This window comes from Lithobates pipiens, unplaced genomic scaffold (genome assembly GCF_037356315.1).
Source record: "Lithobates pipiens isolate NorthernLeopardFrog02 unplaced genomic scaffold, aLitPip1_a1.2 Scaffold_10, whole genome shotgun sequence".
Lineage (NCBI taxonomy): Eukaryota > Metazoa > Chordata > Amphibia > Anura > Ranidae > Lithobates > Lithobates pipiens.
Genome location: NW_027507686.1, coordinates 85,765,800 through 86,054,157, shown reverse-complemented (window position 1 = coordinate 86,054,157; position 288,358 = coordinate 85,765,800). Strand labels below are relative to the sequence as shown.

Genomic DNA, 288,358 nt, shown 5'->3' with positions numbered 1-288,358 from the left:
AAGACCACGGAGATACTCCTCTAACGCAGGAATACTCTGTGGAACAAATGAGTCAGGCAACATGGAAGGTTGGAAACCATAATTCGCCATAAATGGAGACAATCAGGAGGCAGAATTCAAAGCACTGTTGTGAGCAAACTCTGCCCAAGGTAATAGGTCAGACCAGTTGTTATGATGGTCAGAAATATAGCAACATAGGAATTGCTCCAAGGACTGATTGGCTCGTTCTGCGGCCCCATTAGACTGCGGATGGAGACGTAAAGGAGAAGTAAGACTGGTGCGAACCGTAGCCAAGATACGATCAGGAGGAATCATAGGAACTGGAACCAACTCCGACTTGGAAGTGGAGGAAGATTGTCGTGACAAGGCATCAGCCCTTACATTCTTAGTACCGGGTAAGAATGAGACAATGTAATTAAAGCTCGACAAGAAAAGAGCCCATCTCGCCCTTCTGGGAGAGCGTCGGCTAGCCTCAGATAAGAATGTAAGATTCTAATGGTCAGTAAGAATAAGAACAGGCACAGTGGTACCTTGAAGGAGATGTCTCCATTCTTTCAGGGCTAAAATGATCGCCAACAGCTCTCTGTCACCAATCTCATAATTGCACTCAGCAGGTGACAATTTCTTGGAAAAGTAGCCACACGGATGCATAGCGCTCTCAGAGTTAGGACGTTGAGACAGAAGGGCGCCAACTCCAGTCTCAGAAGCCTCAACTTCTAGGATAAAAGGCAATGTAGGATCAGGATGTGCCAACACAGGAGCAGAAACAAAGGCAGCCTTGAGAGTCTCAAAGGCCTTAACCACTTAATAACCGGCCTATAGCCAAATGACGGCTACAGGTCGGTTTGTTATCTCTGGGAGGCCGTCATATGACGTCCTCCCGGAGAATCGTTCCTGCCGGCCCCCTCGGGCGCGCACACCGGAACATCCATGCTCGCCGGGTTCACGGGACCTGGCGCAACACGGATCCCGGTAAAGGGCCAATAGCAGCGGTCCTTTACCACGTGATCGCTCCGTCCAATGACGGAGCAATCACAAATGTAAACACAAACGTCATAGGGGTCATGAAAAGTTCATCTCTCTCCTCTCCTCACACCGATGCAGCGTGAGAGGAGAGGAGAGCTATCGAGTGACACAGTGAGTGCTAAAACATTGCCTAACAGTGCCCAGCAGTGCCACAGCAGTGCCCAGCAGTGCCACAACAGTGCCATCTGTCACCTCTGTGCCATCTGTCACCTCTGTGCCACCTGTGCCACACCTGTGCCACCCCTGTGCCACCAGATCCACACCAGTGCCACTACAGTGCACACCAGTGCCACACCAGTGCCACCTGTGCCCATCAGTGCCACCTGTGCCCATCAGTGCCACATCAGTGCCGCCTGTGCCCCACCAGTGCCCCACCAGTGCCGCTTGTGCCCCACCAGTGCCACCTGTGCCCACCAATGCCGCCTGTGCCCACCAGTGCCCACCAGTGCCATCTGTGTGCTAGTCAGTGCCACCAGAGCCACACCAGTGCAACCAAAGCCACTATAGTGACATCAGTGCCGCCTGTGCCCACCAGTGCCATCTGTGTGCCCACCAGTGCCATTTGTGTGCCCACCAGTGCCATCTGTGTGCTAATCAGTGCCACCAGAGCCACACCAGTGCAACCAAAGCCACTATAGTGCCCAGTGCCGCCTGTGTCCACCAGTGCCGCCTGTGCCCACCAGTGCCCCCTGTGCCCACCAGTGCCACCTGTGCCCACCAGTGTTCTGCAGTGCAGCCTCACCAGCCACCAGTATGGCAAAAAAATATTTTACTAGCCTACCAGCTTCTAAGTATAACCGATGAGAGCAGCGGGGAGCTCTCTGATTCTCAGTCCGATTCGGATTCTGCCTATGAACCGTTACAAGCAGCGGGTCTGATACTGAATCAGAAGAGGAATATGTGCCCGTGAAAAGAATGCGTTCTGGCGTGGAGCAGCAGCCTACTACCAGCAGCGCAGAGCCGTCCACCTCTAGAGCACAGCCGTCCACCTCGAGAGCAGTGCCGTCCACCTCGAGAGCAGTGCCGTCCACCTCGAGAGCAGTGCCGTCCACCTCGAGAACAGTGCCGTCCACCTCGAGAACAGTGCCGTTCACCCCGAGAGTAGTGCCGTCCACCCCGAGAGCAGTGCCATCCACCCCAAGAGCAGTCCCGAGAGCAGTGCCGTCCACCTCGAATAGGGGCCATGCCAGCCTTCCCTATGCCCTTCAACACCCCCTGTGGCTGCCCTCGAAATTCCGGAGAAGCAAATATCCCCTCCTTCACCGCCCAGCCAGGTGTCAAGGTGAACACCGATGATTTTTCAATGCTAGATTTTTTTCATTTGGATTTCACCGAAGACTTACTATCGTCCATTGTGGCCCAGTGCAACCTCTACGCACAGCAGCACATAGTAAGCAACCCTGGCTCTAGTTATGCCCGTCCCTTTCAGTGGAGAGAACTAACTGTAGAGGAATTCAAAATTTTCTTAGGCCTAACTTTTTCTATGGGACTTTCAAAAAAAAAAACAATTGTACTCCTATTGGTCTACCAAACCTGTCCACCACATGCCACTCTTCTCATCCCTTATGCCAAGATCACGATACCTAATGATTATGCGGTTCCTCCACTACAATGACAACACCCAGTGCCTTCCCCGAAATGACCCAGCTTTTGACAAACTATTTAAAATTTGGCCACTCCTAAATTATTTCTCTGAAAAATTTCCCCAATTATATACCCCCGAACAGAATATTTCCGTGGATGAGTCCCTTGTAAAATTCTCAGGCAGGCTTGGCATCAAACAGTTTATCCCCAGCAAAAGGGCCGATATGGGGTTAAAATGTACAAACTTTGTGACCGAGCCACGGGATACATCTACTCCTTCCTGGTGTACGAAGGGAAGGACTCCCAACTGCACCCCCCTGAATGCCCAGAGTACATTGGAGCCAGCGGAAGAGTGGTCTGGCAGCTTGTCTATCCACTCCTTGGAAAGGGATACCATCTTTATGTGGATAATTTTTATACGAGCTTGCCCCTCTTCCACAATCTTCACTGGAGAGACACCCCAGCATGTGGTACAGTGAGCCAATAGAAAGGGCTTCCCGCAAAAACTCGTCAATGAAAGGCTACAATGAGGGGAGACGGCATCTTTGCGGAACCAGGAGCTATTGGCTGTCAAGTGGAGGGACAAACGAAACGTCCACATGCTGACGACAATCCATAATGACACCTACATAGAAGTCTCCAGAAGAAACGGCCCAATCCAGAAACCAGCCTGCATCTATGATTACAATTTGTTTATGGGAGGAGTGGACTTTAACGATCAGATGATTGAACCCTACCTTCCCACAAGAAAATCCCGCCACTGGTATAAAAAAGTGTCCATTTATCTTTTCAGTTTGGCCATGTATAACACTTATGTTCTTTACCAAAAATCTACAGAGAACCCCGTATCCTATTTGTACTACCAAGAAGAAGTTATTTCCGCCCTTTTGTACCCTGAAGGCCCACCAGAAACTATTCGCTCTGATTGTGTGAGCAGACTCCACGAGCGCCACTTTCCTGACAAAATCCCCCCCCGTGAAACAGGCTGCAGACGTCAGAAAAAATGCCGGGTGTGCTCCAGAGGAGGAATTAGAAGAGACACCACATTTTATTGTTCCGATTGTCCTTCCCAACCAGGCCTCTGTATAGGGGAATGCTTCCGTTGTTACCATACTTCTCTACATTATTACGGAAGTATGGTAAACGTAATTCTCATTTCCTGTCATTTTCCTCCACACCCCTTATGCCACTGCACTGAACTGTACATACCTCTGCCTTCTCTGGAACCGACCCTGGCCTGTTATACGACCAAGCTTTTGCCTAACGCTAAACATACCTCTGCCTTCTCCGGAACTGACCCTGGCCTGTTATACGACCACGCTTCTGCCTAACGCTAAACTGTACCTGCCTCTGCCTTCTCTGGAACTGACCATGGACTGTTTGACCACGTTTTTTGCCTGCCTCTTGGATTGATCTTTTACCCTGCTATGCTAGTGGGAACAAAAGGGGTCTCACATATGTGAGGGGCTCCAGAATAGTTTTTCTGGATGAAGAAAACACATTTTTTAGTTTTCTTATTCCCGAATTAGGGACTGGAGACTCAGAGGCTTCAAAGAGATTTGGGCGGGAGAAGCCTCTACCCCTTTCCCATTTATTTCATAGCCTGCTACTTGGACCATGTTCCTGCTTACTACCAGGATGGACAATATTCCTGCCTGCTGCCTGGACAATTCCATTTACTGTCGCTAACCACGTCCCTGCCTGCTGCCTGGATCAGGGCTCTCCTGTGGACAATTGGACTACTAAAACCACAGGTAATTTTTTGTTTACCCCTTACTTGGTATGTACGTGCTATGTTAGAAATATGAAGGGCCTTCAAAAATGTGGTAGATTGTAAGGAAATTGGATGCGCAAGTTATGCTCCTAGAACACCTGATGATGCTTCTTATGCCGCGTACACACGATCAAACAATCCGGTGGAAAAGTCCAGCAAACTCAAGTCCGCCAAACAATCACCCCGCATACTTTTTTGACCCGACAGTACGGCGGACTTAGAATTTCGGTTTGCACAACAATCTGCCCGCCGTACTCGCATTTCGGCGGACAATCCGGCCGTGTGTATGCCAGTCCGCCGTACTTTTGAAATGAGAGGACTTTTCCCGCCCGGAGAAAAGTCCGCTCATTTCGAGCGGGTCTCCAGGTAGGCGGGGCCCGCGAAGGATACGTCGCTGGCCCCACCGCCTGGTATGGACTTAAAGGGGAACCCCAATGCCGAAAAAAATCGGCGTGGGGGTCCCCCCCCCAAGTCCACAACAGACCCTTGTCCGAGCACGCTACCCGGCCGGCCAGGAAAGGGGGGCGAGCGAGCGCCCCCCCTCCTTAGCCGTACCAGGCCGCGTGCCCTCAACATGGGGGGTGCCTTGGGGAAGGGGGGGCTTTATGTCACATGGGTTGATGTCACATGGGGACTGTGACATCGTAAGGGGGCGGGGTCACCATGTGACACCAACCCATGTGACATAAAGCCATGTGACACCGCCCCTTGTCCCTATATAAGTGGCCGCGCAGCGCGTCCCTGGCATTGTGGCCGGAGAGAGCGTCGAGTCAACATCTCCAGGAGAAGAAGGAGAAGAAGAAGAAGAAGAACGGAAGGCGGCAGCGGCGACAGAAGAAAAGAGCTATAAGAAGGCGCGGTGGCCCGGCAGAAGAACCGATGAGGGGGACAAGACCCCCGAAGTCGGGAGAAGAGGCCGGCGGTGAGGAAGAAAGCCGGACTCCTCCGCTAGCAAAAGAGCTACAAGAAGATAGCGGAGGAGTCCGGTGAGAAGACCCCCGAAGACGGAAGACCCCCGGAGCTGTGCAATAAAGTATTTTATCTCGTGTGTTGTGTTTTTTTTTTGTACTTTTATTTCACAGGTGAATGGGTAGGGGTACATTGTACTCCATACTCATTCACATAGGGTGGGGGGCCGGTATCCAGGGGCCCCCTTATTAAAGGGGGCTCCCGGATTCCGATAAGCCCCCCGCCCGCAGACCCCGACAACCAACAGCCAGGGTTGTGGGGAAAAGGCCCTTGTCCTCATCAACATGGGGACAAGGTGCTTTGGGGTGGGGGGGCCGCGTGGCCCCCCCCTTCCCCAAGGCACCCCCCATGTTGAGGGCACGCGGCCTGGTACGGCTAAGGAGGGGGGAGCTCGCTCGCCCCCCTTTCCTGGCCGGCCGGGTAGCGTGCTCGGACAAGGGTCTGTTGTGGACTTGGGGGGGGACCCCCACGTAGATTTTTTTCGGCGTTGGGGTTCCCCTTTAAGTCCATACCAGGCGGCGGGGCCAGCGACGTCTCCTTCGCGGGCCACGCCTACCTGGAGACGCGCTCGAAATGAGTGGACTTTCCTCCGCGTGTGTGGGCGAGTCCGTTCATTTAGAAAGTACGGCGGACTTAGTACGGTGGACTTAGTACGCCGTATTAGTCCGCTGAAAAAGTGTCGTGTGTGGGCAAGTAGCCCGTTCGAAAATTCCGACGTACAGTTTGGCGGACGTCCGCCAGACTAAGTACGTCGGACAGACGGCTACGTGTGTACGCGGCTTTAGATGTTGGGCCTCTATGTGGCCAGGCTGTGTAAAAGTCTCACACATGTGGTATCTACATACTCAGGAGGAGTAGCAGAATATATTTTGGGGTGTAATTTTTGCTATGTACATGCTATGTGTTGGAAATATCTTATAAATGGACAACTTTTGTAAAAAAAATGCATTTTCATTTTTTTCCACATTTTCCAAAAACTTTGGGAAAAAAATGAACCATTCAAAGAACTCTTATTCCTCATAGATTATACGTTGGGGTGTTTGCTTTCCAAAATGGGGTCACTTTGTGGGCGTTTCCATTGTCCTGGTGCTCCAGGGCCTTCAAAAGTGTAATAGGTGGTTGAGAGATTAGATGGGTAATTTATGCTCCTAGAACGCCTGAAGTTGCTACTTCAATGTTGGGCCTGTGTATGTGGCCAGGCTGTGTAAAAGTCTCACACATGTGGTATCGCCATACTCAGGAGGAGTAGCAGAATATATTTTGGGGTGTAATTTTTGCTATGTACATGCTATGTGTTGGAAATATCTTATAAATGGACAACTTTTTGAAAAAAAAATGCATTTTCATTTTTTTTCCACAATTTCCAAAAACTTTTGGAAAAAAATGAACCATTCAAAGGACTCATTATGCCTCATAGATTATACGTTGGGGTGTTTGCTTTCCAAAATGGGGTCATTTTGTGGGTGTTTCCATTGTCCTGGTGCTCCTGGGCCTTCAAAAGTGTAATAGGTGGTTGAGAGATTAGATGGGTAATGTATGCTCCTAGAACGCCTGAAGTTGCTACTTCAATGTTGGGTGTGTGTATGTGGCCAGGCTGTGTAAAAGTCTCACACATGTGGTATTGCCGTACTCAGGAGGAGCAGCAGAATATATTTTGGGGTTTCATTTGTTGAATGTACATGCTGTGTGAGAGAAATAACCTGTTATAATGACAATTTGGTGTGAAAAAAAAAAATTAAAAAAAATCTTCATTTTGCAAAGAATTGTGGGAAAAAAATGACAAGTTCAAAAAACTAACTGTGCCATGTACTAAATACCTTGGAATGTCTACTTTCCAAAATGGGGTAATTTGGGGGGGTTTTGTACTTTACTGGCTTGTTAGGGTCTCAAGAAATGAGATAGGCTGTCAGTACATCAGGTGTGATCAAATTGATACATTTTCAGCGATTGGCACCATAGCTTGTACACCCTATAACTTTCACAGAGAATGAAAAATGTCCACTAATGTGGGTTATTTTTACTAAAGATATTTAGCAGTATACATTTTTGGCCAAATTTATGAAGAAAAATTACTTATTTACAAAAAAAAATTAATAGAAATGAAGAAAAAAGCATTTTTTTACAAAATTTTCGGTATTTTTTCATTTATAGCACAAAAAATAAAAAACCCAGAGGTGATCAAATACCACCAAAAGAAAGCTCTATTTGTGTGAAAAAAAGGACGAAAATTTCATATGAGTACAGTGTTGCATGACTGAGTAACTGTCATTCAAATTGTGAGAGCACTGAAAGCTGAAAATTGGTCTGGTTATTAAGGGTGTTTAAGTGCCCAGTTGTCAAGTGGTTAATGTACTCCGGAGACCAACTCTGTGGGTTACCGTCCTTTCTGGTCATATCAGTCAGAGGCTTGACCAGAGACGAGAAGTTACGAATAAACTTCCGATAGTAGTTGGCAAACCCCAGGAAACGCTGCAGAGGACGTAAACCCACGGGTCGAGGCCACTGTAGGACTGCCGAAAGTTTCACTGGGTCCATTGAAAAACCAGCAGTGGAAATGCCCAGGAATGTAACCTGTTCACGATGGAACTCGCACTTCTCCAGTTTACAATAGAGATTGTTCTCCCTTAGTTTCTGAAGTACACGACAGACATCTTTGTGGTGGCTCTCCAGGGACTTGGAAAATATGAGGATATCATTGAGATAAACCACCACACACAATTGCAACAAATCTCGGAGGACATCGTTAATAAATTCCTGGAAAACTGCTGGGGCGTTACAAAGGCCAAAAGGCATTACCAGTTATTCATAATGGCCTGTTCTGGTATTAAACGCAGTCTTCCACTCGTCGCCCTCCTTAATGCGCACGAGATTGTATGCCCCTCTCAGGTCAAGCTTCGTGAAAACCGTTGCTCCCTTGAGACGGTCAAATAACTCATTAATCAATGGAATCGGGTAGGCATTCTTAATCATGACACGATTGAGACCCCTATAATCTATACAAGGTCTCAGTGCACCGCTCTTCTTTTTCACAAAGAAGAAACCAGCACCAGCAGGAGACGACGATTTGCAGATGAAACCTCAAGAAAGTGCGTCAGCAACATACTCCTCCATGGCCTTATCCTCCAAGACCGACAAAGGGTAAACCCGGCCACGAGGAGGTATGGCAGCAGGTTGAAGGTCAATTGCGCAATCATAAGGCCGGTGTGGAGGCGAACTACCGTCTTGACCTTTATCAAAGACATCGTCAAAATCCCGGTACTCCTCCGGCAGGGAGGGGAGTGAAGTGGTGCACAGGACCTTGGATACCTTCAGGAAGCATGTCTCACTGCATTGTGGTGACCAGGAGAGAACCTCAGCACGGAGCCAATCAAAAGAGGGGTTGTGCCTCTGTAACCAAGGATAACCAATAACCAGCGGAAATCTGGGCGAGGAAATAACTTTGAATTGGATTATCTCATGGTGAAGAGCCCCTACGGCCATGGACAACAGAACCGTATCATGAGTCACATGGGCAGGCTGTAAAGGTCTCCCGTCAAGAGCCTCAATGGCAAGTGGAGTGTCACGCAGCTGCAGCGGAATCGAGTGCTGCGAAACAAATGCAGCATCAATGAACAGGCCTGCAGCTCCAGAGTTGATTAGAGCTTGTATCTCGATGGACGACTCAGCCCAAGAAAGGGTGACCAAAACCAGGGGCTTATCCTTCTGGCTAACTGGGGATGAAACAACGCCACCTAAGGTCTGCCCATGACAGGACCTCAAGGTTCGGGACAAGACTTCAAAAAGTGACCTGCCTGGCCACAATAAAGGCACAATCTCTCCCTCCTCCTAAAGGCTCTCTCATTTACAGAGAGACGTGTGAAGCCCAGGTGCATGGGTTCATCTTCACTGACCAACTTGGTACCAGGAGGCATAGGAGGTGAGGGAGGCATGGGTGGGACTAAAAAGCTCAGAGGCAAACGTACAGGAGGCTTCCGCAAGAGAAAGTCTTTCTCTGAGTCTGGAGTCAATGAGGGTGGCAAACGAGATCAAGCTCTCCAGCTCAGTGGGTATATCTCGGGCTGCTATCTCATCTGTGATGAAATCCGAGAGACCATGGGAAAAAGCAGCCACATGGGCCTCATTGTTCCAAGCAACCTCTGCTGCCAGAGTACGGAATTCAATGGCGTAGTCGGCAACAGTTCTCGTACTCTGTTTGATGGGCACTTGGCAGCAGAAACGGAGCGTGCGGGAACGTCAAATACCCTTTTAAAGGAGGCCACAAACTAAGGGTAACTCAAGACAACAGGTTTTTGCATCTCCCATAGAGAGTTAGCCCAGGCCGCGGCTCTTTCAGAAAGCAAAGATATAACGAAACCTACTTTGCTTCTGTCCATGGGAAATGCCTGGGGCAGCATTTCGAAGTATATCTCAACCTGATTGAGAAACCCTCTGCATTGAACTGGATCGCCCCCAAATCGCTGGGGAAGCGGAGCAGAACCAAACATATCTCTTATAGAGGTAATACTCGAGGCGGGTGCCTGCACAGAGACTGACGCAGCAGCAGGGGCGGCCTGCAACTCAGGTTGTACCGGAGCAGCCACCGTGGGGGATTCCAGGTGATGGATGTAGAGATACCACAGGTTGTGAAGAGCCACCCTACAATAGGTGCCACTCTTCGATCTATCAAGAAGATGTTCAAGAAAACTGAGATATCGACACATCCAAGTCCCATGATCCCAATTTTGGGTAATCCAAGTTTTGAGCCAGGCCTAATTGACCAGGGTTTTAAGGATTTAAGGCGACAGGGAATTAGCAGGCTTCTGCATTTCTCGATAGACTGTGATGACTAGTGGGGACATTGAATGAGTGATGATAGGGGATATAGACCCATTTCGGCGAACACAGCTTAACGCCTTTCTTCGATCAATAACACCGCGAATGTCAATGTCAACACCAACTAAGTTTGAGCCCTTGTACACACGGTCGGACATTCCAACGGAAAATGTCCGATGGGACTGTGTTGTCGGATAATCTGACTGTGTGTTTCCGTCGGAATATCCGATGGACAAAAGTTTTAGAGCTGGGCTCCCTCAAGATTGTGTATTCAGTGTGTTGTAGGCCTGGCGTGAAGTTTGGATGTCCTAGGATTGGGTATAGGGAGGAGGTCCCCATTGTCAAAAGTGTTTGCATGACTACATGAGTGCTGTGTCTCAGCGTAGTCCCTATCAAGGGGTGAGATTTCAGTCTCGGGGGTAACGAGTTGGAGCACCATAACGCACTTTTCAGAGGGATAATAGTCTGGGATTGTTCTATTTGCATCCATAGTTTGTTTGTGTTATTCCAGTCTAATACCCTGCCCAGATGTGTGGCCTGATAATATTGTCGAATGTCTGGTACCACTAGGCCTCCGTTTTGTTTTGGGAGTGACCCAGATGAAGCTGGTGAAGAGGGCCTGTACTTGTTTGAGGTAAGAGGTAGATATTTTTATAGGGAAAGCTTGTAACAGATATAGGAATTTGGAGAGTATACACATTTTTATCAAATTATATCGGCCAAACCAGGAATGTAATCCTTTATGCCACATTTCCAGAAGGGATCAGGTCTTTGTTAGTAGTGGAGTAAAGTTGAGAGCATATGTTCGTGATATGTCGAGAGCAGGGCCGGCCCTACCATGGGACCCAATGGGATCATGGCTCCAGGCGGCATTTAACAGGGGCGGCAGCCAGGCCGGCAAGAAGAGTCAGCAAGACTTTCAGAAGCAGAGCGGAGTGGATGCTGGTCAGTTGTGCACTGTGCGCTATCTCCTACGATGGTTGTTAGAATTGCTTGCTGCTTGACGCCTAGCAATCAGTGATGTCAGAGGCCGCGGCCACCCCAGCATTCACATCGCTCAGCCTCCGTGCCAATCAATTGCTCCGCCCACCTCTTTCATCTCCAGCATGAGGGAAGGAAGGGTCTGAGGAGAGCAGCCTGTGCGGCTGTGCCCGTGACAGAGTGTGAGCTGAGCCTGGGCAGCCTTTTTGCCTATCTGAAAAACAAGGTGAGTTTGGTTGGTAGTACAACTTCAAGTGATTTCTCTCTAAGATTTTTTTTATAAGGGACTCAAGCTGGATTGAATATGACTGATCTTTCTATTGTACCCACCCATGTTTTCCCTGGAAACACTTTGATGAGGCCTTTTCTTCTGTACTGTTTGTAAATGATCATGCAGATTTACAAAATAAACATGATTTTTATACATACAAACTATAAAATTATTTATATGATTTTGATGGTTTCTAATCAAGATGCAATAGTGGTACAATAGTGGTAAATTTTATTGGGAACAGGCATAAAAGGGGCTAATTACTGCTGTGCTTCAACTCCCTCTCTGTGCAAGATAGATCAGATTGTCAGTAATGCCGCATACACGCGATCAGACTATCCGGCGGACAATCCGCCGGACTTTCCAGCGGAGGTCCACTGGAATTTCCAGAACGAACGGACCTGCCCACACACGCCCACACATGGACGGACTTTTCCGGCGGACAATCCAAATGAATGGACTTGCCCACACACATAGTAAAGTCTGTTCATTTTGAATGTGACTTGAGGTACAATGGGACTAGCGAAGGAAGTCAATGTCGCCACCTCCATTGGCGAGATTGACACCTTGCTAGCCCTGTGGCCTGGTATGGGTTTAAAGGGGAACCCCTATGCCAAAAAAACAGCGTGGGGGTCTCCCCAGTGTCCATACCAGACCCTTATCCGAGCACGCAGCCCGGCCGGTCAGGAAAGGGGGTGGGGACGAGCGAGCGCCCCGCCCTCCTGAACCGTCCCAGGCCACGTGCCCTCAACATGGGGGGTTGCTTCTAAGGTCACCATAGCTAGGTGTATCTCTCGGCATCCTGGGCAGAAAGAGCTGGTGCCACCCCGGAGCAGCTAGCCCCGTCACCTAGTATGGGCTTAAAGGGGAAGCCCTACGCTGAAAAAATGGCATGGGGGTCCCCCCAAGGTCCATATCAGACCCTTATCCAAGCACACAGCCCGGTCGGTCAGGAAAGGGGGTGGGGTTGAGCGATCGCTCCCCCCTCCTGAACCGTACCAGGCCACGTGCCCTCAACATGGGGGGTGCTTTGGGGAAGGGGGGCCCTGCGGCCCCCCACCCCAAAGCACCATGTCCCCGTGTTGATGAGGACAAGGGCCTCTTCCTGACAACCCTGGACGTTGGCTGTCGGGGTCTGCGGGCACTGGGCTTATCGGAATCCGGGAGCCCCTTTAATAAGGGGGCCCCCAGATTCCAGCCCTCCACCCTATGTGAATGAGTATGGGGTACGATGTACCCCTACCCATTTACCTTGGGAAAAAAGTGTAAATAAAAAACACAACACAGGTTTTTAAAGAAGTTTATTAGTCTCCGGGGGTCTTCTTCCGACTTCAGGTGACTTCTCGCCAGGCTCCTCCACTATCTTCTGTTTTTTTGCCGCTCTTTTGATAGTGGAAGAGCCCGGCTTTCTCTGTCTGCCTCGCTGACTGTGACATCATACGGGGTGGGGTCACCATGTGACATCACCGGGTGACCCCATCCCCTTATTTTTTTTTTAAATCATCTTTATTATTTTCTTAAGAAAAGATTCAACAAACAATTACATTCAGTCCTAAGGCATTGAGGTTTACACAAGTCCCCCAATGTCTTCACATTTACTTACATTCTTTCCATTACATATCTATAACATTATTAGGTGGTGGCCCGAGAGAAGGGGATACTTGGTGGAGAGTTAACCTGTGTGTAAAAAAAAAAAAAAAAAAAGGAGTGTGGGAAAATTTAAAATTCTCACCTGTGTTGTTGCCCTTCTTTATGTGTTTTTGCTGTGCCCTTGTGCTTCCTTTTATTTATAAAAAAAAAAAAAAAACCCCAATACCCTTGCTCATTTTTTCATTATTGCGTGCTTTTATTCCGTCTGTGACCCCTTAGTGTATTGTTTGTGTTTTGTGCTTAGGGAGGTCCTCAACCCTCCTTTATATTTCCTAAAAATTGTGTTGTTTATTTTTATGTCTCCACAGTTGGTTATCTCTCCTCCTGCCCCCCTCCCTCCAGCCCCTCCTCCAATTACATTTCCATCATTTATTCGCTTCCCATATACCTTAAAACATACTACATACAACAAAATTTGAAGGTTGTGGTTTGGATTCATATTTCCCCTTTACCCTTTCTGCGGTGTACCTTTGGAGGACACGAGTCTGCGTAACAGTTTCTTAATTTTTTTTTTCTCTCCCTTCCTTCCTCCCTCTCCCTATCAGGGATCTCTGGGAGGCTCGGGAGGGATTATCAAAATTTTTAATCTAGGTATAACTTACTCTTTCTCTATTTCTCTGGAATAGTGCTTCCAGCCTGCCCACATGTTTTTATGTTTTCCTTGTTGTTCTTTTATATCATATATCCATTTATCAGCTTCCATTATTTTATCCACCTCTCCCTTCCATTCCAGTAGGGTGGGGCATGCTTTCTGCTTCCAATATCTAGGTATTAATATTTTGGCTGCATTCAGCAGATGTGGTATAACTCCTTTTTTATAAGATTTAATGGATCCTTCTGTCCCATGAAACAGATATTGTAGGGGTGTCATTTCTATTGGTTTTGCTGTTATCCTCCCTATCCATTTAGCCACTCCCTCCCAAAAAATCCAAATTTTTGGACAGTCCCACCATAGATGAAGGTATGTCCCCTTTTCCCTGCATCCTCTCCAGCAATGTCCATCCGCTGTTGGGTATATCTCTGCTATTCTGACTGGAGTTCGGTACCATCTGGCTATAAACTTATATGACATTTCTTGTATTGCTGCGCTTATTGATGTCACATGCGTCATTTGCATAAGTTTTTTTATTTGTGTTGGTCTAAATGTGCATCTTAGTTCTTTCTCCCACTCTCTTATAAAGTAAGGCGTTGTGCTGTTTTGTTCACTAAGAACTAATTTATACATCTGGGATAGTAAGTTACTTGGTTTTTCTATTTTCATACACATCTTCTCATATGTCGTAAGGGAGCTCAGAGGTCTTACTTGGGGTTCTAATTTATTAAAAAAATCTCTCATTTGATAATATCTCCATCCCGACATATGTATATCTCCTTGTAATGATATTAATTCTGTTAGCGGGAGTAAGCTTCCCAATGGAGCGTATCTTAAACACCTTGTATCCCCCCCTGAGCCCCAGGAGCCTAATACTCCCTTTTCTTCCCCCGGTGGAAACCACGGATATCCTCCTAGTGGGGCCAGTGGTGATGTACGTGGGGCATATTTTTCGTTTTTGTTCAATCTGTCCCATACTGCTAACGTATTCCGTGTTAGTGGTGATGTCCACTTTGATAGAGCTCTATTCGTGGCCTGTATCCATGGGGCCCCCGCTAAATTTCTGCCCGCCATACTTTCTTCTACCGAAACCCATGCCTTATTTAAGGAGTCATGGCACCAGTTTAGTATTCGTACCATAGACATTGCTTTATAGTACATAAAGACATCTGGAAGCCCTATTCCACCTTCCTTCTTATTTCTACGCAGGATATCATATGCTATTCTAGGGTTTTTATCATTCCATATAAAAGATATAAACAATTTACGTATTCTTTTAAAAAAGACCTGAGGCACTGCTATAGGTACAGTATTTAAGATATATATTATTCTGGGTAATATATTCATTTTCAAGGTGTTTATCCTTCCGAACCATGTCAATGAATAGCCCTTCCACCTATTTAGATCTTTAATTATTTCTGTTATTAGTGTCTCATAATTAAGTTCATATAGAGATTTAGCCTCCGCCGTGATATGTACTCCTAGATAATATAATGATATTTTTTCCCATTTAAAAGGAAGGTTATTCTTCATTGCCATTGACATCGATGGGGGTACGTGACAGGGTAATATTATGGATTTTTCCATGTTTATTTTAAAGTTGGACACTTTTCCATATCTCTGGACCTCCTCCATTAGTGCCATTATTGATCCCTGTGGTTCTGAAAGATAGAATAGTAGGTCATCAGCATATTCTGATACCTTATGCTCCTCAGATCCTATTCTTATCCCTTTTATTCCCTTATTTTCTCTCACCCTGCACAGAAATGGTTCCAGAGTCAAGGCAAACAGTATTGGAGACAGGGGACACCCTTGTCTTGTGCCATTTCGTATTTCAAAACAGCCTGATAAAGTACCGTTTACCTTCACTCTTGCTCTAAGTTTTGCATATAGGGCTACTATCCATCCCATCATTCGATCTCCCATACCTACTGCTTTCAGCACTTCCTTCATAAATTCCCAGTCCACTCTATCAAATGCCTTTTCGGCATCCATTGATAGCATTGTTCTGGGTAATTCTTCTGGACCATTTTGCATCCAATAGAGTATATTTAAGGCCGCGTACACACGGGCGGACTGTTCACCCAACTAAGTTCGTCAAACAATCCGACAAACAGTCCGTTCAAAATTTGCATGAACGGACTTGACCACACACGATGAGCAGACAGTCCGCTGAAAGCGTGCGCGATGACGTGTACAGCACGTACGACGGGACTAGAAAAACGACGTCCTATACACTGCAATGCAACCTTCGTCCGTGTAAACCCTTTCTAAGCATGCGCCATACTTAGTCCGTCCAACTTGCCTACACACGAGCGGACTGTCCGCTGAAACCAAGTTTGGACGGACAAAACCAAGTTTGAACGGACTGTCTTACGGAAATTCCGTAAGACTTTGTTCGTCAGACTGTCCGCTGAAACAGTCCGCTGAAGCCCACACACGAGCGGATTGTCCGCTGAAACACTGTTCAGCGGACTAAGTTGGGCGAACAGTCCGCCCGTGTGTACGCGGCCTAAGGCTCGTATGGTGTTATCTTTAGTTTCTCTGCCTTTCATGAAGCCCGTTTGGTCACGATGGACCAATTGTGTTACCTCTTCTTGTATTCTGGTAGCTATAATTTTTGCTATTAGTTTGGTGTCCGTATTAAGCAATGATATGGGTCTGTAGTTGGCACATTCCTGTGGGTCCTTCCCCGGTTTTGGTAAGACTGTTATATATGCTAACAGTGCTTCTGAGGACATTGGGTTAGAGGCAGTTATATTATTAAAATATCTGCATAAGGGTGTTTCTAGAATTAGGGCAAACTTCTAATAGTATACATTAGTTAACCCATCGGGTCCTGGGCTTTTCCCCCTCGGTAGGTTCTCTATTGCTTTTCTTATTTCCTCTTTAGTTATTGGTTCTTCTAGTTTTTCTATTATCCTAGGGGGGAGCATTGGTATTGTAGAACTGCTAATATAATCTCTCATCTCTTCTATCCTCCCCCTATCTTCCCTCTGCCTCAGAATGGGTTGGATATCATATAGATTCTTATAGAATTGTTGAAATTCCATGGCTATTAATTTCGTATCCTTTACTTGTTTATTATTCACTCTTATCTCATGTACGTGGGATAGTTCTCTCTTTTTTTTAATTGTCTAGCTAATAATCGGCCACATTTATTCCCGTGTTCATAAAACCTATGTGCTAAGAATCTATATTTATCCCTGACCCTTCTATCCAGACATCTGGAAAGCTCCTCCCTCAAAATCCTCAGCCGCCTAGCATCTCCTGGTTCACAAGTGCTCTTATGTTTTTTCTCCAATTCCTTTATTTTTTCCATCTGATCTTCTATCTCTTTTCTTTTCTCCCTTTTAACTCGTGTTCCATGTGCTATTAATTCTCCTCTAACTACCGCTTTGTGAGCTTCCCATACCATTTGCTCCGATATTTCCTCTGATGTATTTAAGTCAAAATATTCCACCAATTTATATTGGAGATCCTCTAGTATTTTTTTATCATCCAATAATGATTCATTTAGTCTCCACGTTCGTTCCCTCTGACCTGCGTCTGTAAGGGAGATCACCGCCACCACCGGGGCATGATCTGATATCGTTATTGGTTCGATACTTACTGTTTTTACATTTTCTAAATAATATTGGTCTACCAGAATCCAATCCAGCCTGCAGTAGGTATTATGACTCTTTGAATAATAACTATAGTTTTCCCTTTCTCCATTTAATGCCCTCCAGCTATCTACCAAATGTGAGGCTTGAAATAATTTTTTTACATGTTTAAGTGCTCTAAATGATAGTGGTGTTTTCCCTGTTGTTGTATCTAATTTAATGTCCACAATAATATTAAAATCCCCTCCCAGGATCAAAAACCCTTCCCTAAATTTTTCTAGCTCTTTTAATGCTTTTCCCAAAAATTCAACCGTGTGTGTATTTGGGGCGTATATTGAAGCAAATGTATACCCTTGTCCCTGCAGTGTTCCTTTAATGAAAAGGAACCTCCCTTCTGGGTCTATATTCACCTCTATGGATGTCAGGGGGCACGTGTTCCCAAAGGCTATCGATACTCCTCTAGCTCTCGCAATGGGCGATACGGCATGATACCACTTATTATATGGGAATAACGGTAGCCTTGGTACAGATCCTGACATAAAATGTGTTTCTTGTAGAAAGACTATATCCACAGCTTGATGATTTCAATTCCTGCCATAAACGGCTCCTTTTTTGGGGTGAGCATAATCCCCTTACATTATAAGTCATTATTTTTAATGTTTTAGCCATTTCTTTGTTCTAGATAGTTATATACCATTCTTAATCTGTTACCACATATCTCGTGTTCCCCGCCTCCATGTACACCTGCAAGAAGACCTCAAAAGGTATTCCGTACCAACCATAACCACAACCTAACACTTTACTTAGTAAAATGTACCAACTATCGGTAGGATGAGCCCGCTTGGTTGCTCTTTGCTCCTCCCGAGCCCTCCCCCCCTTCTGCATATTGCAGTTTAAACAATCCCTTTCCACGGGACCCGCCTAATTGAGAACAAAAAAAAAAAAAAAAAAATAAATAAAGAGACCAGCAACAAAACAAAAAAAAAAAGAAGAAAGGAAAAAAAAAAAAAGAATAAAAAAAAAACACTGAACAAAATTAAATAGCGAGTTTGAGAACTGACCCTTCCTTCCCCCCCTCCCTCCTGGCTTCGCTTATTTCTTTTTCTTCCTGAGTCTCTCTCTTTTTCCCTACTTCCAATCTCTTATACAAAAATATACTAAGATCTTTCCTTAGCCTTTTCCTTCCACTTGGGACCAGGGCTCAGGTCGATGGATTAGTGTCTTAACATTAGCTATTCTCCAATTTTGGAAATCTATAAATGGAAGTTCTAATATTCCCAAGAACTCTTTTAAATCGTCTCTGGTACGGAGTACTGCTGTTTTTCCATTCCTTGATGCTATTAGGCGAAATGGGTACCCCCATCGGTACCTAATGTCTGCTGCCTGTAAGGCTTCCAACAGTGGTTTGACCATTCTACGCTGCATTAATGTTCGACGAGCTATGTCGGGGAACAGAAGGATATGAGCTCCTTCATATTCACTTGTGGGGATGTCCCGTGCAATCCTAATTATTGTTTCCTTTATTGTATACTTATGTAATTTGCATATCACATCCCTTGGCTTGTCTTTGTTTTGAGTTCCAAAAGAGGTAACACGATGAACTCTATCCATTTCGATAAATTCGGGCACTGCTGTTCCCATAATTTGACAGAATAGCTTTTGCACCACCATTGGCAGGTCGCTACTATGATATTTTTCAGGTAGGCCTCGTATTCGTATATTCTGTCGCCGATCCCTGTTCTCATATTCATCCATTTGATCTCTATAATTATTCATTGCTTCCTCGTGTGCCCACCTACCAACTCCAGGCTCCCCCGTCTCCCTTCTTGGTTCCGGGTTGCCAATCGATCTCCCTTTTGCAGCGTCAGATAAGCACGCAGCGCATTTGCCAAGTTCCTACTTCCTCCTGCTGCTGGTTGTAATGCTGCACGTCTGCGTATTGTCATCCCTGCTACTTATTCTCCACCGCTTTCTTTATTCTTTAGAGTCTTTATATTCTTAATTATCTCTTTATTTCTCTATATTAAGGCTCTTTCTTTTTACTACACCAGGCTGTGTATCCGTGCTTCTATCGGGTCCTAAGGAACCCAGGTGTGCGGGTGGGTGGGGGGGCTCTCCAACTTGCTTCTATTCGTCAGCTTATTCCTAACCAGGCTATCTCTGTAGCAAAAACAAATTCCAGCATATGAGTGCGTCTGAGAATATATACATGGGCTCTCCTGCTACCCAATCCCTGTATGTCACTCCACTAGTGTCCATACGCCTGTATATACATGTTTCTACTGTCCCATATGCGCATTCAGGGTGGATCCAGTTATTCCTCAAAGTTACAGTCTCAGAAAGAATGTATTAATAGAATCGCTCTCACCCTTTTTTATGATGCTCTCCCGGTTGCTCTCTGGGGGGTCACCTCCTCCCCCGTCACTCCAGGCAAGCTGGGGGCACGCAGGCTCGTTCCACCCTCAGGGCTGGGTTCCTCTCTAGGGTCCGGCTCCACTTCTGCCGCTTCTTAGCAACGCCGTCTACTCTCCCCTTCGTGTCTCCACACCAGGGAACACCAGGAAGCCTCCCGAGATCTCGCGAGATCCTCACTTCCTCCCGTTCAGCTTCACCGCTCCGGTGCTTCGTCACCCGCCCTGCCGCGCCTGCCAATCCACTCCAGTCCCGGCATCCGGCGCACCACGCCAACGGCTGAGCAGTCGGAAGAGAGTCAGCAGGGGCAGCCGGCGTCGAAGAGGGGGAAGAAGGTAGAGTAGTCTCAGCTTTTACGGCGGATGTCCACTAGCTCGAGATAAAGATAGTAGGTTTGGGCATGCTTCTTAGAGAGACTGCTTCATAGCAAAAGCGAGAGCGGAGGGGAGACGGCGTCAGTCGCTCACTCACTCACTCACTCACTCCTCTCCACCGGAAGTCCGGCCCCCATCCCCTTATGCCTATATAAGTCGCCGTGCAACGCGTCCCTGGCATTACAGCCAGAGAGAGCATCGTGTCAACACCGGAAGAAGAGAAGAAGAGATGAAGGAAGAAGAAGAAGGCAGCGATGGCGAACGAGAAGACCAGGCCAACGCTAGTAAAAGAGCTGGAAGAAGATAGCGGAGGAGCCTGGCAGAAGAACAGAAGAGCGAGGAGAAGTCGGAAGAAGACCCCCAAAGACGGAAGAAGACCCCCAAAGTCAGAAGAAGACCCCCGAATGACGACAACGAAGGAGAAAGCCGGGCTCCTCTGCTAGCAAAAGAGCGGCAAAAGAGCAGAAGATAGTGGAGGAGCCCGGCGAGGAGACCCCCGGAGCTGACTAATAAACTACTTTAAAAACCTGTGTTGTTTGTTTTTTATTTACACTTTTTTCCCCAGGTGAATGGGTAGGGGCCGAAATCTGGGCGCCCTCTTATTAAAGGGGGCTCCCAGATTGCGATAAGCCCCCCGCCCGCAGACCCAGACAATCAACGGCCAGGGTTGTCGGGAAGAGGTCCTTGTCCTCATCAACATGGGGACAATGTGCTTTGGGGTGGGGGGGCCACAGAGCTCAGATAAGGGTCTGGTATGGATTTTGGGGGAACCCCCACGCCGTTTTTTCGGAGTAGGGGGTGACTTTAAATCCATAACAGGTGACTGGGCTAGCAAGGTGTCAATCTCGCCAATGTAGGCGGCGACATAGACTTCCTTCGCTAGTCCCGTTGTACCTCAAGTCACGTTCAAAATGAACGGACTTTACTCCGTGTGTGGGCAAGTCCATTCATTTGGAAAGTCCGGCGGACTAGCACACAGACGAACGGATTGTCCGCCGGAAAGCCAAGTCCAGCGGACAATTTTGAGTCAAGTCTTCTTCATAAGTCCGTCGGACTTTTGGGAAGAAAAAGTCCACCAGAGCCCACACACAGTCGAATTGTGCGTCTGGCTCTGGTCTGCCGGATAGTCCAAACGTGTGTACGCGGCATTAGGCTACTTTCACACTGAGGCATTGCCCATAAACTATATAAGGCTATATAAGGCTCTGTAAAGCACTGTGTCTATATTTGCAGCCAAGACTGCACAAAAAGCAGAGATTGATAGTCAATTGATATATAGTTGAGTGCAATATTGCAATATATATATATATTGCAATATAGTTGCACTCAATATAGTTGAGTGCAATATTGTTGTTGTTCTTGTCTGTTGTTCATGACAAACAGTTTTGCAATATCTTTTCACCATTTAAGCTATTTATATAAATAAAGATATATGAAACAAAATAATACTGGAGTTTGTGGTTTGGATTTGAATGTAATGGTATGTCATGTAATTTTGCATATGGACAAGGTGCTGTTGCATGTAAATCTGCTTTTCTGATGAATTTAATTTTAGTTATCATGATATAAAATAATGAATGTGGGGGCCTTTTGGTGGGGGTGATTTTTTATTTTTTTGGGGGGTGGCAGCATTTCACTCTTGGTCCCAGGCAGCACCTTGGAGCAGTACTGGCCAGGAGGGATATATGTTCCTAAATATTTAAGGGCTGAGTTCGTCCATTTAAAGTGGAAGTTTGATTGGTCTGAATGGAGTGAGATGGAACAGCAACACCCATAGCTTCCGATTTAGAGACGTTTATTTTTAAATTTGAGATGTTTACATAAATGTAAAATTCCTTCATAAGGTTAGGTAGCAAGCTTGTGGGGTTTGTCAGGGAGAAGAATAAATTGTCCGCATATGCAGAGACCTTGCACTGGGAGTCTCCAATGAGAAGTCCCTGTATGTTGGGATTCAGCCTTATTTTTCACAGGAATGGTTCCAGTGAAAGGGCAAAAAGGAGGGGCAACAATGGACACCTCTGTCTTGTGCTGTTTCCAATAGGGAAAGGCTCTGATAGCAGACCATTTAGCTTCACTTCTGCTGTTGGGCAAGAGTTGATTCTGTGTATCCAACTAAGCATCCGTTCTCCTACTCCTATGTGTCGGAGAACTGAGAACATAAAGTTCCAGTTCACCTGATCAAAGCTTTTTCTGCGTCTGTACTAACAAAGACGCACTGGGTGTTTTTAGTATTTGCTATGTGGATCAGGTTCAGTACCTTGATGGTGTTGTCTCTCACCTCTCTAGTAGGAATAAAACCCACTTGGTCTAAATGTATGAGGGATTGGAGATGCTGTGCTAAGCGGTTGGCTAGAATCTTTGTGAACAATTTCAGATTAGTATTTAAAAGGGATATGGGTCTATAACTCCCACAGGAACCAGGGTCTTTCCCTTCTTTGTGGATCAATGTTATATAGGCTTTTAATGTGTCTCTGGGGAATAATGCCTCCGTGCCCACTGCATTGAAGAATGTCACCATTTGTGGACCAATAATCAGGAGGAGGGTTTTTTAGTAATGGACGGTATAGCCATCTGGGCCTGGGGCCTTGCCTGGTTTCGTGGCTCCAACAGCCAACTGTAGCTCCTCTAAAGTGATCGGGGCATCTAGGTCCCCTTGGACTTCTAAAGGTAAAGAGGGCATTTGGGAGGATAGTATGTATTCGTCAATGTTAGTTTGGGGTGGATCTCTGTTTGGTAAATTGTATAGAGAGGGGTAAAATTCCCTGAACTCCTGTGATATTTGTTTTGGCAATGTGGCTTTTTTCGGCCATCTTTGCGTATAATGTGGGGGATGTAAGTCACTGATTTTTGTTCCCTAACTGATCTGGCTAATAACCTCACGTGTTTATTTCCAGATTCATCTTTCAGCAGAATTGCAGCTCTGCCTTAGCTTTGTAGTGTAGTAGGTCTGTGATTTGTTTACGTAGGGTTCCCAGTTCCCTCTCTACTTCCGACGTGGGGTTGTGTTTATGACGGGATTCTGCTGAGGTGAGTGTGTCAAGTAGTTTGGAAATCTGCGCGTTGTGCTCTCTCTTGATGTGTATGCCATATTTAATAAGTATCCCCCTGAGGACTGTTTTATGAGCCTCCCATAGGGATCTGGGGTCGCAGTCTTGGGTGTCATTTTCCTGGAAATATAGGGTCATACCTTTCATTACATCAGCTAGAATCTCAGGAGTCTGTAGGTGACTCTCATTTAGTTTCCAGAATTTAGGTCAGGTCGAATTACCCCCATCTAGTGTGTATGTCAAGGAAATGGGGGCATGGTCTGACCAAGTAATGTGGCCGATCGCAGAGTCGCAGACCGCTTGTAATTGACTATATGGGATCAAGAAAAAGTCTATCCTAGTGTAAAGTTTGTGTAGTGAGGAGTAAAAGGTATAATCTCGTTCTCCCGAGTGTTGTAGTCTCTAAATATCAATCAACTGGGCTTTGTGTAGAGCGTTAGCTAACCGTTTCCTCTGGGATGGGGGGATTACAGAGTGTTCTGAGATGACATTAAACCACCCCCCCAGGATTAGCTGGCCTTCTGTGAATTACATCAGTTTGTTTAGGGTCTGTGAAATAAAATTGTCCTGATGGTCATTTGGGGCGTATATCGTTGCTAAAGTGAGTTGTGTGTCACCTACGAGATCTTTCAAAAATAAAAAACGCCCCCCTAGGTCTTTAACTTCTGCATGGCATTTCCATGGTAGTTTGCTGGAAAGCAATATGGAAACCCCTTTGGACTTGGTTGTCGGGTTAGTGGAGTGGTATGTTAAGGGGAAGAATCTGTTTTTAAGAATAGGTAGTTTGTGAGCTCTTTAAATTGTTCAAGAGCATACACCTCTTTTCAGGAATGTTTAGACCTCTTGCGTTCAGAGACACTATTTTAATAGATTCCATCGCCCTGTCTTGGGAGGTGGATATAGACTAAGAAATGAGTAGGAGGTAGATATGGGGGGAGGGATAGAGGAGGGGAAAGGGGGAAGGTTATGGGGCACCATGACGATGTCATACCTGTGATAAAATGCGTTGGAAGGAGCGTCGTACTGACGTCACCGCGCGCTACGTCCCATTGTTTGTAAGCACGGGCATGTGTATTGTAGCCGGCCGGCTGCATATATTTTTATTCTTTGCAGTTTTTATGCCTAAGTGGCATTTGTAATTTTAACATGTATTAAAAACCAAGCGGGTTTTACCTATGACTATTTATAGATTTTTTTTTCCAAGCCAAATTTGAATCATCATGCATTGGGTTGTACACAAGCTTCCAGTGGAGGATTTGTTCTGATAAAGTCCAGACCAGAAGATCCCCCCCACAGATGCGGTGACTGGACCGATTTCAGAACACCATTGAGGAAAAGGCCCTGGCTGGGTGTTGGCTACAGGCATCATTTATCTGTGCAGCTGGTAAGCGCACACTTCTTATAGTGGTGGATCTGCATGCAAAGTCACATTGATTTTTTGGAACTGATCACAAGCTTAAATTCTCATTATTTGTTAGAGATTGGTCGATTGGAAGTCTGACTGTCACTGGAATTTCTACTTAGTGTCACCAAACACTTATAGAGTTACACTATAAATATTTTTTGTGGGACTTTTTTTAAATTATGTTTCATTTATCACTAACTGATCCCTTATTATCACGTTTATAAGGTTAAAAGTATAGAGTGCAACCATTTTTGTTTTTTATTTGTATTTGTGTGTATCCCGCTTTGTGTTGCAGCTTATTTTTTTTTTTTTTTCCAGCGTAGTCTTTTTTTTATACTATACTAGAGGTAGACAGTGTGTCTGGGGGAATCCACCACTATGCAAGGAAGGAGGCTAACGTTACCGCCTTTAATACGGCTAGTAAAAGCTGAAATGCATTATATATTCTATACGGACTGCACTATATACTCTGAACTGCATTATATATACTGTTCACACTGCACTATATAATGAGAACTGAAATATATATACTGTACGAACTGCACTATATACTCAGAACTGTATTATATATACTGTACGGTCTGCACTATATACTCAAAACTGTATTATATATACTGTACGGATATACGCTGAACTGCATTATATATACACTATACTGACTGCGCTATATACTCTCAACTACATTTTATATATTATACAAACTGCACTATATACTCTTAACTGTAATATTATATATATATATATATATATATACATATACATATATATATATATATATATATATATATACATATACATATATATATATATACACACACGCACACACTACATTAACTGCACTATATACTCTGAACTGCATTATATATACACTATACAGACTGCACTATATACTCTGAACTGTATCATATATATATATATATATATATATATATATATATTTATATATATTTTTATATATATATATATATATATATATATATATATATAATATACTACACAGACTGAATGCACACACTACACTTCCTGCCTAATCTCCTGTCACGTACCTGGTTGGAGAGCCCAGAATGCAGGGAGCGGCTCCTCGTAAGCCTCCGGCTCGAGAGTCCCTGGAAGTGGAGACAGGGATTCAAGAGTTTGGAGGGCACAAGTGCCAAGCCGGGGTATGCAGCAGCAGAGATCCACGAAGGCCCAAGAGAGTAGATACCCGATGGCAGGCGGGGATGCGGTCACAACGTAGGCACAGGTGGATGACTGGAACAGCCGGCAGAGGTCCGTGAGAACAGCAGGCACAGGTGGTCTGGCTGAAGCAGCGGGTAGCAGTCAGCGGGTACAGCAGGCACTGGCAATCAGGCAGGAACAGCGGGTACAGCAGGCACTGGCGGTCAGGCAGGAACAGCGGGTACAGCAGGCACTGGCAATCAGGCAGGAACAGCGGGTGGCAGCAGACGAGGTCGGGAACAAGCCGGGTCGGTATCAGGCGGGCAGCAGAAGTACACAAGAGAAGGCAGAGACGTAGTCAGGCAGGCAGGAGGTCGGTGGCAGGCAGCAATCAAACGAAGTCAGGAACAGGCCGGGTACGGTAATCAGGAACAAGCAGGAACAGATAGCAGAAGTCACAGGAAACGCTGTAGACAGGACAGCAAGAAGGAACAGAAGCTGATTCCTTAAGTAGCCCTTTGGGTGCCAAGAACGGTCGCACGACGAGTCTGCGTGCCCCCGCGGGTAACCGTGCTCCCGTTCTTGACCCCGCGCACCCGCGTACGCCCGTTCACTTCGTCGCGCACCCGCGTGCGCTCGTTCGTGCCGACGCGCACCCGCGGGCGCCTGTTAGAATCTACATGCACTCGCGTGCGTTCGTTCGCGCTAACGCGCGTCTGAGGATACCGACGAGCTCTCCGTAAAGGAAACCTGCGGGCAGGTTTCCTATGTACGACCGGAACGACAGATCGACCGTGACATTGCCCCCCTCCAAGGGGCAGCCTCCGGATGCCCAACTGCGCCATCTTATCCGGATGAGACCTTTTGAAGGCAAGGATTAGCCTCTTTGCATGTAAGTTAGATTCCGGTTCCAAGGAGTTTTTCTCAGGGCCATACCCCTTCCATTTAACTAGAAACTGAGTCTGATTCTGTCTTCTCCTGCAATCCAGAATGGATTCGACCTCGTATTCAATTTCTCCGTCGATCACCACAGGTTCCGGAGGGCTGGCATTCCGATTGGCAAAAGGGTCCGGGACTGTAGGTTTAAGTAGAGAAGCGTGAAAGACCGGGTGGATCCGGAATGACTCCGGAAGCTTCAATTCAAATGCCACGTCGTTCAGCTTCCTCACAATAGGGAATGGACCCACAAACTTTGGACCCAGCTTCTTGGATGGACAGGCCAACTTCAGGTTTAGGGTGGACAGCCAGACCTGATCCCCGACCTTGAGATTGAGTTCCCCTCTTCTCTTCTTATCAAAGACCTCCTTGTTGTATTCCTGTGTCTTAGTCAAAGTCACTTGTAGGAGTTTATTATTGGTTTCGAAGAAGTTGAGATCTTCCTGTCCCGCCGGTACTGAACATTCAGGGAGGTTACTGGATAGAAAAAGCGGGTGAAAGCCAAAATTTGCGAAAAACTGAGATTGCTTGGTGGCGGAATGGATAGAGTTGTTATATGCAAATTCCGCTAGTGGCAAGAGCGATGCCCAGTCATCTTGGGAAAAGGAAGAAAAGCAACGAAGATATTGCTCCAGTGTTTGATTGGTTCTCTCAGTCTGGCCGTTGGTCTGAGGGTGGTAGGCCGAGGAAAAACGAAGCTCAATTTTCAGGGCCCCACAGAGTGCTCTCCAGAACCTAGACGTAAACTGCACCCCCCTATCTGAAGTAATATTAGCGGGGATGCCGTGAAGCCTCACAACTTCCCTAATGAAAGTCTTAGCTGTCTCTGCGGCCGAAGGGGTGCCCTTCATAGGCAAAAAGTGGGCCATTTTGGTGAGCCTATCAACCACCACAAAGATTGTGGAGTAATCCTCAGAAGGTGGCAACTCCACGATAAAGTCCATGGAGATCATCCTTCATGGTCTATCCGGGACGGGCAGCGGTTTCAGCAAACCCCAAGCCTTTGTTTTACTGCCTTTATTCCGAATACACGTGGTGCATGCCTCCACATATTCCCTGCAATGCTTCTTCATCCGTGGCCACCAGAATGTACGTTGAAGCAAATCCATGGTTTTAAGTACCCCAAAGTGGCCGGCCAGCAGGTGGTCGTGGCAGGAGCTGAGGACCGAGACACGCACTTCTTGGGGGACGTAGATCCTCTCCCAGTGCCAAAGAAGACCATCTCTGGAAGTTAGTGGAGTGTCAGGTGGGAGGACCGGACCGCTGGAGGCTTGCTTAATTTGGGAGAGTAAATCTCCCTGAAGCAGGAGGAAGTTCCCTGAGGAGAGGATAGTGTCAGGAGATGAGGGACCCTCTGGTTCACTATACATGCGGGATAGGGCATCGGGTTTAACATTCTTTGATCCCGGACGGTACGTGATATGAAACACGAATCTAAAGAAAAAGAGTGCCCACCTGGCCTGTCTTGGTTTCAGTCTTTTGGCAGACTTAAGATACTCTAGATTTTTATGGTCGGTGTAGACCAGGATTGGGTGGGTGGCGCCCTCGAGGAGGTAGCGCCACTCCTCGAGTGCCGCCTTGATTGCCAGCAGTTCACGGTCACCGACATCGTAATTCCTCTCTGCCTCAGATAGTTTGCGGGAGAAGAAGGCGACCGGATGCAGGAGAGACTTAGGCCCCTGTCTCTGGGAAAGCACCGCCCGACCGCAATTTCCGAGGCATCCACCTCCAGGATATAAGGCAGGGTCGAGTCGGGATGCCTTAAGATCGAGGCTGATATGAACAAGTCTTTCAGGGTCTTGAAAGGCTCTTGTGCCTTGGAAGTCCATTGAAACTTCTGACCTTGTTTGGTCAGTCCGGTGATGGGGGAAATGATGGAGGAGAATCCCTTGATGAATTTCCTGTAGAAATTGGCAAATCCTACGAATCGTTGGACTCCTTTCTTATCAGAAGGAGCGGGCCAATCCAGGATAGCTGAAATTTTCTGGGGGTCCATCTCTATCCCTTTCACCGAAATAATCAGACCGAGGAATTGGATCCTTTGCTGTTCAAAAACGCACTTCTCGGGCTTGGCGTACAGACCATGGAGATGGAGTCGGGCTAAGACGTTCTTCACATGTTCCCGGTGCTCGGCTAAAGAAGAAGAAAAAATCAAGATATCGTCTAGATAAATTATCACAAACAAATCAAGGTAATCTCTGAAGATATCGTTTACGAAATGTTGGAATGTGGCAGGGGCATTGCACAAACCAAAGGGCATAACTAAATATTCGAAGTGCCCAAAACGAGTACGGAAGGCAGTCTTCCATTCATCGCCCCTACGTATGCGGACAAGGTTGTAGGCACCCCGAAGGTCCAGTTTAGAGAATACTTCGGCTGACCCCAGTCTCTGAAATAGTTCGGGCACTAATGGTAGGGGATAGCGATTCTTTATTGTGACCTTGTTAAGTGCCCGGTAGTCCACACATGGGCGTAAGGAGTGATCCTTTTTCTCGACGAAGAAGATCCCCGCGCCTGCCGGGGAGGTGGAAGGTCGGATGAAACCCTTCTCCAAGTTATCGTCCAAATAGGTTTTCAGGGTCCCCAATTCAGTCTCAGATAAGGGGAAAATTCTTCCGAAGGGAATCTCTGCCCCAGGGAGCAACTCGATAGGGCAGTCATAAGGCCTATGTGGGGGTAGGGTCTCAGCGCCCTTCTTGCTAAATACGTCCAAGAAGTTATGGTAGTCCTTGGGCACAGCCTGTCGGACCTCAGCGTCCGTTTCTAAACAAAGCAGCGAAGAAAAGTCCTTGTTATCAACTGGGGAACAGTGCTGAAGACAGTAGGCAGAAGGGAACTCTATTCCTCCGGTGGACCAATTGATGTGTGGATTGTGGGCCTTCAACCAGGGCATGCCGAGTATAACGGGGAAGAGAGGAGACTTAATGATATCCAGACACAGAAGCTCCTGGTGAGTTCCAGCAACGATGGCAAGCAGTGGGGACGTCTCCTGGGTCACTGGACCTGACTTAAGGATGGAACCATCGGCCAGATATATCGAAAGTCCTTTAACCCTAGGCCGAAGAGGGATGTCATTACTTAAGGCAAAGGACAAATCCATGAAGCCACTGCAAGCCCCGGAATCAATAATTGCGCTGGTTTTGACAGTCCTTCCTGAGAGCTGCAAAAGAAGAGGCACAGCCAGATGAGAGGTGTTACTAAGCAAGGCAGGGGAGGAAACAGGAGGAAGGAGAAGGCACTTACGCAATTTGGCAGGGCAAGTGCGAACATAATGTCCCGGTTCTCCGCAGTAAAGACAAAGATTGCCGGTCCGGCGGCGTTGGCGTTCCTCAGGGGTCAAAGATGGACGAAGTAGCCCCAGCTGCATGGGCTCAGAAGAATCTGGAGTAACAGGAGCAGAAGGAACCGGAGGGTTGGAACTTGGGACACGTGGCAACATCCAGACAGGGCGAAAAGTTGTGGAAGAACGCTCCAGGCGGCATTCTCTTAGGCGTCTATCTATCTGGACAGAGAGGTCTATGAGTGCTTCTAGAGTTTCAGGGATGCCCACTCGAGCCAGTTCGTCTTTTAACGATTCAGAGAGGCCCATGCGAAACTGGTAGCGGAGGGCTGAGTTATTCCAGTCCGTGTCGGAGCTCCAGCGTCTGAACTCAGACACATAATCTTCCACGGGCCTGCGGCCTTGTTGGAGCGTATGCAGGGCTGCTTCTGCGGTGGCAGCAAGCTGGGGGTCCTCGTACAGCCGAGACATCGCTTGGAAGAAGGCATTCAGAGTATTCAGAGAGGGGTCCTTCCGTTCCAGGAGACGATGTGCCCAGGCCTGGGGTTCGTCTGTCAGTAGAGAAATGACGAACCCCACTTTGGTTGCCTCGAGAGAGAAAGTTCGGGGTTGTAGAGCAAAAAAGAGTTCGCAGGAGTTGCGAAAGGCCCTGAATTTATTCCGGTTGCCGGAGAACTGTTCTGGAGTGGGGACCCTAGGTTCAGGCGGCATCATTACCACTGAAGGTGGAGCAGAGGGTCCAGGGACAGCTGGTGCTGAAGCAGATAGGGCCTGGACCTGTTCCTCCAGTCGGCCGTAACCTTCCTGCAAGTTCTTCACGGCTTGGGTAAGGCCGGCTAAGTGCCGGCACAGCTCGTCCATAGGGGAGGCTCCCTGCGTGGGCTCGGACATGGCTGTCCTGTACTGTCACGTACCTGGTTGGAGAGCCCAGAATGCAGGGAGCGGCTCCTCGTAAGCCTCCGGCTCGAGAGTCCCTGGAAGTGGAGACAGGGATTCAAAAGATCGGAGGGCACAAGTGCCAAGCCGGGGTATGCAGCAGCAGAGATCCACAAAGGCCCAAGAGAGTAGATACCCGATGGCAGGCGGGGATGCGGTCACAACGTAGGCACAGGTGGATGACTGGAACAGCCGGCAGAGGTCCGTGAGAACAGCAGGCACAGGTGGTCTGGCTGAAGCAGCGGGTAGCAGTCAGCGGGTACATCGAGTACAGCAGGCACTGGCAATCAGGCAGGAACAGCGGGTACAGCAGGCACTGGCGGTCAGGCAGGAACAGCGGGTACAGCAGGCACTGGCAATCAGGCAGGAACAGCGGGTGGCAGCAGACGAGGTCGGGAACAAGCCGGGTTGGTATCAGGCGGGCAGCAGAAGTACACAAGAGAAGGCAGAGACGTAGTCAGGCAGGCAGGAGGTCGGTGGCAGGCAGCAATCAAACGAAGTCAGGAACAGGCCAGGTACGGTAATCAGGAACAAGCAGGAACAGATAGCAGAAGTCACAGGAAACGCTGTAGACAGGACAGCAAGAAGGAACAGAAGCTGATTCCTTAAGTAGCCCTTTGGGCGCCAAGAACGGTCGCACGATGAGTCTGCGTGCCCCCGCGGGTAACCGTGCTCCCGTTCGTGACCCCGCGCACCCGCGTACGCCCATTCACTTTGTCGCGCACCCGCGTGCGCTCGTTCGTGCCGACGCGCACCCGTGGGCGCCTGTTAGAATCTACATGCACTCGCGTGCGTTCGTTCACGCTAACGCGCGTCTGAGGATACCGGCGAGCTCTCCGTAAAGGAAACCTGCGGGCAGGTTTCCTATGTACGACCGGAACGACAGATCGACCGTGACATCTCCATTCTTTCACTATATACAGCGCCATATAAGCATAAGCCTTATATAGTGTGAGGCAGGGACTGAGCCATGATTGGCCAAAGGCAGCCTGGACACAAAGGGATTACAGCATTTTTAGTCTAAATATTGGTGAATTTTCTGTGCACCAAATCAAGAATGTCATTACTCATGTTCTATGTGTTGTGTCAGCCACACCAAGTCAGTTTAAAAGTGATATGTGATAGTTACTACCGCAGCCTGCAGCAAACTATTCAAGCACTTGTGCCACTTTTTAAGTTAAAATTTGTTTTAAAATGTTCACTGTTGTATTCTCCCGTCTCTCCTTAAAGTGTTTGTAACCTTAAAGCGGGGCTCCACTGCCCTAAACGTTTTTTGTTTTTTTTTGGTACAATCACAAAGATTATGTCCTTAACATTTATAACTCACTTGTTGCCTGTTTTCAGTCTTAAAGATGTCCGTTTTCTATAGCAATATCAACTTTTAATAATTCTTGTAGCCGGGTCTCATCTTACCTGTGGACATGTGAAGCCCACAGGCATCCTCTTCCAGGATACAGTGCCACTTCTCGCCCTGTTGTGATGGCAACGGAGCTGTGCAAGTAAGAAATCACGCGATAACTCGCGTCAGCGGGCCGCCGCACTGGCTCCTGGGAACTATGACACAAGCTCCCAGGAGACAGTGCCGATTGAGGATATTACGAACTATCCACACTATCCCCGCCCATATCCGCACTATCCCCGCCCATATCCGCGATCACCATAGACAGGAAATGGACAAGATAACAAAAAAAAAAAAGGCAATGCTGAAAAAAAAAAAACTTTCAGTTTTTGAAGGATGACATGTATTCAATCAGCTTGAGATATTATGTTAAAATCGGGTGGCGTCCGCTTTAACAAAATAATTCACTGTCAGTCCCTCTCCTTTATCCAGTGATAATGCAGGTAGTGTAGGTGTTTACTGAAATAGATGTCTCTAAATACCATTTTTTAGAGATCTTCAGGCCGGTCAGGTGACTCCTGGTCGCTTTACTACTCTGATCCCTATGACCCCTTTCACACAGGGTTGTTTTTCAGGTGCTATTGTGCTAAAAATAGCGCCTGCAAACCGACCTGAAACAGCCGCTGCTGTGTCTCCAGTGTGAATGCCCCGAGGGCTTTCACACTGTGGTGGTGTGCTAGCAAGACGGTAAAAAAAAGCTTTGGAGCGGTGTATACACTGCTCCTGCCCATTGAAATCAATGGGGCAGCGCAGCTATAACGCCTGCAAAGAGCTTCTGCAGTGGTTTTTAACCCTTTCTCGGCCGCTAACTGGGGGTAAAACCGGCCCCGCTAATGGCCAAATAGCGCTGCAAATCTGACAGTAAAGCACCGCTATTTCTAGCCGACGCACCTCCCGTCCCAGTGTGAAAGGGACCTACAGCAGGAGGACCCGAGCTCTCCCTCTGATATTAGGTGGGAGGTCACGTGACTGCCTTGTGGGCTGCTCAGCCCCTCCTGCTGTAACCCTAGTAGCAGAGCAACCAGGAGTCATTTTGATCGGCCTGAAGATATCTGAAAAATGTATTTAGTGGCTTCGCTTTCAATAAACACGTGCACTGTGCATTATCTCTGGGAAAAGGCAGTGACATTTGTTAAAATGTAATGTACTTCTTGTAGCGGCAGGAGGGGAGAGGGGAGACAGCTCACACAGACACACGGAACTGACAGGCAGGGAGGGGAGGGGGGAGAGGATAGAGTAGAGCTGCAGATGATGGAGGCATGTAAACTGACTGCGGTGTCAGGACTCAGCAGCCACGATAAACCATGTTAAGTTTACAGGGGTAGGGCAGAACCAGGCAGGCTCAGTCAGGTGTTTTACAGTTTAGAGAGTTGCACGTTAGCACAAGCACTGTGCTGTTTAACCTGCTATAAGGGAACAGGATCCATGTTTTTATTTTTTAGACGCGTTACAAACACTTTAACTATTACTTTCTGCTGATTTTTTTGGTATAGTACTGAAAATTTGGGGAAAAAAACCTCCACATCTTTCGTTGTTTCTGTAACATTTTGCAAATAAATCATCTTTCTTTGGAAATTTAGGCCAAAAGGTATGCTGCTACATTTCTTTGGTAAAAAAATAACCCAAATCCATGTATATTATTTAGTCTGTGTGAAAGTTATAGAGTCTACAAACTATGGTATACATATTTGAATATTGAGCAATACTGATGTTCTATCTCATTTCTTGATGGCAGGACAGTAGAAATACCCCCTACAAATGACCCATGTTTTTGTAATGTAGATCGTCCAAGGTATTTAGTAAGGGTAAATTGAATTAAAAAATGTTTTTTCATATTTTTTTTACATTCTGTCACCAGAACAGTACATCAGCATATGACTAGTGTGGTAGTGATCAGGGATACTGAGTAGTGACAGTATGTAAAAAAAAAAATTATAATAATACATTTAACCACTTACAGACCGGAAGATTTTCCCCCTTAACCACATAAGCCCCAGACCATTTTGCTGGCCAAAGACCAGATCACTTTTTGCGATTCAGCACTGTGTCGCTTTAACTGACAATTGTGCGGTCGTGCAACATGGCTCCCAAACAAATTTGACATCCTTTTTTTCTCACAAAGAGAGCTTTCTTTTGGTGGTATTTGATCACCCCTGCAGTTTTAATTTTTTGCACTATAAACAAAAAAAGAGTGACAATTTTGAAAAAAACACATTATTTTTTACTTTTTGTTATAATAAATATCCCCCAAAAATATATAAAAAAACATTTTTTTTCCTCAGTTGAGGCCTATACGTATTCTATTACATATTTTTGGTAAAAAAAAAAATCGCAATACGCGATTATTGATTGGTTTGCGCAAAATTTATAGCGTTTACAAAATAGGGGATAGTTTTATGGCATTTTTATTAATAATTTTTTTTTTTTACTAGTAATGGCAGCGATCAGTGATTTTTATTGTGACTGCGACATTATGGCGGACACATCGGACATTTTTGACACATTTTTGGGACCATTGTCATTTATACAGCAATCAGTGCTATACAAAAAAAAAAGCGACAATTTTGAAAAAAAACACATTATTTTTTACTTTTTGTTATAATAAATATCCCCCAAAAATATATAAAAAAACATTTTTTTTCCTCAGTTGAGGCCTATACGTATTCTTCTACATATTTTTGGTATTTTTGCACTGATGACTGAACACTGATCTCTGCTACACTCACAGGGAGCAGAGATCAGTGTCACTTGTTGCTAGGCAGAATGGGGAGATGCTGTTTACATCGCCATTTCTCCGTTCAGCCTACCCGTGAGACGATCGTGGGTATCCCGCGGCGATCGAGTCAGTGGGACCCGTGACCGGACTCACGGGGGTCCCGACCAGCATGTGCCAAATACGGGCGGCAAATACAAATGGACGTACCTGTACGCCAATTTGCCTACCCATGCCATTCTGCCGACTTACATCGTCGTGCGCCGGTCGGGAACTGGTTAATGACATTCATTTTTGAGGGCAAGTGAAGTGCACATAATAGATACTCCACCCAGGTTTGATTTGAGATTTGCTTATTATCCACAGTTTTGAAGCCTCAGGACTGCCAGATCACGCAAAGTCGTGTACGATGCCAAAAGCGTATCTGCTATCAGTATAAATGTTTACCTTTTGTCCTTTGAACAACTGACAGGCACGGGTCATGGCAAAAAGTTCCGCTTGCTGAGCAGATGCGACTGCTAGTGGTTTCGCTTCCACTACTACGTCTGGTAAAGTCACTACAGCGTAACTGGTTTTGTAAGTATCATCGTTTGGTCTAGAACAACCGCCATCAACAAAAACATTTATGTAATCAGCCCCGGGGCTGGGCTGGTCAGTGAGGTCAGGTCTTGGTGAGGTAGAACGTAGTAGTTGTTTGGAGCAATCATGTTGTGGTGGGAGTTCAACTGACGGGAGTCTGAGTAACGAAGGTAGTAATCTGACTGCAGGTGTTGTTTCAGAACAAGATTTGACAGTGAGACCATGTGTGTTAAAGAGGATGATTTCATAGCCACTGGAGTGTTGTGCTGTCATATGCTGTGTAGAGATGTTTTGTAAAAGGTGCACTACAGTATGCGTGGTATACAGAGTGGTTTCGGTCCCTAAATTGATTTTAGAAGCTTCCTTTACCGCCATGGCACAGGCAGCGATAGCTTGTAGGCAAGCCGGCATTCCTTGCACTTGAACGGGGAGCTTTTTGGATAGGTAAGCCACGGGTCAGTAGTGGGTGCTGTGCATCTGGGCCAGAACGGCAGCAAACGCAGGGCCCCTGACTATGCAGTAAAACACAAAGGGTTTCTTATGATCTGGTAAACCGAGTGCCGGGGCACTGACCAAAGACTGTAATAATGAATGGCAGGCTTGTGTCATTTCCTCAGTATACATCACCTGCTTGGGGGCAGTTGCTGCAGTAGAGGGGCGCAAGATTGAATCGTAAAAAGAACAATCTGGGATCCATTGCCTGCAGTAGACAATAGAGCCAAGGAAAGAAAGGAGTGCTGCTTTATCTTTGGATGGGCTGAGACAGGTCAGAGTCTTGACTCTTTGAGGGGACACTTGCCTTGTCCCGCCTGAGTTAATACATCCTAGGTATTCCACCCTCTCCCTGCACCACTGGATCTTTTTCCGAGATGCCAAGTGGCCCTTAAGAGACAAGTGAGTCATCAGGCTTTCAGAGTCTTCTGCACACTGTGCCCCGCTCTCACTACATAAGAGTAGGTCATCTACATATTGCAGGAGAACTGATCCCTGTGGGGGCGCCCAGTCATCCAGGGTTACCTTTAACACCATGTAAAATGCTGCAGGACTGTCCACAAATCCCTGAGGAAGACGGGCCCAAATCAATTGGCCCGAGCACCAGGCAAAGGCAAAGATTTTTTGGAAATCCTCGTGAACATCAATGCTAAAGAAAGCATTGGACAAGTCTAGCACCATATAAATTTTGGAGGAAGCAGGGATGTTGACAACAATTCCAGTGATGTCTGAAACTAGTGGTGGAAGTGGTTGAATACATTTGTTCACCCCCCCTTAAATCCTGTACTAGCCTCCACTCCCCATTGGCTTTCCTTACCAGGTTAATGGGGGTGTTCCGGGGCTGATAACGGCTTTGTGAATGCCCCTTTGTATGTATGTGGTAATCTGTGGTTCTATACCCTGTCCACATGAAGGTGATACTGTTTCTGAAAGAAGGGTGCAATGTTAGGTTTGAAAGTCGGGACATAGGGAGTACATTTGACATGTCCTATATCTGTCTTGAACTATGCCCATATTGGGTGAGTCTCTAGAGGCGCCTGTATGGTCATAAAGTAATATGTCAAATCTCTTCTTTTTGGCATTGTCAGGTCACATGTGGCTGATTTAGCAGTCATTCCCCCTTGTGTGTCAAATTTAATGCTTATCCTTAATGAGGACATAAGGTCCCGTCCCATTAGACATAAAGGGCAATCAGTGAGGATGAAAAAACTTTGCTTGGTTAAGGGTCTATCCTGCAAGTCTGACACCTGAAGTGGTTCAGTTATTTTGTGTGTAACATCTGTCCCATTTATTCCCATAGAGCAGCCCTCAGTATAGTTCTCAGTGATAAAACGGGGGTGATTAAGACAGCTGGTACTAGCCCCCATGTCCACTAGGTAACAAACCAACCATCCCTCGACTTTGAGGACTACATGTAGAATTGTCTTCCAGTGGGAAGAGAAGAAATGCATTACCAAGGAGGGAATCTGCTCTGGGCACCCCTATGGCTGTTGATGAAAGGGGTTGCGGGGGTTGTTATCATTATACCCTGGCCAGTCCATTTTTATCAGGTCTACAGTGTTCCTGGCTCTCTGGGAGACCGGGTGTTGGCTGCGGGTCGCCTGTCCAACTGTGTTTGGTGGCCTGGTGGTGGCTGATTTTGGGTATATTGTTGGGGAGGTCTAGTTTGCTGTGTCTAGTAAATGGAGGAGTCATGTTGATATCTCCCTCTGGAGGCTCCCCCGCCCTCCTTTTGAACCTGCCCCGTGCGCCTCTCCTGATCAGTCATTCTGATTTCCAATGGGAAAGATCCCCGCAGTGAAAACATCCCTGATCTGGGTACCAGAAGTGGGGTGCATTTGAACAGGTAATCTTTCTTTAACCACTTGACCACTGGGCACTTAAACACCCTTAATAACCAGACCAATTTTCAGCTTTCGGTGCTCTCGCATTTTGAATGACAATTACTCAGTCATGCAACACTGGACCTATATGAAATTTTTGTCCTTTTTTTCACACAAATAGAGCTTTCTTTTGGTGGTATTTAATCACCGCTGGGTTTTTTATTTTTTGTGCTATAAAGGAAAAAATACCGAAAATTCTGTAAAAAAATGAATTTTTCTTTGTTTCTGTTAGAAAATTTAGCAGATTAGTAATTTTTTCTTCATAAATTTTGGCCAAAATTTATACTACTACATATCTTTGGTAAAAATAAGTACAAATTGGTGGATATTATTTGGTCTTTGTGAAAGTTATAGAGTCCACAAGCTATGGTGCCAATATCTGAAAATTGATCACACCTGAAGTACTGACGGCCTATTTCAATTCTTGAGACCCTAACATGCCAGAAAAGTACAAATACCCCCCAAATGACCCCTTTTTGGAAAGAAGACATTCCAAGGTATTTAGTAAGAGGCATGATGAGTTTTTTGAAGTTGTCATTTTTTCCCACAATTCTTTGCAAAATCAAGATTTTTTTTACTTTTTTTTTTTTTTTCACAAAATTGTCATATTATCAGGTTATTTCTCACACACAGCATATGCATACCACAAATTACACCCCAAAACACATTCTGCTATTACTCCCGAGTATGGCGATACCACATGTGTGAGACTTTTACACAGTGTGGCCACATACAGAGGCCCAACATGCATGGAGCGCCATCAGGTGTTCTGGAGCACCCCGGCCAATTCTGACATTTCTCTCCTACATGTAAAAATCATAATTTATTTGTTAGAAAATTACATAGAACTCCAAAACATTATATATGTTTTTTTAGCAAACACCCTGGAGAATACAATGGTGGTCTTTGAAACTTTTTATCTCGCACGGTATTTGCGCAGTAATTTTTCGAATGCTTTTTTTTGGAAAAAAAAACAGTTTTGGGCTTAAAAAAAAAAAAAACACAGTAAAGTTAGCCCAATTTTTCCATAATGTGAAAGATGAATTTACGCTGAGTAAATAGATACCTAATATGTCACTCTTCAAAATTGCACACGCTCGTGGAATGGCGCCAAACGTCGCTACTTAAAAATCCCCATAGGCGACGATTAAATTTTTTTTTACTGGTTATATGTTTTGAGTTACAGAGGAGGTCTAGGGCTAGAATTATTGCTCTCGCTCTAACGTTCGCAGCGATACATGTGTGGTTTGAACACCGTTTTCATATGTGGGCGGGACTTACGTATGCGTTCGCTTCTGCATGCGAGCACATGGGGACAGGGGCGCTTTAAAAAAAAAACATTTTTTTTATTGTTCATTTTACTTTATTTATTTTAGTTTGACATTTTTTTCCCCAAAAATAATTTTTTTGATCCCTTTTATTCCTATTACAAGGAATGTAAACATCCCTTGTAATAGGAATATGGCATGACAGGTCCTCTTTACAGTGAGATGTGGGGTCAATAAGACCCCACATCTCACCTCTAAGCTGGGAAGCCTGAAAAAAAAAAGAAAAAAAAAAAGATTCTGTCTTTGATCGTATTAGCGATTCGGTAGAAGCACCGGAGGGCGGCGGGAGGGGGGGGGGGATGTCTATGGCTGGGTATTGCAGGGTATCACCGACTATGGCTGGGTATCTCAGAGTATGGCTGGGTATCTCAGAGTATGGCGTTGCAGAGTATTGCATTGCAGGGTATTGGCGGGTGTTGCAGAGCATTGCAGGGTATTGGCGGGTGTTGCAGAGCATTGCAGAGTGTTGCAGGGTATTGGCGGGTGTTGCAGAGTGTTGCAGGGTATTGCAGAGTGTTGCAGGGTATTGCAGAGCGTTGCAGAGTATTGCAGAGTGTTGCAGGGCATTGCGGAGTGTTGCAGGGCATTGCGGAGTGTTGCAGGGTATTGCGGAGTGTTGCAGGGTGTTGCGGAGTGTTGCAGGGTGTTGCGGAGTGTTGCAAGGTGTTGCGGAGTGTTGCGGAGTGTTGCAGGGTATTGCGGAGTGTTGCAGGGCATTGCGGAGTGTTGCAGGGTAATGCAGAGTGTTGCAGGGTAATGCAGAGTGTTGCAGGGTAATGCAGAGTGTTGCAGGGTAATGCAGAGTGTTGCAGGGTAATGCAGAGTAATGCAGAGTGTTGCAGGGTAATGCAGAGTAATGCAGAGTAATGGGGGTATTGCAGGGTAATGCAGAGTAATGCAGAGTAATGGGGGTATTGCAGAGTAATGCAGAGTAATGGGGGTATTGCAGAGTAATGCAGAGTAATGGGGGTATTGCAGAGTAATGGCAGGGTATTGCAGAGTGTTGGCAGGGAATCGAGGGGTTAATTTTCGGTGAGCAGCGATGTGGGCACTGCAGATGCAGCCCACATCGCTGCTGACACCGATCTCTTCCCCCTCCGCTGTACCGATCGGTACAGAGAGGGGGAGGGAGGAACCGGCGTCATAACATAACGTTCATTTGACGGAGCGATCACGTGGTAAACGGCCGCGCTGAGCGGCCGTTTACCGTGATTCGTGATGCGCCGGGTCCACTGGACCCAGCGGTCACGGATGCTCTCGTGTGCGCGCCCCAGGGGGCGCGCGAGAGCAGATTTCTGGGAGGCCGTTAATTAACGGCCTCTCAGAGTTAAACAACCGCCCTGAAGCCGTTAATCGGCAATGGGCGGTTGTTAAGTGGTTAAAATTACTTTTGTGAAAAGTATTTTGGAACAGCTTACTCTGTCAATGTTGTACCCCGACATGTTATAGATCTCAGAGCATGAGAGTCATCTTTGCCTGAGAGAAAGGGACGTTGAAAGGCAGCTCACTCAAAAGGGGACCTCGCTAAGCTGGCCAGGATCCCAGGTAGTAATATAAAACCTTGTTTTCAACCAGGAGGACTGGTCATTGGAAACCTCTAACTCACTCAATGTCAGGACCTTGTCCTGGGTATTTATTGGCAGGACGCTGCCCCGAGTGTTTAACAGGCCTATTATTTGTGTATAAGGGACCAAGAACCTATTTGGTTGCTAGTGTTGGTGGGGGTTATTATCATAAGGTGGGAAAGGGACCTTTGTTCCACGAAGGAGTACTGCGGATACAGACATTAAGGTTCAATATACATAATAATTTTGAATTTCAAGAGGGTCTAACTGTCAAAGGTGTCAGGAGTACTATTGGATACAGGACCACCGTTCACTTATTATGAATCCTGTCTATGATACGAAAAATAGAAATTGCCCGATAGTACTTTCTAAAGTCCGGTGCCGCTAATCCCCCCATCTCTTTTTCCTTAACCAATGTTGCGTACACAATCCTAGGGTGTTGGTGTACCCATATATATTTTAATATCATTGATTTTAGTTTCCTAAAATAATCCTGAGGAAGTGTTATTGAAATAATTTGGAAAATATATATCAGAAGTGGTAGTGTGAACATCTTCAAGGCATTTACTCTCCCAATCCATGAAAGAGTTTTGTATCTCAAAATGTTCAGTTGTTCCTTCATTTTATTAAGCATTGGGATATAATTAGCAAAAGCCCCCAGGGATGCCATCAATTTTATACCCAAATTACCCAACTCCTCCTTACACCATAGAAAGGGAAATTTGGGTTGTATTGTCTGCTACTCTTTCCATGGTGTAGTTATGTTCAGAATCTCGGATTTGGACATATTTATTTTGAAGTTTGTCAGCTTTCCCTACTGACTCAACTCCTCTAGAACCATTGGAATTGTTATCCTGGGGTTGGAGATATAAAAAAGCAAGTCATCCTCATATACGGCTACTCTAAACCTTTCACCTACTCTAACTCCTTTGATTTCAGGATTTTTACGAATAGCAGCTAATAGTGGTTCCAATGCTGTTATAAACAACAATGGAGAGAGGGGGCATCCCTGTCTTGTCCCATTAAACAATTCCAGGGGAGAAGATAAGTTCCCATTTATTCTAATTTTAGCCATTGGGTGGTGGTAAAAAGACGATATCCATCGCATCATCCTATCACCCACCTCCAAATGTCTCAATGCTTCAAACATAAAGCCCCACTCTATCCTGTTAAAAGCCTTTTCGGCATCTATTGACAGGAGTATGACTGGGGTCTCCACCTTCTTGCTTTGTGTATCAGGAACATCGACATTAGGGAGTTATCCCTCCCCTCTCTGCCCCCCCCCCCCCCCCCCACAAACCCTACCTGATCATTATGGATCCAACTTGGTAACAAGGGTTTCAACCTTTCCGCTATTATTTTGGTGAAAATCTTAATATCTATGTTTAACAGAGATATTGGCCTATAGCTCCCTTCTTTTAAAAAAAAGGGTTATATGGGTCAATAATGACTCCTCCCGAAGGGTCTCTCCTTCTGCCAGTGCGTTCAGATAATCGCACAGCTTAGGGATCAAAAACGTTTGAAATCTCTTATAATATAGAATGGAGTATCCATCGGTGCCCGGGCTCTTTCCCAGGAACATATTCTTTATTGCTCTTCTCACTTCTTCTTGTGAGATTGGGGCTTACAGATATTCAAGCTCCTCCTTAGATGCCCTGGGAAGGTCTAGGCTCTGCAGATACTCCTGACCTTCAATCTTCTGCTTCTCTCTGTCCTCACCTCTCTGACTCACAATGTATAAACCCCTGTAACATGAATGAAAGATTTTCAGGGAAGAATACATCATCTCTCCCTTGTCATTTCTAATTTTGAGAATAAAATACCTCATTTTTTTTCCTTTACTCTTCTAGCCAACCATTTCCCTGATTTATTGCCCCATTGATATGTTTCCTTATTTACTATGTGGAAAGCACATTTTCTCTCCTGTTCTATCAATTCCTCAAACTCCTCTCTTTTTGCTATCAGTTCTTGCCTTTCTGGAATACCTTTAGGTCTCATTCGCTGTTCTAATCCCTGTATCTCCCTGTACAGGAGGGACATCTTTCCCCCCCCCCTTTTTTTTTCCTGCTCCGATCCCTATCAATATTTCTCTTATATAGGCCTTATGTGTTTCCCATAGAGTTGACCTAGAGATTTCTGCTGTATCGTTAACATCAAAGTAAACTTCCAGTTCCTGCTCTATCCTCTTAATTATTTCAGGATCCTGAATGAGAGAATCTGTCATGTACCTAGTGGACAAGCCCGATCTGCAGGAAATGGCCTCTCTTGGCATGGACTCAAGGCCCCTGATAGGATGGACAAGATGCACAGGAGTCAAGAGTGGCATGAGTGCCTGGCAGAATCAACAGCAGGAAGTTGGTCTGGAGTTCAGGAAACACTGTATAGAAGGACCTCCGACAGGAGCTGGACAGCAGGCTGGACGCTGGAACTGGACCACAGATAGGAGCTGGACAGCAGGCTGGAAGCTGGAACAAGGATTCTGGAACTGGACCACAGACAGGAGCTGGACAGCAGGCTGGAAGCTGGAACCAGGATACTGGAACTGGACCACAGACAGGAGCTGGACAGCAGGCTGGAAGCTGGAACCAGGATACTGGAACTGGACCACAGACAGGAGCTGACAGCAGGCTGGAAGCTGGAACCAGGATACTGGAACTGGACCACAGACAGGAGCTGGACAGCAGGCTGGAAGCTGGAACCAGGATACTGGAACTGGACCACAGACAGGAGCTGGACAGCAGGCTGGAAGCTGGAATCAGGATACTGGAACTGGACCACAGACAGGAGCTGGACAGCAGGCTGGAAGCTGGAACCAGGATACTGGAACTGGACCACAGAGAGGAGCTGGACAACAGGCTGGGAGCTGTAACCAGGATACCTCTGCGGTTTTTATTTTTTGCGCTATAAACAAAAAAAGAGCGTCAATTTTGAAAAAAAAAAAAATTTTAAATATCCCCCAAAAATATATGAATTTTTTTTCTCAGTTTTGGCCGATGCGTATTCTTCTACATATTTTTGGTAAAAAAAACAAAAAAAAAACGCAATAAGCGTATATTGATTGGTTTGCGCAAAAGTTATAGTGTCTACAAAATAGGGGATAGTTTTATGGCATTTTTTATTAATAATTTTTTTTACTAGTAATGGCGGTGATTAGCGATTTTTATCATGACTGCGACATTATGGCGGACACGTCGGACAATTTTGACAAGTTTTTGGAACCACTGGCATTAATACAGCGATCAGTGCAATTAAAATTGCATTGATTACTGTAAAAATTTCACTGGCAGTGAAGGGTTTAAAACTAGGAGGCAGTGAAGGGGTTAATGTGTGTCCTATTGTGTGTTCTAACTGAAGGGGGATGGGACTGTGCAGGGAAACTAACAGATCGGTGTTCATACTCTGTATGAACAGACGATCTGTCAGTTCACTCCTCAGAGAACCGGAAACTGTGTGCTCCGAGCAATCTCATCGGCTCGGGGACCGAGCGGGGGGGCACGCGCAAGCGCCCCCCTACTGGCCGTTTATGTTACTGACGTAACATAACGGCGACTCGTGCAGCTGAGCCATGTTGTCGCAGTACAACTGCAGCGGCTGGTCGGCAAGCGGTTAAAAGATTCAAATTTTCTCAATTTTCCCCTTAAAAATTGATCAGGGTCTCTGTTGTGCATTCCATGTTAAACAGTTTCCCTTTGATAAAAATAAACCTTCCTTCTGGGTCCGCCAGACGCTCCCTTACTGTGAAAACCATCATTTTATAGAAGCCAATAGCCACATCCCTTGAAAGCCTTGATGTTGTATCTGCATAAAACCACATAGGGAAAAAATGTGACGATAGCCTACACCCTGAGGCATGTGTAATATGTGTTTCCTGGAGACACACCACGTTCACCCCTAAAAATTTCAATTCTTTGTTTACTTTATACCTTTTTTTTGGAGTGTTTAATCCCCTCACATTATATGTAACTAAGTTCTCCAAAACCATGACTCTGTACAGAAAACGTCTGCCTAACCCAGGGAGGCTGCAATAGAGAGGAGAGAGAACAGGGAGAAAGAAAAAGAGACAGAACATTGCTTAGGGCTGCAATGTCCTTCCTCTACTATACAGGTAGTTGCTGACATATAGCTCTGAATGCCTCCTGGGCTTGGAGCCGGCGGAGCTCCTTTGCCTGTTTTATTTGTCTTCCCTCTCATGTTCGTAAATGGCACGCCCGCCAGCAGACCATGCATCAACACCTCCTCCTCCGAAGACCTCCCATCCACCCACACCTGCTTACCACTATTCAGTAAAAGCAGATACATCCACAGGAGAAGTTGGTTTGCAACACAAAACTCAAACAGACACAGAAAGTGGCAGAAATCAGGCTGGAAAGAAAAAAACAAACAAAAAAATGGTAGCTCTTTTGATCCCCCAGGGGGGCTCTCTATAGTATCCGCTGACCATGAGCTGTTGGTTAAGTATGTTTATGTCCGAATATTTACTAGTAGCAATTACAATTCCTTAGCATAAATTTGCATTTGCATAATATTGCGTAGTGTTTGCATGTCATTAACTTCAGACTGGAGTTGGACAGCAGGCTGGAAGCTGGGACCAGGATACTGGAACTGGAGGGTCAAACAAGCCAGTTCTGTAATCAGGCAGACGGAGAAGGTACAGGAGGAGCAGGTAGGAGAGAATTCAGACAAGCCGGGGTCAGATTCAGGTAGATCACAGGGAAGCAAGCCGGGTAAAGTACTAGAACAGGTTTTCAGGAATCGGAACACGCATAATGCTGTAGAACAGATGGCAAAGTCCCAATGTGATAGTCTGGTTTAAATAGCCCACCTGGTGTTAATGGGCGCATGCGCGTGAACGTGCGTGCATTAGCGTGCATGATCGCGCAACAGCAAGTTCAGGGCACCTGTTTTTGACAGGATCTTCCTGACAGAATCATTCAATCTCCAGTTTTTCCCAACCAGAAGATTACCTGATATCTCCAATTGAATTAAGAGTGGTTCGTGGTCAGAAATGGTGGTTGCTTTAATATCCACGCCTTTAAGGGATGGTACCAATTTGTGTTCCAATAGTACATAGTCGATACTTGAATATGTCCCATGGACAGAGGAATAAAAAGTATAATCTTGTTTTCCTTGATGTCTAATCCTGCAAGCATCTATCAGCTGAAAGCCCAGCGGCAATTTTTGGAATGCCCTTTGCCTTTGAGCCGAATAACGAGGGGAGCTCCCGGATGTATCCAACCTGAGGATCCATACTCGGGTTTAAATCTGCTGCTATTATCAATTTACCCTCTTTAACCGCTTAAGCCCCGGACCATTTGGCTGGCCAAAGACCTGACCACTTTTTGTGATTTGGCACTGCGTCGGTTTAACTGACAATTGCGTGGTCGCGCAACGTGGCTCCCAAACAAAATTGACGTCCTTTTTTATCCACAGATAGAGCTTTCTTTTGGTGGTATTTGATCACCTCTGCGGTTTTTATTTTTTGCGCTATATACAAAGAAAGAGCGACAATTTTGAAAAAAATGCATTTTGAATATTTTTTAAATATCCCCAAAAAATATATAAAAACTATTTTTTTTCCCTCAGTTTAGGCCGATACGTATTCTTCTACATATTTTTGGTAAAAAAAAAAAATTGCAATAAGCGTATATTGATTGGTTATAGCGTCTACAAAATAGGGGATAGTTTTATGGCATTTTTATTAATATTTTTTTTTTACTAGTAATGGCGGCGCTCAGCGATTTTTATCATGACTGCAACATTATGGCGGACACGTCGGACAATTTTTACAAATTTTTGGAACCACTGGCATTAATACAGCGATCAGTGCAATTAAAATTGCATTGATTACTGTAAAAATGTCACTGGCAGTGAAGGGGTTAAAACTAGGGGGCAGTGAAGGGGTTAATGTGTGTCCAATTGTGTGTTCTAACTGAAGGGGGATGGGACTGTGCAGGGAAACTAACAGATCGCTGTTCATACTCTGTATGAACAGACGATCTGTCAGTTCACTCCTCAGAGAACCGGAAACTGTGTTTACACACACAGCTCCCGGTTCTCCGTGTGCCCCGAGCGATCGCGGGAGCTTGGCATTTATCGAGACCGCCGGACGCTCGCATCGGCTCGGGGAGCAAGCGGGGGTCACGAGCAAGCGCCCCCTAGTGGCCGTATATGTTACCGTCGTAACGTAAAGGCGATTCGCGCAGCTGAGCCATGTTGCCACAGTACAACTGCGGCGGCTGGTCGACAAGAGGTTAAAGGCTTTAAGTTTTCTCAATGTTCCCCTTAAAAATGACAATCAGCTATTCGTTAAGTATGTTTATGCCTGAATATTTACTAGCAATTACAATTCCATAGCATAAATTTGCATTTGTATAATATTGTGTAGTGTTTCCATGTAATTAACTTCAGACTCAGTCCCTTATTAAGTTTGCTTTAACCTTTGTATAGCACCTCTTTAAGGCTGGATTCACACCTATGCATTTTTAGTGCTTTTTGCATTTTGCAGATTTACACTACAGAACGTATTCCATAGCAAACCATGTTAAATGGACTGTAGTGCAAATCTGCAAAATGCAAAAAGCACTAAAAATGCATAGGTGTGAATCCAGCCTAACATTTCTTAGAAACTCCTCTTTGCTTAGCATTAGCATAGTGTTCACATATCACACCGGAGAAAAAGACATAGTTAATTCCACGCTAAGTGCACATAGGTAACTTACAAGGGAAAATAGGAGATTTCTAAGTATACTTCAAATATTTTTCTGTTCATCCACATTGCAGGGGAAGGGGGAAATAAAAAAGGGGCTCCATTCAAGTCCATTTCGTTTTAATAGAGAACCATCATTGAATTCATATCTAAAGAAGAATTTTTCATACCACAGTCCGTTTTGGCCTCCTTCCCCTTTCTTTGAATGGCTTCGCTCTGAGAACCTGTGGGTCTCAATCGTCTCCTTCTCTCTGTCTACCGGGGGAGGGAGGTCTTTACTCCAGTTGGCTTAGCGATTCCCCTCAGTCTGTCTATCACCTCACAATCTCAGGGGGCGCCCATGGCATGTCACCGGTTCACAGCTGAGGATTTAGCATCCAGCCAGCTTTCAGAGATACTCCCTCCGGGGACCAGTCAGGAGGGGAGCAATAGTAGAAAATCTGGGGGGGGTGGCTTAAAAGAAGGGGGTATCTCAGACGAACCTCACAGCTCTGTATCAAGGACTGAACTTGTCCAGCTCCTAAAGCTACTGAGCGGTCATTAGCCAATGCTGTATCCTCAGCGTCCCCGCATGTCATCATCAGGGGAGACGGGGGTTGGGATTCCTGGCGCGAACCTACATGTCAGCGCTCCACCCCCACACCATCCTTCCAACACACACACACACACACACAACTAACGCAACAAATATATTATATTTTAAAGGAAGACCATGTAGTGTCCCTGGTGGAATTTTATATGGCTTTTGATTAAGGGGTGGTACCTTGGAGGGACCCTTAATAAATAAAAAAATGCTTTATTTTAATTGTATTTTTTTGCTGCATGACTTTCCTTTTAAAAAGTGCGCTTTTGTTTCAGGGTTCATATTTTCGGGGTTTCCTTTTTATGTTGACCATCTATTAATAGAGCCACTATTTGATCACAGCATGCTACTCCTGTGTAGTATCTGGACTCTTGTAGTAAAGCCCCAGCTGGTGCTCCTTGTCTCTAGTAAATTAGGGCCTATCCTTGCTCATTAAAGTTGTCCTGCTTGTGGTCACCTGCCTGTACTCTTTGACTTTAGTCTTTAGGCCTGGTTCACACCTATGCATTTTGTAATGTGTTCTCAGTTTTACAGAACTTTTAACATGGTTTTCTTATGGGTCATGTTCACATTCACACCTATGCATTTTTAGTGCTTTTTGCATTTTGCAGATTTGCGCTATAATCCATTTAGCATGGTTTCCTATGGAACACGTTCTGTAGTGCAAATCTGCAAAATGCAAAAAGCACTAAAAATGCATAGGTGTGAATCCAGCCTTAGTATGGTGCAGTTTTGGTGCATTATCTTAATTCTTGTAGTGAAGACCATGATTGACAACCTCCTCAGATATCTGTTTGTGGATCCATCCATTTATTACTACTGTGTCTATCCTGATGGTGTGGAACTTAACCACTTTCAGACCGGACCATTTTGCTGGTCAAAGACCAGACCACTTTTTGCGATTCGGCACTGTGTCGCTTTAACTGACAATTGCGCAGTGGTGCGACGTGGCTCCCAAACAAAATTGACGTCCTTTTTTTCCCACAAATAGAGCTTTCTTTTGGTGGTATTTGATCACCCCTGCGGTTTTTATTTTTTGCGCTATAAACAAAAATAGAGCGACAATTTTGAAAAAAAAACACATTATTTTTTACTTTTTGTTATAATAAATATCCCCCAAAAATATATAAAAAAAACATTTTTTCCCTCAGTTTAGGCCGATACGTATTCTTCTACATATTTTTGGTAAAAAAAATCGCAATAAGCGATTATTGATTGGTTTGCGCAAAAGTTATAGCGTTTACAAAATAGGGATAGTTTTATAGCATTTTTATTAATAATTTTTTATTATTTATTTTTTTACTAGTAATGGCGGCGATCAGCGATTTTTATTGTGACTGCGACATTGTGGGGGACCCCTCGGACATTTTTGACACATTTTTGGGACCATTGTCATTTATACAGTAATCACTGCTATATAAATGCAGTGATTCCTGTGTAAATGACACTGGCAGTGAAGGGGTTAACCAGTGGGTGGCAGTGTAGGGGTTAAGTGTTCCTAGGGATGTGTTACTAACTGTGGGGGGGTTGGGATTTCATTTAGTGAACACTGATCTCTGCTCCAATCACATGGAGCAGAGATCAGCGTCACTAGTTGCTAGGCAGAATGGAGAAATGTTGTTTACAACGGCACTTCTCCATTCGGCCGCTCCGTGAGACGATCGCGGGGATGACCGCGGCGATCGAGTCCGCGGGTCCCGCGACCGGACTCACGGGGGTCCAGACCAGACCAGCCGGCGGCGCGCTCCCGATGGCAGGGCGGCAAATTTAAAGGGACGTACATGTACGCCCATTTGCCTGCCCGTGCCATTCTGTCGACGTACATCATCGTGCGCTGGTTGGCAAGTGGTTAAGCTTGTATGCTCACTGTGCTGTCTTACTACAAGTTTAATTACCTCTCGATCTCTGGTGGTTTATCATAGGCACAATCCTTTTACCCTGATATGTATACTATTTAGTACCAAAAGGTAGCGTGTCTGCCACCAAGCACAGTTTCACTTCCAAACACAAGTCTACGGTTATACAATATTTACTTAGGTTAGTGCCAACTATGTTTCTCTATTAATAATATTTATCAAGCTCCTGAAGAAGTGATTTATGCGAAACTTGTAGAGCATTGAGGCACAGTGGTGTAGTGGTTAGCACTCTTGCCTAGCAGTAAGAAGTGTTGCTGGTTCGTATCCCAACCATGACACTACCTGCCTAGAGTTTGCATGTTCTCCCTGTGCCTACGTGGGGTTACTCCGGTTTCCTCCCACACTCCAAAGACATGCAGGTAGGTTAATTTGCTTCTGTTCAAAATTGTCCCTAGTATATGAATGGGGACCTTGGATTGTGGGCTCCTTCAGGGTAGGGACTGATGTGAGTGTGCAATGTACAGGGATAGGGACAATTGTAGACACTCACTCAGGTTGGACTGGTGTCTTTATTCAACCTTACTAACTATGTAATTGTTATATGTTATAATTCAGTCTAGTCACTCGTGTCCACACTGACATGGTTTTGACATTCATGATCCATATTGGAGGGGTTTAGCTGATTGTTGCATTTATTTGCAATATTTTAATGTTTTTCTTTGTATTGCGTTCTGTAATTGGTGCCTGGAAAACTGAAAATTTATATCAAATACTTACCGTAATTTTCCTTTCATGATAGGCTCCATGGCAGCATACGTGTGGGTAGCCCCGCCTCCATGATTACCCAATAGGACCCAACTCCCATAAATCTTTGCTCCTGGCTACTATCAGTGTTCCGTAACTAGCCTACTCCAGACATTTGGGAGGGAACTCCTGCATTGTCAACCGACAAAACTTGCAAACCGAAATTAACAGAAGACAGAGCAGCTGGCTCTACACAATAATGAGAAACAAAAGTATTAATGGAAGACCAAGAGGCCGCTCTGCAAATAACTTCAGGCGCAACATGTCGAGAAGCTGCTCACGATGTTGAGATACTCCGTGTTGAATGAGCCATTAGTGCCTCAGGAGGAGCCAAGCCCTTTGCTCTGTATGCCCTCTGAATGATCTGAACGATCCAGGTAGAGATAGATCTAGCCGAAGCTCGTAATCCTTTATTCTTGCCATGGGGGAGAACAAAAAGCAATTTTGTTTGCCTAAAAGGAGCGGTGACTTCCAAATATTGTTTTAGTGCGTGTCCTACGTCCAGAGGATGAACATCCTGACTCTCCGAGTTTTTGAAAGTAAGAAGCACAATTTCCTGATTCTCATGGAAGACAGGGGTTATTTTGGGATTCGATCCCAACATGGGAATTAATACTGCCCTGTCTGGAAAAAAAGTCAGAAAAGGTTCTTCCGAACCTAGATTCCTAATCTCTGAAACTCTCTTGGCTGAAGTTATAGCTACCAAGAAGATGGTCTTGAGAGTGAGATCCCTTACGGACAGAGGCTCTCTAGGATCCTTTCCAAGGTTCGAAAGAAAATCCAGCACTAAAGGGAGGTCCCATTTAGGAAACTTTGGTTTTCTTTGGGGTCTGAGCCTGATAGCTCCCTTGAAGAATTGTCGTACCAGTGCATGATTCGCCCATGAAATACCCGTAAAAGCTGAAATAGCCAACACTTGGACTCTCAATGAACTGATAGCCAAAGGTAAATCAAGGCCTGTTTGGAGAAAGCTCAGTATATCTTGTACTGTTGGAGAACTACAAGAATGTTCTCTGGAGGACATATGGGCTGAAAACTTGGACCATATGCGCTCATATACTCTGTTAGTACTCCCCCGTCTGGAATTGAGAAGGGTTGGAATAGCTTCTTCCGGACAACCAAGAGCTTCTAGCCTTTCCCTCTCAAAAACCATACCCTGAGGTGTAGACATGATGGGCATGGATGTAATCTTGTGCCTTGAGATAGTAAATCTGGCCTGAGAGGCAGGGGAACCGGCTCTTGATAACTGAGGAGCAGCAGTAGAGGGAACCAAGGCCTGTTGGGCCAGAATGGAATCACTGCAAGGATCTCTACCTTCTCTGTCCTGAGCCTCCGAAGGAACTGCAGGATCACCGGAACTGGAGGGAAGGCATAAGCTGTCTGAGACTTCCAATGTTCTGTGAGGGCATCTATCCCATATGCCTGAGGATCCCTGAACCTTGAGTAATATTTGGGAAGCTTCCGATTGCACGGGGAAGCAAACAGGTCGACCTTCGGGGACAATCCTAATGTCAGAAGCCAATCGAATACTTCCCTGTGTAGGGACCATTCGTTGTTGTCCATCTCGACACGCGATAGGAAGTCCGCCTGAACATTCTGCACCCCTGGGATGTAGACCGCAGAAAGGTTGGACAAATTCTTCTGAGCCCAGTTCATTATCGGCTCCACCTCCTGTAACAGAGACCAGCTGCGAGTTCCCCCTTGCTTCCTTAAGTAAGCCACCGCGGTTGTGTTGTCCAACCTTATCATTACCGAGGCATTCGCTATCAGATGGTGGAATGACAGAAGCGCCTGGAAGGCCGCCCTCAACTCCAGAATATTGGAGACAACTCTTTGTGATGGAAATGTCCACCTGCCCTGAGCGACATCCAAAAGGCAGTGAGCGCCCCATCCTAGGTTGCTGGCATCTGATGTTACCGTGACCCATGAGATGGGAATGATCGAATGGTGGTTGCACAGGTTCTTCCCCTGCAGCCACGAAAGAAGAGACGTCCTCATGGCTGGAGTGAGGAATATGTGCTGTGTCTGGCTGGATAAGTCCCACTGTTGTAGAAACCCTTTCTGAAAGGGACGAGTGTGCTACTGGGACCACTTTACCATGGGAATGGTGGCTGACATTGTGCCAATCACCTTCAGACATTGGAGAGCCGAAAGATGGGATGACGCAAGGGCTGCATGAATCCTGTCTCGTATGACTCCAACCTTCTATTCTGGAAGGGCGATGGTACCTTCCACCGTGTTGAACTGTGCCCCTAGAAAAACGAGAGACTGAGTTGGATCTAGGTGACTCTTTTCTAGGTTCAGAAGCCACCCGAACTCTTGCAGAGTGGAAATGACTAGATCTTTGTGCTCCAAGAGCTGCTCTCTGTTCTGAGATAGCAGAAGTAGGTCATCGAGATAGTGGTGGAGACGAACACCTTTGACTCTGAGAAGGGCCACAACTGCCAAAAGAACTTTGGAGAACACCCGTGGGGACGTTGTTAACCCAAAGTGAAGACATGTAAATTGTAGATATTGATTGCCTACCGCAAAGCGGAGGTACTGTTGAAACTCCTTTGCCATGGGCACATGGAAGTAAGCATCCTTCAAGTCGACTGATATCATCCAGTCCCCCAGATGCACTGACTGCTGGATGGTAAGCAGAGATTCCACCTTGAACTTCTCTTTGTGAATGAAGGAATTGAGATGGGTCAAATCTATTACCGGCCTCCATGTGCCGTTTTTCTTTTGAACCATAAACAGAGGGGAATACATGCCCTCTCCACGTTCTTCTTCTGGAAGGGGTACGGCTGCGCCTTGATCCGGTAAAGAGCTCACGTAGGTCAATAGGACTTGTTTCTTCTCTTCTGATTCTGGAAGAGTTGTGGGAATGAATCTTAGCCTTGGGGTGTTGACAAAACCCCACTTGTGACCTGAGGAAACTGTTTTTACTGTTCAAAAATCCCGAATTGAGGCCGCCCAAACATGCCTGAAGTGGAGAAGACTAGCCCCCACCTGACAAGCTTGAGCGGGCCCAATTTCAATTGGAAATCCTGCTTGCCGGACGAACCCCCTTTTGAGGTATTTTTAAAGAAGACTGCCTGGATCTCCATGACCTTGAGAATTCTCGACCAGGTCTATAGCTACGCGCCTCCCTGGTACGATCAGGGCCCTGTCTTCTTGGAAATGGACGCTTTTGATTTTGAAGACGTCTGTCCTGGGGAAGAAGCCCAGATTTCCCACCTGTAGCCCGGGATATGGCAGTATCCAGCTTGTAACCAAACAAAGATGTCCCCTCAAAAGGAATACAGCACCAGGCCTGTTTGGATGCTGGATCCGCCAGCCATGGACGGAGCCATAACGCACGGCGTGCTGAGACAGCTGCTAACATATCCCGATATATCAGGCGAATAACAACAATAGATGCCTCCCCCAAAAAGGCAGACGCCATTCTGATTTCTTGAATAGGGGAGTCTTTGGCTGTTTCGATAGAAATACTCCTCAGGAATTCTTCCACAGTATCAGCCCAGGATTCTATGGCCTTAGATACCGCTGCCATTGCAAGCACTGGTTTGCAAGCCATTCCAGAAGTCAGGTAGATCCTTTTTAGGTCTGAGTCGATCCGCCTTTCTAAAGGATCTTTAAAAGATACCGTATCTTCTAAAGGGAGGGTTACATATCTCACCAAACGCTTGAGCGCTGCATCCACCAGTGGAGCTGACTCCAGGTGTTTCACATCCTCTTCTTTAAAAGGGTATAGCTTCAGGATTTTTGACTGCATGGAACCCTTTTTATCCATCTTGCTCCATTCCTCGGTGATAATGTCACCCAACTCCGAAAGGAAAGGAAAATATTGTCGCTCCTTATTGAGCTGTTTAAAGAATTTTCTCTGCTTTGGTGGGGAAGTAATAGGGTCTTCCCACTTCAGAGCTTCTCTCACTGCTTTAACCAATGAAAGGCACCAGTCCATAGTCAAATCCTAAACCAGGATCCTCCAAGTCAGATTCACTGTCTGAGATAGGAGCAGATAGGCGACTTGGTTGAGAGGATTCCCATGTCTCCTGCAATGGGTTCTCTCCAGTTGGGGGGACCAACAAATCTGACGTGGATTCACACGACTGTAGAGCATCCCTCTCCTGCAGAGATTCCTTCACAACCCGTCTTACTATTGACTCCAAACGCTGGTCTGCACCATCCCTTTCATCTGCAGCTTTGGAGAAGCAGTGATCGCATAGGGATTTGTCTAATGGAACAGGCATCCTGCACCCCCAGCATGATTTTTCCGGCCGCCTGCTGGAGTGAGCAGCAGGGGGGGGGGGGTGAGAATAATTCTTGTCACGCTGTTCAGACCTTGACCTATGCTGGCTAGACCTTGAGGAGGATTTATGGCAGTGTGATCTTGATGATCCACTGCGTCTAGAGGCATTATGCTGTGGATCAGACCCAGAAGGGCTGTAAAGACAAAACAGACAGAGAAAAAGACACACAGTCAATCCTACCTATGCAAAACTCTCTCCATTATAAAAAAACATAAATGCTGGCAACCTACCTAACATGAGCGGGCTGGCCACTAGGAGGCAGTAAGGCGTCCATATCCCAAACAAACCAACCGATCAAGAAGTACTGCAAATCAAAGAGAAATAAAAATGCATTTTTTTTTTTAAGAGTAAGCATTTCCCTAGCCTAAGGGACATGCTCTTACCTTAAACCGCCGATCTGTCAGCCCCGGGAAGTCGCTGCGTCCACTGCAAACATTCCCAGGGTTCTGACAGCTTCCAAAGATTTTTAAAAGTGGCGCCCGTGACGTCATTGCCGACGTCAGACGCGAGGCGCTCGAGCGCATGCGCGGGAACCAAGCCTCGGTTTCACATCGGGTTCGCACAAGTGCAGAACGCCTGTTTAACCCGAAAGTAGGAGAGAGAGGTTTGCTGGAACGCGGGAAGCGTCCACAAACAGCATAGAGAAGACCGATTTAGACAAACGAAAAGGGCAAACACACAAATACATTGCTGCCATAGATACGCAAAAGGCTCACCACTCCACCAACGATCACCTGGCCGAACGGACTGGAACACACACGCCGCACCTCCAAGCAAATAATGGTCACTCATAGGAACGGGACACAGACCGTGCGCACTTCAGGTAGGAAATCCTTTCTTCAGCGCTACTCTGCAAATACACTCCATACCCTGCTTAACAGTCAGGGCCTATCGGAGGAAAAACTCTCAGTCAATCAGCCAATCGATCGTCGTGAAGTTTTGTTTCCGGGAAGAAACTATCTGGTCCTACTGGGGAGGACAAAAAAGGAACACTGATAGTAGCCAGGAGCAAAGATTTATGGGAGTTGGGTCCTATTGGGTAATCATGGAGACGGGGCTACCCACACGTATGCTGCCATGGAGCCATTCAGGAAAGTATATTTTTCCATTTAACCATTGTTAATTACTCTAGAATTGGATAGAAATTGGACAGCGGCTTAATACAACTACTGACCAATTTCTTTCTGCAAGTTACAGACCTTTTTTCAAAACGATGTAAATCAGATTGGGGTTTTGCTGCTTTGTGTAAGCGAAGCTGATTGTAAAAGAAAAATTCCACCAAATATGCATATGCTGTTGTAAAGTAGGTACTCCTGCGCTAAAAGGAATAAGTAAAATATACTAAAAAGGAATAGATATAATATACTGAAAAAAGGTGCTGCATACACCGTAAGGACCAAACTCGTGTCCAAATGTGTGAGTAATCAAAAAGTAAGGGGTGGTGTTGCGCTCCTTGTACAAGATTATATATTTTTCTATATTTGGAATTATCAACTAGTGATTATAACTAGAGAGCATTCATCTGTAAATTTAGCAAAATAAAGTGCAAATGTGTAGATATAATATACAAATTCATGAGATACGGCATCAAAAAACTAAGCAAAAGAAAGGATATTGTAATCCGCCCCGCCTATAAGGGAGGAGGCATCGTTATCTTATCCAAAAAAACAATATAATGACGGGATGGAAAGCCTACTTAATGACACAGACACTTATCTTAAACTTTTAAGCAATCCTGTTTTTAAATGTAGAAAAGAACTTGAATTAGTCGTGCATCTGGGCTTAAAGAAAAGTATTTTAAACAAGAAAGAAGCCCAATATCTTATTCCGGAGGCATGCCGTACCCCTGTAATCTACTCCCTTTCAAAAAATTCATAAAAATAAAGAGAATCCGCCATATAGACCGATTGTCAATGGAATAGATTCACTTACGGCAAGAATGGGCGCATATATAGATAATTTTTTACAACCTACAGTGAAAAATACAAAGGCATACTTACGGGATACAAAACAGATACTACAAATCTTAGAGGAACTACCTAGCCATGAAGGTCCTTGGACTTTAGCAACGGCAGACGTGTCTTCACTATACACAATTATTCCTCATCATCAAGCATGTGAAGCTACTAAATGGGGCCTAAGGAAGCACTCAGAATTACCATGCACACAAAGAAAATACTTAATTAAATGTCTGGATTTCTGTCTTAAAACTAGTTATTTTTGGTTCAAAAAACAGGCGTAGCAATGGGCGCAAAATTTGCACCAAGTGTGGCTGGCCTGTTTATGGCAAAATGGGAAGAAGAATCAGTTTTTACAAATACACCTACTGAGCTAGTAGTGTTCAAAAGATATATTGATGATATCTTTATTATATGGAAAGGAGAAGAAGACAGTCTAGTCAATTTTCTTGAAAAACTAAACATAAATGATCGTAATATTACTCTTACATGGGATATAAGTAAAAAAAAAGTAACTTTCCTGGATCTAGATATCATACAAGATGGTGACGTTCTGAGCACGAAAACACACTTTAAAAACGTCGATAAAAACAGCTATCTACCCATGACAAGTTGCCACCACCTGAATTGGCTATGGAATATACCAAAAGGGCAACTCATGCGACTTCGAAGAAATTGCAGTAAAAAATAAATCTTCCTGGACCAAGCCAAGATAATAGGCAATAGATTTATAGAAAAAGGCTACAAGACCAATCATATTGAAGATGGAATCCGTGAAGTGAGCGAAATGGACCGAAAAGAGTTAATCAAAGACAGAAATAAAACAGACCTGAAGCCCAACAATGCAGCTATCATATTGGACTACAATGCCCAATATAAGAAAGTAGAGAGTATCATCAAGAAACATTGGCATATTCTATTAAATGATACATATCTGAAACCTATCCTCCCTCCAGTACCGAAATTTATCTATAAACGTGCCCCGACACTAAGAGACAAAATAGTGAAAAATGTACCTGATTCTCCCACTATATGTTTTTCTTTTTTTACAGGGAAGGGTTTTTACCCATGTAAACGTTGCTTCGCTTGCAGTAAAACAAAGAAGTCAGGACAAAAAACATTTGAAAAAATATTTGAATTTACATCCACTAGCACCGGAAATTCATACGAGATTAGTGATTTTATCTGCTGCAACACAGAAGGTGCAGTTTATGCACTGGAATGTAGTTGCGGCCTGCAATACATTGGGCGTACAAAAAGAACTTTACGAATAAGGATTAAGGAACACATACAAAACATTATAAAAGGCTTTGATAAGCACAGTGTTTCTAAACACTTCGCACTTTGAGGGTTAAATATAGAATTTGACCTCAACTGTTTTATTAATGATTTTTAAACTATCCTCTAAATGTTCTCTAGACCAATTACTTGCTTTTATATATTTATTCATGCCTCCTCTGCCTAAACTTCTTTTCCGGAGTCTGTTTATGTAATTCTAAAATATCCTTACATTTTTAAAATTATTTTTATTTATAATAATTTTTTATGAATTTTTTTCTGAATATATAATGAATATTTTATATTTTTTATATATTTCTTCATATTTTTTAACTTTTTAATTTTTTTTATATTTTGATATTTTCAATTAAATTTTTTGGCTCTGACATATTCTCTATTGCAATTTTTATTATGATATTTTTTTTATCCCCGTTTAGTCCGGGTATATATGTGTATTTATATATATATATATATATATATATATATATATATATATATATATATATGGGTATACATAAGTGGATATGTATATATAGATGCAAATTGCGACTATAGAATAACTATATCCCTTAAATTACTGCAGCATGTAATATAAAAACTTTTTAGAATATTTCTGAATATTTATTATTCTGGCAATTTGGTTCAAAATCAACATTATTCAGTTATATAGTGCAATTTGATCTATTATAAACCACTATTATGGCTATATTCTCAGAATAGGAGTAAGACATAAGCCTCATACACACGATAGGACTTTGTACAAACTTTCCCTTGGATTTTTGTACAAAGGGCGTCGGCCCTGAACTTGTATTGCATACACACAGCAGGACTTTTTCAGCCAACTTTCACCAAATCACGTGGTTTTTCTGCTCTTTACCGCCACCTTTGGTCAACTTCTGTATTGTTGTCTGATCTTTTGCATTGGTTCTGAGCATGGCTGTTTGTACTTTGTACAAAAGTCCTATGGTTTTCTGTACAGACTTTGCTCCATCGGACTTTTGTTGCCAGAAAGTTTGTCCGTTCGCACAGCCAACAAAAGTCAGATGAAAACCAAAAAAGTTTGTCCGATGGAGCGTACACACGGTCGGATGTTGCTCCAAAACAGCTAATTTGCATGTTTGTTGTCAAAAAGTCTGATCGTGTGTATGGGCCTTTATTCTGCTGACACCTCGAGTACCAATACACATTTAAAATCGGAAGTGCCCTCTGGCCATATAACTAGGCATTCTATACGAATGCCAAATGTATACAACAAAATGGCTGCGATTGTAGTCCACGATATGAGCTACAAAGAAATGGTCGCTTCATTAGTTGACACATGGTCCACAAGAAAATGGCTCCCCCATTGGTTTAGATACAATCTACAAGAAAATGGCCGCTAAATAACGAAATTACCTGAGCCTATTTAAATAGACTCCATTGCCCATAAGCCTCATCCCAGTCGAAGTCACGTGTGTTGTGACGTAACGCGTAGGATACCAGAGGCAATCTAGACACCGGAACAGACACATAGGTACGAGCTCGGCGCTCGTTTTTACAGTGTACAGCTTGCATAAAGAAAATGTGAGTTTTTTTATTGTTCTATTTAAATAAACGCCAAATTTTTTCAACATACTGCACCATGGTAGGCCTCTCTTTATCTTTTCTCTAACACATTGAGCATCTAAATGACCTGAGTGATTCAAGTTACTAACGCCCAGAGGAAAGACAAGGAAAGGACCCCCCCCTCTCCCCCTGGCTTTATTCCATAGGAACGCATAGGAAAAGACCGATCCGAAGGGATCCATCCCCCTTAAATCTTGCTACATGCTGTTTACCTTACAGCAGTAAGTTAATCATTTATTTCAGCCACGGGTGTCAGTGACACTGAAGATCCATATCTTAGCACTTAACCACTTTCAGACCGGACCATTTTGCTGGTAAATGACCAGAGGTCTTTTTACACTTTGGCACTGCGCTGCTTTAACTGGTAATTGCGCGGTCATGCAATGTTGTACCCAAACAAAATTTGCGTCCTTTTCTTCCCACAAATAGAGCTTTCTTTTGATGGTATTTGATTGCCTCTGCGATTTTTATTTTTTGCGATATAAACGTAAAAAGACCGCAAATTTTGAAAAAAAATGATATTTTCTACTTTTTGTTATTAGAAAAATCCAATAAACTCAATTTTAGTCATACATTTAGGACAAAATGTATTCAGCCACATGTCTTTGGTAAAAAAAAAGTCAATAATTGTATATTTATTGGTTTGCGCAAAAGTTGTCACATCTACAAACTAAGGTACGTTTTCTGGAATTTACGCAGCTTTTAGTTTACGACTGCCTATCTCATTTCTTGAGGTGCTAAAATGACAGGGCAGTACAAAACCCCCCCAAATGACCCCATTTTGGAAAGTAGACCCCCTAAGGAAATTGATAAGAGGCATGTTGAGCCCATTGAATATTTTATTTTTTTGCCTCAAGCGATTGAATAATGACAAAAAAAAAATTTTTTTTTTTTTTTTACACAAAGTTGTCACTAAATGATATATTGCTCACACATGCTATGGGCGTATGTGAAATGACACCCCAAAATAAATTCTGCTGCTTCTCCTGAGTACGGGGATACCACATATGTGGGACTTTTTGGGAGCCTAGCCGCGTACAGGGCCCCGAAAACCAAGCACCGCCTTCAGGCTTTCTAAGGGCGTCAATTTTTGATTTCACGCCTCACTACCTATTACAGTTTTGAAGGCCATAAAATGCCAAGATGGCACAAAACCCCCACAAATGACCCCATTTTAGAAAGTAGACACCCCAAGCTATTTGCTGAGAGGCATGTTGAGTCCATGGAATATTTTATATTTTGCCACAAGTTGCGGGAAAATTACAAACTTTTTTTTTTTTTTTTTTTTTTTCACAAAGTTGTCACTAAATGATATATTGCTCATGCATGCCATGGGCATATGTGAAATGACACCCCAAAATAAATTCTGCTGCTTCTCCTGAGTACGGGGATACCACATATGTGGGACTTTTTGGGAGCCTAGCCGCGTACGGGGCCCCGAAAACCAAGCACCGCCTTCAGGCTTTCTAAGGGCGTAATTTTTTGAGTTCACTTCTCACTACCTATTACAGTTTTGAAGGCCATAAAATGCCAAGATGGCACAAAACCCCCACAAATGACCCCATTTTAGAAAGTAGACACCCCAAGCTATTTGCTGAGAGGCATGTTGAGTCCATGGAATATTTTATATTTTGCCACAAGTTGCGGGAAAATTACAAACTTTTTTTTTTTTTCACAAAGTTGTCACTAAATGATATATTGCTCACGCATGCCATGGGCATATGTGAAATGACACCCCAAAATAAATTCTGCTGCTTCTCCTGAGTACGGGGATACCACATATGTGGGACTTTTTGGGAGCCTAGCCGCGTACGGGGCCCCAAAAACCAAGCACCGCCTTCAGGCTTTCTAAGGGCGTTACAGTTTTGAAGGCCATAAAATGCCAAGATGGCACAAACCCCCCCCCCCCAAATGACCCCATTTTAGAAAGTAGACACCCCTAAATTTAGGGGTACACTAGTGAGACTAGGTAATAAATGGCGGGTGCCCTGAAACTATAAAAAAATAACTAACCAACCAGCGTCACCTGTAACAGTTATATGGTGATCACTGGTGAAAGGGTTAACTAGGGGGCAATCAGGGGGCTTTATGCGGTAGTATATGGGGGTCCCTGGCGCTATAAAAAGCTGCGGCGAACCTAAATACCTACCTGCCTAACTAGCGTCACCTGTGACACTAATACAGCGATCAGAAAAACGATCGCTTATTAGGCTGGGTTCACACTGGAGCGATGCGGGAACGCCACGAATGCGCGGCGGGTTCCCGCATCGCATGCCTCCCGGCGGCAGTTCACACTGCCCTATGCGAACTGCTGGGAGTGTCAGTGAAATGTTAATGACACCCCCAGATCAGTTCGCATATCGCAGTGCGATCTGCAAACTTGGATCGCATGGTGTGAACACCCATGCGATCCGATTCTGCTGCGGACCAAAAAAAGGGTCCCGTGCGAGTTTGCGGCGGGTGCGACACGAATTCAGCCATACTATCTGTATAGCTGAACTCGAATCGCACAGAGATCGGATGTGATTTGCACTGCAGTGCGGTGCGAATCACATCCGTTCTCATAAACCGCTGCAATGTGAACCCAGCCTTAGTGACACTGGCGACGGGGGGTGATCACGGGGTTAAACCTTTATTGGGGGGGTTAGGGGGGTACCTTAGAACTAAAGGGGGCTAACCCTAACTGCCCTAACAGTTATTAGTCACAAATGACACCTGCCGGGTGATCAGGGGGTTAAACCTTTATTAGGTAATAAATGGCGGGTGCCCTGAAACTATAAAAAAATAACTAACCAACCAGCGTCACCTGTAACAGTTATATGGTGATCACTGGTGAAAGGGTTAACTAGGGGGCAATCAGGGGGCTTTATGCGGTAGTATATGGGGGTCCCTAGCGCTATAAAAAGCTGCGGCGAACCTAAATACCTACCTGCCTAACTAGCGTCACCTGTGACACTAATACGGCGATCAGAAAAATGATCGCTTATTAGGCTGGGTTCACACTGGAGCGATGCGGAAACGCCGCGAATCCGCGGCGGGTTCCCGCATCGCATGCCTCCCGGCGGCAGTTCACACTGCCCTATGCGAACTGCTGGGAGTGTCAGTGAAATGTTACTGACACCCCCAGATCAGTTCGCATATCGCAGTGCGATCTGCAAACTCGGATCGCATGGTGTGAACACCCATGCGATCCGATTCTGCTGCGGGCCAAAAAAAGGGTCCCGTGCGAATTTGCGGCGGGTGCGGCGGGTGTGGCGGGTGCGGCGGGTGCGGCGAATGGCTGAACTCGAATCGCACAGAGATCGGATGTGATTTGCACTGCAGTGCGGTGCGAATCACATTCGTTCTCATAAACCGCTGCAATGTGAACCCAGCCTTAGTGACACTGGCGACGGGGGGTGATCACGGGGTTAAACCTTTATTGGGGGGGTTAGGGGGGTACATTAGAACTAAAGGGGGCTAACCCTAACTGCCCTAACAGTTATTACAGTCACAAATGACACCAATGCAAAAAAAAAAAAAAAAAAAAAAAAAATGACATTGGTGTCACTGTGACTGGGGGGCAGGGGTAATTGGGGGGGTGATCGGGGGGTAAAGGGGGGGTGTGAGTGTGCCTGGCATGTTCTACTGTGTGTGGGATGTGTTGGTGCAACTCACTGATCCGCTCTCCTCCGTGTCGGAACGAAAAATACCGACACGGAGGAGAGAATACATCACTTCCTCTCCTGTGTTTACATTACAGGAGAGGAAGTGATGTCACCGGGGATTTCCATTCGTCGGGAGCGATCGCGAGGGGGTGGCCATGAATGAATGGCCGTCCCCTCGTCCGGGATCGCTCCCGAACGAAAACCGACCGCCGCAGGCACCGGGCGGGGGCCCGATCGGGCCCCCGACCCGCGGGAGGCAAAGGACGTACATATATGTGCTTATGCCTGCCCGTGCCATTCTGATGACGTACATCGGCGTGAGGCGGTCGGCAAGTGGTTAAAGGCACAGTATCACTGAATGTCAGGATAGCAGCACAAAGTGTTCCTGTGAAACACTTCCACATCTGCACTACTGTTGCACACTGGACCAAGAACTATACGTCCAATATTTGCACTAAGAGACTTGATACACTCAGTTTACTTAAAGAATTGTATTAATTTATTTATATATTTTTTCTGTGTATATATATATATATATATATATATATATATATATATAATTTTTTGCGTATCTCTCCTTGATGAAATAAGTTATTGTATGAATTATACTTTTTTTTATATATTTTGCACAATTTTGAAATCACATACCACTTATTCACTTATATTTTTATGCAATTTTGCACATGTTGGATATACGTTTTATATTTATTTATTTTTTAAGATTTTGCACAGTAGGAATTTTAAGATGAACATCTATGTCCCTTTCTAACGTTTTTATTTATGAATTTATGATATTAGTTTAGTATATTATATCTACACATTTGCACTTTATTTTGCTAAATTTACCGATGAATGCTCTCTAGTTATAATCACTAGTTGATAATTCCAAATATAGAAAAATATATAATATTGTACAAGGAGCGCAACACCACCCCTTACTTTTTGATGCATATGCTGTTGCTGCTCATGCAAATTGTAATATTCTGTTCTTCAAGCATGCTATTTACAGGATGTGTGTATTGTCAATATAGAAGCTGCACAAAAAAAATTCCCTACTGTAATTTTTTTTTTTTTTAGTATTAGTAAATGTCCCCATTGGCTATATGGTCAGAAATTAACAACATTTCATGGAGTTCTTCTCTAAGTTCAGGATCGCTGAACTTCGAACAAAATTTGCCGACTTGAACCCAGGCAGATTTGTCTAACACTAAAGAATAGTAAAATGGACATTTGAATGAGACCAGCTTTGGACACATCTACAATAAGGCCCATATTAACGTTGGCTACGCAAAATGTAAGACAAAATATGCACTAAGGCTGGGTTCACACTGTCTTCACATGCGGATCACAGCAGGGGCCTGGTGCGTCCCTGTTCTCTATTGCAGGGCCTAATCTGGTTCATATCTTTGTGTGAATTTGTACCTAAAATGGAGCCAAAGACGCACATGGCCACCGACTCCCTGGAGATGTGTGAACCGGCTCCATTGAGAGCCTGTCACAGTCTCCGGTCATGCGAATTGGATGCGGAGAAATCTGCATCAAATTCGCACTAGTGTGAATCCAGCCTTAGTTTTTTTTTTTTTTGTTTTTTTTAATGGCAGGCTAACAGCACTCCCCCTCCCCCATATTCCTTCCCCTAACTACTTACCGGTAACTTCCCTCCTCTACCTTTTGATGTGCTAACGTCCTTCCCCTAACTACTTACCGCCAACTTACCTCCCTTATCTCCCCTACCTTTGAGATCTCTGGGGAGATCCCAAACGTGCAGTTCATGCAAGGCAGCCCAAGAATGTACAGGAACTGGAGGCTTTTTGCCAAGAGGAATGGGCAGCTTTACCATCTGAGAAGATAAACAGCATCATCCACAAATACCACAAAAGACTTCAAGCTGTCATTGATGTTAAAGGGGGCATGATCAGGGTCATTTGAGTAATTTCTTTTGTCATTATGATTTAAAAAGATTAAACACAGTTGATTGATAATAAATGGCTTCAGCCAAACACTAACCATGAGTGAAAGAAAACATTTTTGTGTTATTCATATTCTCTGAAAAATGGCCAAGAAATCATAAATTCTGCCAGGGTATGTAAACTTATGAGCACAACTGTATGGGTGCCATTACACCTACGCTATACACGGGGATCCAATCATTCAGAAATAAAAGATCAGACAAGTTTGTTTTTGCTTGGCATACATACAGTATCTTCCATTCAGTGTGGAGTAAAAGTATGTGTAAACACAAGAACAAAAATGTAAGCTATTGCAGTTTACTAGTCCCTAGATGTGGTTTCTGCATCCGTTTTCCTTTATTATTACCTGGTGACCCTGCCACACTTCCTGTCCTGAGCCGAAAATGCTCACTAACTGTGTTACATCAATGGGGAAGCAGGGTTAGCACTAGGACTACCGAATATCCCCTTCTCCATATCTTGAGGGGAGGTGTTTTGTAGTCCACAGAAATAGCTAGGAACAATGCTAATAACAGCCAGCACAGGAGGTTATCAACGCAGAAGATTTCTGTCTGGATTGAAAGGTGTTTTTTTGCACTTATAAAACAGAACAAAACGGTATATTTACAGATTAAATGAACTCAAATAAGAAGGGTTGATGGTTAGGGTTTACATACACTTTAAGGCCACCATAGACACTGTAGGCTAGTCAGAAATGCAGGCACAAATGCACCATTCTAAGGCCTCACTCACACTAGCTATAGTCTGAAGAATGTTTTGCCTTTGGGATGCTCTTCAGAGAGCATTTGACAGGCGATGAGAAGACGTATCACCTCCTCAGTTTGCTTCAACCCCTTGAACTCTGCACTAGTGTGCCACAACTGTGTGCGTGCATTGCACCCAGTTACGGGGAGCTTGCAGAGCAGCCCCATTCACTTGAATGGGTTGTGCTTTATGGACACTATACCTGCCAAAACTGCACCTTATATAATTTCAGTAGCCATGGCATGTGTACACCCCCAGTCGCTGCAGCTAAAGGGAAGTGCTTGGGGGTTTGTAAAAAGGCTACTGAACAACAAGGTTTTACCGCCCCTCACTTGCTAATGAGTCCTATAGCATTTTTGTTGACCAGCCACTGTTAAAGCTTCAGAGAGGAGACTTGTAATATTATATCTTATAAGTGCTAAAGAGCATGTCACGTTTTCAGTCGCTGCAGTAAGACCTCTTTAATACAAGCAACCAGGGGGCAGTAAAACCAGGCGGTTGAGCTACACTTTTAACATTCCACTGACTGCCGCCTGAACATTAACATGCAGTCACTCACTACTGTACACAAACTGTGGGTGCGATGTTGTGCTTCGGGGCTGAGGCAAAATTTGAACAGCATGACGCTTTTGGCCAATATTGCTGCCACCAAACATGATTAATGCAGGTCTATGGGGCCAAAATCGCCCTGCAACTGCATGCAATGCATGTGATTGCAGCAGGGTAGTGCAGCATTTATAGAGTTATAACAGGAGGTAAAGGAGCAAAATATCACCTCCTCAACACCCGTTAAATGCCCTCTGAAAAGTGATCCGCCGCAGTTTGCTTTTCATAGGACATCAAACATTAATGAGCTCCAAGGAAGTTTTCATTTTTGGGGGGGAAGGAATGGAGTAAGCGCTGTGTTAGGATTGCATTTTTTGGGTGATTACTGTTCATGCTTAGTCTACAGAAAGGGTGGGGGAGGGGTGCTGCTGGCACCTCTGGTAGTGATTTATCAAGAGGAACAAAAGCAGTAAGACAATGTTTTCTTACAAATCTAATCACGATTTCCCCTGCAAAGCCTTTTAACCACTTGCTTACTGGGCACTTAAACACCCTTCCTGCCCAGACCAATTTTCAGCTTTTGGTGCTCTCACACTTTGAATGACAATTACTCAGTCATGCAACACTGTACCCAAATGAATTTTGTGTCCTTTTTTTCCCACAAATAGAGCTTTCTTTTGGTGGTATTTGATCACCTCTGGGGTTTTTATTTTTTGCGCTATAAATGAAAAAAGACCGAAAATTTTGAAAAAAAACACATATTTCTTTGTTTCTGTGATAAAATTTTGCAAATTATAATTTTTTTTTCATAAATTTTGGCCACAATTTATACTGCTACATATCTTTGGTAAAAATAACCCAAATTATTGGATATTATTTGGTCTTTGTGAAAGTTAGAGAGTCTACAAGCTGTGGTGCGAATCGCACAAAATTGATCACATCTGATGTACTGGTGGCCTATCTCATTTCTTGTGACCCGAACAAGTCAGGAAAGTACAAATACCCCCCAAATGACCCCTTTTTTGAAAGTAGACATTCCAAGGTATTTACTAAGATGCATGGTGAGGTTTTTGATGTTGTCATCTTTTTCCCACAATTCTTTGCAAAATGAAGATTTTTTTTTTTTTTTTTTTTCTCACAAAATTTTTAATGTAATAGGTTATTTCTCTCACATGGCATGTGTATACCACAAATGACACCCCAAAATACGTTCTGCTACTCCTTCTGAGTATTACGATACCAAATGTGTGAGACTTTTACACAGCCTGGCCACATACAGAGGCCCAATATTGAAATAGCACCATCAGGCGTTCTAGGAGCATAAATTACACATTTCATTTCTCAACCACCTATTACAGTTTTGAAGGCCCTGGAGCACCAGGACAATGGAAATGCCCACAAAGTGACCCCATTTTGGAAAGCTAACACCCCAACGTATAATCTATGAGGCATATTGAGTCGTTTGAATGGTTCATTTTTTTTCCAGAAGTTTTGGGAAAATGTGGAAAAAAAATGAAAACGCATTTTTTTTACGCAAAGTTGTCCATTTATAAGATATTTCCAACACATAGCATGTACATAGCAAAAATGACACCCCAAAATACGTTCTACTACTCCTCCTGAGTATAACGATACCAAATGTGTGAGACTTTTACACAGCCTGGCCACATACAGAGGCCCAATATTGAAATAGCACCATCAGGCGTTCTAGGAGCATAAATTACACATTTCATTTCTCAACCACCTATTACAGTTTTGAAGGACCTGGAACACCAGGACAATGGAAATGCCCACAAAGTGACCCCATTTTGGAAAGCTAACACCCCAACGTATAATCTATGAGGCATATTGAGTCGTTTGAATGGTTCATTTTTTTCCAGAAGTTTTGGGACGCTGATGTGGCAGGTGACACTGACAGGTGACGCTGATTTGGCAGGTGACACTGACAGGTGACGCTGATGTGGCAGGTGACACTGACAGGTGACGCTGATTTGGCAGATGACACTGACAGGTGACGCTGATTTGGCAGATGACACTGACAGGTGACGCTGATGTGGCAGGTGACACTGACAGGTGACGCTGATGTGGCAGGTGACACTGACAGGTGACGCTGATTACAGGTGACACTGACGTGGCAGGTGGCACTGACAACACGTGGCACTGACAAATGGCACTGGAGGCAGATGGCACTGGAGGCAGATGGGGCTGACAGATGTCGCTGACAGATGTCGCTGGCAGATGTCGCTGGCAGATGGCACTGGCAGATGGTGCTGGCTATTTGCTCTGGCAAATGGGGCTGGCAGATGGCAGTGCGGCTGGCAGATGGCGCTGGCAGGTGGCACTGGCACTGGCGCTGGTGGCACTGGCGGCACTGGCGCTGACGGTACTGGCGCTGACGGCACTGGGGCTGACGGCACTGGGGCTGACGGCACTTCGGCTGAAGGATGGCACTGGCGTTGGCAGGTGGCACTGGCAGGTGGCACTGGCACTGGCAGGTGGCGCTGGCACTGGTAGGTGGCACTGGGGTGACGGCACTGGGGTGACGGCACTGGGGTGACGGCACTGGGGTGATGGCACTGGGGCTGACGGATGGCACTGGCAGGTGGCACTGGCGCTGGCAGGTGGCGCTGGCACTGGCGCTGGTAGGTGGCACTGGCGGCACTGGCACTGGCGGCACTGGCGCTGACGGCACTGGGGCTGACGGCACTGGCGCTGACGGCACTGGGGCTGACGGATGGCACTGTCGCTGGCACTGTCGCTGACAGGTGGCGCTGGCAGGTGGCACTGGCGGCACTGGCACTGGGCTGACAGATGGCACTGGGCTGACAGATGGCACTGGGCTGACAAATGGCACTGGGCTGACAAATGGCACTGGGCTGACAAATGGCACTGGGTTGACAAATGGCACTGGCACTGGGGCTCACAATTGGCACTGGGGCTGACAATTGGCACTGGGACTGACAATTTGCACTGGTACTCAATACGGATACAATGTTTCACTCACAGATCCTCTCTCTCCTCACACGCTGTCTCTGTGTGAGGAGAGAGAGACACGGCAATGGGAGATGATCTCATATGTTTACATTTGAGATCATCTCCTATTGGCAGCTTAGATCGCTCTGTGAACGGCCGCTTTGATTGGCCGTTCACGGCGATCTGTATTCGCCTGTCTCCGGGAGACACGGCGAGTGCAAAACTTCCGCGATGCGCGCCCCCGGCGGCGCGCATTGCGGAAGTAAACACCTGGCCGTCCAGGGACGGCCAGGCGAGGGAAGCCGCCCGCCCGAAGGCCGGCATTCGGCTATAGGGCGGGCAGGAAGCGGTTAAAATTGGTCAAAACACTTTAATGAAGACTCTTTTGTAAGGGGACTCTGATTGGGAATTTTTTTTGCTTTGTGTTGTTGGGAGTTTTTTCTGTTTTTCTAAATCATGTGTTGATTTTAAAAAAAAACAAAAAAAAAAACAAAAAAAACAAAAAAAAAAAAAACAAAAAAAAAAAAACAAACAAACAAAGTAAAAGGGATTAATTCATTTAAAAAAAATGATAGTGGCTTTCTATGGGCTACACAAAGCAGAGCCAAGAGTGCTGGCCAAAACTATTGCATGGAGCAGGTAAGCGTACCATGCTTATTTCTCTTTCTTTACAAATGCTTTGATACATACAGTAAACCTTGGATTGAGAGTAACTTGGTTTGAGAGTGTTTTGCTTGATAAACCAGCGATGTTTTGATATACAAGTAACATCACGTCACACCTGAGTATAAGGCTGGATTCACACCTATGCCGTTTTAGTGCTTTTTGCAGATTTGCACTACAGAACGTGTTCCATAGGAAACCATGTTAAATGGACTGTAGTGCAAATCTGCAAAATGCAAAAATCACTAAAACGGCATAGGTGTGAATCCAGCCTCAAAGAGAAGAGAGGTGCCCCTTGGTGTAACAATATAGTTTCATTTAATGAAGGTACATTTAGCAAATCACATAGTTGAAGGTTAAAACGGGCACATCTAAGTATACAGGCATCCGGGGTAAAGCTGTCCATATAGGCCAGTGATGGCAAACCTTGGCACCCCAGATGTTTTGGAACTACATTTCCCATAATGCTTATGCATTCTGCAGTGCAGTGGAGCATCATGGGAAATGTAGTTTTAAAACATCTGGGGTGCCAGGGTTCGCCATCACTGATCTAGGACATCCTCCGCACCGCCATCAATGTCACCCCTTCCATGTGACGCTCCATGAGCAATTCAAGCCATGCTTTCGGATCCAGCTTTACCCCAAGTGCTTGCATACTTAGATGTGCCTCTTTTAATTATCAACCATGTGAGTTTCTAAATGTTGTAACTTCATTAACCACTTGCCGACCACCTTCGGTATATATACTGCAGCAAGTCGGCATAAACCGATGTACCTGTACATCGGTTTGTTCATGTGGCACTGCGGGTACTCACATGCCGCGGGAGTCCCACTAAAAATCGCAGATTGCCACCATTACCAGTAAAAGCAATAAAAAAAAAAAAAGAAAGAAAAGTCCATAAATCTAGCCCCTATTTTGTAGATGCTATAGCATTTGCGCAAACCAATCAATATATGCTTATTGCGTTTTTTTTTTTTTTACCAAAATATGTAAAATAATACATATTGGCCTAAACTGATGAATAAATTTGTTTAAATATATTTTTTGGATATGTATTATTGCCGAAAGTAATTTTATTTTTTTTTTTCAAAATTGTCACTTTTTTTTTGTTTATAGCGCCAAAAAAAAAAAAAAAAAAAAAAAAAAACACAGAGGTGATCAAATACCACCAAAAGAAAGCTCTAGTTTTGGGGGGGGGGGGTGGTAGGACATCAATTTTGTTTGGGTTCAATGTTGCACAACCACGCAAATTTAAATTAAAACAGTGTTTTTCAACTCAGTTAAGGGGGTAAATCCTTCCAGGGCTGAAGTGGTTAAATGTAACCATTAAGGATGAGCTCTGGCGTGTTTGCACAGCCCACATGCAGAGCCTACCAGGAAGCTGGCGCTGCGCTAATCACAGGCAGCGAGACATCGCCCCGATGCACAGGTGCAGAGATCGGGAAATGTCTCACTACCTGTGATTAGCGCAGCGCCGGCTTCCTGGTAGGCTCTGCATGTGGGCTGTGCAAACACATCGGTGCTAAAACTTGGAGGTGCCTCCCTTCTCCTTTATACTCTGTAGCTGCTGATGGATTTTGCTTCTAACCTCCTTCTGGAGGCTGCCTTTTGTGGATGGACATTTTATGGTTACACAACCCATCACATTGCTATAATCTTTTTATATGGACTATAAATTGAAGGACTTATGAATAAATGGTTGTGGAACGAATCATCTGTGTTTCCATTACTTCTTATGGGGAAAATTGCTTTGATATACAAGTGCTTTGGATTACAAGCATGATTCCAGAACAAATTATGCTCGCAATTCAAGGTTTTACTGTACTTGAGTTCTTTAACCTCTTCCCACCTGGCCTATTGTAATAATATGTCAGCTTGGCTGTTCACTTATCCTGGATGGACGTCATATGATGCCCTCCAGGTTGTGCGCCCCGGGGACCATGTAGCAGCACAATCTGTGACCTGCCGTGCTCACAAACAAAATACAACATTGCATTGGGCTGGTGTGCGCAGCTCTGGTACCATGTGATCGCTGTGACTAATCACAACGATGTCAGTTGTAAACAATGGCTTTCATTCATTGTTTAGCCATTGTGATCTCTGTGACAACATGGCATTAGGGCCAATCACAATGGACCTGGGGCATTTGATAGCTGTGGCCAATCACAGCTATCCCAATAGTACACAAGGACAGATGAATGGATGCTATTCACAGTGTAAAAATTATTGCTTATTACAGTGATTATCACTGCGTAAGCAATCATAGTGTAAAGAAAAAAATAAACCGATTACCTACCCAAAGAAGTGGTGTCGCTGCTCTGGTGACAGTATGTACAAAAAAAAAATTGTCAAAGAAAAAAAAAAAAAAAAAAACATAAGAAAATGTTATTTATGCGTTTTTTTTTAAACATACTGTCAGTGCCCCCGATCACAGCTACAACAGTCATATGGTGACCGTGTACCGGTCTGGTGCCAGCATGTAAAATAAAAGTGAAAAAAATTGGATTTTTTTGTACGCCCCGTAAAATCCTTTTCTCTGTAATTCACAGACCGACACAGCTCCTCTCTGTAACTAAATGGGTTGTATAGCCTGCCATTAGGAGAAACTAGGCAAAATTGTTACACAATACACAGAACATTAATCCCGCCCCAGGGGGGCAGGCCCCGTGCTATCAACCCTTCCCACTGCTCCTAGCAGCTTCAGTACGTCAACAAGCAGTATAAACGCAGAAAAAAGGAGGGGTGGGTGCTGTGTCGGTCGGTAAATTACAGAGAAAAGGATTTTACGGCGAGTACAAAAAAAAATCCTATTTTCTCTTATATTCACCGACCGACACAGCTCCTCTCTGTAACTAAATGGGATGTCCCCAAGCAGTGCCAAACGAGGGGTGGGAAAAACAGCATAAAAACTTCATCCACCATGGCAAGTGGGAACTAGTGAAACTAAACCCACAAAAAAACAGCAGTGTGTGGAAAAACACCACTATATAACCGGGTATCCTCAACAGGAGTGATCCCCAAGACCGCAACATTGTGGAAGTAATGCAACAGTGCATTAACCCAAAACAGTACTGCGTTTTTATCGAAAAACCAGGACAAAATATTCAATTGCAACTACACGGCCGCCTGAAAAACTTTGTGGCCAAAACAGGCACCAGCCGATGCACTGATGTCTACCTTGTAGAACTTGGTAAACGTATGGACAGACGACCAGGTCGCCGAATTACACACCTGAGCGACAGACGATTGGTGTCGGAAGGCCCAAGACGTTCGGATTGCTCTTGTAGAGTGTGCCGTGACTGGAAAGGGAGGCATCTGCCCCTTCAAGGCATAGGCTTGGACTACAATCTGTCTGATCCACCTGGAAATGGTGGCCGACGAGACCGCCATGCCCTTCTTAGGACCAGCCACCGAAACAAACAGTGAGTCTGACTTCCGAAAGGAAGCTGTGGCAGACAAGTACACCTTCAGAGCCCTAACCACATCCAGAGCGTGAAGGGCTACCTCCTTGGAGTGCTTTGGCTTAGGACACAATGATGGCAATATAATGTCCTCATTGATATGAAAGGCCGAAACCACCTTCGGTAGAAAGGACGGTTGCAGACGCAACACCACCTTATCCCTGTGGATGACCAGATAAGGCGACTTGCAGGACAAGGCCGCCGGTTCCGAAACCCTCAAGGCCGATGTGATAGCCACTAGAAAGACCACCTTCTGTGAAAGGGTCAGCAGAAGAATCTCCCTGATATTCTCAAACGGCGGCTTCTGAAGCGCCAACAACACCAGGTTCAAATCCCACGGAGGTAACGGAAGACGCACCGGAGGGACTACATGTCGCACCCCCTGCACAAAGGTACTCACTAATGAGTGAGACGCCAGGGGTCTTTGAAAAGACAGCCAGAGCTGAAATCTGCCCCTTGATGGTGCTCAACGCCAACCTCTGGTCTACACCTTGCTGAAGAAACAGCAGGATCCTGGATATAGAGAAGGAGCGTGGATGCCACCCTTTCTCCTCACACATGTAGATGTAGGCCTTCCAAGTACGATGGTATATCTTCCTGGAAGAAGATTTCCACGCCCTCAGCATAGTTGGAATCACCAAGTCTGTCAGACCCCGGTTCCTCAATACCTGGCTTTCAATAGCCAGGTCGTTAAAGCCAGTGATGGTAAAGTAGGGTGAAGGATTGGACCTTGAGATAGGAGGTCCTCTCTCAACGGCAGTCGACAGGGAGCGTCTGCCACCAGGCGCACCAGGTCTGCGTACCAGGCCCGCTGAGGCCAATCTGGGGCAATCTGGTGTACTGGAATCCCCTCGGCTTCCACTCTGTGAAGCAGACGTGGCAACAGTTTTAGCGGAGGAAAGGCGTAGATCAGCTGGTACTGATCCCACGGAGCCAGCAGCGTGTCTGATGCGTCTGCCCACGGATCTCTTGTCCTGGACACGAATCTCGGCACCTTCCGATTGAGCCGGGGGGCCAATAGATCCACATCTGGTGTGCCCCATTTCAGGCACAGCAGCCTGAATATCTCCGGATGCAATGCCCATTCTCCTGGGTCCAGCATCTGTTGACTCAGATAGTCCGCCTACCAATTTTCCACCCCCGGGATGTAAATGGCCGTCAGGGCCGGAACATGACGCTCTGCCCACCGAAGTATGCGGGTGACCTCCCGAGCAGCGGCTGAGCTTCTTGTTCCCCCTTGGTGATTAATGTACGCCACAGCCGTGGCGTTGTCTGACTGTATCCTGGTCGGACAACCCTGGAAGACATGTCGACCACGTGTGGAGGCACAGCCTGATCGCTCTCAATTCGAGCAGATTGATCGGCAACTTGGATTCTTCCGTCGACCAGAGGCCCCGAGCCAACTGAATCCCCATCACTCCACCCCAGCCGGACAGACTGGCCTCCGTAGTGACCACCGTCCATTTCAGAGGAAGGAACGATTTTCCGGACTGAATCACCGTGGACCTCAACCACCAGATCAGGGAGTCAAGCCAAGCCAAGCTCTGCCTATCTTAGCAACATAGGAGTCAAGGACCGCCGTCAGGGTGTCCATGCGTACCACGCTAACTGCAGGTGACCCTGTTGCTATAGCCTGGATTTCGGGGGAAAAAAACACCAGTTTCTGAAGCCATGCTGACCCTAGCCTGTCTGCCACCTGCAAGGGGACTTAGAACAGTGAAGGTCCCACCCTCCTGCTGCCACGTGGGGGGGTACTTAGCGCTAGACTCACCACCCTGGGGCGTTCTGTGATAGCCACAGCAGTGCCTGTAGTCCCTAGGAGGTTCCCAGTTGCAGAGAGGAGAAAACTGTCAGCAGTAGCAGCTTCCACCAGCAGTGCAACGATCTGCAGAGCGGCTTGAGCGTTCAGCAAAGAGCCATCCAGCATCCTGCACACACACAGTGGATACAGGAAGCAGCAAGAGAAAGCACATGTAATGCTGCCACAAGAGGCCAGCGGTGAAAAAAGCGCTCGGGCTTTAAGAAAATGGCCACCAATGTAATCAATAGGAATCCTAAAGAAAATGGCTGCTGAAGCTCACCAGAGAAATGTATAGCTTTCCCAAATCCAAGATGGCCGCCGAAAGGGCGCCATGCAGTGACAGAGCAAAAAAATAAAAACGTGCTGCCTGCTAACAGTCAGAACAACCTCCATAAACATGTTTAGGGACCCCCAGACCTGGACCAACGCCAGGCGCACAGACCCCCACAGTTGAGAAACAGCGACACACACACACACACCGCCCGCAGCCACCCCCCTCAGAGGGGGGGAAGGAGGGGTGATAGGGACTTGGGAGAGAAGATAGGGAGGTGAGGTGGCCCCCGAATCGACCCCCCAGGGAATGCCCAGCTGCTCACCCCCCCCCCCCCCCGAAGCAGGGAGAGTCGTACTTACCAGTCCTGAAGAGCTGGGAGACATTCCATCACAGACCCACTCCTGCGCAGTTACAGGGTGGCTGCTGGCCTCGGTATACTGTGATCCAGACATCAGTAGCCCGGTCATATGTATATCCCGGAGCATTGAAGCTCACGACCACCTCCGGAGCTGAGGCATGTCGTGGCCTGCTGAGCCTTAGCGGCAGCCTGCTCATGCACGATATCCGGACTGGGGAGACTACAAGGATATCATTAACCAGCCTGTCACCCAGCCGGCAGTTGATAGAAGATCACAGGATCTTTCATCTTGCGCAAAAAGCAGCAAACCTGCAGCAAAAATATGGACTAAGAGGCCCGCAGGGTTTCCTAGATCATTCTCCTTGCTAGGCAAAATAAAAACTGAAGCTGCTAGGAGCAGTGGGAAGGGTTGATGGGGCGGGATTAAAGTTCTGTGTATTGTGTAACAATTTTGCCTAGTTTCTCCTAATGGCAGGCTATACAACCCATTTAGTTACAGAGAGGAGCTGTGTCGGTCTGAATATGAGAAAATAAAAAAAAAAACCTGTATTGAATATCTTAAGTTTTTTTTACAAATAGTGACAAAAAAAAAAACCTCACCATGCCTCTTACCAAATACTGTGGGGTCTATACTAAGAAGCGAGGCAGGCCATCAGTACTGATCTATTTTCAAATTTTATATATATATATATATATATATATATATATATATATATATATATATATATATACACATATATACACACACACACACACATACACACACACCATAGTTTGTATACTCTAACTTTCACACTGACCAAATAATATACTCTGATTTGGCTATTTTTTTTTTTACAAAAGAAATATAGCCTAAATATAATTTTGGCATAAATTTATGAAGATAGATTATTTATTTGCAGAAACTAAGAAATGTTTTGTTTTGTTTTTTTTCCATATTTTTGGTAATTTTCTTTTATATGTCAAAAACAAATCCAGTGTTGAATAAATACCACCAAAATAGCTTTATGTCTAAAAAAAGATAAAACTTTCATTTGGATAAAGTGTTGTATGACTAATTGTCAAAGTGTGACAATGCTGAAATCTTAAAATCGGCCTGGGCAGGGGGTGAAAGTGTCCAGTATTGAAGTGAAGGAATGTATAATGAGAACAAAAAGTTACAATTTCTCAACTAACTTACTGTTTCACAGTCTGTGCTCAAAGCAAGATCATTTATAGTTTGATCATTGAAAAATATCCAAATTTGGTATTATTCCAAAACAACTTGGCCCTTTAAGTCCATATCTTTATAGGCACTAAATCAGGTTAAAGTCATGTCTGAAAATTTCAGCATTCTTTCAACAAAGAGCATCACACATTATTTTTCCTCTTTTTCTTCCTCATGTTCACTTTCTTCATCACTATCAGATTCCTCTTCACTCTCCTCATACTGGACATGGTTGGTGTTGACAAACAGATCACTGTCATCTTCTGAGTCTTCATCTGTGTCTTCTGCTCCTGACTTCTCCCCAGCTATAGATTCTGCAGCCGCTTCTTTGTTGCTATAGTATAGAAGATATTTGATTTAAAAAAAATATATTTATGTGCATTACCTTTCATTAATTTAAATTGTTAAAAATGACAATTTATTAATTGGGCTTGTTGAATCTGTAAGTCAAGGACCGCATGCTCCACTGCGTCTCAGCTCAATTTAGTGTAGTGCTATATTTAACAAATAGTTACATAGTAGGTGAGGTCGAAAATAGACAAGTCCACCAAGTCCAACCTACGTTTGTGATTATATGTCAGTATTACCTTGTATATCCCTGTATGTTGTGGTCGTTCAGGTGGTTATCTAATAGTTTCTTGAAACTATCGATGCTCCCCGTTGAGGCCACCACCTGTGGAAGGGAATTCCACATCCTTGCCGCTCTTACAGTAAAAAACCCTCTACGTAGTTTAAGGCTAAGCCTCTTTTCTTCTAATTTTAATGAGTGGCCACGAGTCTTGTTAAACTTCCTTCCATGAAAAAGTTTCACCCCTATTGTGGGGTCACCAGTGCAGTATTTGTAAATTGAAACCATATCCCCTCTCAAGCATCTCTTCTCCAGACAGAATAAGTTCAGTGCTCGCAACCTTTCCTCGTAACTACATAATATCCTCCAGACACTTTATTAGCTTTGTTGCCCTTATTTGTCCTCACTCCATTTCCAGTACATCCTTCCTGAGGACTCATGCCCAGAACTGGACAGCATACTCCAGGTGCAGCTGGACCAGAGTCTTGTAGAACGGGAGAATTATCGTTTTATCTCTGGAATGAATCCCCTTTTTAATGCATGCCAATATTCTGTTTGCTTTGTTAGCAGCAGCTTGGCTGCTACTAGTACCCCCAGGTCCTTTTCCATCCTAAATTCCTCCAGTGGTTGTCCCCCCAATGTATAGACTGCATTCATGCATTTGCTACCCAAATACATTATTTAAAATTTTTCTCCATTGAACCTCATTTGCCATGTAGTTGCCTACCCCATTAATTTGTTCAGATCTTTTTGCAAGGTTTCCACATTCTGTGGAGAAGTTATTGTCCGCAAATACAGAGATTTAACTGTTTACTTCATCCTCCGGGTCGTTTATGAACAAATTAAACAGGATTGGTCCCAGCACAGAACCCTGGGGGACCCCACTACCCACCCCTGACCATTCCTCACCACCCTCTGAACTCGCCCTTGAAGCCAGTTTTCAATCCATGTACTCACCCTATGGTCCATGCCGACAGACCTCATTTTGTACAGTAAACGTTTATGGGGAACTGTGTAAAATGCTTTTGCAAAATCCAGATATACCACATATACGGGCCTTCCTTTATCTAGATGGCAACTCGCTTCCTCATAGAAGGTTAATAGATTGGGTTTGGCAAGAACACTTCTTCATGAATCCATGCTGATTACTGCTAATGATACCGTTCTCATTACTAAAATCTTGTATATAGTCCCTTATCATCCCCTCAAAGAGTACACATACTACTGATAGGCTAACTGGTCTGTAATTCTCAGAGGATAAAAATTAGGAACAATGGTCTGGCAATTACCTGACTAGGTTCCCCAAGTACTCTTGGGTGCAAGCCATCTGGTCCCGGTGATTTATTAATGTTAAGATTCCCAAGTCTAATTTTAATTCTGTCCTCTGTTAACCATGGACGTGTTTCCTATGATGTGTCATGAGGACAAACACTGCAATTTTGGTTACTGAAGCCCCCCAATTCCCTCGTGAAGACTGAGAAGAATACATTCAATACCTTTGCCATCTCCCCATCCTTTGTAACCAGATGTCCTTTCTCGTTCTTTATGGGGCCAGTCTTGCGATAAAAGGGTATACCCTTAAATGGTTGCCAGCCAATCATGAGAGCTGTTGAACCAGGTCTCTGAAATTCCCACAAAATCCAAATCCTCCTCGTACAACAGTATCTCTAGTTCACCCATCTTGTCCGCCAGGCTCCTGGCATTGGTGAACATGCCATGTAGTTTAGACTGGTCGCATATTATCCTCTTATTGGCCGTTTCAAGATTGCAACTAGGACTTGCTACTATACTTACCTTGGGTTTATGTGCTTTGGTCAACCTATCACTAAATGCCCCAATACTACCCTCTGGAATATGTTCCGTGTGGACTATCTGTAGTTCTGGTCCCCCCCCCATCGCCTAGTTTAAAAATCCCTCTAACTTTTTGTCCATCTTCATTCCCAGCTGATCTGCACCCTCCTCATTTAGGTGCAGTCCATCCCTTCTATAGTACTGGTTACATAGTTACATAGTTAGTCAGGTTGAAAAAAAGACACAAGTCCATCCAGTTCAACCACAAAAAATAAATAAAATATATTATAATAATAATAATAATAATAATAATAATAATAATAATATCAATGGTTAATGAGAAGTCAGCCGTCCTCACAAATTTGAGAGGGTGTGGAGGTGTTGGCTTGATGCCGCAGACACTGTGAATTGATTGCTTGGCTGGTGGTGTACTCCTGGTATGTCGGGTGAGGGGCGGGGTGGGAGGGTGCTACCTCTCGGATTGGATAACATCCCCATCTTGGGTAGCTAAATACTCAGTAACGGTACAAATAATGTGTTTCTTATATATGTGATGCTGTCAATGATTACAGACTGAGCTCCAGAAGGAGAATGGAGGGCTGCACGGGTGGGAGTTTTGTCGGGTGGGGGGAGGGTGTGGTTGGGATGGGCGGGGGGGGGGGGGGGAGGTTATGTCTGTATGTTATTACTGTGTTGAAAAACTTTCAATAAAAATAAATTTATAAAAAAAAAAAAAAAAAAAAATGAGAAGTCAGCCCAGTCCTCCAGGAACCCAAACCCCTCCTTACTACACACCAGCTCTTCAGCAACTTGTTTAGTTCCCTAATCTCCCTCTGCCTTTCTGGTGTGGCTCCATGTACTGATAGTATTCCTGACAATACTACCTTGGAGGTCCTTTTCCTCAATTTAGCTCCCAAGTCCCTAAATTCATTCTTTAGAACAATACATCTGCCTCTGACTTTGTCATTGGTCTTGTTACAGATTGGCCTCTCTGTCCTTCTAAGAATTGAGTCCCATTCCGCCAAAATCTGTTTTTCCTTCCCCTTCTCTTCCCCCCCGCTCTCACTGGAGGAGTTCTTCCCCTGGCAGCTAGGAGAGTCCCTCAGCTCCAGCAGTGCTGGTCCCTGACTGGTTTCCCCAATGTCACTCAATGGAGCATACTTATTGGGATTCTCCAGCCCTGAATCAGGCCTCCCTGGCACTCCCCCCTTTACCCTTCCTAACTGTCACCCATCTACTCTTTCCTAGTGCCTGCACCTCTTTGTCTCCACGCGCCTCTGTGCTGGCCCCTGCCGTGCATGTTCATGGCTCTCCTTTAGTATGGAGGGACTTCTGAGTGCTCATAGTTACTTCCCTAGATTCAGAACCTGGGCTTCCAGGGAAACAATGTGCTTACATTTTGCACAGCAGTATTCACCCATGATCGGATGATCAAGGAACGCATACATGCCACAAGATGTACAACGAGTTGCCTCTTTACACCTGCCTGGCATCGTACCTATTCATTTAATGAGGACTGGGGATTATACCCTGTCCAAATTACCCAATAACTAGCTTCCTGACACTAATACTCAACAAGACAATACACAGGTACTCAACAAGATAATACACAGGTACTTGTGGACCTACGTGCACCCCTACATGCAGAAAGCAAAAGCATTGTCAAAAATGTGTATTTACTGGGTTATAAGATAATATTTTTCCAACACTTAGAACTTGCACAAGTCTCTAGGTCTGCAAGAACACAGTCACAAACATTTTCCATTAAACAGGAAGTACACCCTGTGCATGCCAATTAGTTAGGACAGCAAAAAAATCCTACCACCTTTCAAATGTATCCTTGCACAATGAAATGCAGTCTATGTTTCTCTTACTATGCTATCAGCCTTGGAAGCTGCTGTCTGTTTCCAGCAAAAGCAACCCCTTCACCCCCTATCCCCGATGGTGGCTCTCATCCCCCTCCTCCTATCCTCTGCCTTTGATCTGTAGAGGATGATTGAGGCAAAATAGCAGAAATGTCAACACGTAACGCAACATTCTCACGTGGTAGGTCAGGAATCAAAATTGTTTTTAGAATTCAGAAGATATCGTAAGATACAGTGACGGAAAAAGGTATTTGATCCCCTGCTGATTTTGTACCTTTGCCCACTGACAAAGAAATGATCAGTATATAATTTTAATGGTAGGTTTATTTCAACAGTGAGAGACAGAACAACAAAAAATCCGGAAAATGCATTTCAAAAAAGTTATAAATCGATTTGCATTTTAAAGAGTGAAATAAGTGCTCATGCTCTGCTGGGGTTTTTTGCCTTCCTCTGGATCAACTGTGGGTATAGAATTGGGTATATGGGCTGGTATATGTATGTGTGTGTATATGTATATGTATGTGCATATGTGTATGTATATGTATGTGCGTATGTATATGTATGTGCATATGTGTATGTATATGTGTATGTATATGTGTATGTATGTGCATATGTATATGTGCGTGTGTGTGTGTGCATGTATATATATATATATATATATATATATATATATATATATATATATATATATATATATATATATATATATATATGGTATATTTTTATTTTTTTATTTTTGGTTGAACTGGATGGACTTGTGTCTTTTTTCAACCTGGCTAACTATGCAACTATGTAAGTATTTGACCCCTTCCTAAAACATGACTTGGTACCCGGTGGCAAAACTCTTGTTAGCAATCACTGAGGTCAGATGTTTCTTGTAATTGGCCACCAGATTTACACACATCTCAGGAGGGATTTTGTCCCATTTCTCTTTGCAGATCCTCTCCAACTTGAACCTATACCTCCCTCCACATATTTTCTATGGGGTTAGGGTCTGGAGACTGGCTAGGCCACTCAAGGACCTTTCCTGAGCCACTCCTTTGTTGCCTTGGCGGTGTGTTTTGGGTCATTGTCATACAGGAATAACCATCCACGGGCCATTTTCAATGCCCTGGCTGAGGGAAGGAGGTTCTTACCCAAGATTTGATGGTATATGGCCCTGTTCATTGTCTCTTTGATGGGGTGAAGTTGTCCTGTCCCCTTAGCAGAAAAACACCCCCAAAGCACAATTTTTCCACCTCCATATTTGACACTGGGGATGGTGTTCTTGGGGTCATAGGCAGCATTCCTCCTCCTCCAAACATGCCTAATTGAGCCAAAGAGCTTGATTTTGGTCTCATCTGACCACAACACTTTCACCCAGTTTTCTGAATCATTCAAATTTCCATTAGCATACTTCAGACAAGCCTGTACATGTGCTTTCTTGAGCAGGGGGACCTTGCGGGCGCTGCAGGATTTCAGTTCTTTAAGGTGTAGTGTGTTAACAATTGTTTTCTCTGCGACTATGGTCCCAGCTTCCTTGAGATTATAGACAAGGTTCTCCCGTGTAGTTCTGGGCTGTTTCCTCACCATTCTCATGATCAATGAAACTCCACGAGGTGAGATCCTGCATGGAGCCCCAGACTAAGATAGATTGACAGTCATTTTGTGTTTCTTCCATTTGCAAATAATTGCACCAGCTGTTGTCACCCTCTCACCTAGCTACTTGGCGATGGTCCTGCTACCCATTCCAGCCTTGTGTAGGTCTACAATCTTGTCCTTGACATCCTTGGACAGCTCTTTGGTCTTGACCATGGTAGAGATATTGGAATCGGATTGACTGCTTCTGAGGACAGGTGTCTTTTATACAGGTAACAAGCCGAGATTAGGAGCACTCCCTTTAAGAGAGAGTGCTTCTAATCTCAGCTCGTTACCTGTATAGACGACACCTGGGAGCCAGAAATCTTGCTGATTGATTTGGGAACAAATACCTATTTCACTCATCAAAATGCAAATCAATTTATAACATTTTTTTAAATGCATTTTTCTGGTTATTCTGTCTCTCACTGTTAATATAAATCTACCAGTAAAATTATAAACGGATGATTTCTTTGTCAGTGGGCAAACGTACAAAATCTGCAAGGGATCAAATACTTTTTTCCCCTCACTGTAGCAATTCACAAAAAAACATCAAAAATGCGTTTCAGATGTAAGGCACAACCCACATATTCCTAGGACATCTGGCTGCCAGTACCATGTATGTCCCCATCAATATATTATACAATCAAAACAACTTATCTCACCTCTCTTTGTCTGTGGCAACCTTTTCAGTTTCTTTACTGAATGCAGCTGGCCTAAAAACAAAACAAATATATAAAATTAAGTAAATTGTAAGCATGAGGTTTAGAAAAAAAAATTGACTGACAACAATATTTAAGATAAATTCACTTGGAATTTAAAAAGGGAGTTCTGTGCAGACCCTCCCAACATTTAGAATTGGCTTTCATGTAAACACTGAGCTTGGACCTACCCCCTATTCATAAATGAGGCCATCCACAATATTAAAATACCACAGGGACATTTTAAAGGCAACAAGGCAAGCCGGGACTTAACTTTTAGAGAACAGATTTAGATAAAACTTCAGCTGTTTAGATCTCTGGATCTACCGATAGTGATGACTTTCGATTTTCATTACGGTAGCATTCTCTTTATATGTTAAGTATTCTTTAACCACTTAAGGACCGAGCCCCTTTTTGAGATGTGTGGTTTACAAGTTAAAAACTGTTTTTTTGCTAGAAAATTACTTAGAACCCCCTAACATTATACATTTTTTCCTAAAACCCTAGAGAATAAAATAGCGGTTGTTGCACTACTTTCTGTCATGCTGTATTTGCACAGCGGTCTTACAAGCGCACTTTTTTTTTTTATTAAAAAATAAGACAACATTAAGGTTAGCCCATTTTTTTTCTTTTTATATTGTGAAAGATAATGTTATGCCAAGTAAATTGATACCCAACATGTCACGCTTCAAAACTGTGCCCGTTCGTGGAATGGCAACAAGCTTTTACCCTTAAAAATCTCCAAAAATGTTTAAAAAAATTCTACAGGTTGCATGTTTTAAGTTACAGAGGAGGTCTAGGGCTCGAATTATTGCTCTCGCTCTACCGATCATGGCAATACTTCATGTGTGGTTTGAATGCTGTTTTAATATGCGGGCGCCACTCATGTATGTGTTCGCTTCTGCACGCGAACTCAGCGGGACGGGGCACGATTAAAAAAAACAAAAAACTTTTTTTTTCTTATTTATTTTACCTTTTATTTTTACACGGTCTTAAAAAAATAAAAAATGGTGTCACTTTTATTCCTATTACAAGGAATGTAAACATCCCTTGTAATAGAAAAAAAGAATGACAGGGCCTCTTAAATATGAGATCTGGGGTCAAAAAGACCTCAGATCTCAATATTTACACTTAAATGCAATAAAAAAAAAAAAAAAAAAATTGTCATTTAACCACTTTCAGACCGGACCATTTTGCTGGTAAATGACCAGAGGTCTTTTTACACTTTGGCACTGCGCTGCTTTAACTGGTAATTGCGCGGTCATGCAATGTTGTACCCAAACGAAATTTGCGTCCTTTTCTTCCCACAAATAGAGCTTTCTTTTAAAGGTATTTGACTGACTCTGCGATTTTTATTTTTTGCGATATAAACGTAAAAAGACCGCAAATTTTGAAAAAAAATGATATTTTCTACTTTTTGTTATTAGAAAAATCCAATAAACTCAATTTTAGTCATACATTTAGGCCAAAATGTATTCAGCCACATGTCTTTGGTAAAAAAAAAGTCAATAATTGTATATTTATTGGTTTGCGCAAAAGTTGTCACATCTACAAACTAAGGTACATTTTCTGGAATTTACGCAGCTTTTATTTTATGACTGCCTATCTCATTTCTTGAGGTGCTAAAATGGCAGGGCAGTACAAAACCCCCCCAAATGACCCCATTTTGGAAAGTAGACACCCTAAGGAAATTGATAAGAGGCATGTTGAGCCCATTGAATATTTTATTTTTTTGCCGCAAGCGATTGAATAATGACAAAAAAAAAAATTTTTTTTTTTTTTTACACAAAGTTGTCACTAAATGATATATTGCTCACACATGCCATGGTTATATGTGGAATTGTACCCCAAAATACATTCTGCTGCTTCTCCTGAGTACGGGGATACCACATGTGGTCGACTTTTTGGAAGCCTAGCCGCGTACGGGGCCCCGAAAGCCAAGCACCGCCTTCAGGATTTCTAAGGGCATACATATGTCATTTTACTCCTCACTACCTATCACAGTTTTGAAGGCCATAAAATGCCAAGATGGCACAAAACCCCCACAAATGACCCCATTTTAGAAAGTAGACACCCCAAGCTATTTGCTGAGAGGCATGTTGAGTCCATGGAATATTTTATATTTTGCCACAAGTTGCGGGAAAATGACAAACTTTATAAATTTTTCACAAAGTTGTCACTAAATGATATATTGCTTACACATGCTATGGGCATATGTGAAATTACACCCCAAAATAAATTCTGCTGCTTCTCCTGAGTACGGGGATACCACATGTGTGGGATTTTTTGGGAGCCTAGCCGCGTACGGGGCCCCGAAAACCAAGCACCGCCTTCAGGCTTTCTAAGGCCGTAAATTTTTAATTTCACGCCTCACTACCTATTACAGTTTTGAAGGCCATAAAATGCCAAGATGGCACAAAACCCCCACAAATGACCCCATTTTAGAAAGTAGACACCCCAAGCTATTTGCTGAGAGGCATGTTGAGTCCATGGAATATTTTATATTTTGCCGCAAGTTGCGGGAAAATTACAAACTTTTTTTATTTTATTTTTTTTTTTCACAAAGTTGTCACTAAATGATATATTGCTCACGCATGCCATGGGCATATGTGAAATGACACCCCAAAATAAATTCTGCTGCTTCTCCTGAGTACGGGGATACCACATATGTGGGACTTTTTGGGAGCCTAGCTGCGTACGGGGCCCCAAAAGCCAAGAACCGCCTTCAGGCTTTCTAAGGGCGTAAATCTTTGATTTCACGCCTCACTACCTATTACAGTTTTGAAGGCCATAAAATGCCAAGATGGCACAAAACACCCACAAATGACCCCATTTTAGAAAGTAGACACCCCAAGCTATTTGCTGAGAGGCATGTTGAGTCCATGGAATATTTTATATTTTGCCGCAAGTTGCGGGAAATTTACAAACTTTTTTTTTTTTATTTTTTTTTTCACAAAGTTGTCACTAAATGATATATTGCTCATGCATGCCATGGGCATATGTAAAATGACACCCCAAAATAAATTCTGCTGCTTCTCCTGAGTACGGGGATACCACATGTGTGGGATTTTTTGGGAGCCTAGGTGCGTACGGGGCCCCGAAAGCCAAGAACCGCCTTCAGGCTTTCTAAGGGCGTAAATCTTTGATTTCACGCCTCACTACCTATTACAGTTTTGAAGGCCATAAAATGCCAAGATGGCACAAAACCCCCACAAATGACCCCATTTTAGAAAGTAGACACCCCAAGCTATTTGCTGAGAGGCATGTTGAGTCCATGGAATATTTTATATTTTGCCACAAGTTGCGGGAAAATTACAAACTTTTATTTTTTTTTCACAAAGTTGTCACTAAATGATATATTGCTCACACATGCCAGGGACATATGTGAAATGACACCCCAAAATAAATTCTGCTGCTTCTCCTGAGTACGGGGATACCACATGTGTGGGACTTTTTGGGAGCCTAGTCGCGTACGGGGCCCCGAAAACCAAGAACCGCCTTCAGGATTTCTAAGGGTGTAAATTTTGGATTTTACACCTCACTACCTATCACAGTTTTGAAGGCCATAAAATGCCAAAATAGCACAAAACCCCCCAAAATGACCCCATTTTGGAAAGTAGACACCCCAAGCTATTTGCCGAGAGGCATGGTGAGTATTTTGCAGCTCTCATTTGTTTTTGAAAATGAAGAAAAAAAAAAATAATGTATATTTTTTTTCTTTTTTTCAATTTTCAAAACTTTGTGACAAAAATGAAGGTCTGCAAAATACTAACCATACCTCTCGGCAAATAGCTTGGGGTGTCTCCTTTCCAAAATGGGGTCACTTGGGGGGATTTTGTGCTATCTGGGCATTCCATGGCCTCCGAAACTGTGATAGGCAGTGAGGAATGAAATCTAAAATTTACACCCTTAGAAATCCTGAAGGTGGTGCTTGGATTTTGGGGTACCGTACGCGGTTAGGCTCCCAAAAGGTCTCACACTTGTGGTATCCCCGTACTCAGGAGAAGCAACAGAATGTATTTTGGGGTGTAATTTTACATATAACCATGGCATGTTTGAGCAATATATCATTTAATGACAACTTTGTGCAAAAAAAAAAAAAAAATAATAATAATGTATTTTTTCCACAACTTTTGTCAAAATATAAAATATTCCATGGACTCGACCTGCCTCTCAGCAAATAGCTTGGGGTGTCTACTTTCTAAAATGGGGTCATTTGGGGGGGTTTTGAACTGTCCTGGCATTTTATGCACAACATTTAGAAGCTTATGTCACACATCACCCACTCTTCTAACCACTTGAAGAAAAAGCCCTTTCTGACACTTTTTGTTTACATGAAAAAATATTTTTTTTTGCAAGAAAATTACTTTGAACCCCCAAACATGTAGTGTTTTTTTAAAGCAAAAGCCCTACCGATTAAAATGGTGGGTGTTTCATATTTTTTTTTCACACGGTATTTGCGCGGCGATTTTTCAAACGCATTTTTTGGGGAAAAAACACACTTTTTTTTATTTTAATGCACTAAAAATCACTATATTGCCCAAATGTTTGATGAAATAAAAAATATGATCTTAGGCCGAGTACATGGATACCAAACACGACATGCTTTAAAATTGCGCAGAAACGTGCAGCGGCGACAAACTACGTACATTTTTAAAAGCCTTTAAATGCCTTTACAGGTGACCACTTTAGATTTACGGAGGAGGTCTACTGCTAAAATTAGTACCCTCGATCTGACCTTCGCGGTGATACCTCACATGCATGGTGCAATTGCTGTTTACATATGCCACCAGACCAACGCTTGTGTTCCGCGTTGCGCCTTAGCAGGGGGGGACAGGGGTGGTTTTTTTTTTTTTTTTTTTTTTATTATTTATTTTGCTTTTTTATTTTTTTTTTAAACTGTTCCTTTCATTTATATATATTTTTTTATGATTTTTATTGTTATCTCAGGGAATATAAATATCCCCTATGATTGCAATAGGTAGTGACAGGTACTCTTTTTTTAAAAAATTAGGGTCTATCAGACCCTAGATCTCTCCTCTGTCCTCAAAGCATCTGACCACACCAAGATCGGTGTGATAAAATGCTTTCCCAATTTCCCAATGGCGCTGTTTACATCCCGCAAAATCTAAGTCATGAAATGCTCGTAGCTTCCGGTGTCTTAGGCCATAGAGATGATTGGAGCCATTCTGGTCTCTGATCAGCTCTATGGTCAGCTGGCGGAACCACCGGCTGCATTCTCAGGTTCCCTGTTGGGACAGGAGAGCCTGAGAAAACCATGGAAGATGGTGCGGGGGGGGGGACATTCCCTCCCACTGCTTGTAAAAGTAGTCTAGAGGCTAATTAGCCACTAGGATTGCTTTTACATAAAAGCCGACCGCTGGCTGAAAAGAATGATACCAAGATGATACCTAAACCTGCAGGCATCATTCTGGTATAAGCACTCAAAGTCCCGCAACATACCAGTATGTTGCTGGAACTGGTTGGGCATATATTGTATTTTTTTTTTCATGCAGCCTGTGGGCTGAACGAAAAAAAAATATTGATCGGTGGGCATGCCCACCATTAGATACCACCCTTCATCCACCCACTTTCTAATGGTGGGCATACATGCACCATTTATATATGCCGAAGCATGGGGGCATCCTCCCGCAAAAGGTAGGAGCAGATCGTTCCTCCACCCCGTATGCCCCCATGCTTCGGCATATATGCTCTTTTTTAACTGTGGTGGTGAAATCACCCCCGACAGTGCTGGAGTCGCGGCTTTATGTATCGTGGGAGCAAACGCTGTTGCTGTCAAGATAAATAAATCCGCTCTGCAGCAGAATGGCGTACCTGCTAAGCAAATGATGGTTAACAATAAAACAAAGTAACATTACAGTATAACAGTAGGACTTACCATACCTGCAAAGCAAATACAAAAAAAATCGCAAAAAATAACACATTTAACACAATCTGTGCCTAAAATATATATATGCCGAAGCATGGGGGCATCCTCCCGCAAAAAAGTTATGCCGCGTACATACATTCAAACTTTTCCACGGGCAAGCCCTCCGTCGGAATTTTGACTGTATGTACGCGGCATTAGGAGCAAAATCGATCCTCCACCCCTTATGCCCCCATGCTTCGGCATATATGCTCTTTTTTAACTGTGGTGGTGAAATCACCTCCGACAGCGCTGGAGTCGTGGCTTTACATATCGTGGGAGCAAACGCTGTTGCTGTCAAGATAAATAAATCCACGCTACAGCTGAATGGCGTACCTGAAAACAAAAAATGGTTAACAATAAAACATTGCAGAATAGAATACAGTACAAAGGAGCAGAACAATAGAGAGAGAATAGAGAGCGAGAGAGAACAATAAAACGACAACTATTTTTGGTTTTTTTATTTTATATTTTTTTTGGTTTTTTTGGTTTTTTTACTTTTTTTTTTTTTTTTTTTTTTTAACACTTTTTTTTGTAACTTTAACACTTTTTCTGTTGTAACGGTTCCAGCGGTTTGGGTCTCTCAAAATGTGATGGCATCTTGGGAGACCCTGTGAACGTGTGCCTAGCTTGTGCAATGCTGTACCCTGCGCTAATACTCAACTAGTTCATGGTAGCGTTCAAAACACTCACCCTGACAAAGACCAGGATTGCCAGGACAGCGGGGACAATAAGAACGGGTGTCACGCCTAAATCCGCGCTTGGTACAGACACGACATCTTTTTTGGGGGGTTCGTTGGGTAGGGGTACTCGGGAGGACATAAGAATAATGCCTCTCATGCAGCCGGCTTACTGCATCTGGTAGGGGAAGGTGAGGTGGAGCACCGCCTGGATACAGAAGGGCTCTGACGATATCCTCCTGGAATTTGAGGAAGGATCCAGTCCGTCCTGAAGCTTTGTGTAGTACATAAGCATTCAGTATAGCCAATTGGAATAAATAAACAGACACTTTTTTGTACCAGCGTCTGGACTTACGGGCAACTAGATACGGCGCCAACAACTGGTCATTGAGGTCCACCCCTCCCATGTTAAGGTTATATTTGTGGACACAGAGGGGTTTCTCCACAACACCAGTCGCCGTAGAAATTTGGACCGTCGTGTCTGCATGAAGGGAGGTAAGAACGAAAACATTCTTATTATCCCTCCACTTCATAGCGAGCAAATTATTACTGCGCAAGCAGGCTCTCTCCCCCAGCCTAAGACGGGACTCTACAAGCCGCTGGGGAAAGCCCCGGCGATTAGGTCGCACGGTGCCACATGCTCCAATCTGCTGATCAAACAAGTGACTAAAGAGTGGCACGCTTGTGTAATAATTGTCCACGTACAAGTGGTACCCCTTTCCGAATAAGGGTGACACCAAGTCCCACACTATCTTGCCAGCGCTTCCTATGTAATCAGGGCAGTTCTCCGGCTCTACGTGACTATCTCTTCCCTCATAAACCATGAAACTACGTGTATAGCCTGTGGCCCTGTCACAGAGCTTATACATCTTGACCCCGTATCTGGAACGCTTGTTGGGGACGTATTGTTTGAAGGACAAGCGACCAGAAAATTTAATCAGGGACTCATCAACGCAGACAACTTGATCGGGAGTAAACAAGGCTGCAAAACGTTGGTTGAAGTGGTTTATGAGGGGCCGAATTTTGTAGAGCCGATCATACTCAGGGTCTCCACGAGGACGACAGAGTTCATTGTCGCTGAAGTGCATGAACCGCAAAATCATCTCGTATCGTGCCCTGGACATGGAAGCAGAGAACACGCGCATATGGTGAATTGGGTCAATGGACCAATATGACCGCAACTCACTCTTTTTGGTTATGCCCATGTTGAGGGAGAGGCCCAGAAAGATTTTAAATTCGGAAACCGTAACTGGTTTCCATTGTCTGGCAAGGGCGGACTGGGGAATAGTGGCGATGTGTTGAGCAGCGTACAAATTGGTTTGGTCCACAATAGATCTAAAGAGATCTTCGGTGAAAAACAGTGAGTAAAAGTCAAGTGTCGTAAAATCAACTGTTTCCACGTTAATGCCAGGTTGGCCAGTGAATGGGGGAAGTACGGGTTCTGCAGAAGTGGTGGGCACCCAAATAGGATTGGCGAATTCTGCAGGAAGGGCACTATGGGTACGACGGGCCTGTCTTTGTCTTCTTCTTGGTGGCAGCGGGACACTACTTGTGCTTGCCACCTCGCCAGCTTGAACTGCACTTATGGGACTCGCCACGTCACCACGTGTTACTGCAGTGCTGGATGTAGGTCCAGGGTGTACTAGGCCGCTGGTGCTTGCCAGTTCACCAGAAGGTTGAGCGGCTCTAGTATGTCTCTGCTCCATACGAGTGACCTGCGGTTCCTGCACCTCAACAACAGAATACATACGGGATTGGGCACACCTGTTCTTAACAGCGGCCTCATCTCCGTCGTCAGAGCTATCTGTCATGGAGCCGCTGTCCTCTACAGGATCGTATTCTGAGCCTGAATCTGACAGATGAGTGACGTCCTCTTCACTATCTGTCATGCTCAGAAACGTGTAGGCCTCATCACTAGTGTACCTTCGCTTTGCCATTTTGGGCTCTAAATTTAGGGGTACACTAGTGAGACTCACAGGTAAAAAAGCACCTAGCCTGTCAGCGACTGTTTCAAAACGCTACAAAAAAAACTGTTAGCGATCGCAGGGATCAAGCCTGACTCTGCGAACGCTGCAGTTATGTGTGTTGTGTTTTGTAAGTGACAGTGATCGATCGATACTGCACTTGGGTGGGCTGGGCTGGGCTTGGCGGAGGGGCTAAACGCAGGTGCTAGCGGGTATCTGGGCTGATCCCGCTAACAATGCGTTTTGGGAAACCTAAAATGCTGGCAACGCTAATATATATCTGATCAGATACTATATTACTAAGGGAGGTGTATGCTTTGCGCGTGGGTGTTAGCGGTACTGGCACTAACCTGACGCTGGGGCGACGCAGGCCTTATCTGACCCTAAAAAACTTATATCACCCGCCGGGTGATCAGGGGGTTAAACCTTTATTAGGTAATAAATGGCGGGTGCCCTGAAACAAAAAAATATAACTAACCAACCAGCGTCACCTGTAACAGTTATATGGTGATCACTGGTGAAAGGGTTAACTGGGGGGCAATCAGGGGGCTATGCGGTAGTATATGGGGGTCCCTGACGCTATAAAAAGCTGCGGCGAACCCAAATACTTACCTGCCTATCTAGCGTCACCTGTGACACTAATACAGCGATCAGAAAAAAATCGCTTATTAGTGACACTGGCGACGGGGGGTGATCACGGGGTTAAACCTTTATTGGGGGGGTTAGGGGGGCACCCTAGAGCTAAAGGGGGCTAGCCCTAACTGCCCTAACAGTTATTACAGTCACAAATGACACCAATGCAAAAAAAAAAAAAAAAAAATAAAAAAAAAAAAAAATGCACTTGGTGTCACTGTGACTGGGGGGGGCAGGGGTGATTGGGGGGTGATTGGGGGGTGATCAGGGGGGTGAAAAGTGTGCCTGGCGTGTTCTACTGTTAGTGTAGTGTTAGGTGCAACTCACCGATCCTCTCTCCTCCGTGCCGGAACGAAAAAGACCGACACGAGGAGAGAATACATCACTTCCTCTCCTGTGTTTACATTACAGGAGAGGAAGTGATGTCAGGGGGGATTTTCATTCGTCGGGAGCGATCGCGAGGGGGTGGCCATGAATGAATGGCCGTCCCCTCGTCCGGGATCGCTCCCGAACGAATACCGACCGCCGCAGGCACCGGGCGGGGGCCCGATCGGGCCCCCGACCCGCGGGAAGGCAAGGACGTACATTTATGTGCTTATGCCTGCCCGTGCCATTCTGATGACGTACATCGGCGTGAGGCGGTCGGCAACTGGTTAAAAAAAAAAAAAAAAAAAAAAATTGGCCCTTTAAAACCTGTGGCGGAAATGATGTTTTTACGTTGCTTCCACCCTGCATTGTTATGGAGATGGATGGAGGCCATCTTCCCCTCACTCATCTCCATGTCTAGCCAGGGTGAAGATCCGATTGCCTTCGCCGCTGCCGATGGATCCGGTAAGCAGTGGAGGGCACCAGAGCGTGGCGGGTCCCCCTCTCCTGCCGCCGATAAAAGTGATCTCGTGTCGAATCCGCCGCAGAGACCACTCTTATCAGAAACAGGACCTAACACGCCATAACAAAGATATCCCCTGTAAAAGTTAACTCGGAAGTGGTTAAAACAAGCCTGTTCTAAGTTCAAGTAAACAAGTTCACATAACTGTCTGGCCCCTCCTGCATATATTCACCTTCCTTGGTTCCCCCACAACCAGCAAAGTAAAACATCAATACTTTTGGATATGGGTAGATGGAAAACTTTGTTCCCTTCCTCCCCAAATGAAGCCATTTACCAGGTACCTGTTCTGTCACATTGGACAGGAAGAGATTCCTTTTTCCTGGATAAGCTCTGAGCAAAGTATCTTGAATCTTATACTAGGATTTTTCTCTTTGTTCCCTGGGTGAATGGGCTGGTTGTGGGAGGAAGAAAGGCATGTATAAAGCTGAAAAACCAACACTACACACCAGACTTCAAAACCACTGAAAGAACGATAATCTCTCCGGAGCTCAGGGGATCAAAACTCAATCCAAACAACTTATTCTAGTAGCACCACCTTAAGTGAACTACCAGACAAAAATCATATTTTAAAAATACTGGAACAAACCCTTATGAAATTTTCAGTAAATCTGGACATACAAATAACCATCAGTTTTATATAAGAAAATATACATTTATTTAACTAGTTGACGACCGCAGCACGACGATGTACGTCGGCAGATTGGCACGGGCAGGCATATGCATGTTCCCTGCCTCCCAGCGGGTGGGGGGCCCAATCAGCCCCCCCCCCCCCCCCGGTGCCCTGCGGTGGTCGGGAATCCATTCAGGAACGATCCGTGCTGAGGGGGGAGGCCATTGATTCATGGCCACCCCCTAGTGATCGGTCCTGACAAATAGAAAGCTTCCTCTGCTCCTGTAATGTAAACAGGAGCAGAGGAAGTGATGTCATCTCACCTCATGTTGGTCTTTTCATTCCAGCGCCTATGAAACTGTGACACCAATAGCAGTTTTTTTTACAGATTACTGCATTGGTGTCATTTGTGACTGTTATAAGTGGTAGGGCAGTTAGGGTTAGGCCCCTTTAGGTCTAGGGTCCCCCCTAACCCCCCCCCCCCCCCAAGATAAAAGTTTAACTCCTTGATCACTACCCTTCACCGGTGTCACTAAACTATTGTTTTTCTGATCGCTGCATTAGTGTCACAGGTGACCCTAGTTAGGCAGGTAAGTATTTAGGTTTTCCGTCAGCTTTTTATAGCGTCAGGTACCCCATATACTACCTAATAAAGGTTTTAACCTCCTGATTGCCCCCTAGTTAACCCTTTAACCAGTGATCACCGTATAACTGTTACCAGTGAGGCTGGTTAGTTAGTTGTTTTTTTTAATAGTGTCAGGACACCCGCTGTACATTACCTAATAAAGGTTTAACTCCCTGATCACTCAGTGGGCGATATGAGTTAGGTTTTAGGGTCAGATCGGGTCTGCGTTGCCCTAGGCAGCATCAGGTTAGTGCCAGTACTGCTAACACCCACGCACGCAGCATACACCTCCCTTAGTGGTATAGTATCTGAACGGATCGATATCTGATCAGATCTATACTGGCATCCCCAGCAGGTTAGGGTTCCCAAAAATGCAGTGTTAGCAGGACCAGCCCAGATACCTGCTGGCACCTGCGTTTTGCCCCTCCGCCCAGCCAACCCAAGTGCAGTATCGATCGATCACTGTCACTTACAAAACACTAAACACATAACTGCAGCGTTTGAAGAGTCAGGCCTGATCCCTGCGATCGCTAACAGTTTTTTTGGTAGCATTTTGATACAGTCGCTGACAGCCTAGGAGCTTTATTTACTTGTGAGACTCACTAGTGTACCACTAAATTTAGAGCCCAAAATGGCAAATTGAAGGTGCAGTAGTGAAGAGGCCTACACGTTTCTGAGCATGACAGATGGTGAAGAGGAAGTCACTCATCTGTCAGATTCAGGCTCAGAATACGATCCTGTAGACGACAGCAGCTCCATGACAGATAGCTCTGACGAGGGAGTTATGGTCCCTGCCAAGGTCAAGCATACCAGACCGGATCTTCTTCTGCTGTTGAGGTGCAAGAACCGCAGTACTCTCTTATGGAGCAGAGAAGTACTAGTGCTGCTATTCCTTCTGGTGAACTTGCAAGCACAAGCGGCCTAGTACACCCTGGTCGTACATCCAGCACTGCAGTAACACTTGGTGATGTGGTGAGTCCCATAAGTGCAGTTCAAGCTGGTGAGGTGGCAAGCACAAGTAGTGTCTCGCTGCCACCAAGAAGACAAAGACAGGCCCGTTGAGCCCATAGTGCCCTTCCTGCAGAATTCGCCAAACCTAACTGGGAACCCACCCCTTCTGCAGCACCCGTACTTCTCCCATTCACTGGCCAACCCGGCATTCAGATGGACCAAAGCAATTTGTACGCTGATCAACACATCGCCACTATTCCCCAGCCCTCCCTTGCCAGAGATTGGAAACCAATTATGGTTTCCAGGTTTAGGACCTTTCTGGGGCTTTCCCTCCTCATGGGCATAACCAAAAAGAGCGAGTTATAGTCATATTGGTCCACTGACCCAATTCACCATATGCCCGTGTTCTCTGCTTTCATGACACGGGCACGATACGAGCGGATCTTGCGATTCATGCACTTCAATGACACTGAACTCTGTCGCCCTCTTGGAGACCCTGGATACGATCGGCTCTACAAAATTTGGCCCCTCGTAACCACTTCAACCAACGTTTTGTAGACTTGTTTACTGCCCATCAAGTTGTCTGCGTTGATGAGTCCCTGATTAAGTTTTCTAGAGGCTTGTCATTCAAACAGTACCTTCCCAGCAAGCATGCCAGATACGGGGTCAAGATGTATAAGCTCTGTGACGCGGCCACAGGCTATACATGTAGTATTATGGTTTACAAGGGAAGAGATAGTCACGTAGAGCCGACAAACTGCCCTGACTACATAGGAAGCTCTGGCAAGATTGTGTGGGACTTGGTGTCACCCTTATTTGGAAAGGGGTACCATTTGTATGTGGACAATTATTACACAAGCGTGCCACTTTTTAGTCACTTGTTTGATCAACAGATTGGAGCATGTGGCACCATGCGATCTAATCGCTGGGGCTTTCCCCAGCGGCTTGTAGATTCCTGTCTGTTTGGTTCAAAAACAAGGAAAAATACTGCCAACGTGGACCAAGCATAACATGCTTTTAATGTTTTATAACGCAACCCAATACTTTTACAAAGATAATGATTAAAAAAAAAAAATAAATTACCAGAGGCCTTCTTTATGCAGTAGTCTCTGATGATCTTTATAGATGATAAAGGATATCTCCGCTTTTACCTTTTCTCCTTCAGCAATTGGATCGACAATAACAAAATCTCCTACAAGAAAAAACAACAACATTATTACATGTGCTGGTATACCGAGTACAGATACATTAACTTTTGCACAAAATGTAAGATGGCAATTACCTGAATATATTCAGCCCTGACATTTAGACCTCATGCACACTGGATGTTTTTTTTACAGCTGCTGTTTTTGGCTTCAGGCATTTTTTTCCGCAGCCAGTAAACTCCTCAGCATGTTATTCTATGTGTCCATGTACACATAGGCTGTTATCAGCGTTTTTTGGCTGGAAAAAAACCCCCAGAACTAGTAGGTTTTAAGAGGAGTTTTTCAGCTGTAAAAATGCTCTAACTGATAAAAGCCGAAAAACGTGGCTAACTGATAAAAGCCAAAAAACGTGGCTAACTGATAAAAGCCAAAAAACGTGGCTAACTGATAAAAGCCAAAAAACGTGGCTAACTGATAAAAGCCAAAAAACGTGGCTAACTGATAAAAGCCAAAAAACGTGGCTAACTGATAAAAGCCAAAAAACGTGGCTAACTGATAAAAGCCGAAAAACGTGGCTAACTGATGAAAGCCGAAAAACGTGGCTAACTGATAAAAGCCGAAAAACGTGGCTAATTGATAAAAGCCGAAAAACGTGGCTAACTGATAAAAGCCGAAAAACGTGGCTAATTGATAAAAGCCGAAAAACGTGGCTAATTGATAAAAGCCGAAAAACGTGGCTAATTGATAAAAGCCGAAAAACTTGGCTTTTCTGCATTTATCAGTGTTTTTGAGCCATAAGCTATTGTGGGAGTATAGTTTTGCTAAAAAATAAATAAAAAAAAAGCTGAAAAATGTTCCAAAACTCATTCTACAGCTAACGCTATTGGCATTTTTTTTATAACGTCGAGTGTGCATAAGGCCTAAAGGATAAGTTCACCCTTGGGAACATGTTACATGTTTCCACTGCGGCAGCAGCTCAACGTTCCCTCCTCTCCCTGCGACAGCAGTATGGGGAGAAGTTCCCTGTACTAGTGGTCACTTTTTGAAAACAGTGCAGCTGTGTGTGCGTGTGTATGAACTACAAGTCCTGACGTATTGCTGGTGCAATGCTTTCCAGGCTCCTAGAGAAAAAAAATGTAAAAAGAAAAATAGTAAATGCACGTTTTTTACCTGCAATAAAATGTGCATTTTTTTTTTTAAATGAACTTTTCCTTTAATGTTATGATACTGACTTTACCAGTTTTGACCCCAAATCACAGCTGGCAGATATTGAAATATATTTAGTTCTGACACTTATCCTTTAGTAACCAGTTTACAATTTTTTTCCCCTTATTACTAATATTTATAAACCGTTTTTGAACTAAAAGAAAAAAAAAACGTGTAGATTCCTGTCCCAAATATACCAATCCCCACCATGTACATGTGCTGATATCCACATTGCTGGGGAGATACATTCATGCACCCCTTCTTCTGGCACAGCTTGGTCAGTAATATGAATATACTGTGTGTATATATATTTTCAACAATGTGCCATTTTTAAAAGGGAAAACAGTTAAAAAGTAAACCCTCTCTACAAAAAATAAAAACACCCTGCAGGAGAAAGGCCTAATGAGCTAGCATTCATAGCATACTAGCTGATTATAAATTACTTAACTGAGATTGAAGCACCCGAAGCGACCCTCATTCACATCCTCCGTCGCCGCCATGATACCTGGAGTGACTTCCGGGTATCGATGCTCCGGCGCTGTGAGTGGCCGGAGCTGCGATGACGTCACTCTGGCTCATTCGCGTGGGAGCAGTCAGTGACGGCATGATCGCCTTCACTAACGGCACGCTCAGTGCACCTGTGCCGTTGTCTATGGCGTGCATGCGCCATAGACATCGGTGCCCATTTTTTAGGAAAATATCTCCTTAACCATGTAGGTTAAGAAGATAATTCTTGCACCTACAGGCAAGATCTAGGCTTACCTGTAGGTTAAAGTGGTCTGTAAGGCTTTACAACCACTTTAAACTCCCAGTATGTTTTGGATTGTTGGAAAAAAAATAAAACACGTGGGGAGTACAAAACCTCATACATATGGTGTCCTTTGTTGCAATCAATCCTAGGACACAGCACTGCAAAGAAGAATGCCATCCACTCAAGCAGCCCAAAGGGGAGTCATTTTTTTTTTCTTTCAAACAGCAGGTTGATTGATTCCCCCATACACATACTTGGAGGATATTGTAGGATTTTAGGTTATTGCATTCTGATAGCAGGGAGATGTCTCTGCCATCAGAACTGATCAGCATTGCAGGCTGTGAGGGAAAAATCCAACAGGGTGGTTTTACAGAAGTTGACCGGTAGATCAACCTCTGTACAGCCACAGGGGCCATACACAGATCAAAATGTGACCACTCCCTTCTGAACCAGCTGAAATTCAAGTCATGTATGGCCGGCTTCAGCCATTTTGCCCTTAGTTAAAATAAAACTCCTGAAAATGTAACAATTGCCAATAGGTTATTTAATCACATACAGTATGCAGTCCTGCCCTTAGGGCTCAATAAGCACATATAGTTTTAAAGTTGTTTTACCTTTTTATCTGTACTGCCAAATACACTGTACAAGGCACCAATGCAGTTATCTACAGACTGAAAACCCTGTAGTTTAGTGTTACACATTCCATTACCTCTCTTGATCCAAATGTTCTTCCTGAATTTTGTGGGCATGCTAGCTAAAAACTTCTCGCCCTCTGCAGTCTCTACCTCATGGAGATTATTTCCACGACTACCTAAAACCTGTAAAAAAAAAAAAAAAAAAAAAAAAAGAATGAAACAGATCCTCGAGAATAGTTACAATGGCAAATAATACACAAAAAAGTGGATGAATATTTACCGGCTTGAATTAAAATAAATAAAATGGATATACTCCACCAAGCCTTTTTAAATTGCTTTTGGTTTAGGAATATCAAAATTACCTAATGCCATCAGTTCTCAGTATTTTCTTGTTTCCCCAATGGCTATCATGGTACAATGCCCTGTTATTAATTAAAAAAACAAAACAAAAAAAACCCAATGTAACACACACACACACACACACACACACACACACGTAGAGCTATGGGAAGTTAGCGTCAGAAAAGAAAAGGAGCCAAAGAGAACATACCTCATCTCTCTACAAATGTTTCCCTTCTTTGTTATAAGCCTTTATGAATATACTTCACTAGTGTAGTCTACCATGTCACGACTTACTTGTAGATTGAATCTCCCTAAAAAGAAATCCCAGCTAACGGCAAACTGAGCCTCGATTATTCTCTATTTCAAGCACTGACATATGAGTTGGATATCATAGAAAAAAAAGGAAATGTAAATTAAGGTATCACGCTTAGTCGGCTACAATGTCCACCTTGCTGCAAACCTAAAATGTTTTGGATTACAACTTTTTTTCAGAGCTGGGAATAAAAAACAACCCACTGTTGTACACGAAAGGTACAGGAACAAACTAGGCCTGGCCACAGAGTGTTGGCTTTACAAAATAAAATTCTTTTAAAAAGTCTGTACAAGCTGGTGTGACGCTCCCATCCTTTAAAACCTCTATATCCACATAGGGAAGGGTTAGAGCCAGGTGCATTTACCATACAAAGTATTATCCACATGAAGCATTCGAAAAGGAGCTAGAAGGTGAATAGGAAGGGAAATAAACAAGACAATAAACAAGCAAGATTAAAGTGGTTGTAAAACCAAGACTTATTGCATTTCTCATATTAGTCCTCTATCGATCCAGCGCTGTGCCCATCTATAGCAGCCCTCTCCTCTCTCCTTGCTCTCACAGGCTGTGCTGATGTAGTGGCCCCCATTGGCTCCTGTTGCGGTCAAACAAATCACGCGAGTAGTGAGTGGGGCTGAGCCACACTGTGCATGTCAATAGACGCACACAACCTGGCTCAGGATTGAGCCTGTATGAGTGCCCTCACAGGATACGGCTTGCTATGGAGGCACTCAAAGTCTAGGAGAAGCCTGCATCGTCAGCAGGGGAGCCCAGAAGAGGAACAGAAAAAATAATTAAAGGTTTTGCATACAGCAGCCCTGGTCCTCCTCTTCTCAGGTCACTCTTCGGCTCTCCTGGCACCTCTCTCAACGAGTGCCCCCACAGCAAGCAGATTGCTATGGGGGCACCAGAGCAGAGCCGCAACTCTGTGTGGCCATTCAGACACCGAGGCCCCACCCCTCTCTCCTCATTGGTTCACTGACTTTGATTGACAGCAGCGGGAGCAGATAGCACTCCACTGCTGTCTCAGCCAATGGGGAGGAGAGTCTCAGGCAGCTTCGGACTATGCTTTGTCTTCACGGTTCAGTGTGTTCCGCACTGCACAAGTTAATGCCGAGTTACAGAACACCTCCCTCTATGTTATGAAGGAGAAATGAAGACCGCTCATCCAGCATGCCATAAAGCTCCATCATATGAAGAGAATATCTGTCCTTCTAGTCTGCAAAATCTTGTATCCTGCCTTTAAAGCAGAGTGATACCCAAGAGTGGAACTTGTACTTATCTGATACCCTGCTTTGGTGCCACATTTGGGGGGGTAGCTGTTTTTGACAGGTACCTTGTCCCCACTCCTGTCAGACCTCACCGCAGCCCCCTCCTCCTTCTTACCCTGCTGCCGGGCCTGTAAAAGAGCACAGTGAGAGAGAGAGGCTCTTATTGTAATTATTAGTTGATGTATGGGGAATGTATTATAAATGATTGCATTTATTTCTCCCCAGGTGGCGCCCTTCTTATGTGTCCTCCCCGTCCTGTATTTAGTGAAGTTCTCCATATTATTTGTAATTAACTTTGTTACTGATGTTTATTTATATGGCTGCGGATGCGTTTGTGAACCACAATAAAATGGTGCCTATGGTGGTCGACTTGCTGCTTCATTAAAGTGGTTGTAAACCCTTACAACCAATTTTGACCTACAGGTAAACCTAGATTAAGGATTACCTGTAGGTCCAAGAAATATCTCCTAAACCTATACAGTTTAGGAGATATTTGCCCGAAGACAGCCACCGCTGTCTACGGTGCATGCGCCGTAGACAGTTGCGTGTTGGCGCACTGGGGCAGGCTGCAGATCGCAGCGATATGCCGTGAGCGTCGGCTCCCGTGCGCATGCACGGGAGTGACGTCATCACGGCTCCGGCAAATCACAGCGCCGGAGCCGCGAGACCCAGAAGTCGCTGCGGGATCCATGGCAGCGGCGAAGAGGAAGACGGAGGACCGCTTCGGGGGCTTCGATCGAAGGCAAGTTATTCATAATGAGCTAGTATGCTATGCATACTAGCTCATTATGTCTTTGTCTTGCAGGATTTTTTTTTTCAGGATTTTTAAAAGACTCAGTTAGACTTACCGGTGACGGTATTTCTAAGAGCCTTTCAGGACAACCCCGGAGAGAGTGTAGCTCCACCTTGTAATTAGGAAACACATGCCCACTTTAAAAACACCTCCTCTTCCTCCATGGCTTCAGTTATTGTGGCCTTCCGACGCTGGAAAACAAAGCACAGAAAGCACAACACCATGGTAGAACTTAATACATTTACTAAGCATAACCTAGGGAGGGAAGTAACGGTTGTCCTGAAAGGCTCTTAGAAATACCGTCACCGGTAAGTCTAACTGAGTCTTTCTCAAATCGCCTTTCAGGACAACCCCGGAGAGGATAACCGAGAAACTTACCCTAGGGCGGGACTACTGCCTGCAGTACCTTCCTGCCGAAGGCCTGATCTGCTGCAGACAGTAGATCTAACCGGTAGTGCCGGAGAAATGTCGAATAACTGGACCAAGTGGCAGCCTTGCAGATTTGTTCAGGCGTTGCACCGGCCCTTTCAGCCCAGGAAACTGCCGTGGATCTAGTAGAGTGGGCAGCAATACCTGAGGGAGGTATTTCTCCTTTTGCTTTATAGGCTTCTGTTATAGCCAACTTAAGCCACCTACCCAGCGTACTTTTAGAAGCTTTCTCCCCCTTGCGTGATCCAGAAAATATCACGAAGAGGGCGTTTGATTTTCTAAAATCTTTAGTAACTTTCAGAAACTGTAATAGACACCTTCTCACATCCAATGTGTGGAAAAACTTCCTCTCCTGCATTTGCTGGGGTTGCAGAGAATGTAGGTAACACTATTTCCTGTGATCGATGGAAAGTTGAGGATACTTTCGGTAGGAATGCTGGATCCGTCCTCAGTACCACCCTGTCCTGATAAATTCTAAGGAAGGGTTCTGTAATAGCTAGAGCTTGGAGCTCGCCGACTCTCCTGGCCGAGGTGATGGCCACCAAAAAGATTGTTTTTAAAACCACCTTCTGTAAAGAAGCTTCCTGTAAGGGTTCAAACGGTGCTCCCGAGAGACCCTGTAAAACTGTAGACAAATCCCAACTGGGAAAGTCTTTAAGGGCTACTGGTCTATTTCGAGCAAGAGCCCTAAAAAAATCTAGAAATTAAAGTTTCTTTAGATAAAGTCTTTTCAAAGAAAACTGATAAGGCAGCCACCTGAGTCTTCAGGGTACTGGCTGCAAGACCCTTCTCCATTCCTTCATGGAGAAACTCCAAGACGGACACCGTGCTCTTGACCTTGAGTTCTCTAGAACTGCACCAGGAGTTGAACTTTTTCCAGACCTTCATGTAAATTGCCTGTGTAACTGCCTTCCTACTAGACAGCAGGGTCTTTACTACTTTATCTGAGAGACCTTTGGCTTTTAATAGGTCCTCCTCAGAAACCAGGCGGTTAGCTGTAGGAGTTCCACCTCTGGATGACTTACTGTCCCCTGGGATAACAGATCTTTTCTGAGTGGTAACCTCCATGGGGGCTTCGAGGCTAGGTTTCGAAGACCCGCGAACCAGGGCCTTTTTGGCCAAAAAGGAGTGACTAGTATTAAGTCTGTCCTTTCTTCCCTGAATTTCCTCAGTACTAGTGGAATTAGAGAAAAGGGGGGAAAGGCGTAGCACAGCTGGTAATGCCAGGGGTGAGCAAATGCGTCCAACCCTATTGCTGCATCTCCTCTGTGAAGAGAAAAGAATCTGTCCACCTTTGAGTTCTGCTGGCTGGCAAAAAGGTCTACCTGTGGAACCCCCCAGGCCTCGGAGATCATCAGGAACACTTCCTGATTCAGACTCCATTCTGCCTCCAGCAATTTGCGCCTGCTTAGGAGGTCCGCAAACAAATTCTGAGAGCCCTTCAGATGCACTGCCGATAGTGAGGCTGTGTTCTGCTCTGCCCAGGCTAACAGATTGGCCAGCTCCATCAAGCTCCTGCTTCTGGTTCCCCCTTGCTTCATAATGTAGGTAACCGCTGTCGTGTTGTCTGACAACACCTGGACGTGGTGGCCTCTCAAACTCTGCTGAAAGGCCACTAAACCCAGAAAGATCGCCTTCAACTCCCTCCAGTTGGATGATCTTTGAGCTTCCTGTTTGGACCAGACCCCCTGAGATGTCTGACCATCCAGATGGGCTCCCCAGCCCCAGGCACTTGCGTCTGTAGTAAGGCGCTTGTCCACAGGAAAGGTCCACACCAGGCCCCTTGAGAGGTTTGCCTGGTCTCTCCACCACCAAAGAGCCCTTTTCGTCCTTGACGAAATTTTTAGCTGTTTTTCCAAAGGATCCTGATGGGACCAGCTTGACAGAACCTCCCTCTGAAGGGGTCTGGAATGGAACCTGGCCCACTGAACAGCCGGGATTGCTGCCGTAAGCAGGCCCAGAACTGCCATAGCCGTCCTAACTGAGACTGTCTGGTTGCTCTGTATCCGCTGTACAGCTAGCTGCAACTTCTTCCTGTTTTTCCAACGGCAGGAAAACTTTCTGGAGAATCGAATTTAATGTATACCCCAGAAATTTCATTTCCTGTGAGGGGGTCAGGATTGACTTCTCTAGATTTAGAAGCCATCCCAGGCCCTCGAGGTGAGACTGGGCCCTCTGGAGATTGACTAGGACCTGCTCCCTGGAGTCTGCAAAAAACAAAAGGTCGTCCAGGTAAGGGACGACTGGAATCCCCTTCAATTTCAGGGGCTCCAAAGCCTCTGCCATAATCTTCGTAAAGACCCTGGGAGAGGACGAGAGTCCGAACGGCAGAGCCCTGAATTGGAGGTGCCATACCGAACTCCCCACCTTCAATGCCAGGCGCAGGAACTGCTGCGATGCCTGATGAATTGGTATATGAAGGTAGGCATCCCTCAGATACAGGGATGCCATGAAGCATTCTGGGGTCAACAGCTTTGTGATGGAGAAAATTGTATCCATCCTGAAATGTTTGTACCGAATGAACCGGTTCAGAAATTTCAGATTCAGGATTAGACGGTACTTCCCTGAGGGTTTTTTCACCAGAAAAATATGTGAGTAAAAACCCCCGCCCTGCTGATTTACTGGGACTTGAATCAGAACCTCTTGCTGTATCAGCTCCTGTAACAAAAGCTTCATTGCAGAGGCCTTCTCCTGATCCCTTGGCAATGTTGTCACGTAAAACCTGCTCGGGGGTAGTTCTGAAAACTCCAACCTGTACCCCTGGTCGACAACGCTTTTCACGAACAGATTTGGAGACAGCCTGTCCCATTGTTCGCGAAAAGCTGACAGTCTCCCCCCCACTGGGGAGATATTGTCACTTGCTCTTAGGGGACTGCTCTGGGGGAGATCTAAAGAGGACTCCACCCTTGCCTTTGCCCTTCTGTGAACCCCATCTGCTCTTGCGCTCCTGGTCTTTTTTATGGGACTGCTGAAAAGCACGAAAATTATTTTTGGCAATCTGCTTTTTCTTAACTGGAAAAGCCTTCTTTTTATCGGCTGTTCTATCCAGCACCGACTCTAAATCGGGACCAAAGAGCAAGTCACCCGAGAAGGGAAGACCACACAGCTTGACCTTAGAAGCAGTGTCCCCAGACCATGTTTTCAGCCAAACTGCTCTCCTGGCTGAATTTACAAGAGCCGAAGACCTAGCGGCCAGTTTAACCGATTCTGCTGATGCATCCGCCATGTATTTGACTGCATTCAGGATCAGTGGAAAGGACTCTAAGAGATCCTTGCGGGGTGTCCCCGCCTCAATATGGCTCTTCAGCTTCTCTACCCAACATTCCAGATTCCTGGCCACCACCGTAGCTGCCATTGCTGGTTTTAGACTGACTGACGCAGCATCCCAAGCTTTTTTAAGGATGGAGTCAGCTTTTTTGTCCATTGGGTCTTTAAGGATCCCCATATCCTCAAAGGCTAGATCCGTTCGTCTGGATACCTGCGAGAAAGCTGCATCGACTCTGGGTTTTTTGTTCCAAACCTCTGAGTCCTTATCTTCGAAGGGAAACCTTCTCTTGAGAGCTTTAGAGAAGAAAGGGGCTTTTTCTGGGTCCTTCCACTCCTTTCTCACTGAGTCTGAGAGGACCCTGTGGACTGGAAAAACTCTCCGTTTTGTTTCGTCCAACCCCTGGTACATTTTGTCATGAACTGACAGTTGTACTTTTTCTTCTTGAATTTCTAGAGTAGTGTAGATTGCTTTTAGAATATCATCTACTTCCTCTAGTGATAGCTTGAATTTGGAGCCCCTGCTATCTTCTTCCTCTTCCTCCTCCTCAGAATCCCTGAAGGAGATGAGAGTACTACCCCCTTCGTCTCCAGACTCTTCAGTTTCCACCTGTCTGGATGACGACGCCCTGGGGCTGGGCGGTAAGTTCTGAGGCTCGGTCTGTGCGGGAGGGTTTTGTATCAGGATGGACCTGACTGAACTCAAGGAGTTTGTCAGCTCTTTAACCGAAGAAAACAAATCCTTATATTGTTGAGATGTTTCCTCTTCCACCAATTCTCTGAAACAATTTCTGCACATTGCCTTCTGCCATGAATCTCTGAGGGGGGTCTTGCAAGAAGGACATTTTCTCTGACCTGGTCTAGCTTTTCCTAGTGATTTTTCCTGAAACAACATACAGGTTTAACTCACTAAAAGCTCTCAACAACCAGTTGCTTAACACCAAGCCAGTGCAGAGACCCACCACCAAACAGACCACTAGTGAGACCCCAGAACTAGGCTGCAAAAGGTCAGAGCGAAGTCCACCTCTGACCTGCAGCGACAGGCCCCCAAGAGGGGGGAACAGACAAAGACATAGCCCAACAGTAAAGCAGAGGGTGCCAGTGCACCTTACGTACCTGGGCTGGACCGGTGCTAGGGGCGCCTGTCTCCGCCATAGCTGGCTTACACTCTTCCATCGTTTGAGTGAGGCAGCTATCACAAACAGCTCTGTCGTTTTAAATTTTCCCGGCCGCCGCGTCATCAGGGCCGGCCGGAAGCGGAAGCACGCGGTCACCTGACCCGCCCCATGATCCCTGCGTTCCAGGCGCTTGAACCACGGCGCCACGCCCCCTCAGAGCGCCCGCGCGTCACCGTGAACGACGCCGTCGCCGCCCGGGACCCGGCGACGAAAACGGAGCCATGCCGCTGACCTGCAGCGGCCTCCGCCAGCAACAGAGCCCTCCCTGCGCTAACCAGCGGACACCGGGCACCCGACGCCGGCACTCCGAGGGTCCTTACTCCCGTGAGATGGCGGGACCAGGAGCTCCAGGAGTCCTCTCCCCGTGGAGATGCTGCTGGGGGTCAAAAAGAAACAACCTGCAACGAAAGGTAAGCCTTACTCCCCTGCAGAGAGTGTAGCTCTCCCTGGTTCAGGCACATGCTTCCTCCAAGGAGGAAACACAATAACTGAAGCCATGGAGGAAGAGGAGGTGTTTTTAAAGTGGGCATGTGTTTCCTAATTACAAGGTGGAGCTACACTCTCTCCGGGGTTGTCCTGAAAGGCGATTTGAGAAAAAAGGTTTACAACCACTTTAATATGGCCGCGGTTGTGGTTATCATTGGAATAAACCTACAACAAAATGGTGGCTACACTTAAATGGCCGCCAGCATAGTATATATTCTAGTAATCTCCACCATCCAATCAGATCCCCCTGAGGAAGACACGTGATTAGCCCCGTGTTGTCACATGTAGGGGAGGGGCCAGGACAGTGGAGGAACTCTGATACATGCTTGTTTGTACAAGCTGCTGACACATACTAGTTTGGAAGTCGTTTGGAGAGGAATCCTATGCTTAATGCTTTTATAGTTTGGTGTGCTAGAAGCACCTAAAATGTGCGAGCATCCTGATGTTATGTTTTCTAAATAAATTTTTAAAAACTAGCAATAATGCACTCTCCAGCCTCTTTCTTGTTTAAGAATTGAGGACAACTTCTCTGGATTTTCCTGTGGGATCCTGCTGAAGCAGTTTCACTTAGAGCCCAGGAGTGTTTCAGCTGTTTATGTGGACCAAAACTTAAGTGTGCGGTCACATTGTTGGAGGTGAGCGCATCCACATGGGCGGGGGTGGGGGGGGGGGCACATGTGTGAAGTCACCCTCTTCTGATCAGGATTATCATCACCAGAGTCACTTTTGAACAGTAATATGTATAATACCCCAATTTGCACTTTTATCCCTGTGGATAGATGAAGGGGAGAAAAAAAATAATCTCTTTTTAGACTCTTGATAATAAGGAATAATATTAAAATTTCTTTCACTGTGAGCTTGCTTGTTACACAAATTATTTTTTTTATAATGTTCACGGTTACATTTTTTAGCAATATTGATTTTCATTGTTTATGGCATTATGCATTTGTAAGGTTATTATTATTATACACGATTAATATAGCGCCAACCGTTTACGCAGCGCTTTACAATGTATGGGGGGGGGGGGGGGGGGAACACAATTACAGTACAGTTCAATACAAAAAGGTACAGGAGGGCCCTGCTTGTAGAGCTTACATTTAGGGATTCACCGAATGGGTTTTTTGGTGCCGAAACCAATACCGAAAATAAATCTTCCTTGATACCGAAAACCGATACAACACTGATACTGAAAGTGACTGTTTTTAAAAACATTTTTATACAGGAGATGGTCAGAGACTGAGGACAAGGTACAGGAGATGGTCAGAGACTGAGGAGATGGTCAGAGACTGAGGACACGGTACACGAGATGGTCAGAGACTGAGGACACGGTACACGAGATGGTCAGAGACTGAGGACACGGTACACGAGATGGTCAGAGACTGCGGACACGGTACACGAGATGGTCAGAGACTGAGGACACGGTACAGGAGATGGTCAGAGACTGAGGACACGGTACAGGAGATGGTCAGACTGTGGACACGGTACACGAGATGGTCAGAGACTGAGGACACGGTACACGAGATGGTCAGAGACTGAGGACACGGTACACGAGATGGTCAGAGACTGAGGACACGGTACACGAGATGGTCAGAGACTGAGGACACGGTACACGAGATGGTCAGAGACTGAGGACACGGTACACGAGATGGTCAGAGACTGAGGACACGGTACACGAGATGGTCAGAGACTGAGGACACGGTACACGAGATGGTCAGAGACTGAGGACACGGTACACGAGATGGTCAGAGACTGAGGACACGGTACACGAGATGGTCAGAGAGACTGAGGACACGGTACACGAGATGGTCAGAGAGACTGAGGACACGGTACACGAGATGGTCAGAGACTGAGGACACGGTACACGAGATGGTCAGAGACTGCGGACACGGTACACGAGATGGTCAGAGACTGCGGACACGGTACACGAGATGGTCAGAGACTGCGGACACGGTACACGAGATGGTCAGAGACTGCGGACACGGTACACGAGATGGTCAGAGACTGCGGACACGGTACACGAGATGGTCAGAGATTGAGGACACGGTACAGGAGATGGTCAGACTGTGGACACGGTACACGAGATGGTCAGAGACTGAGGACACGGTACACGAGATGGTCAGAGACTGAGGACACGGTACACGAGATGGTCAGAGACTGAGGACACGGTACACGAGATGGTCAGAGACTGAGGACACGGTACACGAGATGGTCAGAGACTGAGGACACGGTACACGAGATGGTCAGAGACTGAGGACACGGTACACGAGATGGTCAGAGACTGAGGACACGGTACACGAGATGGTCAGAGACTGAGGACACGGTACACGAGATGGTCAGAGACTGAGGACACGGTACACGAGATGGTCAGACTGTGGACACGGTACAGGAGATGGTCAGACTGTGGACACGGTACAGGAGATGGTCAGACTGTGGACACGGTACAGGAGATGGTCAGACTGTGGACACGGTACAGGAGATGGTCAGACTGTGGACACGGTACAGGAGATGGTCAGACTGTGGACACGGTACAGGAGATGGTCAGACTGTGGACACGGTACAGGAGATGGTCAGACTGTGGACACGGTACAGGAGATGGTCAGACTGTGGACACGGTACAGGAGATGGTCAGACTGTGGACACGGTACAGGAGATGGTCAGACTGTGGACACGGTACAGGAGATGGTCAGACTGTGGACACGGTACAGGAGATGGTCAGACTGTGGACACGGTACAGGAGATGGTCAGACTGTGGACACGGTACAGGAGATGGTCAGACTGTGGACACGGTACAGGAGATGGTCAGACTGTGGACACGGTACAGGAGATGGTCAGAGACAGGGGACACGGTACAGGAGATGGTCAGAGACAGGGGACACGGTACAGGAGATGGTCAGAGACAGGGGACACGGTACAGGAGATGGTCAGAGACAGGGGACACAGTACAGGAGATGGTCAGAGACTGAAAAAAAAAATAAAAAAATAAAAAAGATATTTTCTACTTTTTGTTATAAGAAAAATCGAATAAACTCAATTTTAGTCATTCATTTAGGCCAAAATGTATTCAGCCACATGTCTTTAGTAAAAAAAAAATGTCAATAAGCCTATATTTATTGGTTTGCGCAAAAGTTAAAGCGACTACTAGAGTACATTTTCTGGAATTTACACAGCTTTTAATTTATGACTGCCTGTCTCATTTCTTGAGGTGCTAAAATGGCAGGGTAGTACAACCCCCCCCCCCCCCACAATGACCCCATTTTGGAAAGTAGACACCCCAAGGAAATTGCTGAGAGGCATGTTGAGCCCATTGAATATTTTTTTTTTGTCCCAAGTGATTGCATAATGACAAAAAAAATTACAAAAAGTTGTCACTAAATGATATATTGCTCACACATGCCATAGTTATATGTGGAATTGCACCCCAAAATATATTCTGCTGCTTCTCCCGAGTACGGGGATACCGCATGTGTGGGACTTTTTGGGAGTCTAGCCGTGTACGGCACCCCAAAAACCAATCACTGCCTTCAGGATTTCTAAGGGTGCAAATTTTTGATTTCACTCCTCACTACCTATCACAGTTTCGAAGGCCATAAAATGCCAAAATAACACAAAATCCCCCCAAATGACCCCATTTTGGAAAGTATACACCCCAAACTATTTACTGAGAGGCATGTTGAGTCCATGGAATATTTTATATTTTGCCACAAGTTGCTGGGGATATTACAAACTTTTTTTTTTTTTGCACAAAGTTGGCAGGCCTGATCCCTGCGATCGCTAAGTTTTTTTTGGTACCGTTTTATATTTAAATCCTGAAGGCGGATCTTGGTTTTTGGGGTCCCATACGCAGTTAGGCTCCCAAAAAGTCCCCCACATGTGGTATCCCCGTACTCAGGAGAAGCAGCAGAATGTATTTTGGGGTATAATTTCACATATGCATATAGCATGTGTGAGCAATATATAATTTAGTGACAACTTTGTGCAAAAAAAAAAAAAAAAGTTTGTAATATTCCCGCAACTTGTGGCAAAATATAAAATATTCCAAGGACTAAACATGCCTCTCAGTAAATAGCTTGGGGTGTATACTTTCCAAAATGGGGTCATTTGGGGGGATTTTGTGTTATTTTGGCATTTTATGGCCTTCGAAACTGATAGGTAGTGAGGAGTGAAATCAAAAATTTGCACCCTTAGAAATCCTGAAGGCAGTGATTGGTTTTCGGGGTGCCGTACGCGGCTAGACTCCCAAAAAGTCCCACACATGCGGTATCCCCGTACTCAGGAGAAGCAGAATATATTTTGGGGTGCAATTCCACATATAACTATGGCATGTGTGAGCAATCTATCATTTAGTGACAACTTTTTGTAATTTTTTTTTGTCATTATGCAATCACTTGGGACAAAAAAAAATATTCAATGGTCTCAACATGCCTCTCAGCAATTTCCTTGGGGTGTCTACTTTCCAAAATTGGGTCATTGGGGGGGGGTGGTGGGTTGTACTGCCCTGCCATTTTAGCACCTCAAGAAATGAGACAGGCAAATTAAAAGCAGTGTAAATTCCAGAAAATGTACTCTAGTTTGTAGACGCTATAACTTTTGTGCAAACCAATAAATATATGCTTTTTGACATTTTTTTTTTTACTAAAGACATGTGGCTGAATACATTTTGGTCTAAATGTATGACTAAAATTGAGTTTATTCGATTTTTCTTATAACAAAAAGTAGAAAATATCTTTTTTTTTCTTCAAAATTTTCTGTCTTTTTCCATTTATATCATAAAAAATAAAAATCGCAGATGTAATCAAATACCATCAAAAGAAAGCTCTATTTGTGGGAAGAAAAGGACACAAATTTTGTTTGGGTACAACATTGCATGACCGCGCAATTACCAGTTAAAGCAGTGCAGTGCCAAATTGTAAAAAGACCTCTGGTCCTTAGGCTGACAATTGGTCCGGGGCTTAAGTGGTTAAAGAGAAAAAGAGGGAGGAAAAAAATAAAAAAATAAAAATAAAAACACCTTCTGTACTTGTAGTCATTGTGAAAAAATAAATGGTATCGGTGCATCCCTAGTATTCTGCGTACCAGTATTATTTTTGGCAGCGAATTTCGATTTAGTTTTAGTCTTGGGACTAAAACTAAAATCCCATTTTAGTCCTATTTTAGTCTTCGGCAATTGTTTTAGTCGTATTTAATCGACTAAATCTCCAGTAAATTTTAGTCTACTAAAACTCATTTTAGTTGTCCAAAATCTAATGTGCGTGATTAAATTGTAATGCATTAGTTAACGTTTCTCTACAATTTCCAGACCCATTATATACTGCTGGAGTGAAAAATCGAATATGTTATTATGTATGGTATTGAGGTATGAACATGCACTACAGACCAGTGTTTATTTTGAAGTCAAATTTCAATTTAGTTTTAGTCTTAGTCTTTTGACTAAAATGGCATTTAAATTTTAGTCCCATTTTAGTCTTTTGACTAAAATTCCATTTTAGTTTTAGTCCTATTTTAGTCAACTAAATGAACACTGCTGCATACCTTGGTTGTAACGAGTGGTTATTTGAGTTACTGTTGCCTATTATCTCCAACCAGTCTGCCCATTCTTCTCTGACATCAACAAGGCATTTTCGTCCACACAACTTCCGCTCACTGGATATTTTCTAATTTTCGGACCATTCTCTGTAAACCCAGGAGATAGTTGTGCGAGAAATTCCCAGCAGATCAGCAGTTTCTGAAATACTCAGACCAGCCCGTCTTGTACCAACAACCATGCAATGTTCAAAGTCACTTATATCTCCTTTATTCCCCATTCTGATCTGCAGCAATTCGTCTTTGCCATGTCTAGATGACTAAATGCATTGAGTTGCTGCCATGCGATTGGCTGATTAGAAATTTGTGTTACCAAGCAATCGAACAGGCATACCTAATATAGTAGCCGGCAAAAATAAATGTATAATGTAAGCCATCCATTCCCCAACTTGGCAGCTGTGGTGAAAAAAAATAAAAATAAATGCTCTCCCAGTTGGCTATAGGATAGCCTGTGGCAATGTGAACACTGCTGATGGATGATCAGAACTGCGGCACACCAGAAGTGATGTCAGATAAGCCAGAAGCCATAGTCCTGTCCCGTATCTATCAGTGAGACCCAGTCTCTGTGCTGGGAGCGCACCAGGCTCCCAGCACAAAGGGAGATAAGACAGCAATAAAAACATGAAAGATATTCTATTCCCTCTCCACTCTGTCCAAAACAAAAATTATTTTTGCTTCAGTTATACTTTAAACTTATTGTAAAGCATATATTTTTGCAGTAAAATAACAAACATGTCATACTTACCTTCTCTGTGCAATGGTTTTGCACAGAGCAGCCCGAATCCTCCTTCTCGGTTCCCCCATCAGCACTCCTGCCTTCTTTCCCCCACCAAATGCCCCCTTAGGCAGCTGCTTCCTATGGGGGGCACTTGTGCATGCTCGATCTTGAGCCAGACTGTTTGCGACTATTCAGACACACAATCCACAGTCCGTTCTCTGTTAAGAGGATTTGACTGACAGCTGCAGGAGCCAATAGCTCCCAGTGCTCTCAGCTAAGCTGCAAAAGGGCACAGTGCTGGATTGAAATCGGGCTCAGGTGAGTATTTGGGGGGGGGGGGGGGTACTATTAGTTTTTTTTTTTCTGAAGGCAGAGTGCATTAAGATAAAATAAAATAAAACTTTTCCCTTTACAATTACTTGAAAGGCTAGAGCATCCCAACTGTGGTGTGTTGAGGGAAATATCATCAATGTTATTGGTGCACAATCATATAAAAGCAAGAGCTAGGAAAAGAAGACATAATATTCAATATCTACAGGCGAAAGCGCCCGTACTCTTACCAGGAGGTACCGTCACTCCTTTCAATCAGATATATGTACATAACACCGAAAAAAAAAAAACACACTAAAGGGACTTTACGAGCACTACCAAAACACTCCAATAAAATACGTCAAGATTTTGACTCCATCATTACGCAACAAAGCAGAATCCATATGAAATGCGCTATCTTTATTATGCTGCATGATGGAGTTGTAGAGGGGATGCTGTAGCAATATGCGATCAATATACACTATATTGTCAAAAGTATTGGTACACCTGCCTTTACATGAACTGTAATGGCGTCTTAGTCTGTAGGGTTCAATACAGAGTTGGCCCACCCTTTGCAACTATAGCCGCTTCAACTCTTCTGGAAAGGCTGTCCACAAGGTTTAGGAGTAAGCCTGACCATTCTTCCAGAAGTGCATTTTTCAGGTCAGGCACTGATGTGGACGAGAAGGCCTGGCTCACAGTCTCCGCTCCAATTCATCCCAAAGGTGTTCTATCGGGTTGAGGTGCAGGCCAGTCAAGTTCCACCGCCCCAAACTCGCTCATCCATGTCTTTATGGGCCTTGCTTTGTACACTGGCCCAAATAAACTGGTAGAGGGGGATGATGGTGTGGGATGTTTTTCAGGGGTTGGGCTTTGCCCCTTAGTTCCAGTGAAGGGAACTCTTAAGGCTTCAGCATACCAAGACATTTTGGACGATTTCTTGCTCCCAACTTTGTGAGAACAATTTGGGGATGGTCCCTTCCTGTTACAACATGGCTGTACACCAGTGCCCAAAGCAAGGTCCATAAAGACATGGATGAGTGAGTTTAAGGTGGAGGAAATTGACTGGCTGGCACAGTCCTGACCTCAATCCAATAGAACATATTTGGGATAAATTAGAGTGGAGACTGCGAGCCAGGCCTTCTCGTCCACATCAGTGCCTAACTTCACAAATGGGTTTCTGTCAGAATGGTCAAACATTCTCAGACACAGTAGGTATGAGGAGGGTGAAGGATATCAAATGCTAGCAATTTATTTGTAGCAGTTTGACCTGCAAATCTGATTGGATGCATGCATTTTCAGTATAGATTAGAGTATCCAGAAAAGGGACCTTGTTGCCTCCAAATGTTAATATTGAAGTTGATCTTCTGACAACAAGCAAGGTCCATAAAAATATGGATTAGCGAGTTTGGGGTGGAGGAACTTGACTGGCCTGCACAGTCCCCTAACCCCAACCCAATAGTACACCTTTGGGATGAATTAGAGCTGAGACTGTGAGCCAGGCCTTCTTGTCCAACATCCAGTGTCTGACCTCACAAATGTACTTCTGGAAGAATGGTCAAACATTCCCGTAGACCAACTCCTAAACCTTGTGGACAGCCTTCCCAGAAGAGTTGAAGCTGTTATAGCTGCAAAGGATGAGCCAACTCAATATTGAACCCTACGGACTAAGACTGGGATGCCATTAAAGTTCATGAGCATATAAAGGCAGGTGTCAATACTTTTGACAACATACTGTATATGCCAGCCAGCCCTATATTTTATGTATACATGTTAATGTATTGGTAATAAAACATATACATTGTATAAGATTCTTGTTGGAAAGTTTTGGCCTAACCTGTTGACGGAAGATACAAAACATGCAAATTATACAGACCTTTACTATGCGCTGATTCTCTGTAGGTTGGACATAGTCAAGTAGAACCTCTTTCACTACATGTTTCCGTTTAGTTGCTTTCGACATGTTTTAGAAATCGAAATAGACTGACATGTAAAACACAGAGGTTTTGCAGACATGTAAAACACACAGTCTTTTAAAGTTTCAGTGGGTTTAACCTAAGAAAAAAAAAGGGGACATATTATTTATGGTGTCAGCATACGTGCAGAGCTGCCATCCACCCAGTATTTTACTAGCCAAGTGTGAATTGACATGATTTATGCCAGTCAGTGAAGGTCATGGCACAGAACCCAATCATACAAGACAAGTGTGCTTCATCTGAAAAATTAGGAGACGAACAGTTGTCTGGCTGTTACACTGATCCTTTTCTGAATTTGGTGTGGAGTTATTCACTTTCAGGTCAATAAAAGGATAAGTGGGCACTCTTTACGTGTGGAGGAAAACCGGAGTTAGACTAATGCCGCGTACACATGATCGGACTATCCGGTGGACTTAGTCCAGCGGACAAACCTCCGGACTTTGAAGCGGAGGTCCGCCGGACTTTCCGAATGATGGACCTGCCCACACACGACCGGACTTTTCCGGCGGACTAGGTGCGGCGGACAAACTGCTGGACTATGGCTGGACTTTTGAAATGAACGGACTTGCCCACACACTGAGGAAAGTCCGTCCATTTTGAGCGCGGCTCCAGGTAGACGGGACTAGCGAAGGAGGTCAATGTCACCGCCTCCATCGGCGAGATTGACACCTCGCTGTCCCCATCACATAGTATGGGCTTAAAGGGGAAGCCCTACGCCGAAAAAACGGTGTGGGGCCCCCCCCCCCCAAGGTCCATATCAGACCCTTATCCGAGCACGCAGGCGGCCGGTCAGAAAAGGGGGTGGGGACGAGCAAGCGCCCCCCCCCCCCCTCCTGAGCCGTACCAGGCCACATACCCTCAACATGGGGGGGTGCTTATCGGATTCGGGAGCCCCCTTCTTCCGTCTTGGGTGGGTCTTCTCGTCGGACTCCTCCGCTATCTTCTGCTAGCTCTTTTACTAGCGGAGGAGCCAGGCTTTCTTCTTCATCGCCTGGTGGTCTTCTTCCGACTTCGAGGGTCTTGTCCTCCTCTTTGGTTCTTCTTGTCGGGCCTCCGCTTTCTTCTTCCAGCTCTTTTACTAGCGGTGGCCCAGTCTTCTGTCGCCGCCTTTTCTTCTTCCTTGAGATGTTGACTCAACGCTCTCTCTGGCCGCAATGACAGAGACGTGTTGTGCGGCGACTTATATAGGGACAATGAGCGGGGTCACCGCGTGATGTCCCCGCCCCGTATGATGTCATAGTCCCAGAGGATGCTGGGACTGTGACATCATAAGGGGCAGGGTCACCCAGTGACCCTGCCCATTGTCCCTATATAAGTCGCCGCACAACGTGTCCCTGTCATTGCGGCCAGAGAGAGCGTCAAGTCAACATCTCAAGGAAGAAGAGGAGAAGGCGGCAACAGCGGCGACAGAAGACCGGGCCACCGCTAGTAAAAGAGCTGGAAGAAGAAAGCGGAGGCCCGGCAAGAAGAACCGAAGAGGGGGACAAGACCCCTGAAGTAGACCCCCGGGCAGCGACGAAGAAGAAAGCCGGGCTCCTCCGCTAGTAAAAGAGCTAGCAGAAGATAGCGGGAGGAGTCCGGCGAGAAGACCCCCCCCCCCCCCAAGACGGAAGAAGACCCCCGGAGCTGTGCAATAAATTATTTTAAAACCTTGTGATGTTTTATTTAAAAAAAATTCATAAGGTGAATGGGTAGGGGTACATGGTACCCCATACTCATTCAGATAGGGTGGGGGGCCGGTATCTATTATTAAAGGGGGCTCCTGGATTTCGATAAGCCCCCCGCAGACTCCGACAACCACCGGCCAGGGTTGTCAGGAAGAGGCCCTTGTCCTCATCAACATGGGGACAAGGAGCTTTGGGGTGGCCCCCCTTCCCCAAAGCACCCCCCATGTTGAGGGCACGCGGCCTGGTACGGCTCAGGAGGGGGCGCTCGCTCGTCCCCACCCCCTTTCCTAAACGACCGGCTGCGTGCTTGGATAAGGGTCTGATATGGACCTTGGGGGGGGGGGGGGACCCCCGCGCCGTTTTTTTCAGCGTAGGGCTTCCCCTTTAAGTCCATACCAGGTGACGGGGCTAGCTGCTCCGGGGTGGCACCAGCTCTTTCTGCCCAGGATGCAGAGAGTGCCCTTGTGGAATGGGCTTTAAACACCCATAGGAGGATCTTAATTTGTTGTTCTATACCCTTCTGCAATAGCTAGCCTGATACACCTAGCTATGGTGACCTTAGAAGCCTTCTGTCTTTTACGTTGTCCCGAAAAAGAGGATAAAAAGTGAATCTGTAATTCGAAATGATTCGGTTACCTTTAGGTACTCTAGGATACACCGCCTCACATCTAGTAAATTAAATTGTTTCTCTTTCTCATTTGAGGCGTTCTGACAGAATTGAGGGAGGACAATATCTTGCAACCTATGAAACCTAGATGTCACCTTTGGCAAGAACTCAGGGTCCATCTTTAGGATGACTCTGTTCTCAAGAATCTGAAGGAATGGCTCCCGAATGGAGAGAGCTTGGATTTCAGTAACCCTACAGGCTGAAGGGATTGCCACGAGGAGCACCGTCTTAAATGTGATCAGTCTTATAGAGGCCTCTGAGATAGGTTCAAAGGGTAGCCCCAAAAAAGCCCTGAGAACAGTTGGTCCCAGGATGGAGTTATATTAGCCCTGAACAGTTAGTGTCTAGAGATTGCCTTACAGAATCTAGAGATGAAGGGATCTGCCTGTAATCCTCTCTCTAGGTATACACTTAAGGCCGCTATCTCAACCATAATGGTACTAAAAGTTAATCCCTTGTCTATCCCTTCTTGGAGAAACTGTAGGATGTTTGTTGTATCCTTGTTTACCTCACCTCAGCTATTCAGCCGCTATTAAACTTTCTCCAGACTTTCCTGTTAATAGCTTGGGTGACTGGTTCTCAACTCTGTAGTAAGGTCTGAATCACTGTTAGGCCTTTACTCCTCAGTAACCACGATGAAAGGTTCAGCATGGCCACTTGCGGATGTAAGAGAGGTCCCGGTGACAGGAGATCTTGTCTGCAGGGAAGCCTCAGAGGAGGCTGGTCTGTCAACTGTAGTAAAGTTGTGAACCATGGCCTCTTGGGCCAAAATGGTGCCACTAGGATTAAATATGTTTCTTCGCTAGAACCCTCGGGATGGGGTGAAGTGGTGGAAACAGTCAAGCTGAAGGTCCAGGGAGTCTGTAAAGCGTCTAACGTCAAGGGTTGATCTAGCGAGCAGAAACTGGGAACATTTGCATTCTTTTTATTTGCAAATAGGTCAACTTCTGGTTTCCCCCAGTAAGCTGCTATGTGGTCGTAAACTTCCGGGCGCAGAGACCACTCGAGTCAAAACTAGTTGTCCACTCAAGAGGTCTGTAGTGCTGTTCTGCTCCCTTTTCAGGTGTATTGCAGAGATGTATTTTAGATTGGATTCTGCCCACTGAAATATGTGCTTGCCCACCAACATTAGCCGAGTGGTGCCTACTTGCTTGTTTATATAGGCTACTCAGATTGTCTGAGCGGGCTTGTAGATGGTGACCTTGTATTATGTCCCGAGATGCTAGTAGGGCTCTGAGGACAGCCGTTAGCTCCTTCTAATTGGAAGAGAATTGTTTCTCCTCTGGGGTCCACCTGCCCTGAGCCAAGCTTGAGTTGAGATGGGCTCCCAAACCCCAACTACTCGCATCCGTAGTCAGTGTGGTTGTGATAGGCAAGACCCAGAGTACCCCTTTGTTTACATTTTCCATGTCCTTCTACCACCAGAGGAACGTTTTACCTTGGTGGGGATCGATACATATTCTTCCAGATCCTTGACTTTAAATGTTCCAACACATACCTCTGAAGGTCTCTTTGGTGGAATCTGGCCCATTGTATGGCCAGAATTGCTGCTGTCAGTCCTTATACTGACATCACCTCTCTCACTGTACATTTGGAGCTGAATAAATGAAATACTTGTATACCGCACAATGCGAACTGAATTGCCTCAAGGCGCTGTGGCAAGCTTTGATCATCACCTAGAAGAGGAAGGTCTTGAGTATTTTCCTAAAAGCCAGGTGATTTTCTTCCAGGCGGATGTTGATTGGTAGAGCATTCCATAGCCGAGGTCCTTGGACAGCGAATCTCCGATCCCCCTTGGATTTATACCGGGCTTTGGGCACGAGGAGGAGGTTTTTGTTGGCTGATAGAAGACGGTTTGGTGTGTAATGATTTATTTTCTCCATTAGGTATTGCGGAGCTTCTCTATGCACGCATTTGTGGGTGAGGCAAAGGGTCTTGAACATGATCCGATTTTTTACGGTTAGCCAATGTAAGCTCCTCAGGGATGGAGAGATGGATTCCCAGGGTTTTTTCCTGTTATCAGCCTTGCCGCTGTGTTTTGGATCAGTTGTAATCGCACAAGTTGATATTGTGGTAATCCTATGTAAAGCGAGTTTGCATAGTCCAGTCGTGAATTAATGATTGTTCCGACTACCACTGCTTTGTCATTCTTTGGGATAAAAGGGATGAGTCTGCGAAGCACGCGTAGCAGATGGTGAGATCCACTGACTACTGCTCCTATTTGCGCATCCATTGACATTTGTGCGTCTAAAATAACCCCGAGACTCTTGGCCTTGGTCTTTGGGGAGATGGTCTGCCCAAAGACGGTGGGTGGAGACCAGGAGGTTTTGGTTACGGGATTATGATTTGGGTGTAAGATAAGAAGCTCAGTCTTTGATTCGTTTAGTTGGAGGGAGTTGGTGGTCATCCAGTCCTCTATTGATTTGAGGCAGTTTTCAAGTTGTTGTTGATCTTTTTTTCCATTGATCTGGAAATAAAGTTGCGTGTCGTCAGCGTAAGAGTGGAAGCAAAGGTCTGAGCATCTGATGATTCGGAGAAGTGGGCGGATGTAAATGTTGAAGAGAACGGGTGACAAAGGAGAGCCTAGAGGGACTCCGCAGGTGACTGCCTGAGATTCAGAGAGGAATTTTCCTAGTTTCACTGTCTGTGAATGATTTCCTAGGAAGGACGCGAACCATTGGGGGATCTACATCTTGGACTCCGGCTACTTCTGTGAGGCAGACGAGTAGAGTATTGTGGTCCACTGTATCAAACGCTGCGCTTAGGTCTAACAGTACGAGGAGACACGGCTCTCCGTCATCTGCTGCTTCGAGGGCGTCGTCCCAAATCTTAAGGAGTGCTGTTTCTGAATCATGACCCGGGCAGAAGCCTGATTGCAGCGGGTCCAGGAGTTTGTGAGTATCCAGGTGGAGTTGTAGCTGATGTACTACTGCTTTCTCCATGATCTTCGAAATGGTGTTAAGGCATGTAATTGGCCTACGGTTGTTTGGGTCCTTAGGGTCCAGGTTTGGTTTCTTGAGTAGAGGTTTGACGATGCCTTGTTTGAGGATGCTGGGAACAATCCCTTCGTGAAATGATCAGTTTATGAGGTGGGTTATGGTTGGAGCCACAATGTCGGAGCATTCTTTCAGTAGTTTTGTGGGGATGATGTCAATTGGTGAGGTACTGTCACAAAGTTTATTAATGATGTTTTTTGTGGTGTCTGTTGTAATTGGGGTTAATGAAAATTTCAGGGGTTGCGGAATGTTGGTGCAGACATCCTCTTTATGTATTTACTGGCTGAAGTTGGAGGTTTTCTTCTGACAAATTGTTTCCCTGATGGTTTTGACTTTATCGATGAAAAAAATCCGACAGTTTGTCATAGTAATCCTCCGATTCATTTTCTGGGGGTTCTAGGCACACCGGATTCATTGATTGATTAACTAGTTTAAACAGTACCCACGGTTGGTTTGCGGCCGTTGAGATTGTATATGAGAAGTGATCCTTTTTGGCTTTGAAGATTGCTTTCCGATAATTCTCTGTGAGACCTTTGTAGGTAAAGTGGTTTTCCTCGTGGGATTTCTTCTCCATGTTCTTTCTGCTCTTCTGAGTTCTTGCTTTAGTACGGAGGGGGAGCTATTAAACCATCCAGAGTTTTTCTTCCTGATGAGAGCCCTGTGTTTTGGAGCTACCGAGTCTGCTGATTGCAGTAATGCCCTGTTCAGGGAGTTGAGTGTTTCCTCCGCAGAGTGGTTTAAGGTTATTGTAGTTATCTTGTTGGATAGAGTGGTTTTGAAAGATTGGAGAACAGTTTTTTATGTGATCTGGTCCAATGCGTTGTTGTTACAGGTCTCCGTTTTTTCGTGGGCGAGATTGGTAGCGATTTTGAATTTGATGGCGTGGTGGTCCGTCCTTGGCAATGTTATGTTGTCGAGTATGTTGACGTCAATGTTCTGTTTGAAAATGAGGTCCAGGGTGTGTCCTGACCCATGCGTGGGAGTCTTTATCAGTTGCTGGAGACCCAATTCGTCTAGCTTATTGATACAGGCAGTCACGATGGGGACTTTGGGCTTGTTTGCCCAGAGGTTGAAATCTCAGAGAGTGCCAGGAAATGTTTGAATTTTAGGGTGTGTATTGCGAAGGATTCTGTGAGGGGTGAAAGAAGATTGGATCCTACTTTGGTTCTGGTGGTCTGTAGCACAGTAGAATATGAGTGGTGTCATGGGGTGTTGATTGGAGATGTAGCGTCAGGGTTTCCATAAAAGGCACTGAGTTCTGTGATGATGGTTTGGTGAGCCCCAGGTGAGCTTTAAAGAACACTGCTAGGCCTCCTCCTTTTTTTCCCTATCCGGTGTTCGGTTAGGATCCTGTAGTTTTTACGACACCAATTCGGTGAGGATGGTGTTGCAGTCAGAGGTTAGCCAGCTTTCGCTGATGAAGAGGCAGTCTTCATTGTTCTCGATGATGAAGTTGTGTACTTCCAGTCTGTGTTTGACTGCAGATCTGGCGTTAATCAAGGCGCAATCTAATTATAGTGGTTGAGTAGATCTCTTCCTGTGGTAGGGAGTTGCTTGTCGTCCGGTCTTTAATAGTTGTTCTCTTTAAAGTATTTTTTGTATGGAAGATGGCAATGTGGTGCTGATGTTCCTAAGTCTGTGGAGAACTTCTGCTGAGTATTTGAAGTAACACATGGTCTGTGGATGAGGTTGATGGTACTATGGGCCTAAGATGATGATCCTGATCAGGGTATTGACCCGAGGATGGCCTAGGTATCAGATTTGCCGCCGTGCTTAAGGCTATTAGCGCGCAAGTTGATCAGGGGATGCCTATACGGATGCGGAAGGAGTTGTATTGGGTTGCTGGCTGTTCTGGCTACCTTTACTTGAGGTGAAGATCCCTGCTCAGAAAAGAAATCTGGCTGTGATCCGGAGTAGTCGTCCTAGGATAGCGTGAAAAATGGAATGGAGGCTGGAGGGGTATGGGGTATGCTAACCTACGGTTGTTCCTGATTGTTCCAGAGGAAGGCGAAAAAAAACCCTGGCAGTAGCAGCCAAACGCACCAGTGGGGCAAAAATTCCTTCCTGACCCCCGGAGACGGTTGGACGTAGTCCCTGGAACAGTCACTGGGAGGGGGTGGAGGTGCGAGCTTACCTGGTTGCGGTGGTCCCCGTTAGCTGTCTGGTTCCGGTGAATCTGGCTTGCTGTAAGCCTGACTTTTCTGGAGAGTGGTCCGGTTGCCCCTTGCAGTGGGATCTTTAAAATGGAGGGGAGGATGGAGGTAGGATAGCGGGAGGAGAAATGTTTTTTTTTTTTTTTTTTTTGATGTGGCTCCGCCGCAGCCACCAGTCTATGTGTGGCTAAATGTTTAGCCCATTAGGGGTGATGACAGGGTGGCTGCGGTGTGGCCACTTTAAGGGTTCTTCAGGGTTGCTGGAACGGGGGGGAGGGGTTGATAATTTTTCCACCGAGAATGGGTGGACCAAGATGGCAGCTGGAGCCCCAGGCTTTCCCAATTCACATCCCGGGGCCCGGTACCAATGAAGTGACTTTGAGTGACCGCGGTACGGCCGTACTAGGCCAGAGCCGCGGTGTTGCGTAATGCCTACCCCAACGGGTAGCAGGCAGTCCATGGCCGCGGCGGAAGATAAGGAGAGGTGGATCGGTGACTAGGGGGGATTGTTCCCAGCCCCCGTGTCACTATCCTCACTGAAGCCGGGTGAGGATGCTGGTTGTTGGTGGCTAGTGGGAGCCCGAGGGAGAGCGGGGAGAGCTGAGGGGAGGGGAGATTGTGGCTGGAGCTGGGACGGAGCCTCTAGCAGCACGTCTGCTCTGCTCAGTTTGGCATGTGTCAGTGTGCTGGTTTGAAGAAAGGACATCCTCTGATTTATATTCAATATCTTTTCTTCCGGCAAGACTATCCTTTGATCTACGGACAGGATCTTGTAGCTTGGGGTTGTTTTGGACTTTTCCAAAATGATTAATCGCCCCAATTGACTCAGGCTGAGTTGTGTTAACTCTAAGTCCTAACAAAGTTGTTTCTCCGAGTGGGACATGAGGAGTAAGTTGTCGATCGAGACTGACTGAAGTCTTAACAGAACTAGTGCCTCCCCGAAAACCTTGGTAAAAATTCTCGGGGAGCACAACAGTCCGAAGGGCAGTGCTCTGCACTGAAAGTGATATATTTTGGCGTCTGTCTGAATCGCCATCGGAAGAAATTTCTGGAATTCCTTCCTTATTGGGATATGCAGATAGGCATCCCTTAAATCCAGGGTAGCCATAAACACCACTTTTTGGAGAAGATTCAATATTGAGTAAATGGACTCCATTGGAAATTGTTTGTATTGGATGGAGAAGTTCAGGGGTGAGAGGTTCAAGATTAATCTGAACTTCCCTGACAGTTTTTTCACCACAAAGATGTGTGGGTAAAAACTGACCCCCCGTTCCTGAATAGGAACTGGTGTTAATACCGCTTGATCCACCATCTCCCCTATTAGTAATGGTAAGGTCCTAGCCTTTTCTGAGTGCCTTGGAAGCTTTGTCACTAGAAATTTTGAGGATCGCTGTGAAATTCCACCGCATAACCTCTTTTTATTATGCTTAAAACAAACTCGTTTGAGGTTATCTTTTCCCACTGCGGGAGAAAATTCTTTAATCTTCCTCCCACAGGGACCCTGATGCCACTGGGGTTTAGGGTTCTGATTGGGACGGTTAAAAAGTATACCCCCTTTTCTTTTCCCTGTTTTGCCTTTTGGGCTTGAAGTCCTCTCTTCTCTGTTTTTGAGGGTTCTTTTGAAGGATGAAATATCTTCTTTTGGAAGTCTTTCTTTTTAGTGGGAAAAGTTTTTTTCTTATCCTGTTCTTTCTAAGGCAGTATCTAATTCAGGACTGAAGACTAAGTCTCCTGTAAAAGGGACACTGCACAGGTGTATTTTGGATGCCATGTCTCCCCCCAAGTTTTCATCCAGACTGACCTCCTGGCTGCGACAGAAAGCGCAGCAGTCTTAGCCGTAAATTTTACGGAACCAGGAAACAAACGTGTCAGGAATTAAACTTGTCACCTTGAAAAGCATAGGGAGGGTTTTTAAGGGCTCCCCTCTAGAAGTGCCTGCCTTTAGGTGTTCTTGTAGCTGTGACAAACAGAACTCCAGATTTCTAGCTACACAATGGCTAGAGCTGGCTTCAGCCCTGCCATAGAAGCATCCCAGGACCTTTCTAAGACTACGTCTGTTTTCCTGTCCATTGGGTCCTTTAAATGACCCATATCCTCAAAAGCAAGGTCAGATTGTTTTGACACTTTGGACATAGGGGATCCTAGTTTTGGATTTTTATTCCAGACCGCCTCTGGGCTCTCATCAAAAGGGGAATCTTTTTTAAGAGAATTTGGAAAGAAAACGTTCTCATCCAGCTCGGCCCACTCCTTACGAACAAGGTCTGAAAGCACGTTATGTATAAGGAATACTTTTGCCTTCTTTTTCCCCAGGCCCTAATACATCTTGTCATGTCTGGACAATTGAACTTCCTCATCAATTTCCAGTGTATCATAAATAGCGCTCAACAGATCATTTACTTCCTCAAGAGACAGCTTTTATGTTGTGTCTTTGTCAGCTACAGCCTAATCCTCATCCTGGTCTGAATCTTTATCAGAGGATTCAGGGCTAACTAACGTGAGGTTATGCTCCCTGACTGTACGGGCTCCCCAGAGCTGGGTGTTGTAAAGCCCCGTACACACTATCAGATTGCCTGCTGAGTTTTTCCTTCAGATTTACCAAAACCATGTAGTAGAAGGTCCTGCCTGATTGCATACACATTGAAACTCCTAAGGTTTGACCTCATATTATATGGTTTTGGTAAATCTGAAGGAAAAACTCAGCAGACAATCTGATAGTGTGTACGGGGCTTAAGGCCTCGTGAAGAGGGAAATCACAGCTGCGTTACTGGTGGAAGCAGACATGTTTAAATCTGCGATTAACTCCCTAAAAGATCTAAAGGTTGACCCCCATCTCATCTTTACAAGGAGCTAAGGAATTTAGCCAAGGGAGAGTCTGCCTCCGATTTTAGTAAGCTTGCAATATACTGTCTGCATAAAGCTTTGTTAGAGCCAGAGGATAACTTGTTTCCACAATTAGGGCACTTTTTGCGGCCTGACTTGTCTTCCATTGGAGCCTCCTTAGATTATAAATAAAGAATAGATGATCTCAGCATCCAAAACTCTTTTACCCTCTTTAAACACCCATGCTGCAACCACCAAACTGCATATACCTGGGACAGTGAGGTATCCACCACCATGGGATACTATAAAGTCCCAGCCTTACAACTATCCACATGAAAAACCTCAGCAAAGGGCTTCCCCAGCAGGCTCCCTGGGTTTGGCTGGTGTCTGCACCCGCCGGAGTGCCCTGGGGATTTGCCTGCATGGTCCCCCCCGTTCCCCCGAATCCCGCTGGTAGTATTGCTGGATGCTGGTCAGGAATTGTATGCCCAGCCTGGGCTTTCCCCTTCCTCCTTGTGCCTCTGGAGACCCGGAACCGGAATTCTTGGCACACATCGATGACGCGGTTCTGCCAGAAATTACACAAATGGCATCTCCGGCCCCTGCCACAATTGCAGCAAGGAGCTCGGATGGACGAATCCACCTACAACGCTCCTGGGGGAAACCTGCCTCACCCTGCCACTGGCACACCTTCGGGACTGGAAAGAGAGGGGTAACGGGTCTGCTCCTATCATGCTGGATGGAGCCCAAGCCCTGAAAGTATAAGGTAGGAAACTTCAATGGAGCTGAAGGATAGTATCCAGTCCCCCTATGCAGTCTCCACTTCCTTCAGGCAGCCCCTGAGAGGTGAATTCCCTCTCCTGGTTCCTGGCAACCTGTTCCTCCGACGGAGGAAACACAGATGTGGCAATGTGTTTCCTGTGGTGATGGGAGGGACTCCATCTCTCGAGGGCTGCCCTGGAAGAAGACTGGGGAAAAGATATTAAACCTCTACCTTTAGAAAGGCTTATTCACAGTTAGAGCTGTGAAAATGTGGAATAAACTCCCTGAAGAAGCAGCTCTGGCCAGCCCAGTGATATATTTTTTAAAAGAGCTGGATGGATTCCTAAACCTACAAAATATAACTAGATGTGAATATTTATAGGTAATAAGATTGTTGATGCAGGAAATATCGGATTGTCTCCTAGGGGATCAGGAAGGAACTTTCTTCCACGCTGGAGCAAATTGGATCATGCTTCATAGGGTGTTTTTTTTATTTTGCACCTAGGTGGCACAGTGGTGTAGTGGTTAGCACTCTCACCAAGCAGTAAGAAGGGTCACTGGTTCAAATCCCAACCACGACACTACCTGCCTGGAGTTTGCATGTTCTCCCTGTGCCTGCGTGGGTTTCCTCTGGGTACTCCGGTTTCAACCCACACTCAAAAGACATGCAGGTAGGTTAATTGGCTTCTGTCCAAAATTGGCCATAGTATATGAATGGGGACCTTAGATTGTGGGCTTCTTGAGGGTAGGGACCAATGTGAGTGTGCAATGTACAGGGACAATTATAGACACTCACTCAGGTTGAAATGGATGGACTGGTGTCTTTATTCAACCTTACTAACTATGAAACTTACTCTGGTAAAAAACTGTTGGTATTTTATTAGATTGTTTTTCTCTATTGGTTATACTAACATTGTGCTGCATAGCATTAAAAGATAAGTATTTTATTATTATTTTTTTTTAAGAATCATACTTACCTAGGTGGATCTGCCTCCCGACACCTCAAACACTGAGAACCGAGCGATCAAACAACGTTGGTTCTCACAGCTCCATGAGCAGAGAGCTGTAGACTGTCAGTCGTAGCTCTCTGCTCACTGGAGCGCCGAGTAGTGTTGCGACTTTTCATCAAGTCAAACCTGAACACTTTAGCGGAGCACAGCAATTTTTTTAAATACATATATTTTGCTAATAAATAACATTTCTGATCATATGAAGTTATTAAAAGGAGCCCCCCTTTAACATCAGAGTCCACAGAGTTCCCCTTCACTGTACATTTTACATCTGAACTTGCAGAGTTCCCTTTCACTGTAAGGGGAGACTCTAACATAAGGGATGCTCTGGGAACCCCGATTTAAGGTGGAAAACTGAGAACTCTGATGTAAGGGGGAACACTGTAAATGGAAAACTTTGATGTAAGGGGTGACCTAAGAACCCTGATTTACCTTAGTAGACTCACTCAGAGGGAGAAGGGGGTAGACTTCAGTCACAGACAGGGATGGATGGTGAGCTCACTCACCCCTTGGCAATCAGCACCTCTCAAGATGTATCTAAGGCTGCTGGACTTCAAATTTCCAGCCCCCACTTTTCTGAGGCACAGACCTGGGGATTGGAGTGTGTGCAGACACAGAGGAGTAGGGGCGGAAGGAAGAGGTGCAGATCGAGCCCTCTCTCCTCTCGTCTGTGATTAGGGATGAGCTTCGTGTTCGAGTTGAACGCATGTTCGACTCGAACATCGGTCGTTCGTGCGTTCGCCGAATTCCGAACGTTTGGGCCGTTCGCGGCAAAATTCGTGTGGCCCACAATGCACTGCGATGGCGCAATGCATTGCTGTCTCACGATTGGCCAAGCATGCACTGTGACCCCGCATGCTTGGCCAATCGCAGCGCCAGTAGCGAGGAGAGCAATGGTTGGCCACAGGCATCCTGCCTGTGGCCAATCATAGCTCAGACTGTGTAGTGCACGCCCCACACTATATAAAGTCGCCTTTCAGGCGGCCTCGTGTAGTGTTTGTTAGCATCTGAAGCAGTGGGTGTTCTGTGTACCTTCAACACAGTTACACACCAATCGTTTTTGGCTGATTTACTATTTTGCTCTTGTGTAGTGGTTACTGTCTGTGCCCTGACCGCAGTATACACCACTATATTCACCTCACCTATATAGCTAGTGATCTAGCTTTAATAATAGAGCTTGCAGTCAGTAGTGTTAGTGCGTGCTGTCTGCGTGCTCTGTACCCAGTACATACCACTATATACACCTACATAGCTGTTCTCTATTTGAGCCTGATTGTCATTTGCTGGAGTTATTGGAAGTTGTGTGTGCCTCCAGCACAGCACAGTATACATCTGTATATACCCCTTTAACTCTGCTGTTTTCTGGTTATTATCTGCGTGCCCTGACCGCAGTATACACCGTGATATTCACCTCACCTATATAGCTAGTGGTCCATCTTTAACAATAAAGCTTGCAGTCAGTAGTGTCACTCAGGAGATAGTGCGTGCTGTGTGCCTGCTCTGTACCCAGTACATACCGCTATTATCCACCTACATAGCTGTTCTCTATTTGGGCCCGATTGACATCTGCTGGAGTTATTGGAAGTTGTGTGTGCTTCCAGCACAGCACAGTATACATCTGTATATACCCCTTTAACTCTGCTGTTTTCTGGTTATTATCTGCGTGCCCTGACCGCAGTATACACCGTGATATTCACCTCACCTATATAGCTAGTGGTCCATCTTTAACAATAGAGCTTGCAGTCAGTAGTGTCACTCAGGAGATAGTGCGTGCTGTGTGCCTGCTCTGTACCCAGTACATACCGCTATTATCCACCTACATAGCTGTTCTCTATTTGGGCCCGATTGACATCTGCTGGAGTTATTGGAAGTTGTGTGTGCTTCCAGCACAGCACAGTATACATCTGTATATACCCCTTTAACTCTGCTGTTCTATAAAAAAGGGATCTGCAGGAGTTAGTGGGTGTTGTGTGCCTACAGCACAATATAAACTACCCAACTACTGTTTTACCCAACTCCCTTCAGGCCATTACCATGTCTGGAAGGCCAGCAAGGAGAGGCAGACAGGCGCGAGCCGATAAAAGAGGGCAAGCAGGCTCTGTGTCTAGAGACAACAGTGCTGGTCGTGGACGCGGTGCATTGTCATCAGCACGTGGCCATGGGACATGCTTGTCCTTCTTTTCTGCAGCTGGACATGTTGAACCGCAACATGCCAACGACTTGGTAGAGTGGATGACCAAGCCCTCTTCATCCTCCTCATCCTCTCTCACCCAGTCTCAGGGTAGTAGAAAAGCAGCTGCCAACACATCGTCGTCCCTCCTCTCAATGTCATCATCAGTGACTCCTTCCCTAGACCCACCACGTCCTCCTGAGGAGTCTCCTGAACTCTTTGAGCACAGTGTTGGGTACATGCTCCAGGAGGATGCCCAGTGTTTGGTGGGCTCTGATGATGACACTCAGCTAGAGGAAGGCAGTAGCGTGAGCACAGAGAGAGGGGATGCTCAAGAAGGACAGCAATCTGGCAGTCATGTTCCACAAGCTGCAGCATACTGCCAGGTTTGCTACAGCGATGAAGAGGGAGGGGATGATGAGGGCACTGACTCCACGTGGGTGCCTGGAAGGAGGGAGGAGGAGGAGGAGGAGGCACATGTCCAACGAGGCAGGATGCCCTCCGGGGGCCAGCTTAGGGGCAGCACACCGACTGAATCACACCGCAGAGCTCCGCCTGCGCAGAGCGCTTCCTCTGCGCGTTATTCTAAAAGTTCTTTGGTGTGGGCCTTTTTTGAGACGAGTGCATCAGATCGCACCGCTGCTATTTGCAACATATGTCTCAAGCGTATCTCACGTGGCCAAAACATCAGCCGCTTGGGCACCACATGCTTGACCAGACATATGTTGACCTGCCATGCAGCTCGTTGGCAAGCATACCTCAAAGACCCACACCAAAGAACAAAGCGGACCTCTCCTTGCTCCTCATCAGCTGGCATCTCCAACCCCACTAGACCTTCAGTCCTCTCTGAAACCTGCTCTGAGAGGAATGAAGGTGTAGAATTAGGTGTGTCACAGCCAAGTGCTTCCGGGAACTCTGCTAGTGGTACATCCACGTCCGATTATAGCAGACAAATGTCCCTGCCCCAGCTGCTGGACCGGCGGAAGAAATTTACTCCCAGCCATCCACATGCCCAGCGGTTGAATGCTAGCTTGGCTAAATTGCTAGCACTTCAACTGCTGCCTTTTCAGTTGGTAGACTCGGCCCCCTTCCGTGAGTTTGTACAATGTGCGGTTCCTCAGTGGCAGGTCCCCAAACGCCACTTTTTCTCACGGAAGGCAATTCCGGCTCTCTACCGGCATGTGGAAGGCAATGTCTATGCCTCGCTGGACAGGGCGGTCAGCGGTAAGGTGCATATTACCGCTGACTCATGGTCCAGCAGGCATGGACAGGGACGTTACCTGTCTTTCACGGCCCATTGGGTCACTCTCCTGGCTGCTGGGAAGGATGCAGGACAAGGTGCAGTAGTGTTGGAGGTTGTTCCGCCACCACGCCTCCAAAATGCTACTATTGGTTGTGACACACCTCTCTCCTCCACCCCCTCCTCTTCTTCTTCCTCCATGGCCTCTTCCAGTGCTCTGTCCTCAGAACCAGCGGTGCTCCGTAGGCGTTGCAGGGGCTATGCAAGTACGCAGGCAAAACGATGCCATGCCGTGCTTGCGCTGGTTTGTTTGGGGGACAGGAGCCACACTGGGGCGGATGTTTTGTCAGCTCTGCAGGGGCAGGCCGAGAGGTGGTTGACGCCACGCCAGCTTAAGCCAGGAATGGTGGTTTGCGACAATGGCACCAACCTCCTCTCCGCTCTCCGACAGGGACAACTGACCCATGTGCCCTGTGTAGCTCACGTCCTTAACCTGGTGGTGCAGCGGTTCTTGGGCAGGTACCCCGGCTTACAGGATGTCCTGAAACAGGCCAGGAGAGTCTGTGTGCATTTCCGCCGATCATTTAATGCCTGTGCTCGGCTGGCTGAGCTCCAAAAGGAGTTGAACCTGCCCAAGAACCGCCTTATATGTGACATGCCCACCAGATGGAACTCAACATTGGCCATGCTGCAGCGGCTGCACACGCAGCAGAGGGCCATCAATGAGTACCTGTGCGACTACGGCACCAGGACAGGGTCAGGGGAGCTTGGTTTTTTCTCACCACGCCAGTGGGGCATGATCAGGGATGCATGCACTGTCCTGTCACCGTTTGAGGAGGCCACAAGGATGGTGAGCAGTGACAGTGCATGCATCAGTGACACTATACCTCTTGTCCACCTCTTGGAGCATACGCTGCGTGGAATAATGGACAGGGCACTTGAGGCAGAACAGAGGCAGGAAGAGGAGGACTTCCTTGCCTCTCAAGGCCCCCTTTATCCAGACAGTGTTCCTGCTGTGCCACCCATCACACAGGAAGAGGGTGAGGAGGAGGAAGAGGATGATTGTGTCAGCATGGAGGTGGAGGCTGGCACTCAGCATCAGCAGCAGCAGTCTTATAGGGATGATTTACAGTCCCAAGAAACACGTAGACTTGTACGTGGCTGGGAGGAGGTAGCTGCGGATCATGTTGTCCTTAGTGACCCAGAGGACTCCGGACCGAATGCCTCAGCTAACCTACGCTGCATGGCCTCCCTGATCCTGCAAAGCCTGCGGAAGGATCCTCGTATTCTTCGGATCAAGGAGAGGGACCATTACTGGCTGGCCACTCTCCTTGATCCACGGTACAAGGGTAAGGTTGCCGACCTTATCTTGCCATCGCAGAGGGAGCAGAGGATGAGACATCTCCGGGAGGCCTTGCAGAAAGCTCTGTGCAACGCGTTCCCAGAGACTGGGAGGTCACAAACTCCTGGTCCTGGACAACGTGTTGCTGAGGCATCAGTCAGAAGGAGCGGTGGAGAAGGTGGCCGTCTGACTGATGCTTTCAGACAATTTTTTAGTCCGCAGCCCCAAGGTATGATTGGTTCCAGCAGCCATCGTCAGCGTCTAATTTACATGGTGCAGGAATACCTAGGGGCAAGGTCAGACTTGGACACCTTTCCCACTGAAAATCCTCTGGCTTACTGGGTCTTGAGGATGGATCACTGGCCAGAGCTTGCACAGTATGCAATTGAGCTACTGGCCTGTCCTGCATCCAGCGTTCTTTCGGAACGCACCTTCAGTGCTGCTGGTGGCTTTGTTACCGATCAAAGGGTGCGCCTGTCCACCGAATCAGTTGATCGACTGACCTTCATCAAGATGAATCAGTCTTGGATCACCCACAGCTACCAAGCACCTGAAGCTGATGTAACCGAATAATTTTTTTTGAAATACCACATCCCTTCAAGACTGCCTATGCTGATGCTGAGTGACTGTCCTGTTATGTTGATTGTCTATCCTCTTCCTCCTCCGCTGATATGTTGGAAGAACATTTTTGGTTCTGGGTGATGCCAGCAGCCCAATTTTTCTGCCCCTGTTTAACAGGGGCGTTTAAGTACAATTTTTGATGCAATGCTTTGCAGCAGGGCTAATTCCTGCAAAAAAACTAGAGTGTATGGCAGAGGTTGCAGTGTGATGGCACCAGTGCCTAAGGCCCAATTTTTCTGCCCCTGTTTAACAGGGGCGTTTAAGTACAATTTTTGATGCAATGCTTTGCAGCAGGGCTAATTCCTGCAAAAAAACTAGAGTGTATGGCAGAGGTTGCAGTGTGATGGCACCAGTGCCTAAGGCCCAATTTTTCTGCCCCTGTTTAACAGGGGCGTTTAAGTACAATTTTTGATGCAATGCTTTGCAGCAGGGCTAATTCCTGCAAAAAAACTAGAGTGTATGGCAGAGGTTGCAGTGTGATGGCACCAGTGCCTAAGGCCCAATTTTTCTGCCCCTGTTTAACAGGGGCGTTTAAGTACAATTTTTGATGCAATGCTTTGCAGCAGGGCTAATTCCTGCAAAAAAACTAGAGTGTATGGCAGAGGTTGCAGTGTGATGGCACCAGTGCCTAAGGCCCAATTTTTCTGCCCCTGTTTAACAGGGACATGTAATTACAATTCTTGATATAATATTTCACAGGAGGGCCCCTTCCTGTGCCCACCCAGAGTAACTGTGAGGACTTATAGTGTTGTGGCACCAGCACCACAACCACCAAAGGTCAATTTTTCTACCACTGTTCAACAATGGCATGTAATTACAATTCTTGATATAATCGTTCACAGCAGGGCGCTCCAGCGCCCACCAAGAGTCACTTTGAGGGCTTACAATGTTGTTGCAAAACCAACACCTTGTTCCGCCATTTCTGCAGAGCATATAGGGCAGGCCCCTACTTTCAAACATCCAATTTACAAACATCTCCTACTTGCAAACGGAAGGAGACAACAGCAAGTGAGATGAAAAAAGATGGACGACAAAACAAATTATACAGGGGTGATAACCCTTCCCTATGTTTTCCAAAAAGCTTAAAAATATTTTTTTTGACTGGAGCTACACTTTAAAAATGTACCAGTTGAAAATTACAAACAGATTCAACTTAACACAACAAACCTACACAGTCCCAGTCTTGTTTGCACCGCCTGTATACTGCTGTTCTGAGTATATAGGGCCTGGGGGCCACACGCATTTCCTTTTTTTAATATGGGTACAGGGTTCCCCTTAATATGCGTACAAGACCCAAATAGGCTGGTAATGGGCAGGGAGGGCTACCCATGCCATTTTTCTGAATGATTTTCAACCATATTGCAGGAACCAGATATAACATTAAAACCGCAAGCAGTTTTAAATGGTGTTATTTCCGCTTAATGTCATTTTGTGCAGGGACTGTTCTAAACACGGGAAACACGTGGCACTTCACAGGCATACTACAGACACCCACCAGGCACCATATTTAAAGGAATATTTCACTTTTTTTTTTTCACTTTAATCGTCATTAAAATCAGTGCTCCCACCAAAACGGTAGTTTTTAAAACTTTTTTTTGCAGTGACCCATGTCCCCTGAGGCAGGAGGCAGGTCGCCAAACCCTTTTTAGGACACTATCTTGCATATTAGCCGTTAAAATTAGCACTTTCCAATTCGAACGTTCGAGTCCCATAGACTTCAATGGGGTTCTAACGTTCGTACCGAACGCGGGGGTCGTTCGCAAGTTCTGGTGCGAACCGAACCGGGGGGTGTTCGGCTCATCCCTATCTGTGATTGACACTCTCAGCTTAGACAACTGCAGTGAGCAATCCTGCTGGGAAGCGATAGTCCAGTCTGAATAATGTGTCTGGGTTTCAGGCAGCCTGAAACCCAAACTGCCTGGGTTAATCCCGTACAGGTGGCAACCCTAGCGCGAAGCTGTGGAGGAGGCGTCTGGCTCAGGCTCTCTGAGAGTCCAAGTCGGGTGTCGGTCCAGGGATCTGGCAGATCTGTGGTCGGGATGACACGGTGCCTGGACCGACTTCTGTGATGTCAGCAGAGTGCAGACTTCAGCCCGCTCTCTGCTGAAAATGGGTCACAGGAGTGCAAAACTGCCCTCCCGTGATCCATAGGAGTACAGCCAAACGAGCTTTGGCAGTACTTCTCCTTTAAATGAACCATTGCTATGATACAGCAATGGAGTAAAAAAATAAAAATAAAAAAATTGAAGAGTGTGATGAATTGTAACACTACATCCTACCATCACTACACAACGCACATGGGTTTTCAGCATACAGGCTGGGGTGAATAAACCCTCTGACCCTCCACATCAGTATATTGTTCATTCAGGTAAGTACAACAGCCAGAAAACCAGCATTCCCAAAAAAGTTATGGTTGTCCCTGTACTTATGATAACATGTTTACTGTAAGTTATTCTTATGTGGGTTATAACGTTTACTAAAAAACAACCTTTAATACATGTGTGTGCACGCAATAAGCCGTGTTAATGAATTAAAAAGAAATGGAAACTACTGTCTATTATTCTATTTCACATGCCAATGAAAGGGACAAACATGCTCTGAACGGACAATTACCTTCAACGCTCAGGCTAGTCTACAGTACCGTCCACCTCTGGCTTGGTCTCTGGAGTCTAAAGATGGCCGCCCGTTGAAAAGACTGGGGGATTGGAGTCTTCCGGTGACTTCACACTTGATTGTAATGACAGGATAGATGAACATGGCTGCCCGCAGAACGCTGCTCACGTGGGTACAGTCTTCCGCATTCTCTTCCTACAGGAAGTGCATCGGGTTTCCGCGTGTTAGGTCCCGGAAGTAGATGTTCTTGTCGTGGAGAGGCTTGGCGGGAAGGGAGCTACATCAGCCTTAAAGGTGGGTTAATGTTGTGTAGTTATTATGAGGATTCTGTGTTTGTACAGTGAGTGGTGATATATAGGCGCCTCGGTGTAAGACATAACCGGTTCGGGACTTTGAAGTGTTGCAGGCCCTCGTGAGCGGTTTCTTTAGCGGCAGAGTGCAGCACTGCTCTGTAATATGCTCTGTAATACAGCAGCCTCTGTCTGTATATTGAGTGGAAAGACGTTTAGACGGAGCGACCACTGGAGGGCAGCACACTATACAGACAACGTGCACAGAGCACAGACCGATACTTATAAGGAAGGCGGGGTTGTCTACATCTCTGGCCTAGGGATAACTAAAGGCAATTTTGTTTTGGACAAATTAGAACATATATATTGTGTGTCCCGTTGGGGAGATTCACCCTACTTGTCGTGTTTACTGTTATTACTGAAAGAAAATGCCACATATTGGGTTGTCCCCAGAACAGTAATAGAGGGGAAATCTTCCAATGGGGACACTAATTCTGGGGGTGCCTTTAATTTGCAGGGACTTCCTCTTGTTTCACCTATGGGACAGAAAGTGAAGAGCAATCTCCCCAACAGCACACAGATTGCAAAAATAACTGACTGGTTATAACCCTCCCTTACTCTATTCGAAATAGAAGAAAGTTTTGCCTTTAGTTCTACTTGTGATCGCATGAACAGAGATCTATTTGATCGGCTGCTCTACTAGCTGGTAACGGCTGGTAAACAAACTGCCAAACCAGACGTGATTGGTTGTTGATCGCTTGTTGCTTCTGGTTTCATGCACCATAGGGATGATTGGGGAACAGACGTTACTCCTTCATAGGGATGAGCTCAGGCGTGTTCGCATGGAACACGTGCAGAGCCTGCCAGGAAGTCAGTACTGCGCTAATCACTAGCAGTGAGGCATTGCCCAATCTCTGCAGCCACTCATCAGGGCAATGTCTCACTGCCTGTGATTAGCGCTGCGCCGACTTCCTGGCAGGCTCTGCATGTGTTCCATGCAAATACGCCTGAGCTCATCCCTACTCCTTCATCTCTATGCTAGCTGGACCACCCACAGCGGCCCTGGGCTACCTGGTGGGATGATAGTAGGGCCTGGAAACCGTGGCACATTGGGGGGAGGGGGGCGCTGCAGCCATGATCCAGATATCACCACTTCCTGATGAGGATGTGTGTATATATACAAAGTGGTTGTAACCACTTGGACCCCTTTCACACCACACCGCCCATTGCATCGGCGGTAAAACGCAGCTATTTTTAGCAGCGTTTTACTGCCGGATTTGCGGCACAATTCGCCCGCTAGCGGGGCACTTTTACCCCCCGCTAGCGGGCACGAAAGGGTTGAAGCGGCGTTTTGCCGGCGGTATTACAGCGCTGCCCCATTGATTTCAATGAGGAGCATCGGTGGAGGAGCGGTAAACACACCGCTCCTTCACCGCTCCAAAGAAGCTGCTGGCAGGACTTTTTTCTGATGTCCTGCCAGCGCACCGCTTTAGTGTGAAAGCCCTCGGGCTTTCACACTACATACAATGGTGCAGCTTCTTTAGGGCGGATTGCAGGCGCTATTTCTAACGCTATAGCGCCTGCAAAACGCCCTGGTGTGAAAGGGGTCTTAGTGCCAAGGCCAATTTTCAGCTTTCATTGCTCTCACACTTTGAATCACAAATTAAGCAGTACTGTACCTATATGAAATTTTAATCTTTTTTTTTTTCATACAAATAGTTTTCTTTTGGTGTTTTTTAACTGCTTCAGCCCTGGAAGATTTTACCCCCTTCCTGACCAGTTTTTGCGATTTGGCACTGCGTTGCTTTAACTGACAATTGCACGGTGTTGCACCCAAATGAAATTGACGTCCCCCCCACAAATGGAGCTTTCTTTTGGTGGTATTTGATCACCTCAGCGGTTTTTATTTTTTGCACTATAAACAAAAAAATTACAATTTTGAGAGAAAAAAATGCAATATTTTTTACTTTTTGCTATAATAAATATCCCCAAAAATATAGAAAAAAAAACACTTTTTTTCCTTAGTTTAAGCTGATATGTATTCTACATGTTTTTAGTAAAAAAAAAAAAATCACAATAAGTGTAAGATTGGTTTGCGCAAAATTTATAGTGTCTACAAAATGGGGGATAGTTTTATGGCATTTTTATGTATTTTTACTAGCAATGGCGTGGCGATTTTTATCAGGACTATGACATTATGGCAGACACATCGGACAATTTTGACACATTTTTGGGACCACTGGCATTTTTACAGCGATCAGTGCTATAAAAATGCATTGATTACTGCAAAAATATTACAGGCAAGGGAAGGGGTTAACACTAGTGGGGCAATCAAGGGGTTAATGTGTTCCCTAGAGTGTGTTCTAGCTGTGTAGGGAAAGAGATCGCTGTTCATACTCTGTGTGAATTGATGATCTGTCACTTATCCCTCAGCGAACTGGAAACTGTGTTTACACAAAGATGCTGGTTCTCTGTGCCCCGAGTGATCGCGACTGCCGGGCACTCAGATCAGCTCTGTGGGCAAGCAGGGGGCCCACTGGCCGCAGGGCGAAATGACGTTTCATAACATCGTTTCGCTTAGCCGAGCCATTCTGGCTGGTCGGCAAGTGGTTAAAGTGAAGCTAAAGGACCACTTTGTTATTAAAAAAAAATATATATATCATACTTGCCTCCACTGTGCAGCTCGTTTTGCACAGAGTGGCCCCAAACCTGCTCTTCTGGGTCCCTCAGCAGCTCTTGGCTCCTTCCCGCATCAGATAACCCCCTGGTGGAAGTGCTCTCCCGGGGGGGGTCACCTTGCAGGCGCGCTCCCGAGTCCAGCATTCGGCGTCAATAGGCCACGTCATTGGATTTGATTGACTGCGGCAGGAGCCAATGGCTGTGCTGCTTTCAATCTATCCAATTAATAGCCGAGAACCCCCTAGCAGAGAGATGGCCTGTCCCCGTGGGACAAGTTCGAGGGGTCAGGTAAGTAAAACGGGGGGGGGGGGGGGGCTGGTCACTGACAGGTGTTTTTTCACCTTAATGCATAGGATGCATTAAGTTGAAAAAACACAAACCTTTACAACCCCTTATTTACTGCTGGGTTTTTTATTTTTTATAAAACGTTTTTCATTGGCTTCTGTCAGTAATTTTTCTCCTTTCACTTATGTGCGTTAAGGCGGCACTGATGAAGAGGCACTAATGCCACACTGAGAGATGGCACCAGTTGGCACTGATAGGTGGCATTGATGGGCAGCACTGATTGCTGGCACTGCTGGGGCTGTACTGATGATCAGTGCCCTGATTACCTGTACAGGTCTCCCCTGTGAGGAGATGCCACTGATTGGCTCTCCTCTCCTCACACTCTGGCACTGTGAGGTGAGCCGATAAACAGCACTTCCTTGTTTACATGTGACTGGCTGTGGTTGGACAAAGAGCCATTGGCTCTTTACTGAGATCGGGTCACACCATGCCCTAGGAACACGGCAGGATCGCTGCGCGCAAGATTGGCTATTCTGGGGCGCCATCGAGATGTCGTCCCAGAACAAGTGCGCATCCTACCCCCTGTTTTTTTTTTTTTTTTTACTATCTGGTGGGCAGGAAGTGGTTAAACATTCTTCATTATTACATTTGTAAGTGTGATGCTTTGTTTTACTTTTTTAATAAATCTTAAGTTTTTACGCTATTGGAGTACTTATATTTTTACATGCCACGTATATCCACCTATGGGCCTGAATTCAATGAGGCGGTTTGAAGAGTAGTAGTTAGGGCAGGGCTTGACAAATTTGCTTGGAATCTAGGAGCCAGCTAAAAAAGTTAGGAGCCAGGTCGGTAACGGCGATCTGGACCTGTCCCTGGCCTGACATGGAGACGAGTGAGGGGAAGATAGCGCAGCCCCACCCCCACCTGTCTCCAAGTCATTGCCCATAGCTCTTAGAGGGACATTTTATTTATTTATTTATTTATTTATTTTTTCAAATGACAATTTATTTATTTTTTAATTGCATTTTAGTGTAAATATGAGATCTGAGGTCTCTCTGACCCCAGATCTCATATATAAGAGGGCATGTCATGCTTTTTTCTATTGCAAGGGATTTTTACATTCCTTGTAGTAGGAATAAAAGTGACACAATTTTTTTAAAAAAGAACAGTGAAAAAAATAAAAGTTAAAGTAAGAAAATAAAAATAATTTTAAACGCGCCCTGTCCCGCCCACATATGAAAGTGGTGTTCAAACCACACATGTGAGGTATCGCCGTGATCGGTAGAGCGAGAGCAATAATTCTAGCCCTAGACCTCCTCTGTAACTCAAAACATGCAACCTGTAGAATTTTTTTTTTTAAACGTCGCCTATGGAGATTTTAAAGGGTAAAAGTTTGTCGCCATTCCATGAGCGGGCGCAGTTTTGAAGCGTGACATGTTGGGTAACAATTTACTCGGCGCAACATTATCTTTCACAATATAAAAAAAAATTGGGCTAACTTTACTGTTGTCTTATTTTTTTATTAAATTATTTTTCCCCAAAAAAGTGCTCTTGTAAGTCCGCTACGCAAATGCGATGTGACAGACTGTATTGCAACGACCACCATTTTATTCTCTAGGGCAGGGCTCGACAAAACCCGGGCGCCCGGTCGCATTTGCGACTAGAATTCCAGACCTGGCGCCTGGGGCAGCACAGCTGGGGGTATGCTGTCTCCGCGGCCCCCCCCCCCCCGGCGCGATCGCGTCGCGCCGCAGCCGGCCGGTAATTTAGCCCCCGGCTTTGAGGCCTTCTACGATCCTATGGTTCCTTCTGTAATCTGGCGCCCTCTTGTGGTGGCCGTTGGAATTACAACCAGCAATGCTAATGGATGCAATGCTAATTTTTCCCTGCCTGCCAGCCTATCTTCCTTCCCTTTACTCAGAACCCCTAAAAATTATATATATATTTTATTCTAACACCCTAGAGAATAAAATGGTGGTCGTTGCAATACTGTCTGTCACACCGTATTTGCACAGCGGACTTACAAGCGCACTTTTTTGGGGAAAATGTATTTAATAAAAAAAAAAAAAAATAAGACAACAGTAAAGTTAGCCCAATTTTTTTTAATATTGTGAAAGATAATGTTGCGTAGAGTAAATCGATACCAAACATGTCATGCTTCAAAATTGCGCCCGCTCATCGAATGGCGACAAACTTTTACCCTTTAAAATCTCCATAGGCGACATTTAAAAAATTCTACAGGTTGCACTTTTTAAGTTACAGAGGAGGTCTCTATTTTTTTTTATTTTAACTTTTATTTTTATTTTTTTCACTGTTCTTTAAAAAAAAAAAAAAAATGTGTCACTTTTGTTCCTATTACAAGGAATGTAAAAATCCCTTGTAATAGAAAAAAGCATGACAGGTCCTCTTGTATATGAGATCCGGGGGGGTCAGAGAGACCTCACATCTCAATTTACACTAAAATGCAATTTAAAAAAAAAATTGTCATTTGAAAAAAATAAATAAAATGTCCCTCTAAGAGCTATGGGGGGCAATGACTTGGAGACAGGTGAGGGGCTTGGGGCTATCTTCCCCTCACTTGTCTCCATGTCAGGCCAGGGACAGGTCCAGATCGCCGTCACGGACCCGGCTCCTAACTTTTTTAGCTGGCTCCTAGATTCCAAGCAAATTTGTCAACCCCTGCTCTAGGGTGTTAGAATAAAATATATATTATAATGTTTAGGGGTTCTAAATAAATGGAAGGAGATAGGCAGGCAATAAAAAAACAGGCAATGCTCCATTAGCATTGCTGGTTGTCATACCAACGGCCACCACAAGAGCGCGCCAGATTCCAGAAGGAATCATAGGACCGCAGAAGGCCTCAAAGCCGCGGCCTCAATTACCGGCTGCCGGCGGAACGGCCCGACGCGATCACGCCGGGGGGGTCCACGGAGACAGGATACCCCCAGCTGTGCTGCCACAGGCGCCAGGTCGCTAATTCTAGTCGCAAATGCGCCAGGGTTTTGTCGAGCCCTGAGTTAGGGGCGCAACGGATCGTCGCCGATCCGTGATCTGAACAGGTCAACCTGTTAGGATCGGCACACCCCACAATCCGCGGAGCGCTCCTCTGCCTCGGCCTTGATCGGTGCTGATCCGCCCCGTGGATATCTGCTTGCTCCGTGCCGGAGCGGAAGATGACAGGTCTGTCTTCGTACACTGCGCAGGGATGGACCTGTCACAGCGCCGCTCTCCCCTATGGGAGATCGGATGACGACGGACCGCAGCGTCCGTTGTCACCCGATCCGATGATGGATGAAAAAATAGCTTTTTCCTCCATCACACGTTTTTGAGTCGGATGTCAACGGACATGTCACCGCTGACATCCGACGTTCCATAGACCTCTATGGAGCATTCGTTCAGGGCTGCCAGAAAAACTGACAGGTGGACCTGAACCAATCGGTACTGTGAAAGGGGCCTTAGAGACCCTCTAGTCCAGTGGTCCCCAACCTTTTTGGCACGGGGACCGGCTGCGTGGAAGAAAATTGTGCCAAGGCCCGGCGAGGGACTGGGGGTGATGTACGCACACGTGTGGGGGTAAGCGAATTTTTCCGGCAATTTATCGGGCAATAGCTGGTGTTCGGCTGTTGGTACTTCAATCATCATGGCACCATGGTTGGTATGGTGTCAGAATGATTGAAGTGCATTTTTTCTTATATTACATTGTAATATAAATGAAATAGTTCAACTCACCATAATGCAGAATCAGTGGGAGCCCTGAGTGTGTCACTTTCCATGTCGCCTGCCACCAGATGAGAAATGCCACTTGTCACGCTGCCTTCCACCAGTTGAGGAATGCCACTTGCCACATCACCCGCCAGTGCCACCAGATGAGGATTGTCACTGCATTGGCGACACTGGTTCAGTGGTCTTTCTTAAATGAGGGCAGGAGAGCAGAGATGCAGGGCGGGCAATGAGAGATGATGTAATCTCTCTGCTCCCCGTCGCACCTCCAACATTCTGTATGATGTGAGGGCGGAAGAGCGGTGATGCTAGGCGGGCAGGGAGAGATGATGTCATCTCTCTGCTCCCTGCCGCACCACCGACATTCCGCACATTGTGAGGGCGGAAGAGCGTGGATGCTAGGCGGTCGGAGAGAGATGTCATCTCTGCTTGCCAGCCCACTTCTCTTATTCGCCTGCCCACTTTCCTCTTTGATCCACCGGTGCCTTACAGCCTGCCGCGGCCCGGCTGCAAAGACGCTACGGCCCGGTAGTGGGCCACGGACCGGGGGTTGATGACCCCTGCTCTAGTCGACCTCCCAGGGAATACCCAGCTGCTCAATCCTGCTGAGGCAGGGAGAGCAGTACTTACCCTTCCTGTTGGGATTGCTGGACGCATTCCACCACAGACTCATCACCTGAGCAGTACAGGGTGCCTGCTGGCCACGGCACACTGACATGGACAGCAGTAGTCCGGTTATATGTGTGCCCTGGAGCAGAAGGGGCATGTCGTGGCTGACCCGGCGCATAGCTAGGGTCTGCTCAGCTTCCATGGCCAGGCTGGGGAGACTACAAGGATCTATATTATCCAGCCTGTCACCCAGCCGGCTGTTGATGGTAGATCACAAAAAAATTATAGAAAAAATAAATAAATGAAAAAATCCCAGGACCAATGGTCCCCTCAGAGAGCCAGGTCCTTCTACACTAGGCAGAAAACTGAGCTGCAGGGTGAGGGGTTATAGCCAGAGGGACCTCCCCCTGGGTGGTGCTGTGCAGTCTTGCTGTTTTTAAATGTTACATGTTCTGCCTAGTCCTCTCCTGAAGGTGGCGTGATAACCCTAAGGTGTCCGTCAATGAACTTCAGGAGAAAAGGATTTTACGGTGAGTACACATTATCTTAACTGTGCAGTGGCTGTTTTGAGCAACTATATTGTTTTTCACGCTGAAATGTGAAAGGGAAAAGTGCAATACGTCATAATAAACCTACTCAACCAGAAATTCTTCAACTGTATCCCAGCAACCTGTGTATACAACTTTCACACATTATCCCCTTACAAAATGAACCCATTATTAGAGTGCATCAAACGTTGTTTTCGGTTAAATCCACAGAATGGCCAAACCTCGGTATGTTTTAACACTAGGTTCACGCCTCTGAATTTTGTACAATTTGCATGGGCAGAGCACCCATTCATTTTTTGAATCATGTACTTTAAATGTTTCCTTTATGGTCCTGCTTTGAAAATCCAGGCTGCTTGTTGTGCATAGAACACCTGTGTTGGGCTAAGCGATCCTTCATTTGTTGTGTTCTTTCTTTCATGTAAAATAAATTACTCAAGCGCATCAGCACATAAATATCATACGAGGACTGTCAAGTATAATGTCCCACACTTACTGCATGTATAAATAATTCACCCTTTCTCATTAGGCTGCACTGTGACATAAAAAAGATCCACATCTTCTAGATCCCAAAATTGTTCATTACACTTTATTTTTAAAATCTGCTTTAATAAGCATATTTTGAAGGGTTTGGTTTTTGTGAAAAGCTTATAATGGAACAGGCTGAAATGAATTTATGCCTGTATACTCTCTAGTGAAGATGTGCCCATGTCTCACAATAATTCTAAATGGCTCATCACTGTAAGCATGAAACTGCATTGAGAATGAGGTGTTTTGCTTTCTCTTATCCAGAAATTATTTGTTATTGCCAGATCATTCTACTTTAGCCAATTCACTTGCAGTAATGCTATCTAGATACAGTATCTCTGATCTCTAAATTTGTTGCACATCTCTAATCGCAACACACATTGCTCCTGGTTTCTGCCACTCGTAGTTACCCTGCCTGCACAGTTGGCTTCTGATGATAGATCTAAAGGTATGAGGAGGGTGAAGGATATCAAATGCTAGCAATTGATTCGTAGCAGTTTGACATGCAAATCTGATTGGATGCATGCATTTTCAGTATAGATTAGAATATCAAGAAAAGGGACCTTGTTAGCGAGTTTGGGTCAGAGGAACTTGATTGGCCTGCACAGTCCCTTAACTTCAACCCGATAGTACACCTTTTGGGATGAATTAGAGCTGAGACTGTGAGCCAGGCCTTCTTCTCCAACATCAGTGTCTGACCTCACAAATGCGTTTCTGGAAGAATGGTCAAACATTCCCATAGACACTCCTAAACCTTGTGGACAGCCTTCCTAGAAGAGTTGAAGGTGTTATAGCTGCAAAGGCTGGGCCAACTCAATATTGAACTCTACGGGCTAAGACTAGATTTCGTATTGTAGGTAATGTGCATGTAAAGGCAGGCGTCCCAATACTTTTCACAATATAGTGTATATTTATCTCAATGGGGTTGATTTACTAAAAACTGGAGAGTGAAAAATCTGGTGCAGCTGTGCATGGTAGCCAATCAGCTTCTAACTTCAGATTGTTTAATTAAGATTTGACAAAAATAAAAACCTGGAAGCCGATTGTCTTCTATGTGGTGCGGCACCAGATTTTGCACTCTCCAGCTTTAGTAAATCGATGTTGCCCTGTCAGAGACCAAAAACATCATCAACCATGCGGCACAATACGGTTGGTACATGTCTCTGTTCTCAAAATCATCCATATATGCAAGCAGTTGTGAGAATTCATTCAAACAATTTTTCAAATGGCTGAATCTGTGCACTAGTAGATTTCCTACTGCTCCTTATCAACTTAAAAGGCGGCAGTCTTGTTGGGGTATTGCTGTATATAGGTTATTAACATCTCGGGTAACTCATTTTTCATTCCCCTCACATCTAAACCCTGATCCTAATGTCTGCAAAAAAAAATCACTAGCATCCTTGATGCAAGATCTCGTGTCCTGGAAAAGAGGGACCAAAATCTTGTCAAAAGAATGTGCAATCTGTACAAAACCAGCTCTCTCCCTGAGACAATTGGTCCCTCCTGGATAAAATAGAAATTCACTCAAATCACGTGTGCTAATGGCATCTTTTAAAGCTTGTTTCAAAATGACATCCACTTTTTTTTCTTTCTCCTTACCTTTTCAGAAGTGAGTTTTCAGTTTATTTGCTTAATATTTTTTGTAATGTGTATGCTTATGTTTATAAAATCTGTTCTTCTAGTTAAATAAAACCATTAAAGATGTCTTCCACGTCGCAAAAGCATCGGGATTTTGTGGCTGAGCCTATGGGAGAGAAGTCTGTTCAGTGCGTTGCTGGTATTGGTGAAGTGCTAGGACAGAGACTTGATGAAAAAGGCTTTGATAAGGTAACCATAAAATTTATAGTTTTGTATTTAGTTTTTTTCAGAGTGTCTTTTAAGATCAGCCTTAATGCAAGAAATCATGTTAGGATGCTGATGTTGTAATATAGTTTTTACATATGTATACTTTCTAACTCTATACATTTTGGGGGCAAAATTATATTTTTTTTATTGTTTAATAGGCATAGCACATTTCACATGACTACACTCCTCTCTAATGCATTTCACCCTATTCAGGGCATGAACAATATAACTTTTTTGAAATAAAAAATAAAAAATCTAGTAGCTGTGTGGCTTGTATATATGTTGCTGGAAGGAGAGGGAGCGAGTGAGTTATATACCTGGAAGTACTGTACAGAGAATGTAAATTTGCTTCCCAGAGTGAAAGGAAGGCAAGTGCAGGTCTAAAGAGTAAGTACACCCCAAGGAAATTGTTGAATATGAATATATATATTATTATTTTGAATGAAACATAAACAAGGGAAATTTGCCTTTTCAATAATTTATTCAACAAAAACATGAATACACGCAATAGTGTAATGTAGGAAAAAGTAAGTACACCCTTGACCTTAGATGCTGGTATTGCCCACTTTAGCAGAAATTACTTCTCATGAGTGCTTTGCATATCCAGTCTCTGATATCAATGTGGTTAAATTTTTGAACACTTCTCCATGCAAAATTCCTTCAATTACTAGATGTTTTTTTTTTTGTTTGTTTGTTTCCTTGCATGAACTGCCTTTTCAAATCCGCCCACAACATTTTAATGGGATTCAGATCGGGGCTTTGATTAGGCTCTTCCATAATCCTCTGTTAAGCCCTGTACAAAGTACAAAAAAATACCGGTCAACATTCTGCCCATGTCTATGTTGGTCTGCCGCACATGCATGCTGGAAAACCAGCAGCTGATCAGAGTATTCTGGCAGGGGGCTGCCCCTCTGTCAGAGCACAACAGCTCAGCGGGGAAGGTTACTGAACTATCCTCACATGGTTAGTACAGCGGCACCTGACCGGAGCTGTCAGTTTGCCATGGGTTGCCCAAAATAAATCTGTAGTCTGTACCAGGCTTTAGTTTTTGAGCCATTCCTTGATTGATTTGCTGCTAGTTTGCTTTGGATGATTAAAAGATCAATTTCTGATTCAGCTTCAACTTTCAGACAGCCTTGTATTATCATCAAGCACACTTTGATGTCTAACTGGAACCAAAACTTTTCGTTTTGGATAGAATAAGAGAGGGTTACCACCCCTGGCAGTTTTTGTGCCATGTGTGTCCCATTGGGGTGATTTCTCTTCCCTTTTTTTGCCACAACAAGAAATACCTCCAAAGGGAAAGAAACCGTTTGGTTGCCCCCATTGGAAGATTTTCGCTTTTTTTATTTTTATTATTTTTTTTTTATTTTTTTTTTTTTATTCCTGTTCTGGGGACAGTCTGAAATTTGATCTTATTTCACTTTCTATAATGGTCACCAGGACAAAAAGAGAGGGGAATTCCACACAGGCAGCAGTAAAAACCTGACTCGTATTCTAATCCCTTGCATAAACTCACATTAACCGCTTATGGACCAGCCGCCATCCTACTGAGGCATGTTGGCTCTTCTAGGCAAATTGCCGCAGTTGTACGTCGGCTGCTTTTAAGAACGATAAGAGGTGCGCACGCCGGAGCCGATGCGCCCATCACCCGCGATCGCTCCACAGAGCTAGAACGGGGATCTGTCAATGTAAACGGACAGATCGCTGTTCTGACGGGAGCTGAGAGTGATAGTCTCTTCCTAGTGATTAAGAACAGTGATCACTTACACAGTAATCTTTTTTTGTTTATAGAGAAGAACATAAAAACCACAGGGGTGATCAAAAAATACTGTCTGTTAGATTTTCTGATGGTCAATACATAAGTCCGTCACACTTGTGTACTGATTCAGCATGCTCTGCATCAATTCTCACCAAACACGTAATTAGCAGAAGCGCTACCCAAAGGGTGGCGCTCAAGAGCTAAAATTCCTTGTAGTACGTCACTACGTTTGTGTTTCTTGGGCGACAATTTTTACATAGTAGGTGAGGTCAAAAAAAGACACAAGTCCATCAAGTCCAACCTATTGTGTTAAAGTATGCAAGATTAATTCCTGGCACACTCCATTTGAGCAAAAATCAGACGCTTGGTTGGCCAACAATCCGATCGTGTGTACTAGGCTTTAGAGTTTCAATTTGTATGCAATCAGGCAGGCCCTTGCACTACATGGTTTTGGTAAATCTAAAGGAAATCGGGCAAAGTTGTATACTGTATTTGGAGTTTAAGAAACCTGTACTGAGAGAAATCCAGTTGCAGTCGTTTCAGACATCCTACTGAGAACACTAGTTGACTGGATGTCTGTTATTCAGCAGAAATTTTTATTAATGTCCACCTGTGCCTAGTCTGTGAACATTAAAGTATTTGTGTTCTAAAAAATTAGCTTTAAGACAAGTCCTCACTGGCTTCTGTAGTAGCAGACACTGTGGAGATGTTTATCTTGCAGCACCTCTTCTTTTCTAAAAGAATAATTTTTTTTTTTTTATATCTACTTGCTCTATACAATGATTTTGCACCGAATAACCCTTAACCTCTTCTTTTGGGGTCCCCTGGCTTGTCCCCTGCTCCCTCACCCTTTTGACATCAGCCTAAGCTGACAGAAAAGACTGGGCTTGGGGGTCTCTTATGATCTTTAAACAGGGCTCAAGTCCTGCGGGAACGCATGGCAATGGAGTTCCTGTAGTTTTTCCACAACAGGAACTCTGTTCCCGTTAGCAGCCGTGTCCTGCAAGACTTTGAAGTATGCAAGCTTGTGTGGCAGGTGCTACACCAGCAGCTGCCTACACAGTTTGCAATAGTAAGTGCTGCACACCTGACCATTCAGGCATTGCCAGTAGGGGGCCCCATGACAGCTTCTGCTTCAATCTACCTGTCAATCGCAGCTAGCTGACAGGTAGATCAGGTCCCTGCTGCTAAGAGATTGTATTTAGTCAGACCTCTCGTGATGCGCTCCTCCCCACCGGCCCCTCCTGATTTTCTGTCTCCTCATCTCTCCCCCCCCCCCCCCCCCCCCCCCCCAAGTCTCCTGCATACTTGCTTTGTGTGTCCTGCTGAATCCCTCCACCTCTATCTTCAGTGTCATTTGATGAGAGAATACAGAGGAGGAGCACAGCTATTCTGCTCACAGGACATGCAGGGAGAGGGGTGAGCTGAGGGAGGAACATCAGTTTGGGGTGGTAAGCTGAGCACCATACCTGGCAAAGTTTAATGCCAGGAGGGAAGTTTATGTGGAAATATGTGAAGGGTTGGAATAGCAGCGAGTGTGTGTTGGAGCCCTGCAGAGTTTGCAGCCCCTCCAAGCTAACATACATCTCCTAAGCAGGAACACATCACTATCTCACCAAGCATTCTGTCCAGATAATGTGCAGTTAATTTATGACCTTTCTGTTTAACCCTGTGTTATCCAAACTCCGTTCATTGAAAAGTGTAAACTCACCACATAAACACTCTATATACAAAATAAAATTCCTGAATAAAGATCAGAACATGATGTTCACATTTGCATGGAAGCACAATTCAACGAATGCTGATTATTCAGAGAATTACCGTAGTTTATTGAGGATTGCTATTTTTTTTTTTTATGTACTAACAGTTAAGCTTCATACACACAATACAAAAATTGGATGAAAAAATAGCACTTTTGAAGCGTTCGTGCATATGAGCGTATCGTGTATATATATATTTTTTTTTTTGGTGGGGCGGGTGGGAGTTCCCACACTTTTTTCCCCAGGACTTGACCCCTGTCTTTAAAGATGAATTACACATCATGGAAGTCAAGGGGCTAAGACAAGCTCATTGCTGCAATCAGAACTATAAGCTTGTTTTATTTAGTATATAGTAGCAAGCCTCTAGGCCAGGGATCTGCAATTAGTGGACCTCCAGCTGTTGCAAAACTACAAGTCCCATCATGCCTCTGCCTCTGGATGTCATGCTTGTGGCTGTCAGAGTCTTGCTATGCCTTAGATCCGGTTCACACAGGGGCGATTGAGATCCGACTTCAGGTCGCCCCTAGTGGCGCTACATGTAAAAATCAATGTAAGTGAATGAGAGCCATCTTAATGCACACTACTGAAGTCGCTCCGACTTCAGAAACGGTTCCTGTACTACTTCTATACGACTGGTACCCATTGATTTAAAAAAACGGCGTGGGGGTCCCCCCTCAGATCCATACCAGACCCTTATCCGAGCACGCTACCCGGCCAGCCAGGAAAGGGGGTGGGGACGAGCGAGCGCCCCTCCTGAGCCGTACCAGGCCGTGTGCCCTCAACATGGGGGGATGCCTTGGGGAAGGGGGGGCCGCACGCCCCACCCCAAAGCACCTTGTCCCCATGTTGATGAGCACAAGGGCCTCTTCCCGACAACCCTGGCCCTTGGTTGTCGGGGTCTGTGGGCGGGGGGCTTATCGGAATCCAAGAGCCCCCTTTAATAAGGGGGCCTCGGATCCCAGCCCCCCACCCTATGTGAATGAGTAGGGGTACAATGTACCCCTACCCATTCACCTGTGAAAAAATGTAAAAAAAAAAACACAACACTCAAGGGTTAAAATAGTTTATTGCACAGCTCCGGGGGTCTTCTTCCGTCTTCGTGGGTCTTCTCGCCTGACTCCTCCACTATCTTCTGCTAGCTCTTTTACTAGCGGAGGAGCCCGGCTTTCTTCTTCGCCGCCGCCCTCTTCTTCCGACTTCAGGGGTCTTGTCCCCCTCTTCGGGGGTCTTGTCCCCTTCTTCGGTTCTTCTTGCCGGGCCACCGCGCCTTCTTCTCTAGCTCTTTTACAAGCGGTGGCCCGGTCTTCCGTCGCCACTGTCGCCGTCTTCTGTTCTCTTCTCTTCTTCTGCTCTTCTGAAGATGTTGCCTCGTTGCTGTCTCCGGTCACAATGACAGGACATGCGGTGTGCGCCGACTCTTATATAGGGGCATCGCCGGATGATGTCCCTGCCCATTATGATGTCACAGTCCCAGGATCCTCTGGGACTGTGACATCATAATGGGCGGGACCTCATCCGACGATGTCCCTATATAAGTCGCCGCGTGTCCTGTCATTGTGACCGGAGACAGCGACGAGGCAACATCTTCAGATGAGAAGAGTAGAAGAAGAGAACAGAACAGAAGACGGCAACGGAAGACCGGGCCACCGCTTGCAAAAGAGCTAGCAGGTGCGGTGGCCCGGCAAGAAGAACCGAAGAGGGGGACAAGACCCCCGAAGTCGGAAGAGGGCTGCGGCGAAGAAGAAAGCCGGCCTCCTCCTGCTAGTAAAAGAGGTAGCAGAAGATAGCGGAGGAGTCCGGCGAGAAGATCCCCGGAGCTGTGCAATAAACTATTTTAACCCTTGTGTTTTTTTTTTATTTTTATCACAGGTGAATGGGTAGGGGTACATTGTACCCCATACTCATTCACATAAGGTTGGGGGCCGGGATCCGGGGGGCCCCCTTATTAAAGGGGCTCACGGATTTCGTTAAGCCCCCCGCTGACCCTGACAACCAACGGCCAGGGTTGTCGGGAAGAGGCCCTTGTCCTCATCAACATGGGGACAAGGTGCTTTGGGGTGGGGGGGGGCCATGCGGCCCCCCTTCTCCAAGGCACCCCACCCATGTTGAGGGCACACGGCCTGGTACGGGTGGGGAGGGGGCGCTCGCTCGTCCCCACCCCCTTTCCTGGCCAGCCAGGTAGTGTGCTCGGATAAGGGTCTGGTATGGATCTGGGGGGGGGGGGGGGGGCCCACACTGTTTTTTCAGCGTAGGCTGTTCCACTTAAAATTCATACCAGACCTAAGGGCCTGGTATGCTCCCGTTTTTTTTTTATTTGGCGTGGTGTTACCCCTTGAGAGCTCATTCTCTGATTGGCCACGGCAAAAGTCGCCTAGCCTGGTGCGACTTAAAGTCGTGTTGTAAGTCGCCCCAAGTCGCGTTGAAGCCGTGTCCAAGTTGCCTCCAAAAGTCGTGTTGAAAGTCGTGTTGCCCCTATGTGAACCGGCTCTTATGGGATTTGTAGTTCTGTATCAGCTGGAGGTCCGCTAATTGCATATCCCTGCTCTAGGCTTTCTGCTTGCAGTGATCTTATCACTTTTAGGCTGAGTTCACACTGAAGCGATGCGGGAACGCCGCAAATCCGCAGGGGGTTCCCGCATCGCATGCCTCCCGCCCCAGTTCACACTGCCCTATGTGGACTGCTGGGAGTGTCAGTGAAACGTTAATGACACCCCCAGATCAGTTTGCATATCGCAGTGCGATCTGCAAACTCGGACAGGAATCGGATCGCATGGTGTGAACACCCATGCAATCCGATTCTGCTGCGGACCAAAAAAAGGGTCCTGTACGAGTTTGTGGAGGGTGCGATGCGAATTCAGCCATACTATCTGTATGGCTGAACTCGCATCGCACAGAGATCGGATGTGATTTGCACTGCAGTGCGGTGCGAATCACATCCGGTTCTTCTAGCCGCGCCAGTGTGAACCCAGCCTTATGGATGCCAAAAGTGCAAGATTATTGGAGATTGTGTGCGTATTTTTGACTGAAAATTGATAAAATATTGTGTAACACAAAAATTGCAACTCTCATCTATCTATTTAACAGGGTCTATGCTTTCAGAGATAGATAGATAGATAGATAGATAGATAGATAGATATATATCTATATATATATATATGTATATGAGAGAGAGGGGGGGGGTTTTAAGTGGTTTCCTAGCTAAAAGTGCACATTTCTCTATTGTCCAATGAGGGACACAGGAATTTTTTGTCTTTTTTTAGACTTTCAGGTTATACTGCCACCCTTAGGAAGTTGGGGCAGATCACGGACAATTACAGTCTACTTCCCACTTGAGCTGCAGATCTCCAGGTCAGAAGTCTTTTTATCTGCTCAGCCATAAACATTAAAGAGGAGCTGCACCTAAAAAAAAAAAAAATATTAAAAGCCAGCAGCTACTAATATTGCAGCTGCTGACTTTTAATAAAATCACACTTACCTGTCCCAGGTTCCAGAGATGTCAGGGAATCGGGAAGTGAAGCATGACGGCTTCACTGCCCGGTTCCCTACTGTGCATGCGCAAGTCGCGCTGCGCGTCTCTTATGGTCCCCCGCTGTGTCTCTGGGAACTGTGTGTTTCCCAGAACACAACGGGGGGGGGGGGGGCGGAGCGTCTGCGGCGGTCTGGCCGGAAGTGGGTGCAGTTACCTGGATTATCCAGGTAACTGCACCCCCTCCCCCCTGAAAGGTGCCAATTGTGGCACCGGAGGGGGGGAGGGATAAGATTAGCGGAACTTCCCCTTTAGGGTGAAGAACCGCTTTAAGGGAACACCCCCTTTTTGGCAAATGAAGGAGTATTTGTATATCCTGTTAGGTCACGTGTAGTTTTACCTCCTTGCAGTATGAATGCTCAGGCTTCCCTTCGTAGCTTCCACTCAAGACCTTTGAATCCAGCAAATTTTTTAGCTGCCCTTCCTAGAACTACGCAACTTCATTGTGTTTTTTTTTTCCTTAAGTTTATTTGGACACCATCTACCCTCTGATTCCTACTCTTATAGCACCATGCCCTTGGAAGTCCTATCCCATTGGATGTTGCACTCCTTCAGGGGAGGGAGCCCCCATTGCAGTCAAAAGATTACACCCTTTTAGTAACTGTCTCTTTTCAGTCTCATCCCTTTTAGGAATTTACGGATTGTGGGGGATTTCCATTTAACGTGCACCCTCTTCTCGTGCTGTCCCTCGATTCTTTGAGTTTGGACTGCAGCCAAGTTGGCCTTTCTGTTCACACCACCACCTCCTTTCAAAGGTTTCAGGGTTACTACCCTTCTGTTTTCCCTACTTTATGGTTTTATTTTGCCTCTTTCCTTTTGGATTAACTACTGAGAGGTTTCTTGCAACCAGTATGTCTCCTTAAGAGATTATTTGTCTATCAGATAATATCTTCTTGTGAATCTTGCTCTCCCTGAAGCCGAGGGTTCAGGGAGTTCTGTTTTAAAGTGGTTTTAAAGCCTAAACTTTTTTTACCTTAATGCATTTCCTGCATTAATTTAAAAAAATGTTTAGTCAGAAGTATGCCCCTCAACCCCTCATACTTGCCTAGTACTATGCATAATACATCTGTAATGGCTCTTCCCGCTCTAACGCATTTACTGAGGCATTGGCTCCCGCTGCTGTCAGTCAAATCCTGTGAAGATTTTGAGGGGCGGGGCTATGCTGCGAAGTCTGTGTACGCAGGTGGCGCTGCTCGGAAGCGAGTCCACATGTATGCCCCCATATTAAGCAGTTTGCTATGGGGGCAAAAAATGAAAATGAGGGGCCAAGAGCACTGACTGGTGACCCAAGAAGAGAAGGTTTAGGGCTGCTCTGTGCAATTGCCGCTCTACCCATTGTGCAGAACAGTTAAAGGGGTTGTAAACATTCGTGTTTTTTCACCTTAATGCATCCTATGCATTAAGGTGAAAAAACAACTGGCTGTGACCAGCCCCCCGTTTTTTATTTACCTGAGACCTGGAATTTCTCATGACAGAGACGCACTATTCCTCTGTCCTGTTTCTCGGCTCTTGATTGGATAGATAGCGCAGCCATTGGCTCCCGCTGCTGTCAATCAAATCCAATGACGTGGGGGCAGGGCTAGATGTTGGTCACAGAGTAAAGATGCTGAGCTCATTTGGAGCAATCCTTGCTGGGGCTAGCTATGCAGATGGATCCATTCAATGTGTCTTTCTGGCCGAATTGAATGGTACCAAGGCTTTGTGTCCAAAGCTGGTCCCCGGAATCCAGTACTTTTTGGTATTAAGGCCATAAAGTTTACTGCCAGGGTGCTGTTGCAGGTCCACGATTGTTGGTTTCTGCTAAGATTGCCGGCTCCTAAAGGTTTAACGGAAGCCACCATGAAGGGCGGCAGGAAAGGTAAGTGGAGTTTTTCTAAGAAATTTTTAAAACGTTCTTATGAATTGTCTCCTTTAAAGTAAATGCCCATGTTTCACCACTGGAAGCTGTATGGGGCACGTACCTTCTTGTGCTTTGCTCAGAGATCATGCTGTGTCACAGAAGCAGCAGACTTTCTCCAGCCAGCAGGCAGACCTCCGGTAAGTTTGAGGGGTTTTTGCTTCCTCCAGACACGCCCACCTGGGCTGAACTCTTCCCCTCTTAATGAGGCGGAGTGTAAGGGAGAACTGAAAACATTTGGCAATGCCATTTTCTTTCACCGCCCCTACACGGGGTGCCCCTCAGGCCTCCTGCATGCTGTCCCTCCTTCACAAGCCGAACCCGTCGGATCGGAGGCCCGTGCTTGTGTGGGAAAACTCTTTTTAAAAGAGAGAGGGGGGGCACGATGCGAGGTGGGAGTGAGGCTTAGCGTGGCATTGTCGTCCTCCAATGCGGGAGTGTGTTTAAAAAAATAAAGGAAACGCTCCATTTGTGCTGGCTGCAAAATTGTCACAGAGACATGAGAGCAAAGGGAGCATGAAAGAGGTTTTGGTGACACAGGCATTTCTGCTTAACACATTTATTATTTGCATGAGGCTGAGCATTAATATCAGCGGCAGTGGCTGGACTATTGCTCAAGCAGTGGATGAGATTTCTTCTGATGGTATCTCTGCTTTGTACATCGGGCTAAGGTCAGAAAGGGGGTTAAAACACCCCCAAAATAGAACTAAAAAGGTCCCCCTCCAAGCTCTGGAAAGCCTACTCATCTCTACAAATGGCATCCTCTCCTGAGAGGGAGAGACTGGTCAAAGTGAGCATCAGGGCCATGAAATGTTCAACTGTTTTCAGCACTGCAGCCCCTGTGTATTTTACCAAAATATCTTTTTTCCCTCATCCATTATGGGGTTTATATAAAAAAAAAAGTTTAGCGACTTTAACTGCCTCATGCCGATATACGGGCGCGCTTGCGAGAAGCTCTGTGAGTCTGGTCGCAGGTCCCTCAGACTTCATCGCCGCTGGGATACCCGCGATCGCCTCAAGGAGAGGAAGAATGGGGAGATGCTAAAGTAAACAAGCATCTCCCTGTTCTGCCTAGCAACAGTGACACTGATCTCTGCTCCCTGTGATTGGAGCAGAGATCAGTTATGTGTAAAACACAGCCACGCCCCCACAGCAACACACCCCTAGGACACACTTAACCCCTACACTGCCACCTAGTGGTTAACCCCTTCACTGCCAGTGTCATTTACACAGGAATCGGTGCATTTGTATAGCAGCGATTGCTGTATGAACGACAATGGTCCCAAAAATGTCCGATGTGTCCGCCATAATGTCGCAGTCACGATTAAAATTGTTGATCACTGCCATTTAAAAAAAAATATATATATTATAAATAAAAATGCCATAAAACGATCCCCTATTTTGTAAATGCTATAACTTTTGTGCAAATCAATCAATAATTGCTGCTTGCAATTTTTTATTTTTATTTTTCAAAAAATATGTAGAATACACATCGGCCTAAACTGAGGGAAAAAATTGTTTTATTATATATTTTTGGAGGATATTTATTATAGCAAAAGTAAAAAAATAATTTTTTCAAAATTGTCACTCTTTTTTTATTTATAGCGCAAAAAATAAAAACCGCAGGGGTGATCAAGTACCACTAAAAGCTCTATTTGTGGGGAAAAAATACATCAATTTTGTTTGGGAGCCACGTTGCATGACCAAGCAATTGGCAGTTAAAGCGACGCAGTTCCGAATCGCAAAAAGTGCTCTGTTCATAAAGGGGGTAAATTCTTCCGGAGCTGTAGTGGGTAATCACACAGGTTCTCTACCTTTTGCCCAGGATCCTCAAACTGAGGAACTAGGGGCGGGACAAAACGAATCCCCTCAGGGGACAGTGCTGAAACTGGTGACTCCTCTTCTGAGGTGCCAAATGTGGGAGAATCAGCTGGTTTCAATCTTAGGATTGATGGTGCAATTTCTCGTTGTGTAGTCTGCTCCACATTTATTTCAATGCTCTCACACTTTGACAGTTACTCAGTCATGCAACACAGTACCCATAGGAAATTTAGTCCAATTTAAAAAAAAAAAAAAAAAAAAATTTTCACACAAATAGAGCTTTCTTTTGGTGGTATTTAATCACCGCTGGGTTTTATTTTCTTGTGCTATAAATCAAAAAATACAGAAAATTCTGAAAAAAAAAGTATTTGTTTCTGTTTATAATTTAGTAATTTTTCTTCATAAATTTTGGCAAAAATTTATACTGCTACATATCTTTGGTAAAAATTAGCAAAATTGGTGTATGTTATTTGGTCGGTGAGAAAGTTAGAGTCCACAAGCTATGGTGCCAATCTCTGAAAATTGATCACACCTGAAGTACTGAAGGCCTATCTCTTTTCTTGAGACCCTAACATGCCAGGAAAATACAAATACCCCCTCCCCCCAATATATTTTTATGATATGTAAAGTAGACATTCCAAGGTATTTAGAAAGTAGCACGGTGAGGTTTTTGAAGTTGTAATTTTTGCAAAATCAAGTTATTTTATTTTTCTTCACAAAATTGTCATATTATCAGGTTATTTCTCACACAGCATATGCATAGCACAAATTACATCCCAAAATACATTCTGCTACTCCCTACTCATGCAGGGAATGCCAGCAGGCATTCTAGGGGCATGCATTTCAAGTCTAATTTGACAATCTAATTGCACTTTGAGACACTGTAGTAGCATGGATGCAAACTGATGTGGCATGGATAAACCGTGGATGTGGATGGCTGGGTATGGCAGGCAGGGTATTGCTGGGTATGGCAGGCAGGTTATTGCGGGGCATGGCAGGCAGGGTCAGAATGTGGCTGGAATGGGCACTGCAAGCGAACACTCCCCTTACACTGTACCGATCAGTACAGAGAGGGGAGGAAGGAACCAGATATGATGCCATTCTGTTTTTATGATCGCTCCGTCATTTGACAGAGCGATCACGTGGTAAACGGCCGCTATCAGCTGCCATTTAGCCGCGGAAGACCCGGCGCTCACGGATGTTTCCGGGTGCGCACACCAGAGCAGGATTCTGAGAGGACGTCCATGGACGCCCTCCCAGAATAACCCAACGGCATGTGGTTAACTGAGTGTTGGGTTCGCCAAAGCCTCCTCAAACTGCGAATGCCCTTTCCTGTCCATTTATTGTTGGAAAGGCTTTCTTTTTGTGTCTGAGAGGATCTCCCAGATAAACATGTTTTTTTTTTTTTTTTTTTTTTTTTTTTTTTTTACACTTTATCCTATGGTGGAGGAAACTCTAAGTAGAGTATACCAGCAATTAACGCTGCTATAATCTTTGTGAAAAATAGCTTTTGTTCTGCAGAAAATGCTCAAATGCTTAGGCATCCAACGGATAAAATATTATGATTCCTGTTAAAATTCTCTGGCAGATTGAGCAGCCTCCGCTGACAGTAATTGCTTTAGGTATTCTGCTTAGCAGGCCCAGGATCTGGCAGCTTTATGTCGGTCGTGTATGTTGTGAGGTTTTATTGTAGAACCTCTACAAGGGCCTCGGGTGCCTGCTTATAAACTAGCCAAACAAACAACTGCTAAGATGCCTATGGCCACATCACCCTAAAAGCGCCCAATCTTGTCTGATCTCGGAGGCTAAGCAGAATCAGGCCTGGTTAGTAACTGTATGGGAGACCGCCTGGGAATACCAGGTGCTACACACGGTTCTGTGCACATTGTTGCTAACACAAACAGCTAAACGCATGAGTGCGGGATTGCACGTCAGCAGAGGATAAACTTCCTTTCACAATGCAGAAGCTCCTGGCTAGTCTTCCTTTTGCGGTGAAACAGCTATTTTAGAATGTTTGGATAATTCATCCAAATAAATTCTAGTGGGAAAAGTACCCCATTTTGTCATTTAAGTAAAGGAGTAAATTTTAATTTTTAAAGCTCCATTTGTGCCAGGGGCATCAGCCTCCAAGCAGTCGTGATGTCTTCCGCCGCCAGGTTCAAAAAGTAATCCTCAGATTTATCCCCAGGGACAAAAGAGGTCTTGGGGGAGGAAACCTACAAGATACTGAAGCCTCCTTAAGAGGAGGCACCCCGCTCGCTCAATAGGGGAACAACTTCTGCAGTTCTCAAGGATCTGATGGGAAGACAAATAGGGGATTTCCTCAATAGCTCCAAGGTACAAGCTGGAGTCCAAAGAGTTCCTGTCTCCTTGTTTTTTCTCTATCCGATCGGTAGTCTCCTTCCTACAAGGGGGGGAGAACTTCTGGCATCAATCAACATCAAGGATGCTAATCTCCATGTGCCAATCTTCCCTGACTCACCAGAAATTTCTACGCTTCGAGGTAAAAAATCTTTATTTCCAGTTTGTAGCTCTACCTTTTCGAGCTAGCTACTGCACCTTGAGTGTTTATAAAGATCCTGGCTCCTCCTTTAGCCAGGTTAAGGGCTCAAAGTATAACGATACTAGTCTACTTAGACAATCTACTCTTGATAGATCAATCTGTAGCCTGTTTTAAACCAAAGTCTGGTCACCACAGTCAGCTACCTGGAATACTTTAGGTTGGATCCTCAACCTAGAAAAACTCCTCCTTTAAAACCATCAAGGAGATTTCAGTAATTAGGGCTGATAATAGATACAGTCCAGAAAATTGTACTTTTGCCCCAGGAAAGAATTGGTTCCTTAAAAGAACTGATTCGGCTGGTTGAAACAAAGAAGAATCCTTCTATTTATCTTTGCATGAGTTTATTGGAAAAAATGGTGGCTTCTTTCAAGGCCGTTCCTTATGCGCAGTTTCATTGAAGACTGCTGCAAAACAGTATCCTGTCAACTTGGAACAAGTAGGTCCAAACTCTGGACTTCCCGATGCGTTTATCTGCCAAAGTGTGTCACAGCCTCAATTGGTGGTTAATATCCAAAAATCTTCAAGAAGAAAAATCCTTTCTAACGGTTACCTGGAAAGTAGTAACAACAGATGCCAGCTTTTTGGGCTGGGGAGCAGTTCTGGAAGAAGCGTCTGTCCAGGGGAAGTGGAACAAATCGGAGTTGACCTTGCCCATCAATATTCTAGCGATTCGGGCAGTATGCCTGGCCCTAAAGGCCTGGACGCTCAGACTATGGAATTATCCTGTCGGGAGACAATCCGACAGTGCCACAGCTGTGGCTTTTATCGATCACCAAGGGGGCACAAGAAGTTGCGCGGCCCAGAGAGAGGTGACTCATATTCTGTCTTGGGCAGAAAACATCCCTTGCCTATCAGCAGTTTTCATTCCATGGATGAGGAATTGGCAGGCGGACTACTTGAGTCGCCAACAATATGCCAAAAATGGGTTCTGGACATGGAACTGTTTGCGTCCAGGTTCAACAACAAGATCGACAACTTTGTGTCAAGGACAAGGGATTTGATGGCATGCGAAACAGATGCCTTGGTCTTTTAATGGGATCAGTTTTCACTAATCTATGCGTTCTGTCCTGTTCTGCTGCTTCCGTGTCTCCTACGCAGAATCAAGCAAGAGGGAAAGAAGGTCCCTTGGACCCTGCCCCTCTGGCCAGACCTTCTCTCGCAAGGTCTGGTGTTTCATCCTACCTTGCAGACTCTAATTTTAACGGTTTGGCTATTGAGCCCCACATTCTAAAGGACCGTGGGCTGTCGGCTTCAGTAGTTTCTACCTTGGTTAATGCTAGGAAGCTGGCCTCCAGAATCATGTATTAGAGAGTCATGAAGGCATATGTCTCCTGATGTGAATCCAGGGATTGGCATCCCAGGAAATATCATAGGTAGGATCCTTGAATTCCTACAGATGAGATCATAATGAAGCTGGCCTTGAGCACTATCAAGGGCCAGGTGTTGGCCTTATCAGTGTTTTTTCAACGACCACTTGCTTCACACTTCAGGATATTGTTCTGCCTTTTTTTTTTTTTTTTTGTTATTTAGATCCTCGTTCTGTGGGAGAAAAGTCACTACGTTCTCTTGATGTGGTGAGAGTGGTCAAGGTCTATTTAAAAGTGACTGCTCAGATTTGTAAAACTGATGTTTTGTTTCTGTTGCCAGACGTTGAAATCTACCATTTCTAAATAGATTTGTCAAGTGGTTCCAGCTTATGGTTTAACCACTTCAATACCAGGCACTTAAACACCTTCCTGCCCAGACCAATTTTGAGCTTTCAGCGCTGTCGCACTTTGAATGACAATTGCGCGGTCATGCTACACTGTACCCAAATGAAAATTTTATCATTTTTTTCCCACAAATAGAGCTTTCTTTTGGTGGTATTTGAACACCTCTGCGGTTTTTATTTTTTGCTAAACAAATAAAAAAAAATAACGAAAATTTTGAAGAAAAAAATGTTTTTTTTTGTTTCAGTTTCAAAACTTTGCAAATAAGTAAGTTTTCTCCTTCACTGATGGGGTTACACTGATGGGCAATGATAAGGCGGCACTGATGGGCACCGATGAGGTGGCACCAATGAAGTGGCACTGATGAGGTGGCAATGATGGGCACTGATAGGCGGCACTCATGGGCGACACGGATGGGCACTGATGGGTGGCACAAATTGGCACTGATAGCTGGCACGGATTGGCACAGATGGGCATGGGTTAGGCGGCATGGGTTAGGCGGCACAGGTGGGCATGGGTAGGCGGCACAGGTGGGCATGGATGGGCACTGATAGGCGGCACAGATGGGAACTGATAGGCGGCATTGTATTATAGTATATTGTACTAATGGATGCCAATCAGTGCCAAACAATAATGCATGCCAATCAGTGATGCCCATTGTGGGCACTGATTGGCATCCATTGTGGCACTGACTGCAATCCCTGGTGGTCTAGGGTGGCATACCTTGTCCTGGGCATCCCTGGTGGTCTGGTGGCGTCCCTGGTAGTCCAGTGTGGGCATCCTCGGGGGGGCTGTGCTGATAATCGATCAGCACAGACCCCCCCCCCCCCCCCCCCCCCGTCAGAGGAGCAGCCGATCGGCTCTCCTCTACTCGCGTCCGACAGACGCGAGTGAGGAAAAGCCAATCACCGGCTTTTCCTATTTACACTGTGATCAGCCGTGATTGGACACGGCTGATCACGTGGTAAAGAGTCTCCGTCGGAGACTCTTTACCGAGATCGTAGTTGCCGGGTGTCAGACTGACACCCCGCAACAACGATCGCCGCGATGCGTGCCCCCGGGGGCGCGCAGCGGCTCATAATCCTGATCACGTCATATGACGTCCGATCAGGATTATGCAACCACTTTGCCACCGCCTATTTGTTATAGGGCGGGCGGCAAGTGGTTAAAGAGGAAAATGCCTCCTTTTCATATTAAAGTGCATTCCACCAGGGCTGTTAGTGCTTCTTGGGCAGTGCATCACCAAGCCTCCATGGCTCAGATCTGGAAGGCTGCAACTTGGTCTTCAATCCATACATTTACCAGATTCTATCAAGTAGATGTAAAAGGTCATGAGGATATCGCCTTTGGGCACAGCATACTGCAGGGTGCCTCCCTCCCTTCAGTTGGCATTGCTATGGGACATCCCACATAGTAACTACTATGGCTCTGTGGCCCCTGATGTGAAAAGAAAATAGCTGTTTTAAAAATCAATATTTTTTTTTTCTTTTTAATTAATGGTTACAATCTCTTTAAAGAGAGATTCCACTGGGAAAAAAAATTATTAAAAGACAGCGGCTGGTCGATCTCTTGGCTGCTGCCGCCGCCATTCTCTGTGAGGGAATCAGAAAGTGAAGCGTTGTGGCTTCATTTCCTGGTTCCCTAATGTGCATGCGCGAGTCGCAATGGGAATGGTCCGCGCTGTCTCTTGGACCCATGTGTGTCCCAGCAGACAGCACTCCGGGACAGGAAACAGCATAAACTCCGGTGGTAGTCTATGCCTGGAAGTGGGTGCAAATACCTGTCTTAGACAGGTATCTGCACCCCCTGAAAGGTGCCAACTGTGACACCGGAGGGGGGGAGGGTTCCGATGAGCGGAAGTTCCACTTTAGGGTGGAACCCCGCTTTTACCTGACACAGGAGCCAACAATGTCACCGCTGTCCCCTGTAGTCCGGCGCATCCACCTTCTCGGTGGGTCTCGCTGCTCCGCCGCTGTCATTCGGCGAAGCCGCGATGACGTCACTCCCGCGCATTTGCACGGGAGCCGCCACGCGCAGCATATTCGCCATTGACGGTGCCGCGCTCAGTGCGCCTGCGCGCCGCGGTCTACGGCGCATGCGCCGTAGACAGCGGTGCCTGTCTTTCGCCAAATATCTCCTAAACTGTGTAGGTTTAGGAGATATTTCTTGGACCTACAGGTAAGCCTTAATCTAGGCTTACCTGTAGGTAAGTGGTTTGTAAGGGTTTACAACCACTTTAAGCCTCTGGCTTTAGTCTGGTTGATCTTTTTTCTGGACCTGCCTTGTTTATCCTATCTTCCCTGAAGTCAATGGTTAGGTATTCAAGGCTTAGGCTTTTTCTCTAGTAACGTTCCTTGTTTCAACTTTTGTCTAGCATTCATTCAAGCATTGATACTTTCAGATATTCTTGTAATATGAATTCTACATCTGGGCTGCTATTGGACGTCCTGAATGTCCAAGAACTATTTAATTCTTGTTTCCCTCAATTGACGATAAAGAAAATAAGATGTTTGTACTTACTGTAAAATCTTTTTCCCCGAAATCTATTGAGTGTGTTATTGGCCTTATGTACTGCTTGCTGATGGAGCTGGAGGTTGTATAGAGGATGGCCAACCTCTCTGGAATACAGTATTCTTATAACCCAGATGTCCAGAAATTATTAAATTCCTTTTTAGCGTGCAAAGGTGGAAAGAAATAAGATCTGGCAGCAAAAGGGTTGTAGGGAATGTATAGTATTTTCAGTGTTTTAGATAATATTTTAGATAACACTGCAATAACTAAATATGTTCACACTGAAAATACACACTCATTTTTATTTAAAGTGGAACTAAATCCTCCAATCCTTTGCAGTAAAGGAAGCTGCCATGTTAAACTTTGATCTGCAGTTGCCATGGTACTGCATGAGTAATCAGTTATGGCACCGGCCATTTAACCACTTCAGCCCCGGAATATTTAACCCCCTTCCTTATCAGAGCACTTTTTGCGATTTCGCTTTAACTGACAATTGCGCGGTTGTGCGACGTTGCACCCAAACAAAATTGACTTCCTTTTTTTCCCCCACAAATGGAGCTTTATTTTGGTGGTATTTGATCACCCCTACAGTTTTTTTATTTTTTGTGATGTAAACAAAAGAAGAGCAAAAATTTTGGGGAAAAAAAACAAATTTTTACTTTTTGCTATAAAAATTATCCCATTTAACCGGTTCCCGACCGGCGCACGCCGATGTACGTTGGCAGAATGGCACGGGCAGGCATATTGGCGTACAGGTATGTCCAATCTTTAATGCCGCCCTGCCATAGCGAGCGTGCTGCCGGCGTCAAGCTCGCGTGTCGGTCGGGACCCCTGTGAGTCCGGTCGTGGGTCCCACGGACTCGATCGCCGCGAGCATACCCGCGATCGTCTCACGGGGCGGCTGAATGGAGAAATGCAGTTGTAAAACAGCATTTCCCCATTCTGCCTAGCAACTAGTGGCGCTGATCTCTACTCCATGTGATTGGAGCAGAGATCAGCGTTCACTAAATGAAAGCCCAGCCCCCCACAGTTAGTAACACACCCCTAGGAACACTTAACACCTACACTGGTTAACCCCTTCACTGCCATTGTCATTTACACAGGAATCACTGCATTTATATAGCAGTGATTGCTGTATAAATGACGATGGTCCCAAAAATGTCGGATATCCGCCATAATGTCGCAGTCACAATAAAAATCACTGATCACCACCTTTACTAGTAAAAAAAAAAAAAAATTAATAAAAATGCCATAAAACTATCCCCTATTTTGTAAACGCTATAACTTTTGCGCAAACCAATCAATCGCTTATTGCTTATTATTATTATTTTTACCAAAAATATGTAGAAGAATACGTATCGGCCTAAACTGAGGGGAAATTTTTTTTTTTTATATGTATTTTTGGGGGATATTTATTATAACAAAAAGTAAAAAATTTGTTTTTTTTTTTTTTCTAAATTGTCGCTCTATTTTTTAAAACCCGCAGAGGTGATCAAATACCACCCAAAGAAAGCTCTATTTGTGGGAAAAAAAAGGACACCAATTTTGTTTGGGAGCCACGTCGCACGACCGCGCAATTGTCAGTTAAAGCGACGCAGTGCCGAATCGCAAAAAGTGGTCTGGTCTTTGACCAGCAAAATGGTCCGGGGCTGAAGTGGTTTAAAAAAAAAAAAAAAAAAATTTGTTTCCATAGTTTAGGCTGATACATATTCTTCTACATATTTTTGGTAAAAAAAAATCGCAATAAGCATATATTGATTGGTTTGTGCAAAAGTTATAGCATCTTCAAAATAAGGGATAGATTTATGGCTATTTTATTTTATTTTTACTAGTAATGGCGGCAAGCTATGATTTTTTTCGTAACTACGACATTACGGCAGACACATTTTTGGGACCATTCACACAGCGATCGGTGCTATAAAATTGCACTGATAACTGTGTAAATGTGACTGACAGGGAAGGGGTTAACACTAGTGGGAGCTGCAGGGGTTAATTATGTTCCCTGGGAGTGATTCTAACTGTGGGGGGAGGGGACTCACAAGGGGAGGAGACCGTTCTGTGTTTCTCTGTACTGAGAACACACCATCGGTCTCCCCTCCACTGACAGGACGTGGATCTGTGTGTTTTACATACACAGATCCACGGTCCTGCTGTGTTCCCAGGCAATCGCGGGTGCCCGGTGGACATAAAGTCCCGAGCGATGCTGCGGGTGCCCCCTAGACGGCCGGGAATGAGAGGTCGTCATATGACACCCGCCCAGGATGGGCGATCCCATCTGCGGGCGTCATATGACTATACACTGGTGTTGAAAGGGTTAATGACTTGACAGTTTGGCCTAGAGCACAAGCGCTTGTGACATTCATGGCATGCCTTGAATCTTAACTGCTTAAAGCTGAACTAAACCCATCCATTTAATATTTTTCTCAGTTTTATTCGAGGCTTGCTGCAAATGATACCTGTCATGGTTCCTTTTTTTGGCTGGTGTATTAACTGATCACATGTGCAGCACCATGGCAACTGCAGATCAAACCGAGGCCAAGATAGCTTCCTTGGCTGTAAAGTAGAGGCGGTTTTAGTTCCGCCTTAATTTTATTGTTTAGTTGTGCTTTAAGAAGCCTGTTTACCCTTTTACTAATACTTCATATTTCTCCGGTTTTAGGCTTATGTTCTCTTGGGTCAGTTCCTTGTGCTGAAGAAGGATGAAGAACTTTTTAAGGATTGGCTAAAAGATACATGTGGAGCAAATGCAAAACAAGGAAGAGATTGCTTTGGCTGCCTTAAAGAATGGTGTGATGCCTTCTTGTAAACCTGTGTTTGCCTTGGTGTCCTCTCTAACCCAGCTACTGAAGTTTATCATTCATTTATATGTTGCCCACCAATCCTCAAAGTTACAAATATGGGTGTTTTTATCTGGACATTTTTACAAATTGGATTGCTACTTCTCAAATTACATTCAGTTTGAATTGACTTGTTCACTTTTCATCCTGCATCAGTAATTTTACCCACACACTTGTTATAGATGAATGTTTTAACCAATATTAATATGCTATTGTAAATCATTTTAGATATTCTTAACGCAAAGTTACAGCATGAAAACACCGTTTGAGAAGAATAAAATGTTGTATTTTAAAATTTAACTGACCGTTTTTTTTTCATTTTTTTTGTTGCTTTATGTTATGAATAAATTGCCCTAGGATTATTTGTTCACTCTTAATCGCACCTGGGATTGAAATGTGTCTGAAGAAAAAAGTTTTTTTCAATCTGGTTGCTATCAGTAGAAGGTGTTTTTCTCATAAATTGGGAGTATTGTTAATGTGAGCAGCGATTGTTGGACAGTGTAGCTTGTTAATTACCTGTAGAATAGGTGTCCTTGTTCTTGTGATTTACAACTTGAAAATCCAGCTTTAATTTATTTCTCTCCCTCCCCTCCCCCCCCCCTTTTTATAGAGGTGTAAACCTTTCACACTGACTGATGGAACTTCATAGACACGTAGATCAGGACTTTCATGTAACAGATCTAAAGCAGCAGGGCACAGCAGTGAGTGTAATTAACGTACTACTTTCTACCTCTAGTCCAAATATTTCCACTTGCGGGATTGCTACTTTGCCCTCAAGTACCCCTTTAGACCCTTTGATGGCTGGTGTACTCCCTGCTCATTATGTGCATGGCATTATGACAGCCCCTTTATTACGGATAGGCTGCCAACACACAGCAAAGAATCAATCTGGACCTGCACCATTTTACCACAATATAATGCAGCCCATGGCATGTGTGTTAAGGTGCGCTACAATGTAAGTCCATTGGAGCCTACTGTACTGTGTTGAGGTACCTTTGAATGAATTTTGTGTTTTGCCTTGTGGTAAATGCATAGGTCTAAAGGGGCTCTTAAGCCTCATATATAATCTTGAGGGAGGTTCTATTTGAACTTTCTGTTGCTCCAATCTCTAAAATGTGAAAACTGTTTTTAGCTAGCGCAAGCAATTTTTTTCTTTGTTGCAAAGAAAATGTTTATATTTTATTAGGACCATTATTCGAATCTACAAATCACAGTGGTGGTTTTGCAAACATAGAGTTTTTAAATTGGCTGCTGAATTTGTAAGCATGGTATTCTACTGCATTTAATACAGTATATAATGATTTCATGTCAGCAGAAAAGTTTTATGAAGTTTGGTTTCAACTATTAGTTTGCTTGGCTTTGTTTGGGAAGGGTGAATTCTTCTAATATATCTATTTGATTAAACATTTATCAAAAAACATCTGTTTCTAATATTGCATATTTTTTTATAGCATGAATTACACAAAATGATTAATTGGACTAATTGTAAACTCATAGCTTAAATGCCTTTTGTGTGAACTGTTCCTGCCAAAGTATTTGTCCAGTTGCACCTTTCTTATTCACACAACTCTGCCACACTCACAGCCTAGACTCTACCACATCCTGGGTCACCTCCTGCTCACTAAACAGGAGTATGGTTTTCATTTGTTATCCAGATTGGTGCAGAGGAACACTGGAATCAATAAATGTCACTTATCTGACTCTGTGGTTTGCTAGAGGTATCTGGCTGAGCAGAAGTGCAAATCCTATAGCAGGTAAGACCGTGTACATACACAAAAAGTATATCTGTTTGCCTGGAATTTTACCTTAATTCTGTGATACCTAAGGTTTTGTTTTATATGATTAGTCCTTGGCAGTAACTGTGCAAATGTACACTTGCCAATTTTTTCACACAATTAAAATATTTTTTATATGAAAATGTACTTCACCACTTGCCTACTGGCCCATAGTAAAAATGTCATTACTGTATACAATAAGATTCAACAGAGCAGTGTATGGGGGGAGGACAGGAATAAGTAGAGCAGTGTAGAGGATGGTCAGTAGGGCAGAGCTTTCACCCATATGCAGAGAAATGGCTGTCGCACATAATTTGGCATATTCCTGCCCATACTCCTCTCTCATCCATCTCCTATAATGTCACATACAAGTGCCTGGTATGGATGGGAGTGAAGGGCCAGCAATGATCAGTGTAGTACAGTTTTGCATGTTGCTTCCTTGCCAGTGGGGGAGGAGCACTCCACACAAAGACCTTGATCATGGAACAGTATGCTGTTTACCAGGTGCTTGGATTTGACACATTGTAGATCAGATTGGAAGGTGGCTGGGGAACACTAAACTTTCATGGTGCATACTGGAACAAATGACAAAATTCGAGAGAATTGGAGCCTCTTTAAAATCATTTCAGGGAATTGCATAGTAAGCTAAAGAAAAGGACTCACAAAGTTGTATTCTTGGAAATACTTCTGTGTCACGAGCCACTTGATGCAGCAGACGCATAGGGATCTAATAATTGTCTGAGAAACTGGTGTAAGAAGGAAGGTTTCAGTTTCCTGAAGTACTATTCTGACTTTATAACAGGGATCAAAGTACCTGTGTATTTTAAGTACACGAGTACTGCGAGTGCATGTGGGCTGTATCGAGTATTAGTGTCAGGTAGTACCTGAGTGTTGGGAGTACCATTGTTGTCTGAGGTGTGTGTGTACCTGTGTGTTGTGAGTGCACGTGGGCAGCGAGTACCCGTGTATCGTATTGAGTATTAGTGTGAGGAAGCTAGTTGTTAGGTAATTTGGACAGGGTATAATCCCCAATCCTCATTAAATTAGTAGGTACGATGCCTGGCGGGTGTGGAGATGCAACTGTGTACTTTCTTGCAGCATGTATGCAATCCTTGATCATCTGAGGGCGAATACTGTAATACTGCGAATACAATCTGTCACAAAGACCTGAAGCGCTGAACTGTCTGCTGGGCGCTTAGGTTCGGCACATCATGGATTTGGTGGACAGATTACTGGGAGGGGCTGGGGAAGACCCAGCTGTCATGGTGCACATTGGCACCAATGACAAAGTCAGAGGCAGATGGAGTGTCCTAAAGAATGATTTTAGGGACTTAGGAGCTAAATTGAGGAAGAGGACCTCCAAGGTAGTATTCTCATGAATACTACCGGTACATCGAGCTACACCAGAAAAGGAGATTAAGGAAGTAAACAAATGGCTGAGGAGCTGGTGTAGTAAGGAGGGGTTTGGGTTCCTGGAGGACTGAGTCGGTCACCAGTTTTATAGAACGGATGGACTGCACCCAAATGAGGAGGGTACAGATCTGCTGGGAGTGAAGATGGCCAAAAAGTTAAAGGGACTTTTAAACTAGGTGACAGGAGGAGGGTTTAGAGGTATAGATGGTCAGCGTGGAACATACAGCGAAAGCACACAAACCATTAGGTAAGTATACTAACGAGTCCTATTTGCAATCTCAGAACACCCAATAAGGACAGTAAGTGTCCGGTCTAAACTACGTGGCATGTTCACCAATGCCAGGAGCCTGGTGAACAAGATGGGAGAACTTGAGATACTGTTGTACATGGAGGATATAGATTTTGTGGTAATTTCAGAGACTTTGGTCAACAGCTCTCATGATTGGGTGGCAACCATTCAAGAGCATTCCCTTTATCGCAGGGATAGAGGGGGGGGGGGAGGGGTATGTTTGTATGTCAAGAATAATGTACAAGTGATTGTGAGAGATGACATCACTAAACGAGCTAGGGAGGAGGTGGAATCCTTATAGGTAGCGCTCCAAAGGGATGAAACTAAGGAGAAAAATAATTCTGGGTGTATACTATAGGCCCCCTAAACTGAGGGAGGAGGGGGAGATGGACCTCCTATCATAAATTTAGATTAGCAGCAAGGTTGGGAAGTGTCAGACTGGGTGTAAGGAACCGTGCATTAGTCTAAGGCTCGCCAGTTCCTAAAAGTCTTGTAGGACAATTTTATGGGTCAGATGGTAGATGCATCAACTAAAAACAAAGACCTACTGATTAACAACAATACAGACCTGATTAGGCATGTGGAAATAATGGGCAATTTAGGAAACTGCGATCACAGGTCAATTAGCCTTAATAGAAATCACACAAATAGGAAACAAGGGGAATACAAAGACAACTTCCCTAAACTACAAACCTTGCTAGAAGATATCAATTGGGATAGAATCTTAGGAACAAAGAACACTGAGGAGAGATTGGTTTGCTTTAAGAGCATATTAAGTAAGGGCATGAGTTAGTGCAGGGATCCTCAAACTACGGCCCTCCAGCTTTTGCGGAACTACGCATCCCATGAGGCATTGTAAAACTCTGACATTCACAGACAGGACTAGGCATGATGGGAATTGTAGTTCCTGAACAACTGGAGGGCCATAGTTTGAAGACCCATGAATTAGTGCATCCCATTGGGAAATAAATTTAAAAGGGCGAACAAAAATCCTGGATGGCTTAACTCCAATGTAAAAATGTGTATAAAAGCATAGGAGAAGGCCTTCAAAAAATACAAGGCTGAGAAATCATCGTCGGCATTCAGAATTTACAAAGAATGCAACAAGAAATATAAGGGTGCAATTAGTGCGGCTAAAACAGAACACAAAAGACACATGGCGGAGGAGAGCAAAAAAATTCCCAAGAAATTCTTTAAGTATTTACACAGTAAAAAAGGGAGGACAGACCATATTGGCCCCACAAAGAATGATGAAGGAAATCTGGTTACAAAGGAAGGGAAGATGGAGACGGTATTGAATTTATTCTTAGTCTTTAGGGGACATCGGTAACCAAAACTGCAGTGTTTATCCTCATGACATATCACAAGAAGCATCTTCATGGCTAACAGAGGACAGAGACTTGGAAACTTAACATTAATAATTCACCAGGACCAGACCTCTTGAACCCAAGGGTTCTTGGGGAACTTAGTCAAGTAATTGCCAGACCATTGTTCTTAATTTTTCCTGACAGTCTACTAACGGGAATGTTAACAGCTGATTGGAGAAAAGCCAATTTAGTACCAATATTTAAAAAAGGGCCAAAATAGACCCCTGCGAATTACAGACCAGTTAGCCTAAGATCAATAAAATAAGTGGCAATTTAGGCCTGAAAAAAAAAAAAAAAGACACTTGTCCTGGTTGAGACAGAAGGCTGAACCCACCTTAGGCACAAAAAAAAAAATTATGATAGGGGATGAAGAACCACCTTGTCATGGTAAATGATCAGAAACTGCTCCTTGAAAGACAGCTGCCAGTTCCAATACCCTTCACAATAAAGTGATGGCAGCCAGGAATACACTCTCCCGTGTCAAAAGGACTAGGAGAAGGTCCCAAATGGGAGTCTCTGTAAAACTGAAAGCATCAAACTGAGTTCCCACTGGGTAAAAGGCAGCCTGACAGGAAGAACAATACACATGACACTCTGTACAAAAGCACACACCAAGGAAAGAAGCAATTGGTCTCTGATATAAGGCTGAAACTTGCCCCTTGATCATACTCAAAGCCAGCTGCATATCAACCCCCGATCTGTAAAAAAAGCCAAAATACGGGCCACAAAATACTTGCCAGGATGAAATTTCCTAGCCTCACACCAGGCCATATAGGATTTCCCAGTCCTGTGGTAAATCGTCCTTGATGTAGCCTTCCTGCCTCTCAAAAGCATGGTAATGACTGTATAAGACACCCAATAGCCATGCCATGAAAGAAGGGTGGAAGATAGTACCATGAAAGGAGGTCTAGGTGAGCCCGAAGAGTCCAAGGCTTGTATGATAACATGTTTGTGATGTCTGAACACCATGCTCCCCTTGGTGCAAGCCGAATCACCAACATTCCTTCCACCTGAATCCTGTGGCGTAGACAGGGATGAAGCTGTAACAGGGAAGGCACAAATCCGGGAGAACAGTTCCTTTGGTGTCATTAGGCTTCATGTACACAGGACGTTTAAAAACTTTCCTGCCCCCAAACTTTGGGGAGACATCCACCAATCCAGAGACTGTAGAGTGCTGGGATGTACGGACATAGAGCTCAACAACTGTGTCCTCCTGTCACATGCCATCAGAACACACTCCACTGCTGAGGTCTGGAATGAAACTGAGCAAAAGAAGCTCCCTCAACATATCAAGTCATCCCTTGAACTGTACCACCCTCACCCAAATCTCCCAGTGCATCCTCCAGATTTCTTACTATCTTACCTGTCGTGATGGAACAAGATATGGAAATTAGCTTTACAGAAGAACCAAAGGAAAAAATTCTTTGGCTTAACCCACTGACTGCATATACCTCATCCAAGTCAAATTGACTGCTATTCAAAATGTAATCAGTGATGTGTAGATTTGGGACTAATTTCTTAGGCTAGTCATCTAGACCCAGAGCAAAGAGCTGGTGACAGGGCCTGAGAAGAGTTATTGAAGAGAATGAAAGATCCAAAATTCTCTTTCTTTGGTTGCCTAAATCTAAGTCTGCTCCTCATTGGGAGCAGCAAAGTTCCTTTTCACTCACATTTGCCCACTAGGTGTTGGGTTGCAGGAATTATTGCAAATTTGGGCAGAGGAGACTCAGGATTAGTGGGGCCTGTGCAATAAGGAAGTCATTGGACTTTTCTTTCCACTCCTCCAACTCATCTAATTCCCACTATGGTTTTTTAGAGCAATCAAAGCTTTAGGAAAATGTTACCGTATCTGGTTCCAACAGTTATGTGGAACCATGAGACGGGGAATCCCCTGCCCTAACTGATTAGCTGGCACTGACAGCCCCCTTACAGCTTTCGATAAACATGGGTTCAGACCAATCCCAAGTTTATCCCTACTTCTTATACATTTACTAAATGCCACTAACGCCTGTATACTACTTTGCTGGAAACAACCACTCCTTGTTAAATTGGTATTTTAGCTACGAGTTATAGACAAAACTAAAATTATAGAATGCTCGATTGCAGCTACAAAGCACACAGAAGAGCGATTCTGAAAAACCTGGAATTAGATAGATTTTCAATCTACACTAGAATACCATACCTTATTAAAAATGCAGTAAGCCCTCCCTTTGAACTTCCCCAATACTGTCCAGGATTGTCTTCTTTAGTTATTTTATCTGTACCTACATTCCATGTTACATAGTAAGGTTGAATAAAGACACCAGTCCATCCAGTTCAGCCTGAGTGAGTGTCTACAATTGTCCCTATCCCTGTGCATTGTACATCACACACTCACATTGGTCCCTACCCAATAATATACTACCTATTTCTTAGCCCGTTTTGGTCTGGTCATGTGATCCCACAGCTCCAGCTCCCCTGTGTCAGAGAAGGGTGGCTGCAGGGGAGAAGAGGGAGCACTTCCCACCTTTCCGCTGCACCCACCGCTCACTAACAGAATATGAACAGAGCAAGCTAAAAATATGTAAATATACACATTATTTTACACAGGTTAGGCAGCATATGTAACAGAAGGAAGGGGACATTTTTCAACCTAGTGTTGTGCAGAATTTCCACTTTAAGTCCTCCTCAACCTGCCTTTAAGTTTATTCAATTTTATCTAAGATGATACAATACAATGTTCTGATTTAGTTCAAGTTTTAGACAGGTCTTACCTCATTTGTTTTAATATGCTACAGATATCTTTGTTTATGTTTAGCTTCACTAAATGCATGAGAATACTTTATACCTTTATTACTTTTCTACTTTAATGTATTATTTTGTTTTGATATAAAAAATAAAATAAAGAATTCATTTTTTTTTTATTGGGATAGTTACACAGTTGCTTTAATGTAATAACAGACATTATGGGTAGGATTTGTTAGGTTAAGTAATGATATAGCTGAACAATAGTACAACAAAGTGTCATTTTTTAACTAAATGACAACAATTAATAGTATTGGACTGTGATGGAAAACTGATTTGAAGATCAGGCAAATAGAAGAACTGCACATCTATTTTAAATCACCTGAATACCCATGAGCAATATTTGTCTAGTCAGCAAATAATCTGACAATCCATGAATCAGATTTGCTTGAACTTTTGAACCAGGTGATTATCTGCAGATTTACTTATAACAATATTCATGAAACAAAAATAATCCACAAAATCAGTTATTGATTTGACTTTCACTTGTAGTGGCCAAATCATACTAAACCTTCAAGAAAATGCACAAAGGTGCAGTGAAATACAAATTAGGGAGAAGCTACATTATGCATCTTTGCGCGTCTTGGAGATTATTACTGGGGAGGAATCTGAAAGAATTTATTACATCAAATGTCTTTACATATCTTGGAAATCATAACCAGGGAAATCCGGGGATATTTCTTACATCAAATGTCTTCACGGGTCTTGAAGAGCACAACTGGGAAAATCTGGAGGAATTTCTGGTTCACAAGTCTTGAAGAGCATAACTAAGAAAATCCGGATGAATTTCTTACATCAAATGTCTTCATAGGTCTTGGAGAGCATAACTGAAGAAAGCTGGAGGAATTTCTTGAATCAAATGTTTACACATGTCACGGAGAACAAAATGGGGGAGGAATCTGAAGAACTGTCTTGTGTATAAAAGTGACATGCTTCCACCTAAGGCAAAAACAATAAAAACAACTATAAACTTGATGGCTTAAATTTAAAAGGACTATACAGTGGGTATAGAAAAGAATCACCTCCCTTTAAAATAATCACATTTTGTTGCTTTGCAGCCCCAAATGAAGGCACAGTTGAAGGCACACTGTTTTATCCAGCTGTATTTATTCAGTGCAACTTATAACATCCAAGTGAAAGATATAACACCAATCCATAAAAAATAAAAAAAAATTCAAACACAGAATTACTGACCTTGTGGCCTTGGATATACTCCTAGAGGGTCTTGTCCTCCCGAGATTGTCCAACGCAGATAGGGTTGCTTTGGATGCTAAGATTACAACTAAAGAGATAGTATCGGCTATTTTTGCTTTTCCTCCACATAAGTCCCCCAGGCCTGATGATTTCACTGCTGACATTTACAAAACTTACGTGGATGTGCTGGCTCCTAAGCTTAATTTACTTTTAGAGTATTGCTTGAAACAGCAAAGGCTTCTGGATTTGAAACTAGATGCATATATGATTCTATTGTTAAAGCCTGGTAAAGACCCTCTGGAATGTTCATCATACCGGCCTATTGCCCTTTTAAACATAGATTTGAAAATATTAACAAAGGTGTTGGAGAATAGGCTTGCTGAGTTATTTCCTCCCTGGTAGATATTAACCAGACGTGCTTTATGCCTGGTAAGTCTACAGACACAACTTTACAAAGACTTTACACACCTACAACTTCCAAATCTGGATTCCCCCACTAAAATTATAGTGTCTATAGACATTGAAAAAGCGTTTGATTCGGTCGATTGGCAGTATATGTTTAGTGTACTGGAGAGAATGGGCTTCGGTCTGGTCTTCTGACAATGGATCTCTTTATTGTATATTAATCCTGGGGTGGCAATATGGCTGGACATCTCTACTTCCCCTTTGTTTTCAGAGGGTAGGGGCACTAGGCAGGGATAACCCCTGGCCCCTTTCCTCTTTGCTCTCATGATGAAGCCACTGGCGGTTGCACTTAGATCATCCCGGGAGATAGAGGCTATTAGAGTAGGAAACATAAATGAATGCCCGGCACTTTATGTGGATGACTTGCTGTTGTTCCTTAAAAACCCAGGGGAATCGCTGAAAGCGGCACTGAACATTATGAATAACTTCACTACTCTCAGGTTTGAAAGTTAACTGGAGTAAGTAATCTATCCGACCATTGGACGAAGGGGCCAGGGAGGTGATGGACCCTGACCTGCTGCTGCGGTGGGTCTCTTCCATTACATATTTGGGAGTTAAAGTAATGGCAAATATCGCTGATTATATTCCCCTTAACCTGTTACCCCCAGTGACCTTTCTTAAACAGAAAGTCCAGGCCTGGCAGAGGCTTCCCTTGTCCCTGATAGGGAGGATTAACTTACTTAACCACTTGGGATCCGCGCTATTGCAAAATGACGGCAACAGCGCGGACCCACATTTCCGGGACTACGTCTATTGACGTGGTCCCGGTTACGAGCGGCCTGCGCGCCCCCTGAGGGGCGCGCGCGGCGCGCTCTGTGATCGGCGAGTCCGTGAGACTCGCCTGATCACCGATCCGTGTAAGGGGTCGATCCCGACCCCTTATCACGTGATCAGCTGTCAGCCAATGACAGCTGATCATGTGATAAAACGGAGCCGGTAATCGGCTAGTATTCCTCCTCGCGCTGACAGCGCGAGGAGAAAAAAAAAAAGCCGATCGCCGGCGGCCGTGTTCGGGACATCAGTCCCGATCACGGCCAGCAATTTAAACGGACACCTGCCCCCTGCCAGTGCCCACCTGCCACCCGCAGTGCCATCCTGAAATAAAGTAAGTGCCCCCCTGTCAGTGCCACCCAGCAGTGCCCATAGTGCCCACAGTGCCACCCAGCAGTGCCCACAGTGCCACCCAGCAGTGCCACCCACAGTGCCACCCAGCAGTGCCACCCACAGTGCCACCCAAAATCTGCCTCAAAGGTGCTGCACCCCAGTGCCGCCCATCAGTGCCCAGCAGTGCCGCCCAGCAGTGCCGCCCATCAGTGCCCAGCAGTGCCACCTATCAGAGCCACCTATCAGTGCCACCTATCAGTGCCCATCAGTCCCATCTATCTGTGGTACCTATCAGTGCCCATCCGTGCCACCCATCCGTGCCACTTATCCGTGCCACCCATCCGTGCCATCTTATCTGTGCCCATCTTTGCCCATCAGTGCCGCCTTATCTGTGCCCATCGGTGCCGCCTTATCTGTGCCTATTAGTGCCGCCTTAACTATGCCTATCAGTGCCCACCAGTGCAGCCTATCAGTGCCCACCAATGCAGCCCATCAGTGCCCACCAATGCAGCCCATCAGTGCCCACCAATGCAGCCTATCAGTGCCGCCTAATCAGCGCACTTCAATGAAGGAGAAAAATGACCCGTTTGCAAAATTTTATAACAAACTATTAAAACATGATTATTTTTTTTTTTTTTTGCATCTTTTTTTGTTTGTTTAGCAAAAAATAAAACTCCGAGCTGTAACTAAATACCACCAAAAGAAAGCTCTATTTGTGGGAAAAAAATGATAAAAATTTCATTTGGGTACAGTGTTGTATGACCGCGTAATTGTCACTCAAAGTGCATCAGCGCTGAAAGCTGAAAATTGGTCTGGGACTGAGGGGGGTTTAAGTGCCCAGTAAGCAAGTGGTTAAGACAAAAATCCTTCCAGTCATGTTATATTTTTTAAGACGTGCTCCCACATGGATTCCTAAAACCTTTTTAAAAAAACTGGATGGCCTTAAACCACCCAGAATATGGCTAAAGGCATTACAAGAGCCATGGGGTCAGGGAAGTCCAGCCTTGCCGGATTGGCAGAAATATTTTGCAAGTTATATGGTGTTTGCTGGTTAACTTCAGATGATGGGGATTCAGCTACACTGCAGGGATGTGCAATTAGCGGACCTCTAGCTGTTGCAAAATTACAAGTCCCATCATGCCTCTGCCTCTGGGTGTCATGCTTGTGGCTGTCAGAGTCTCGCTATGCCTCATGGGATTTGTAGTTCTGCAACAGCTGGAGGTCTGCTAATTGCATATCCATAGTTTCATAGTTAGTAAGGTTGAATAAAGACACCAGTCCATCCAATTCAACCTGAGTGAGTGTCTATCCCTATCCCTGTACATTACACACTCACATTGGTCCCTACCCTCAAGGAGCCCACAATCTAAGGTCCCCATTCATATACTAGGGCCAATTTTTGACAGAAGCCAATTAACCTACCTGCATGTCTTTGGAGTGTGGGAGGAAACCAGAGTACCCGGAGGAAACCCACACAGGCACAGGGAGAACATGCAAACTCCAGGCAGGTAGTGTCGTGGTTGGGATTTGAACCAACGACCCTTTTTACTGCTAACCACTACACCACTGTGCCACCCAATGCTATCCCTGAGCTACAGCATTAGGGGTGGCTCACTTGGGGTCGTATGAGTCCCTGCGTTTGGCCATCTATAAAGGTCCTAAATCTGATCTTCCCCATACATTGACTATGTAAAACTAAACAAATTTTTTGGTTCTGCACATGTCTCGTTTACATATTCTTTAACCACTTGACCACTGGGCACTTAAACCCCCTTAATAACCAGACCAATTTTCAGCTTTCGGTGCTCTCACATTTTGAATGACAATTACTCAGTCATGCAACACTGTACCCATATGAAATTTTTGTCCTTTTTTTTACACAAATAGAGCTTTCTTTTGGTGATATTTAGTCACCGCTGGGTTTTTTATTTTTTGCGCTATAAAAGAAAAAAGACTGAAAAATCTGTAAAAAAAAATGTTTTTTTTTGTTTCTGTTATAAAATTTAGCAGATTAGTAATTTTTCTTCATAACTTTTGGGCAAAATTTATACTACTACATATCTTTGGTAAAAATAAGTTCAAATTGGTGGATATTATTTGGTCTTTGTGAAAGTTATAGAGTCCACAAGCTTTGGTGCCAATATCTGAAAATTGATCACAACTGAAGTACTGATGGCCTATCTCATTTCTTGAGACTAGGGATGGCTGAACTGTTCGCCCGGCGGTCTGTTCGTGGCAAATTTTGCGTGTTCGCGATTCGCCAAACCAGCGGACTATTGCAGCTGTTCGCCCGGCTGACATGTGTTTACAGTGTGAAAGAACTTTGATCCATCATGGGGTACAGCACAGCCAATTGAGACATTTCAGCACATGGAGAATTGGAAATACCCCCTACCTTATAAATAGACCTGATCTGGCAGCCATTTTACATTCTGTCTTATGTCAGTATAGGGAGAGGTTGCTGCGTGGAGCAGGGAGAGACTGTAGTGACACAAATCACTAGCTATTAGGTCCACAAAAGTCCTTTTAAGGACTGGTATAGGTGTAGTACAGTGTATAGGGTTCAGTGCACTGCTGTGCTGGTGATTGCAGTTGTCTTTTGTCAGTGTAGGGACAGGACGCTGTGTGCAGCAGGGACAGTCAGTTTAATCACTAGCTAGCTATTACTATTAGGTCCACAAAGGTCCTTTTAAGGACTGGTATAGTTGTACAGTATATAGGGTGCTGGTGCATTGCTGTGCTGCAGATTACTGCTAGTTTTTGCAGCTGTCTTTTATCAATGTAGGGACTGAGGGACAGCATGCAAATCACTAGCTACTAGGTCCACAAAGGTCCTTGTAAGGACTGGTATAGGGGTACAATATATAGGGTGCTGGTGCAGGGCTGTGCTGCAGATTACTGCTGGTTTCTGCAGCAGTCTTTTATCAGTGTAGGGACTGAGGGATAGTCTGCAAATCACTAGCTACTAGGTCCACAAAGGTCCTTGTTAGGACTGGTATAGGTGTACAATATATAGGGTTGTGGTGCACTGCTGCTGACTGCTGCCGTATTCTGCAGCAGTCTTTTATCAGTGTAGGGACTGAGGGACAGTCTGCAAATCACTAGCTACTAGGTCCACAAAGGTCCTTTTAAGGACTGGTATAGGTGTACAATATATAGGGTGCTGGTGCAGGGCTGTGCTGCAGATTACTGCTGGTTTCTGCAGCAGTCTTTTATCAGTGTAGGGACTGAGGGACAGTCTGCAAATCACTAGCTACTAGGTCCACAAAGGTCCTTTTAAGGACTGGTATAGGTGTACACTATATAGAGTTGTGGTGCACTGCTGCTGACTGCTGCCCTATTCTGCAGCAGTCTTTTATCAGTGTAGGGACTGAGGGACAGTCTGCAAATCACTAGCTACTAGGGCCACAAAGGTCCTTTTAAGGACTGGTATAGGTGTACACTATATAGAGTTGTGGTGCACTGCTGCTGACTGCTGCCCTATTCTGCAGCAGTCTTTTATCAGTGTAGGGACTGAGGGACAGTCTGCAAATCACTAGCTACTAGGTCCACAAAGGTCCTTTTAAGGACTGGTATAGGTGTACAATATATAGGGTGCTGGTGCAGGGCTCTGCTGCAGATTACTGCTGGTTTCTGCAGCAGTCTTTTATCAGTGTAGGGACTGAGGGACAGTCTGCAAATCACTAGCTACTAGGTCCACAAAGGTCCTTGTAAGGACTGGTATAGGTGTACAATATATAGGGTTGTGGTGCACGGTGCTGGTGTCAGTGCTCTATATCACGGTGCTGATGTCAGTGCTCTATATTACGGTGCTGGTGTCAGTGCTATTTATCACGGTGGTGGTGTCAGTGCTCTATATCTCGGTGCTGGTGTCACTGCTCTATATCACGGTGCTGGTGTCAGTGCTCTATATCACGGTGCTGGTGTCAGTGCACTCTATCACGGTGCTGGTGTCAGTGCTCTATATCACGGTGCTGGTGTCAGTGCACTCTATTACGGTGCTGGTGTCAGTGCTCTCTATCTTGGTGCTGGTGTCAGTGCTCTCTATCTTGGTGCTGGTGTCAGTGCTCTATATCACGGTGCTGGTGTCAGTGCTCTATATCTCGGTGCTGGTGTCAGTGCTCTATGTGCTGGTGTCAGTGCTCTATATCACGGTGCTGGTGTCAGTGCACTCTATCACAGTGCTGGTGTCAGTGCTCTCTATCATGGTGCTGGTGTCAGTGCTCTCTATCATGGTGCTGGTGTCAGTGCTCTCTATCACAGTGCTGATGATCATCTCCTGCACCCTCTTCATAGCCTACCCTGACCTTTCCTCTCCTCCATTGCCTTCATGCGCTCCTGAGTCCTGAATTGTCAAAATTTCACAGATAAAAAAAGAATGCTTGTAGTTGTTGATCCCAGATTCACTTCATACATGTGTTATGTCAGTGGCCATGTGGTGGGACTATGTGTGCACAGCTAGTAAGTATTTTGTGGCTGAAAATATGACCTGTAGGTTTTTAAGGTTCGCCTGCCATTGAAGTCAATGGGGCCCGCCGCAAACTTTTGGTCGCGGTCGCGAAACGTCCCATCGGAAGTTCGTCCATCTCTACTTGAGACCCTAACATTCCAGAAAAGTACAAATACCCCCCAAATGACTCAGTTTTGGAAAGAAGACATTCCAATGTATTTAGTAAGAGGCATGATGAGTTTTTTGAAGTTGTCATTTTTTCCCACAATTCTTTGCAAAATCAAGATTTTTTTTTCCACCAAATTGTCATATTATCAGGTTATTTCTCACACACAGCATATGCATACCACAAATTACACCCCAAAATACATTCTGCTATTACTCCCGAATATGGCAATACCACATGTGTGAGACTTTTACACAGTGTGGCCACATACAGAGGCCCAACATGCAGGGAGCACCTGCAGGCGTTCTGGAGCACCCAGGCCAATTCTGACATTTCTCTCCTACATGTAAAAATCATAATTTATTTGCTAGATAATTACATAGAACCCCAAAACATTATATATGTATTATATATTTGCAGCAATTTTTCGAACGCGTTTTTTTGGGAAAAAAAACTGTTTTGTGCTTTAAAAAAAAAAAAAACAGTAAAGTTAGCCCAATGTTTTTGCATAATGTGAACGATCAAGTTACACAGAGTAAATCGATACCTAATATGTCACCCTTCAAAATTGCACACGCTCGTGGAATGGCGCCAAACGTCGCTACTTAAAAATCCCCATAGGCGACGCTTGAATTTTTTTTTACTGGTTACATGTTTTGAGTTACAGAGGTGGTCTAGGGCCAAAATTATTGCTCTCGCTGTAACGTTTGCAGCGATACCTCACATGTGTGGTTTGAACACCGTTTTCATATGTGGGCAGGACTTACGTATGCGTTCGCTTCTGCATGCGAGCTCACAGGGACAGGGGCGCTTTAATTTTTTTTTTAATATTGTTCATTTTACTTTATTTATTTTAGTTTGACACTTTTTTCCCCAAAAATACATTTTTTGATCACTTTTATTCCTATTATAAGGAATGTAAACATCCCTTGTAATAGGAATATGGCATGGCAGGTCCTCTTTACAGTGAGATATGGGGTCAATAAGACTCCACATTTCACCTCTAGGCTGGGAAGTCTGAAATAAAAATAAATGATTCTGGCTTTGCTCATATTGGCGAGTCGGCAGAAGCACCGGAGGGCGGCGGGAGGGGGGGTCGTCCCCTCTCGCCTCCTGTAAGAATGATCAAGCAGCGGAACAGCCGCTATGATTGTTCTTATGGTGTAGGGAATCGCCTACACCATAAAAAAAGCTGATATCTGAATGATGCCTGTAGCTACAAAGTCAAGGACATCATATGACGGCCAGTGGGCAAGAAATGGTTAAAATGCATTTTTTTTTTAACACAAAGTTGTCCATTTATACAATATTTCTAACACATAGCATGTACATACCAAAAATGACACCCAAAAATAGATTCTCCTACTCCTCCTGAGTATGGCGATAACACGTGTGTGAGACTTCCACAGCTTGGCAACATACAGAGGCTGAGTACAGCCAAGCATGGCCGAGCATAGCTGGGTATCACAGAGTATTGCAGGGTATCACTGAGTATGGCTGGGTATTGCAGGGTATCACAGAGTATGGCTGGGGATTGCAGGGTATCACGGAGTATGGCTGGGTATTGCAGGGTATCACCGAGTATGGCTGGGTATCACCGAGTATGGCTGGGTATTGCTGGGTATGGCCATTTATGGAAGAGTATTGGCAGGGTATTGCAGAGTATTGCTGGGTATTGCAGATTATTGCTGGGTATTGCAGAGTATTGGCAGGGCATTGCTGGGTATTGCAGAGTATTGGCAGGGCATTGCAGAGTATTGGCAGGGTATTGCAGAGTATTGGCAGGGCATTGCAGAGTATTGGCAGGGCATTGCTGGGTATTGCAGAGTATTGGCAGGGCATTGCTGGGTATTGCAGAGTATTGGCAGGGAATTGCAGGGTTAATTGTCGGTGAGCAGCGCTGTGGGCACTGCAGATCCAGCCCTCAGCACTGCTGTCACTAATCTCTCCCCTCTCACTGTACCGATTGTTCCGGTGGTCACGGATGCTCTCGAGTGCGTGCCCCAGGGGGAGCGCGAGAGCGGAATTCTGGGAGGACGTATAGGGTTAAGCAACCGCCCTGTAGCCGTCATTCGGCTATGGGCCGGTTGTTTAAGTGGTTAATGCATACAATGCATCAAAGTAGAACTATAGGCAAAACATTTTTTTTCATTTTGGATAGAGCAAGGGAGGGTTATAACCCCTGTAAGATTTTTTTTTCGCCTTCTGTATCCCATTGCAGAGATTTCCCTTCACTTCCTGTCCCATATCCAAACAGGAAGTGAGGGGAAATCCCTGCAAATTAAGGGAATTCCTTGAGGACCCCCAGGTCACCAGAACTAGTGTTCCCATTGGAACATTTCCCCTCTATTACTTTTCTGGGAACAACCCAAAATGTGGGATTTTCTCTTACTTTTGTTCTTAATGATAATGGTAAACAGGTCAAACTGAGGGGGTGAATATCCTTAAAGGGGGGCACAGACAGCAAAAAAAACAGACAGGTGTTCTAATCTATCTCAAAGTTTATCCTTTAGTTATACCTTAAGGTAAGGTGACCAGATTTTTAAAAGTAAATCCGGGAACATTTTTTTTTTTTTATTGTCAAATGGTAGACTATTTTATAAGCATATTTACCTTGACTGTTGTATGCAGTGTATGTGGTATGTGCTTATGGAATGATTGTATGATATATACATTATTTCTCACATTTCCCCCATTAGATAAAAAAAAATATATGGTTCTTAGAATTTTTGGGGATATGACTACCAAATGTTAAGAAGATAAGATAGAGAAAAAACTTGTACGGAGGTATGGGGAGGCAAAATTCAAATCCAATCTGTGCAGGGGCAGCTCCAGACAATTTTTTTTTTGGGGGGGGGGGGGGGAGTGCTATGGTGGTGCTGGAGGTAAAAGTGAGGGTGCTAATGGGGTGTTCTACCTGTGGGTGTGCCCAAAAGTGGGTGTGGCCAGCAAGTTGCCACAAGCAGAAAGTGGAGGTTTCTTCATGGCGTACAATGGTGATCAATATTTTCCGGTTTCTATATACCAATTAAAAGCCACGAAATGCAGCACAACTCTACAATTCCTATATACAATTCTACAAATGGACTGATAAGTGCAATGGTAACACTTATAAATGAATATCCAGTGCAAATCAACCATTGTATTGCAATATAGTAGGAATGGTGTCATCCCCTCTACAAAAATATTTTGAAAAATTGCAGAGCTTCAATGTGCAAATAATGGTGAACCCCCCTATATACAATAATAATAACAGAGATGCAAATCAACCAGTGTATTAGAACATCGTAGTGATGGTGTCACCCTCTTTTCAAGAGGTGAGAAATATTGCAAAGCTGTAATGTGCAAATATTGGTGAAACCCCCATAGATACTCATAATAAAATGTACAATTGATGAACACATTTTACATTTTATTATTCTATCCATTAATAGGTGTTACCATTTGTACAATTTTATAGATGACGTGTAGGACAGCGCTGCATTTTTTACTTTTTATTGATTCACGTTAGATGAGGGAATCAGCTAACAATATTCTCTTATTGCTTTTGAAATATTTCTAGTAGTGGTTTTACTTGATTTGTTATGTCCTCTGTATACTGGTAACCACTCTGCATATTGGTGGTCAGTGTGCCCCCTCTATGCTGGTGGTACGTACAGAAGGATGCTACATTTAGAGTGCAGGGCTCAGGAGGATGCTATGTACAGAGTGCAGGGCTCAGAAGGATGCTATGTACAGAGTGCAAGGTTCAGGAGTGCATTGTACAGAGTGCAAGGTTCAGGAACTAGTTAAACTGCAAAGACACCAATTAAACATTGCACACTTGTCTTCTAAAATCTTGATTACCAGCATACAGGAGCCGAGGCAAGAATGCAGGCATCACATGTATAATAAATGAGTGCAGCCTAATAAGACATGCAGCAGTGTGAACTAAACATCCATCCAGCACAGCCAAGGATTGGTGGGCAAGCAGGAGGTGTGTGGCCAGGGCGGGTGCAAGGATTTCCCCCCCCCAGATTTAATTTAAGTCCCCCAAAGCCCTGACAGCATATACATCTAATTTGTGAGCTCTGCTGCCTATCTGCAAAGCAGCCAGGGTTTAATGTAAAGACTGTTCTGGTACATCATTAGTTAACAGAAAGCAGTTGTAGCACTCTGTACAAAGCACTCCTGAACCTTGCACTCTGTATGTAGCATCCTTCTGAGCCCTGCAAAGCAGAATGCTAAAGCCTTCTCAGGGGCACCCCCGCTCATTCGGGTGGGGGGAAAGGTCCTGCAATTCTCAAGATCTGGCAGGAACAATGTCAAGACAGATGGATTTCTGCAGTTTTTTTCTCTAGGTTACATCTAGAGTTCCGAGAATTTCAGTTTCCTCGTTTTTTCTAAGGAAAAATGTTCCCAAGTATCCAGAGAAAAAGAAGTCTCTCTTTCTGGCCTCTGGGTCATCTATTATCCCAGTCAGTGATATCAGAGGTTCCCTTAGTGGAACAGGGCAAATGGTTTGGCTCAAACCTTTTATGGTTCCACAACCAAACAGAGAGGTAAGACCCATTCTAGATCTTGAAGATCTGAATCGGCACTTAAACATCCAATCCTTTCATAATCCGATCGGTTGTGTCCATTCTGCAAGGAGGGGAGTTTTTTTTTTGGGCTTCAATCGATATCAAAAATGCATATCTCCATGTGCCAAATTCTACGCTCAGCAGAAATCTCTGCGTTTTGAAATATATAATCATCATTTCAGTTGTGGCCCTGCCATTGGGTTTAGCCACAGCACGACCGGTGAAAGATTCTGGCACCTCTTTAGCCAGATTAAGGGCTCGGGGCATAACGGTCCTAGCCTATTTAGAAGATCTACTTTTAATAGATCATTCAGTCTCGGGTCTAAACCAGAGTCTGATCACAGCTGTAACTTCCTGAAATCTCTGGGTTGGATAACCTAGGAAGAGCTTCCTTAAAACCACCAAGGAGATTACAATACTTGTGGCTGGTTATAGATACCATACAGAAGAAGGTATTCTTACCCCAGACAAGAATCGGTTCCATTGTAGGACTAATTCAACTTATCAAAACATAGAAAAATCCTTCCATTTGGCTGTGCATGAAATTGTTAGGGGAAATGGTGGCCTCCTTCAAGGCCATCCCTTACGCGCAGTTTTTACTCAAAAATTGCAAAGCATCATCCTCTTGGTCTGGAATAAAAAGATCCAGGCCTTGTTTGTTTCCAATACGCTTGGCTCCCGATGTAAGTCAGAGCCTAAATTGGTGGTTGTTATCCAGCAAAAGGGAAAATCTCTTCTACCTGTATCCTGGAGGGTGTTAACATCAATCACCAGGGGGGCACGAGAGGTCGTGCAGCCGAAATAGAGGTGAATAATGTTCTAGCTTGGGCAGAACACAACATTCCTTGTCTATCAGAAATTTTTCATTTCAGGAATAGAGAATTGGCAGGCAGGCTACTTGAGTCGCCAACAATTATTTCCAGGAGAATGATCTCTTCACCCCAACATCTTCCTAGCGATATGTCAGAAATTGAGTATTCCGGGCATGGACCTATTCGCGTGCAGATTCAACAACAATGTCGACAACTTTGTGTCGGGAACAAGGGATCCGTGGAATAGACACATTAGTCTTCCCATGGGATAATTTCTCACAAATCTATGCATTTCTTCCAGTTCTGCTACTTCCGTGCCTTATCCGTGGGAATAAGCAGGAGAGGAAGGAGGTGATTCTGGTGACCCCAGTGGGTCCCAGAAGATCTTGATTTACCGAGATCATAAAGGTCACAGTAGGAGTCCTTCGGACTCTGCCATTATAGCCAGACCTTCTCGCACAAGGTCCGGTATTTCATCCTACATTACGGACAAAAAATGAACAGGTTTGACTGTTGAATCCCACTTTATAAAAGATCATGGGTGATCTCCTTCAGTAGGGTCTATTTTGATTAATGCCAGGAAGCCGGCTTCCAGAGTCATTTTACTATAGAGTCTGGAAGGCATATGTTTCTTGGTGTGGATCCAGGGGTTGGCACCCCAGGAAGTATGTCATAGACAGGATCCCTTATTTCCTGCATATGGGATCTGTAATGAAGCTGGCTTTGTCAGTGTTTTTTTTCAATGGCCTCTTGCTTCCCACTCTTGGTGCGTACCTTATTCAGGGGGTAACACAGATTAATCCCCCTATCAAGGCACCTCTAAAATTCTTAGGATTTAAAATTGGTCTTATCGGCTTTGCTAAATGAGCCATTTGAGCCTTTACGAGAAATTCCCTTGGTTTTTTGGACAAGAAAGATAATCTTTCTGGTTGCCATTTCTTCTACTAGAAGAATATCGAAACTAGCGGCTCTGTTTTGTAAAGAGCCATATTTGATCATGCATAAGGATGAGGTGGTTTTATGTCCTCATCCTGAATTCCTACCGAAAGTGGTAACAGTTTTTTTTCATTTAAAGCAAGATATTATTCATCCTTCTTTTTCCCAAAGCCTCAATCTAGGGAATAGAAGGCACTACATTCCCTTCATATAGTAAGAGAGAGTCTATTTTAAGGTGACCGTTCAGGTTCGCAAAACAGATGTTTTTGTTTGTACTGCCAGATGGTCAGGGGAGGGCTGACAGCCTTAGGCCTGGGGGGCAAGTCCAGTCAAGTGGCCCACTTTAACCCCGAATAAGTTCACTATCTATGCCCACCTTGTATTACAAGGTTACCCATGGCTAGTGGCCAGCAGAGCCCTACAGGCCATGATAAGCTCCCAGCAGGACCTACAGGTGCATGGCCAGCTCCCAGTCTGTGGGTCCTGCTGGGCACTAGCCATAGCCAGCTCCCAGTAGGACCAACAGGCAGCGGTGGTGCGTCCATAAAGGCGCAGGAGCGCCGCCCCCCTGTCACTCGCTCTCTCACATAGATAGATTGCATGAATCTATATATGATTGCCGCTGCCGCCCCCTATTCATGTGCCTGGTCCTTTGTTGGGCGCCATGCATATGAATTACAGCGGCGGAGTTTCTTTGGAAATGCCTGATTAGAGCCATAGGCTCAAATAGGCTTCCTGATTAGAGCCATGGGCTCTAATAGGCTTCCAAAAGGGAAAACAGCGGGCACACTTCTGTGCGTTCGCCAATTACTTATTGGTGTGTTAGAGAACCGAAGACATCGCTTTCCTAACACTGACCTGGCTCACAGCCAATCAGGTTGCTCAGGTCATGTTACCTGTCACCTGATTGGCTGAAACAACAGGCGCCGCTATTGGACGCCTGATGGGAGGAAAAGAAGTGCAGGAGACGCATGAAGGACCCACTCGTTGTTGTCACCTGCTGCCCCACAAGACAGGGCAAGTGCAGGGCAGAAGGCAAGCGGGCGGCACACTGTCACACTGGCAGCATTTGATTGGCACAGTGGCTGCGAATAATTTTTTTTTTTTTCACATTTTTTTCAGTTTGCCCCCCCCCCCCCAAAATATTTTAGCACCAGCCGCCACTGCCAACAGGCCATGATTAGTTCCAGCAGGACCCACAGGGAATGGCCAGCTCCCAGCAGGACATCATGTACTGTACCATTCCCGAGTCTCTGCAGGTGATCCCTCTGTGTAACGCGGGGACAAGGTCATCCAGTGCCCAGGCAAAGATAGCAAACTGCGCCCCCCCCCCCCAGGTGGAAGAGGGAATGGGGGTAATAGTGCCATAATGTTTGTGACGTGCTGTGCGGTCACTGGAAGGAAAAAAAATGCTGCTGCATTTCTGTCAGTTTGAGAAGGACTGATTGATAACTATGTCAGTGCCATCCAGTGCACTGCGATAAAATGTAGAATTACTGTATTTTATTGCAGCTTACTGCACCGCACCTCTGGACGGTACTGCAGTGTAAATGGGGCACATAGAGAACAGTTGTATTCTATGTGCTCTAGCAGTGACTGGTATTTTTTTCAGTGTGGAAAAATGCCAGTCACTGCACTAGTGTGAAAAAGCCCAAATTCTGTAGTATAAGTTAATGGAGAGTGAGGGGCTGCATGTGTTAGACTGAGGCATGATTCTGACAGAACTATTGTATTAGATAAAAGTAAGCTGGGATGGAAAGGGTGTCAGCCCAAGTACATGTGTGGAATGCCCAGAGCTGAGAGGCTACAGTGATTTATATGAAAAGAGCAGAATTACAAAACAGGAGAGAAGATAAAATGAATGGGAAAAAGATAAGTGAATTGGTGCAAGGAGAGTCTGACTTACCTACAGCAAGATTGTACCAACCAGGAGAGATGAGTACACAGAGGGAGGGGGAGGGGGATGAAGCATGAGTGAAATCAGCCTGGAATAAATGAAAGAATCTGAACAGAAACAAACGTGATGTGTCCTGGAAGGAGAGAGAGGTTATAGGAGAGCAGACAGTAGGAGAGTTAACACAGCAGCAGGAGAATGATAGCTTTGAAGTTGCTGGCTGACCGGCCCCCCTGTGAAGTGATGGGTCTCCCTGCCGGGAGTAGAAGTTACCTGCTTCGCTGCTCAGTTCCCTCTAATCTCTACCCACCAGACTACAACTCCCAGAATGCAGCGCAGCAGCAACACAGCCAATCAGCGGCCGACTTCCTCAAAAAAAAAAAAAAAGTCAACAAACAGCGGCTGTTTTGATTAAAAGTTAGAAGGGCCTGGGGGGAGATTTCCACCCTGCCCCCTGGCCCAGCCCACCCCTGCGGGCAATGTAGGAGAGCTAGCCTAGCGTCCCTTCGAATCATTAGATGAAAGAGTGTCTGCAGTAAACCAAAGATCCTAGACCAGAACCCCACCAACCTTGGGCAAGCCCACCATGTGTGCATGACATCGCCTCGCTGTCCACAGTTGCGGAAGCATCTGTCAGTACTCCCAGGGAATGCCCGAGCCGTGCAGGCAGGTACCCAGTACCATCGGGACATTACTTTATATGCGGCCTCTAAGGTATTTGTGTTGAACGAGCATTTGGCGACCGTGTGCCAGGCTCTGTTCCAATTCTCTGGGTCTACTGGGGCCTGAAGGTCCTTTTCCCATTGAGTCATATAAGAGAGGGGTGCCGATGGCGGGCGACCATTCAGGGAGGCATAAATGGTCGAGATGAGGCCCGGGGACCCTGGGGAGTGATGGCATGTATGTTCAAAAAAAGTTTTTTGGAAGGGATAGGTGGACGTGCGGCGCAATGCTACAATCCAGTGCTTTAATTGGATGAAGTGATAATGCTCCGTGACCGGCGCCCCCTGCGCTTCCCTAATACTCTCCCAGGAGGGGAATGAGCGTGAAGATAGAAAATTTTGGACTTGTGGGTAGCCATGCAAAGACCACCAGGAGAATGCCTGGGGCTCCACATGACCGGGAGGGAAAAGAGGGTTATTGGTGATGGGGAGTAGGGGTAGGAAGGGGGACATCAGATTGTTAACCGATCGAACTGAGTCCCACACCTGCAGACCATGAAGCAGCATGGGGCTCAGAGAGGGAGGGCGTAGATTCCTGGGGAGCCAGAGGAGTGCCTGAAGTGAACACGGGTCAGAACCAGGTACCTCCAGGAGCACCCACAGAGGAACATCCGTGGTTGCATGAAGCATGGTCAATGGGGAGATCTGGGCCGCTATGTAGTATTTAGAAATATTGGGGACCCCCAGGCCTCCCCAGAGCCTATGGGTATAAAGGGTCGCTCTAGGTACCCTGGGGCGTTTGCGCGCCCATATAAATTGGAGGATCCTATTCTGCAGGAGTCGAAGGAAAAAAGCGGGTACCCGGACAGGCAAAGTGCGAAAATAATAAAGGACTTTGGGGAGTATCGTCATCTTTGCCGCCGAGATCCTCCCTACCCAGAAGAGTGAGGGAAATTGCCAGGCTTGCATAAGGGTGGACACCATGCGTAACAGGGGATAATAATTGGCAGAGAATAGGGAGGAGTAAGCTGGAGTCAATTTGACACCTAAATAGTCAATCGAGTGAGATGCCCAACGATAAGGAAAATGGTCCTGAAGTCTCTGTACCAGTTCCAGAGGGAGGTTAACATTCAGCGCTGTGGTTTTGGAGGGGTTAATTTGAAGACCTGAGAAGGCTGAAAATTGATCTAATACAAGTTGCAGGTTGGGCAGGGAGATGAGCGGGTTTGAAATGGTCAAAAGGGCGTCGTCCGCAAATAGGTTCACTTTGTATTGAGTGCCCGCGTAAGGAATTCCCGAGATATCGCTATTGGCCCTGATCGCCGCCGCCAGGGGCTCCAATGCTAGGATAAACAGTGCCGGGGACAGGGGGCAGCCCTGTCTAGTTCCCCGGAGTATCGGGAAAGGGTCAGAGAGGAAGCCGGCGTATTTTACTGACGCCGACGGTGCGGAATATAGGGCCTGGATCCATCGCAGGAAATGTGGACCAAATCCCCACTTGGTTAGAACAAAATAAAGGTAATCCCACGAGAGCGAATCAAACGCTTTATATATATCTAGGGAAAGCAAGAGTCCTGGTATTTTGCGCTGATTAAGTATATGGAGGAGATGGACCACCTTGCGGATATTATCCCCCGCCTGGCGACCGGGCACAAAGTCCACCTGATCCCTGTGAATGAGGGCCTGAAGATATCTGTTGACCCGCGTACTTAGGACCTTGCCCAGTACCTTCAGGTCAACATTCAACAGGGAGATGGGACGAAAGGACTGTGGGTCCGTGGCTTCCTCAGGCGACTTAGGGATCATAGAGATATGGGCTTTCAGTGAGTCCGGCGAGGGTCTCGCACCGTCCCGCCAGGCGTTGAAATAGGATGTGAGATGGGGCGTGAGCAGGGGTGCAAATGTCTTATAATATAGACCGGTGAAGCCGTCCGGACCCGGAGCCTTGGAAGGCTTAACGGACTTTAGGGCTTGGGCGACCTCCATTTCCGTTATAGGAGCATTCAAATTATCTCATGCCGCCAAAGACAATGTAGGAAGGTCAATCGATTGGAAGAATCTCTCAGCCTTGTCTCGGTCGAAGGCTGCCGGTCTATTATATAGGGAGGAGAGGAAGGAGGCAAAGCCTGCTACTACTTTAGATGAATTTGACGTAAATCCCCCTCCCGTCATCTGTAGTCGAACCGGCCTGCCCGGACGTCCCACCGAATTAAGTTTCCTAGCCAACATAGGACCAGGTTTGTTCGAGCAACTATAAAACTTATACTTGGACCAACGCAGGGCCTTTTCCGCCTGAGCAGAGGCGAGCAGGTCCAACTCGGTGGCCAATTTGTCACGTGTCCGCCTATGGGTTACCGTAGGGTGCGCCTTCCATGTCGCGTCCGCCGCCTCTAACAAGGAGGTCAATTCCTGGATCCGCTGCTCCCTGGCCCGTTTTGTACGGGAAGCGATCTGGATCAAATGGCCCCTGACCATCGCCTTGTGGGCTTCCCACAAGTCGACTGGAGAGTCGACTGAGCCTACATTTTCCGCAAAATAAGTTTGGATATGAGTTTCTATCTGGGAGGATGTAGCTTTCGTACTCAGGAGGGATTCGTTAATCCGCCAGAGGTAGGCCGGGCGGGAGAATCCCACCAAAGTGATTCCAAAGATCAGGGGATCATGATCTGACCATGGAGAGGTGGCAATAGCGATCTTTTGTACCAATGGTAGGGAGCTAAGATGCAGAAACACGTGGTCTATTCTACAAAAACACACGTCCACCATGCCATAAGATTGGAAAAGATCATGCAATAGTTGTTCATGAGAGGCATCACGGGACGGAGGCACTTCCCTGAGACTACGCCTGTCCAAAGAGGAGTTAAAAACAGAGTTGGAGTTTCCCATCATAATCAGAAGGCCTTTTTGGTGCCTGGTGATCACTTGGAGCAGGTGGGAGAAAAACTTCTGTTGAAATGAATTAGGAGCGTAGTATCCAACCAAAGTGACCTCCTGGTCCCACAGGGTGCCCTGCAGGATCAAATATCTACCCGTAGGGTCTGCTATATCTTTAGAACAGATAAATTGGAGGTTACGCCGAAAGGCCATCAGCACCCCTCTTTGCTTCTCAGAGGCGGAGGCCGTAAAAAACATTGGATAATGGGGGGAAAAATATTTGGGGGATGAGGATTCGGAGAACCTGGTCTCCTGCAGACACACCACATCAATAGATTGTGATTTTAAATGGCGGAAGACCTTCGATCTCTTATTGGGGGAATTGAACCCATGTATGTTCTGCGAGAATATTTTCAACACATTTTGAGCCATCTGGGGGGTAAAGGAAGGTACATATAATGATAACGGAGCCAGCAAGGTACGTACTTACCCTGATCCCATGGCGAGGCAGTCCGAGCCCGAGTAGGGGAGCGGGAGGGAGAAGAACACAGAGGAGAAGAGAAAGAGAGAGAAGAGGAAACATTGAGTAGACATGTGACACACATAAACACCACAATGGGTGGGCATAGCATCCCGTTACCGGACACTAATAGAGGTGGCTGCACCACCAACCACAAAGCTAACAAATAGTAAAACCTAACAATAGTAGGAACAATAATACTTCAATTTTACTGAGCATTACTACCTTATTACCCTATTACCGCCCCTGCACAGGGCTACGAAAACTAAACCAAAAACAGATGAGACGAGCCAGGCCCATCTCGTAGAACCGCTACCGGGTGGCAGTGATTAGAACTGGCCATGGGACTATAGGTTCTCCCCACCAGGCGCCACCCCGCAGGGAGCGCCCGAGGAGAGGACGCAACCACGGTCTCCAAACGTGACCCCCGCGTTGGTTCGCCGCCAGGCCCCGGGAGTCAAAAAAAAAAGAAAAAAAAAAAAGTATAAGAGGGAGGGAGAGGCAAGGGAAGGGAGGGAGTTAAGTGGAGAGGGGGGGAAGGGGAGCAAGAGGGGGAGCAGGGAGGAGCAGGAGGGGGCAGGAAGGGGGAAAATAGAGGATCAGGGTAAGGGGAGGGGCCATGGATAAGGGGAGGGGGGTGGGGACGAGGGGGGAGGAAGGGTAAAAATATACGAAATAAATATAAGAAAAAAAAGGGGGAAGAGAAAAAAAATAAAAATAAAAAAGGGGAAGAAAAATGCAAAATTGGAGCCCCAGATGGTTCCTAGGGTCCAGAGGGCAACCTGCATACACAATAAGTAGACAATACATACAGTACTCCAGGAACCAGCCCCCCAGACTGCCCCTATCCCACCAGGACTATAGTCCCATTTCACTTTTTCCTTTCTTTTTCTTCCCCTTCCCTCCCCTCCCCAAAAGGAGGAAGGAAAAATACAAAAAAAAAAAAAAAATTTTTAAATTATAAATAACATACATTTTTTGTCCTGATATAGGACCCTCAGGTTAGCTGAGTGGTCTGGGCAAAATTAGGCAGTCTAAGAAGGGCCGGATCACTGGCAGAAGGCAACCAAGCAAACAGCAAAGAATCATGTACGGGCTCATCCGTGCAGTCGTCATCCTGGATCTGAATAGGGGGAATCGCACATGCTGCTGGGCATCAGGTGGGGGTCGTTTCCTGTTGCTGACCGGCTCCCATACACGGCCCAAGCGCCGAGAAGTGGGTTTAGGACCTGGAGCCCTCTCACGGATGCTGGGGTCATCCGGAGGGGGGAGCAAATGTAATGCCTCAAAAGTCGCTTGAGCTTCTTCCACGTTGCGCACAGTGTAGCCCCGACGTTGGTAGGTGAAAGCGAGGCGAAAAGGAAAGCCCCATGTGTATTTAATGTGGCGTTCCACCAGAGCTGAAGTGTATGGCTTTAGTTGACGTCTCTTTAGCACCGTGGTGGGGGCCAGGTCAGTAAAGAGCTGGTATTTGTGACCTTGGAAGTGGAGATCAGGCTTGTCCCGTGCTGCTCTAAGGAGTGTTTCCTTCATACGGTAGTACGTGAACTTGATGATAATGTCCCGAGGGGGGCCCCCCTCCTTCCTCGGCCCCAGGGCCCGATGGATTTGGTCAAACTCCATGCGATCAATAGGGATGCCTGGGACCAGTTCCTGGAATAGGGCCGTGGCTGTGGAAGTTAAGTCCTCAATAGTTTCGGGAAGTCCCCTAAGCCTAAGGTTCCCACATCTAGACCTGTTCTCATAGTCCTCTAATTTTAGGAGAGCTGCGTCCAGGTCCCTGCGCAGGTCTTGTAAGTCCTGCTCATGGTGATCAATGACCGTTGCTGCGGCCTCCATTCTATCTTCCAACGCATTCGTACGGTTGCCAAGTTCACCAATTTCCTTCGTGAGATGCGTGGCCAGTTTGGAGGTGGCTGCTGACAGTTCCCCATGCAGCATGGTTTTAAAACGAGATAGCAGGTCAGCGTCCCGCAATGAAGGCGCTACACATGGTTGTTGGATTCCAGGTATACTTTCTGCATCCGAGCAAGCTTCGGGCTCACCAGTCAGCAGCGGAGGGGTGAAGGCCATGTCCGAGGCCTGCGAATTCAGCGGACCGTCCGGTGGAAAGGCCTCGAGGCTTGCACACACAGCTTGTCTCCTCGAGGTGCTCCGCGCTGTGCCTGATTTGCGTCCCATAATGTCAGCTGCAATTGCGGGGTATATCGAGCCCAAATTAATGTGCAGGAGCGGCGATTTCACTTTCAGTGTGGTCGGTGGTGAAGAAGCGCCATTAGTTTGCGACCATCTTGGTTCTTAGTTCATGGGCACCCTCAGTATGTAATGAGTTTAGGTAATGTCAATGAATTACAGTCTCTCCCCACACCAACAGGCTATGGAAGGAAAAACTTTAGGGTGCTGGGTGTAGCAAGATGGCCGCCGACATCCAGAGCAGGCCGAAGCCAGGGCCTTTCCTAAGAAAAGGGGCTGCTGCTGAGTAGCACGCGGCCTTGGTTCAGGGGGGGTTATCAGGGCCCGTCTTAATCCAGTCCCCTCACAGCCCAGGAAGATGATACCCGCCCGGTTGGGGTAGAATAGCCCGGGGGTAGGAAGCAGCCCGTCCTGTGACTCACCAGGCCCAGAGAAGTCCGTGGAAGGGATCGAGCGGTAGCTCCTGTTTTCGGGGTCCGGCGACCAGGAGGGTCTTCACCTGTCGACCTCCCGCTGCCGATGCGTGGATTCCCGGCCGAAGTGTCAGGCGAGAGCGGCGATCCCGGAGGCAGAGTAGGCCGCAAGATGGCGGCCGGCGCGCCGCTGGTGGGGTCCGCGGCGGGCCGAATCGCTCAGCCCGAGGGTCGAGAGGGGCCGCCAAACCTGGATGGTGCTGTGCAGGAGAGCCCAGGCTAGCAGGTAAGTCCCTTTTGGGATGAAGAAAGGCATCCACAGCGGAGGATGGCTGTGGATTCAGTACCGGCCGGCGGAGCTCAGCCTCAGCGCGTCCTGTCGCCTCGCCGTCCGGCCACACCCCGCTCTATTCTATTTTTAATAAGGATAAACACTGGATGGTAACCGGACCAGCTCTATATAGCGGCACAGGGGCTTACACTGTGGAGGCGCATTAACCCCTTAAGGGGCGGGGGAGCTGGTGAGTGCGGATTATTGTCTTTAAGCACGGAAATCGCACTGGTTGCAATCCAGGAATCCACTAAACATTGAAGCACACTGTCACTTTTGTTCCAGAAGGACTTTCTGATATTATTATTTTTTCTGCAGTTGGATTATTATTATTTTTCTGCCGTTGGATTTTTGTATCAACTTATAATTGCACTCTTCCATTTAGCGATTTTACAAAGTGCAAAGTACTGGATTTACATATTGTGGCACTTTTAGAAGCACGTAGCACTTTTTTCACAGTATATATTGATATTGTGGCACCTTTATAAGCACTTAGCACTTTTTTATAGTATGATTTGCACAAATGCATATATGCACTTTTAACACTGTAGTAAGTGTATTGAAGTTTCTGTACTAACACATAGCATTTTTGTGACAATGTGAGTTAGGATCTTTATAATATCTTTATGCACGTTTCATATTGCCATCCATTTGCACATGTGGAACATTTATTTTTTTATACTTTTATTTATGTGTGTAAAATTGCCATTAAGCAATTTTAACTAGGTTTCACTTTAGTTACACCTTTTGATTTGAAATAGATCCCCGCAGGGACTAGGTATAATTAACAGCAGGTGAGTCTCCTGCAGGTATAACTAATAGCAGGTGAGCGCCGTTACTACCTCCTTAGCATTTATTATACACTGCTACCTAGTAGTTAACCCCTTCACTGCCAGTGTCATTTACACAGGAATCAGTGCATTTGTATAGCACTGATTGTTGTATAAATCACAACAGTTCCAAAAATGTGTCAAAAATGTCCGATGTGTCTGCCATAATGTCGCAGTCATGATAAAAATCGCTGATCACCACCATTACTAGTAAAAAAAATGATTAATAAAAATGGCATAAAACTATCCCCTATTTTGTAAACGCTATAACTTTTGCGCAAACCAATCAATCGCTTACTGTGATTTTTTTTACCAAAAATATGTAGAACAATACGTATCGGCCTAAACTGAGGGAACATTTTTTTTAAATATATTTTTGGGGGATATTACATTCTGGAGGAGGAGAGAAGCAAAAAAAAGATCTATTGAGTTATATAAAAGCTTTGTTTTACTTTGACAATGACACAGGTGTAGCAGTGAAGGACAAGGGCTGGCAAGTGATTTTTTTTCTCAGCTTTAGACGATGCAGACAGCGCTGTCCCAGAGCCAGGAGAGGCGGGACACCCCCCAATGTGTGGCTCCCGGAGCGAACCGCCCAATCCCCGACCACCCCCCCTTGGTAAAAAAACAATATTGGCGTATAACACGCAGGCACTGTTTACCCCCTATTTTTAGGGGAAAAAAGTGTATGTACGCCGATAAATACGGTACCGGTTTTTTTATGTTTATCCCTCAATTTTTTAGGCTGGTGATAGGTTCTCTTTTAAATGTTGTTTGTTATTTCAACCACAAAATTGACATTCTGTAACAAGGTAATCAAAACTAATTTTCAGAAAGTTAAGAAAAAAACAAAACAGAAGTACCTCCATGTCTTCCAAGGCTGGCTTTTTACAGGTTTCAAAATCTTCTTCTTTTAGGCATCCAGTTGGCTCAAAAATTAAATCAATCTGATAAATGATCCCATTTTGAACCTTATAATAAATAGAATAAACAGAGAGTATAAAGTGAACATAAACTACAGTAATCATTCTGCAGTGTTTCATACAGTACAGTACTGTTGATCAGGTCTAGTCAAAATTAGGCCCTCCCCCCAAGATGTATGAGTATTATGTATGATATGTATTTATGTGTAATGTACATAAGCCCACCCTCCCCACAAAAAAAAATTTAGCACCAATCTGCACGATTACCCCCGAAGCATAAATTCCCCCTCCTCCCAGCACAAATCTTTGCCCCCCCCCCCCCAGCTCCAAACCTCTCTTTCTGCAAATCCCCCACCCAAAAAACACTCATCTTAGCGCAAATGCTCTACCCCTCAAATGTCTATCCAAAAGTGCCACACGCACAAATGGGACCTTCAATATCATGGGATCATACAGCTCTACCTCCAGTAATGTGGTGTACCTCATCCAATGCAACAGGTGTAGCAAAGGATCGTATGTTGGTGAAACAGGACAGAAGTTACAAATGAGGATGACATACCATCAAGGAACATAAGGAAGACAGTTTCTGCACACCTATGGGACATCACTTCTCACAACCAGACCATACTTTAGAAAATGGCAATGTTTTAGTTCGTAAAGGGAATTTCAGAACTATCCAGGAAAGGAAAATGTCTGAGCTAAGAATGATACTTCTTTTTGAGACAAAAAACAATAGCCTACATTTAGATATTGCTTTCTTCACCCATTGTCCTACATAATTTTATGACCCTCTCTGTGACTGTCACCCCCCCAGTCTATAGCTTTCCCTCTGTCTTATCTCACTTGCTGATAGCTTTATTACCATTGCCATGCTATTGATTTATATGTGTTTGTTTTTTTTTTGTTTTGTTTTCTTCTAACATTTTACCTTCTGCTAAAACTTTTGTGACTCAGTACTGCTTGAACCTTGAAAAAGGGGACACACCCAGAAAGCTTGTCCATGAAAAATGATATGTTAGTGTAAATAAAAAAAAGTATCACGGACAGTACTCAATTTTCTCTATTGAAATTAATACAATTCTTGAAAAGAAAAAAAAAAGATGGAAGAAATTTACCATCCTTCCTCTATCAAGAATGAAAAAAGAGTTTTTTTTTTTTGTTAATGACATTTTTTATTGAAGATTATATACCGGAACAGGTAAGCTGAACAATACATAGTCAGTAGATATCAGTGGGAGTCCCATGATACCATTTACCATATATGGTCAATGATGTCACCCGGAAACCTCGCCCCCTGTTCTTATATTGCAGCAGCAGGAACCTTAAGATGACATTCAACAGGAGTCAAGTGATAGGTTTGGACATGTCGACATGCTACTTTTTTTTTTCACTGGACAGGTTTGGCAAGCATCAGGCATTGCGATTAACATCACTGCATGACATAATTGAGGATGGAGTAACATCATGGTACATTTTTATAATAAAATTACTTGTCCAAAAGTGTGTGTGTGTTTATTTACCATTACATTTTTTTTTGTGAATAAGGGTAATTCATTCACTTAGGGGTAAATCAGTATCTGGGGACCCCATGTTTTTTTAAAGGAGACTTCCAGATTCCAATAAGTCCCTTGTCCACAGACCCCCACAATCACCTGGAAATGGTTTTGGGAATTAGGCCCTTGCCTTCATCAACAAGGAGACAGGGTGTTTTGCAAGGGATCTCCCTGGCAAGGTACCCTCATCATGTTAAGGGTACATGGCCTGGTAAGGTTCAGGGAGGGGGGGCTGCACACTCTTACCCCCCTTTTCTGGCCACCCAGGCTGCATGCTCACATAAGGGTCTGGTATAGATCTTGTAGGGGACCTCATATGTATTTGTTGTTGTTTTTTTTGCTTGAGGTTTCCCCATAAAATCTATACCAGACTCAATGGGTGTCGTATGGAATTGGAGAAGGACCCTGTGCAATTTTTTTTTTAACTTAACACTATCTCCACTGTTGTTTACATTCACCTTTCAGTCAGGAATCCTCAGATGACAACTGAATGTGCAAGGCAGAGATGAGTCACTGGTTGTCCTAACAACAACTGTTGCCTCCCTAACAACTAGGAGAGAGCTGTCACATTAGTAGTTGTGCTACTGCTAAATGTCTTGCTTCACACTGCAGCTAGAGATTCATTCTGCTGTTTGCACAGGATTCTCCAAAGACAGTACAGTCTTCCTCACCAGGGGTGGCCCGCTCATTCAGGGCGCAAAGTCGCCGCCCTCCCATCCATCCCCGCCTCCCCCTATCTATGCATCTGGGCCCCTTTTTACAATGCGGGGTGGGTGTTTTTTTAAGTATCTTATTAGAGACAGAGGCTCTAATAGGCTTCAAAATAGGGTGACAGAGAATGCGCTTGGAGCCCAGCTAGGTGTGTAACAACAGTGAATGAACATTCACTATTGTAACACTGATCCTTCTCCCGGCAAATCAGAAAGAAGGTCTTGATACCCATCACCCAATTGGCTGAAAGGAAAGGCAATCCTATTGGATGCCTCAGAGCAGAGGAGGAGCCATGTGCTGGAAGCCGCAGATGGCAGAGAGGACACGGAGCTGCTGCAGGCTGCCCGCCGCCCTCTACCCCCCTAGATGGGGTAAGTGACGAACTGACCAGCAATCAATTGCCACCGGCTGCAACCCCCCCCCAAAAAAAAACACAAGCCGACACTGTCCCTCACTTTATTTCTCCTGCTGGTCGAAGCCTATAGTGTAAGCTATTTTCTCTGTTGGTGAATGGGAACTCTCATGGTTGAATGTTCTTTTTTTTTTCCAAATAACAATTTTTATTTTTATACACTTTTTAACATAGGTAGGTGCAGCACTTTACAGGTATGCATAAACATTTTAAAGCTGTCTTTTACATTATCGATGCGCCATAGCAGTTATCGACTAAGTGTATTAACTTGCGAAAGTATTCATATGAGTCGCTAGGGGACTCGTAGCAGGAAGGGAAAGAAGAATAAGAGGGCATCGATCTGGCTTATCTTATCCTCCCAGAGGTGCCACGGCTCCCAGACCTTTCAGTGGGCCTCCAATCTATCCTGTATTCTGGCGGTTTCCATCATCTCCACATCCTTAACCCTGGCATGTAAGGCCTCTGGGAGAGGAGATGAGCGCTGCTTCCAATTTAATGCCACTAGGCATTGGAGCCGCTGTGAGGATGTAGCGTACTAGTTTTTTATCGGGCCCTGGACAAGCCCAGTATAAAAAAAATTGGGGAGAAAGGAATCGCCCCCCCCCCCCCCAAAGAGACGGACCAGCAATTGCTGGACTGAGGTCCAGAAAGGGGTTATTAGGGGACAGCTCCAGAAGAGTGCTCCTACCCCCCAGGCAGTGCCAGCATTTATTGGAGCTTGTGGGATAGATGGCGTGGAGTACCTCCAGAGTCATATACCAAAATTACAGGATTTTATAGGTATTTTCCTTGTATAATGTGCAGAGCGAGCTTTTAGCTGCCTGGGACCAAATGCTTTGCCATTGTTCCACGGGGATCTCCTCGTCCAGTGCCTTTTCCCATTTGACCATATACTCCTGGCGTGGTAGATTGAACTTGGTCTGTAGTTCAGCAAAGGATCGTAGTTTACAGGATCGGGGGTCAACTATGTTCCCGAAGTGGAAAAGGTTCTGTGTAGTCCGCGTCACCAAATGCTTTGCCATTGTTCCACGGGGATCTCCTGACCCAGTGCCTTTTCCCATTTGACCATATACGCCTGTTTGCCCTTAGTTTCCAAAGGATATGCATTCAGTATTTTGTATATATCTGATTAAGCCTTTTTGAGCAGAACCCGCCAGCACTAAGCCCTCAAATGGGGTTGGGGGGGGGAAATTGCAGATTCGGGGTAATGGTCAGGGCATAATGACAAATTTGGAGGTACCCGTAGAACTCCTGGCATGGTAGATTGAGCTTGGCCTGTAGTTCAGCAAAGGATCATAGTTTACAGGATCGGGGGTCAACTATGTTCCCGAAGTGGAAAAGGTTCCGTGTAGTCCACGTCAAGGACATGCGATGAGTGAGGCTACCTTGGGGTTACAAACAAATGAGGTCAGGAGCGAGCTGCTTGAGGTCAGTTTGTGTTAGTGGGACATGGTTGAATGTTCTTAAGCCTTTTTTCTATTAAGACTGAATGTTAGGGAATGAAACATTTACCCAGCAAAAGACAACAATGAAACTGTTGCAAACATTACGGGTTTTATTCATTCAGCTTGCGCGAATGCTTAGACATTCGGAAAGAAAATTTTTATAAATAGATCCCATAGGCTGCATTTACATACTTGTGTAGAGCAAGGGATTCCAATTTTTCCAAATAAAGGGCCAGTTTACTGTTCTTCAGGCTTAGGGGGGCCAGACTGTGGTTGGTGGGAGTAAATATTGCCCTGCCATCAGTAGGAGTACGCAATAGCCCATAATTGGTTTCACTGGTAGGAATAGCACCCCATTGTTGGTATCACTGGGAATAATAGCACGCCATTGTTGCTATCAGCTGGAAGAATAGTGCCCTATCATTAAGTTAGTGGGAGGGATAGTGCCCCAGGGGCAGGATAAAGGCAAGCAAAGGGTCACATCGGGCTCCCGGCCACAGTTTGGAGACCACTGGCGTAGAGGAACTCACTTGTGTGTTTTGTTTTCCAAGTGTTGCGCATAGGGCTGCGCATAGGGCTGCCCTATGCAGGAGAAATGTATCAAAGAAGCTCCAGAGAAGCTGTGTCTGCTACCAATGCCACTAACAATTAAAATAAACCACAAGCACATTTTTTAACTGCGTGGCAAAATGTGTATTTTCTGTGCGCTTTGTTCCAGAAACTCCAAGTGCAAATGAAGCCTCACTGTGGTAGGCAAATGTATGTGGGCATGTTACACACACAGAAGTGGAACCTTTAAAAAAATTGCTTGGCCTTTAAATAAGACCTGACAAAGTAGGATAATATGCTTGTCTACTGAAACAATGCCTTAAAAAGTCTAGAACATTTTCCAAAAGGTGACAGGGAAGAACATTGTTTAAATGTGGATTTAAGAAGTCCTGTTTACTTAGCAGAAGTCTCATTTAATCATTTGGTAAATATTCACTGCAGCTGGAAAATGTGAAGGAGGCACTTTACTTATTTATTAACCATTTCCTCTATTTTTTTCATAAATAGTTCTTAATTAAATCCCCTTTTATTTCAATAAAGCACACAATCTGACTATTCTTGAAACCACTAACACCTATGTATAATCCTAGTAAATAAACGCTGAAAGAATTCAAGAATAGCACCCATTGATAGATACAATATAGATTGTTGGTAATATATTATTAATATATAAGGAAGAAGTGAGACTGCCACTACTGTCTTTCTTCTAAAAGTTCTGGTTGCCTGGCTATCACTTGGCTTCAATATTTTTTGAAGTGTTGGCCCAGAACAAGCATGCAAATCACAACAGTCAGAGTAGTGTCAAAGATTCTGATCTGCATACCTGTCCCAAGGTAAGTGAGACAAAAATTACTGAAGAAATCCTATGGACAGCATCTTCAATACTAGAATGGATTTTAAACATTTGCAAAAAAACACAGCTCTGGCAGATAAAGGGTTAATATATAACTAATGGCAAAACTTTTTTTAAGTTTTGCATAGAGTTTTGGGGGTTTAGGACACCTCTCAGATTTCTATAGCTGTCTGTATCCACTGTAAAGAGATTTGACCACTCTATTTGTCATGTTTACAGGTATCTCTGAATGTGAAAGTCCTAAATCTTGGGTTGTCTCCAGAGGAGTAATATAAGGGAAATCTGCCAATTGTATACTAATTCTGGTGAGCCTGAGGACAACCAGGGATTCATCACTTTGGATGGATTTTCTTTCACTTCCTGTTTTGGCTATGGGACAGAAAGTGAAATCTGTGTCCTTAGTGGGACACCGATGGAAAACAAAAAACCTGACATGGGTTTTAACCCTACCTTGTTCTATCCAAAAGGAAAAAAAAAAGTTTTGCCTTTAGTTAATGGTTTATACTTTTACAGGGAATGTACAGTCTTGAGAATTAAAGGAGAAGTCCAGCCAAAGCTCGTTTGGCTGTACTTCTCCTGTGGATCACAGGAGAGCAGTTTGTTTTGCACTCCTGTGACCCATTTTCCACTCTCTGCTGACGTCACTGCTGTCAGTCCAGGCACCGCGTTATCATGACCACGGAGTCGGGATCTGCCAGGTGCCTGGACGGACACCCGGCTCAGCCTCTCAGTGAGCTGTTAAGAGGCTGAGCCAGACTTCCCTGCCCCCTCCACAGCTCAGGGGTCCAATGAGCGAGGAGGGGGCAGAGCAGAGAGCTGTGACTAAAAGTCTACAGCTCTCTGCTCGGGGAGCTCTGAAAACCGAATTATCAATGGTATTTGATTGCTCGGGTTCTCAGTGCAGAGGCAACCAATGCTGCATCCACCAAGGTAAGTATGATTCCTTAAAAAAAAAAAAAAACTTTACTTCTCTTTTAAGATCATAATATTGAGGCAGAATTGTCTGGGCACCCCCTAAAAAAAAGAATGACCAAGCTCAGACCTAAGATTCGGTCATGGTGCCATGACATCTCTGGTTAAGGTCATGCAATATTTTCAGGATTTCAGGTGAGGCCTGTCTTTATTGGAGGTCCCTCCTGTGCCCATCACTCTCTCTGTGACTGAGTTACCTGACAGATCATCCTCATGATCTGTCCCCTCATCTAACTAGTCTGCTTCAGTGCCCTGACTTCTCCCTTTGTAGAAAATTACATTTGGATATAGTTTGCTCTGTGTACCCTTGTGCATGGATGATATATTGTTGACATTTAAAGTTTAAGTTCATCTTTATGAGCATGTTACATGTTACATCCATATTTAGGGTGTAACAAGTAGAATGCTCCTAGTGACTCACCTCCTGTGGCTAGCACTCCCCGATCTGTGGCAGTGGGCAGGAGATCTTCTCCCTGTACCCACTGTTACCCCACTCACACAGCTGCCTCATTCATTCACAGTTTCCTGTGAATGAATTAGATTACAAGTTTTATCAGCCTCTGCAGCCAACAGCTAGTAGTTCTTAATTAACCACGTGGACACTGCTGAGTGTCCTCACAGTCGATTGATTCTTCCTGCTATTCAGTAGTTGCCTGCCCATATCGGAGGTATGGGCAGAAATTTCCTAAGAGTCTGCAGGACCTATGCATTGCACCCACTATTGTGAGGCTACAATGTAAAAAAAAATGCACGTTTTTATCTGCAAAAAGATGTACTTTTTTCTTTTGGTAACAAAAAAATGACCCCTCCCTGAGAGTTAAAGGAATCAGGAAAACGGCCTAGGGTGACAGTGGTGTTTCTCTATAGATACAGTGCAGTAAGTGAATGTTTTCACCCAAGGTCAGGAATTTTTTGCAGGATCCCTAGGTGAAAAAAAAGAGAAAAAGGCCGTAAAAAGGAAAATATTGTAGCCACCACATCTAATAATCTGCAATGCATGAAATATATATATATTTTTTAGTTTAGATATGCTAAACTGGAATTCATTCTGACCCTCTAGAAAGCATAGTTTTGAAAGATTCTTCTAAAAGATGGTATAAAGTAGGGTTGCACCGATACTAGTATCGGTATCTGTGCCGTTACCGAGCATTTGCACTAGTACTTGTACTTGTGCAAATTCTCTGATGCCTAATCCGATACCTGGGCAGTCAGGGGGTGATTAGTGCGGCAGTGGGGGCCATTTCAAGCACAGAACTCCCTATATAGATTGCAATAAAGCAGCTGACAGCAGCTTTTTTTCCTCCCTCTCCCACGGCTTTCAGCTGCTTTATTGAAATCTTTACAGGGAGATCGGTGCTTGTAACGGCCCCACCAATCCTCCCCTGTGTCCTCCTCTGTACTCCTAAGGTCCCCTGCCATGTCCTCCTCCAGTCCGCCTCTGTCCTCCTCTGCTTCCCTTCTGTGTCCTCCTCTGCTCTTTCTCCACTCCCCCTCCGTGTCCTCCTCTGTTCCTTCCCTGCTCCCCCGCTGTGCCCTCCTTCACTCTTTCTCTGCTCTCCCTCCATGTCCTCCTCCGCTTCTCCTCTGTGTCCTTCTCCGCTCCCCCTCTATGTCCTCCTCTGGTCCCCTCTCTGGTCCCCCCCTCTCCCAGATCTGTCAGGATGGAGAGCGGAGGAAGGAGCCGGTAAATCTGTAATTTTCCAGCTCCTTCCTTATCTGAATGCACAGAGTCAGTGATCATAACTGAGCATTGTAAACTGTTTTATAATGCTTCAGTTTATGAATGGACAAGAGCATCTGTCTCCTGTCCATTCATCTTCAGTGCACCTGAGGCTACAGAGAAAGGGACTGGGGAATCTGTGTCCTCATTCCCTTTCCCTGTTTCAAAGGGGTGATGTCAGGGGTCTGTTTAGACCTGAGATCTCAGCAAACCCCTCCCCCACCCCCAAATAATAAAATTTAAAAATTGTAATAGATATTTAAAAGTAAAATTGTAAAAATAATAATACAAAACAACACACTGTTAACCCCCCCCCCCCCCAAAAGAAAGCATTGTAAAAATAATAACAAAAATATATAAATTGTAAAAAAATAATAAAAGCAAATTGTAAAAAAAAACAAAAAAAAAAAACACTGACACAGTCTACATCTCATCAGTGCCCATCAGTGCTACTGTCACATGACATTAAAAAAGTATTAGTAATCGGTACCGGCGAGTACTTAAAGGTATCGGTACTCGTACTCTTAAAAAAGTGGTATCGGTGCAACCCTAGCATAAAGCCTGGCACTTGCTTATAAGAACTTTTGGCAAATAGTTGTATATGCAGCTGCTAGACTGCCTATAAAAAGCATTCAGACTCTTGGACGTTTCATTATTGGATGAGATTGCAGGAATTTTCTAAAATACGCATTAGCACCCTGTTCAAATGTTTATTGTCTTTTAAATTGCATTTCTGTTTGAAATTGGCAAGTTGCTGTATTTGAATTAGTCACGATTTGTGATAATTCAGTAAACACAGATCTGTATTTTTGTTTTTTAGTCAGACTCCTGTGCCATCACTCCACACCTCTATATCACACTACTAAGTAGGGATGAGCCAGCATAAGTTCAACTGGAACATTGCGTGTTTGTTTGTTCTAAAATGAACCGAACATATGGGTTGTTCTTGGGAAATTTGAGTGCCATGAAACAAGGTCGCAGTGCATTGCAGTATGATGATTGGCCAAAGCATGCAGATCTCAGGATCACAGCGTGCTCTGCTGAGAGAGACATAATTGGCCAAAGGAAGGGTGATTTTGGCCAATTGTGGCTCAGGGGGACTAAATCCACGCCCCACACTATGTAAGGCTGCTTACATTTCAGCCGTTTGTAGTGTTGTTGGCGTAGACAGAGAGATAGCTTGAGTTAGATTAAGCAGGCAGGTTATTCAGTTAGTGGCAGTGTATTTGATATACAGTATCTCACAAAAGTGAGTACACCCCTCACATTTTTGTAAATTTTGTTTTATATCTTTTCATGTGACAACACTGAAGAAATTACTCTTTGCTACAATGTAAAGAAGTGAGTGTAGAGCTTGTATAACAGTGCAGATTTGCTGTCCCCTCAAAATAACTCAACACACAGCCATTAATGTCTAAACTGCTGTAAACAAAAGTGAGCATACCCCTAAGTAAAAATGGCAAAATTGGGTCCAATTAGCCATTTTCCCTCCTGAGTGTCATGTGACTCGTTAGTGTTACAAGGTCTCAGGTGTGAATGGGGAGCAAGTGTGTTACATTTGGAGTTATTGCTCTCACTCTCTCATACTGGTCACTGGAAGTTCAACATGGCACCAAGAAGCCTAAGAGAAATGAATTGTGTGAAAATAAATTTTAAAAAATTTGCCTTTGCATTTATAAGGCTGAATACAACTCTATTTAATATTATGCCTCCCACATCATGCATATGGCCACTGGCAAAGAGGGTAGGCTTCAACACGCACACGCCACACATCTCATCACTGGATAGGCAAGGTTTCTCTGCTTAGAGCTCAGTACATGCTCCCAGCAAAGTAACCAAGCTGTCAAAGAACATCTATAAAAACAGATAAAATGATATATGTGTAATCAAAATTTTACATATAAGTCTTTATGGATATACATAGTATACAGTATACTGTATTTAAAAAAATAAAATGAATAAGATAAGAGTTATATACATTTTCTAACTGGTGAATTTTCTAACTCTTAGTATTTTACTAAAATATATGTGTATCCATAACAACTTGTATGTACAATTTTGTCTACACATATATGATTGTTTCTGTCTTTATAGACATACCTATATGGTTTTATAGTATTACATGTGTTTAGGAATACTGTTTTTTATTTATCAGATAAACACCATTGTATTACCCACATAATACGTGTATTATTCATCCTTGCATTTTCCTTTAAATGGGTTTTAAATGTAATATAACATTCAAACAAGTGATGGCGCTAATTGCTACTGAGTTGGCCACACTCTAAATCAGTGTTTCTCAACTCCAGTCCTCAAGGCGCCCCAACAGGTCGTGTTTTCAGGCTTTCCAATATTTTGCACAGGTGATTTGACCCGTTTCACTGCCTTAGTAATTACCACAGTCGTTTCATCTGAGGGAAATCCTGAAAACATGGCCTGTTGGGGTGCCTTGAGGACTGGAGTTGAGAAAATCTGCTCTATATAAATGCACATCCAGCCCTTTCTCAATAGCCTGACGAAGGAGACTGCCTGATTCCCCACTCCTCAGTGTGTATGCACTGAAACGCATTGCGAACATGTCCGGTGATGTTATCACGCCCAACGCTGTGCTTCACCAGGATTCCAGCCCTTGCTCCTGGTCCTCCTCTACCATCTAGCAAGCTTAGGATCCAGAAGTGGCGACAGACCATCCATGGCGCGAGCGCCTATCTTCCTCCACACCAAACGTGGATTTTTGATTTGCCTGATTACATATCACCAAATGTGAGTTTATTTTAACGTCCTTTATTGTAATAAATTAGCTTACAGTCTACACACAGAGGCGCCTCTGTACTTTATTTTTTACTTATTCCCTGGAGATCGCTTCTACTGCCAACAAGAAGGTTCGTCCTGATGTGTTGATTTTATCATCTGCTCCTGTGACTCCATTGCTTCATGGACTTGCTTTTTTGTCATGGGGCATTAAACCCATGGACTGTTACACAGATAATTTATACTTTTAAGGGTCATTCGTTTGCACCTAAACAGCCTTGTGTCAGGAATAATGGTGCCCTGCAATTATACCACTACAGTCATTACCACTTTATTTAAAGTGGTTCTACAGGCAGAAGTTTTTTTTTTTATCTTAATGCATTCTATGCATTAAGATAAAAAAAAAACTTATATATATAAAACCATTAAAAAGTTCCTACGTTTTCATAAAAGCTGGGTTAGTCCACTTTGAGTATTTGCCCTTCCATAGGCATGTCTAAATTTTAAACTTTTAATGTGTATATTTTTTAACCCAGCTTTTATGAAAATGTAGGAACTGTTTTATGGTTTTATATATGCATTTGTTTATTTTGCTCTTGAATAAATTGTGTTGTCTTGATCCTATTGGTTGATCACGTGCCTTCCTCCTCTTTCTTTTATTCCACTCAGCCTGATTCTAATCTCTGTTTTGCAGAGAAACTGAATTCCCCCCTCCCTCCTGTCGGAACTGACATATGCCTTGTTTACATTGGTATATCCCAGTTTTTCGTGTTTTTTACTATGATCGATGAGTGCCAGAGGACAGTGCTGTACTTGCAAGAAATATTGGGAAAAATCTCCAACCCTTTTTTAAAACGCAGCTGTACGAACTTGCATGATTCTGCGGCACTATGTGCCTTTGCGCACCCAAAAATACTCCCCGTTTTCTGATGTGTGGAGATGCCATTAAGAAAGCCTGCTCGTGGATTCGAGAATGTGCACAATTAGCACCTGTTCCCTGACCCGCATATGTGTAAAACTAACCTTAAATTGCAACTAAAGGCAATTTTTTTTTAGTGTTGGATAGAGTGGAGAGGGATTAGAACATTTGGTTTTTATTGCTTCCTCTGCCCCATTAGAGTATGTTCACATTGGAGGCAGGTTTGACATTTCTAACCCGCATTTCATTGCAAGTTTGTGGGCAATTTGAAAGACATCTGTGTGGGTTTATGCACAGATGTCTATTGAAATTGTCCCCAAAGTCACCAAATGTAGTGCAGGAATTACTTTTGGAAATCGGCGTCGCACCAGTTTGGACGGTGCCATTTCCGGCAATAGGCTGCGATTTGACATGTCAAATCGCCCCAATGTGAATGGGGGCTTAGAGAGACTCACACTCTCTCTGTCCTGTTTACCATTATCATTAAAAGCAAAAGTATGTCTGTCCCCAGAAAAGTAATAGAGGGGAAATCTTCCAATGAAGAATCTAGTTCTGGTGAGTTAAGGGTTCCAAGGGGATTCCCATAATTTGCAGGGATTTCCTCTGACCTCCTGTTTTGGCTATGGAACAAGAAGTAAATGTAAAGCTCCCCAATGTAACACAGGTGGCAAAAAAATGGATAGGCTAGATTCCTCCCATCCAAAATGAAAAAAAAAAAAAAGTTTCACCTATAGCTCTACTTAAACCACATCAATACTGGGCACTTTCATGCCCCTCCTGCCCAGGCCAATTTTTTAGTTTCAGTACTGTCACACTTTGAATGACAATTGTGTGGTCATGAAACACTGTAACCAAAGAAAATGTTTATCAATTTTTTGAGACAAATATAGCTTTCTATTGGTAGTATTAAATCACCACTGTGTTTTTTATTTTTTGCTCAACAAGGGAAAAAAAGACTGAAAATTTTGGAAAAAAATCATTTTTCTTAGTTTCTGTTAAAATATTTTGCAAATAATAAATGTTTCTCCTTTGCTGATGTGCGCTGATAAAGCTGCACTAATGGGCACTGATAGGCACTGATTGGGATGCACTGGCCAGTTACCAGCTCTCCCCTCCTTATGCTGTGACAGCATGTGAGTCAAGGAATGCTGATAACCGGCAAGTCTCTTTACATATGACCAGCTGTGTTTGGACACAGCTGATCACATGGTAAAGGGCCGCTGTGATTTACCATGATATGAATCTGTGATCAGCTGTGGCTGAAGGATAATTCCTATTTCTGTAGTATGCTTTGGCTCTTGGCGAACCTTATCTCAGCCTGAACCCTCACTAGTCGTCAGTGTCATCCAACTCCTCAGTCCCTGACAGTCTGAGCGGGTACCCTTAAGCATTTATCGTGGCCCATGTTGCTGATTTCCGGCTGTTATGCTGGATGCGGAGTGGGGTTGGGGGGGATGGGCGCCATTTTGCCTATTTATAACCTGGAGTGAACCAAGATCAGTGTCTTGCTGTTTTCTTGGGATGAGGATGTATTGCCATAGGCTGGACATTGAGGTATGTATGGGGTCATTAACCTAATATTCTCTATATACATGGCTCACTAACTGTGTGGTGTCATTGAATAACTTGATGTTAATATCTTTCATCTGCTTGGCTGACTGATTTAGGAATGCCTGGCTGTTTGAAATAGCACCATTGCCCACTATCTGGAGCTCTGTTATCTACAGAGGCAAGTTGTATGAGATATTTTACTAATATATTAATTGATAAAACCATGTGAGATGTTATATGTAATGTGTAGTGGCATTAGAGGCTAACTATTCTGCCCTGATTATTTAATTTGAAGGCACCTGGTTAATATTGCCTCACATTTGTCTGTCTATCATCTGCGGGCTGGCTTTGACCCAGGCAACCACATGTAGCACTAACCCCCAAAGGAGCTGCTGGTTTGATTGGGCTTACCGTTACCTTCTTAACCTCGATTTGCATCTAGGGGTTTCCCGTGGTAGATGGCCCAGAAACTTTAGAGACTGACAACCAGGGGTCAAGTCCTGGGGAAAAAAGTGTGGGAACTCCCACCCAAGATCCACTCCTCCACCAAAAAAAAAAAAAAAAAATGATACGCTCATATGCACAAACGCTTCAAAAGTGTTATTTTTCATCCAATTTTCGTATTGTGTGTATGAAGCTTAACTGTTAATACATAAAAAAAACAATCGTCAATAAACATAAATACGGTAATTCTCTGAATAATCAGCATTCATTCAATTGTGCTTCCATGCAAATGTGAACATCATGTTCTGATCTTTATTGGGGAATGTTATTTTGTATATAGAGTGTTTATGTGATGAGTTTACACTTTTCATTGAACAGAGTTTGGATAACACAGGGTTAAATGGAAAGGTCATAAATAAACTGCACATTATCTGGACAGAATGCTTAGGGAGATAGTGATGTGTTCCTGCTTAGGAGATGTATGTTAGCTTGGGGGGCTGCAAACTCTTCAGGGGCTCCAACACACACTCGCTGCTATTCCAACCCTTCACATATTTCCACATAAACTTCCCTCCTGGCATTAAACTTTGCCAGGTATTGTGCCCAGCTTACCACCCCAAACTGATGTTCCTCCCTCAGCTCACCTCTCTCCCTGCATGTCCTGTGAGCAGAATAGCTGTGCTCCTCCTCTGGGTTCTCTCATCATATGGCACTGAAGATAGAGGAGGGTGGGATTCAGTGGGACACACAGAGCAAGTATGCAGGAGACTGGGGGGGGGGGGGGGGAGACAGAAAATCAGAAGGGGCCGGTGAAGAGGAGCACATCACGAGAGGTCTGACTAAATACAATCTCTTAGCAGCAGGGACCTGATCTACCCGTCAGCTAGCTGTGATTGACAGGTAGATCGAAGCGGAAGCTGTCATGGGGCCCCCTACTGGCAATGCCTGAATGGTCAGGTTTTCGGCACTTACTATTGCGAGCTGTGTTGGCGGCTGCTGGTGTAACTCCTGCCACACAGCTCACATACTTCAAAGTCTTGCAGGACATGGCTGCCAATGGGAACTGAGTTCCTGCTGTGGAAAAAGTACAGGAACTCCGTTCCCATGCGTTCCCGCAGGACTTGAGCCCTGCTGACGACAGATCCGATTAAAGGGATTTTTATTTGCAAAAACGTAGTTAATGAACAGTCTCTTAGTATAGGATCAGAAGGTTAGGAGGAAAGTTCAGGTACTCTTAGTGTCAAAGTCAATCATAAAGAACTTGCTTACTTCGACTAAATCCAGAGAATAGCCATTCACAGCTGGATGTTCACTCAAGTTGGATAGTCCCTCTCTCACAAGGCCTAGCAACCAACAAGGTGCTTAAATCAGGAACAAGTCTCTGTCACAGGTGTTGTTCTAGAACATGTAGGAAACTAGAACCTGTAAAACATTCGTGTGGTACCAGTATCTTTCAGCCGGTTCGGCGATACCCACAAGATTGGATTCGCTTAGGTCCCTCAGCCTCACCCAGCTCTTGCTAAGAAGCCAACCCGTACGTGGCCTTCTTCTGAAGAGTCCTCCCCTGGATAGCTATGAAGTTGCTGGGCCTCTCCACAACTGGAGACGGAACCGGACCACCTCGGAATCCTTTCCTTAGTTTCCTTGCCTCGAGCTAGCCAGCCCCGAGACATAAAGTCGGGTGGATCTGCACCCCAGGCCATAGCCTTCCTGGGGGCTGGTCAGGAGGACCAGGACCATGGAGTCAGAACATACTTCTGGACCGGAACCCTGAACCACGTGATATCAGCATCTTAAGTACCCTCTCCCAGAAAGCACAGTAAGAGTGACACTCCCACTGGGCTGGCTCTGAGAGAAAGTAATCTTAAAGCACCCAACCAGACTGTGGTTCCATGCCTGCCAGAAGAGACAGTGCCCCCCTATGGCCAGGCTGAACACCCTATAGTCCAGTCAGACTGATGCTGAGGTCCAAATTTGGAATCATTACACCCAAATCAAACTGCAGTTCAGGTGTAACATTAAATTTCAAAAAACATCAGGAGCTGGCGCTACACACACATAAGGTATTTTGACATATATGATTATTGTTTGATTGTGTGTTGGTGGTAGTAATATTTCAGGTTTGATGTGGAGCCGTTTTTTCCTCTAATGCCCTGTACACACTGTCAGGCATTCCAATGACAAAATCCATCTGATTTTTTCCGATGGATTTTGGCCCAAACTTGTCTTGCATACACACGGTCACACAAAGTTGTCAGAAAATCCGATTGTTCAGAACGAGGTGACATAAACCACGTACGACGGGACTATAAAGAGGCCAGTAGCCAATAGCTCGTAATTTATTCTGAGCATGCCTGGCATTTTGTCCGTCGGAATTGTCTACACATGATCGGATTTTAAATGATCGGATTTTGTTGTCGGAAAATTTTAGATCCAGCTCTCAAACTTTGCGTGTCGGAAATTCTGACAGAAATGCCCACATGATCGGATTTTCCGACAACACGATCCGATTGCACATTTTGCGTCAGAAATTCCCGACCGTGTGTACAGGGCACTAGTGTGTACTAATTAAGGTACTGACAAGGTTGTTTTTTTTGTGTGGGATGTATAAATCCCCCACTTACTGCCTGGCCTGAACTTTTTTATCATGAATATTGATAGTGATTTTTCATATATACATACCTTTTTTGTTATTTGGTTTACAGATCATACTGTGGGTTGGGGTGATTGCTCTCCCCTTACCCCCCCTTTTTAATCGTGTCCTCTGGCTTCCCAGGAGGGACACCACCGTTGTGCCTTTTTTTCTGCCTCTGTCTAATTTTTCCTCTCCTTTTTGGTCATGTGGTTTTGGGATGATCGTCAGTACTGGTAAAGTTTTGGTATTTTCTTAATTTGGATGGTAATATATAATGTATATAGTCATGTGAACATAAAATAAATAATCTGTATCAATGATATAATATGTATTACATCAACAGTGCACCCTATTTAAATCCCTGAAGAAGCCTATCCAGTGAAACGCGTTGGAAAATAATACCTTCCTTCCTTCTTTATCATCTAATTTAACATATTACTACTACCATATGCTGCACATCATTATTTTGATTTAGGAAGGTGTTTTGGGGCTCACTGTGCTGAATGTTCTATGAGATATCTATTCATTGATTTTTTTCATGTATTCCCTGGTTTTATTATTTTTTAATAAAATATTCAATGGGTTTTATGTAAAGCTGTGTATGAGTAATTTTTCCTGAGGGTGAGAGAGCACCTTAAAAGTTACACTTTTATTTCTTCTTTTTTGCATTTATGAAGACAGATTACATTTTGCAAATAAATAAAGAAAAACAATTTTTCCCCCAAAACATTTTCATCAATTTTTTAAATATATTTAGCAAAAAAAACAGTGGGTATTAAATACCACCAAAAGAAAGCTCGATTTGTGTGGAAAAAAAAGTGCTGAAAGCTGACAATTGACCTGGGCAGGAATTGGGCTAAAAGTGTTCAGTATTGAAGCAGTTATAGATTTTTTTTTCCCTTGGGATAAAGATAATACATGACTGAATAAAATCTGACTATTGTCCGTGTAAAATAGTTTGTCTCTGCCACTATGGTCTGAAAGCTTGGTCTTTTAAAGAAATAACAGACTGGCAAGATCAACAGGTGAAAATAAAGGAAAAAAAATGCATAAAAAATAAATGAAACCATTACATCTAAGAATTATTAAGGTACAATAAAATAGATTTTTGTTTTTGGGTTTAATACCACCTTAACTAATTTAGATTATCTATGAGTGTTAATGTTCTCACCAAAATTCCATTTATAATCAGTGGCTATCTATCCTAGGTAAAAATGTCAACATTCTAAACTTGAAATCCCATAGACTCCCCCAATTTCTTTGTATTCCTCAATTGTGTATTCTGGGCTTTCAGCAATAAGCCAGAAAGAATAAGACAGTAAAAAAACAAGAATCACTTACACAATCAATGAACAAAAATTCTGATTAGTTCATGTAGAGTTCTGTAAGTAGAGGTCGAGCACAACTGTTTATCAGCAGAAGAAGCCTAAACTATGCAATCTAATTAGAAAACACTAACAGAATTTGCAAAAAAAAAAAAAACCCCATAAAATGTAGTTTTTTACCTGCACAGAGGCATGTTGCGTTTTAACCTTATACCAATATAGACTGTAACTGTCTTCATACCAAGCGTCCGCTATAAACGTTGTCAGTTTAGTTACTTCCTCTGCATCCAGTGGTAACGTTCTCCAGCTACCGAGACTTGTAACATTTTCCTTTTTAATAACTCCACACTTATAGCATGACAGTAACGCACTCAATAAAAGAAAGAGAATCATGTTGTAGCCCTGCAATGTTAGGTACAGATATAGTATAGTTATATAGTTAGTAAGGTTGAATAAAGACACCAGTCCATCCAGTTCAACCTGAGTGAGTGAAAGTGATTAGCTAATGTGTACAACAACTGTGCCCCTAAGTATTGCCACACCTCATACATAACATAATGGAAGCCAAGCCTCTCCCTCTAAACACACTTCTAGGAGACTGAGCAAGTAACATTATCCCTTAGCAAATATTGTACAACTGATGTCAATCAGCTTTGCTTTGTGTTTGCTATTTTCCAAGCTTATATGTTCAGGTCCACCAAATCTGCGTCTCATGGTTGATATTTCCAAATTCAGTGGAAAGTTTTGTTTTCAATAATGTAGGGAATTTCAAAACCTTTGTCATTCATTTAAATTGTTGATATCCAAATGTTTTTCTCCAGCTTGAATGATTCTGAGTCCTGGTGCACATGGGGGATGTGTAGCTCCCTTCTCTGCATAGCTAAGCAATCAGTTAATCACAAAATGTACAGTGGAATCTGAACAGATCTGGGTTAGCTGACCATGCTATGGTTTGAGTGTACGTGTGTTTGGTCTGTTACTAATATACCACTTAAAGCATTTTGTTATATTTATTCAAACGTGCAATAAAAAAGCATGTCATTCCTGACAGAGATCTAGCAATAACTTGGTGTTGTCTCTACTTCTGCTGGCTGTTAGCATTGTTCCCAATTCTATCTGTAGACTACAAAACAACTCCCCTTTAGGTTATAAAAAAGGAGGTTTGTAGTCCTAGCAAATTCCTGTCTTAGAATCACAATGCTGCTACTCCATAGATGGGTTTATTTCCCGCTTGATCTGAAAGGGGCCAATATACCTTAGCCCTAGCTTCCACGAAGGGCAGGCCAATTTCAGGTTGGCAGTAGACAGCCACACTTTGTCCCCTATCTTGAAGGCAGTCCCCTCCGTTTATGATCAAAGTGTCATTTGTAATCCACTTGGGTTTTCTTTATGGACTCCTCGAGGACCTGATAATTGTTTTGTATGTCTGTCCTGCAAGGCGGGTACAGTAGTTTCAGGCATGGTTTCAGGCAGGGCAGCAGGGTGGAATCCAAAATTGGTCCAGAACGTTGACTGGTTTGTAGTTGAATGGACAGAGTTATTATAGGAAAATTCTGCCAGTGGTAGCAGGGATGCCCATTTATCTTGGGAAAAAGCTGAAAAGCAGCGGAGGTATTGCTCCAGGGTTTGGTTTGTGTTCCATTTGCCCATTACTTTGGGGGTGATACACGGAGGATAGGCAGAGTTACACTTCCAAAGCTTTACACAGGGCTCTCCAAAACCTGGAGGTAAATTTCACCCCCCCCCTCCCGGACCAAAACAATGTTCTTTGGGAGTCCGTAAAGTCTGATGATCTCCTCGATAAAAGTATGATCTGTTTCGGCCACAGAGGGAGTACCAATCATTGGTATGAAGTGGGCCATTTTGCACAGTAGGTCTACCACAACCAGGATGGTCGTGAATCTTTCAGAGGGACGAAAATCCATAAAGATCATCTCCCAGGGGCGATTAGGAATAGGCAGTGGTCTCAATAACCCCCAGGCTTTGTCGCCTTTGCTACATAGACCTATCGTGCATGACTTGACGTAGGACCTGCAATCCTGACTGAGGTTAGGCCACCAAAAGGACCATTGAATGAGCTTGTTAGTTTTATGGGCCCCAAAGTGCCCTTTAAATTGGTGGTCATGGAAAGTCCTGAGAACCTGAGACCTTGCTTCCTGCAGTACGAAGATTTTATCCTGGTGCCAAAGTAATCCATCAAGCCTTCTTAAGGACTCATGTTTGGATTTGGGGCAAGATGCAGAAGCTTGTTCAATGGATATCTTTAGGCTGGGTTAGCAAAATATTTTGGGCAGATAAGATGGTGCTTGGAGGAGCACATTCAGTAGAATCGGGGAACATCCTGGACAGAGCATTTCATAATATATATTTCCTCTGATATTATTATATCTTTCCAGCAAGCCGGTCTCTTTGAAGCTCCAGAAGAAGCACAAGCCGTGTAACATGTAGAGCTATAATGGTCATAATTTTCAGTAGCAAGTAGCAATCTTATTAAGATGTTGTAACACTATGGTATCGAACACATGTGGTGTGATTACCACTGGGTGTAAATTATGAGAAGTGTACAATGTATTGTTATATAGATCTTGTATACTGGTGTTGTATCATTTGACTCTGAGACATGGTTGCTTTTTTAATATGTCTTTTTGTACCAAATAAATAAAAAACTTTTTTACCATATTGTTTTGTGCCTATAAAGTCCAAGCCCCCTTCCTTTTGGGTTGTTTCACAACTTTTTTGCACAAATCCAACTTGTTCCAGATGGATCAGGGACGTAAGGTAGAGTTGGATCCTGGTAGATAGTAATTTTGTGAAAAATTTGAGATCTGTGTTGAGTAGGAAAATCTGCCTATAGTTCCCTCGTGCGGTAGGATCCTTCCCTTCTTTGGGGATCACCGTGATATGTGCCGATAGAGTGTCTCTGGGAAATGTTATATTGGATCCCAGTGAGTTGAAGAGTTTGTGCATAAATTTCTCGAGGGATGGCAGTAAGATTTTATAGTATTGTGTGGTGAGTCCATCCGGGCCCCGGTGCTTTCCCTAATTTACTGGCCCCTATTTCTGACTGCATCTCCGCTATGGTGATGGGTTGGTCGAGCAGCTTGCATATTTCAGTGGACAGTCTGGGCATGCCTGAGTTGGTCAAATAGTCCTCGATCTGGGATTGTGGGGGAGCTGGGGTCTGAGTGTGGTTTTCTGGCCGGAAGATGCCGTAATATGCGGTATGTAATTTGCCAATACCTGATCTCTCAGGGATTTGGCCAGAAGCTTACCACATTTATTCCCGGATTCATACGAAACCCAACAACAAACCTGCTAATTTTAAAGGCTAATATGCAAGATATTCAACAGACAACACCAGCAATAAAGGGTATCTTCAGGTGTATACTGTGCTGTAGGCACACAACACCCACTGTAACTCCTGCAGATGCCTGTATTAGAGAACACCAGCAATAAAGGGTAGATACAGGTGTATACTGTGCTGGAGGCACACAAAACCCACTAACTCCTGCAGATGCCTTAATTAGAAAAAAACAGCAATAAAGGGTAGCTACAGGTGTATACTTTGCTGGAGGCACACAACACTCACTTTAACTTTAAGATGCCTGAGAAAAGAACACACTGTCCCTGCCTAGCTAGCTCTTTCCCTGCACGCCGGAACACACTACACAAGGCCGCCACGCTGGCAGCCTTATATAGTGTGGGGCATCTACTAAACCCCCTGAGCTATAATTGCCTGTGGCCAATTATGGCTCTCCTCGCTGCTGGCGCTGTGATTGGCCAAGCATGCGGGGTCACAGTGCATACTTGGTCAATCATGAGCCAGCAATGCACTGCGATGGCGTAGTGCATTGTGGGCAGTTCGTGCCACACAAATTTGGTGTGAAGGGTCTACAAAGTTCTGAATTCGCCGAACAGATGAACGGCTGATGTTCAACTCGAACATGCGTTTGTTAGGTGTGACTACAGCAAGTCACCTACTCATCAAGTTATGTTACCGTTTCCCAATTATTATTAGAGTTCTTATCTAAGCAAAGAGACACGGAAAGAAGTTCTCAGTATTTCTGCTCAGAAGACTGCACCCAACTCTGAGACTCTTTATTAACACAGGTCTTATATACACAAAAGACAGGCTTCAGGAATGTTGAAAAACAACAACAATTTCCATAAAAGGCAATTCTCTAGGCGTCTTCTGCTTTTAGAGCTGATGTGGCAGATGGTCCTTAAGATAAGGTTTCCTCTTATGTGTACGTGACTGCACCCACCCGGACTTAAGGATGAGGTGTCTTTAAGATACTAAGAATGAAACAGACAAGATAAGCATTTAGTAAAACATACTGTCAACCATCTTGGTTTTCTTATACTTTGATCCTCACAATTTCCCCCTTTGACATCACCCTTCCCTCTTACCCTGGGTCCACCTGAACAAGTTCTAGTCGGCCTATGTCCAAAGTACTCTCCCTGACCGCGAGTTGTCAGAGGGGTATACACCCATCCCCCTGGATAGTACCAACATCTAAAATTCAGGAAGAGTGGCCTTTCTGAAAGATGGGTGATGTCAAGAAACTAAATCCACCTATCTCATCCAACTTATCAACTTACAAAAGTTCCATCTTTTCTACAGCATTTACCTTGGCTTTCTTGCAAAAACACATAAACAACTTAAAACACAAATAAATGAGAAATATGAATATAAGCACTACTATAATCATCATTGCTGCCTTCTTGAACCAAGAAAATAACCCTGAGAAACTAAAAGTTTCACCAAAAGGATCCCAGTCACGGCCAATATTACGGGCCTTCTCCTGTAGATCCTTTACTTCCGTGCGGTGTTGTGCAATGATGTCATAATAATCGGGTACTTCGATGCTGGTGTTATGTATCCAAGTACAACATTCATAGTCTTCTGTGGTCTCACAGAGTCCTGTTAATGCTGCACTCATACTTTCAATCGCTAACTCATGTAATTCTATTTGTTTTGTGATGGCTCTGGTCTCTAGATTTAACTTAGTAATGTCATCAGAGTTTTTTTCCAAAATATCATTAATTATTCCAGTATAGTTATTTAGTCGCTTCATTAAGTCTATACCCCATCCTGTCCAGGACGGGAACCAAGCCCATGCCATGTCCTGCTCTAAAAATATTTCTCTTTTGCTACGATATCTGAGGGGATATCTGGGGTGCATACTAGCTTCTAGTAGGTGATCACCTCGTTCATCACCCACTACTCCCATTACTGGTACCAAACTTGCGAGGTAGCACCATCCCTGGGCCCTTCTAGGTATCCAGGTATAACACTTATCCCCACAACAGATGTATATATTGTTTCCTAAGGCTACTGGACTTGAACTGATATTACGTCTATAACGAGAGGTGTATCCATAGAGGGAAAGGTTGGACACTAACCACCTAACCTTATTATCCACAATGTTAGTGAGGAAGTCAGATAATGTCTGGTGTGTACTGGTATTACTGGGGTAGAAGCTTCCATTTAATACGACAATGGACAAGTTAAACTTGCTGTCTTGGCATTCTCTATTTCCTCCCGTTGTGTTCCCTAGGTTGAAACACCAATCAGGGGGAAAGGCGAGGCCATTTGATTTAAACATTACTGTCTTGCTGGTATTTGTTCCAATTATGTTAATGCTACTGTTAGCAAGATCAGTATAATTTATAGGAACTGCCATCAGTGGTATTTTAGCCGTGCTGGGGTGTAATTTACTGCAAACCCAACATTTCTCATAGCCTGACTTCCGAGCATAAGCATATTTAAACTTCAGTAATAACATTTTTTTAGAAAATCCTTCATCCTTGTGAATTTCATTCTGTGAGGTAACCAAACTATTGGTCAGGATTACTGAAACAAAAAGAATAAAAAGATACATGTTGTCATTTGCCAACTGGCTCCTTTTTACAGTGTGAAGCGTGGATCCAGGTAGGTTTCCCTTCCAATTTCACTGAGGTTGCTGTAGTTAATAGCACCTGGAAAGGACCCTCGAACCTTGGTTCCAGTGTCTTCCTGGTATGTTTCTTTACATACACATAGTCTCCCGGTTGTAAGTCGTGAGTACCTGTGACAGAATTAGGGTCTGGAAGAGAAGAATACACACTCTTGTGGATTTTAGTTAGACGCTGTTGCAATTGTATCACATATGTAGTTAAACTATCACATTGCAATTGCATACTTTGAGGAAAATATAAACCTAATCTGGGTACACTCCCAAAAAGTATTTCATATGGGGATAACCCGGTTTTTCCTGTTGGAGTGTACCTAATAGAGAACAAAGCTAAGGGTAGACACTCAGGCCATGGTTTATTTAACTCTTGCATGGCTTTTTGTATTTTTAGCTTTATTGTCCCATTTACTCTTTCTACTGATCCTGAACTCTGTGGGTGGTAAGGGGTGTGAAAACTTTGTTGAACCCCTAACATTGCCATCACATTTTGCATTATTTCTCCCGTGAAATGTGTCCCCCTATCCGATTCTATTGTTTCTGGGAGACCAAACCTAGGTATCAGTTCAGTAATCAGTTTCTTGTCGGTGGCTTTTGCCGTAGCTGATTTCACAGGATAACTTTCTGGCCAGCCTGAAAATAGGCAGATGCACACGAGAACAAATTCAAAAGGGCCGCTCTTAGGCATTTGTATGTAGTCAATTTGCAGTCTCTGAAAGGGATATTGGGCCCGGACCTGATGTTTACGTGGGGTTTTCACTCTCTGTCCTGGGTTATTTAACAGACAGATTTGGCATGCAGCACAGTAGTTCCTTGCAGTACTACTGAATCCAGGGGCTAGCCATCCTTGGCTTACAATCCTATACATAGAATTGGAGCTGACATGAGTGGGCAAGTGGACAGCCGCTGCCATTGCGGGGTATAGAGAAGCGGGTAGACATATTTTTCCTCCCTCTCTCCATACATTGTCAAGGCCTGGTGCAGCTCCCTCCTTAACCCAACGGTCCTTCTCAGTAGTCCCTGCTTGTTCCTGTAGTTCGATCAGCTGCTGCCATGTGGTTTCGGGCATACTCACCTGTACCGTGGCTAAGGTCTCAGGGCTTACTTCCCCTAGAGCTGCCTTCTTTGCAGCTAAATCTGCAAATGCGTTTCCTTTTGCCTCAGTTGTTTTTGCGCTCGTGTGTGCCGCTATCTTCATAATGGCTACTCTTCTAACTTTTTGAAGATTGTTCAGGACTCTTTTGATTCCTTCACCATGTTTAACAGGTGTGCCTGCTGCTGTAAGGTAACCTCTAGCTTTCCATATGTGGCCATAATCATGTGCCACACCGTAGGCGTATGCAGAATCAGTGTAAACGTTCCCTTCTTGTCCCTCTAAGTGTTCTAAGGCTTTTTCTAAAGCTGTTAGTTCCGCTTCTTGTGCAGACATGTGTGCTGGTAGTGACTTTGCCTCAATTACCTGTGTGTCCGTTACCACAGCATAACCTGTGTGACATTTACCTTTGTCATCGGCAAATCTACTACCATCTATGTACAGTGTGTGTTCTGCATTTGCAATGGGTGTGTCTGTGACATGTGGGAACCCCGTGGTCTCTTGTTCCATAAGTTGAAAACAATCGTGTTCATCAGATGTTATGTCATGAAATGAAAGTGTGTCAGAATCCTGAGTTTCTTGTGCTGTGCCTTCACCATTACTCCCCCCTGTCAAATCTGTCTGTAAGGGTAAAAGTTGTGCTAAGTTAAAAGAAGTGCATCGCTGGAAGGTAACATTGGGAGGTAGGAGCAAGGTGCATTGCAGACGCAGCTGCCTCGCCATTGATATGTGTTTTGGCTGAACCTGTGACAAGATGGCGTGTATGTCATGTGTGGTATGTACCACTACAGGATTGTCTAAGACAATTTCTGAGGATTTGTCAATGATAATTGACACTGCTGCGACTGCCCGTACACAGGACGGTGATCCTCTAGAGACAGGATCGAGAGCCGCTGAGAAGTATGCTATCGGCCTTTGTTTGATGTGTTGTTGTGTCAACACCCCTGTTGCGTGTCCCGTGATTTCAGCAATGTACAAATGAAATGTTTTGGTATAGTCAGGAATCCCGATCGCAGGTGCCGAAATTAGTAACTTTTTTAAGGTGCTAAAAGATTTATGACCTGCTTCTGTGAGTACATAGGGTACTATTTTCAAGCAATCATATAATGGCTGCATCAGAGAACTGGCATGTGGCATCCATTGTCTACAATATGACACTATTCCCAGAAACATACGAAGTTGCTTAAAGTTGCGTGGGACATTCATTTGTCTTATGGCCTGGACTCGTTCTTCAGTGAGGTGTCGAGTCCCCTGGGATATACAGTGGCCCAAAAAGACAACCTTTTTCTGGCATACCTGTAACTTAGTTCTATTCACTTTGCACCCTTTTTCAGCCAGGAATTGTAACAATGATAGAGTGGCTTTTAAACAAGTATCGTTATCCGGACAACATAACAATAGGTCATCTACATATTGCAACAATACACAAGTGTCAGGTGGTTGCCATTCCCTATTTTTACTTTTAAAGGTTTAGTCAGTGGGGCATCGGACAAAAGACCGTCATAACCACTTATGGGTATGGTGTCACGGGAGGTCATGTGTGGAGGGACTACTGAATCAGATAATAAGCTGCGTGATGCTCCCGTGTCAACTAAACAAGGAATATGTTTACCTTCCACCTTCATCAACATGTGGAGCATTTTATTCTCTGATTCAGCTAGGACTGGGGCAAGTCATGCTGTCGGATCGTCCCTATCGTTGGTACGCCTCTGTCTGTTGTCCCTCGTGTCTCTGTCCGTATTTCCTTCCTGTTCGTCTCTTATTCTTTTCCTACAGTTTCTTTTTATATGTCCCACCTTGTTGCAGTAATAACAGGTAAGAGGTTTACGGGAGGAATTCCCTCCTTCATTGACCCGGGCAACAGTGTTATCTCCCGGTGTCCTTCTGTGTTTAGCTTCTGCTAAATCAGCCTCTATGCCTTGTGCTTTCTGCAACAATGTTCCTCTGTCCCGTATGGCTCTCCATTCGGGAGTACATGCCTTCAATTTGTCACCTATTTGGGGTACTAGTCCTTCCATAAACTGTCGATTGAAAGCCCTAATGGTGACGGGTAAGGCTAAATCTAGACCTTCGTCAGCCATCATGCTTTCCATGTTGAGGTAAAATTCTGTAACAGTCTGACCTGGGGCCTGTTTTATGGGCGCTGTCGAACCCCTTTCCTGCTGTTTCCCTTGGCAAAATTCTCGTAACTGATTAATAAACAGGGGTCTAGAGTCTATATGACGGGGGTGTATTCCTGGTGGATCTGCTGCTGGATCCCCTTGTGGTCTATGTGGAGCAATTTCATTCATAAATTGATTAAACATCGTCAGTGTCATTTTATGTCTACACAAATCTTCCCCATCTTGCCAAGCTGCTTCATGTGTGTCTAGTAATTGTGTCACGAATCTACAGAATGCGGCAGGTTTTGCTACGGGATCAGGAGCATTCTGTATTAATGCCATAAGAGTGTCAGCCGACCAAGGTGTCCATGTCCTCAGAACGACTTGTCGAGTCACTGTAGGTGGCTGTCCTGCTTGACCCGCATTTGGATTATTTACTTGTATTACCCTAGTCCGACTGTGGACTGGAGCTACGGGCTCTGGTCTTTGAGCTCCGCAATGTACACATTCCTGTGCCCAGTCTGTATTCTGGGTACCGCATACTCGGCATACCCATCCTCTTCCTCTTAAGGAAGGATAAAGTTTTGGTCTTTCATTACCCGGTTTGGTAGTGCTATAAGGAGGTGGAGTACCTTCCGTTTCTACTCCATCCTCGGGAGCTGAAGGGAGACTCTTGCGTCGGACCTTCATATCCCATCCACCCTGTTCATGACAATACTTCCATCCCTCCTCTTTAGCCCTGTTGGAAACCTTAATTAAACATTGTATTTGTGATACCCATCTGTTCTGCAGGACCTCTCCCTGTCTGTCTCTCTTTATATTCTCCCAACCTTCTACACTTAGCCCATTTTCTCCATCCATTCCAAATTTCTTGAGAACTCTATTCGTGCCCTGTGCCTTGTCCTTCCCATACAACATTGTAATTATGTCTTTAACAGCATAACATTTCTGAGATTCCTCCTGGGGTTTACCATGTGTCTGGCCCATTTTGACAGTCTTGCCTAGGTGACGTTTGGATCACTTACTAAGTGTCTCGTTGCCTTCTCCTCCTAGGGTGCCAAAATACTAAAAACCTCTCCTGGATGAGATTTCTGAAATCGAATTACTTTATATGCTAGCCAACTGACAAATATTATGACCAGACTGACGGCTACAACATATACAAGCATTCCTTTTGGTGGCCAAACACATAAAGCTAGATCTCCGGACTTTGTGGAGACCTTATTCCCTTCCCATTACCATGGAATCTCTCAGCATTCGTTTCTTATTCCTGCTTTATCGAGGCAGTCAGGACTTATACTTTCAACCCGTTTTTAGGCTCATGAATCAAAAAGCGTATATCAAACTTAAGTGTCGGACCCCCAAAGTACTCTTACGAGTTAAAGGCGCATTCCGTTACTCATTGGGATGATATATGTTTCAATTCACACCATACAAACAGGGCTTATCTCAGTCACAACAGACAGATGACAAGGAGACAGACAAGAAACAACGGTAACATAAGTCAAATATTAAATTCAAGACTCGCTTACTACAGAGGTTGGTATTACCTGAAGAACAATACAGACAGATCGGGTGGGCACAAATCTAAGAAGCACAGAGTTTATAAGAAAATAAAGCTTTTCTTACCTGCGCAGGTTTTGTCTGTGGTTCCTGATGTGCCCGACCTCTTCGTTCCGTCCTTATGTTCGTTCGCCTCTTGTAGTTTCTTCAGCGAGTCCCTGTTCAGGCGCCAAAAATGTTAGGTGTGACTACAGCAAGTCACCTACTCATCAAGTTATGTTACCGTTTCCCAATTATTATTAGAGTTCTTATCTAAGCAAAGAGACACGGAAAGAAGTTCTCAGTATTTCTGCTCAGAAGACTGCACCCAACTCTGAGACTCTTTATTAACACAGGTCTTATATACACAAAAGACAGGCTTCAGGAATGTTGAAAAACAACAACAATTTCCATAAAAGGCAATTCTCTAGGCGTCTTCTGCTTTTAGAGCTGATGTGGCAGATGGTCCTTAAGATAAGGTTTCCTCTTATGTGTACGTGACTGCACCCACCCGGACTTAAGGATGAGGTGTCTTTAAGATACTAAGAATGAAACAGACAAGATAAGCATTTAGTAAAACATACTGTCAACCATCTTGGTTTTCTTATACTTTGATCCTCACACGTTCAAGTCGAACACCGAGCTCATCCCTAGTCCTTAAGTACGTCTTCGTCCTGGAGGAGACTTTCATTTAATCTCCAGGTCCTTGTTCTGGAAGTGAAAACATCCATCAGGGCATAGGACAATAGAACAGCGGCATAGTCAGACACAGTGGCGGCTGGTGAAGTTTTAAGATGGGGTAGCGCCAGACCCCGCCCTTCCTTTCTGATCCCTCCCACTTTTCACAAGCCACACCCCTTATAGAATCCACCCACTCCGTCTCCTGTGTACATCATATACCAGGCTGTACATTATACACAGGGCTCTTTACATCATATACCAGGCTGTACATTATACACAGGGCTCTTTACATCATATACCAGGCTGTACATTATACACAGGGCTCTGCACATCATGTACGTTTAGTCTAAGAAAGACTAAAAAAATAAAACGAATACAGTCATCACATTTAGGGACTGGAATAATGCAATATCTTACATGTTTGCATTTGGGTTCAATATCACTTGAATCCATAACTCAGAGCAGATCTACACAAGGTATTATTACTTAAAGTGCATGTTCACAAATAACAAACCTATGGTGTTCTGAATCTCTGTGGAAGTACAAGTCCCAGGATGTCCTGTCCATGCCTATGACAATGGTTCCTCAGTCCCTCAGCAGCACAAACAGCTCAATGCTTGAATATCATCGGACATGTTGCATTATATATATATATTATATATATATATATATATATATATGTATGAAGAATAAAATCCGTGACCGGGCACATCAGGGATCACGGTAAACGGCCGATAGCGGCCGTTTACCACATGATCACTCTGTCACTTGTAAACAAACCGGTGTCACGTCATGGCACCGGTTCCTCCCTCCCCTCTCTGTACAGATCTGTACAGTGAGAAGAAAGAGGGGGAGAGGTGGCAGCAGCTCTGTGGGCTGGATGTGAAGTGCCCACAGTGCTGCTCAGTGCCAATAATCTGTAGTACTCTGCCCATACTGTGCAATACTCTGCCACACTGTGCAATACTCTGCCAATACTCTGCCACACTGTGCAATACTCTGCCAATACTCTGCCACACTGTGCAATACTCTGCCACACTGTGCAATACTCTGCCAGTGCCAATACTCTGCCACACTGTGAAATACTCTGACACACTGTGCAATACTCTGCCAATGCTCTGCAATAAATTTTAAAAGAAACAAATAATTTTATTTATTTTTTTTACCAAATTTTCAGTCTTTTTTAATAGCGCAAAAAAGAAAAAACCCAGCGGTGATTAAATACCACCAAAAGAACGCTCTATTTGTGTGGAAAAAAAAAGGGACAACAATTTCATATGGGTACAGTATTACATGACTGAGTAATTGTCATTCAAAATGTGAGAGCACCGAAGTCTGAAAATTGGTCTGGTTAGGAAGGGGGTTTAAGTGCCCGGTGGTCAAGTGGTTAAACTCTGTCCTTATGACTAATAGTTGTGCAAGAAGTCAAGCAGTGGAAGAGTTAATGAGTAATAAAAGAATCTGAAATTTAATATAAAACACAACAGCAGAACCAAAGCATTAACGTTATAATTCAAATCCTCATTATTAAACTTAATGAAAATGCATAGAAAGATAAGATTTGAAGGCATAATTAGCAGGGTCAGACAAGAATGCAAGGGCAGTAAACTAAGGCAGGAACTCAGACAATAAGAAACCAAAAGGATAATATTATGTGTTGGAGTTGGAGGGATGAGGAATGACAGAAGGACAATGTCCAGAAAACTGCACAGAGATAAGACAGTCTTATCAAGTAATTGAGGGATGTATAGCAAGGAGAAAGCATTGTCATGGCTTTATAGAGCAGGTCAGGGAGGTTAGGAATACTGACAAGATTATGTGCAAAAGCAGGACTGCACAAAGGCACTACAATTACACATTAGCTAGGCAGCTGAGCTGGCAAATGTTCCTCAGTACAAGTACTAACAAAAAGCCTCAGGGCTGCAAGGCACTTACCTTGCTTCCAGCTCCGCTCGGGCCATGCAAAGAACAGAACTGTGAGGTCACTTCCGGTTTTCGTAAAACCCGGAAGTAACCTCTAAATTAAACAACAATGCTCCCGCCCATAGTGATTCTATGGGCGGAAGCTAATTGGCACTTTCGTTTGCGCCACAAGGCGGGTTAAAATCCCGCAAATGAAGCTCCACGTCTGCAATCTCATGATTGCATTGACGTGGTGTTTCCCATAGTGCACTGCGTCCAGCGCCCGGAAACAGTGCACTTAAGGACCTTTTTTCAATTTTTTTTTTTTAAAGGGCCAGTTTTAAAAAAAAAAAATTTTTCATTTTTTTTTTCATTAATTTTCTTTGGTGACTGGGGGGGGGGGGGGGGGGCGGCGCCCAGGCGCCGCCTATGGACGGGCCGCCACTGGTTAGACGACGTAATGGACCCAAATCGATGAGTCCTGCATTGCATGTAGTTGGGAATGAGGGAGTAGGAAGAAGTCAATCCTCGAATATTGTTTATGTGGTGTGGAGTAAAAGGTGTAATCCCTTTCAGTCGGGTGGATCAGTCTCCAGATATCAAACAGTTGTGCCTTGTGTAAAGAACGAGCAATGCATTTCCTAATACCAGGTTCCCTCAGCTTAGAACGAGGCTTGGTTCTAGTTTGTGTATATAAAACGTGATGCGTCAGCGCGTCGCCCATGCCCCAGACGACGCCACATATGTCGAAACGTACATAGGGTGGTCTTGACGTGCTTGACGCAGATCACATGACATTTGGGCGTTTGTTTTGCCGGCGGCTTTTCTTAACGCTGATTGGACCTTTATGTTTGTGAGTATGTTTTTTATTATGGAATAAAAGATTTTGGTTTATGGTTTTACGCTATGGGAGTCTTTGCTTGCCTTTTATGAATGGTCCAACCACGGGAAAACGAGTTGATGTCCCTGTGTGATGACCCCTAAGATTTCTGATATCAAATGCCTTTCTGATTCTGGGATTTGGTAAGCGCGCATTTTTTCCATTTATCAGCACGGTGTTGGTGAAGGAAATTCTCTCTCTTGCACCCGCATAGGATTTCTTGAGAAGAAACGCTTATGATCATTGGACTGTTATGCCCACGATTACATCTTGATGAAGAACTGTTTCTTATACATAATTTTTGAACACTCTATTCATATAATCTCTGATTGTTCACAAAAATTCTGTGCACTTTACCACTGTATGCTCATGACTACGTCTTTTTGAGGAACTGTTGCTTATATATAATTTTTGAGCACTTTATATATATATTTTTTGTACACTTGATTATTGTATGAATTATAGAGTATATTTTTATTATTCACTTAGTTGGGTTTTTGCATTATAATTTTTGACTAGTTATAGTGTACACATATTATTCTGTTATAGGTTTTAGATATATTTTTTTAGATTTTTGTAATTGCGAGCGTGGTTGAAATTCCTGACTTATATGCTTTATAGATGTGTATCACATCGTATCAATCGCAGCCTTTAGATATTTAGACAGATTTTTGAGAGATTTCTTTAGCGCAGTTTTTTTCCAAAATTTTTGCACACGGGTAGTCTCTCTCCCCCCGGTGGGCATTGTAACTTGGGGAAGGGTATCCTGTGGGACTCCTCTCCTAGTCGCCATCCCCCCCAAAACCATGCTGTAAGCACAAGGGGAGTTCCCCTTCCAGGGGGCCGTCCCACCCCCTCCACCCCCACCACCCCCCCACCCAATGCAACACCAGACAACATGCCCAGCATGCCCCGGGAGGGGGGGAAGGACCCGCACCCCGTCCGAGGTAGGTGACACAGCAATAGTGGAGACATAACAAGGCAGTAAATCTTAATAGCAGGCATTCCTGTATAGTAAACATAAGAGTAACCCCCAGTGTCTCTACGCAGGCTCCAGGGTGGCACTGCAAAACTCCCTGGGGTGATATGGGCAATGTGGGCACTGCTGACAAGCCGACGGTAATGGTTGGTCAGAATTAACAAACTAGGGGTGAACCAAACTGTTTGTGTGCAGTTATTTATAACGGGGCAGACAACAGGCAGCATATTCATGACTCACGTGTCCCCTCAACTGAGGGTGTCCGGGCTCTCCTTCTGGGCTGCCGACGACGAGGGGGTTGATAGTTCTGATGAGTAGAGGGTCCCGGGTGGCCCGAAGGGCGAGGGATAAGAGTGAGACAGTTTGGTACCTGGACCGGCTCCACTCCCAGGAAGGCAAAGAGGGCAAAGTCCATAATGATCCTGCACAAACGAGCAAGTGTATAGCATGATAAATAATCTATAAAGTGACAAGTGCTGATGAAAAATAAAATTAATATATGTAGTAAAAAATCAGAAAGCAAGCACCAATAATATGTACATATAAGTAAGTCTCTTAATGGCTTAAACGACACCAAATGCACTGGAATTAATTCCCATTAGAGAAACAAAGATAAAAAGAGTGCACGGAAAAATATGGGCTCTCAGAACTCTCACCTCCACTCCTTGATTGAACAGCATATCAAGTAAAATAAAGGAATCCTCTGTCCGTTCTATCATCTACCACCAGGGGGTCTTCTACCGTTAGCAGCTTGAAAAATGTGGGCACCCACATTAGACCACCAGGGGGCCATCCATCCCTGTAGCAGTTGTGTTAAGAACCTGGCAGCGACCTCCAAATGCGTATGCCACTCAGTATAAAATGCAGGGAAAAGGGAAGAGAAGGCTCCAATAGTGTAGTATTTAAAACGAAGATCCAATTTATTAAAAATACAGGTTAAACTCTCACATTTAAAGATTAGTGTAAACAGCACATAAGAAAAATGACTTCCCAGCGTCTTCCGCCAGTCTTACGTCACTTCCGGTATTACGTCTGACTCACGGCCACTCCCTATGCCTTTCGTCAATCACGTGACTTCATCAGGGGAGGGCCGGTAGTTCCGCTGGGGCGCACAAGGTGAAGGAAACTTTTGATTGCATTGCAGAAGATGACCGCCAAGGGGTATCTCCAGCGATATGTGCATCCCTGCTGTCTAGCCAGGTCCAGGACAGGTCTGAGCATGGCTCTTCTCTGTAATGTGGCTCTGGAGACTCTTAATTGTGGCACCATCAAATCCTACGTCTCCGTGCTCCCAGGCTTTGCAAAGAATAAGCTCCTTTTGGGTATAGTGATGGATCCTGCAGAGCACGTCTCGTGGCCTGTCTGGGTCTGATGATTTAGGTCCAAGAGTTATGTGAACTTGGTCCAACTCTAGGGATAGCGGAGAACCTCCTGGAAGATGGCCATCACTGTCCCTGCCATGTCCTCCGCCCCGGTAGCCTCCGGGATACCCCACAGCCGCAAATTATTGCGTCGGCTGTGGTCCTCCAAGTCCTCCAAATGAAGTTATAGATTGATGGCTGTGGTCGCCTGAGATTCTTGAGAGCGCTCTAGTGCCTCAACCCATTGTGTGAGGGAGGAGATCGATGCCTCCCCTAAATCAACCCGGTCCGTGAACTTGTGCAGCTCTGCTTTGACCTCCTGGATGCCCCGGCTGTGCGCCTCTTCAATGCGAAGGATGAGGGCCTCTATGTCTGATTTGGTGGGAAGGGCCTGTAAGATAGCACAGAGATCATCGGACATGCTGCTCGGCTGAGGAGATGTGCCAGCCATGTTTGTACGGAAATCTGCTGGTGTCTCTGAAAGGGAGTCAGCAGTGGTGGATGCAGTGGGGGAAACCGGTGAGTCCAGCGTGGTGCCCTCTTCCATACAGTGTGCACGTGGCACTGCAATAATGGCACCCAGCGATACTCTCTGTGTGCCTCAGAAGTACAGCTGGATACTGCTCCGTGGGGTGGGAGAACGGTTACCGCCAGCCGTCGATCTTGTCCTGTATCATCTGTTGGCTATCATGCCTCTCTACCGACCGAATAAAGCCGCCAGTTTTGTGGGGCAGGAAGGGGCGGCCAGGAGCTCTCTTGAGACATGTCCTCTCTTGGCCAGTGCTAAGCCACTTCCCTCTGTGATTCCATTTTCTACCCATTGTGTGATGTGGAGAGCTAGTATAACGTCAGGAAGACCATTGATGGGGATTGGTAGTCCTGTTGTAGGGAGGTTTATATGTTGTGTTTCAATTAATGTTTTACATGCCTGAAGTGATGCTTTCATCAAAGGTGACAGGATAATGGTGTAGGTTGTATTTCTTTTGCTGGACATTAGAAGGTCATAAAGACTATTGTTTGGGATTTGAGATTCCTCTATTTCTTGCCATCTCGGCCTAGATGAATTGGGGAACCATGTTTTCAATTGTGCAAGAATCGAGGCAACATAGTAGTCCTTAATTAATACATGTCCCACTCCATCCACTCTTCTTGATGTTATTGATTTCTTAAATGCACATTTTCCTCTTTAAACCATAAGCTTGAACAATCACTTGACAAATCCATTTAGAAATAGTAGATTTTAACGCTGCCTGTCCTCTTTTAGGACCGTCTGGCAACACAAACAAATTATCTATTTTACGAATCCGATCGGTCACTTTCAAATAGACCTTGACCGCTCTCACCACATCAAGAGAATGTAGTGCTTTCACAGAATGAGGCTCTGTAAAAAAAGAAGGCAGAAGAATATCTTGGTTTAAATGATACTAACCTAATACTACTTTCGGTAGGAATTTAGGATGAGGTCGTAATACAACCTTATCTTTATGCAGAATCAAATATGGCTCATAAGAAAGAGCAGGCAACTCTGATATTCTTCTAGCAGAAGATATGGAAACCAAAAAAACAAATTTCATTGTCAAGAGGGCCAAGGGAATATCTCAAATAGAGTGACACAAAATTAGAATAGCTACTATTGCAATGATGATTGTTCAAACAAATGTCCATATGCACAAGGATCAAACGGTGATAAGTGCACAAAATGAATTAATAAATGAAGAAATGAATATAAATGAACAGCAAAGTCCTCTAAGGTTGTGCATTCCAATGTCCATCACTGTTCACTGAGGATAAGGTTAAAATGGAGAGAGGAAGACAGGACTCAATCTGAAGAAAGACACTCTATAAGTGGGAACCCTAACCAAAACAGGTGGACCCCCTTAAGAGCAGAGTCAAACCCACAGGCAGATTGAGCCGTCTGCGGGGACAGGAATATCTTCGGATACCTCCAAGCCCTCGGTATCTTCAACAATGAACAACGATCATTTCAGCGAGATGTGGGGAAAAGTGCAGCAGATGGACACTCCAATCTGTAAAGAGACGCACTCGGGGCCCAAAGCAAAGTAAAAACAAAGGGACTCCAATTGTGTAGTATCGTTAGAAAAGTAAGCCTTTAATGCTAAAAGAATAAGCGGTGACATCAGAAAAATAATATATACAGAAATATAAAAAGCCAGCTAGTTAAAAAAACGAACAAACACCCGTGTTCTGGGGTCACATGTGGCATGGTGACATCAGAACAAAGCACTGCCCTACATATTTCGTAATACCTTACATTTTCCTGGGGCATGGGCGATGTGCTGAACCATCACTTAAATATCAAACTACACCCAAGCCGCAGACAAGGGGGAGGATTTTAATCCTCGATAAAAAGGACTATCTTGCAGAATTAAACAGAATTGTTGGTGATAGGGAGACCTATATGCCACTTTCCTCTGATCTGCGGTTTAGATTTAAAAAGGAGCTTGAGCAAATCGTCAATTATGGTTTTGATTCCGGTATTGTTAACAAAAAAAAAAAATTTCTTGTACCGGTTTCCTCTAGGATTCCCATCATATATTACCTGCCCCAAATCCACAAGGATTCGGCCAACTCCCCGGCCGACCCATTATCAGTGGTATAGATTCCCTAATTTCACGGGCAGGTAAATATATCGATGAGTTCTTTGAACCATTAGTGAAATCATTACCAGCTTTTATCAAGAATACTAGACATACTATTAGTCTGCTCAAAAATTCTGGGTACAGGGAAGACGCCTGGCTGGTCACAGCGGATGTGAGCTCCCTGTACACTATAATCCCACATGATTGGGGGATATCTTTCAGTGAAATACTTTTTAGTTAAAGATAATACTTTGTCTGGGAGGCAAAAAAGTTTTATTATGGAACTTCTTGAGTATGTCACTACGCATAACTTCTTTTAGCATAGTAGTAAATATTACCTGCAGAGAAAGGGAGTGGCCATGGGGGCAAAGTTTGTCCCCAGTAAAGCCAACCTCTTCATGGGGAAATGGGAGAAGGACATCATCCGCTTTTTCCCCTGAGAAGAAGGGAGAGAAAACAGGCTGCACATGGGGCGTCTGGTGGGGAGAGGACCCCCCCTTCAGGCTTACCGGAGGACTTTGTTGCCGAACGGAGAAGGAAGAGCTTCTGCTTCCTGGATCACATTGTGGTTTTCTGAGAAGCTTGAGTCACTTGACTACATAGGCATGACAACACTCACAACTTTAAAGGAGACATTCATAAGAACATTTTTTAAATTTCTTTGAAAAATCCACTTACCTTTTCCCGCCGCAGGGTTTTCTGTGGTAAACCAACAAATCCAATCTTCACCCTTCATGGTGGGTTCCGTTAAACTTTCAGGAGCAGGGGATCCTAGAGGAAACCCACTATCCTGGGCCTGCAACAGCACCCTGCCAGTAAAACTTTATGGCCTCACTACCAAAAAGTACTGGAACCCAGGGTCCAGCTCTCTAAAAGAGAAGCATTTGCAGGCAAAACCTAATTTCTTTGGATACGAGGCCCAGGTACCATTCAATTTGGCCAAAAGAGACACTTTGAATGGATTCGGTCAGCTAGCCCCAGGAAGGATTGCTCCACTGGAGCTCAGCACAGCACATCTAGACTAGTGACCAACACCTTAGACTCTGGCGAAAAAAACTGAGGTACTCCCACCAGTAGGAGGGGTTATATATGGTGAGGGCACTTTTTAATTTAGGGCGTGCCAGTGTCCAGCACCTGAAGGTGGCCTATTAAACCTACATAGTAAGTACTATGGATCTGTGTCCCGTGATTCACGATAAGAAATGCTGATTTCACTTCCTCACTACCTATCACAGTTTCGGAGGCTATGAAATGACAAGATAGCGGCTAGGCTCCCAAAAAATCTCACACATGAGGTATCCCCATACTCAAGAGAAGCAGCAGAATGTATTTTGGGGTGTAATTCCACACCATGCCATATTTGAACAATATATAATTTTGTGACAACATTCATATCATTTTGTGACTTTGTGCAAAAAAAAAAAGGTGTAATTTTCCAAAAACTTGTGGCAAAATATAAAATATTCCATTGACTCAACATGCCTATCATCAAATAGCTTGGGGTGTCTACTTTCCTAAAAGGGGTAATGGGGGGGGGGGTTGAACTGTCCTGGCATTTTATGCACAACATTTAGAAGGTTATGTCACACATCACCCACTCTCCTAATCACTTGAAGACAAAGCCCTTTCTGACACTTTTTGTTTACATGAAAAAATATTATTTTTTTTGCAAGAAAATTACTTTGAACCCCCAAACATTATATTTTTTAAAGCAAAGGTACCCTACAGATTAAAATGGTGGGCATTTAGTAGTATTTGCGCAGCGATTTTTCAAACGCAATTTTTTGGAAAAAAACACACTTTTTTAAATTTTAATGCACTAAAACACACTATATTCCCCAAATGTTTGATGAAATAATAAAGACGATCTTATGTCAAGTACATGAACACCAAACACGACATGCTTTAAAACTGCAGACAAACGTGCATTTTTAAAAGCATTTACAGGTTACCATTTTAGATTTACAGAGGATGTCTACTGCTAAAATTACTGCCCTTGATCTGACCTTCACGGTGATACCTCACATGCATGGTGCAATTGCTGTTTACATATGACACCAGACCGACACTTGCGTTCACCATTGCTGTGAGCACAGGGGTGCTTTTTTATTATTTATTTTGCTTTTTTATAATATTTTTCAACTGTTCCTTTCATTTTTATTTTTTTAATCATTGTAAATATCCCCTATGATAGAAATAGGTAGTGAGAGGTACTCTTTTTTGAAAAAAATGGGGTCTATTAGACCTCTCCTCTGCCCTCAAAGCATCTGGCCACACCAAGATCGATGTCATAAAATGCTTTGCCATTTTCCCAATGGCGCTGTTTATATCCAGTGAAACCTAAGTCATGAAATGCTTGTAGCTTCGGGTTTCTTAGGCCATGGAGATGATTTGGTGAACCACCAGCTGCATTCTTGGGTTCCCTGTTCGGACAGGAGAGCCAGAGAAAACCATGGAAGATGGGGGGGGAATGTTCCCTCCCACTGCTTATAAAAGCAGTCTAGAAGCTAATTAGCTGCTAGGATTGCTTTTACATGAACGCTGACCACTGGCTGAAAATAATGATACCAAGAAGATACCCAAACCTGCAGGAATCGTTCTGGTATAACTACTCAAAGTCCAGCAACATACCAGTATATTGCTGGTCCTTGTTGGTCATACATTGCAATGTTCTTTTTTTCATGCAGCCTGTGGGCTGAACAAAAAAAGAGATTGATCGGTGAGTATGCCCACCATTAGAATACTGCCCTTCATCCACCCACTTCTAATGATGGACATACATGCACCATTTTATTTTAACTGTGGTGGTGAAATCACCTCCTACAGCGCCGGAGCCGCTGATTTACGTATCCTGGGAGCAAACGCTGTTGCTGTTAAGATGAATAAATCAGTGCTGAGAGAGAGAGCGGGAACAATAAAACGACAACTCTTTTTGTTTTTTTATTTTATTTCTTTTTACTTTTTTTGCACCTTTTTTTGTAACTGTAATGGTTGTAACGGTTCAGTTCTGGGTTCGGGTCTCCCAAAATGCGATAGCACCTTTTGGAGACCCTGTGAATGTGTGTCCTAGTCTGTGCAGTGCTGTACCCTACGCTAAAACTCCACTAGTGTGTGGCAATGTTCAAAATATTCACCAATGCAAAGACCAGGATGGTCAGGACAGGAGGCACAATGATAGTTGTATATCCGCGCTTTCTACAGACACAACATTTTCTTTGGGAGGCTCTTTGGGTAGGGGTGCCAGGAAGGACATAAGGAAAATGCCTCCCATGCAGCCGGCTTACTGCATTTGCGTTGGGAAGTTGGGCCACAGCACCGTCTGGAAACAGAAGGGCTGTGATGTCCTGAAGCTTTGTATAGCACATAAGCATTCAGCAGAGCCAATTGATATAAATATACAGACACTTTTTTGTACCAGTGTCTGGTATTATGGGCAATTAGGCACAGTGCCAACAACTGGTCGTTGAGGTCCACCCCTCCCATATTAAGGTTATATTCGTGGACACAGAGGGGTTTCTCCACAACACCAGTCACTGTAGGAATTTGGACCTTCGTATCTGCGTGAAGGGAGGAAAGATTAAAACAATCTTATTATCCCTCCAATTCACAGCGAGCAAGTTATTACACTTCAAGCAGGCTCTCTCCCCTAGCCTAAGACGGGAATCTACAAGCCGCTGGGGAAAGTCCTGGCGATTAGATTGCACGGTGCTACATGTGCCAATTTGGTGCTCAAACAAGTGACTAGAAAACTTCACGCTCCTGTAATAATTGTCCACATACAAGTGGTACTCCTTTCCGACACAATCTTACCAGCGCTCCCTATGTAATCTGGGCAGTTCTCCGGCTTTACGTAACTATCTCTTCCCTCGTAAACCACAAAACTATATGTATAGCCTGTGGCCCTGTCACAGAGCTTATACATCTTGACCCCATATCTGGCACACTTGCTGTGAAGATACTGGTTGAGAGACAAATGGCCAGAAAACGTAATCAGGGACACATCAATATAGACAACTTGATGGGGAGTAAACAAGGCTGCAAAACGTTGGTTGAAGTGGTTTGCAAGGGGCCGAATTTTATAGAGCCATTCAAATTCAGGGTCACCCCGAGGATGACAGAGTTCATTGTCATTTAAGTGCATGAACTGCAAGATCTGCTCGTATCGTGTCCTGGTCATGAAAGCAGAGAACACGGACATATGGTGAATTGGGTCACTGGACCACAACTCACTCTTTTTGGTTATGCTCCTGAGCAGGGATAGGCCCAGAAAGGTCTTAAATTCAGAAACTGTAATTGGTTTCCAATCTCTGGCAAGGGTCAAATGGGGATTAGCAGCGATGAATTGACCAGCATACAAATTGTTTTGGTCCACAATAGATCTATAGAGATCTTTGGTGAAAAACAGCGAATAAAAATCAAGTGACATAAAATCAATGGTTTCCACCTGAATTCTGGGTTGGCCAGTGAATGGGGGAAGTACGGGTGGTGCAGAAGTGGTAGGTTCCAAATTAGGATAGGCAAATGCAGCAGGAAGAGCACTATGGGCTCGACGGGCCTGTCTTTGTCTTCTTCGTGGCTGCGGGACTCTACTTGTGCTAGCCACCTTGCCAGCTTGAATTGCACTTATGGGACTCACCACGTGATACTGAAGTGTTGGATGTACGGCTAGGGTGTACTAGGCGCTGGTGCTTGCCAGTTCACCAGAAGGATGAGCGGCTCTAGTTTTGGCTCTCTGCTCCATATGAGAGCCCTGCCGTTCTTGCACCTCAGCAACAGTAGAAGAACGGGGACTGGTACGCCTGACCTTGGAAGGGACCACAACTCCATCTGTCAGGGTGCCGTTGCTGTCTACAGGTTCATATTCTGACCCTGAATCTGACAGATGAGTGACTTCCTCTTCACTATCTGTCATGCTGAGAAGCGTGTAGGCCTCTTCGCTAGTGTACCTTTCGATTTGACATTTTCATCTCTAAATTTACTCACGGGTAAAAAAGCTCCTGACTGCCAGCAACTGATTCACACGCTACCAAAAAACTGTTAGCGGTTGCAGGGATCAGGTCTGACTCTGCAAACGCTGCAGTTATGTGTGTTGTGTTTTGTAAGTGACAGTGATCGATTGATACTGCACTTGGGTGGGCTGGGCTGGGCAGAGGGGCTAAACACAGGTGCTAGCAGGTATCTTGGCTGATACCACTAACACTGCATTTTTGGGAACCCTAAAATGCTGGGGACGCTAGTATAGATCTGATCAGATCAGATATCAATCCACTCAGACACTATACTACTAAGGGAGGTGTATGGTGCGTGCGTGGGTGTTAGCGCTACTGGCAATAATCTGTCGTTGCCTGGGGTGACGCAGACCCTAACTGATGCTAAAACCTAACTTATATCACCCACCGAGCGATCAGGGGGTTAAACTTTTATTGGGAAATATATGGCGGGTGCCCTGATGCTATAAAAAGCAAACTAACTAACCAGCGTCACCCGTAACACTAATGTGGTGATCACTGGTGACGGGGGTGAAAGGGTTAACTAAGGGGCAATCAGGGGGTTAAAACCTTTATTAGGTAATATATGGGGTTACCTGAGGCTATAAAACCTGACGGAAAACTGGCTAACCATCGTCACCAGTGACACAAATATGGCAATCGATTAGTGATACTGGCGAAAGGGAGTGAAAGGGTAAACCAGGGGGTTAAAACCTTTATTAAGTAGTATATATGTGGGGTACCTGACACTATAAAAATCAGACGGTGAAATTAATCACCTAACTGGCCAACTAGTGTCACCAGTTACACAAATATGGCAATCGATTAGTGAGGGGTGTGGGGTTTAGGGGGGTATCCTAGACCTACTAGGGGCTACTACTAACTGCCCTAACACTTATTTCACTCACAAATGACACCAATACAGTGATCAAAAAAATCTGAAAACTGGAACTGGTGACACAGTGACAGGGATTGAAAGGGTTAACTGGGGAGCAATTGGGGGGTGGAAAATGTACCTATGTCTGCTGATGTCAGTGTACTGTTGGTGTAACTCATGGTTAGATGTCTTCTCTCTCACCTGGAATCAAAAAGACTCCACAAGGAGAGATGACATCACTTCCTCCTGTCTGTGTTTACACTTTAGGCCGCGTACACACGCGCGGACTGTTCGCCCAACTTTGTCCGTCCAACAGTTTCGGCAAACAGTCCGCTCAAACTTAGCATGGACGGACATGGCCACACACGACGGACGAACAGTTTGCTGAAACCGTGCGCGATGACGTGAACGGCACGTACGACGGGACGAAAAATACGACGTCCTATACACTGCATTATAGCTTTCGGCGTGAAAATCCTTTCTGAGCATGCGCGCAACTTTGTTTGACGAACAAGCCTACACACGAGAGGACTGTTCGCTGAAACAAGGTTTCAGCGGACAGTTTTACGGAATTTCCGAAAAACCTTGTCCGTCCAACTGTCCGCTGAAACTGTCCGCTGAAAGCCCACACACGAGCGGACTGTCCGCCCAAACACTGTTCAGCGGACAAAGTTGGGCGAACAGTCCGCGCGTGTGTACGCGGCCTTACACAGGCAGGGGAAGGTTTTCATTCATTAGGAGCGATCACCAGCTCCAGACCATAAATCATTGGTCTGGCCCTGGGTACTGAGCGCTCCCCTAACAATCCTGACTGCCACAGGCATGGGGGGGTGGGATTGCGCCCCCTCCACAGGGAAAGCGGGACATACAGGTACCCCCATTTGCCCACCCGTGCCAATTCTGCTGATGTACATCGGTGTGCGGCAGTCGGGAACCGGTTAATAGGTTGATTGGTGGGGAGAGGGGGCAACCTTGGCGGGTTCCGTTTGTAATATTAAATGCTTTGGATAGTACTCACGACGTGTACACCTGAGCAAAGGGTTTTGAGTAAAGGGCCATTATTGCTGTAAAGATTGGTCCAGAGAACCTGATCTTCTCTAGGACTAGAGCCAGGTATCCCCAGTGGACGCAACCAAAGGCCTTCTCTGCATCCAGAGCTAGCAGCAGAGAAGGCCTTTGCCAGGTCTTAGCTAAATGTATAATGTTTATCAGCCTCCTGGTAGCATTGGTTTGATGACCCTTGGTAAAGCCAGTCTGGTCTGAGTGTATCAGAAGGGGCAGAATGTCTATTAGGTGATTGGCTATGAGTTTAGTGTACAATTTTAGGTTGGAATTTAAAAGTGAAATGGGTCTGAAATTTGTAGGTGTGTTCGGTTCTTAACCTTGCTTGGGTAGAGTTACTATTATGCCGCGTACACACGACAGGACTTAAGTCCGGCAGACTTTCGACGGAGTTCTGACAGAGTTCTGGTGGACTTTCCAAATGAACGGACTTGGCCACACACAATCACACCAAAGTCCGACGGATTCGAACGTGATGACGTATGACTGGACTAGAATAAGGAAGTTCATAGCCAGTAGCCAATAGCTGCCCTAGCGTCGGTTTTAGTCCGTCAGACTAGCAAACACACGAGCGGATTTCTGGGTCCGGCAGAGTTCTGTCGGAAAAATTTGAAACATGTTCCATTTCTGAAGTCTGTCAGACTTTTGCAAATCAAAAGTCCGCTGCAGCCCACACATGTTCGAATAGTCTGCCGGAATCATTCCGTCAGACTTTTGATGTTGAAAAGTCTGGTCGTGTGTACGGGGCATTAGAGCATTAAGCATTTCTGGGGGAAAGAAGAGACTGCAGCAATATTGAATAGTTTCTCTAGGTAGGGTGATAATATAAGTCTGTATGTCTGATAATATTCCCCTATAAAACCATCTGGGAGAGCTCCTATTGCTTTATGGATTTCTGCTACAGTAAATGGCAGTTTCAGTGATTCAAGTTGTTCTGGGGATAATGTTGGTAGGGATATTTGCTGTAGGAAGTTGTTAATCAATTCAGTGTTGGGTTGACATGTTTCTCTATTGTCTTTTAGTTTATAGAGGGTGCCATAGTAATGGCTAAAAGCATCTGCTATGTCTTGTGGGTGATGCAATTTGTTTTGGTTCAGGGGGTGTAAGATGTAGGGAATTTTAGTCTTATGCCTATTGCTTTTGAACTTATGCACCAACAATTTCCCTGCTCTATATCCATGGGCGTAGTGGGCCATTTTCAGTTTTTTAGTGGTTCTCTCAAACGCCTCCATTAGAAGAAGTCTTAGATCATATCTCAATTGGATTAGTCTGTTAGATAATGAGGGAGAGGATTGTTGCCCTTTTTTTGGATTCTAGTTTAAAATTTTCATCTGTAAGTTCCCGCAACGGTTTTTGCTTATGTCTCTTCGCCCTGGCCCCCAATTTTATGAAAATACCCCTTATATATGCTTTATGTGCATTCCACAAAACAAATTGGTCTTTCACAGAGGATTCTTAATAGAGAAGAACGCTTTTATGTGGTCCGCCATAGTGGGATTGAATTGGTAGTTGAAGCGTCGGCTAGAGAAAGCGTTGTTAGAGCGTGGTCAGACCAGAGACCAGAGCCAGGGTTTGTTGATCCACTAGAAATAGATCAATTCTGGTATATACATGATGTGGGGTGGAGAAGAACGTAAAATCTTTTTCTCCTTGGTGAAAGCACCGCCACACATCGTATAGATCCTGTTTGTGATGGGCCTCTTGTAGGGGTGGAGTTGAACGTCTTGCTTTTGATGTAGTGTCAATGGTTGGGTCAAGTATGGTATTAAAGTCTCCACAGAGCACCAAGAGGCCCCTTCTGTGGGAACCAACTTTTTTCATACGTTTGTAAAAGAAGCAGATTTGGTGCGTATTTGGGGTATACACATTCACAATTGTGTATGTAACCAAATTAATGTCACATACTAGGACAGGTAGTGGCCTTGAAGACCCTTGATTTCCTTATGCAGGACAAAAGCCACAAAATGTCACTTATCGCAGTTAGTACTTCTCTCGTTTTAGAATCTGCGTTGGCAGTAAAGGTATATGAAAAATTCCTGTGTGTACAGCATGGGGGAGATACATTGCAGAAGTGTGTTTCCTGAGCACACAGGATATCGCTTTTATTGGACAGGGCCTCCTTCCACATGGATTTTCATTTTTACAGGATGATTGAGACCCTTGGCATTTATAGACATAAAATTAATACCCATGGTAGTAAGGGTTTTAGGTGTGGTAGTAGTACCGGTAAATGTAATATAAACAAAATTATATAAAGGGCTCCCTCTTGTGGTTGCTGTGGAGATGGCAGATCAATTTCTGTGTTGTATTTACTCACTGCGAGTCTGGGGACCTGCATCTGGATGGGTACTCTTCCCTCCAGATCTCGGCTCCTCCATGGTTGCGCAGTCTTCCATTCCTAGTGCTTGAGGTTTGACACTTGTCTGTGTATAAGGTTTTTATGAGTTTTGAGGAGGGTGTAAAAGGTGGTGGTACAGGGTGTTTGAGTGTGAAAATAGACACCCCAAGCTATTTGGTGATAGGCATCTTGAATCCATGGAATATTTTATATTTTGTCACAAATTTCGGCACAAAGTTGTCATTAAATGATATATTTTTTTTCAAACATGGCATGGTTATATGTGGAATTACACCCCAAAATGCATTCTGCTGCTTCTACTAGTATAGGGATACCTCATGTGTGAGACTTTTTGAGAGCCTAGCCGCATACAGGACCCCCGAAATCCAATCACCGCCTTCAGGATTTTGAATGGTGTAAATTTTTGATTTTACTCCTCACTAACTATCACAGGTTTGAAGGACATAAAATGCCAAGATAGCACAAACACCTCCCCAAATGACCCCATTTTGGAAAGTAGACACCCCAAGCTATTTGCTGAGAGGCATGTCGAGTCCACAGTTTCGGAGGCCATGAAATGCCCAGATGGCACAACCCCCCCCCCCCAAATGACCCCATTTTGGAAAGTAAACAGCCCAAGCTATTTGCTGAGAGGTGTGGTGAGTATTTTTCAGACCTCACTTTTTGTCACAAAGTTTTGAAAATGTAAAAAATAAAACCTTTTTTTTATCTTTGCTTTCTTAATTTTCAAAAACAAATGAGAGCTGAAAAATACTCACCATGCCTCTCAGCAAATAGCTTAGGGTGTCTACTTTCCAAAATGGGGTAATGGGAGGGGGGGGGGGGGTTGTGCCATCTTGGCATTTTATGGCCTTCGAAACTGTGATAGGTAGTGAGGAGTGAAATCAAAAATTTACGCCATTAGAAATCCTGAAGGCGCTGATTGGTTTTCGGGGCCCTGTACGCAGTTGGCTCCCAAAAAGTCCCCAACAAGGGGACCCCCAGATCCCAGACTCCCCCCCCTGTGTGAAATTGTAACAGGGTACAAATGTACCCCTACCATTTCACAAAAAAGTGTGAAAATGTTAAAAAAAACAAGACACAGCTTGGGACAAGACCTTTATTAAAAAATAAAAATGTCCCACGAAGTCCATTCATCTTCTTCTCTCGTTCGGCCGACGGACTGAAAAAACAAAAAGCCGCGACCGACCCACCTCCATGGGCGGCACCCGCTGTATGACGCATCTTATCTTTCACAGTTCTTATATAACTGAGGGCGGGGCCACACAGTGACGTTCCTGGGTGACCCCGCCCCCTCTGACGCACAGGGACTTCCCCATGGCTTTCCTGGCTCTTTACCACGTTATCAGTCGTGTCCAATCACGGCTATTTTTTATTCAAAATTTTGGGGCTTTTTTTTATTTGTTGAGCAAAAATTTAAAATCGCAGAGGTGATCAAATACCACCAAAATAAATCTCTATTTGTGGGAAAAAAATTATAAAAAATTTGTTTGGGAAGAGTGTAGCATGACCACACAATTTTCATTCAAACTGCAACAGCGCTGAAAGCTGACTGGTATTGAAGTGGTTAATATCCATACCAGATATGAAGGGCCTGGTATGGAATTTGGGGGGACCACCATGCAATTTTTTTTTTAAATTTTGGTTCGGGGTTCCCCTTAACCACTTTGCGCAGGATGGACGTCCTGGGACGTCTTTGACTTTCCGGGGGTATATCTGAATGATGCCTATAGCTACAGACATCATTCAGATATTGGCTTTTTCAGCACCATAAGAACGATCATTTTTTTTTATTTTAGGCTTCCCAGCCTAGAGGTGAGATGTGGAGTCTTATTGACCCCATAGCTCACTGTAAATAGGTCCGATCATGCCATATTCCTATTACAAGGGATGTTTACATTCCTTGTAATAGGAATAAAAGTAATCAAATTTATTTTTTATTTTTTTAAAGTGTCAAACCAAAAAATATAAAAGTAAAATTAACAATAACATTTTTTTTTAAAGCGCCCCTGTCCCTGTGAGCTCATACGCAGAATCGAACGCATACGTAAGTCCCGCCCACATATGAAAACGGTGTTCAAACCACACATGTGCGGTATCGCCGCGAACGTTAAAGCAAGAGCAATAATTCTAGCCCTCCTCTGTAACTCAAAACATGTAACCAGTAAAAAAAATTTAAGCGTCGCCTATGGGGATTTTTACATACAAAAGTTTGGCGCCATTCCACGAGCACATACAATTTTGAAGCGTGACATGTTAGGTATCTATTTACTCAGCGTATCTTCATATTTCACATTATGCAAAAAAATTGGGCTAACTTTACTGAGTTTTTTTTTAAAGCATGAAACAGTTTTTTTTCTGAAAAAACTTGTTTTTGAAAAATTGCTGCGCAAATACTGTGCGAGATACAAAGTTGCAACGACTGCCATTGTATTCTCTAGGGTCTTTGCTAAAAAAAACATATACAGTAAACCCCCCTCCATCACGGGGGTTGCGTTCTGGACTCACCCGCGAAAAGTGAAAAAAGTGAAATAGAAAGACCCTATTTAAATACACTCTAGGCATGTTTTGTTAATTTTTTAATAGCATTTAAAGGTCTTTAAAACACACTTTTATTTCAAAAGAGTTTTATTAAGAATATAGAAAGCCAGAAAAACATTTGCACGAAATAGACAGAAGTGACATCTGCCGGCACACATGCCGCATCACAAAAAAAATAAACAAAATAAACCCATAATATGATATACAGCTCTAGAGGTAAACAGAGATGACATCCGTTGATGACAGGTCATAGCATACATTGCAGCAGCAGATAGTACAATCTAAATCATAAAGGCAAATGTCCGTAAAGCCAAAACTGGAGGAATTTACCGGGGAAGAAAAATAATGAAAGAACAGAAAGAAGAGAAAGAGAAGGAAGGAAAGAAGGAGAGAAGAAGGAAAGAAAAAAAAAAAAAAAAGGGGAGCAAAAATGTATGAGAGAGAGTTGGTCAGTTACCTAGTCTATATAGGACCCATGGGTTCCATTTTGCATCAAATATAGGAATGGAATCCTGTAGTGTATGGAAACAATTTTCCGACAGCATAGTATGATCAGTACGTGTTATTACCTGGGCAAAAGGGACAATTGAAGTTTTCCAGTGTAGAGCTATAGTCCAAAGCATAGCGACACAAATAGAATGAATCAACCTCACCAGCGGCTTGGGAACATCCGGAGGGGACTGAAAAAGAAGGCAATGGTGGAGGGACAGAGATAGCGTCCTTCCGGCTAGAGTATCTAACAAACCTAAAACCCCCCTCCAGGTTGGTTGGATCAGTGCACACTCCCAAAAGACATGGCTAAGAGTGCCCCTCTGATCACAGCCCCTAAAACAAAGCGGGGAAGTGTGGGGGTATATCCTGTGTAAGCGTGCCGGCGCTAAATAACACCGGGTCATTAATTTAATGGCTGTTTCTCTAATCGTCAAGGATCTTGTGCATTTACACAAGTTAGTCCATCCCTCTCCCCAGTCTATGGTGTCCCCGTCGAGCTCCAGTTCCTGTTCCCATTGGGATCTATACTTCAATGGCTGATCTTCCAGAGCCGATACCAGAGATTTATAGACAAGGGAGATCAGGCCTTTCTGCCGCGGGGAATTAAAACAAATGTCCTCAAAAAGGGTAACCTGGCCCAGACCTGGGCCACGATAATGTGTTAAGAAGAAGTGCCTGATTTGTATATAATGAAAGAATTCATCATTAGGGAGAGGGAACTGTTCTTGTAAGTCAGTGTAAGAGATAAATTTGGAACCTCTGAGAAAGTCACCCAGTTTAGTGAGATTAAGCATCACCCAGAGACGGAATGCCTCAGGGTGAGTGTAAGCAGAGGGGAACCTCGGATCACCGAGGAACGAGGCTCCCAGAGGGGTAGAGGAAATCAATTTGTATTTGTGTCGATATTGAGACCATAGTTGCAGGCTGTGAGTCACAATATGGTTCTTAGAGCGTAGCTCTGCAGTAGGTTGGTGTGGGGACCACATAAGACCAGGGAGGTATAAAGGGGCGACGAGTCGCTTTCGAACTGTACCCAAGGTACCCTCGAGTTACGAATGGACCATTGGGCCTGCTGCGTAAATCTGCATGCCAAGTAATAGGGCCACAGTTGAGGGACCCCTAGGCCACCAGACCGCATAGAGCGGTATAAAACATTCCTGGCAAACCTAGGCGGTCTGTCGCGCCAGATGAATCGATTAAGGAATGATTGGACACCTAGTAGGTAAGATTTAGAAAGCCTGACAGGGAGGGACCTAAAAAGATAGAGGAGCCGTGGGAGAATAACCATCTTAAAGGCCGTAATCCTCCAGATAAAGGGAATTTGTAGGGGGAGCCACTGTTTAAGGGATGTTTTCACTTTGGCGATCAGGGGAGGGTAGTTGACGCTGAAGAGTGAGCGAAAGTCCCCGGGCAAACTTATCCCCAGGTAAGAGATATGAGAATCAGACCACCTAAAAGGGTACGATTGTTTAATATTATCGAGCTCGTGGGGAGTAAAGCCCACCGGGAGGGCCACAGATTTGGAGATATTGATGGAGAGCCCGGAGATCTCCGCGAAGCTCGACAGCGTCAACAACAGATTAGGAAGGGTAATATGGGGGTTAGATAGAAACATTAAGACATCGTCCGCATACATGCAGAATTTATACGTGGCACTACCCTTGGTGTACCCAGAGATATCCGAGTTTTGCAAAATCGCTATGGCCAAAGGTTCCATAGCCAGTGCAAAAATCAAGGGTGAGAGGGGGCACCCCTGCCTAGTGCCTCTGACTAGCGCAAAAAAATCAGAGTTGCAGCCCGGAATTTTGATACAAGTTTTGGGGTTAGCGTAAAGGGCTAGGAAAAACTCCCCCTGGAAGCCCATGTGCTGTAAAAGTTCCTTGATATAGCTCCAGGAGACGCTATCAAAGGCCTTCTGTATATCTAAGCTAAGTAGGAGAAGTTTACGGTCTGATAAGTTGGCATCTTGAATAATGTCTGTGGCTAGGCGTATGTTGTCAGTTATCAAACGGTGAGGGATAAACCCAGATTGGAAAGGGGAAATCAGGGTGGGGATGATTTTGGCGAGTCTATCTGCTAGGATCCTACTAAACAATTTCAAATCGTTGTTAATTACCGAGATGGGTCTATAGTTTTGGGGCAAAGTGAGGTTCGTATTGGGTTTGGGGATGAGGGACATGTTGGCCAGTAACATCTCTTCGGGGAAACTACCACCCTGCAACACCTTGTTAAAAAGACGAACCAGGCTAGGGGCCAAGATAGTGGAGAATTTTTTATAGTAAAGTGAGGAAAACCCACCCGGGCCCGGGGCAGAACCAGTCTTTAACAGCTTGATTACCTGTAGAAGTTCAGGGATGGAAATTGGTGCATTAAGGGCCTCCAGTTGTGAGGGAGACAGGACTGGGATAGGGATATCCTGGAACCATGCCACTTTGTCTGGGGAGGGGACCATTCGGGTGGGGGCTAATAAAGAAGAGTAGAATTGCTCGAATATTTTTAATACGTCTTTGGGGTGTGAGGTCAGAGGGCCCTCTCTAGAGGCCAATTTATAAACATGAGGGGGTCGAATCGAGTTTTTGAGCCGCCGTGCGAAAACCGTAGAGGCCGTGTTGTTATGTAACAGATATCGTGCCTTAGCCCAGCGAAGCGCCTTCTCCACCTTACTGGAAAGGAGGGTGTCAAGTTCCAGCCGCTTCTGATCTATCAACCTTCTTGTTGATTCTAAGTGTAGGGAGGAAGTATTTTTATACAAAAGATCAAGCTCGGCCGATAAACTGACAATTTTTCGTTTATTGTCGTGGTTACGGGCGACGGACAAGCTGATTAATTTGCCCCTAAGGACCGCTTTATGGGCAGTCCATAGTACTGAAGGTTGGATATTGGGTTGATCATTCAGCAAAAAATACTCCTCCAGTGATTGTGTTATCTGGGACTCTACCGACGGGTCCGATAAGAGGGATTCGTTCAACCTCCAGGAATGCGCAAAATGGGCGAGTTTAATAAAATCCGTAGTGAAGGAAGTGGCATGGTGATCGGACCAGACACAGGGGTGGATAGTGGCATCGAAAGAATTTGCAAGAATAACTGGGGTGGCAAAGATATAGTCAAGCCTAGCGGAACTGTTATGCGGGTGGGAGAAAAAAGTGAATTCCTTGTTACCGATGTTATGTGCCCGCCAGGTGTCAAGGAGCTGGAGTTCATGCAAGCCGCTGGTGAGGGATTTTGGAAAAGCTCCAGAGGCGACCGTTAACGACGAGCGGTCTAGAGTGGCATTGGCAACCGAGTTAAAGTCCCCCCCTATCAGCATATGGGAGGACTGAAACTCAGCCAGTTTAGCTAGAAATGACTTAAAGAAAGCAGCAGGGCCGTCATTCTGTGCATATATGCTGGCAATAGTCAATTCTTTATTATGAACAACACCCTTTATAATTACATAACGACTATCTTTATCTCTAAACACCTGATTAACCTCCATAGGGAAGGAGGAGTGTACAAATATGGCTGCACCCCTGGATTTGGTCGCATGGAGTGAAAAAAAGGCTTGAGGGAAGTTCCTATGGAAGAATTTCGGGTGGGAGGAACGGGAGAAGTGCGTCTCCTGGAGCAAAAGAATTTGTGCTCCCAGTTGTTTATAGAAGGCAAAAGCTTTACGCCGTTTGCTAGGGGCGTTAAACCCCTTAACATTATGGGAAATACATCTAATGGTCATGGTTGGTACGAAGAGGAGGGGATGACTGAGAAAGTGAACAGCTCCAGACCAAGGGTGTCGCCATATCTCCGCTCAGAAACACCGAGCCACCGCAGTGGGTCAGTCCATCCGAGCTGCTGCGTGGTAATAAGAAACATAATTCAAAGATAACATACCATTGCAAGAAAATAAACAGTATGACATGCGGTAGACCAGATTCAAACAAAAAAAACAAAAAATTAGAACAGAAAAAGCCGATCAAAAAAGAGAAAGAAAGAAAAATTAGCAAAAAAACAGTCTTAGACCATAACAAAACCCCGAAAGGGATAAGGAATCCAAAAACCAGGATACGGTGAGTAACCGAATCCTTAAAAAAAAAACCTTCCAAAAGAGAGACAACTCGGTCTCTAACCCAGCTCGACAACGTTCGTAACATCTTCCCACGAAAAGAGGGTATAAAAAATGCTGGGAGGGGATGACATGCTGCGGCTCCAAGGGACGAAAGCACCCACAACGAAGAAAGGGAAAATTATCAACGAAACAAAAAGTTAAATCCTATTACTTTCTTCAGGGTAAGTGACATAGGCCGTCTTCCAGACAATAAACTACGCCAAATAATGGCATTCAGTGATGCGGGGGCTCCTCCGCTCTGCCACCCAACTCGTACCGGATCCTTCGTCTGTCTCTCCTGGGTGGAGGGGTCTGCCAGATCGGCGCAGGCCTGGGAGTGGAAGGCGGTCTGCGGATTGCAGCTGCATCTAGGAGACCCAGTTTCACCAACAGCTCCTGGCCCTCCAGCAGAGAGGTAACTGTGTAAGTTGTGCCATTGTGCGGGACCAACAGACGGAAGGGAAATCCCCACCTGTAACTAATGCACGCAGACTGCAGGGCCAGCGTGATCTCCTTCAGTCCGCGTCTCCTGTCCAGGGTTGCCGGAGCGATATGCGGAAAAATCTGTATAGAGTGGTTGTCCAGGGAAATCCGGGGTGTGTTGCGGGCAGCCCGGAGAATATCCTCCTTGACCAGAAAGTCCTTCATACAGAGAACGACATCTCTAGGAGGCTTGTCCCACGGAGGTTTCGGTCGTAAGGCCCGGTGAATGCGACCACATTTAAACATGGCCGAATCGTGATCCGGGAGCAGGGACTTGAACAGTCTGATTACCGTAGGGATCAACTCCGTTTCGGATTCAGGGATACCTCGAAGGCGCAAGTTGTTGCGCCTATTTCTGTTGTCGAGGTCCCCGATTTGAGCTTGGACCAAAGTAAAGGCAGATGCCAGAGCTTCATGTTCCCTACTGAGATCATTGTGCGCTATGGCTAGCTCATCGTGTTTGGTCTCCAGTCTCTCAGTTCGGGCGCCCAGAGCAGAAATCTCCTGTGACAGGGCATGGGAGGTCTTGTGGAGTTCAGACTGGAACTTAGACGCCAGCCTGTTATACATGGTTTCTAGGCTGGCTTCCAGGTCTGCCTTGGAGAGGGTGGTAGGGTACTCACGAACAACCGGCAATGAGAGAGAAGGAGTCGGCGGAGAAGGAGGTCGCACAGAGGGAGCCGGAGAGTAACCTCCGTCCGAGGCGCCATCTTGCTCCATGCTGGATTGTTCCCTCGTGCGGAGGAGATATTGAGTCAGCGACTTCTGCGTGGAGCCCCGGGATTTTTTCTTTTTAGACGGCATGCACCAAGCTTCTTCAGCCCGAGGGGTTCAAAATGATCCGTAATAAATGCAGGTTATGGCCCTCGAGGTGCGGATAAAGTCCCGTCAGGAGCGGAGCTAAGGCATTAGGCTTCCATCCGTCTCAAAGCCGCGCATGCGCCCCCTTTAAAACACACTTTTACGCAATAGAAACACATAAAAGATAGAGAGAGAGATCAATAGGATTTTTAAAACAAAAAAATATTGTGTTAACAGTATACTGTACAGTACAGTAAAAAATAGTATTGTATGTACTGTACTTGTATGTATGTACTGCTACTGTTCTTCTGAAGGCACAGGTTCAGCAGGCAGGTGTAGGTGGGTCGTCTTCTTGCTGCTCCAGAACCTCCACTTCTACATCAGAGGTGGCCGTGGAGGTACTTGGAGTGGATGCGGCCTTCTTCTGTTTTGTGAAGAACATAGTTATAGGCAGTTGCTGGGCGTATTGCTTCTTTTGGGAGAGGAGGTTCTTGTACACCTGGATGGCTCCATCAATGCTGTTTTGGAACTGCAGTGAATGAACCATGTCAGGATCACACTCAGCTAATATCTGTTTCAGGTCATTGGCCGTACGCATGACCCTGCCAAGGCACTCAATTGACAAGACTTCATCTTCTTCCTCCTCCTCCTTTTCCTCCACTTTCTCCTCACTCTCTGACTTGGTGAGTTCTGTCAGATCCTCATCGGTTAGTGGAGCTGAATGGGTTTCAATTAGGTCATTGACGTCGTCCTGGGTCATATCCTGAAAACCTTCACCTCCTAGCAACTTCGCCAGCCTAATTGCCTTGTCCACAGCTGAATGATGAACTTCGTCAGGAGAGAACCCTTAGTAATCCTGAAAGATTTCTGGCCAAAGCTTCTTCCTACAGGCATGCACAGTCTCCTTCATCTCCTTGAGGGCCTTTTGTATGTTCTCCAGACAGGTTGCAATGGTGTAATTACGCCAGTAGTCCTTCAAATTGAAATTCTCATCATTGTTCATGGATTCTACAAGATGATTCAAGGAGTTGCGAGTGTACAGCGCCTTGAATGCTCGTATCACACCCTTTTCCATGGGCTGAATTAAAGACGTGGTGTTGGGTGGAAGGAACTCAACTTTCACTCCTTCGTATGATAGATCCATGGCATGGCCTCCTGCATCCATCAGCAGAAGCACCTTAAAATCAATGCCAAGTTGGGCAAGGTAGACCTTGATGGCTGGGATGAAACAATTATGGAACCACTCAGTTGGGAGGATTTTAGTCATCCAAACCTTAGTGTTATGCATCCAATGGACTGGTAGCTGGTTCTTGTTTTTATGCTTCAGTGCTCTGGGGTTCTTGGCCTTGTAGATCAGGGCTGGCTTGATCATAAACCCAGCAGCATTTCCACACATAACCAAGGTTGTCTTTATAAACCTTGAATCCAGGGGCTCGGGCTTCCTCCTTCATGATGTAGGTCCATTTGGGCATTCTCTTCCAAAACAAGCCGGTCTCATCCATATTAAAGACTTGCACTGGTCGGTACCCACCCTCCTTGATGATACTCTTGAAGGTCTCATTGGTGTACCTTGCAGCAGCTTCTTTGTCTGCAGATGCAGCTTCATCTTGCAATGAGATGCTCTTCAACTAATAGCATTTCTGGAAGCGGTCAAACCAACCCTTGCTGGCAGAAAAACCTCCTGATGAAGAAGGCTGATCAGGATTGTCGCTGTGTGACAGTTCGGCTGCGGCAGCGCCTCCTTCAGAGCCTCCTTGATTGGCAAAAGTGTCATACAGCTTCTTTGCCCGAGTCCTGATGGTGTTACCTTCCAATGTGATGCTTTTTTTTCTGCAATCTTGGATCCAAATGGCCAACGCAGTTTCCATCCTAACAATGTTTTTATTGCGGGAAGAAACAACTCTTTTTGCAGCTTGGTTGATGGACAGTGCAGCAGTTGCCCTGAAATGTCAGAATTGGCCTGGGTGCGAAGTGGTTAATATTCATACCAGACCCAAAGGACCTGGTAATGGACTGGGGGATCCCATGCTGTTTTTTCAATGACTTATCTGTATTGCCAGGACCGACAATTGATTATAGCCACAAGTACTTTTAAATGACTTTTTTCCTTTAGAAAGGTCATTTTATGCAGGGACTGTTCTAAACATGAGAAAAATGTGCCACTTTAAAGGCATACTATAGACACAACCCCAGGTACGAAATTTAAGGTTGAATATAATTTTTATTGTTACAGACCAGGTAACAGTATAAAACAGTAATAGTTGAGGGGGGAGGGGGGTACAGAATAAAAAAGGTTGGGGAAAGGGGGAAGGGTAGGGAGGGAAGTTCTTACAAAACAGCTTACAGGCATCTGCAGAGTCCAAGCATCAGATTATACAGCAAAACCCAAATAAGTGGGGATGAATCATAGACCCCTCTCTACGGTTATGTCCATACAAAAATCTTGCGTGGGAGGCCTATGCAGGCAGGGGGCTCGTGAATCTAAAGTTAAGCCACGTCACTGAGAAAGCGGGCTGAGGAAGAGTGATGGAGCCAAGGATACCATAGGGACATATAGGTATCCCATTTGTCAGTTCGTTTGGTGTGCAGTTCCTCCATGAGCATAATATCGTTCATGGCATCAGTCCATCTCGTAATCGGGGGGACAACATCCGTCTTCCAGAACTGCGAAATGACGTGACAAGCTGCGGACAGAAAGAATCGAAGCAGACTCTTTCGGTGCCAGGTACGAAATTTAGTGGAATATTTCACTTTTATTGCTTCACTTGCATTACTAAAATCACTGCTCCCGAAAAAATGTCAGTTTTTAAAACTTTTTTGCATTGATACATGTCCCCTGGGGCAGGACCTGGGTCCCCAAACACTTTTTATGACAATAACTTGCATATAAGCCTTTAAAATTAGCACTTTTGATTATTCATGTTCGTGTTCCATAGACTTTAAAGGTGTTCATGTGTTCTGCCAAATTTTTTGCCTGTTCTGTATTTTCTGGTGCGAACCCAACCGGAGGGTATTCGGCCCATCCCTAGCGAAGCAATTCGTCAGCCTTTGGGGCTTGAATGTCACTTTCCTCTTATGGGTCATTCTGTCCTGGTGTGCCCGGGTCAGATCGCCCGTGGGAACGAGCGGAATTAGTGTGTTTTATGGCTGTTTTGTGCTGTTGTGTCCTCGAGGATACCACAGCTCTGGAGTTATGCTGTCATCCAGCTCAGTCGCAAGCCACGCCCCCAGTTGTCCTCCTTTTTAATGCATGCCAATATTCTGTTTGCTTTATTAGCAGCAGCTTGGTATTACATGCCATTGCTGAGCCTATCTACTAGGACCCCCAGGTAATTTTCCATCCTAGATTCCCCCAGGAGGTTGGTTCCCCCCCCCCCCCCCGTGTATAGATTGCATTCATATGTTTGCCACCCAAATACATTATGTTACATTTTTCTACATTAAACTTCATATGCCATGTAGTTGCCCATCACACAATTCATTTGCTCAGATCTTTTTGCAAGGTTTACACATCCTGCTGAGAAGTTATTGCCCTGCATAGCTTAGTATCGTCCGCAAATACAGGGATTGAACTGTTTACCCCATCCTCCAGGTCGTTTGAACAAAATAAATAGGATTAGTCCCAGCACCAAACCCTGAGGGACCCCACTACCCACCTCTGACCATTCCGAGTATTACGCATTTATCACTACCCTCTGAACTTGCCCTTGTACCCAGTTTTGGTCCATGCCAACGGACCTTATTTCGTACAGTAAACATTTCTTCATGAATCCATGCTGATTACTGCTAATGATACCGTTCTCGTTACTAAAATCTTGTATATAGTCCCTTATCATTCCCTCCAAGAGCTTGCATACTATTGATGATAGGCTAACTGGTCTGTAATTCCCAGGGATGTATTTTGGGCCCCTTTTAAATATTGGTGCTACGTTGGCTTTTCTCCAATCACCTGGTACCATTCCATTCAGTAGACTGTCATTAAAAATTAGGAACAATGGTCTGGCAATTACCTGACTGAGTTCTCTAAGATGCTCGGATGCAAGCCATCTGGTCTGGTTTTAATTAGCATTAGTTAGGTTTTGCCTGGGCTTCTCTTTTAGGTACATAGTCCCACCACATGGCCACTGACATAACACATGTATGAAGAGAATCTGGGATCAAAAACTACAAGCATTCTTTTTTTATATGTGAAATTTTGACAATTAAGGACTCAGGAGCGCATGAAGGCAATGGAGGGGAGGAGAGGAAAGGTCAGGGTAGGCTACGAAGAGGGTGCAGAAGATGATCACCAGCACTGTGGTATAGAACACTGACACCAGCACCGTGATAGAGTGCACTGACACCAGCACAGTGATATAGAGCACTGACACCAGCACCGTGATATAGAGCACTGACACCAGCACCGTGATATAGAGCACTGACACCAGCACCGTGATATAGAGCACTGACACCAGCACCGTGATAGAGTGCACTGACACCAGCACCGTGATATAGAGCACTGACACCAGCACAGTGATATAGAGCACTGACACCAGCACAGTGATATAGAGCACTGACACCAGCACCGTGATATAGAGCACTGACACCAGCACCGTGATAGAGTGCACTGACACCAGCACCGTGATAGAGTGCACTGATACCAGCACCGTGATATAGAGCACTGACAACAGCACTGTGATATAGAACACCGAAACCAGCACTGTGATAGAATGCACTGACACCAGCACTGTGATATAGAGCACTGACACCAGCATCGTGATAGAGTGCACTGACACCAGCACCGTGATATAGAGCACTGACACCAGCACCGTGATAGAGTGCACTGACACCAGCACAGTGATATAGAACACTGACACCAGCACCGTGATAGAGTGCACTAACACCAGCACTGTGATAGAGTGCACTGACACCAGCATAGTGATATAGAGCACTGACACCAGCACTGTGATATAGAACACTGACAGCAGCACTGATACCAGCAACTCTCTGCTGGGCACCAAAAATATGACACCGCTCAACCTCTTCAAACAGGGGGGTACGGGCATATAGTACAGTGTGCTTTTTTTGTACAAGGAAGTGAGCCAAATCTAGAAAAAAGGTCTGTGTGCTCGATTAAATAAACTTTTTCATAGAGATATACATGGTCTACTGGTCACATGTGTTGAATTCCCCCGAGATCCATGCCTCATTCATTGTTATAAATGTGAGGTAGTCAACACTGTTGTGAGCTAGGTGAGTCCGCTTATCGGTCACAATCTCCCCCTGCTGCGCTGAACGTCCTTTCGGACAGGACACTGGAGGAGGGGCAAGCCAACAGTTCCATTTGCAAATTGGGCAAGCTCTGGCCAGAGGTCAAGCCTGCCCACCCAGTAGTCCAGGGGTTCATCACTCCACAGAGCGTCCACATCGGCCGTTAACCCGATGTAGTCAGACACCTGTCAGTCTAGGCGTTCCCAGATGCTGGATCCGGATGTCACCTGTCGATGGGTCAGCTGAAAGAATGACGTCATATCAGAAGTCACCAACACATCTTCAAACCGCCCTCTTCTTGCAGGCGCTGTTGGATTGGTACCCGCACCCTCTGGGAGTGGGAATTGCTCCTCTGCCAGCAAAATCAGAATGCAGCATTTCTCGAAGCAAGGCCTGGAAGTGCTCCATTCTGACAGCCCTGTGAGGGTGGTAACATTTCCGCCATTTTGTGTTTGTACCGGGGGTCTAAGTACGTTGCCACCCAGTACTGGTCCTTGACCCTTATGCTTTTTATACGGAGGTCCCTGTTAAAACACTGGAGCATGAAGGCCCCCATTTGCACTAAACTGGAAGCGGTGTGGTGGCCAGGCTCCTGCTCATCATCCAGGATAATGTCGTTCTCCTCGTTCTCCTCTCCCCATCCACGCACAACAACAGGGATCCCAGAAAGGCTTAAAGCATGCTCCCCCTCATCCGCCCCGGCACCATCCTCCTCTGACACCTCTTCAGACTCCTGTTGTTGACTTGTCTCAGATAGAGTAGGCCCCCCTGGGAATTCATCCAGCATTCCGACTTCCTCACCTTCCTGCTCCTCCACGGCTTGATCAATGACACAACGCAATGCACGCTCCATAAAGAAGGCATAAGGTACCATGTTACTGATGGCGCCATGGCTGCGACTGACCAGTTTGGTGATCTCATCAAATGGCCGCAGAAGTCTGCATGCATGCATCGCGCATGAGCAGCCACTGGCACGGTGAAAAAAACCCAGCTCCCCAGAACCTGTTCTGCCACAGAGTTCACACAGGTAGACGTTAACTGCACATTTCTGCTGGAGCAGCCTATCAAGCATATAGAAGGTTGAGTTCCATCACGTCAAGCAATCGCAAACAAGACATCTGACCGGCAGATTGTGTCGCCGCTGAATGTCAGCAAGGCGAGCCATGGCCGTGTAAGATCTTCTGAAATGGGCCGAGATTTTCCTTGCCTGCTGCAAGATGTCCTGGACCCCAGGGTATTTGACAATGAATCGCTGCACGACCAAGTTTAAAACGTGTGTCATGCATGGCACGTGCGTAATTTTGCCCTGTTTCAATGCACTAAGCAGATTGGCACCGTTGTCACACGCCACTTTACCAACTGTCAAATTGAGCGGTGTTAGCCACTGATCTGCCTGTGAACGCAAAGCTGAAAGTAGTGCCGGGCCAGTGTGGCTCTTGGCTTCCATGCACAACAGACGCAGCACGGCATTGGCAACATCTCACCTGGCATGTCGAATAGGTTCTGGGGAGCTTGGGCGGCGCAGCGGAAGAGATGCTAGCAGCGGAAAAGGAGGAGTCAGCCAAGGAGGAGAGGGAGGAGGACGGAGTAGGAGGAGGAGGAGGAGAAGAAGAGCCAGGCCTGCATGCAATCCATGGCGGTAAAACCAAATCTACACGGGTGCCACGGGTTACATGCTTGACGGCCGTCAGAAGGTTCACCCAGTGGGCAGTAAAAGTGATACACCTTCCCTGCCCGTGTTTGCTAGACCACGTGTCTATGGTCAGATGTATCTTGGCACCGACACTGTGTGCCAGAGATACATTCACTTGCCGCTGAACATGGCCATATAGCTCTGGGAGGCCCTTCTGTGAGAAATACTTCCTTCCTGGGACCTTCCATTGTGGTATTCCAATGGCCACAAATTTTTAAAAGGCCTCCGAGTCCACCAGTTCATATGGCAGTAGTTGGCGGGCTATCAGTTCTGACAAGCCAGCCGTCAACCGTTGGGCAAGAGGGTTATCCGGCGTCATCATTTTTTTACGCTCGAACATTTGGCCCACAGAAGCCTGCCTTTTTCCAGAAAAACGTGAGGATGGCATGATGAAAGGTGGAGTGGAGGACAATTGTGAGGAGAGAGGAGAAGTAGAAGATGAGGCTGGATGGTGAGAGCCTGGAGTGTGGCTTTGTGTGTTCCATTGCTCCCACTGGGCTCGGTGATGGCAGCTCATGTGCCTTCTTAAGGGGGTCGTCCCTAGGTGAGTGTTGGGCTTACCGCGACTTATGCGTTGACTGCAAAAATTGCAGATGGCAACACTATTGTCATTAGCGGACACGTTAAAAAAAAAACACACTGCGGAACCATGTGCCGTTGTCCTGGGAGTGCCAGATGTGACCGTACATGGTTGATGCCTCGCTCCTGATACATTTGCAGTCTGCTTTGTCCCTCCTGTGCAATGTAAGTTCTTCCTGCTTCTCCTCCCTATCTGCTGGTCCATATCTCCCTCTGAACTCCTCTCCTCTTCCTCTCTTGTGGGCACCCACGTGGCATCACTAGACACGTCATCATCGACGTCACCTTCCCCACCGCTATAATTAGAGATCTCAGAGTAGGCAGCAACAGTGGTGACCAACCTCCTCCTTGGGCTGATCTGGGTACTGTCGTCAGACTGCTGAGTGGCGGTTGTTGCTACCTCCTCTTCCTGATCCAATGCCAAGAGTGGCTGCGCATCGGAAAAGTCTTGATATGTATCGGAAAATAATTCCTGTGACTCAAGCGGAAGGTATATGGTGGTGTTGGTGGTAGTGTCTTTGGGGGTGCACATAGCAGAGACTGAAGAAGAGGGTGCAGATCGAGAGGATGAGGAGGGTGCAGAAGAGTAAGGCTAAGTGAGCCACTCAACCAAGTCTGGTGCATTCTTTGACGTAATCGCACGCACCTTCTGCAATTTGCCACTTTGGCTCAAGTCTGTAGCTCCTGCCCTACCCCTACCACCCCTGCGGAAGGGCCTGCCTTTTCCTCTGCCTGTCATTTTTTAAATGACCCTGTGACAAAAGTATCTAGAGAAGTGCAGTATGTATGTGCAAGAAGGTATATAACACCCCGCTTCAATATGTCGTTTTGGGGGCCACTGGTCTATCACACCAGTTATAATACTTTTTTTTTGGATTGCCTTTGTAGTATCGCTGCAGAAACGCTCAGCAGTCACAATGCTGCACAGTGGAAACGCACTATACTATGCTTTCTATATATGCAAGTATTTTATACGTGTATTACACACCTATATACTGCACACCAAATAGTACACCTATACCAGTCCTTACAAGGACCTTTGTGAACCGAGTAGATAGTGATGTGCAGACTGTACCTCAGTCCCTACACTGATAAAGGACTGCTGCAGAATAGGTCAGCAGTAGTGCACCAGCACCCTATATATTGTACAGCTATACCAGTCCTTACAAGGACCTTTGTGAACCGAGTAGCTAGTGATGTGCAGACTGTACCTCAGTCCCTACACTGATAAAGGACTGCTGCAGAATAGGGCAGCAGTAGTGAACCAACACCCTATATATTGTACAGCTATACCAGTCCTTACAAGGACCTTTGCGAACCGAGTATCTAGCGATGTGCAGACTGTACCTCAGTCCCTACACTGATAAAGGACTGCTGCAGAATAGGACAGCAGTCAAGTATAATATTCTTTCTATATTTGGAAGAAAGTATATTATATACGTGTACAACCCTATATACTGTACTACACCTATACCATACCAGTCCTTAAAAGGACCTTTGTGGACCTAATAGTAACAGCTAGTGATTAAACTGACTGTTCCTGCTGCACTGACAAAAGACAGGCTGCTCCAATCACAAGCACAGCAGTGCACTGAACCCTATATACTGTACACCAATACCAGTCCTTAAAAGGACCTTTGTGGACCTAATAGTAACAGCTAGTGATTAAACTGACTGTCCCTGCTGCACACAGCGTCCTGTCCCTCTCTGCACTGACAAAAGATAGGCTGCTGCAACCAGGGGCAGATCCAGAGCCTAGTCTCGGGAGAAGCGCTGACAGAAAATATGTTTTTTTGGGGTAAACTTATCAGGGAAATGGCTGGTGTTGGCGCTTCAATCATCACTGCGCCATAGTTGTTATGGTGTCAGGATGATTGAAGCGCATTACTATTATTACATTGTTATAAAAAATTAAATGGTTCAACTTACCATAATGCAGAATCAGTGGGAGCTCCGGGCGTGTCACCTGTCGCTGTCACCTGCCACACGTTGCGGATTGTCACTTGCCACGTCGCCTGTCACCAGATGTAGATTGTCACTTGTCACGTCACCAGATGCAGATTGTCAGTCACAACGTCCCATGCCACACGTTGCAGATTGTCACTTGCCATGTCCCATGCCACATGATGTAGATTGTCACTTGCCATGTCACATGCCACACAATGCAGATTGTCTCTTGCTCTGTCCCAGGCAGCAGATTACCAGTCAAGCAGCAGAGAGATGAAGTAATCTCTCTGCTGCCGCAGCTGCCTGCACACTGCACAGTGAGGGCAGAACTGCAGGGATGCAGGACGGGCGCCAGGTGGTGAGAGATTATGTAATCTCTCTGCTCCCCCGCCTGCCGGCTCCCTGATTGGCCAGCAGCCCGCTCACACACTGTCAGTGAGCCGAGCCACCCGCTGTCTCTCAACGGAGCCGCCCGTGCTCTCAGCCATGGAGCCGCCCGCTGGCTCTCTCACTCACGGCGACACCTGCCTGCACACTCACATTCTCGGAGGGGGCAATTGTCCCGTTGCCCCCCCCGGATCCGCCCCTGGCTGCAACAATCACTAGCACAGCAGTGCACTCAACCCTATATCCTGTACTACACCTATACCATACCAGTCCTTAAAAGGACTTTTGTGGACCTAATAGTCAACATGGGTCAAAGTTCTTTCACACTGTAAACACATAAGTCCGCCGGGCGAACAGCGGCAATAGTCCGCCGAACAGGCGAATCGCGTACACGCAAAATTCGCCGCAAACCGACCGCCGGACAAACAGTTTGGCCATTCCTAGTCACTAATAATGTATCTAATTAAGATATTTTTCTTATATTGTTCACTAGTACAAGATATCCTTTATTTTTAATTGATTTGGTATCGACTATAATTTTGGTTACGGAACCGCATTGCCAGGAATTGGTGTGAGGCAAGTGCTGAACAGTGTAGGTAAATTAGAAAAGGAGGTATAGTGGCATTTGACTTACATTTTTTTGAGGATTAGGAAATCATCCAATCCTGGACAATGGCAATGACAATGCTGTAAAATTACAGCAGTAACTGAACATCACGTCACAAGGCCAGTATCCACAAATTTTTTGCAAATCATGCTACACAAACATTTTTTGAAAATCCTTCCTGGGTAACAGGTCCAGAATTCTTTTTTTTTTTTAACTGGTAAATTCCTGAATCCTTGCAAAATATACTACTGCTGATGTAATTCATCCTCCTAGATCCTGACAACAATCTAGAGATCCATCCGGAACTCAAAACACTTTGTTACCAAATCCAGAGGTTCAACTTTGAAAAATGTTTTCAAAGTGGACAAGGCTTGTACACCCTTTGCAAGTGTTTACAGATCTAGAGTTCCCAATTATTCTTATTCCAGTATCTTCATCAGACCCATCACTGAATATGTATTGCTATTGCCATTTGGGAACTGAACTTTGCTTCACATGCAGTTGAAATAAGGGCTGTATGACTGTTTGACTGGCTACTGTATTTTACTGCACTAATTTTCTCCCTTCTTTTATGATTTAACTTTCTTCTTTCTCAGTAGGAGTTCCTGCATTCTTTTCTGCAGTACACTCACTGAAATTATGGAAGAAATATTCCTTTTGACCTTGAAAATACCTACCACATCATATTGTTTGCCTGAACCTTCTGGCAAACCCAGCAGTAGGGATGAGCCGAACACCCCCCGGTTCGCTTCGCATCAGAACATTTGAACGGACAGAAAGTTTGCGCGAACTTTCAAACCCCGTTAAAGTCTATGTGACTCGAACGTGAGAAATCAAAAGTGCGAATTTTAAAGGCTAATATGCAAGTTATTGTCCTTAATAGGGTTTGGGGACTCGGGTCCTGCCCCAGGGTACATGTATCAATGCAAAAAAAAGTTTTAAAAACTGATGTTTTTTCGGTAGCAGTGATTTTAATGATTCTTAAAGTGAAAAAATAAATGAGCGGGTAAATGGAATCGCCATTTATTTATAAACAATTTTGTCATGATTATCAAAAACATGTATTCTGATTAAGAAAGTGTATTTGTTGCAAATGTTCAGGATGTGTTTGTATAGCTGTCTTGATTGTGTCCAAATGTCATTCACACCTCCAGCTGTGAAGGGGCATTTTCCTAGAGAGCTTTGGAAGTGACGTCTAGGTGCCAAATGACCATCTGTCTATCAATGTAAATAAACAACAACTTGGGGGGCGTGGCCGGACCTCACAGGAAGATGGACACATAACAGGTTAGCTCCCGCTGTGATAACTGCCACTTTGCTGCTGAGAGACTTTTCTTTGCTTACCCGGTCCAGCTGACATGGGGACAGCATCGCGGACATCCTCCACCTCTCGTTCCCGCTCACCAAAAAGTAATCAAAGCGGCACAAACAGCAATTTTCCTGACCCTTTCTGGACACAGGGCTCTAACATGGCAGCTTCCCGCCAAATTTCCTCACAGAACTCCCAGTTACCTCAGCAGAGAATACCTGGAATGCAGCCAGATTATCACCCCGCTGACTCAGATATTTCAGTGGCCTCTGCTTCTGCCCTCGCTGCTACACACCCAAGTCTTTTAGACCTCAGAACAGTAGCAGCAGATATAAAGGATACTCTGTCAGCTGCCATTGCAAACCTGCGTCTAGACATCTGTGCCATTGCTGACAGGGTTCTTGTGGTAGAAAACACAGCTGCCCAGCAACATACAATTCTGCGCAGAATGTCCCATAAAATAGATGCTCACACACTACAGCTTGGAGACATACAAAGACACACAGAAGATTTGGATAACAGAGGAAGAAGACATAATCTGCGTGTCAGAGGTTTACCAGAGGCTGTGGATTCTGATCATTTACTGTCTGCCATTACTACTATATTCAATGACCTGCTAGACAGACCAGTGCACACAAACATAGCAATGGAAAGAATTCACAGGGCCCTCAAACCTAAAGGCAGAGAGAATGATCCCCCCAGGGATGTGGTGTGCTGTTTGGTTGATTATAAACTTAAAGAAGACATTCTTCACAAAGCGAGAAACAGGATTCACATTATGTTTGAGGGAGCGGAGATTCATATATACCAAGACCTTTCTGCCATTACTCTGAAGAACCGAAGAGACCTAAAACCCCTATTAGACACACTGCGTGCCAAAAATATTCCGTACAGGTGGAAATTCCCCTTTGGGCTCTCAGCTACATTTCAAGGTCGCACGGCTCTGCTGAGAGTGCCCGAGGACCTACCATCCTTTTGCAACACCATGGGCATTCCTCTAGCAGAAGTCCCAAATTGGTACGCTGAATTCCGACAATCTGCGACTAAAAAAGAACAACAACACGAAGAGCCTATGAAGGCACAGGAGACCCGACACCGTCGTCGCAGATCTCCATCAGACGACAGGTCTTCAATGTCCACCAGAAGACAGCACAACGGTACAAGCTCACCTGAATCACCGCCACCTAGAAGGGCCAGAAGGGACCACGGGTCACAGTGCAACCGTGTTTACCAACGCTAACAATCAAGCCTGGAGAGTATACTGGTTTAATCCATGGTTGTTTATAATCTCCTAGCTCAATGGGTTTATTGCATAGTACAAGATGCCTTTTCTAGCCTCTTTACACCGACTTTACTCATCTGCTTTGGTTAAACTGATTACAGACTGTCAACATCATATAAATTCTGGGGTTAAGTTACTGTTATAGATTGGATATGATAAATTCTCTCACACAATTCAAATCTCATGTTCCCACTAGAAGAGTACATAGGAAAGTACTATTGCACAGTTTTTAAACATCCTCATTTATAGTGCTTTGATATTAGTTACTGCTCAGTCTGTTTTGTTCAATTTCCAGCAGTTAATTAGTCCTATATAAGGTTTTCCAATGCAGAACTCCCCTCCCCCCTCATCACACCCGTAGGACTACGATTATTAGGATTTGTTTTCGGTTATCCTGCTCTGAGGAGACCAATGAACTAGTATCATCCTCTGTATTATACCTAGAAACAGTCAAGCTAGGCAATGTTTAAATGAGATGTAAGGCATAAAAGTGGTCCAACAAGGCCCAAGGAAAATCGGAAGCACTATTATTTTTTTATTTTTATTTATTTTATTTTTTTTGCATTTTTTAAGCCATCATAGGTAAAATTGGCCTTTAATTTTAATTTCAATATTAGTGTTATAGTATACCACTTTAGTGGAATCATCATAATGGTTATGTCTTGTTCTTATGGATGAAATACTAGAAAACTTTATTGAATTACATTACAGTCAAGACATTAAGTGAGACTCGCATTTTATATTTGTTAGTTTTGCATTATTACTGGTGCTGTTGTCCTAGTTAGTGCTTAGGTATGGCTATTTTACTTCCAGCACTTGATAAGTCCTTCCCAGGATTCTACCTTAAACTATCCCCACCTATCCTCACGCCCACTGGAATGTGACTGTGAGAGATTGTTATATTTCTTCCACCATTGTGGATATACTAAGGAACGTGAATGGGTTTATACATAGGTATAGTACCAATACAATTAGACATTACACAAGTAGTTGGGAGATACTAGTTTGGTTCAAGAAAGCCCAAAATACTCAGACTGCACTAGAATTATTTTATTACATTATTTTTATTTTCTTTTTTATTTTATTTTGTAATTTTATTTTTTTATTTATTTATTTTATTTATTTATTTTTCTTTTTTTTTTCCTGTTCCGTACTTGTCTTCTTAGGTTAAGATAATCTTTAATATTAAGGTTAAAGTACACCAAAGACACCTTATTAATGGTATATTGGTAAGGACATTCTGGTGTGGCAAATATTTCTAATTTTACACTGTCTATTCCATACACCCACTAATATTTAATGTTAGTTGTTCTATATATAATAGGATTCAGAGCTGGGGTTTCTAGTTCTTTCCAAAGAAGTATAAGTTTATATAGGCGTGATACTGCTATGCTTTATAAATTTACAATTTATTTATTTTTTATTTTTTTATGTGAGAACATCTCAGTATTTTTATTTGCAGATTCCACAAAACAAGTCTCTACTCGCATACACCATGCCCTGATTTGCGTCACTCATGTAGTTGCTTGGGTTTATTATCATAATTAGATATTTCGTACTTCCACACCCATGCCAAATACATGACCGGTATCAACACAAATTTTCCTTAGTTTCTCATATTTACACCTTTATAGGCATTTGGCATTGATAACAGCGGATTACCATGTCACTCATTCTCCTGTTCTCCGTGAGGTTTTATCCAACCCCCACACAGTAGCTTGGACCAGAGTTGGCCTGTGTTAAGTAGGCTTTCTCTGGCCTTGCTCTGTACTTCTCCGATTTTACACAGGTCTTGGGTAGATCCCATAACCTGCTCGGTTATTGCTTCAGACCTTTCCCCACATTACACCATCTTAGCCTTATCACATAACCTGGTCTATTCCCCTTCCCCCTTTCCCCTATTGCCAAAGTTAATCCAAAAAGAAAGCTACTAATCAAAACATACAATGTCTCTTGCAGGAAGGCACTGCCCTCCTCCCCAGGTCAAGCTATATTCCTTAAACATAAGGGGTCTTAACACTCCAGAAAAAAGATCTCAGTTATTTATGTTACTAAGAAAAGCTAAAGCGGACATTGTATACCTCCAAGAAACACATTTTAGATCAGATAATATCCCCAAACTTTTCAATCCAGAGTATCCAACAGTATTTCATGCCACTAATCCAGACTCCAAATCAAAGGGAGTATCTATTTTGATATCTAAAAAATGCCCATTGCAGATCCAAGATACTTTGATTGATACTAATGCAAGATATATTTTTCTAAAAGGCAAATTGCATAACAAACTCGTTACTTTGGCCAATTTGTACGCCCCTAACAAACAACACGTTCCTTATTTCCGCGAAGCCTTACAAAACCTTAGTACATTTCGTGCAGGCATGCTCATCGTCGGGGGTGATTTCAATTTGGTCTTGAACCCCTCACTTGATACATCCTCAGGTGCCTCCTCTATCACACATAGGGCTCTTCGGGCAATAAAAACACAGCTATCTAACCTGGAGTTACATGATACTTGGCGCACATTGAACCCAAACTGTAAAGATTTCACTTTCTATTCCCCTCCGCATCGTAGATACACAAGAATAGACTACTTCTTCTTATCACAACCGGATTTGGATCTACTTCATCAAGCTACAATTGACCCAATGGTAATTTCAGATCATCACCCTATTTCTGTCACAATCACATTTTTTACATCCAACACTAGACAATCAATCTGGCGAATGAATAGCTCTATTTTAACGGATCCAGTAAATGTAAAGCGTATAAATGATCGCTTGTTGCAGTATTTTCAGGAGAATGATTCCTCCGAAATTACCCCGGTTACCCTTTGGGCGGCACATAAGTGTGTCATACGGGGAGAACTAATTTCTATAAACGCTCAATGTCAAAAAGCTAGACAAGCTCTGATATCCAAATTATCGGATAAAATTCATTCCCTGGAAAGACAGCATAAACAATCATTGGCTGATCAAACTTTTCAAGAGTTATTAAAAACTAGGGAAGAACTTCTAGAAGAACTAGGGAAATCCATACGTCGCAAATATGCCCTATCACAAAAAACCTTCTATGAGTTTGGGAATAAATCCAGCAAATTTCTAGCTAAAGCCCTGCAATCTAAAAAAGCAAATACTACCATTCATTACATAACGGACCCCAAAGGGAATAAAATAGAATCATCCAGTGGAATTGCAAATCAATTTAAACAATTTTTTTCTAAACTTTACAACATACAATCCCATTCGCAGACAGGCTCAAACAAGGACAGGATAAGATTAATACAAGATTTCCTTACACAGTATGGTCCACACCCTATCACTGAAGAGGAGGCAGATGAATTAGATAAACCTCTTACCAGGGAAGAAACGCTGGAAGCCCTCAAAATTATGAAGCCAAACAAAAGCCCTGGCCCAGATGGCCTTCCAGTTAGTTACTATAAAACATTCACTGAAGTTCTCATACCAAGGTTCTTAGAGACCTTTAATTCCCTAGATACCCTCTCAGATAAAAATAAAGATCTTTTAGAAGCCCATATAGTTATGATACCAAAACCAAATAAAGATTCATCTATAGTTTCTAACTACAGGCCCATTTCTTTAATAAATGTTGATGTGAAACTTTATGCAAAAATTTTAGCTAATCGTATACTTCCTCTACTGTCCTCTTTGATTTCTCTGGACCAAGTGGGATTTGTCCCAGGCAGAGAAGCTAGGGACAATACCTTGAAGGCACTCAATATTCATCATTGGCTGACATCTTCCAACACCCCTGCATTTTTCCTTTCCCTCGATGCGGAGAAAGCGTTCGACAGAGTGGCCTGGGACTATATGACGGAAGTCTTACGCAAAATAGGTTTCAAGGAACGCATGATGAACTATATCTTAACCTTATATTCATCCCCAACAGCAAAAATCAGAGTTAATGGTCTTCTGTCGGATGCTTTCTCCGCGTCGAATGGAACTAGACAGGGTTGTCCCTTATCCCCCCTTATATTTATACTAACCATGGAACCTATTCTAAGCAAAATTAGAGCCAACAAAGATATTAAAGGAGTTTAAATAGCAAATACTCATTACAAATTAGCGGCTTACGCAGATGATATTCTTCTTTTTCTTACTGATCCCATCATAACAATTCCGAACTTATTGAAGGATTTTGACCTTTTCAAAAAAATCTCCAACCTCCAAATAAATTTATCCAAATCGAAAGCACTCAACATTTCTCTGTCAGATTCCATTGTATCGCAATGTCAGTCCAATTTCCCGTTTGGCTGGGATGCATCAGCCATAACCTACCTAGGGATACAGTTACCATCAAAACTACCTGATCTTTACAATAAGAATTTCGCCCCCATTTTAAAAACCATACAGAATAACCTTCAAGACTGGAACAAAGGCAATTTTTCCTGGTTTGGTAGGGCAGCGATTATAAAAATGAATGTACTCCCTAGACTCTTATATTTACTCCAAACAATTCCTATAAAACTACCGCCAGCTTTCTTCTCCACATACAAAAGATTATGTTTAAAATTTATCTGGGCAGAGAAACCATCACGGGTCAAATGGGGTAAGCTAGTGTCCCCAAAATTGAAGGGGGGAATAGGTCTTCCAGATATTCAAAAGTATTACTGGGCTTGTCACCTGACTAGAATATTAGATTGGCATTTACATCACAAGACAAAGGCCTGGATAGGTATCGAAGAAGCTGTCCTCCATTTACCAATGTCTTATTTACCATGGATCAATCCACAAAAATTAACACATGAGGTCAGATCACATCCTCTAATAGCTCCCACGTTACAAATCTTCCATTCAGTTCGCAAGAAGCTACACATTGCCTCAGTTCCGGGCCCACTAACCCCAATTGACCAGAATCCGGACTTCCCTCCTGGTATTTCGCCTAAATCCGATGCTGACATATCTGCAGTGGAACCCATGAGAGCTAAATGCTTCTATCACAATGGTCAGATATTATCTTTTCAAGAAATTTTAGCCCGTTTCCCTGGAATGAAGATTCCTTTCTTTAAATACCTTCAAATAAGACATTTTTTGCAAAGCTCTAACTCCCAATCCCTGTGGTATAGAGACCACACGCCGTTCGAAAACTTATGCTCCAAAACAGACCCTCAAAGACACCTCATTTCATTTACCTATTCTTTAATGTTCCCAGATGCTTCTTTCTCAAATGACACCACATGTAAGAAATGGGTTAGAGAACTGTCCTTGGATTTAACACATGAGGACTGGCAAAACATATATACACACATACATTCAGGCTCCCTAAATGTTACCGCTCAAGAAAATGGATACAAATTATACTCTAGATGGTATAGAACGCCTGACCGAATTCACAAATTCCATTCTACTATCCCTCCCACATGTTGGAGATTTTATTAATTTTATTAATTTTATTAGTATTTTTGCAAAAATGTATTTTATTTATTATTATTTTTTTTTTTTTTTCATTTCTGTTCATTTTCCACAACTCTTTTATACATACATTCCTTGTTCCCTATATATATAACGCTTCTCTAAAACTTTTCACTTTTTTCAAGTTCACCTTCGTTACCATATATTTTACTCACTTGCCATAGTATTATCATTAGTATAACCCTCTCAACCAGCTTGCATCAATTATAGGGTTAATTGCTATCTTGTCTGTCATTATCTACTCACTCTCCTATTTAAGAGCAGTCCACTGCAGCATTGTCTATACCTGCACTTGAGAAAGGAGCGCGCATGCCCGAACGAGGCTTGCGCAAGCTCAGAAACGCGTTGTGCTTTTGGGTACCCCCCCAGCTGATGTCACACGCTGTCCGCAAGCCAGTCTGATTCTCTGTGCACCACAGAACACAGCAGAGCTTCCCCTAGTGCGCTGTGGAGGAGGATTCATCCAGTAACAGCACCAGCGAAAGGGAACAGTGATTTGACTATCAAACGGAGGACAATAATAATTATGGATGTAAGTGAGACTTTTATTAATTGTATAAAATAAATGCACTTTTTACTGATTTGGCGCTCTTCTATGTATTCCTTTATTGGTATCCTATTCATGAGATGACTTCACTCTAAAGAAGCAGCTGCCGCAGGTGATTGTGCACATACATCCCTTATCCTCTAAGGACAGCAAGCAACCTTTCTGGATCTTCAGCAAATTCCAAGTACTGTTTTCTCAGATAACTTTTTTAAAAACATCTTGCTTTTATAAAAACTGTTTTGAATCTATTTTAATGAACAATACAGACTGAACTGAAAAGGACACACCAGTATCTTTTAAAGCGCTAGTATTTTGTGTTGTTTTTTTTCATCACATGTTGGAGATGTAATCTAGCGCACGGTTCTCTTCTCCACATATGGTGGGATTGTCCTTTAATCCAACCATATTGGAAGGAAGTCCATAAGCTCATCACTAAAATCACAACCTATACCCCAGACTACACGCCAGCTCAATACCTCCTGCATCATACATCTATTCCGCAATCGACTTATAAAAGATCCCTCACATTACATCTTATAAATGCAGCAAAGCTTTGCATCCCCGTTCATTGGCGTTCTACCTCTCCCCCCACTATTTCTGAATGGCTCCGCAGAATAGAGAAAATAGCTGAAATGGAGGGCTTGATCTCTCAAGCGAAAGATACTCATACTAAATTTTATAAAACGTGGTCATGTTGGTCACATTTTAAGTGCTCGACTACATATAACACCCTAATATCTGTCCCTGTTTAGCTTGACCTGGGGACCCCAACATAATATAATAGAATAAATGACATTTCACTGCTTTTATATAGCAGCTTGTACTCAATTCTGGATACTAATCCCTTATAAGGTAGACAACCATGTTGGTTGTAGCTCAGATTAAAGCCATACAGACCACTACCTTTATATATATAGTCTGATGTTAGGACTCAAATTATTTTCGCGCACAGTTTGATCCCATTAGGGGTGCGTGAGATAATATGGAATTTACAGATTCATTGTTACTCTAGTTTGTTACACTTTTTTTGGTTTCTTATGAGATGTAGGTATGCGACTAATATGACTATATGCATGTGTTGTTTAAATCAATTTTATCCAGCTTGGAGTAATTTCATCTATATGATAGATATTTAGAAGTGTGGTTTTTTTTGTGTTTAATTTTTTTTTTTATTGATCTATGCATTTCTATCTTATGCCAAATATCAATTCATATTGTTGCTTTATTTTCAAATTCTGTATTTCGTAATTACAATGATATTCAGATTTATGTTTTACTATGTGTATGTAACATGCAATCTTTGTTTTATCAATAATAATCAATAAAAACATTGAAACAATAAACAACAACTTGATTAGGCCTTCAAAGAGACTCACAAGACCTCCACCCCCTTTTAGAATTGTATAAATGTTTTAAGGCTCCCAGCCTCAGAAGAGCAATTAAATACATCTTTTATAATGTGGTTCAGCAGTCAACATGTTATGGGAATCCCCTAAATTCTGGGATTTCCCTATCAATTGGTCCTTCGAATGACGGAAAAGATACTCTACAGACACGGGAAACAGGACAACACAAGCTGGGAATTCACTTCTGCTGGCTAAGGTAAGCTAACTTTCTGCTTACTGTGATTCCCCTTGTGCTGTGCCTATTTCTGTAAGTTGGTGTCATGTAGAAGTACTCTTTCCAAGAACCTTGACTGTTGAATTTTGTTATTTTTATATTTCTTTTTACTTTCCATACTATCTGTACTTATTACTGTCCTTGCAAGTGTGTGTTCTGTTTGAATGGCTTGCCCTATTTCAGGTGCAATGTGTACTTAGCTAGGATTTTAGCATTTCCTGCGTCTAGGTGACAGGCCAGGTCAAGAATCGGGTCTTCGGACTCAAGGGATCATTCATAGGCTGTGGCTGATAAGGTACTATGTGTGGTGAGGCCCTGGTTTATTGCTGAGGGTGATGGCCTGCTTAAAAAAAACAGCGTCGCTTGAAACCGTAGTACCAGTTTTGAATGAAATTCTATTTTTCAGTTTGCATCTGCGTAGTTCTAAATAAAGCTACACCATGAGCAGATGTACTATCTCTCCTATTCTGCACAGTACCTATAAGCTGATGTGGAAGACTTTAGGGAAGCAGAACTGTCAGATTCTATACTCTAGAATTTTCTCCTATTGACATGTTCTTGTTACTGTACTGCCCCATTTGTTGGAATATGTGATGCTGTGTGTCCTGCATGAGTGGCTTGTCTAAAGGAGTGCTTGTTACATTCTTGAACTGTTTTAATCTGTCTGTGTGACCCTATTCAGTTGTGTGCCTGTCATATGTGCTGCCATGTATCTTGCTTTTTTTTAGCAGCTTCTGTGACTAACACTCCCCCCCCCCCCCCTCAGTTGTGTGCCTGTCGGTCTGTGTGACTGATTAGTACAGTGTATAGTCTGGTACAGATCCTTGGCCAGGATTGGGGGCCAGATATACAGTTACTGCTATTATTAAGTAAAATTGTGTCTGTGTGACCATCAGGTTTAATAATAGATGAATTCTTGAGGAAGTCTCACCACCGTGTGAGATGGGGAATTGTACCACGAGTACACCTCAGATTGGGGTCTGTGTGATCCCACCGGGAGCTTCTCCTGGATTGCCAAAGATTCACCTTGGGAACATGAGTGGCCGAGTGCCTCAAGGAATGGAACAAAAGCACACAGGGGTTTTGTACCACTAGAAGGCTAAAAAAAAAGTGTTGAAAAATAAAAATAAAAAGAGGAAATGAAACTTATTGTCTTATATAATATTTTTGTCTACAGGGTGCAGTTGGCTAAGTGTGAGAGTTATGTTTGTTGTATATATGTGTGTGAGATCCATGGATTGTTATGTCATGTTAGTTGTATTAACATGCCCAAAGTGCTGTATCAGCAAAACCATACTCCGGGGAAATGCTGGTAGGTTAATTGGATCCTGTCTAAATTGTCCCGAGTGTATGTATGAATGTGAGTTGAGGACCTTAGGATTGTAAGCTCCTTGAGGTTAGGGACTGATGAATGTGAAATAATAGTAGCACAGTATGAATATCGGTGGCATGATGATTTGTTTTGATGTTTGTGATGTATGTTTTTAAAGTGATGGGACATTGCCACAAGGGCAATTCCAGGTAACAAGTCAGTGGCATGTTGGTCACTGCAATATTTAGAAGCAAGAAAAATATTTTGTCTGTAAAGTGTGACCTTTAAAAAATTATAGAGACTAAAATTTTTATTTCTGACTTAAAATCGTGAACAATTTGATCTATATAATTTTGGTAAATATTGACTTAAAATTGTAAAATCATGTGTACTGTGTAGTCATTTTGCACTGTGGTAAATTTAATATGAAAAAGCAAACGTAAAAATATTATATTTGCTTATTCTATAAGAAAAGGTAATCTATAAACTGTGAGCTAAAAAATCGTTAATTTAAATACTTGCTGGGTGTCTAGTAATGTGGTCATTGGAGCCACACCCAATACACTTAATAAAAATGATAAAAATAATTAAAGTAAATTGTTAAAAAGATTAATGATGTAAAGAAAGACTTTTACTGATGATTAAAGTTTAAAAACAAGGAATGGTGTTTTATAGTTTAAAGGAGCAAACATTCCCCCCCCCCCCCTTTTTCTTTGACACAGGTTAAATTGCTTGGCTTGTGTGTGTATGTGAACAGCTGTATTGTCATGCAAATTGAGTGAGCTGAGTGAAGCGTAGAGAAAAGAAAAAAGAGAGAAAAAGTAAAATACCTCCTAATAATGTTTATTTACATGTGTGTGTATTAATGGTAATCTTTGTTTCCATAGACAGTTTTTTAAGAAGTTTTCCAATATGCTCAGTATGGTGATGTATAACTGTCGACAAAGGGGAACTTCAGTTTTTTGAGCTGCTCATTTTTAACCATGGTGAATAATAGTTTTTTTTATAGTAATGGAATACCATAATAAAATCCACGTGGTAACATTTAGTTTGACGTCAAACAATTTTTTGGTATTAGAAAAAGTGCACTGGTAAAACATCTAAGAAAGAAAATGTTAAATATCTCTAATGTTTGTTTTATTTTTAGGAGGAAAATATAATGTGTTTTGTTACTAAAATGTTGATGCTTATTCCTCAGATTAGTGTCCTGAGATGATTTATTTAAGGTCTTCAGAACAGGAGACCACAGCCTTCAAAGACAATTCAACAATGGAAGTATTGTTCTAAAGTGTTTTTTTATTTTTCATATGTAAACATTTATGGGTTTCACTCCCCCCACTAGCTAAATATTGGTGCAGCCATCTGAGTCTATACTGCCCAGTTTCTTGTTCCTATTTACAGAATGAAGTGCTAAATCTTTATTGTTGTGTTATGATCTGACGTATATGAGTTTTGAAATTTAACGAGTTTCAATGCACTAGATCACAGGTGTCAAACACAAGGCCCACGGGCTGAATCCGGCCCTCCAGGCCATTTCATGTGGCCTTCGTACCTCTCCTGCAGCTGCAGGAGAGCTCCAGCCCTCCTCTGGTCCTCCTCCAGACCCTGTACTTTCTGCTTTCAAGCAATGCATCCAGCTTCTTCCCAGCAGTAGCATAAGGAAAGGGGGTGCACTGTGATGTTAGGGAGAGTAGGGGACTCAACTTCTTATGGTGGGGTGGCTCTTGACATCTACTGTCTTAGACTACGTTTCCACTATAGTGACCCCCAAAGTCACGTAATTCAGAGACTCTGGAGTGTGACTTTGATTCATCTCCACAGTCTCTAGATCAGAGTCGCATCAAGGTAGCGCAAGAACCTTTTCAAATTTGCTGCAACTTAAAGTCGCAATAGTGGGAACTGAGCCTTATATAGTTTGTATATTATTTTATAATGAAAAGTTTTATTAAGATTGAATTGAATAATTGCTGCTCTAGTTTAAACAACTATGATGACAAAAAAAAAAAGTAATGAATGTATTATTACTACATGTATGTCAGTTTTACTACATTGAGTGTTAACATTACTTGGGTATTATTAAGATTTTGAATCAGACCTGTCACAGATCTTCTGCTTTTCTATAGATCTGTCCCCTCTATTCCCAAAGATCAGTAGGTATGCTGGCATTACATAGTAGGTGAGGTTGAGAAGTCCATTAAGTCCAACCTATGTGTGTGATATGTTACTATTGGCATTTAGTTCCAATGCTTTAACTTATAAGGTCTGCGGTTGAGATTAGACCTCCTGTTAATTGAATTAGCTACTTGCCCAGCCAGTACTGCCTTTTCAAGCTGAAGCAGATTGCCTTAGGCTTTGAATAATAATGTCCCAAGCAAGTCTGCCTTTGTGTCTCCAAGTCTATTTTAAGCTAGTTTCCTGTTCGGTGACACCATGCAACTTCACTTATAGATTCCTGTGTGACTGTTTGCATGGCTACTCATTTCTAGCCGTCTTATGTGTCTTTGTGTATCTGTCCTTAATGTCTGTGTGTGTATCCAGGCACAAACCTGGGTGAGTAAGAGGGCCGCAACCGGGGAACAGTTTGCAGCACAACCCATCTCTACCATTAAGAGCTCTGGAGAAGACAAGGCAGTTCCTTAGACTCTGCGCCTCGGCCCTTTCAAGGGCCCTCACCATTCTTGCATGTGCGGACATGCTGTGTTCTACCCAGATAGTACCATTAGGTACCCTTCCTGCCTTAGAACCCTTGTACATCAACTGTATCTTGTGTAACTGACTTCCTGTGAACCCTGAACCCCAGTACTGCACTATACCCCTGTCATTCTTGTAAATCCTGTATTCGGTGCTCTCTTGTCTATGTTCCTGTAGGATCACTGATCCAAGATATATGTGAAAGCTCCCCTCTGAGAAGCCTATTGTTCATGATAAAATGTTTCATTGAATTCAGGATAGTCTAGATTAAATGACAATTGAATAATATTTTATACTGACTGATAATGGTTTACGTTTTTCTTTTTTTTCTAGATCGTATTTGCCTCTAGAACATAGATTTACTTCAGCAGTAAATAAACTCAATGGCTTTATGGGCATTTTTTTGTTAATGATTAAATGTTGGACTAACAATCTGAGTGACGCCATCTTCAAAAAAATTTCTCCCTGATTTTGAGGCTTTATGACATCAGCCACAAACAGCATTGATGGAAAAGAGTGCTTTTAAACGCTTTGTAGATGTCTGAAGAACTTTGATACTTAAGTCAGCTGTCTAAAAAGAAAATCAAAACTCAAAAAGATCTGCACACCTACCGGAAGTTTCTTGTCATGTGGACTGCGATAGTCCTGAAGAAAAGAAGATTATGTATAAACATCGTATGCGTTCTTAAGGTGTTGCAGTGGACTCTTATAGACTAGCTGTCAAAGTTACAGCGGAGGAATCAACAAAAGACTTGGCGTTCTTCATACATTGTTAGATCAACGTGTAATTTTTATTTTAGTCATTTTTGTATTTTTACATTTATGTTTAGCCTTGAAAAAGCAAAATGAGGTTTTTCTGCAGAAATAAATTGCGTACATAAATTAGGAGGAATATGAACTAGAAAAATAGATATTTCAACTAAGATTAGGCAGTTAGAGAGATTTTGGAGCGATTGATAGGAATTGTAATTGTATCTGCTTTTTTTTTTGATCAATCGATTTTTATTGATTTAAAAATATAAAGCATATAGAAAATACATTGTACAGTAGATTTCAAATACGAGTAGACAAAAGATATACGAGAGAGAAAAGCAAAAAAATATTGACATTCTTATAGACGTACAATTCTTCCATTAAGTAAGAGATTAATAATACATTACCGAAACATAAATATAAAATTAACTGAAATATTTTAAATTGTATAAATATAAATATTAGCCTCCCTTAGACACCCCCCAGTGTCGTGGGGGAGGGAGATGTTGCCAATATTAAGTATTTTTAGACATATAAAACTATAATATATCCAAATATAATGAAACCAGGAATTGAAAACACATTAAAAGTATATCTAGATATGGTTTAAGATTGTTTCAGAAAATCAGCGGATTTTGACCATCCCTCCCATGGAGACCACCTACGTTTTTCTTTTGGTAAATTACCTGTAATGGAGGCCATCATTAATTCATAACTGTAGTGTAAAGATACGGTATCCAAAAGTTGATAGGCAGTTGGAGGTGTTGTAGATTTCCATAATCTGGTTATGGATAATCTGGCTGCCAGGAAGACATGTGTCGTTACATGACGAAAAGGGTATGGTATGTCTTCTATAGTTAAGTTCAATATCGCTAACTCAGGTAAAAAAGGAATCTGTATTTGAGTTATGTCTGTTAATATAAGAAAAACATTTTTCCAGAACTCTTGGAGTTTAGTGCAACTCCAAAAAATGTGAAACATGTCACCTTTAGCGGAACTACATCTTCAACATAAATCCGATAAAGATGAATTAAAAGATGTTAATCTTGATGGAGTCAAATACCATCTAAGGCCGCGTACACACGCGGGGACTGTTCGGCCAACTTTGTCCGCTGAACAGTGTTTCGGCAAACAGTCCGCTCGTGTGTGGGCTTTCAGCGGACAGTTTCAGCGAACAGTCCGCTGAACAAGGTTTTTCGGAAATTCCGAAAAACTGTCCGCTGAAACAAACAGTCCCCTCGTGTGTAGGCTTGTTCGTCAAACTAAGTTCCGCGCATGCTCAGAAAGGATTTACACGCCGAAAGTATAATGCAGTGTATAGGACGTCGTATTTTTCGTCCCGTCGTACGTGCCGTTCACGTCATCGCGCACGGTTTCAGCAAACTGTTCGTTCGTCGTGTGTGGCCATGTCCGTCCATGCTAATTTTGAGCGGACTGTTTGCCAAAACTGTTTGACGGACAAAGTTGGGCGAACAGTCCCCGCGTGTGTACGCGGCCTAAGTGAAATTTTTTGAGTAAGTTCCCATAGTGCTGAACTTTTAGTAGTTTTGTAGATACTTTTTAGTGCTTGTTCCCATTGTTGATCCGTAAAGGACTTTTGTAAATCATTTTCCCAATGTGAATGAGAGGTGGATTTTGTGAATAAACTTTTGAGGTGTAAGATATTGTAAATTAAGGAAATTCCTTTTTTTGTGAATTGAGGAGGAATTAAGAAATTCCCATATTGTTGGCGAAATATTGTATAAAGGAAGTTTGATTTTTTTGAGGCATTGTTGTATGAGGGTATATGTAGATATGTCTGAATGTTGTAAGTTAAATTGTTTTTGTAAAACAGAAAAGGATTGTATATGTGTACCTATAAGAAGTTGGTTTATGTAATTGATGCCTTTTTGAGACCAATGATGAAGAGATAGGTCATGTGATAAATGGTGTAAGGATTCGATAGGGATCGATATTTGAGATATATTTGATTCACAATGTATTTCTTGGTTTAACGTTTTCCAAGCTTTGCTCGTGGCAATCATGGTAGGAGGTAAATCTTTGGGTAATTTAGTCCCTAATGGAGTACTAAGAAGCCAATCCTTCAATCCTGGACTTAATAGAAAGGTATGTTCGATGTTACTCCAGAGTTTACCATTCTTTAGATTGATCAATTATTACTGCTATATAGTAATCTTCGAAATCAATAGAACCTGACCCACCCGCCAATTTGTGATTTCTTAATTTGGAATGAGCACATCTAGGTTTTCTTCCGTACCAAATACATTGGTTGAGTAACCTTTGTAGGGATGTAAAGAAATATTTAGCAATGGGGATAGGTAAAGTTCTAAATAGGTAAAGGATTTGAGGTAAATGCATCATTTTGAACGCTGCTAATCTTCCAGTCCACGAAAGTTCCAATTTAGTGATCTTCTGGGATTCTGTACGTAATTTATTCAGAAATGGTTTATAGTTTGACTTAAAAAGGTGTTTTGTAGATCTTGTGAGTTGTATACCCAAATAAGAAATATTATCTTCAGACCATGTGAAGGGGTATTGGGCTTGTAAGAGGTTTCTAGTGGTAGCATTTAGTTTTATATCCAATATATGGGATTTTGTTGTATTTAGTTTGTATAAGGAAACCTGACTGAACCATTCCAATGTTTCGAATACTGCGGCTAATGATGAGGTAGAGAGAAGTCTCTGACTAATAACTTAATATTGTTGAGTTTATTAACATAATTTTCATATCCAGTACGAATGAAAAGTTCGTCGGGTATATTAAATATGGATAACAACCATAAACGTTTCCACACATTGACTGCAACACTATAAATTTCTAATTAGCTTTATGGAGAATGTGAAAACATATGATCGGATCATTGCCTGATTCCTCAATTCTGGAGACACCGGATAATACATCCGGACGTTAGTAAACCGGAAATGTATAGGTTGCGGACAGTGGTCCGACCGGATGAGAAACAAACGAGCGGAAACGGGAGGGGCCACAGAGGATGTGACACCACCCTGCCTCCTTAAGTCCACTATAAATTACTACAGCGTACACTGCGTGACCACGCCCTCTGAAGACGTAATCACGAAAAGCGTCAGGGCGTGATCACGCGAAGTAGTAAGGTTGAACAGGACCAAACGAACGCCCGGGACTCTACTAACAGGCAGTAACGTAAAGAGGATATCAGTCTGGTGGTGAGACGTTTGTTTCTGTAATACTGACAACCTGTGTAGATGCTTTGATTACACTGCTTTTATTACACTGTTTTTAAGTAAGCGCAATATGTAAGGGGGGAGAGGGTGTTTACAATAAAGGGTATAACACTATGTTGGACCCCTTGCATTTCTTTTACGCTTAAATACCAACGAGGACACCAGAACATAGCGGAGGGAGCTGGAGGAATCAAGAGGTGCCTACCTAAAGCGATTTAAACAGACAGGCTTCTAAGATACAAGCTTCCGGTAAGCGGCCATTTTAAGGGGATCCACACTGCGGTGCAAACGGTGAAGGTGTAGGACTCTGATTACTGCTACTTATACAGGAGGACTTCTTCACTATTACCCTGCATGTCCCTCAAAAATAGGCTATTGGAAACATTCTGGTGTATCCCATGTTGGACTGTTTTATAAGCATTGATTTATTTTCCTTCTAAAAACACTTCTCTTGGACACTGATTGGTGTTAATCACCAAGACTAAGGGTATTACATCAAACACATGTGGACTGCATTTTTCTGAATTATAGATAATTAGTATTAATTTGAATATGCAGTAAAGCGCTGTTAGTGCTTGTTTCTTTTTTAGATCAATCACATTGCTTACATCATAATGATGAGGTAGGGTTTGTTAATATAAGTATTATATCATCCGCAAAAAGACTAATTTTATGAGAGGTGGAACCCAAGTTTATTCCGGTGATCTTAGAATTTTTGCGTATATGTTCAGCCAAGGGTTCCATTGCCAAATTAAAGATTAAAGGTGATAATGGGCAACCTTGGCGTGTACCATTTGATATGTGAAATGGTTGAGACAGCATATTGGCGGAAAATACTTGAGCCGATGGTTGTGTATATAATGCCATAATAGCACTATATATGTAATCTTTAAATCCAAATTTTAATAGGACTTTTTGGAGATACGTCCACTGTACCCGATCAAACGCCTTTTCTGCATCCAATGAGAGAAGCAGAGAAGGCGTTCCAGTAGACTCCGCATAGTGAATTAAATCTATCATTCTTCGTGTTGCGTCAGGAGCCTGTCTTCCTTTAATGAAGCCAGATTGATCTTTATGTATTAGATCAGGCACAATGGAAACCAGACTTCTAGCTATAGTTTTAGCATAAATTTTTAGATCCAGGTTAAGTAGGGAAATTGGTCTAAAATTTTGGGGTGAGGTTGGATCTTTCCCAGGTTTCGGGATCGTAACAATAAGTGCTGATAATGATTCTGAAGGGAAATTAGAAGATGATGCAGCGTTGTTGAGGAATTTTGTTAAGTGAGGAGTCAGATATGTGGAGAATTGTTTAAAATATTCCCCCGAAAGACCATCGGGACCTGGGGCTTTATTGCTTGGTAATGATGCAATAGTTGCAAGGTTTTCTGTGGTAGAAAATGGTGCATTTAAGTAATTTAATTGGGATTCAGTTAGGGTAGGTAGGTTAATCTGATTAAGAAACGTATCAATTTCTTCCGGAGATGGTTGGTGGGTGGAAGCAACTGCATGAAGGTTATAAAGGTCACTGTAATAATCACTAAAAGCATTCGCTATATCTTGTGGATTCGATAATTTGTCTTTTGAGTGTGGATGGAAGAGATAATGGATTTTAGATTTTGTTTGTATACCTTTCAGTTGCTGAGCCAATTTTTTACCAGCTTTGTTAGATGTGGAATATGATGTGGCTTTAAATTTACGTTGCATGTATTCATATTTGTGTAAAAGGAGAGATCTAAGTTCCTGTCTGAGCTGCAATAGTTGAGCTAGAGTATTGGATTGTAAAGTAGATTTGTGTTCAGACTCTAATTTAGCAATTTGGGAGGTAAGGGAGTCAATTTGTTGTGTTCTTTTCTTTTTGTAAACCGAACTAAGTTTTATAATAATACCTCTAATAACTGCTTTATGTGCATTCCACACCACGGCAGGATCCGACACTGAATCAACATTTAGTTCAAAATATTCTTTCAGGTGATTAGCAATGTCTTTAGAATATATTGGATGTTGTAATATGTAATTATTGGCTCTCTATAGAAAGGAATTATGTTTGGGGGAGGTATCATCAAAAGTAATAGATATTGGGCTGTGGTCAGACCATGTCATGGCGTGGATAGCAGACGAGCTAACATTTTGCAATAACCATTTATCTGCAAGAAACATATCAAGTCTGGAATAAGACTTATGATGGGGGGAAAAGTATGTGTAGTCTCTCTCTGTTCCATGGTAACATCTCCATACATCATACAAATCAAATGAGGTTAGTAGTTGATTCAAGGGAGATGGATTTCTTTTTGCCGCTGAAGAAGTGTCCATATGAATGTCTGCAACCAGATTGAAATCTCCACAAACAAGGAGAAGACCCTGTTTTATCTTGTTGACTTTGGTGAAGATTTTCTTAAGGAAAGTTGCTTGATGTGAGTTAGGAGCATAAAGATTAAGAATTGTATATTTAATTCCATTAATTGTGCAGATTAGAATAATGAAGCGACCTTTAGGATCATATATTTCTTGTAGTGAGGTAAAGTCAATGTCTTTGCTTATTGCTATGAGTACGCCTCTCTTTTTAGTGATGAAGGTGGAATGAAAAATATGAGGGAACTTGTTATTTCGACATAGTGAAGATGATGTAGGTGCCAGATGTGTCTCCTGAACACAAAGAATGTCGCTGTCAAATTTTTTTGCTGAATGCCAAAGGGATTGTCTCTTGGCCGGATGGTTGAGTCCTCTGGCAATTAAGGATAATATTTTAAATGGCATAGTAGCTGAAGTAAATAAGAATAATAAATGGAAAAGGATAGCATTTACAGTTAGTAGGCAGTAGGTGGATCGTGGAAGAATGATCAAGATTCAGCGTTGTAATAAGTTAATTTGACTGGTATATAAATATGTATCAGAAAATATTGAACCTGGAATGAGAACTGTACTAAAACAGTCAAGAGGGAAAAAAAAAACAGAAAAAAAACAGAAAACAACAACAATAAGTCGTAAACTTATCAGTCACAAATATAACAAAAATTCGGCGGTGTGTGATAAACACAAATAGAAGCTGGAACAGCTAAACCGCTGTTGGAGGAAACAGTTAATGCCGGTGAAACGGAAGACAGAATTAATTTCCATGAGGGGATATAATAAACGATGTAAGTGGATCATTTAAGAGCCAGATATTTCCATTGGTTGATGTTTCCGGGATTCCTGATTGCGATGGTATAGCAGAGGTATACGTTTTGATAAAGAAGGGTCAATTATTTTGGGGAGATCTAGAATTATCCCCCAATCCCTCAGAAGCTTGACACCCTTTTGGAGATCAGTAAAGCGGGAGTCCACCGGGACTCCGCGTTTTTTTTTTTTTTTTTAAAAGCCAGCAGCTACAAATACTGCAGCTGCTGACTTTTAAATAGTGACACTTACCTGTCCAGCGCGCCCGCGATGTCAGCACCCGAAGCCGATCGCTCGCTCGTGCCGCCGCCATCTTGGATATGGGAATCAGGAAATGGAGCCTTTCGGCTTCATTTCCCGGTTCCCTACTGCGCATGCGCGAGCCGCGCGGCGCAATCCGGACGGTCCCCGCTGCCTCTGGGAGCTGTGTGTTTCCCAGCAGGCAGAGGGGCACTTGCTGAAGGGGGCGGGCGCTTGCGGAAAGGGGCGTAACGTACGCCCCTTTCCGCAGAGAGCTAGCCCGGAAGTGGGTGCAGTTACCTGGATTATCCAGGTAACTGCACCCCCCTCCCCCCTGAAAGGTGCCGATTTTGGCGCCGGAGGGGGGGGGATTCCGATGAGCGGAGGTCCATTTTAGGGTGGACCTCCGCTTTAACAACATGTGTCGATCCATTTCTAGTAATGATCAATGTGGCAGGATATCTCCATTTATATAGGATTTTATGATTATGCATACTTTTAGTTATGGGATTCAAGTCTCTTCTTAGTTGTAGCGTGTGTTTAGAAAGATCAGGGAATATTTGTATACCTTCAAATGGGCGTGGGAGTGGGCCCTTAGATCTAGCTTCATACATCATTTTTTCTTTTACATGGAAAAAATTAATCCTTATAAGTATATCTCTCGGTACCGAAGCTGCCAGATGTTGTGGTTTTGCAATTCTGTGAATTCTATCAATTATCAAGTCTCTTGGGGTAATATCAGGTAAAATTGTGCGAATTAAGTCTTTTGCATATTTGGGCAAATCTGGTGTTGAAATGCTTTCAGGGACACCTCTTAATTTGACATTGTTACGTCTTGAACGGTCTTACAAATCGGCCAGCTTAGCACAGACCCATTCCTGTTCATCTTTTACCTCATCATAAGCATCAATGAGATCATTCACTGTATGAGAACATTCTGTCATTCCCCTTTCTCTAGTGGAGACTCTATTATCTAATGAGCTCACTTCAGTACTTAATTTATGAAATAGGTTTGACAAATCCGAGACTAATGAGGAGTGTAGCGAAATTAGCATTTCCTTCAATGTAGTGTCTATAACTGGTTGTCCAGATGAGGGGAATGATTCCATAGGAGATTGTAAGGCCTGGTTAGTTTGTGGAGAATTAGAAGCCTGGGTCTGTAGTACTTGTGAATGAGGCTGTACTATTAATGTATCTATCCTCATTTTTGCTCTGGCTGGGCTATTTAACAAAGAGTCAGCACTGGTATTTTGAGTAGGGGATTTAGGTATTTCTCCTTTAATAGTATTCTCCTGCTGTTCTGAGGAGAGAGCGGTGTAATGTCCCTGAGGCACTGAAATGCCATCAGCGCCATTTTGGGTCTCACTGACCTGTTCTTCGGGAGCATACATTAGTGTTGTAAGTTTTTTCGGTCGGTATTCACCCATTCTTTTACGTGACATCGTTACACGGGATGTCCGTTCGCTATTTGGTAGTGTTTTTGGACGGAATTGCGGTCCCGTTCGGATCCAAAACGTTCCGTTATTTCCCCTCACGACGGAGCTCTGTTCTTAAGCATCCATCTTCCGCGCTGGCCGGCCACGCCCCCAATTGTATCTGCTTTTCTTTAAAATGCCATTTGTATTAGGTTTTGTATGTGTTATGAGACTTCGTTTTTTCCATCTTCCCCATTATCTTGACAATTAATATTCACATCAAGTTAGGCCCTACACAGCTTTAACTGTCACCAAAAGAATCTCTATACTGAATAGTCAAGAACCCAACTGTCCACAATTACTATGTGAATTGTTTGGCTTAGTGCTGTTATCTTATGTTTTGTTAGTTATGTGGTCAATTTTTAATTTGACCAAAGATGGGATTGAGCGGGTAAATGGAATCGCTATTTATTTATAAACAATTTTGTCATGATTATCAAAAACATGTATTCTGATTAAGCAAGTGTATTTGTTGCAAATGTTCAGGATGTGTTTGTATAGCTGTCTTGATTGTGTCCAAATGCCATTCACACCTCCAGCTGTGAAGGGGTATTTTCCCAGAGAGCTTTGGAAGTGATGTCTAGGTGCCAAATGACCATCTGTCTATCAATGTAAATAACCAACAACTTGATTAGGCCTTCAA

At 44.4% G+C, this 288,358-nt stretch overlaps 3 protein-coding genes across 3 annotated transcripts; 1 reads left to right on the top strand and 2 right to left on the bottom strand.

The window, feature by feature from the left end:
• Positions 1-77,156: 77,156 nt before the first annotated feature.
• EIF1AD (eukaryotic translation initiation factor 1A domain containing) lies at positions 77,157-136,933 on the bottom strand. The gene is made up of 6 exons (XM_077456616.1): positions 136,779-136,933; positions 116,618-116,796; positions 100,136-100,244; positions 97,408-97,516; positions 84,011-84,061; positions 77,157-77,838 (listed from the first exon to the last, which is right to left on the bottom strand). Exons 2-6 carry the CDS (start codon positions 116,702-116,704, stop codon positions 77,655-77,657), a joined length of 540 nt encoding a protein of 179 aa, XP_077312742.1. The 5' UTR covers positions 116,705-116,796; positions 136,779-136,933; the 3' UTR covers positions 77,157-77,654.
• A 17-nt stretch (positions 136,934-136,950) lies between these two features.
• On the top strand, positions 136,951-167,965 carry BANF1 (barrier to autointegration nuclear assembly factor 1). The gene is made up of 3 exons (XM_077456629.1): positions 136,951-137,072; positions 147,117-147,261; positions 167,488-167,965. The coding sequence occupies exons 2-3, from the start codon at positions 147,136-147,138 to the stop codon at positions 167,632-167,634; spliced, it is 273 nt and encodes a 90-aa protein (XP_077312755.1). The 5' UTR covers positions 136,951-137,072; positions 147,117-147,135; the 3' UTR covers positions 167,635-167,965.
• Positions 167,966-175,390: 7,425 nt separating this feature from the next.
• On the bottom strand, positions 175,391-217,975 carry LOC143933648 (uncharacterized). The gene is made up of 3 exons (XM_077456604.1): positions 217,643-217,975; positions 199,563-199,670; positions 175,391-176,232 (listed from the first exon to the last, which is right to left on the bottom strand). The coding sequence occupies exons 1-3, from the start codon at positions 217,853-217,855 to the stop codon at positions 176,149-176,151; spliced, it is 405 nt and encodes a 134-aa protein (XP_077312730.1). The 5' UTR covers positions 217,856-217,975; the 3' UTR covers positions 175,391-176,148.
• Positions 217,976-288,358: the final 70,383 nt, after the last annotated feature.

Excerpts from the sequence above, each read along its gene's own strand:
- EIF1AD (XM_077456616.1), bottom strand. The coding sequence starts at position 116,704 with ATGTCGAAAGCAACTAAACGGAAACATGTAGTGAAAGAGGTTCTACTT. Across the intron at positions 97,517-100,135 it reads GAACATTTGGATCAAGAGAG|GAGATTTTGTTATTGTCGAT; the intron begins GTAATGGAATGT and ends TTTTTCTTGTAG. Across the intron at positions 84,062-97,407 it reads CTGCATAAAGAAGGCCTCTG|GCCAGCTGCATTCAGTAAAG; the intron begins GTAATTTATTTT and ends TTTTGTTTTTAG.
- LOC143933648 (XM_077456604.1), bottom strand. The coding sequence starts at position 217,855 with ATGATTCTCTTTCTTTTATTGAGTGCGTTACTGTCATGCTATAAGTGT. Across the intron at positions 199,671-217,642 it reads CGCAACATGCCTCTGTGCAG|GTTCAAAATGGGATCATTTA; the intron begins GTAAAAAACTAC and ends ATTTATTATAAG. Across the intron at positions 176,233-199,562 it reads CAGCCTTGGAAGACATGGAG|GTGGAAGCATGTCACTTTTA; the intron begins GTACTTCTGTTT and ends TTTTTGCCTTAG.
- BANF1 (XM_077456629.1), top strand. The coding sequence starts at position 147,136 with ATGTCTTCCACGTCGCAAAAGCATCGGGATTTTGTGGCTGAGCCTATG. Across the intron at positions 147,262-167,487 it reads ATGAAAAAGGCTTTGATAAG|GCTTATGTTCTCTTGGGTCA; the intron begins GTAACCATAAAA and ends CTCCGGTTTTAG.